The sequence below is a fragment of the Aquarana catesbeiana genome, linkage group LG12, assembly GCF_042186555.1.
Source record: "Aquarana catesbeiana isolate 2022-GZ linkage group LG12, ASM4218655v1, whole genome shotgun sequence".
Lineage (NCBI taxonomy): Eukaryota > Metazoa > Chordata > Amphibia > Anura > Ranidae > Aquarana > Aquarana catesbeiana.
In genome coordinates, this window is record NC_133335.1 from 60206269 (window position 1) to 60494626 (window position 288358).

A 288358-nucleotide genomic window follows, 5' to 3' on the forward strand; every position below is an offset into this window, starting at 1 on the left:
CTTCCTGTTTCCTGTCTCGTGTCCATCTGCGAACAGATAAGACCATCATGGCCCCCAGGCGTCGGAACAGCATCGACAATGAGAAGCTCATCAGACTAGTCCCTGCCAGGCCATATATATGGGACAGCCGTATACCCGAATATAAAAATAATGCCTGGAAGAGCAGAGGCTGGGATGAGATTTGTAAATGTTTGTATGCAGACTGGGAAGCCTTCACATCTCAAGTTCGCAAACATAAATGTAAGTATATCTCTATGTATTCATACCACTGACCACCAATCCCACTGACCACCAATGTAAGGGCATACATCCCACAAGGCACATTCTTGTGACAAAACACTCAGATTTGAACAGGTGCCATTAAAATGAATGGGATTTGGCTTGTTGGGCTTTTTTTCGGGTGTTTTACGAGCGTTTTATGAGCTGAAAGCGCTGATTCAAAATCTACTGGTCACCCTGGAATTAGGAAAATAGTAGACCTCCTTGCTCGTACCTTTTGGTGGCCTTCTTAATGGAAAGATGCAAAGGAGTATGTTCTCTCATGTGAGACTTGTGCCCAACACAAAGTACCACGCTCCCTCCCAGTAGGTCTGCTACAGCCTCTCCCAGTGCCATCGCGACCATGGGGATCCATTCCCATGGTTTTTTTTGTGGACCTACCTCCTTCCAAGGGATTACAACTGTCATGGTGGTGGTGGACCATTTAACTAAGATGGCTCATTTTGTGCCCATCACTAGCATTCCTTCAGCTGAAGACACTGCTGAAATATTAGTACATGAAATTCACAGACTGCATGGGCTCCCAGATAAAATAATATCTGATCGAGAAGTCCAATTCACATAACGACTATGAAAAATATTCTGTTCTACTCTAGGAATTTAAGTTAATCTATCAACTGCCTTTCATCGACAATCAAATGGGCAGACTGAGAGAACGAATCAAATTTTAGCGCAATATCTTTGTTGTTTCATCTGCCATCTTCAGGACGACTGGGCCGAATATCTACCGTTACTATAACTCCTGCCATAGTTCCAACTCTCAAAGCCCATTCTTCACCAAATATGGATGTTATCCATCTTTTATCACTGGAATTCCCATAGAGTCATCTTTACCAACTGTAAATGCAAGGGTGTCTGTTTTACAAAACAATCAGGAATTACTGAAGAAGACTTAAGCGAAGTTCAAAAATCCTTTAAGGAAATTGCAAATAAACACAGAGGAACCATTCCTCCCTATGCATTAGGTAATAAGGTCTGGCTATCCACTAAACACTTGATTTGATTGTAGCCGTATTAGTGCAATTGTGACAAAGAAAATTGAGTACTGTCCGTGATACTTTTTTTATTTGCACTAACATACAATTTTTCAGGACAAGCTTTCAGGGTATGTCCCCTTCTTCAAGGTCCAAGCAGTACTGATTCACAAATTTTTAAGCAGAATGTTAAAGAAGAAAAAAAAAGAGAAAACCAAACACATACAAATCAATGGTAATAAAGATAGCAACAGAGTTAGTGAGATAAGACAGAGGGAGAGCTATAGAATGCAGGGGGGATACTGGTCACAGAGGGGGTCGTAAAACTTTAGCATAATGTGTAAGGAAACCAATATCTAAATTCAGGCCATTGTTTTTCGTGTCAAAAAGTATCATTCTTAGTTCAAACGTTTTCCTTTCCTGGATAGTTCTGAAATTCCCTTTAAGAACTAAAACATTGAGGTCTTCTATAGTGTGGTCCGGTTGTGAGAAATGATGTCCCACAGATGTGCATAAACTGTCTTCTTTATGGTCTTTGATAGTATGTCTGTGCAAATTTATCCTCGCTTGCAACTTCTGTGCTGTTTCACCAACATGAGATCCTTTGCTGCACCTTTTGCATTGGATGAGGTACACAACATTACTGGAGGTACAGTTGTAAGATCCCATGATATTGAAGGTCCCATTTATGTGTGTAACACTTTTGGATAGATTGATCTGGTTGCATAGTTTGCAGCGTTTTTTATTGCAGGGTTTGCTTCCATTATTTGTGACTTCATAATCAGAGTGAAGTTTCCTGCTGATAAGTTTGTGTCTGAGGTTGGGTGGTTGTCTGAAAGCCAATAATGGGGGTTGTTGGAATATTCCTTTCAGAGTTTCATCCCCTGTTTTAATGGGTTGTAAATCTTTGATTATCTTTTTGATCCCTTCAAGTGCTGGGTTGTATGTGGTGACTAGAGGTACTCGGTTATTTGTTTTTTTCTCTGTGTATTGGAGGAGATTTTCTCTTCGGGTTTTCAAGGCTGTGTTTATGCTGTTGTTGATGGTTTTGTCTTTGTAACCTTTCTTATGGAAGGAGTCTGCCAGTGTTCTGAGAAGTTTATCTCTGTCTTCTGGGTCTGAACAAATTCGGTGGTATCTGATGGCCTGGCTGTGTATAATGGCCCGTTTAGTGTGTTGGGGGTGAAAACTGGAACTATGAAGATAGCTGCATCGGTCAGTCGGTTTTCTGTATATCGATGTGTGAAGCTTGTCATCCCTGATGTATACTGTAGTGTCCAGGAAGTTGACGTGTGTGTTCGAATAGTTCATTTTTAGTTTGATAGATGGGTGAAAAGTGTTGATCAATGAGAAGAATTGGTTTAGATTTTCTTCACCTTAAAGGGGTTGTAAGGGTAAAAATTTTTTCACCTTAATGCATTATATGCATTAAGGTGAAAAAACTTTTGACAATACCGCCGCCCCCAGCCCCCCCGTTTTACTTACCTGACACCTCGAATCTCCGCTGCTCGTTCCCGTCATCTCTATTGCAGCTCAGCCTGGTTGCTGATTGGCTGCAGTGGATGGATTGAAAGCAGCGCAGCCATTGGCTCGCGCTGCTGTCAATCACATCCAATGACGCGGCGCGCCGGGGGGCGGGGCCGAGTGATACAGTGAGCGGCTATAGCTGCCGGCTGTATCATGGGAGCGCGCCTGCAATAACTAACCACCATGCGAGGGAGCTCGCATTAAGGTGGTTAGTTCTTGCGGGGAGGAGCTGAAACAGCCGCCGAGAGACCCCAGAAGAGCAGGTTCGGGGCCACTCTGTGCAGAACGAGCTGCACAGTGAAGGTAAGTATGACATGTTAGTTATTTAAAAAAAAAATAAAATTACCTTTACAACCCCTTTCAGTCCGTATCATGAAGATATCATCAATATAGCGATAATATCTGTATGGCTTTTGTTATATGCTGTTCAGGAATTTGTCCTCCGGGTCAGCCATAAATAAGTTTGCATATTGGGGTGCCATTTTGCTTCCCATAGCACTACCCATACACTGGAGATAGATGTCATTATTGAAAGTGAAGTAGTTGTGTGTAAGAATGAATTCGATGAGCTGTGTCACATCCTTAGCCGTGTATTTGTGGTTTGGTGAGGATGATAAGAATCTATGACATGCCGCCAACCCATCCTTGTGAGGAATGTTACTGCACAGAGATTCTACATCCATAGTGACTAGAAATGTGTTTGGTGGTAATTGTTGTATATTGTTAAGCTTGTTCAGAAAATCAGTGGTGTCTTGCAGGAAACTTGCAGTGTTCATGACTAAGGGTTTTAACATGTTTTCTATAAGGCCTGAGATATGTTCGGTAAGTGTATTCATACCTGTTATAATGGGTCTGCCTGGATTTCCTGGTTTGTGAATCTTGGGCAGCATGTAGAAGTCTCCAATTTCTGGATTACCTGGAATCGCATTGATGAGTTCTGAATGTAGGTGGCTTGGTATTGTCGCAATGAGACCTTTTAATTGCTTAGTAAAATCCTGGGCCGGATCATAATCCAGTTTTTTGTAGTAAGTAGTAAGGAAAGGAAAGGAAAACGTTTGAACTAAAAATGATACTTCTTTTTGACACGAAAAATAAAGGCCTGAATTTAGATATTGGTTTCCTTACACATTATGCTAAAGTTTTACAACCCCCTCTGTGACCAGTATCCCACCCTGCATTCTATAGCTCTCCCTCTGTCTTATCTCACTAACTCTGCTGCTATCTTTATTACCATTGATTTGTACGTGTTTGTTTGGTTTTCTCTTTTTTTTTTTTTTTTTTCTTCTTCTTTAACATTCCGCTTAAAAATTTGTGAATCAGTACTGCTTGGACCTTGAAGAAGGGGACATACCCCGAAAGCTTGTCCTGAAAAATTGTATGTTAGTGCAAATAAAAAAAGTATCATGGACAGTACTCAATTTTCTCTGTCACAATTGCACTAATACGCTACAATCAAATCAAGTATGATGGAAGATACTGCATATAGCCGCATAAAGAAGCAGTTAACCAACCTGATAACAAAGGAAACACAGGTCAACAGCGACAGTTTCTTTCTCTCAAGATGCAAAAAGAGGAATCTCATACCACAGGGTCTCCGGATTAAAAATCCTTGTGCAAATACACTGAACTTATGCAGAAGGACTCTACAGACATACCAGCAAAAGGTTAAGGAACAACCTCATTCATAAACTCTGTGGTAAAAGGGAAACAATCCGGAAACAAAAGCAGTTGGTGTTTGAAACCTCAACACCATTGGACTCTACAAGCATCAACCAAATTAAGAATGAAATCGAAACCTTACAAAGACAACTGCAAAAACTTGCCATGAACAGGAAGCAAAAAAACCCCCAAAAGCTACACCAAGAGCAGACCTTTTGGATACAACCTAAACAACACAAAACAAACACAACTTCTATAACTCCTGCTATCAGCAACTTGGAAACCGATCCAGAATCCCAAGGTATCCCTTGTGTAAATGCTGACTTTACAGAAAATGTGGATATAACAGAGGAACTCGGAATCATAAATTTGTCAAATCATAAACTTTCTACACCAGAAACAACAGTCCTCTCCAAAGGCCTCACATTCTGCCCAGCCACCAAATTGGATAATTTATAGGTATGGTCATATATGGAGGAATTCTTTAGGCTAAGGGGGGGGGAGCAGCAGCAGCGTGACATGAGAGAGAACTTACTACAGTGGCTGCCTGCGCTACTCTGCATATGAAGAAAACAAGTAAACGCTGTGCCTTGATTGTACCCTATGAGCCCTGAATGTGCTCTGATGTGCCCTGAATGTATCCCATGTGCCCTGATTGTACCCTATGAGCCCTGAATGTGCCCTGATGTGCCCTGATTGTACCCCATGTGCCCTGAATGTGCCCTGATGTGCCCTGAATGTACCCCATGTGCCCTGAATGTGCCCTAAAGTGTACCCCATGTGCCCTGATGTTCCCTGAATGTGCCCTGATGTACCCCATGTGCCTGATGTGCCCTGAATGTGCCCTGATGTACCCTGATGTACCCCATGTGCCTGATGTGCCCTGAATGTGCCCTGATGTACCCCATGTGCCTGATGTGCCCTGAATGTACCCTGATGTACCCCATGTGCCTGATGTACCCCATGTGGCTGAGGTGCCCTGAATGTGCCCTGATGTACCCTGATGTACCCCATGTGCCTGATGTGCCCTGAATGTGCCTGATGTGCCCTGATGTACCCCATGTGCCTGATGTACCCCATGTGGCTGAGGTGCCCTGAATGTGCCCTGATGTACCCTGATGTACCCCATGTGCCTGATGTGCCCTGAATGTGTCTGATGTGCCCTGATGTACCCCATGTGCCTGATGTGCCCTGAATGTGCCCTGATGTACCCCATGTGGCTGATGTGCCCTGATGTACCCCATGTGCCTGATGTGCCCTGATGTGCCCTGAATGTTCCCTAAATGTGCTCTGATGTGCCCTGATGTACCCCATGTGACTGATGTGCCCTGAATGTGCCCCATGAGTCCTGATGTGCCCTGAATGTGCCATGATGTGCCCGGATGTACCCCATGTGCCTGATGTGCCCTGATGTACCCCATGTGCCTGATGTGCCCCATGTACCCTGATGTGCCCAAAAATGCCCTGATGTGCCCTGAATGTACCCTCATGTGCTTTATGTGTTTTATGACCCCCTCTGTGACCAGTATCCCCCCCCCTGCATTCTATAGCTCTCCCTCTGTCTTATTTCACTAACTCTGCTGCTATATTTATTACCATTGATTTGTATGTGTTTGGTTTTCTTTTTTTTTTTTTCTTCTTTAACATTCTGCTTAAAAATTTGTGAATCAGTACTGCTTGGACCTTGAAGAAGGGGACATACCCTGAAAGCTTGTCCTGAAAAATTGTATGTTAGTGCAAATATAAAAATTATCACGAACAGTACTCAATTTTCTCTGTCACTAAACACTTACAACTTAAACTTCCTTCTCAGAAACTTGGTCCTAAGTTCACTGGACACTTCGAAGTAATTGCACAAATCAGTCCTGTGGCCTACAAACTTAAACTACCACCTTCTACGAACACCCATTCTGTGTTTCATACCGCTCTTTTAAAACCTTTCAGAAGTAATCCTTTTTCTGGTCGTACACATCCGCCACCAGACCCTGTCCAGGTGCAAGTTGAAGAAGAATTCATATTGCATAAAATTCTTGACTCCCGTATTCATTGTGGTAAACTACAATATCAATTAAGATGGAAAGGCTATGGACCACAAGAGGATTCTTGGGAGCCTGAGGAGCACGTTCATGTCCCAGATTAATAAGAGAATTTCACCAGAGATTTCCTCAAAAACCTGGCCCTAAGACGTCCAGTGGACATCTTCGGAGGAAGGGAGTACTGTCAGGACCCTGATTCTTCACACTGAGCTATCTGGGATGCTGGACAACTATCTGCCTGATCTATTGGACAATCCTACCTGATCTGCCTGATCTTTTGGAACACTCCTGCTTTGTGTCTTGATTGCTGTTGAACCTTGAACTCCTTGCTCCTCCCATGAACTTCCTATATAAGCCTTGCCTCTGCTCTTCCTGTTGCCAGATTATTGTGGTGTGATCCTGCTTACTACCAGAGCTACTGCTATTGCTGTTGGAAACTACTTTGGCTTGTGACCCTGACCATGAAACTCTCCTCATGCATCGACCTTGGCTTGTAACCCCAACACTGATCAGAGGTCTTCAGGCTTTCCAATCTTTTGCAGACAAGAGAACTGAGCTTGTCTGGCATTGTCGGCCATTGGTCTCCATTCATTACAGGTATTCTCCTAACAATCACAGATGATGTTTCAGGATTTCAAGAGACGTAGGCCCTTGTCTAGGGGCATGGGTAGAACCCTCTTATTAGATGAGAAGTTTGGTTGGGTATCCCCACCTGTAACTAATTCTGTGATTCCTTAAGGCTGTTGTGATCATTTTGAAATCCTTTGGCTTTTGCAAGGTATGTTGCGAAAGACCTGCAACCAGTTGAAGATCAGTATACGGAGTAGGGAGCGATTCCTCATTTCTTGTTTGAAGCATAAGCTGCATTTTTATGTAAAAAAGTAATTGTGGAGTAAAACATCTCTCGGCACTTGTTCGGATAAGTGAGAGGGCCTAAGTAAGTGGTGGATTTTGTAAATAATCAATTCAGAGGAAATGAGATCAGGTATTAAAGTAGTAAGCAGATCAGAGGAGAATCGGACTGTTGAACTGTTTTGGGTACAACCCTGATGTTAACATTATTACGTTTGCATCTGTCCTCAAGATCTGCCAGTTTTGCTTTCATCCAAAGATGCTCAGTCCCAATCCCATCGCCCACCTAGATTTGCCACTTCATTCCTTTAAACCCAAACACATATTAATTACACAGGTTCTGAGGCTAATTGAATGCAGGTAAGGCACTAAGCGAGTTTAATTACCACCTTAATCAGACACAGAACTTGGGTTTAAAGGGATGAGGTGGCAACCCTACGTCCACCTGATTGTTTAGGGATATCAACATATCTTTTAGTGCTGCACAGGCTGATTAATGTGGGGAGTTGATGGAGTCAAGATGTTCTCTAGTGTACTCCTGGAAATCATGGTTAGAGCACACCTCATACTGTTGATTAGCTTGATCGTTTATCCTGAACTACACTTTGTATGGGCTACCTGAGAGAGGGGTAGAGAGACAGGAAAACCTGGAAATCTAGGCAGCATATGTGTCTGCACAAGTAGAGGAGACCAGGTTCCTGAAGGAGAAAATGCCAGTGCCATTCTGCTTCTACTGCTGGTGCTGTGGTGAGAGATGACTGTCAGTTTGTGAGGCTGATGCTCCTCTTTTCTCTTCCTAGTCATGGTGGTAGCAGGCATAGGAGGTAAACTATTACAGTATGTGTCCCAGCAGAAATGTTGCTCTCTGTGTGACTGTATAATTCTTTAAAACCCCGCCAGCTACCGGAGCTCCAGAGCTATTCTGCCATTCCGACCAAGCGCTAGCCACGCCCCCCATGTAATTGTATTTTTATTACTTTTAATAAAATATTTTTGCGTTGAGCACTATGTTTCTTTTTTTTTCTATGAGCCTGAATGCTGGATGTAGCTCCTGAATGACTGGGTTTACTTATTAATTTGTGGTGCTGAGCCTAGTGCTGATTCATACAGGCTGGATCATACTGAAATTCAACCATTGCAGATTACATCTTCAAGTGTCTTCTGAGTCCTGCTGCTAAAACAACATGCATGCATTACCTTTGTAGTGAAGGTCAAGCTAAAAAGTGAGCATTTGCCCTTAAGGGGATGGTGGAGGTGTTCACATGGAATATATTGTTACAAAGTTTTGGACTTTTTTGGACTTACTGCTGTGATATTGGAACTTCACTTTTATGTTATTGTGTGCTTGTTGTTCTACTTACTGTATTGTGTTTGTTATTGTAATTATATTTGTTTAAATTATTTTGACAACATTGCATTATTCAAAAGGGTGTTCATATTACAAATTGTGGGTTGTTAATGTGATTTACTGAAAATTATTCACTTTGAAGGAATGTCTTATTCAATTTGTATTCAGCTCATACAAATTGCATTTCTTGAGGTTTAATATGTAATTTAATTGATTTGTGTTTGTACTCACTACAGAACGTTAGAGCATTCTCACCATGAATTCATGCTGGAAGGATACCCAATTAGAATGCAGAGACGGAAAGTCCCTTGAAGGAGAATGATATACAAGTGAAAAGCACTCCGGTAAAGGCACTAGACCCATATGATTGCCATTCCAAACTGTGACCTTGCACAATATACTGTATATCATCTTGAGTTAATAGAAGTACCAGAGAAGACACATACTATACACCAATCTGTATTATTACAAAAGTATGCAACTTTTTAGGTGTTCACAAGCTCTACAGACCCTCGCCTCTTAAGCAGGCATTAAAACCTATAGAATTTTGTTAGAAATTTGTTGTTTTTAAAAAGTTTGCTCAATTATCAAAAGAGTTAAAGGGGACAGCTAGACTATTGGTTTTGACCAAAGCGACTAAAAACATTGAAGGATAAATGTTGTTGAATCTAATTGGAATGAACAATTGTTGAATCTAATTGGAAAATGTTGTTGAATCTAATTGGAATGAACAATTTTCTAATAGTTGAATTCACTCCTGCTCAAGAAAAATCATAACTAGTCTTATGCACGTGTACTTGTCAAAGTTTATGCAGAATTAGAAAGTTTGTTCTTCGAAATTCTTCGAGACATTGATATGGTACTCAAATGAAAAGTTGTTCAAAATTAGTCAAGTCAATGAAGGTACCATGCAATGGTTGGACAAACGTATTCTATACTTTGTCAAATTAAATTGTAAGGCCTCCATTAGCAATGGCAGTGGCCAGTATTGGGAATTGGCACAACTTGGGATGCTCAATCAAAAATATTATTTTGGATAGAATGGGGAAGAATAATACTCTCATATTGTGAGGGCTGGGCTCCTGCCATTTACTAGCAGTTCTTTCTTTCAGTGCACAGAGGCTGCTCAGCTGTCGGTTAATTACCAGCCAGGGGCGGACTGACAACTCATGGGGACCCCGGGCCATAGGAGATTATGGGGCCCCCCAGCCAGTGGCATAGCATGGGTTGTCAGCACCCGGGGCAAGGCAAGTAATTTTCGCTCCCTAACCTGCAGACTTTTAGCACTCCCTGAGACCCTTCCCTTCCTACAATAGTACTGACCAACCTGATTCCTACACTGATCACTGCATTGACCTACCCGATTCCTACACTAACCGCTATACTACACTCTACACTGTCCACTACACTACACTACACACTAAACTGCCCACTACACTACACACTAAACTGCCCACTACACACTAAACTGCCCACTACACTACACACTAAACTGCCCACTACACTACACACTAAACTGCCCACTACACACTAAACTGCCCACTACACTACACACTAAACTGCCCACTAGACTACACACTACACACTAAACTGCCCACTACACTACACACTAAACAGCCCACTACACACTAAACTGCCCACTACACAATGCACACTAAACTGCCCACTACACTACACACTAAACTGACTTACTGGCTGCTCCCTCTCCCCAGACCATGTCCACACCCCCCAGGCCAGCAATGCGACTCACTAGGGAGTCTCTCACTCATTTGCTTTTCTTCCATCTGCGCGGCTCTGCCTCTGCGGTCTGTCACACTGCCAGACTGCCTGCCACAACAGGGAAACGATCTGGAATCCAGTCCGGACTCCAGAGGAGAGGGGGGAAGACAGCAGCGGCTCACAGCTAAGCGGAGGCCAGCCTCACTCACCAGCGATCGAGGACGGGCCAGCCTCGCTGCTGCATATGACCCCATTCGCCCAATCACAGGGCGCCACAGGCCACCCTGCGATGGAACATGGCGGCCAAAGCGCGGAGACATAGGAAATCATAATTAAGAGGACGAAAACAGGGGGGACACACTGGTGCGGGATTTCGCCCCCCAAATGATGCGCCCAGGGCCATGGCCCCCTCGCACCCCCCACACTACACCACTGCCCCCAGCAAGCTGCTTGCTGTGGGGGCACTCGACAGGAGGGAGGGGCCAGGAGCAGCGAAGAAGGACCCGAGAAGAGGAGGATCCAGGCTGCCCTGTGCAAAACCAACTGCACAGAGGAGGTAAGTATAACATGCTTGTTATTTTAAAAAAAAAAACAATGAGATTTTACAATCCCTTTAATTAAAACCAGCAACTGTTGAGACAACACCTTGGTCAGGTCTATGTACAGCAAATTGTACAGATTACGCAGGTCAGGAGTAAGTAACTAACAAAACAACATATAGGAGTACAGCAGTCAGGATGAGCGCCACGCTCCCTTACACCAAAGTCCCAACATTCTCCCTATAATCACAGTCCGCAGAGTCAGTCCCCCCTTACATCAGAATCTCATCTTACGGCAAAGCCCTCAGAGTAGCACCCAAAGGCAGAGCCCTCAGAGTGGCACCTTACAGCAGAGCCCCAAGAGTGGCACCTTATGGTAGAGCCCCCAGAGTGGCACCCTAAGGCAGAGCCCCCAGAGTGGCACCCTAAGGCAAAGCCCCCAGAGTGTCACCCTACGGCAGGGCCCCCAGAGTGTCACCCTACGGCAGAGCCCCCAGAGTGGCACCCTATGGCAGAGCCCCAAGAGGGCCTGCCTACGGCAAAGCCTCCAGAGTGCCACCCTGTGGCATAGCCCCCAGAGTGCCACCCTATGGCAGAGCCCCCAGAGTGTCACCTTCTATCAGTGTCCCCTTACACACACCTTTACACCTTAGTGCTTGGTGTGGTAGGCAGCTGGCGGGTAAAAAAGGCTTTAAAAAAAAAATCCACTTGTTGCAGGCTCTGAACTACTCAAGTGAGTAGTGGATGTGTACCATGATATCACTGCACAGGTGTGCACCCAGACCTGCCCTGCTGCCTGATCCGGGGCTGAGCTCAGCAGTGCACCAATCAGCTGCCTCCGAATGGCAACAAGTGGATTTTTCACAGGCATGGGATTGTTAGATTGACTTTTGTTGAGCATACAGTATACACACACACAGTATACAGACACACACACACACAGTATACATACACAGTATACGCACACACACACACGCGCACACACACAGTATACATGCACAGTATACATACACATGCACAGACACACACACGCACAGTATGCATACACAGTATATATACACAGTATACGCACAGACACACACATAGACACACACACACACACAGTATACACACACACAGACACACACACAGACAGCAGCTCTGCTAGAGGAAACACAATCTCCTGCTCACCAGAGAAAGCACTGATGAAACTATATTTAAGTCCATTCTACAGCCAGCCCCTTTTGGCTGTTTAAACAGCATTGCTCATTCCCTCTGTGCCCTCGCATGGGCAACATCTTCAGTGTCTTCCTGTGTATCACTTGACCTGGCTGACGTTTCTTCTAATTCCTGCTCCTGACAAAGTAGACCTGATTCCCTGATCCTGGCTCATCTGATTACCCACTCTGGTTTCCAAACCCTGGCTTCTGTTTTAGACTATGTTCCTGAAATGTGTCATTTTCACTATTACATTAACCTGTTGTCGCCCGCACACCTTCATATGATGGTGGAGCGGTGCGGCTCTTGTTCTGGGCCGCCATCATATGACGGCGGCTGATTCACACAGGGCATCGCGCGCATGCCCTGTTCTGTCAGTGTCGCCGTGTCCCCGCGACACAGCGCGTCACCGACAGGTGTGAACAGCCATTGGGCATGGCTGTTCACCATGTGATCAGCCGCGATTACGTCACGGCCGATCACAAAGGGGCATTTTCAGCTTTAGACCGTGCATGCGCGCGATCGGGAGCGCGCAGCGCGGTCACGTCGGTGGCGGCGTGTTCCCAGGAACACTGCTCATCACCGACAAGGGTAAACAGCCAATGGCTGGCGGCTGTTTACCACGTGATCAGCTGTGATCCATTCACAGCCGATCACTAAATGTAAACAAAGACCGGTTACTAGCTGTTACCAGCTCTTCTCTCCTCACACACTGTTACCTGTGTGAGGAGAGAAGAGCCAGGAGCAGTGAGTGACCGATCTATGTGTGTACTGTACAAAAAAAAGAGAACCTGTCACATCGCGCCCCCCCCCCAATTACAGCTGTCACCCAACAGTCACCACATCAGTGCTTATAAAAGTGCACCTGTCACCCATCAGTGCCCACAAAGTTCACCTGTCAACTATCAGTGCCCACAAAGTGCACCTGTCACCCATCAGTGCCCACAAAGTGCACCTGTCACCTATCAGTGCCCACAAAGTGCACCTGTCACCCATCAGTGCCCACAAAGTGCACCTGTCACCATCAGTGACTGCCGTCAGTGGTGCACCTGTCACCCATCAGTGACCGTCATCAGTGACCGCCATCAGTGACCGTCATCAGTGACCCATCTGTGACCCTCATCTGTCACCTATCAGTCCCATAAAGTGCATCACTCACCATCAGAGACTGCCATCAGTGACTGTCACCCATTACCTGTCACCCACCAGTGACCATCGCACATCACTTGCAACCCACCAGTGACCGTCACACGTCACCTGTCACCCATCAGTGACCGTCACCTGTCACCAATCACCTGTCGCCCATCAGTGACCACCACCTGTCACCCATCACCTGTCGCCCATCAGTAAGCATAATTTGTCACCTGTCGCACAGCCCATCAGAAAAAATGTCCAAAAGATTCTATACAAGTGACTGATGAGAGCAGCGGGGAGTTCTCATCAGATTCAAATGCCAATTCTGATTGTGAATCAAATTCAGCATTTGAACCGATCCCTCCTAAAAGAGCACAGTGCTCTGGAAACCAGGCAGCCACCGGCAATATACGACAGGATCAAATTCCCTGCCAGCGATAGACCCCAAAACCAAAGGCCCAGTACCAGAGCTGCCGCCAGCGAAAGACCACAAGAAATGCCCAGTACCAGCACTTCCACAGCATCACGCCCAAATTTCAGTATTTCACATGTACAACTGTTACTATACCGCAGGTAAGTAAGTGTTAACAATGTGAAATAAATAAGACGTTTGTTTTGTCAATAAATGTGGCAACTATGCAAAAATAAAAATAAAATGAAAAGTTTGAATCTTTAGAGAAAAATCTACAAGGCGGTTATTGATTCGGGAGAATGATTATCAATTGTATAATATTCAACACATCAATATTTGAGAGAACATATCAATATTTGAGAGAACATACAAGATAAAATCAACATGACATAATTACCCATTCCAGGATGGCTACTATTCCTATTGGCTGGTTACCAGAGTTAAGATGGCTGCCGTAGTTTCAAAATGGATACTCTTAAAGAGGATTTACTTCTTGTGACCTCCGAGTTCTAAGTATTAGGTGTTGAGGAATCTTCATGAATGTAAAGATTAGGGATGAGCTTTGTGTTCGAGTCGAACCCATGTTCGACTCGAACATAGTCTGTTCGCCCGTTCGCCGAATTGCGAACGATATGGGCCGTTCGCGCCAAATTCGTGTGGCGCGTCACGGCCCATAATTCACTGCGGCATCGCAGTGCATTGCTGGCTGATGATTAGCCAAGCATGCACTATGACCCGCATGCTTGGCCAATCACAGCGCCGTCTGAACAGAGAGCCGTAATTGGCCAAAGCCAAGGAGCCAAGGAAAATTACTGGTGTTCTTTTGATCCTATTAGTACCACAGTCAGGCAGCTAGACTATTTACAGTTAGTGCAGTGCGTCCTGCTCACAGTGTTCAGCTAAACCTACAAGTTAGTGTGGTGCGTCCACCTCACAGTGTTCAGCTAAAACTACAAGTAAGTGGGGTGCGTCCTGCTCACAGTGTTCAGCTAAACCTACAAGCTGGTGTAGTGACACCTCTGCACAGTGTTCATCTAAAGCTACAAGTTAGTGCAGTGCGTCCTGCTCACAGTGTTCAGCTAGATCCGTTCCTGTTATCTTCTTACTGACAGGCAGGCTTGTCTTGTTACAGTATTTACAGCTACCTGAATAAAATTGCTGGTGTTCTTTTGATCCTATTAGTACCACAGTCAGGCAGCTAGACTATTTACAGTTAGTGCAGTGCGTCCTGCTCACAGTGGTCAGCTAAAACTATAAGTTAGTGCTGTGCGTCCTGCTCACAGTGTTCAGATAAACCTACAAGTTGGTTAGTGAGACCTCTGCACAGTGTTCATCTCAAGCTACAAGTTAGTGCAGTGCGTCCTGCTCACAGTGTTCAGCTAAAACTACAAGTTAGTGCTGTGCGTCCTGCTCACAGTGTTCAGCTAAAACTACAAGTTGGTGTAGTGAGACCTCTGCACAGTGTTCATCTCAAGACTCCCATCACGGGGAAGAGGAGGAAGGGGGTACCATCAATCCCCGAGACCCCCATCACAAGGAAGAAAAAAAAAACAAGTTAGTGTGGTGCGTCCACCTCACAGTGTTCAGCTAAACCTACAAGTTATTTTTTTGCGAGCTCTGCACAGTGTTTACCTAAAGCTACCTGTAGAAGGTTGGTGGTGTTTTCCTGATCCTATCACTACCGCAGGCAGCTAAAAAAGCTACAAGTTATTTTTTGCGAGCTCTGCACAGTGTTCAGCTAAAGCTACCTGTAGAAGGTTGGTGGTGTTCTCATACTACAGGCAGGCAGTTGATTTTGCTAGCTGCAGTATCAGTACATATATATATATATATATATATATATATATATATATATATATATATATATATATCCCAGCTTAGTGCAGCTACAGGCCATTAGTATGTCTGGAAGGCCAAGAAGGAGAGGCAGACAGTCACAAGCCAATAAGAGAGGGCAAGCAGGCTCTGTGTCTAGTGCTGGTCGTGGAGACGGTGCATCCTCATCAGCACGTGGCCGTGGGACACGCTTGGCCTTTTTTTTGGCAGCTGGCTGTGTTGAGCCGCAACATGCGGAAGACTTGGTCAAGTGGATGACCAAGCCGTCCTCATCCTCCTCATCCTCTCTCACCCATGCCCAGGGCACTTTGTCTGGCAAAGCAGCGGCCTCTTCACTCGGCTCAATGTCATCAGTGACTCCTTCCCTAGCCCCACCATGTCCTCCTGAGGAGTCCCTCGAACTGTTTGACCACAGTGTTGGGTACATGCTCCAGGAGGATGCCCAGCGTTTGGAAGGCTCTGATGATGATACTGAGCTCGATGAAGGCAGTAACATGAGCACGGACAGAGGGGGTGCCCAAGAAGGACAGCAATCTGGCAGTCATGCTCCCCCTGCTGCAGCATACTGCCAGGTTTGCTCCAGTGATGAGGAGGGAGGGGATGATGAGGTCACTGACTCAACGTGGGTGCCTGATAGGAGAGAGGAAGAGGAGGAGGAGGAGGAGGAGGAGGAGGAGGCGGCACATCATCAACGAGGTAGGATGCCCTCCAGGGGCCAGCCTAAGGGCAGCACATTGACTGCATAACACCCCAAAGCTCCACATGTGCAGGGCGCTGCAGTCTCTGCGCGTTATTCAAAAAGTTCTTTGGTGTGGGCCTTTTTTGAGTCTAGTGCATCAGATCGCACCGCTACTATTTGCAACATATGTCTCAAGCGTATCTCGCGTGGCCAAAACGTCTCCCGCTTGGGTACCACATGCTTGACCAGACATATGTTGACCTGCCATGCAGTTCGTTGGCAAGCGTATCTAAAAGACCCACACCAAAGAACAAAGAGGACCTCTCCTTGCTCCTCATCAGCTGAGATCTCCAACCCCACTATACCTTCAGTCCTCTCTGAGATGTGCACTGAGAGGAATGAAGGTGTAGAATTAGGTGTGTCACAGCCAAGTACTTGTGGGCAATCTGCTTTTGGTACACCGATGTCAGATTGTACCAGGCAAATTTCCCTGCCCCAGCTGCTGCACCGCCGAAAGAAGTTTGCTCCCAGCCATCCACATGCACAGCGGTTGAATGCTAGCTTGGTAAAATTGCTAGCACTTCAACTGCTGCCTTTTCAGTTGGTAGACTCTGCCCCCTTCCGTGAGTTTGTGGAATGTGCGGTTCCTCAGTGGCAGGTACCCAAACGCCACTTTTTCTCACGGAAGGCGATTCAGGCTCTCTACCGCCATGTGGAAGGCAATGTCCATGCCTCGCTGGACAGGGCGGTCAGTGGTAAGGTGCATATTACCGCTGACTCATGGTCCAGCAGGCATGGACAGGGACGTTATCGGCGCATTGGGTGACTCTGCTGGCAGCTGGGAAGGATGCAGGACAAGGTGCAGTAGTGTTGGAGGTTGTTCCGCCACCACGCCTCCAAAATGCTAATGATTGTGACACACCTCTCTCCTCCACCCCCTCCTCTTCTTCTTCCTCCATGGCCTCTTCCTGTGCTTTGTCCTCGGAACCAGCGGTGCTCCGTAGCCGTTCAAGGGGCTACGCAAGTACGCAGGCCAAAAGATGCCATGCGGTGCTTGAGCTGGTGTGCTTGGGGGACAGGAGTCACACTGGGGCAGAGGTTCTGTCAGCTCTGCAGGGGCAGGTTCAGAGGTGGTTGATGCCACGCCAACTTAAGGCAGGAATGGTGGTTTGCGACAATTGCACCAACCTCCTCTCTGCCCTCCGACAGGGACAAATGACCCATGTGCCCTGTTTGGCTCACGTCCTTAACTTGGTGCTGCAGCGGTTCTTGGGCAGGTACCCGGGCTTACAGAATGTCCTGAGGCAGGCCAGGAAAGTCTGTGTGCATTTCCGCCGGTCATATAATGCCAGTGCTCGGCTGACGGACCTCCAAAAGGAGTTTAACCTGCCCAAGAACCGCCTAATCTGTGACATGCCCACCAGGTGGAACTCAACGTTGGCCATGCTGCAGCGGCTGCAGACGCAGCAGAGGGCCATCAATGAGTACCTGTGCGACTATGGCACCAGGACAGGGTCAGGGAGGCTTGTTTTTTTTTCCCCACGCCAGTGAGCCATGATCAGGGATGCATGCACTGTCCTGTCACCATTTGAGGAAGCGAAGAGGATGGTGAGCAGTGACAGTGCATGCATCAGTGACACTGTCCCCCTTGTCCACTTGTTGGAGCACACACTGCTTGGAATAATGGACAGGGCACTTGAGGCAGAACAGAGGCAGGAAGAGGAGGACTTCCTTAGCTCTCAAGGCCCCCTTTATCCAGACAGTGTTCCTGCATGCCCACCGATCACACAGGAAGAGGAGGAGGAGGAGGAGGAGGAAGATTGTGTCAGTATGGAGGTGGAGCCTGGCACTCAGCATCAGCAGTAGTCTTTAAGGGATCAGTCCCAATAAACACATGGACTTGTACGTGGCTGGGAGGAGGTGGCTGCGGACCATGTCGTCCTTAGTGACCCAGAGGACTCCGGACCGAATGCCTCAGCAAACCTACGCTGCATGGCCTCCCTGATCCTGCAAAGGCTGCGTAAGGATCCTCGTATTCTTGGTATCAAGGAGAAGGACCAATACTGGCTGGCAACCCTCCTTGATCCACGTTACAAGGGTAAGGTTGCGGACCTTATCTTGCCATCGCAGAGGGAGCAGAGGATGAAACATCTTCGGGTGGCCTTGCAGAAAGGTCTGTGCAATGCGTTCCCAGAGACTGGGAGGTTACAAACTCCTGTTTCTGGACAACGTGTTGTTGAGGCTTCGGGCAGTCAAAGAAGGAGCGGTGGAGAAGGTGGCCGTCTGACCGATGCGTTCAGACAATTTTTTGGTCCGCAGCCCCAAGGTATGATCGGTTCCAGCAACCATCGCCAGCGTCTGTTTTACATGGTGCAGGAATACCTAGGGGCAAGATCTGACTTGGACACCTTTCCGACTGAAAATCCTCTGGGTTACTGGGTCTTGAGGATGGATCACTGGCCAGAGCTTGCACAGTATGCAATTGAGCTACTGGCCTGTCCTGCATCCAGCGTTCTTTCGGAACGCACATTCAGTGCTGCTGGAGGCTTTGTAACCGATCACAGGGTGCGTCTGTCCACCGACTCGGTCGATCGACTGACCTTCATAAAAATGAATCAGTCTTGGATCACCACCAGCTACCAAGCACCTGATGCTGATGTAACCGAATAATTTTTTTTGAAATCTCAGATCCCTTCAAAGACTGCCTATGCTGATGCTGAGTGACTATCCCTGAGAAATTATCCTCTTCCTCCTCAATCATCACGCTGATAGCTTGTAAGAACATTTTTGGTTCTGGGCGCCACCACCAGTGCCTAAGGCCCAATTTTTCTGCCCCTGTTTAACAGGGGCGTGTAATTACAATTTTTGATGCAATACTTTGCAGCAGGGCTCGTTTCAGCATTCCAACTAGAGTATCTGTGAGGGGTTGCAGTGTTGTGGCACCAGCACCAGTGCCTAAGGCCCAATTTTTCAGCCCTTGTTTAACAGGGGTGTGTAATTACAATTTTTGATGCAATACTTTGCAGCAGGGCTCATTTCAGCATTCCAACTAGAGTATCTGTGAGGGGTTGCAGTGTTGTGGCACCAGCACCAGTGCCTAAGGCCCAATTTTTCTGCCCCTGTTTAACAGGGGCGTGTAATTACAATTTTTGATGCAATACTTTGCAGCAGGGCTCGTTCCTGCGTTCCAACTAGAGTGTCTGTGAGGGGTTGCAGTGTTGTGGCACCAGCACCAGTGCCTAAGGCCTAATTTTTCAGCCCCTGTTCAACAGGGGCATGTAATTACAATTCTTGATCTAATATTTCACAGCAGGGCCCATTTCTGCACCCACCAAGAGCGAGTGAGGACTTACAGTCTTGTGGCACCAGCACCACCACCACCAAAGGCCCAATTTTTCTGCCCCTGTTCAACAGGGGCATGTAATTACAATTCTTGATCTAATATTTCACAGCAGGGCCCTGTGAGGGCTTACAGTGTTGTGGCCACAACAACACCTAAGGCCCAAATTTCTGCTGATTATATAGGGCAGGCCCCTACTTTCAAACATCTAACTTACAAACGACTCCTACTTGCAAACGGAAGGAGACAACAGGAAGTGAGATGAAATCTACCCCTAGGAAGGGAAATTCTCTCCTGTAAGAGTTAATATGGGAAAAAAATTTCTCCTTTCCACTGATGCTTTCCAATCCTTGTTCCACAAAAAAACCCAAATTTTCAAAAAACATTTGTCATTGGGACAAAAATGAGGTGAAATCTTCTGAAGAGGAGGAAAGACAGCAAAACAAATGTTACAGGGGTGATAACCCTTCCCTATGATTTCCAAAAAGCTTAAAAAAGATTTTTTGGCTGGAGCTAAACACGTTAAAAATGTACCCGTTCAAAATTACAAACAGATTCTACTTAACAACAAACCTACAGTCCCTGTCTTGTTTGCACCGCCTGTATACTGCTGTTCAGAGTATATAGGGCCTGGTGGCCCCACACCTTTCCTTATTTTAATTTGGGTGCGGAGTTTAAGACCCAAAGGGCCTGGTAATGGACTGGGGGGTACCCATGCCGTTTGTCTCACTGATTTTCATCCATATTGCCAGGACCCGACATTACATTAAACCCGCAAGCAGTTTTAAATGAGATTTTTTCCTTTAAAAATGACATTTGGTGCAGGGACTGTTCTAAACACGGGAAACACGCGCCACTTTACAGGCATACTATAGACACCCCCCAGGTACGATATTTTAAGGAATATTTCACTTTTTTTTTTTTTACTTTAAGCATCATTAAAATCACTGCTTCCGAAAAACGGCCGTTTTTAAAAGTTTTTTTTGCATTGATACATGTCCCCTGGGGTAGGACCCGGGTCCCCAAACCCTTTTTAGGACAATACCATGCAAATTAGCCTTTAAAATGAGCACTTTTGATTTCGAACTTTCAAGTCCCATAGACGTCAATGGGGTTCTAACGTTCGTGCGAATTTTCGGTCCGTTCGCAGGTTCTGGTGCGAACCGAACCGGGGGGGGGGGTTCGGCTCATCCCTAGTAAAGATATGTATTCATGCATGGTGCATGAGTGTCAGTCTGGGAGTGTGTGTATCTCCCAGTGTCCCCCCTCAGGATGGATCCCTGAGCTTCCTTCTGAGCTCTCCCCCTGAGCTCACTTCCTCTCCATCTTTTTCTCTTTTCTCCTCCTTTCTTCTTCCTGGCATCTTACTTGCCTCTAAATACCATTTCAGATAATAAGACCATAAAAATTATAATGGCTCTGCCCAAAAGGACGTGGCTTCTTTTCTACTGGTTAAGGAACTTAATCATTTACCTTTCCTGTAAATTTAGTGAGTTCAAATAATACCACCTTTAACCACCAGGTGTCTCACATGTGTTTTGAGTCTATCCTTTTAAGTTAATACGTTCTATTTTCATAATGTGTATAATGGTAAGGATAGTATATACCTTTAAATATTCTGGTAATCGGTCTAATGTAAAATACACTCAGTATAAGTTTGATTAGTCACCATTACATAACTTGGTTTTATATATATGTATCTCTATAAATGTATGTCTATCAAAACTGGTCTATCTATGAAATACACACGTTCAGGGGCGTAACTACCACCATAGCGAACCATGCGGGCGCTATGGGGCCCGCAGCCGAGTGGGGCACCGCCGGCACAGTCTCCCAGCCAGGGGAAGAGAGAGGAGAGAAAGAGGCGAGCTGTCCGTATCAGCAGAGAGCTGAATTGCCTGATGTAATAGCTTTCATTAGAACCTCCAGTGTTCCCGGGGCTCACGTCACATAGCTCCACCTCTTGGCCCGGCGCCTTTGATAGACAGAACACCGATCCAATGCGGGACATGTGACGTCATCAAAGGCGTCGGGCCAAGAGGTGGGGCTATGTGACGATGAGCCCCGGGAAGACGGGAAATTCAAATGAAAGCTATTACACCGGGCAATCCCGCTCTCTGCTGATCCGGGTGGCTTGCCTCTTCCTCTGCATAGGTGAGGCTGTATGAGGCACAGGCAGACCAGGCTGTATGGGGCACAGGTCACGCTGTATGGGGCACAGGTCATGCTGTATGGGGCACAGGCAGACCAGGCTGTATGGGGCACAGGTCACGCTGTATGGGTCACAGGTCATGTTGCATTGGGCACAGTTCATGTTGCATGGAGCACAGGTCACGCTGCATGGGGCACAGGTCATGCTGCATTGGGCACAGGTCACGTTGTATGGGGCACAGGTCACGCTGTATGGGGCACAGGTCACGCTGTATGGGGCACAGGTCATGCTGTATTGGGCACAGGTACCGCTGTATGGGGCACAGGTCACGCTGCATGGGGCACAGGTCACGCTGCATGGGGCACAGGTCACGCTGCATGGGGCACAGGTCGTGCTGTATGGGGCACAGGTCACGCTGTATTGGGCACAGGTCACGCTGTATGTGGCACAGCTCACGCTGCATTGACACTAGGGCAGCTGTGGGGGGGGGCTGTTTGCAGGGGGGCCCCATACAACATTTTGCTATGGGGCCCTGCTATTTCTAGTTACGCCCCTGCACACGTTGTTATATATATTAATCAATACTACCTAAAAATGATTATCTATATGGATACCTGTATAATTCTGGTATCTCCAATGAATATTCGTTTATCTAAGCATAGGCTACAGTCTTATATAGTTATAATCATAATTATATGTTTTTCCTAATACTAATTAGTTTCTTAAAACACTCCTACTTATAAAATCACACTTTCATATATATTTTCTTCATACCAAAGTTGTTGGGTCCGCAGATGCCAAAATTATAATATGTCTCTGTGACCTACAATGTCATAGATAGTTTGAAATGACTTATAATAACCTTATAGATACTTTTAAAATATGTTTGACTTGCACCAACTTCAAATCTTTCCCACTGGATGTTTAGAGATGACTTGTTTGTCTAAACAGTTTCTAAAATTCACACAATGGGTTTTGTTAGCCAAGGTGTTTAAACAGTCCCTAACTTGAACACAATAGGTTTAGGCCAGGTGAGGTTATTTCTATGTGAGAATAGTCTGTATAACCTTGTTTCCTATGGCTGTAAGGGTAGTTTTCGTTTATTCACTAATACCATGTAAATATCTCCTTCTTTTGTGACGAGAGCAGCCATTGTTCCATCGAGTTTTCCTCACAATACATGCTTGTAAAAGTCTTCAATATTTGATGTAGTAGAAAAACTTGGAAAAACATGAGAACGTCTATTTTGTTCTAAAGGTCTCCAAAAGGGCAACAGTTCACAAACTGCAGGCCTAAGAAACTCTCATATTTTTGCCAGTAAATATAAAATGTATTCCTTCATGAATTCACAACATTGTGATGGTTCATAAATCATAAACCATGAAAGTGAGATGGGTAGGTGCATCTGTATAGAAGTAAACAGTGAATGTGTGTGTATGGGTACTAAAAGCCTGTGTGTGGAAAAGTGATATGTGAATGTGTGAGGATATGTGTGTGAAGAACAAATAAACAACACAAACCAGGTCAAAAGACAAAACAAAAACAAAAAAACAAAAAAACAAAAAACAAAAAAAACAAGCAAGGGAAAAAACCATGAGCTGTGAAAAAATGAATAAGACTATGTGAGCAAATTATGATGTGTCCTGTGAGTGAATTAGAGTTAATGAATAATTTTTAAATAATTTTTGAATCAGTGTGATGTTGCCTAGTGTGTGGTCCAACTAGTATAACCTCTTAATGGGTATGTAATAAAGTAAAGGAGTCATTAAAAGAACTTTAATGCTCAATTAACAATTATCGAGAGTGCACTTGAATTATGTGCACTGATACATAGGTTAGTCTAGTATACTGGATATTGTACTTACATTTAATCTGAGTCCTTCCAATGTATATGTGTTGGGAGTTAGCCTGGGATCCCATCGAGATCCCCAGGAAGTAGGGTGCTTAAGTAGTATCTAAGCTAAATGATGACAGGTGTTGTTCCAAACACTCCACCCCCTCCCTGTTCCCACCGCCGCTGACGGTCATCGTGTGGCTCCCTCTGCGTTCTTGTGAGCCGAGGCTCCAGCCATTGCCGTCTCCACTGTCATAATCACACATGGGGCCGCAGCCTCCGGTGCGCGCCGCGTCGTTGAACGTCCAGTGGAGATCAAAGAATGCCGCTGGCACGGTGATGCTTCCTCTGGTGGACGAGATGTTGAAAGTCCTACCATGTATGAGAGCATATAAAGAGGGAGGACCGTGAGGGATTCCCACACGTCTCCCCACCGTGCCGGGAACCCTGAATTGAAGCCGGCATCCTCCGAAGAGGGGGGGAGAGCAAAGAGGAGACCAAAACGATTAGTGCCCTAATGCGATCCTCAAGTAAAATATAATTCTCTGCAATCATAAATTCAACTATAGTTTGATAATACAAAATGTATTATTTTTAGGTGCTGTAGACACTAAAGAGAGCACTGCTACTATGTTAAAGCTATAATAAATCTATTAATAATATTTTTATAAGTATTTAGGGCCAGAATTTGTCTTTCTGGATCCTTGTTGTAGACAAACCTTTCGGAGTGGGAACACACAAAATAGGTCCCTTAGGCCACAACAAATGAAGTGGTCTATAGTCTAAGTCTACATATTGGCTCATGCCAGAACAATATGGTTCCAACCATCACGATTCAAACCTATGTTTGATCGAAGACGGTACATATAGCTCTAAACAAAAATGAACAGTGCAATACTCGATAGTGTACTGAATTACAGCTCCTATTAGACTCCCATGTGTGAAAGCGGGGGAAAGGGGTGTTTAACCACCCAAAAGAAAAAAATCACAGTAGAGGAAACAGACATGAATTGGAGTCAGCCGCACACCCCAGTAAATTGTAAAGAAAGAATTGGAAAGTTCCCCAGGGGGGCTTTTAAGCGGCATAATAATGTATGGATCATATAATAAGAGTTTATTAAAATCATTTGTTAATACAAACAGTAACATACAGACTAATCGTCAATTGTGCAGAAGAATATGTACTCTGGTTGCAGGCTTGTCTCAAAGAGTGTTATATCTAGGTATGGAAAATACAGTACATTTTAGATATTATAAATTAATTGATATACACATGAATACCCTGACGCGTTTCGACCAATGATGTGGTCTTCTTCAGGGAAGTTGTATTCTAGTGAAATACATTAAAGAAAAGATTTTATTATTCCAACACTTTATAGCGCACTAGCATCTATGCATAAAAATGGTCTGTTAATATAGTTACCACTTAAAAAATGGATTCCAAAAAAGTGCCACATATCCAGAGATTCCTAAGTAGAAACACTAATTCAGGGGGCCTCATTGGTCAATTCCTACCCCTCTAGACGGGTGCCAACACCAGGGGGCTTGCAAGGAGTCACACGTAATTGAAACAATGGAGGGGGAGGGGATGGAAGGCACCTGGAATATATTCCAATAAATGGTTTGAGTATAAATGGAATGAGTATTTATATTTATTTAATAGTAATCATAATCCCCAATAGGCTCATCCCCACCTATATATCCAGATGTGTTGGTTCTTAATTAAATATATATTATATTAAAAGAATACAGTTCTATTGAGATGCAATGTGTTGTTGCTAATGTATCCTAATTATTGTGGCAATCTCATGCCAACGAAAATATCATGAGTGAAATAAATAGCGTAGTCTTAACAAATAACGTGTTAGGGTGTGATGGTTCATAAATCATAAAAAATGAAAGTGAGATGGGTAGGTGCATCTGTATAGAAGTAAACAGTGAAAGAACTTCAATGCTCAATTAACAATTATCGAGAGTGCACTTGAATTATGTGCACTGATACATAGGTTAGTCTAGTATACTGGATATTGTACTTACATTTAATCTGAGTCCTTCCAATGTATATGTGTGGGAAGTTAGCCTGGGATCCCATCGAGATCCCCAGGAAGTTGGGTGCTTAAGTAGTATCTAAGCTAAATGATGACAGGTGTTGTTCCAAACACTCCACCCCCTCCCTGTTCCCACCGCCGCTGGCGGTCATCGTGTGGCTCCCTCGGCGTTCTTGTGAGCCGAGGCTCCGGCCATTGCCGTCTCCACTGTCGTAATCACTTGACATCACGATGCCGCACGCACATGGGGCCGCAGCCTCTGGTGCGCGCCGCGTCGTTGAACGTCCAGTGGAGATCAAAGAACGCCGCCGACACGGTGATGCTTCTTCTGGTGGACGAGATGTTGAAAGTCCTACCATGTATGAGAGCATATAAAGAGGGAGGACCGTGAGGGATTCCCCCACGTCTCCCCACCTTGCCGGGAAGCCTGAATTGAAGCTGGCATCCTCCGAAGGGGGGGGGGGGGTAACGGTGTACCAGGACCAATATTTTGGCTGTGCTGGCTGTCTCTGCCTGGACAATTTCTATGGACAAATGATCTGGCTGTGCTGTCGCTATCCTTGTGCTGACTATAGACAATATTCCTGCCTGCTGCCTGGATAATTACTATTGTTGCTAAGCACATCCCTGCCTGCTGCCTGCTGCCTGCACCAATTCTCTCCTCTGGGGACACTACTAAAACCACAGGTAATACTTTTTTTTTTTTTACCCTTTCCTCAATAGAATTTATTTTGGACTGTAATTTTTGGTATGTAAATGCTATGTGTTAGAAATATAAGGGCCTTCAAAAATAATAGGTTGTCAGTGTTGTATATGTTGTAATATGTTCACTGATTTATGTGGGACATTATATTATTATATGCTATGTACACATACAGTCAATATTGACCAGGCCAGAATTCAATTGACAATGGTTGATTTGTGCAACTGAATTTTAACATAGCAAGGGGACAGCTGAAGACCATTTGATGTGTTAATCTTATGCAAGTCTATTTGAACATTTCAAAGGGTGTTCAGGTGGTATCTGTTAATCTAATCTAATTACACATATCTAAGGGTACATTGTTTAAAGCACCATAGAAGAAGTATTTATTGATGGTAATTAGACTTGAGGGGGTAACAATAAGATCAAAGAGTATTTTGGGTTGACCTAGCAGAAACTCTCTCCTAGTGGACTAGTATTTCATAGAGGACATTCAAGCTGGCATTTAGTTGAAGATAGGCTTGTCTGTGTATGGCTGGGAACACACAGACCTAGGAGATGGGTCTCTGAATTATATACTCTGTCGGATTTTTTTGTCATCTGTGGACTTTGGACTTTGTTCTGTGTTGGAAGTCAATAAAGTGCATCTCTGGAAGAACTGGGTTGCTGCGGAAGAGTACTTACTAATTAATTATCATACCCACTCTCTACCTGCACTATACTACTTCTACACCGTATTTTTAAATCACTACAGTCAGGAAATCAGATGTGTAATTTATGCTTGTAGAACGCCTGAAGGTGCTACTTTAATGGTGGGCCTCTGTATGTGGTCAGGCTGTGTAAATGTCTGACATATGTGGTATTGCCATACTCAGGAGGAGTAGCAGAATGTATTCTGGGGTGTCATTTTTGCTATGTACATGCTATGTATTGGAAATATCTTAAAAATGGACAACTTTGTGGAAAAAAAAAATGAAAACGCATTTTTTTCCACATTTTCCAAAAACTTCTGGAAAAAAATGAACAGTTCAAAAGACTCATTATGCCTCATAGATTATATGTTGGGGTGTCTGGTTTCCAAAATGGGGTAATTTTGTGGGTGTTTCTATTGTCCTGGGGCTCCAGGGCCTTCAAAACTGTAATAGGTGGTTGAGAAATGAGATGTGTAATTTATGCTTGTAGAACGCCTGAAGGTGCTACTTCCCTGGCAGGCCTCTGTATGTGGCCGGTAGGAATGAGCTTCGAGTTCAAGTCGAACTCATGTTCGACTCGAACATCGGCTGTTCGCCAGTTCGCCAAACAGCGAACAATTTGGGGTGTTCGCGGCAAATTTGAATGCCGCAGAACACCCTTTAAAAGTCTATGGGAGAAATCAAAAGTGCTAATTTTAAAGGCTTATATTCATGGTGTTGTCATAAAAAGTGTTTGGGGACCTGGGTCCTGCCCCAGGGGACATGGATCAATGCAAAAAAAAGTTTTAAAAACGGCCGTTTTTTCGGGAAGCAGTGATTTTAATAATGCTTAAAGTGAAACAATAAAAGTGTAATATCCCTTTAAATTTCGTACCTGGGGAGTGTCTATAGTATGCCTGTAAAGGGGCGCATGTTTCCCGTGTTTAGAACAGTCTGACAGCAAAATGACATTTCAAAGGAAAAAAAGTTATTTAAACTACTCGCGGCTATTAATGAATTGCCGGTCCGACAATACACATAAAAGTTCATTGATAAAAACAGCATGGGAATAATTCCCCACAGGGGAACCCCGAACCAAAAAAAAAAAAAAAAAAATGGCGTGGGGTCCCCCTCAAAATCCGAATATCTCCCTTGTAGCCTATACAGTGTACTGCGGTCGCTGTGACTCGGTGGTCCTCCAGCAGTGTGGTGTAGAGTGGCTCTCTCGGAGTGTTGGCTGAGGTTTCAACGCCGGTCTGAGGGATATCATCCACGTGCCATTTACCCCATACCCTTCGATCTGGTATCGTTTGAGGAATACAGCCACGTGGAAGCTACTCCATCAACATTGCTCTCCCGGGCCATCTGTAGTCCACCACCACCTATGCCTGTCTGACTCTACTTGGCGTACGCCTCGTTGGGTCCACCGATTCCGGTAAGCCTTTTCACTTTCGGTGGTGTTGTGCGGGCTTCTACTCCAGATGGTTTATATACTTGATGTGTCTTGTTCCTGAGGATTCTTCATCTTTTCCCCAAGGATGTTTTTCCTTTTGATACAGGCATTTTTGAACTGTTAGTCTAAAGACTTTATATTGGACCCTCTTCCATAGCGCTACACTTATTTTGTTTTTTGTTTCTGTTTACATCTTGTTGGTTGTGTTAGCTGCTTGTTTTTTCTTCTGGTAGCGCAGAATTATTGTGTATATTTACCCCTCAAAATCCATACCAGACCCTTCAGGTCTGGTCTGTTATGGATTTTAAGGGGAACCCCGCGCCAAAATTAAAAAAAAAAACGGTATGGGGTCCCTCCAGAAATCCATACCAGACCCTTATCCGAGCACGCAACCTGGCAGGCCGCAGGAAAAGAGGGGGGGGACGAGAATGCACCCCCCCTCCTGAACTGTACCAGGCCACATGCCCTCAACATTGGGAGGGTGCTTTGGGGTAGCCCCCCAAAATTCCTTGTCCCCATGTTGATGAGGACAAAGGCCTCATCCCCACAACCCTTGGCCGGTGGTTGTGGGGGTCTGCGGGCAGGAGGCTTATCAGAATCTAGAAGCCCCCTTTAACAAGGGGACCCCCAGATTCCGGCCCACCCCCTGTGTGAAATGGTAAGGGGGTACAAGAGTACCCCTACCATTTCACTAAAAAAGTGTCAAAAATGCTAAAAATGACAAGAGACAGTTTTTGACAATTTCTTTATTTAAATGCTTCTTCTTTCTTCTTTCTTCTATCTTCTATCTTCTTTCGGTTTCTTCCTCCATCTTCTTCTGGTTCTTCTGGTTCTTCCTCCGGTGTTCTCGTCCGCATCTTCCTCCGCGGCGTCGGCGTCTTCTTCCCTTCTTCTCCTCGGGCCACTCCGCATCCATGATGGCATGGAGGGAGGCTCCCGCTGTGTGACTAGGGTTGCCACCTCATCCCTTTAAACCCGAACACATATGAATTACACAGGTTCTGAGGATGATTAAGATGGTAATTAAACTCACTTGTTGCCTTATCTGCATTAAATTAGCCTCAGAACCTGTGTAATTCATATGTGTTCGGGTTTAAAGGGATGAGGTGGCAATTCTATGTGTGACGCTTCTCTCTTCATCTTCTTCTCTTCATCTTCTTGTCTTCATCTTCTTTTCGGGCCGTTCCGCATCCATGATGGCATGGAGGGAGGCTCCCGCTGTGTGACGCTTCTCCTCTTCTGATGGTTCTTAAATCGCGCGGGGGCGGAGCCACCCGGTGACCCCACCCCCCTCTGATGCACGGGGACTTGACGGGGACTTCCCTGTGGCATTCCCCGTGACGTCAGAAGGGGGCGGGGTTACGTAACGAGTGACCCCGCACCCCCTCTGACGTCACGGGGAATGCCAGAGGGAAGTCCCTTCAAGTCCCCGTGCGTCAGAGGGAGGCGGGGTCACTAACAGGGGGAGCCCCGCCCCCCCTGTTATTTAAGAACCATCAGAAGAGGAGAACCTCCATGCCATCATTGATGCGGAGCGGCCCGAGGAGAAGAAGGGAAGAAGACGCCGACGCCGTGGAGGAAGATGCCGGACGAGAGCACCGGAGGAAGAACCAGAAGAACCGGAAGAACCAGAAGAAGAAGAAGATGGAGGAAGAAACCGAAGGAAGATAGAAGATAGAAGAAAGAAGAAAGAAGAAAGAAGAAAGAAGAAAGAAGAAGCATTTAAATAAAGGAATTGTCAAAAACTGTCTCTTGTCATTTTTAACATTTTTGACAGTTTTTTTGTGAAATGGTAGGGGTACAAACCCTTACCATTTCACACAGGGGGGAGGGCCGGGATCTGGGGGTCCCCTTGTTAAAGGGGGCTTCCAGATTCCGATAAGCCCCCTGCCTGCAGACCCTCACAACCACCGGCCAAGGGTTGTGGGGATGAGGCCCTTGTCTTCAATCCACACTAGTGCGGCTATCAGCAACTCTCCTGGGCTCTATCACCTCTCTATTGAAGACGCCAGACGGTGAGCTAAACTGTACCTTTACATATAGGAAGCATCTTATCAATGGCCATTCTCCGTCCATCTTCTATGTACTCAATGTGAGTTTGCCCCCCCCCCCCCCTTGGAGTTGCCACCTTTTACCAACCAACCAAGACACTCTTGCTTTTCACCTTGTCGGTTTTGACACATACATATGTCTAACTGGCTATCGGTTCACATCTGAAGGGACCCTCATTTATCATTAGCACTTGCACTTTACTTAAGAAGGACCGAAAGTCTACTATTCATGCAGCCATTCTGGCTTTGGAAATCCATGAAAATTGCACGGACCCGGGTCCTCAGTGACATTATTCTGATGAGTGTGAATGCATGAATTTATGATATATGTGTAATGTCTGCGGTGGCCACCAGCACACAATAGGACTTTTTTGCCCTATTTTTTAAATACACATGGTTAGTGGATTGTTCTATTTAGTATTATGACACAATAACGTTTTTTAGGTTCATAACAGTTTGTTCTTGAGCGGACCATCTTTTTTAGGGGGCTTTCTCCCGCCCCCTTTCTTTTTCTCTATATATATGCCTTTATGGTCCATTGAACAACCATTTGATTGCTTGTCAGCTATACACTGTTGAACCAATTAATAAATGATATGGGTGACATTAGGGGCATAATTAATTTAAATAAACTATGTTAACGGGTGGAAAATTCCCCTTTCCTCCCCCCCCCATCTCTCTCCCTTTTTCCCAGAACCTATTTTTGGATGAATTTAAGGTGTCCCCCTCTCCCTTCTCCTTGTCTTCATCAACATGGGGACAAGGTGTTTTGGGGGGCTACCCTAAAGCACCCTCCCAATGTTGAGGGCATGTGGCCTGGTATGGTTCAGGAGGGGGGTGCTCTCTCGCCCCCCCCTCTTTTCCTGCGGCCTGCCTGGTTGCGTGCTCGGATAAGGGTCTGGTATGGATTTTTAGGGGGGCCCCACGCCATTTTTTTTTTATTTTGGCGCGGGGTTCCCCTTAAAATCCATACCAGACCTGAAGGGTCTGGTATAGATTTTGAGGGGGACCCCACACCATTTTTTTTTTTAAATTTGGCCAGGGTTCCCCTTAATATCCATACCAGACCACCAGACCTGAAGGGACCGGTATGGAATTTAGGGGGACCCCCACGTCATTTTTTTTTTTTATTTTGGTTCGGGGTTCCCCTGTGGGGAATTCCCATGCCGTTTTTATCAATGAACTTTTATGTGTATTGTCGGACCGGCAATTCATTAATAGCCACGAGTAGTTTTAAATGACTTTTTTTCCTTTGAAATGTCATTTTGCTGTCAGACTGTTCTAAAAACGGGAAACATGCACCCCTTTACAGGCATACTATAGACACCCCCCCAGGTACGAAATTTAAAGGGATATTACACTTTTGTTGTTTCACTTTAAGCATTATTAAATTCACTGCTCCCGAAAAAACTGCAGTTTTTAAAAAAATTTTTTGCATTGATTCATGTCCCCTGGGGCAGGACCCAGGTCCCCAAGCACTTTTTATGACAATAACTTGCATATAAGCCTTTAAAGTTAGCACTTTTGATTATTCATGTTCGTGTCCCGTAGACTTTAACGGTGTTCGCGTGTTCGAACTAATTTTTTGCCTGTTCGCAAGTTCTGGTGTGAACCAAACAGGGGGGTGTTCGGCTCATCCCTGGTGGCCAGGCTGTCTAAAAGTCTCACACATGTGGTATCGCCATACTCAGGAGGAAAAGCAGAATGTATTTTTGGGTGTCATTTTTGCTATGTACATGCTATGTGTTAGAAATATCTTAAAAATGGACAACTTTGTGGGAAAAAAATGCGTTTTCATTTTTTTCCACATTTTCCAAAAACTTCTGGAAAAAAATGAACAGTTCAAAAGACTCATTATGCGTCATAGATTATACGTTGGGGTGTCTGCTTTCCAAAATGGGGTCATTTTGTGGGTATTTGTACGTTCCTGGCTTGTTAGTGTTAGTAGGTCTTCAGTACATCAGGTGTGATCAGGTGTGATCAATTTTCAATGATTTGCACTATAGCTTGTAAACTCTATAACTTTCACAAAAACCAAATAATATACACTAATTAGGGTTATTTTTACCAAAGATATGTATTCGCATAAATTTTAGCCAAAATTTATAAAGAAATATTACTAATTTGCTAAATTTTATGACAGAAACAAAGAAAAAGGCATTTTTTCACCAAATTTTTAGTCTTTTTTTATTTATAGCACAAAAAATAAAAAACCCACTAGTGATTAAATACCACCAAGAAGAAAGCTCTATTTGTGTGAAAAAAAGGATGCAAATTTCATTTGGGTACAGTGTTGCACGACTGAGTAATTGTCATTCAAAGTGTGAGAGCTCTGAAAGCTGAAAATTGGTCTGGGCAGGAAGGGGGTGAAAGTGCCCTGTAGGCAAGTGGTTAAAGGTGAGATTTTAACTGCATTTTCTGCCTCTGCCTGGTTTATGGTTCCTGACACATATTGATGGATGTTCAAGAAGGAAACCACAGAAATCTGGGGGCACAGCCCACCCCAACCCCCCCCTAGATGTGGCCATGTTTCGGGCACCCAGGGGGCACAGCTTTGCTGCCTGCGGTCTATTAAAGTCTATGGCAGGCTGAAATACGCTGCAGCTGGATGGGGCTGGTTGCTGTACCAAGTGGTCCTTGCTGTTGCAAGCAACCCCCCAAATTGCAGTGAGTTTTTTTGATCAGTTTTGAAAAATTACACTGGCTACAGATTGAAATGGAACGGTAACTTTAATAACATTAGATTACAAAATGGCTTGTGTAACAGTTTGACATGCTCTATTTTTTTTTTTATGAAAGTGGAGTTCTCCTTTAATAGGAAAAATGACAGTGTCTTTATTTACTTCAGCACCAGCTGATTGGATCACTTACCAGATCCTTACATCTCTTGGAGACCCAGCTGTCAGGAATTCTTTACAATAGTTTATGCCTCCACATCTCCCTGAGTGTCCTGGTAATGGTATCAGCTCACACAGAACAATTCATTGTACATTATAGAGAGAGTCCACTTAAGGAGTGTAATTGTTGGATGTTACTAGGAATTCTATTAGGATATTAGCAGCTGGCAGCTTCCCAGCGTCCACACAAACTGTAAATCAAATAGATCCTCACAGATCCAATTTATATACTGTAGATTCATACATTACTTTGTCTTTGAAAAACTTAAACTACAAATCTATAAAGAGAGACTTATTATTGCCTTAACATTGTCATAAAAAAATATGGACTGTTTTTTGCTTTGGAGAGTCGATAGGCAAATTCACTAACAGGCATCCCCAAAAACGATGAGGTGTATTTGTAAGAGGTTCACATGGCTGTTCACCCATTGAAACTGCATGTAAAATTTGTTCTGTGCAAATGGGGCAAAATGGAATGTTCTCAGGCTATATCCTCTTTAATTTGGATTTGTAAATGCAGAAAATACTGCCTTATGGCCACTAGGTGGCCACCGGTGTCAGCGGTAAAGCGGCGCTATTCTTAGCGCCGCTTTACCCTCGTTTTAGCGGCACGGTTTTAACCCCCTGCTAGGGGCCGAAAAGGGTTTAAATCCGCCCACAAAACGCCGCCGGAGAGGCATTTTGCCAGCGGTATCGCAGCACTGCCCCATTGATTTCACTGCTCCAAAGAGGCTGCTGGCAGGACTTTTTCTGACGCCCTGCCAGTGCACCACTCCAGTGTGAAAGCCCGAATGGAGCAGCTGTTTTAGGGCGGTTTGCGGGTGCTGTTTTTAACGCTATATCGTCTGCAAAATGCTCCAGTGTGAAAGGGGTCTTACATATACCTAGTGAAGTGACTTGCTTCCGATGATACGGAGAGGTGAAACAAATCCTTCTACATATGTTGTACCTGTTTACCCTCTCTTTTCTACAGCCTTCTATAACACACAGATGAAAAGATTCTCCTCAGCAGCAGGAAGCAAGGGGCAGGAGTAAGGTGTCACACACACTGCAGAGCTAGAGCACACAGCTCTGTGAAATCTGATAGCTGATTGGAGGAAAGTGACACACCCCGTCTTCACAGGTTCAGAGAAACAGAGCTGAGAGTAGGAGTCATCTGCTAGGTGCTGGAGGAAGGGGCAGGCCATCCCCTTGGGAGGTTGAGGTGTCGGCTTAATCTTTTAGGAGTGAGTCATGCAGACAGAGAGAAAAGAAATAAAAGAGGAACCAGATTCGGTGCTTTAGATTCAGGTTAGTATACACTATAGTAGGGTGTGCTTTGTTCATTTTTCATGTCTGGAGGATGGGGTTGAGATAATAGGCAATAAGTATGCTCATCATCGCCATCTGGTGGCCATAATGCAGTCTGTTGATACAGGAACTCTCAGAAGCCTTCAGCACCATTGCTTTTCCACACAATGTGTCTCTCCTTTATGCCCCCATAGCCAGGGGCATGTTCATCCTGAACCGTCTCCATACACATCTCCATAATCAGTTAGTATGTGATAGTTCATGCTGTAAAGTCCTGAGTCACCAGGTTGAACACATTGCTTTCCAATGAACTTTGCCACTTGCCCCAGTGCCGCTGGATCTCGGCTTGAACCTGAAATTATGAAAAGAAGAAATAGATCATGATGGATGGATGTAGCATTGGCATTTTAGACCTCTTGCCGAACACGTAATGCACATGGCAAAGAGGGTGGGCTTTAATATCCATGGGCAGGAGAGCTTTCCGTGCCAAGAGCATGCTAACTGTGCATTCCCAGGACAGTAAAAGAGATGTCAAAGACAGCTCCTGGCCAGTGCCAATGATCAGGAGCCGGCAGGACCAGCTCCTGATCATGGGGCCACTGTGGCAGCCAATCATAATGATCACATATTCAGCTAATCCTACACCGGAGGGGAGGAGAGAAGAGATGGGAGAGGGAGGGACGAGAGAGTCTTTAGTGTAATAATGATAATAAATGATGATGACAAATATTACTCACATCTCCATTAAGAAAGCAATACAACAAAGCCACAATGAATCCCTGGTGGAAAAGAATACAAATAGGAAAATGTAACAGATTTCTTCCTCCACATTAGGATGGCAAAACATTCATAATTAAACATTTTGATTCCTCAAAGGAATAAAAAAAGCTTTTTTAACCAAGAAAAAAAGGAAGAAAAAAAACAGCCTGAACTTAAAGACGCACTTTCAGTAAACCCCTTTTTGATTGTTACTTTTATCCATATGTACATATGGATGCTGTACATAGTCTAATTGGCTGTCTCCAAAAAAATATTTCTGGTTAGCACTCCTGTCCTATTTAAAATGGCTTATATAGGACCAAATAAGTGAATAACAAATTAAACCGCAGGCTAATGTTTTTATTTTCTAGCCTCCACTATAGCAATGGGCTATAGCTCATTTGGAACCAGTCCCTTAGGCATAGTCTCTACCCAGCCTTCATCAGATGCATTGTCTCAAGCAGCTCTGCCTCTAGTGCCCTCATAGGCTGTGGCATCTATGACACTTTATTTCAGCATCACAAGAAGGCTGTTTCTGGGCTTGTAATAGTTCTAATTACAATTACTCCCTACTTATCACCCTGAAACTTCATTCTGACCCTAGTCCTAGTTAGCCTGCCTCGAACTTTGTCTGTTCTGGATTACTCTCTAACCTGCTGCCAGTCCTGACCTCTACTTTTACCTGGATTACACTTATCGTCTGTTGCTTGCCCTCATCTCTTCCTGTCCCTGGATTACACTTATCGTCTGTTGCTTGCCCTCATCTCTTCCTGTCCCTGGATTACACTTATCGTCTGTGGGCTGCCCTGACCTCTGCCTGTCCCTGGATTACAATAATGTGTCAATGAAAGGTTATATCATAAAACATTAACGATAACATATATTAAATATTCAAATAGATTATGTGTTTGTGTGAAATTGCACTTATTGTTAACCAGGCTTCCTGTCACCCTTGGAAGTGAGATTAGGAATTGTGGGAGGACGGAATACACATTCCATAAGAAGGATTGTATCTACTTTACCTTTTATTCAATCAAAAATAGATATGAAGTGATTTCCAGTTAAATTTTCTCTACATTTGAAGGGGGACCTTGTGGTTTGGCAAAAAAGTTGTACATTTTGGGTTTTAGTGTAAGACCAGGTTTCGATTTGTTGAGGGATTAGGGTGGGATTGTCTAACCATGTTTGTGCTTTCTGGTAGGTGCCATATATGGATGGAAAAAGAGGAAAGTTTGATAAAGGTTTTAAATAGCTCTACATTGGCATTAGGATGGGAATATATTTCCGTTCAAGATTTGTAATTTATATAGTGTGGCTTCATAGATTGGTTCAGCCTTGTTGCAAATCTAGTGCTTGTTACATGTGAATGAATTAAAAATCTAGCTTTCAAGAAGCAAAGGAATTTTTCAGCAAGAAAATAATGTTTTGAAGGCCAGAATTTTTTCTTTAATTTGTTGTAAAGTTTGTTGGGTAAGAATTTAGGCATGACATTTAGAGAACAAATCCAATTCTACCATTAGGATTATGGGTTCAGTATATGATTCCTTGTGCATTGTAATGCTGTAATGAATTATGTGGCCCAAAGGTTAGTATTTGAGATTTCAGCTTTATCATTGTGAAGGAAATGTTCCTCTAGAGGTCGCCAAACTTTCTAAACAAAGGGCCAGTTTACTGTCCTTCAGACTTCAGGAGGGCTTGATTGTGGCCAGTGGGCGGAAAAAATGTTCAGCCATCAGTGGGAATAAATAATGTCTCAGGTTTAGTGGTCAGTAGTGGGAGTAAAAAAAAAAAAGGAAATAGCACCCATGGTCAGTAGGAGGAGGAACAGTGCCCCATCATTGGTATCATTGGGAGGAACGATGCCCCATCATAGGTGTCAGTGGCAGGAGTTACATCTCGCTATAGGTGTCGTAAGTAGATTGGGTGGTGGGGATTATGAGTAGAAAAGTTGGTTTCTTGTAACGTAATGATAGCTTATAATGAAGGAAGGCCTTAAGATTGTAAGGGAAATCTTTGCTTAATCTGCATCAGAAATGTGTTTGCCATTTTATTAGAAAATAAAGGGCAACAACTGATTTGTTTAGACAACAGATAAAGAAGGGGTGTCATCAAAGTAAGGAGGTGAGCCATCCTTTGTTTTCAGTCAGGTATAGACCAAGTGGAGTTATTGCGAGTTTCAGTAGCTCAGAATACACATCCATATCTAAGTGACAAAGACGTATGAACATGGTACATTTGACCATGAGGTACATTTGGCCTAACAAAACCTGACCAACTTAAAATAGAGTAGCAAAGTCCAACAGAGATGGCAAATATTCTGTCTGAAAAGTATAAAGATTCTAAGGGATGATAACATTCCCTAGTCTCAAAAGTCTGCAATGCAATTAGCATCCTATAATGTGGCATTGCAAGGATATGTTAGCATAACCAGTTAAATAAAAGATATATAGAAGTGTGAGGCTGGAGAAATGAGTCATGCATGCCATTTGTGAGGGAACAAAGCCCAATGTAAGATAGAACTACCCTGTTTCCCCAAAAATAAGACCTAGCGTGATTGTCGGTGATGGCTGCAATATAAGCCCCCCCCCCCAAATAAGCACTAGTTAAAGTCGTTTTAGGTCTTATTTTCAGGGTAGGGCTTATTTTTGGGGAAACAGGGTAGGGCTTATTTTGGGGATGGGGCTTATATTGCAGCCATCACTGACAATCACGCTAGGTCTTATTTTCGGGGAAACAGGGTAGGAGAAAACCAAGGATTAGTGCCAAAGAGCATTGACTGAGGGGGCCTAACAGAGAGTATGTGTTGGCATTACCAAATGTCCACAGGCTGGGGTTGATTTAGTAAAACAAACAGACTTTGTACTCACTGCAAGGGCATTTGCTCCAGAGTTTAGAAAATGAGGGTGACCTCTGCTGACTTGCCATTATCCAATCATGTGCAAGCAAAAATGCTGTTCTCTTCAAATTTTCCTTGCATGTGATTGGAAACATGTGATTGGGTATTCTTTACAAAGTGAAGCTTTACCTTATTTACTAAGCTCTGTAGTAAATGCTCTTGCAAAGTGCACAGTCTATTTGTAAATCCATCCCTATGGGTTTTATTCATTAGATCAGAGACCAGAAGAGAAAGACCTTTCCAGATGATCTAAACTTGTTCCTGTTAGCAAGTGAGTTCAATAGAGGTCTTTTAGCATATTAGGGTAGGTAGGTTTTAATGATGTTTGCTATTTAAGAGTAGGTAAATTATTCCTGATGAAGTCTTAAATGGCTTTATTGTAAAAGTGGAGAAAACCTGATTGGTATTGGTCAGATCAACAGATAAATAAAGTTGGGGGTCTGCATTGCACAGCCCAAATTACATATCAAAATTTCCTAAATTCAAATGTCCAGACCTTCATGTTTGGTTATAGCAATATAAAGTATTGCTTTACCATTGCAGGTACAGCTATTTTAAAGGAGAACCCCCAGCGGTGTCTTAAGCAGGCAGCTGCAAGCACCAAAGTCAATTATTTTGCAATAGTGTTTCCATGAAGCCGGAGATTTATATGAAGGCAGCTTATCCATTTGGTTCCATCCAATGTAATAGTCATGTTACAAGCTGCTTTCAAGATTTTTTACCTTAATTCTGAAGTATTTATTGCATAGCACTACTGTATGTCTTTAGGATATTTATCAATTGGTGATTCAGGCCTTACCCTATGTGCATTCTGCCACCGGCAAATCCCTAAACTGGGATTGAAATCATCTTGAAACACAGGGGGTAAAGTCTGTGACTGTTTCAGGGATGCCATGGCTTCTGAAATTGTGGACTATTTTCTGGGCAGTGTTTGACATATAATGGCCCATGCCATGACTATGAATTGCAAAAGACAGTTTTGTCCCATTCATGCGGTTGCCCAGAGAGGCTAATTCTTGAGATAAAGTGCATGCTTTCTTAAGCAGTTTGCTTTAAAATTTAGCCCCAAGACTGGTCAATATGGGGTCCAGACAGGATTCTATGTCTTGCTTTGTGAGGTGTGCACTGAACTCTTTCTTAGCCAGCTGTTTTGTATGGGGGACTTGGAGACTCCATGGAGAAGACGTCAGTATTGCCATGATACATGGTAGGCTGCACGCAGTGCCCCAGTGATTATGCAATAAGGGACTTCTGTTGAAACATTCCCCAATGGATCTTCCTTCTCGGCATACACTGGCGTTTTGCCACAAAGGTAATTGTTGGAAGGTGCTCGTTTGTGATCGATTGGACCCAGACTTTTGAGTTTGCTAGATTGAGGAGCTATGTGTAAGTGCTAGAACACATGCACCCCCTAGTTTTAGTGATATTTCACACTATGTTTAAAATTTTCTTTGTGCCTTTGCACATGTGTCGTTCTATGGTGGCAGTCATCTCAGGTTGGGGAGGAGCTGGGAATACAAACGCTATTAGCTGACTAAAGTAGTGCAGACTAATAGTGGTGTAAGGATGCAATGGACAGGAGCTTCCTTTGGTTGGCAAGCTTCACGTGGTCCGATTGCCACACGATAAATCACAGCAAAATTATTTTACATTTTGGTGTCATTAAAAATGAATGCCACGCAAATGTATCCTGCGTTTTGCTAGTATTACAGTGCAGCTTGTAATCGCGGGCAGAATCGCAGCGATTCCGCCCGCAATCTCAAATCTCTAGATGTAAACGGGCCTCAGATCCGGAAAAACAGAAAAGGATGCAGTCCCTTTCCCATTTTTTTTTCAAATCTGAACAAACTTGGAGGTAAGCGGGTATAAAACAGACACAAGTTCTTTTACATCTGTCTGCCTATAGACCCGCATGAATCTCCCAGTCAGGTACGCCTGAAAAACTGACCTGATCAAAAATCTGCCGCAGCATGCTGCACTTGCTGTTATGGGAAACACTGGTCTCTCTGTAAAGGCCCTACACGTCCCTCCTCTCCCTTTCTGAGTTCATTTATGGACCTCTGCAAAGAGATGAAGGCTTTCCCACAAAGGGAAAGTGTCCTGCAGCATGCTGGCAGGGGACAGGCTTTTCTACACAAGTTGTGGTTGATTTATATAGACAACAGACTGTAAGACTTTACAAAATTTTTTCTGATGTACCTGGAATGTATTTAGATGATTTAACTGAAACTTCAGTTAGGTTTTAACTCCAGACTATCCACCACAAGAGGGATTTACTCGTATTAATGCACTGCAAATGCAGACATGGCAGCTTCAAAACTATCAACAAATTGTAGGAGATGTAAGTACATCTCACTGGCATCTACCCAAAACTGAAATATCACTGATCCACTAAGTATGTTAATCTTCTAGGACACATTTCTGTACAGGTTATACTGGAAAAATTATAATATTGTGCAAAAGTTAATTTATTTCACTAATGCAACTTAAAAGGCGAAACTATTATATAAGATAGACTCATTACATGCAAAGCAAGATAGTTCAAGCCGTGATTTGTCATAATTGTGATGATTATGGTTTACAGGTCATGAAAACCCCAAATCCATAATCTCAGAAAATTAGAATATTACATGCAATCAATAAAACAAGGATTGTACATAGAAGAATATCGGACCTCGGATTTGTTTAGACAACAGATAAAGAAGGGGTGTCATCAAAGTAAGGAGGTGAGCCATCCTTTGTTTTCAGTCAGGTATAGACCAAGTGGAGTTATTGCGAGTTTCAGTAGCTCAGAATACACATCCATACACACAAGTGACAAAGACGTATGAACATGGTACATTTGACCATGAGGTACATTTGGCCTAACAAAACCTGACCAACTTAAAATAGAGTAGCAAAGTCCAACAGAGATGGCAAATATTCTGTCTGAAAAGTATCAAGATTCTAAGGGATGATAACATTCCCTAGTCTCAAAAGTCTGCAATGCAATTAGCATCCTATAATGTGGCATTGCAAGGATATGTTAGCATAACCAGTTAAATAAAAGATATATAGAAGTGTGAGGCTGGAGAAATGAGTCATGCATGCCATTTGTGAGGGAACAAAGCCCAATGTAAGATAGAACTACCCTGTTTCCCCGAAAATAAGACCTAGCGTGATTGTCGGTGATGGCTGCAATATAAGCCCTACCCCCCCCCCCCAAATAAGCACTAGTTAAAGTCGTTTTAGGTCTTATTTTCAGGGTAGGGCTTATTTTTGGGGAAACAGGGTAGGGCTTATTTTGGGGATGGGGTTTATATTGCAGCCATCACTGACAATCACGCTAGGTCATATTTTCAGGGAAACAGGGTAGGAGAAAACCAAGGATTAGTGCCAAAGAGCATTGACTGAGGGGGCCTAACAGAGAGTATGTGTTGGCATTACCAAATGTCCACAGGCTGGGGTTGATTTAGTAAAACAAACAGACTTTGTACTCACTGCAAGGGCATTTGCTCCAGAGTTTAGAAAATGAGGGTGACCTCTGCTGACTTGCCATTATCCAATCATGTGCAAGCAAAAATGCTGTTCTCTTCAAATTTTCCTTGCATGCGATTGGAAACATGTGATTGGGTATTCTTTACAAAGTGAAGCTTTACCTTATTTACTAAGCTCTGTAGTAAATGCTCTTGCAAAGTGCACAGTCTATTTGTAAATCCATCCCTATGGGTTTTATTCATTAGATCAGAGACCAGAAGAGAAAGACCTTACCAGATGATCTAAACTTGTTCCTGTTAGCAAGTGAGTTCAATAGAGGTCTTTTAGCATATTAGGGTAGGTAGGTTTTAATGATGTTTGCTATTTAAGAGTAGGTAAATTATTCCTGATGAAGTCTTAAATGGCTTTATTGTAAAAGTGGAGAAAACCTGATTGGTATTGGTCAGATCAACAGATAAATAAAGTTGGGGGTCTGCATTGCACAGCCCAAATTTCATATCAAAATTTCCTAAATTCAAATGTCCAGACCTTCTTGTTTGGTTATAGCAATATAAAGTATTGCTTTACCATTGCAGGTACAGCTATTTTAAAGGAGAACCCCCAGCGGTGTCTTAAGCAGGCAGCTGCAAGCATCAAAGTCACTTATTTTGCAATAGTGTTTCCATGAAGCCGGAGATTTATATGAAGGCAGCTTATCCATTTGGTTCCATCCAACGTAATAGTCATGTTACAAGCTGCTTTCAAGATTTTTTACCTTAATTCTGAAGTATTTATTGCATAGCACTACTGTATGTCTTTAGGATATTTATCAATTGGTGATTCAGGCCTTACCCTATGTGCATTCTGCCACCGGCAAATCCCTAAACTGGGATTGAAATCATCTTGAAACACAGGGGGTAAAGTCTGTGACTGTTTCAGGGATGCCATGGCTTCTGAAATTGTGGACTATTTTCTGGGCAGTGTTTGACATATAATGGCCCATGCCATGACTATGAATTGCAAAAGACAGTTCATCATGTTTTGTCTCATTCATGCGGTTGCCCAGAGAGGCTAATTCTTGAGATAAAGTGCATGCTTTCTTAAGCAGTTTGCTTTAAAATTTAGCCCCAAGACTGGTCAATATGGGGTCCAGACAGGATTCTATGTCTTGCTTTGTGAGGTGTGCACTGAACTCTTTCTTAGCCAGCTGTTTTGTATGGGGGACTTGGAGACTCCATGGAGAAGACGTCAGTATTGCCATGATACATGGTAGGCTGCACGCAGTGCCCCAGTGATTATGCAATAAGGGACTTCTGTTGAAACATTCCCCAATGGATCTTCCTTCTCGGCATACACTGGCGTTTTGCCACAAAGGTAATTGTTGGAAGGTGCTGGTTTGTGATCGATTGGACCCAGACTTTTGAGTTTGCTAGATTGAGGAGCTATGTGTAAGTGCTGGAACACATGCACCCCATAGTTTTAGTGATATTTCACACTATGTTTAAAATTTTCTTTGTGCCTTTGCACATGTGTCGTTCTATGGTGGCAGTCATCTCAGGTTGGGGAGGAACTAGGAATACAAACGCTATTAGCTGACTAAAGTAGTGTAGACTAATAGTGGTGTAAGGAAGCAATGGACAGGAGCTTCCTTTGGTTGGCAAGCTTCACGTGGTCCGATTGCCACACGATAAATCACAGCAAAATTATTTTACATTTTGGTGTCATTAAAAATGAATGCCACGCAAATGTATCCTGCGTTTTGCTAGTATTACAGTGCAGCTTGTAATCGCGGGCAGAATCGCAGCGATTCCGCCCGCAATCTCAAATCTCTAGATGTAAACGGGCCTCAGATCCGGAAAAACAGAAAAGGATGCAGTCCCTTTCCCATTTTTTTTTCAAATCTGAACAAACTTGGAGGTAAGCGGGTATAAAACAGACACAAGTTCTTTTACATCTGTCTGCCTATAGACCCACATGAATCTCCCAGTCAGGTACGCCTGAAAAACTGATCTGATCAAAAATCTGCCGCAGCATGCTGCACTTGCTGTTATGGGACACACTGGTCTCTCTGTAAAGGCCCTACACGTCCCTCCTCTCCCTTCCTGAGTTCATTTATGGACCTCTGCAAAGAGATGAAGGCTTTCCCACAAAGGGAAAGTGTCCTGCAGCATGCTGGCAGGGGACAGGCTTTTCTACACAAGTTGTGGTTGATTTATATAGACAACAGACTGTAAGACTTTACAAAATTTTTTCTGATGCACCTGGAATGTATTTAGATGATTTAACTGAAACTTCAGTTAGGTTTTAACTCCAGACTATCCACCACAAGAGGGATTTACTCGTATTAATGCACTGCAAATGCAGACATGGCAGCTTCAAAACTATCAACAAATTGTAGGAGATGTAAGTACATCTCACTGGCATCTACCCAAAACTGAAATATCACTGATCCACTAAGTATGTTAATTTTCTAGGACACATTTCTGTATATATATATATATATATATATATATATATATACTGTATATGTAGACACACCTGTCTATTAACTAATTATCCATAATAAAACACAATTGATATAAATCTACCCAAAGCTGAAATATCACCGATCCACTAAGTATGTTAATCTTCTAGGACACATTTCTGTACAGGTTATACTGGAAAAATTATAATATCGTGCAAAAGTTAATTTATTTCACTAATGCAACTTAAAAGGCGAAACTAATATATAAGATAGACTCATTACATGCAAAGCAAGATAGTTCAAGCCGTGATTTGTCATAATTGTGATGATTATGGTTTACAGGTCATGAAAACCCCAAATCCATAATCTCAGAAAATTAGAATATTACATGCAATCAATAAAACAAGGATTGTACATAGAAGAATATCGGACCTCTGAAAAGTATAAGCATGCATATATACTCAGTACTTGGTTTGGGCCCCTTTTGCAGCAATTACTGCCTCAATGCGGCGTGGCATGGAAGCCTGTGGCCCTATTGAGGTGTTATGGAAGACCAGAATGCTTCAAAGGCGGCCTTCAGCTCTTCTGCATTGTTCGGTCTCATGTCTCTCATCTTTCTCTTGGCAATGCCCCATAGATTCTCTATGGGGTTCAGGTCAGGCGAGTTTGTTGGCCAATCAAGCACAGTAATCCCACGGTCATTGAACCAGGTTTTGGTGCTTTTGACAGTGTGGGCAGGTGCCAAGTCCTGCTGGAAAATGAAGTCAGCATCCCCATAAAGCTCGTCTGCAGAAGGAAGCATGAAGTGCTCCAAAATCTCCTGGTAGACGGCTGCGTTGACCCTGGACTTAATGAAGCACAGTGGACCAACACCAGCAGATGACATGGCTCCCCAAATCAACACAGACTGTGGAAACTTCACACTGGACTTCAAGCATCTTGCAGTGTGTGCCTCTCCATTCTTCCTCCATACTCTGGCTCCTTGATTTCCAAATGAGATGCAAAATGTGCTCTTATCAGAAGACTTTGGACCACTGAGCAACAGATCAGGTCTGTTTTTCCTTATCCCAGGTGAGACGCTTCTGACGTTGTTTGTTGTTCAGTAGTGGCTTGACAAGAGGAATACGACACTTGAAGCCCACGTCCAAGATCCGTGTGTGGTGGCTCTTGATTCACTGACCCCAGCCTCAGTCCACTCCTTGTGAAAGTCCCCAACACTTTTGAATGGCCTTTTCCTGACAATCCTCTCCAGGCTGCGGTCATCCCTGCTGCTTGAGCACCTTTTTCTTCCACACGTTTCCCTTCCACATAACCTTCTATTAATGTGCTTTGATACAGCACTTTGGGAACATCCAACTTCTTTTGCAATTACCTTTTGAGGCTTACCTTCCTTATGAAGGGTGTCAATTAGGGCCGGACTTACTATAGGGCTTGAGTGGGCTTAAGCCCATGGGCCCCGCCCAATAGGGGGCCCCGTGGCGCTCGCGCTCTAGCGCGGACGCCACTTGCTAGGAGGGCATCCCTGGCCCTCCTCCTGTATACTTCCCCTCTGCGCGCCGCCGCGGGCGCACATCGGGGAAGTTCTGTGTTGACCATGTCCCTTGTCATGTGTCATCAGTGCCACGTATCAGTGCCATCTGTCATCAGTGCCACCTGTCAGTGTCACGTGTCATCAGTGCCACGTATTAGTGCCATCTGTCATCAGTGCCACATATTAGTGTCATCTGTCATCAGTGCCACGTATTAGTGCCATCCCTCATCAGTGCCACGTATAAGTGCCATCTGTCATCAGTGCCACGTATTTGTGCCATCTGTCATCAGTGCCACGTAATTAGTGCCATCTGTCATCAGTGCCACGTATCAGTGCCATCTGTCATCAGTGCCACCTGTCAGTGTCAGGTGTCATCAGTGCCACGTATCAGTGCCATTGGTCATCAGTGCAAGATAGATATAGAAGGTAGGGCCCGAAAGTGACTCCAGCCCAGGGGCCCCCACCACCCTAAGTCCTGCCCTGGTGTCAATGATGGTTTTCTGCACATCTGTCAGGTCAGCAGTCTTTCCCATGATTGTGATACCTACTGAACCAGACTGAGAGACCATTTAAAGGCTCAGGAACCCTTTGCAGGTGTTATGGCTTAACTAGCTGATTAGAGTGGGACACTTTGAGCCTAGAATATTGCACCTTTTCACAATATTAAAATTTTCTGAGATTGTGGATTTGGGGTTTTCATGAGCTATAAGCCATTATCATCACAATGATATAGAGTGGGGACGGAAAGTATTTAGACCCCCTTAAATTATTCACTCTTTGTTATATTGCAGCCATTTGCTAAAATCATTTAACTTCTTTTTTTTCCTCATAATGTACACACAGCACCCCATATTGACAGAAGAACACAGAATTGTTGACATTTTTGCAGATTTTATAAAAAAAGAAAAACTGAAATATCACATGGTCCTAAGTATTCAGACCCTTTGCTGTGACACTCATATATTTAACTCAGATGCTGTCCATTTCTTCTGATCATCCATGAGATGGTTCTACACCTTCATTTGAGTCCAGCTGTGAAAAGAAAAAGAAGGTATCCCCCGTGGGGTTTTAAAGCAGCAAAAAATTATGAAAATAATAGGTTGTTACTTGAAAGAGTTTTTTTATTAATGGAACTTAACCATAATGGTTAAAATAGGAGCTGTGCTGCAGGAGATAACACAAATGAAGCTGGCACAAGTATTATACAATGATCAAGCGCTAAAATAGGATGATAATCCTGACGCGTTTCGACCCCGTTGGGTCATCTTCAGAGGATTGAGGCGCTGTGACAAAATTTCCCGCAAATTTTGTCACAGCGCCTCAATCCTCTGAAGATGACCCAACGGGGTCGAAACGCGTCAGGATTATCATCCTATTTTAGCGCTTGATCATTGTATAATACTTGTGCCAGCTTCATTTGTGTTATCTCCTGCAGCACAGCTCCTATTTTAACCATTATGGTTAAGTTCCATTAATAAAAAAACTCTTTCAAGTAACAACCTATTATTTTCATAATTTTTTGCTGCTTTAAAACCCCACGGGGGATACCTTCTTTTTCTTTTTGACATTAATCGGGGTGTGCAGCACTTTATATCTTCTCAGTATGTGTCTCTCCCCTTTTCCTGAGTCCAGCTGTGTTTGATTATACAAATTGGACTTGATTAGGAAAGCCACACACCTGTCTATATAAGACCTTACAGCTCACAGTGCATGTCAGAGCAAATGAGAATCATGAGATCAAAGGAACTGCCTGAAAAGCTCAGAGACAGAATTGTGGCAAGGCACAGATCTGGCCAAGCTTACAAAAAAATTCTGCTGCACTTAAGGTTCCTAAGAGCACAGTGGCCTCCATAATCCTTAAATGGAAGATGTTTGGGACGACCAGAACCCTTCCTAGAGCTGGCCAAACTGAGCTATCGGGGGAGAAGAGCCTTGGTGAGAGAGGTAAAGAAGAACCCAAAGATTACTGTGACTGAGCTCCAGAGATGCAGTCGGAAGATGGGAGAAAGTTGTAGAAAGTCAACCATCCCTGCAGCCCTCCACCAGTCGGGGCTTTAAGGCAGAATGGCCCGACGGAAGCCTCCTCAGTGAAAGACACATGAAAGCCTGCATGGAGTTTGCTAAAAAACACCTTAAGGACTCCAAGATTGTGAGAAATAAGATTCTCTGGTCTGATGAGACCAAGATAGAACTTTTTGGCCTTAATTCTAAGCGGTATGTGTGGAGACAACCAAGCACTGCTCATCACCTGTCCAATACAGTCCCAACAGTGAAGCATGGTGGTGGCAACATCATGCTGTGGGGGTGTTTTTCAGCTGCAGGGACAGGAGGACTGGTTGCAATCAAGGGAAAGATGAATGTGGCCAAGTACAGGGATATCCTGGATGAAAACCTTCTCCAGAGTGCTCAGGACCTCAGACTGGGCCAAAGGTTTACCTTCCAACAAGACAATGACCCTAAGCACACAGCTAAAATAACGAAGGAGTGGCTTCACAACAACTCTGTGACTGTTCTTGAATTGCCCAGCCAGAGCCCTGACTTAAACCCAATTGAGCATCTCTGGAGAGACCTAAAAATGGCTGTCCACCAACGTTTACCATCCAACCTGACAGAACTGGAGAGGATCTGCAAGGAGGAATGGCAGAGGATCCCCAAATCCAGGTGTGAAAAACGTGTTGCATCTTTCCCAAAAAGATACATGGCTGTATTAGATCAAAAGGGTGCTTCTACTAAATACTGAGCAAAGGGTCTGAATACTTAGGACCATGTGATATTTCAGTTTTTCTTTTTTAATAAATCTGCAAAAATGTCAACAATTCTGTGTTTTTCTGTCAATATGGGGTGCTGTGTGTACATTAATGAGGAAAAAAAAAGAATTTAAATGATTTTAGCAAATGGCTGCAATATAACAAAAAGTGAAACATTTAAGGGGGTCCGAATACTTTCTGTCCCCACTGTATATATATGCTCTGCATATATATATATATATATATATATATATATATATATATATATAAAATAAAACACAATTAATATAAATATACACAAATATTATTGAACACGTCATAATTTTTCTAGGTGAATATATTTCTAAAGTTGCTATTGACAATACATTTTGGGGTGATGGTGGGGGTGAGTTATTATATTTTTAAATATGCATATCTGTTGATGATCAGGGTGGTTATCTGTTTTACCCTTGCTACCTTTCTCCCCCCCTCCCCCCCCAGCTGCGGCATCTTTCCCAGCCCCCACACACTCACCCCCACCATCACCCCTCCCACCACCTCCCCACCCCCCTCCCTCTCCCCCCCCTTTTCCCCCTATTTCCCCCCCTTCCCCACCCCTCTTTCCCTCCCAGTCTTCCCCCCCTCCCTCTCTTCCCCTCCTACCTGGTTTTTCTCTTTCCTCCCCCCTTCCTTCTTTTTTCCTTCCCCTCCCCCCCATTCCACCCCCCCCCCAACCTATTAACCCCCCCTTTCCTTTTCCTCCTGTTCTTTTTCCCCCTTCCCCACCCCTCCCTTTTTCCCCCCTCCCTTCCTCCCTCCCTTTTCTCCTTTCTCCCCCCCCCTTTTCTCTCCCCATACAGAATTCACCCCCCTTCTTTTCACGTAATCACTGGTTTGGCCTACCCGTCACTTCATCACACCCTTGTGTGTACCAAGCTTCTTTTTAGCTTTTAAATTTTAATTCCAACATTACCTTTCAATTAGATTCTGTTAATTACAATCCCCCGTGTCCGCCGTGGGGGGAATTGCTGAGCCATGTCGATTGCTGGTCCCGTTGGAGTGGGTGAGCTGGTCTCCTTATTTTAATATTTAATGTAATCCTTTGTTAAATTCCTTTGCTGTGTTTATTATGCTTTGTGTAAATGCATTATTTGTTTTCAAAGACCATCCCTCCCGAAGAAGCGGTCTCTTGCCGCGAAACCGGTTGAGGATTTTTATGTATACCCCCTCTCAACAGAAACTCTACGGGTGAACCCGTTAGTAGCTTGTTAACTGTGGCGTATACAAATTGTTTTTATAAGGAAATACATTGTTTGTATATATAATTTGTATATATAATTTTTTTGTATGCAATAAACTTTATTTTATGACCAATCAATTGTCATCTATTACCAAGTACCAAGATAATCCATAACAAAACTTCTCAGGTGTGGACGTGCGTTGGTCAGCACCAGCAACTGCCTCCGCATTTCCACTTCCCCAATCTCTCAATCTTAATCTGGATGATGGTACTCTTATTTGACTTATTCCTTTTGTCAACCTGAGGCTATACTCATTTATTGCTATATTGTGTAGTATATGTCTATATCTATATTGCGTAGTATATGTCTATATCTATGTTGCGTAGTATATGTCTATATCTATGTTGCGTAGTATATGTCTATATCTATATTGCGTAGTATATGTCTATATCTATATCGTGTAGAATATATATGTATCTATAACTATATTGTGTAGTATATGTCTATATTGTGTAGTATATGTCTATATCTATATTGCGTAGTATATGTCTATACTGTATCTATATTGTGTAGTATATGTCTATCTCTATATCGTATAGTATATGTGTATATCTATATAGTGTAGTATATGTCTATATCTATATTGCGTAGTATATGTCTATATCTATATCGTGTAGTATATGTCTATATCTATATCGTGTAGTATATGTCTATATCTATATCGTGTAGTATATGTCTATATCGATAGCTATATTGTGTAGTATATGTACAACCCCTGGCAAAAATGATGGAATCACCAGTCCCTGAGGATGTTCCTTCAGTTGTTTATTGTTGTAGAAAAAAAGCAGTTCACAGACATGGCCAAAAACTAAAAGCATTTCAAATGGCAACTTTCTGGCTTTAAGAAACACTAAAAGAAATCAAGAAAAATAATTGTGGTGGCCAGTAACAGATTTATAGAACAAGCACAGGGAATAAATTATGGAATCACTCAACTCTGAGGAAAAAATGATGGAATCATGAAAAACAAACAAACAAAATAACACTCCAATACATCACTAGTACTTTGTTGCACCACCTCTGGCTTTTATAACTGCTTGCAGTCTCTGAGGCATTGACTTAATGAGTGATAAACAGTACTCTTCATCAATCTGGGTCCAGCCTTCTCTGATTGCTGTTGCCAAATCATCTTTGCAGGTTGGAGCCTTGTCATGGGCCATTTTCTTTAACTTCCACCACAGATTTTTAATTGGATTGAGACTGTTTGCAGGCCATGACATTGACCTTATGTGTCTTTCTTCAAGGAGTTTTTTCCCAGTTTTTGCTCTATGGCAAGATGCATTATTATCTTGATAAATGATTTCATCATCCCCAAACATCCTTTCAATAGATGAGATAAGAAAAGTGTCCAAAATTTCAGTGTAAACCTGTGCATTTATTGAAGATTTAATGACAGCCATCTCCCCAGTGCCTTTACCTGACATGCAGCCCCATATCATAATTGACTGTGGAAATTTGCATGTTTTCTTCAGACAGTCGTCTGCATAAATCTCATTGGAATGGCACCAAACAAAAGTTCCAGCATCATCACCTTGCCCAATGCAGATTTGAGATTCATCACTGAATATGACTTTCATCCAATCATCCACAGTCCACGATTGCCTTTCCTTAGCCCATTGTAACCTTGTTTTTTTGTGTTTTAGCTTTTCTGTATGTAAATCCCATTTCCTTTAGGTGGTTTCTTACAGTTCGGTCACAGATGTTGACTCCAGTTTCCTCCCATTTGTTCCTCATTTGTTTTGTTGTACATTTTCTGTTTTCAAGGCATATTGCTTTAAGTTTTCTGTCTTGACGCTTTGATGTCTTCCTTGGTCTACCAGTATGCTTGCCTTTAACCACCTTCCCATGTTGTTTGTATTTGGTCCATGTTTTAGACACAGCCGACTGTGAACAACCAACATCTTGTGCAACACTGCGTGATGATTTACCCTCTTTACCTACTTACTAACAAGCAGATTTAATCTGATGCAGGTGTTAGTGTTTGTAATGAAAATTTACAGGGTGATTCCATAATTTTTTCCTCAGAATTGAGTGATTCCATAATTTATTCCCTGTACTTGTTCTATAAATCTAACTGTTACTGGCCACCACAATTATTTTTCTTGATTTCTTTTAGTGTTTCTTAAAGCCAGAAAGTTGCCATTTGAAATGCCTTTAGTTTTTGGCCATGTCTGTGATCTGCTTTTTTTCTACAACAATAAACAACTGAAGGAACATCCTCAGGGACTGGTGATTCCATAATTTTTGCCAGGGGTTGTATATATCTATATCATGGAGTATATATCTATATATAGATAAAAAAATCCGCGCTTAGGACAGTGATAGGGCTGCTGCCTTTCCCTGATTAGTTCCCTAAAAAGGGGGCTAATTGGTAAGTATGAAGGATAGTTGGGAAAAAGTTGGCACTGCCCTACTAGCAGTACTAAATTATTTAAGGGTATATAATCCTTTGTGAAACAAGCATTAGAAAAATACTAACTCCTACAAACTTTATGTGAAAGTGAATTATAATCTATGCCAGAGCTGCCATATGCATGGAGATAGAAATAATAATAATAGTGATAAAAAAAGAAGTAGAAAACATCAAACATAAATGAAGCTATGTGTTCAATCCTTAAATGTTAAAATGTGAGTAGGTGCCGTTTATAAGTAAGATCATATAAATATATATGAAAAAATTATAAACGTAAGTGTGTAAAAGTGTGTGTGGGCATTAATAACCCCAGAAATCAAAAGTTCTGTGACAGCGTGGCGCCCCCTAGGGGCTAACACTACTAATAAGAAATTCTAAATTCTAATTATTAGTGATATAAGGTACCATTACCACCATATGTAAGACCTCTATAAGACCTCTTAATTTTAACCGGTTAGTTCCATGACCTGTTTGCTAATATATAACATATCACAGTAATGCTCACAAGTTGTATACAGGATTATAACAGCCAGCTTATGTGTTTATATAGGCATCTGGTAATACTAAGCAATAATATATTTAAAATGCCGAGAGTCTCGAGAGAAAATAGAGGTATATAGCAAAGTCCAGTGAATATGCAATTCATGGATGCCAGGAGCAATAAACAGTGACTTCCGTGCTCTTTAAAGCTGGTGACTTGAAGTGCCCCCCTGTGTTCCCCCACTCACCAGAAACAATCACCCCCACAGGGGTACCGAGCGATAGAGTGGGTGTCTTGGGGTGTTGGAATGCGACCAGGTTAGGCTACCGTTCCTCTGCTCCGTGATCTCCCTCCAGTTAATCGCAGTTCCTACCACGCATTTCAGGACTAGGCTCCTCCACTATTTTCCACCATCAACCTGTTTAATCCTCCATCAGGTAAAAAGAAAAAACGGGGGGCTTCCGTGGTGTAGTATGTCCAGTTTATTTTGCGCTATACAGATATTTAAAAAGATATATAAAAACAGGGATCCAATACAGATACGGCTGCAGGCAAGGATGGGACTAAGGAAGTAGATCCAAGCGTGCCTCCCACCTTGCGTTCCAGCCTGTTCTTCCGGGTATGACGTGTATGACGTGTGAGCGTGACTCCGCCTTACGCCATAGGACGTTCTCAAAGACGGTCTAAACTGGACATACTACACCACGGAAGCCCCCCGTTTTTTCTTTTTACCTGATGGAGGATTAAACAGGTTGATGGTGGAAAATAGTGGAGGAGCCTAGTCCTGAAATGCCTGGTAGGAACTGCGATTAACTGGAGGGAGATCACGGAGCAGAGGAACGGTAGCCTAACCTGGTCGCATTCCAACACCCCAAGACACCCACTCTATCGCTCGGTACCCCTGTGGGGGTGATTGTTTCTGGTGAGTGGGGGAACACGGGGGGGCACTTCAAGTCACCAGCTTTAAAGAGCACGGAAGTCACTGTTTATTGCTCCTGGCATCCATGAATTGCATATTCACTGGACTATTACCAGCTGCCTATATAAACACATAAGCTGGCTGTTATAATCCTGTATACAACTTATGAGCATTACTGTGATATGTTATATATTAGCAAACAGGTCATGGAACTAACCGGTTAAAATTAAGAGGTCTTATAGAGGTCTTACATATGGTGGTAATGGTACCTTATATCACTATTAGAATTTAGAATTTCTTATTAGTAGCGTTAGCCCCTAGGGGGCGCCACACTGTCACAGAACTTTTGATTTCTGGGGTTATTAATGCCCACACACACTTTTACACACTTACGTTTATAATTTTTTCATATATATTTATATGATCTTACTTATAAACGGCACCTACTCACATTTTAACATTTAAGGAATGAACACATAGCTTCATTTATGTTTGATGTTTTCTACTTCTTTTTTTATCACTATTATTATTATTTCTATCTCCATGCATATGGCAGCTCTGGCATAGATTATAATTCACTTTCACATAAAGTTTGTAGGAGTTAGTATTTTTCTAATGCTTGTTTCACAAAGAATTATATACCCTTAAATAATTTAGTACTGCTAGTAGGGCAGCGCCAACTTTTTCCCAACTATCCTTCATATATCTATATATACATACATACATAAAAACACAGTGCAGTCAGTGCAGAGCATAGGCGTGCACAGCCTATTGCATTGGGGTGTACACCCCAAAACTCAAACACACATGCGTGTGTATAAATATATTTATATATATATATATATATATATATATATGTATATATACTGTATATACACACACACACACAAACACTCACATATACAGTCAGGTCCATAAATATTGGGACATCGACACAATTGTAATCTTTTTGGCTCTATACACCACCGCAATGGATTTGAAATGAAACGAACAAGATGTACTTAAGCTGCAGACTTTCAGCTTTAATTTGAGGGTATTTACATCCAAATCAGGTGAACAGTGTAGGAATTACAACAGTTTGTGAATGTGCCTCCCACTTTTTAAGGGACCAAAAGTAATGTGACAATTGGCTGCTCAGCTGTTCCATGGCCAGGTGTGTGTTATTCCCTCATTATCCCATTTACAAGGAGCAGATAAAAGGTCCCGAATTCATTTCAAGTGTGGTATTTGCATTTGGAATCTGTTGCTGTCAACTCTCAATATGAGATCCAAAGAGCTGTCACTATCAGTGAAGCAAGCCATCATTAGGCTGAAAAAAACAAAACAAACTCATCAGCAAAATAGCAAAAACATTAGGTGTGGCCAAATCAACTGTTTGGAACATCCTTAAAAAGAATGAATGCACCGGTGAGCTCAACAACACCAAAAGACCCGGAAGACCATGGAAAACAACTGTGGTGGATGACCAAAGAATTCTTTCCCTGGTGAAGAAAACACCCTTCACAACAATTGGCCAGATCAAGAACACTCTCCAGGAGGTAGGTGTATGTGTGTCAAATTCAACAATCAAGAGAAGACTTCACCAGAGTGAATACAGAGGGTTCACCACAAGATGTAAACCATTGGTGAGCCTCAAAAACAGGAAGGCCAGATTAGAGCTTGCCAAACAACATCTAAAAAAGCCTTCACAGTTCTGGAACAACATCCTATTGATAGCTGAAACCAAGATCAACTTGTACCAGAGTGATGGGAAGATAAGAGTATGGAGAAGGAAAGGAACTGCTCATGATCCAAAGCATACCACCTCATCAGTGAAGCATGGGGGTGGTAGTGTCATGGCGTGGGCATGTATGGCTGCCAATGAAACTGGTTCTCTTGTATTTATTGATGATGTGACTGCTGACAAAAGCAGCAGGATTTATTCTGAAGTGTTTCGGGCAATATTATCTGCTCATATTCAGCAAAATGCTTCAGAACTCATTGGACGGCGCTTCACAGTGCAGATGGACAATGACCCGAAGCATACTGCGAAAGTAACCAAAGAGTTTTTTTAAGGGAAAGAAGTGGAATGTTATGCAATGGCCAAGTCAATCACCTGACCTGAATCCGATTGAGTGTGCATTTCACTTGCTGAAGACAAAACTGAAGGGAAAATGCCTCAAGAACAAGCAGGAATTGAAGACAGTTGCAGTAGAGGCCTGGGAGAGCATCACCAGGGATGAAACCCAGCGTCTGGTGATGTCTATGCGTTCCAGACTTCAGGCTGTAATTGACTGCAAAGGATTTGCAACCAAGTATTAAAAAGTGAAAGTTTGATGGATGATTGTTAATCTGTTAATCTGTCCTTTTACTTTTGGTCCCTTAAATAGTGGAAGGCACATATACAAACCTACACCGTTCACCTGATTTGGATGTAAGTACCCTCAAATTAAAGCTGAAAGTCTGCAGTTAAAGATCTTGTTTGTTTCATTTCAAATCCATTGTGGTGGTGTATAGAGCCAAAAAGATTACAATTGTGTCGATGTCCCAATATTTATGGACCTGACTGTATGTACATAAAACCACCCATTTATGTGCCTGCCTGACCCAAGTGCCTTTGTTCAACTTTTTATTAAAAAATAATAAATGCATAGATGTTTGCGCTTGTAACGCTTTTAACTGCCGCTAGCGGGTGAAGAAAGGGTTAAAACCTGCCATGTTGCGGCGCTGCCGAAGCGCTTTGCAGGCACTTCGCCAGCGCTGCCAATTCATTCCAATGGGCATGGGGCGGTTTAGAAGCGGTGTATACAGCGCTACCACAAAAGCCCCTAAAGATGCTACTTGCGGAACCTTTCCTAACATCCTGCAAGCGCACCGCCCCCGTGTGAAAGCACTCAGGCTTTCACAACGAGGAGGCAGTTTTCAGGCGCTTTACAGGTGCTGATTTTAGCTCTAAAACACCTGAAAATGACCCCAGTGTGAAAGGGGTCTTAAGTTACTGGCTGTGGTCGCAGTCCAGCCTCCCCATCATACCATACAGGGTTAATGTCCCTCTATGGCAGTGGTTCTCAATCTGGGGCTCGGGACCCCCTCGGGGGACAAATGACGATTTGCCAGGGGTCACCAAATCCTGGGGTGTCCCTGGAGCCTGTGGCTGCCCAGCAGGGCTGTCTCTGGAGCCTGTGGCCGACCATCTGGGCTGTTCCTGGAGCCTGCGGCCGCCCACTCAGCTTCTTCGCAGCCGCCCATTCAGTTCATGGCATGGCTGGGGGGCAGAGATTAGAGGTCAGCTGACTGGTGAGGAATGTGAAGTGGGAGGGGATGGAGGAGACCCTATCTCCTGATTTCGGCATAGGTGTCACTGCTACGAGACACCAAAAAGTCAGAGACACAGTGAAGCCGGAGACTAGGGATGAGCTTCGTGTTCGAGTCGAACCCATGTTCGACTCGAACATTGGCTGTTCGGTCGTTCGCCGAATTCCGAACTTCCGTTTGCGCCAAATTCGTGTGGCGCGTCACGGCCCATAATTCTCTGCGGCATCGCAGTGCATTGCTGGCTGATGATTGGCCAAGCATGCACTATGACCCGCATGCATGGCCAATCACAGCGCTGTCGGTAGAGAGAGCTGTAATTGGCCAAAGCCAGGGTGCACGGCGGCCCTGTGTAGTGTGTGTTCCGGCGTTGAAAGAGAGATAGATAGACAGAGAGACAGTGTCATTTCATTTGAGTTAGATAGATTAGGCAGGACAATCAGTGAGTTAGCTGCACTTACAGTGTATTGTGTATATATATATGCATCCCAGGTGTTGTATATATATATATATATATATATATACACTGTATTCAGTTTAGCTAGATCCGTTCCTGTTATGTTCTTACTGACAGGCAGGCTTGTCTTGTTACAGTATTTACAGCTACCTGAATAAAATTGCTGGTGTTCTTTTGATCCTATTAGTACCATAGTCAGGCAGCTAGACTATTTACAGTTAGTGCAGTGCGTCCTGCTCACAGTGTTCAGCTAAAACTACAAGTTAGTGTGGTGCGTCCTCCTCACAGTGTTCAGCTAAACCTACAAGTTATTTTTTTGCGAGCTTTGCACAGTGTTCAGCTAAAGCTACCTGTAGAATGTTGGTGGTGTTTTCCTGATCCTATCACTACCGCAGGCAGCTAAAAAAGCTACAAGTTAGTTTTTTGCGAGCTCTGCACAGTGTTCAGCTAAAGCTACCTGTAGAAGGTTGGTGGTGTTCTCATACTACAGGCAGGCAGTTGATTTTGCTAGCTGCAGTATCAGTATATATATATCCCAGCTTAGTGCAGCTACAGGCCATTAGTATGTCTGGAAGGCCAAGAAGGAGAGGCAGACAGTCACAAGCCAATAAGAGAGGGCAAGCAGGCTTTGTGTCTAGTGCTGGTCGTGGAGACGGTGCATCCTCATCAGCATGTGGCCGTGGGACACGCTTGGCCTTTTTTTCGGCAGCTGGCCGTGTTGATCCGCAACATGCCGAAGACTTGGTCGAGTGGATAACCAAGCCGTCCTCATCCTCCTCATCCTCTCTCACTCATGCTCAGGGTACTTTGTCTGGCAAAGCAGCGGCCTCTTCCCTCGGCTCAATGTCATCAGTGACTCCTTCCCTAGCCCCACCATGTCCTCCTGAGGAGTCCCTCGAACTGTTTGACCACAGTGTTGGGTACATGCTCCAGGAGGATGCCCAGCGTTTGGAAGGCTCTGATGATGATACTGAGCTTGATGAAGGCAGTAACATGAGCATGGACAGAGGGGGTGCCCAAGAAGGACAGCAATCTGGCAGTCATGCTCCCCCTGCTGCAGCATACTGCCAGGTTTGCTCCAGTGATGAGGAGGGAGGGGATGATGAGGTCACTGACTCAACATGGGTGCCTGATAGGAGAGAGGAGGAGGAGGAGGCGGCACATCACCAACGAGGCAGGATGCCCTCCAGGGGCCAGCCTAAGGGCAGCACATTGACTGCATCACACCCCAAAGCTCCACATGTGCAGGGCGCTGCAGTCTCTGCGCGTTATTCAAAAAGTTCCTTGGTGTGGGCCTTTTTTGAGACGAGTGCATCAGATCGCACCGCTGCTATTTGCAACATATGTCTCAAGCGTATCTCGCATAGCCAAAACGTCTCCCGCTTGGGTACCACATGCTTGACCAGACATATGTTGACCTGCCATGCAGTTCGTTGGCAAGCGTATCTAAAAGACCCACACCAAAGAACAAAGAGGACCTCTCCTTGCTCCTCATCAGCTGAGATCTCCAACCCCACTAGACCTTCAGTCCTCTCTGAGACCTGCACTGAGAGGAATGAAGGTGTAGAATTAGGTGTGTCACAGCCAAGTACTTGTGGGCAATCTGCTTTTGGTACACCGACGTCAGATTGTACCAGGCAAATTTCCCTGCCCCAGCTGCTGCACCGCCGAAAGAAGTTTGCTCCCAGCCATCCACATGCGCAGCGGTTGAATGCTAGCTTGGCAAAATTGCTAGCACTTCAACTGCTGCCTTTTCAGTTGGTAGACTCTGCCCCCTTCCGTGAGTTTGTGGAATGTGCGGTTCCTCAGTGGCAGGTACCCAAACGCCAATTTTTCTCACGGAAGGCGATTCCGGCTCTCTACCGGCATGTGGAAGGCAATGTCCATGCCTCGCTGGACAGGGCGGTCAGCGGTAAGGTGCATATTACCGCTGACTCATGGTCCAGCAGGCATGGACAGGGACGTTACCTAAGTTTCACGGCGCATTGGGTGACTCTGCTGGCAGCTGGGAAGTAGGGATGAGCTTCGTGTTCGAGTCGAACCCATGTTCGACTCGAAGATCGGCTGTTCGATCGTTCGCCGAATTGCAAACGATATGGGCCGTTCGCGCCAAATTCGTGTGGCGCGTCACGGCCCATAATTCACTGCGGCATCGCAGTGCATTGCTTGCTGATGATTGGCCAAGCATGCACTATGACCCGCATGCTTGGCCAATCACAGCGCCGCCTTAACAGAGAGCCATAATTGGCCAAAGCCAAGGAGGCTTTGGCCAATTATGGCTCAGGGGATTTAGTACACGCCCCACACGATATAAGGCCGCCTGCACGGCGGCCCTGTGCAGTGTGTTCCGGTGTGCTTAGAGAGAGAGAGAGACAGTGTCATTTCATTTGAGTTAGCTAGATTAGGCAGGACAGTCAGTCAGTTAGCTGCACTTAAAGTGTATTGTGTATATATATGCATCCCAGGTGTTGCATATATATATATATACACTGTATTCAGTTTAGCTAGATCCGTTCCTGTTATCTTCTAGACTATTTACATTTAGTGCAGTGCGTCCTGCTCACAGTGTTCAGCTAGATCCGTTCCTGTTATATTCCTACTGACAGGCAGGCTTGTCTTGTTACAGTATTTTAAAGAAAATTACTGGTGTTCTTTTATTCCTATTAGTACCACAGTCAGGCAGCTAGACTATTTACAGTTAGTGCAGTGCGTCCTGCCCACAGTGTTCTGCTAAACCTACAAGTAAGTGGGGTGCGTCCTGCTCACAGTGTTCAGCTAAACCTACAAGTTAGTGGGGTGCGTCCACCTCACAGTGTTCAGCTAAACCTACAAGCTAGTGGGGTGCGTCCTGCTCACAGTGTTCAGCTAGATCCGTTTCTGTTATCTTCTTACTAACAGGCAGGCTTGTCTTGTTACAGTAAATACAGCTACCTGAAGAAAATTGCTGGTGTTCTTTTGATCCTATTAGTACCACAGTCAGGCAGCTAGACTATTTACAGTTAGTGCAGTGCGTCCTGCTCACAGTGTTCTGCTAAACCTACAAGTTAGTGGGGTGCGTCCTGCTCACAGTGTTCAGCTAAACCTACAAGTTAGTGGGGTGCATCCACCTCACAGTGTTCAGCTAAACCTACAAGCTAGTGGGGTGCGTCCTGCTCACAGTGTTCAGCTAGATCCGTTTCTGTTATCTTCTTACTGACAGGCAGGCTTGTCTTGTTACAGTAAATACAGCTACCTGAAGAAAATTGCTGGTTTTCTTTTGATCCTATTCGTACCACAGTCAGGCAGCTAGACTATTTACAGTTAGTGCAGTGCGTCCTGCTCACAGTGTTCTGCTAAACCTACAAGTTAGTGGGGTGCGTCCTGCTCACAGTGTTCAGCTAAACCTACAAGTTAGTGGGGTGCGTCCACCTCACAGTGTTCAGCTAAACCTACAAGCTAGTGGGGTGCGTCCTGCTCACAGTGTTCAGCTAGATCCGTTCCTGTTATCTTCTTACTGACAGGCAGGCTTCTCTTGTTACAGTATTTTAAAGAAAATTACTGGTGTTCTTTTGATCCTATTAGTACCACAGTCAGGCAGCTAGACTATTTACAGTTAGTGCAGTGCGTCCTGCTCACAGTGTTCTGCTAAACCTACAAGTTAGTGGGGTGCGTCCTGCTCACAGTGTTCAGCTAAACCTACAAGTTAGTGGGGTGCGTCCACCTCACAGTGTTCAGCTAAACCTACAAGCTAGTGGGGTGCGTCCTGCTCACAGTGTTCAGCTAGATCCGTTTCTGTTATCTTCTTACTGACAGGCAGGCTTGTCTTGTTACAGTAAATACAGCTACCTGAAGAAAATTGCTGGTGTTCTTTTGATCCTAATAGTACCACAGTCAGGCAGCTAGACTATTTACAGTTAGTGCAGTGCGTCCTGCTCACAGTGTTCTGCTAAACCTACAAGTTAGTGGGGTGCGTCCACCTCACAGTGTTCAGCTAAAGCTACCTGTAGAAGGTTGGTGGTGTTCTCATACTACAGGCAGGCAGTTGATTTTGCTAGCTGCAGTATCAGTACATATATATATATATATATATATATATATATATATATATATATATATATATATATCCCAGCTTAGTGCAGCTACAGGCCATTAGTATGTCTGGAAGGCCAAGAAGGAGAGGCAGACAGTCACAAGCCAATAAGAGAGGGCAAGCAGGCTCTGTGTCTAGTGCTGGTCGTGGAGAAGGTGCATCCTCATCAGCACGTGGCCATGGGACACGCTTGGCCTTTTTTTCGGCAGCTGGCCATGTTGAGCCGCAACATGCGAAAGACTTGGTCGAGTGGATGACCAAGCCGTCCTCATCCTCCTCATCCTCTCTCACCCATGCCCAGGGTACTTTGTCTGGCAAAGCAGCGGCCTCTTCCCTCGGCTCAATGTCATCAGTGACTCCTTCCCTAGCCCCACCATGTCCTCCTGAGGAGTCCCTCGAACTGTTTGACCACAGTGTTGGGTACATGCTCCAGGAGGATGCCCAGCGTTTGGAAGGCTCTGATGATGATACTGAGCTCGATGAAGGCAGTAACACGAGCACGGACAGAGGGGGTGCCCAAGAAGGACAGCAATCTGGCAGTCATGCTCCCCCTGCTGCAGCATACTGCCAGGTTTGCTCCAGTGATGAGGAGGGAGGGGATGATGAGGTCACTGACTCAACGTGGGTGCCTGATAGGAGAGAGGAGGAGGAGGAGGAGGCGGCACATCACCAACGAGGCAGGATGCCCTCCAGGGGCCAGCCTAAGGGCAGCACATTGACTGCATCACACCCCAAAGCTCCACATGTGCAGGGCGCTGCAGTCTCTGCGCGTTATTCAAAAAGTTCTTTGGTGTGGGCCTTTTTTGAGACGAGTGCATCAGATCGCACCGCTGCTATTTGCAACATATGTCTCAAGCGTATCTCGCGTGGCCAAAACATCTCCCGCTTGGGTACCACATGCTTGACCAGACATATGTTGACCTGCCATGCAGTTCGTTGGCAAGCGTATCTAAAAGACCCACACCAAAGAACAAAGAGGACCTCTGCTTGCTCCTCATCAGCTGAGATTTCCAACCCCACTAGACCTTCAGTCCTCTCTGAGACCTGCACTGAGAGGAATGAAGGTGTAGAATTAGGTGTGTCACAGCCACGTACTTGTGGGCAATCTGATTTTGGTACACCGACGTCAGATTGTACCAGGCAAATTTCCCTGCCCCAGCTGCTGCACCGCCAAAAGAAGTTTGCTCCCAGCCATCCACATGCCCAACGGTTGAATGCTAGCTTGGCAAAATTGCTAGCACTTCAACTGCTGCCTTTTCAGTTGGTAGACTCTGCCCCCTTCCGTGAGTTTGTGGAATGTGCGGTTCCTCAGTGGCAGGTACCCAAACGCCACTTTTTCTCACGGAAGGCGATTCCGGCTCTCTACCAGCATGTGGAAGGCAATGTCCATGCCTCGCTGGACAGGGCGGTCAGCGGTAAGGTGCATATTACCGCTGACTCATGGTCCAGCAGGCATGGACAGGGACGTTACCTAAGTTTCACGGCGCATTGGGTGACTCTGCTGGCAGCTGGGAAGGATGCAGGACAAGGTGCAGTAGTGTTGGAGGTTGTTCCGCCACCACGCCTCCAAAATGCTAATGATTGTGACACACCTCTCTCCTCCACCCCCTCCTCTTCTTCTTCCTCCATGGCCTCTTCCTCGGAACCAGCGGTGCTCCGTAGTCGTTCAAGGGGCTACGCAAGTACGCAGGCCAAAAGATGCCATGCGGTGCTTGAGCTGGTGTGCTTGGGGGACAGGAGCCACACTGGGGCAGAGGTTCTGTCAGCTCTGCAGGGGCAGGTTCAGAGGTGGTTGACGCCACGCCAACTTAAGGCAGGAATGGTGGTTTGCGACAATGGCACCAACCTCCTCTCTGCCCTCCGACAGGGACAAATGACCCATGTGTCCTGTTTGGCTCACGTCCTTAACTTGGTGGTGCAGCGGTTCTTGGGCAGGTACCCGGGCTTACAGGATGTCCTGAGGCAGGCCAGGAAAGTCTGTGTGCATTTCCGCCGGTCATATAATGCCAGTGCTCGGCTGACGGACCTCCAAAAGGAGTTTAACCTGCCCAAGAACCGCCTAATCTGTGACATGCCCACCAGGTGGAACTCAACGTTGGCCATGCTGCAGCGGCTGCACACGCAGCAGAGGGCCATCAATGAGTACCTGTGCGACTATGGCACCAGGACAGGGTCAGGGGAGCTTGGTTTTTTTTCCCCACGCCAGTGGGCCATGATCAGGGATGCATGCACTGTCCTGTCACCATTTGAGGAGGCCACGAGGATGGTGAGCAGTGACAGTGCATGCATCAGTGACACTGTCCCCCTTGTCCACCTGTTGGAGCACACGCTGCGTGGAATAATGGACAGGGCACTTGAGGCAGAACAGAGGCAGGAAGAGGAGGACTTCCTTAGCTCTCAAGGCCCCCTTTATCCAGACACACAGGAAGAGGACGAGGAGGAAGAGGAGGAGGAGGAGGAGGAAGATTGTGTCAGTATGGAGGTGGAGCCTGGCACTCAGCATCAGCAGCAGTCTTTAAGGGATCAGTCCCAAGAAACACATGGACTTGTACGTGGCTGGGAGGAGGTGGCTGCAGACCATGTCGTCCTTAGTGACCCAGAGGACTCCGGACCGAATGCCTCAGCAAACCTACGCTGCATGGCCTCCCTGATCCTGCAAAGCCTGTTTCTGGACAACGTGTTGCTGAGGCTTCGGTCAGTCAAAGAAGGAGCGGTGGAGAAGGTGGCCGTCTGACCGATGCGTTCAGACAATTTTTTGGTCCGCAGCCCCAAGGTATGATCGGTTCCAGCAACCATCACCAGCGTCTGTTTTACATGGTGCAGGAATACCTAGGGGCAAGATCAGACTTGGACACCTTTCCCACCGAAAATCCTCTGGGTTACTGGGTCTTGAGGATGGATCACTGGCCAGAGCTTGCACAGTATGCAATTGAGCTACTGGCCTGTCCTGCATCCAGCGTTCTTTCGGAACGCACATTCAGTGCTGCTGGAGGCGTGGTAACCGATCACAGGGTGCGTCTGTCCACTGACTCGGTCGATCGACTGACCTTCATAAAAATGAATGAGTCTTGGATCACCACCAGCTACCAAGCACCTGATGCTGATGTAACCGAATAATTTTTTTTGAAATCTCAGATCCCTTCAAAGACTGCCTATGCTGATGCTGAGTGACTATCCCTGAGTAATTATCCTCTTCCTCCTCAATCATCACGCTGATAGCTTGTAAGAACATTTTTGGTTCTGGGTGCCACCACCAGTGCCTAAGGCACAATTTTTCAGCCCCTGTTTAACAGGGGCGTGTAATTACGATTTTTGATGTAATACTTTGCAGCAGGGCTCGTTCCTGCATTCCAACTAGAGTGTCTGTGAGGGGTTGCAGTGTTGTGGCACCAGCACCAGTGCCTAAGGCCCAATTTTTCAGCCCTTGTTTAACACGGGCGTGTAATTACAATTTTTGATGCAATACTTTGCAGCAGGGCTCGTTCCTGCATTCCAACTAGAGTGTCTGTGAGGGGTTGCAGTGTTGTGGCACCAGCACCAGTGCCTAAGGCCTAATTTTTCAGCTCCTGTTCAACAGGGGCATGTAATTACAATTCTTGATCTAATATTTCACAGCAGAGCCCTGTGAGGGCTTACAGTGTTGTGGCCACAGCAACACCTAAGGCCCAAATTTCTGCTGAGTATATAGGGCAGGACCCTACTTTCAAACAACTAACTTACAAACGACTCCTGCTTGCAAACGGAAGGAGACAACAGGAAGTGAGAATAAATCTACCCCTAGGAAGGGAAATTCTCTCCTGTAAGAGTTAATATGGGAAAAACATTTCTCCTTTCCACTGATGCTTTCCAATCCATTGGGACAAAAAGTGAGGTGAAATCTTCTGAAGAGGTGGAAAGACAGCAAAACAAATGTCACAGGGGTGATAATCCTTCCCTATGTTTTCCAAAAAGCTTAAAAAAGATTTTTTGGCTGGAGCTAAACACGTTAAAAATGTACCCGTTCAAAATTACAAAGAGATTCTACTTAACAACAAACCTACAGCCTGTATACTGCTGTTCAGAGTATATAGGGCCTGGTGGACCCACACCTTTCCTTATTTTAATTTGGGTGCGGGGTTCCCCTTAATATCCATACAAGACCCAAAGGGCCTGGTAATGGACTGGGGGGTACCCATGCCGTTTGTCTCACTGATTTTCATCCATATTGCCAGGACCCGACATTACATTAAACCCGCAAGCAGTTTTAAATGAGATTTTTTCCTTTAAAAATGACATTTGGTGCAGGGACTGTTCTAAATACGGGAAACACGCGTCACTTTACAGGCATACTATAGACACCCCTCAGGTACGATATTTAAAGGAATATTTCACTTTTTTTTTTTTACTTTAAGCATCATTAAAATCACTGCTCCCGAAAAAATGGCCGTTTTTAAAAGTTTTTTTTGCATTGATACATGTCCCCTGGGGTAGGACCCGGGTCCCCAAACCCTTTTTAGGACAATACCATGCAAATTAGCCTTTAAAATGAGCACTTTTGATTTCGAACGTTCGAGTCCCATAGACGTCAATGGGGTTCTAACGTTCGTGCGAACTTTCGGTCCGTTCGCAGGTTCTGGTGCGAACCGAACCGGGGGGTGTTCGGCTCATCCCTACTGGGAAGGATGCAGAACAAGGTGCAGTAGTGTTGGAGGTTGTTCCGCCACCACGCCTCCAAAATGCCACTACTAATGATTGTGACACACCTCTCTCCTCCACCTCCTCCTCTTCTTCTTCCTCCATGGCCTCTTCCTGTGCTTTTTCCTCGGAACCAGCGGTGCTCCGTAGCCGTTCAAGGGGCTACGCAAGGCCAAAAGATGCCATGCGGTGCTTGAGCTGGTGTGCTTGGGGGACAAGAGCCACACTGGGGCAGAGGTTCTGTCAGCTCTGCAGGAGCAGGTTCAGAGGTGGTTGACGCCAAGCCAACTTAAGGCAGGAATGGTGGTTTGCGACAATGGCACCAACCTCCTCTCTGCCCTCCGACACGGACAAATGACCCATGTGCCCTGTTTGGCTCACGTTCTTAACTTGGTGGTGCAGCGGTTCTTGAGCAGGTACCCGGGCTTACAGGATGTCCTGAGGCAGGCCAGGAAAGTCTGTGTGCATTTCCGCCGGTCTTATAATGCCAGTGCTCGGCTGGCGGACCTCCAAAAGGAGTTTAACCTGCCCAAGAACCGCCTAATCTGTGACATGCCCACCAGGTGGAACTCAACGTTGGCCATGCTGCAGCGGCTGCACACGCAGCAGAGGGCCATCAATGAGTACCTGTGCGACTATGGCACCAGGACAGGGTCAGGGGAGCTTGGTTTTTTTTCCCCACGCCAGTGGGCCATGATCAGGGATGCATGCACTGTCCTGTCACCATTTGAGGAGGCCACGAGGATGGTGAGCAGTGACAGTGCATGCATCAGTGACGCTGTCCCCCTTGTCCACCTGTTGGAGTACATGCTGCGTGGAATAATGAACAGGGCACTTGAGGCAGAACAGAGGCAGGAAGAGGAGGACTTCCTTAGCTCTCAAGGCCCCCTTTATCCAGACAGTGTTCCTGCGTGCCCGCCGATCACACAGGAAGAGGACGAGGAGGAGGAGGAAGAGGAAGATTGTGTCAGTATGGAGGTGGAGCCTGGCACTCAGCATCAGCAGCAGTCTTTAAGGGATCAGTCCCAGGAAACACATGGACTTGTACGTGGCTGGGAGGAGGTGGCTGCGGACCAGAGGACTCCAGACCGAATGCCTCAGCAAACCTACGCTGCATGGCCTCCCTGATCCTGCAAAGCCTGCGTAAGGATCCTCGTATTCGTGGTATCAAGGAGAAGGACCAATACTGGCTGGCAACCCTCCTTGATCCACATTACAAGGATAAGGTTGCGGACCTTATCTTGCCATCGCAGAGGGAGCAGAGGATGAAACATCTTCGGGAGGCCTTGCAGAAAGGTCTGTGCAACACGTTCCCAGAGACTGGGAGGTTACAAACTCCTGTTTCTGAACAACGTGTTGCTGAGGCTTCTGTCAGTCAAAGAAGGAGCGGTGGAGAAGGTGGCCGTCTGACCGATGCGTGCAGACAATTTTTTGGTCCGCAGCCCCAAGGTATGATTGGTTCCAGCAACCATTGCCAGCGTCTGTTTTACATGGTGCAGGAATACCTAGGGGCAAGATCTGACTTGGACACCTTTCCCACCGAAAATCCTCTGGGTTACTGGGTCTTGAGGATGGATCACTGGCCAGAGCTTGCACAGTATGCAATTGAGCTACTTGCCTGTCCTGCATCCAGCGTTCTTTCGGAACGCACATTCAGTGCTGCTGGAGGCTTTGTAACCGATCACAGGGTGCGTCTGTCCACCGACTCGGTCGATCGACTGACCTTCATAAAAATGAATCAGTCTTGGATCACCACCAGCTACCAAGCACCTGATGCTGATGTAACCGAATAATTTTTTTTGAAATCTCAGATCCCTTCAAAGACTGCCTATGCTGATGCTGAGTGACTATCCCTGAGTAATTATCCTCTTCCTCCTCAATCATCACGCTGATAGCTTGTAAGAACATTTTTGGTTCTGGGCGCCACCACCAGTGCCTAAGGCCCAATTTTTCAGCCCCTGTTTAACAGGAGCGTGTAATTAAAATTTTTGATGCAATACTTTGCAGCAGGGCTCGTTTCTGCGTTCAAACTAGAGTATCTGTGAGGGGTTGCAGTGTTGTGGCACCAGCACCAGTGCCTAAGGCCCAATTTTTCAGCCCCTGTTTAAGAGGGGCGTGTAATTACAATTTTTGATGCAATACTTTGCAGCAGGGCTCATTTCTGCGTTACAACTAGAGTATCTGTGAGGGGTTGCAGTGTTGTGGCACCAGCACCAGTGTCTAAGGCCCAATTTTTCAGCCCCTGTTTAACAGGGGCGTGTAATTACAATTTTTGATGCAATACTTTGCAGCAGGGCTCGTTCCTGCGTTCCATCTAGAGTGTCTGTGAGGACTTACAGTGTTGTGGCACCAGCACCACCACCAAAGGCCCAATTTTTCTGCCCTTGTTCAACAGGGGCATGTAATTACAATTCTTGATCTAATATTTCACAGCAGGGCCCATTTCTGCGCACACCAAGAGCGAGTGAGGACTTACAGTGTTGTGCCACCAGCACCACCACCACCACCAAAGGCCCAATTTTTCTGCCCTTGTTCAACAGGGGCATGTAATTACAATTCTTGATCTAATATTTCACAGCAGGGCCCATTTCTGCGCCCACCAAGAGCTAGTGAAGACCGAAAGTGTTGTGGCACCAGCACCACCACCAGCACCAAAGGCCCAATTTTTCTGCCCCTGGTCAACAGGGGCATGTAATTACAATTCTTGATCTAATATTTCACAGCAGGACCCTGTGAGGGCTTACAGTGTTGGGCCACAACAACACCTAAGGCCCAAATTTCTGCTGAGTATATAGGGCAGGCCCCTACTTTCAAACATCTAACTTACAAATGACTCCTACTTGCAAACGGAGGGAGACAACAGGAAGTGAGATGAAATCTACCCCTAGGAAGGGAAATTCTCTCCTGTAAGAGTTAATATGGGAAAAACATTTCTCCTTTCCACTGATGCTTTCCAATCCTTGTTTCACAAAAAAACCCAAATTTTCAAAAAACATTTGTCATTGGGACAAAAAGTGAGGTGAAATCTTCTGAAGAGGAGGACAGACAGCAAAACAAATGTCACAGGGGCGATAACCCTTCCCTATGTTTTCCAAAAAGCTTAAAAAAGATTTTTTGGCTGGAGCTAAACACGTTAAAAATGTACCCGTTCAAAATTACAAGCAGATTCTACTTAACAACAAACCTACAGTCCCTGTCTTGTTTGCACCGCCTGTATACTGCTGTTCAGAGTATATAGGGCCTGGTGGCCCCACACCTTTCCTTATTTTAATTTGGGTGCGCGGTTCCCCTTAATATCCATACAAGACCCAAAGGGCCTGGTAATGGACTGGGGGGTACCCATGCCGTTTGTCTCACTGATTTTCATCCATATTGCCAGGACCCGACATTATATTAAACCCGCAAGCAGTTTTAAATGAGATTTTTTCCTTTAAAAATGACATTTTGTGCAGGGACTGTTCTAAACAAGGGAAACACGTGCCACTTTACAGGCATACTATAGACACCCCCCAGGTACGATATTTAAAGGAATATTTCACTTTTTTTTTTACTTTAAGCATCATTAAAACCACTGCTCCCGAAAAAAACGGCCGTTTTTAAAAGTTTTTTTTGCATTGATACATGTCCCCTGGGGCAGGACCCGGGTCCCCAAACCCTTTTTAGGACAATACCTTGCAAATTAGCCTTTAAAATGAGCACTTTTGATTTCGAATGTTCGAGTCCCATAGACGTCAATGGGGTTCCAACGTTCGTGCGAATTTTCGGTCCGTTCGCAGGTTCTGGTGTGAACCGAACCGGGGGGTGTTCGGCTCATCCCTACCGGAGACGCAGTGAGTAACACTACCTGTGACTGTAGTTGCCATTAAAAGTCCCCACTACAGTTCTTAGATCAGCAGATGACCTTGATCAAGAGCACCCAAGTTGGCTGATCAGAACTCCCCTCAGCATTGCCACTCATCCCAACTCCCACCAGCACTGCCACTCATCCCATTCTCCCCCCACCAAGGAGTAAGAGAAGGAATGAAAATAGAGAATACATGGAAGGGAGAGGAAAAGAGGGAGAGGAACAAAGAAAAAGGGAGACAAAGAATAAGAGAGAGAACAAGAAAGACGGATAGAGAGAGGGATGGGGAAAAAACCCAAGAAATTAGGATAGAGAGAGATAAAAGGGAAAGAAAGGAGAACAAAGAGAAAGAGTGGTACATCCTAAAATGTACCATAAGGTGTTTAATACTGTACGAGTGGAAGGGACTCCAGGAGTGCTTAATGTCCGTGGGTTAGGGGCGCAAATTACTTGTCTTGCCTTGGGTGCAGACAACCCACACTACAAAAATAATTTTACTGTTAGGGGTCCTCACAACTTGTGAAATTTTATCAAGGGGTCACGACACTAGAAAGGTTGAGAACCACTGCTCTATGGTATGTGATGATGTCATGGCTTTGGGGTGAAGGAAGAGAAATTAGAATCAGGTAAGTGAAAGAGGTTACCCCCCTCCCCCCACACACTGCAAGGATGAACTTTTTTACTGTACTGGAGTTGAGCTGTATTATTATGATAATGCCCTGTACACATGGTCGGATTTTCCGACAGAAAATGTGTGATAGGACCTTGTTGTCGGAAATTCCGACCGTGTGTGGGCTCCATCACACATTTTCCATCGGAATTTCCGACACACAAAGTTTGAGAGCATGCTATAAAATTTTCCGACAACAAAATCCGTTGTTGGAAATTCCGATCGTGTGTACACAAATCCGACGGACAAAGTGCCACGCATGCTCAGAATAAATTAAGAGACCAAAGCTATTGGCTACTGCCCCGTTTATAGCCCCGACGTACATTTTTTACGTCACCGCATTCAGAACGATCGGATTTTCTGACAACTTTGTGTGACCGTGTGTATGCAAGACAAGTTTGAGCCAACATCCGTCGGAAAAAATCCATGGATTTTGTTGTCGGAATGTCCGATCAATGTCTGACCGTGTGTACAGGGCATTAGAGTTTTTGATAGGTTGGGAATTCCTGGGACTTCTGAGGTGCTCCATAGATGTATTTCATATACACACACATTATATGTTATTAAAAAAAAAAAATCATTTCAACTGGATATAATGTGTATGTGGGAATATATTAACGTAACACCTCAGAAGTCCCAGGAATTCCTAACCTGTTTAACCTCCCTGGCGGTATGATTATTTCAGATTTTAGGTGCTGAAAGCGGTACCATTATTTTTGCATGGAAATGTGGCGTTTTATATTGTAGGCCTGTAATTCTTAGGAATAACTCACTGAAATCTGTCCAAACAAGAGTCTAGTAGACATCCTGGGTATGATAAAGTTTGAAACACAAAATCATAAATTATAATATAATAAATAACTATAAATAATAACAAATACTAATATAATAGTAATAATACTTTTTATTCAATAAATTTTAGTAAATAATATAAATCAAAAACACTGACATTTTTTTTGTCCAAACAAGAGTGCAATATTAGTAGTCATATTGCTTTTAGTAAACGTCTCGGGTATGGTAAATTTTAAAACAGGGTACAGCGCAAAGTCCGACGTCACAGTCAGGACAGTAGAACCGGGTTTCTTTTCTGACTTTCCTTCCTGTGTCGTCACGTTTAGAGCAGCAAACCACACACATCCTTGTGGGTGCTGCCTTCTTTTCTGTTGGTGGAATGTGGTCCACAAAGTGTCGACCTGTCAGACGTTCCGGGTTCACAACGCCAGCAGCACGACGTCCAGATCGATTTACAGTGGTTGGTGTTTGGTGCTTCAGAAATATGAGTTCTGCAACTTTCCAAACGAAGTCTGCATGAATCACAGGCCTGTCACTCTTTTTTTTTAGAAGAATGAAAGCGTTCCACAGGCACTGTTCAAGAAGATGCCTGAAGATTTTTTTATAATATTTTTTTTTGTTGCTTTCTCATAGCAGGGTAAAAAGTCATGGCCTGGTCAGCTCTGTCAACACCTCCCATTGTGTTGTTGTAGTCCATTACGACTTGAGGTTTCATAACATCTTTTCCAACTTTTGTACGTACCATGACAGTAGAGGTGTTGTGAATGGTACTCATTAGGCACACATCTTTTTTATCTCGCCATCTTAGTGCCATCATTTTGCCTTTTTGCCAGGCAACTATTTCTCCTGCAGTGAGCTTTTTTTTGGCAAAGGTTGGCGGCATGTCACACCGGTTAGCTCTAACAGATCCATAAGCATCTGTCTTGTGTTGTAGAAGGAACTCATAGAGTTCTGGAGAATTATAAAAATTATCTGTGGTTACACAGTACCCCTGATTCAACAATGGCTCAATCAAAGTGAGAACAGAAGCGGTTGCCATTCCATATTGACTGAATCTGTCGTTGAATTTCGTCCCTTTCCCGGTGTAAGGGACCGAATTCCATATATAACCAGTGCTGGCTTCACAGAGCATAAATGATTTTATGCCGAATCGCGCTCTCTTAGACGCGATGTACTGTATCCAGCTAAGTCTTCCTTTGTAGGCCATAAGACTTTCGTCGATACTGACGTCTCTGTCTGGTATATAGGTCTGCTGGAAATTTTTCTGAATAATTTGATATAAGTCCCAAATTTTTTTCAGTTTTGGAGCTGGATGAGAAGTCTCATCAAATTCGTCATTATTTTGAAAATGCAGATATTTCATTATGAGTGAAAATTTGTATTCCGACATTATGGTGCCAAAAAAAGGAGTGGCTAATATTTTGTTGGTTGTCCAGTACCACTTTTGCAGGGGTTTGCCCACCACTCCCTGGAGAATAATTAGGCCCAGAAACTTCCAGATGTCCTCCTTGGTCACTGGTTCCCATTTTCTGCTCCTTGAAAACCTCTGCGGTATAGCAGCTTGTTGTTCCTGGTACCGATTGGTCTCTGTAACAATTATTTCTATGACCTCATCAGTCAAAAAGAGTTGGAGGTATCCCAAGGGGCTGTCATCTTCAACCTCCACTTTTATACCAGGCGCTCCGGTAAACGGGAATCTTGGGGGCGCTGCGTGCTCTGTACCGCAATCAATCGAGCACCAAGTCCGCACATCGCTGGGCAAAGTCGCAGGATCATCGCTGAAATCGCTTTCCGTGCCTGATGACGAACTTCCCCATGATTCGCTATCACTCACATCTGCAAGCGATTCTGTCTCGCTGTCGCTGTTTTCCAGCAGGTCATATGTCACTTTTGATGTTGAAGCGCGCTTTTTGGATGCCATGGTCGCTCTGCAGTTTCCAGACACAAAGTACAGTAAAACTGCAGGCAGGGGCACTGGACAAAGCACTGGGGGGCAATCTGAGGTCAATTTTTTAATATTTATTATATTTTGTAATGTAATCCAATAGGATTACAATGTGTCAGTGTGTTTGTGCTTTATACATTTTGAATTTGCCGCCGGTTCCACCCCCTGCGTCGCTACGCTCCCAGGGAACGGAAGCCAGGGCACACAGTGGATCGGGCGGAAGATCCGGCCGCCGAACACAGCGGGAGAACATTGCGGGATCCCGGAGACAAGGTGAGTCGCGTCTTCCAGGATCCAGCGATGCGATCCCGAGTCTGGCTCGGGGTTACCGCTTTTGGTACTAAAATCTCACCCCGAGCCAGACTCGGGAATACCGCCAGGGGGGTTAAGAATGTTACTTTCTCTTTCAGTAAACCTGCAAAGTGCAGGGCAGGCTTACAGCATAGAATTGTATAGTGGAAAAGGCAGAGAAGGTCAGTACTTACAGGTCTCACAGGTAAAAGGCTGCTATCTGTCCTCTGAGATCTTCAGTCATCCCCAGGGAGAGCTGTGCTGTGTGCTGGGCAGGAGGAAAGTGATCCTGTACTGGAGCTGTGAAAGCCACTGTAGCGTCACATATGGCGACCCATCACATTTGGCTACAGAAGTGGCGTTCCGCTGAGAATTTTCACACTGCGCACGCATAACTTGCCGATATGCATTCCAAATGCTCACAGAAGTGACGTTACAGACTCTTCTTCTGTATAATTATTGATTGTAAGACACCACTTTGCAACAGGGCCCCTCGCCACGCTTCAGGCACTGCCTCGCTTCGCTCGGCATAAATATAATCTAACTCTGTGTCCACCTGGATGGTGGGGCTTGAACCTGGACTTTAGGGTGGAGCCACATAATAACTGTCGTAAAAGTGTTGGAGCGCATATGGCGGCATCGCGCATGCGAAGTCCAGCGTGTAGCCAAATGTGATGGGTCGCCATATGTGACGATACACCCTGACTCAGCCAGACAGGAGCCTGAGGAGAGACAGTTTTCATCCAAATGCTGCATCAGAGAGGAGTTCAGCAGGCTGTCTTCTGGCAACACAGGGCATAGGATGGTGGGTAACTCCTGTGAGGACTGCAGCCACAGCTGTGAAGTAAGCAGTCAGGAATAACCAGATGCTCTCTGAAGTTCACATGCTTCATCTCTGACAGCAGAGTGATATGCAGCTGACAGGGTTGCTGTAGCCGGAACTACAGAGTCAGCATCGGAAAATGCGGCTGACTGACTGACTACTCCGCGGCCAGTGGCTGCAGTTCCATCAGTTGTACACACATTTGGCAGCAAAAAAGCCCTGGGGTTTGTTGGATGTGCCTGGGCATTAGGGTGTGCCTAGGCACATCTGGCACACCCCATGTGCACGCCTATGGTATTGAGTATTTTATACAGTGCATTGAAGTGGTTAAGGGGAACCCTATGACAGAATTAAGAAAAAAACGGCATGGAGTCCCCCCAAAATCCATACCAGGCCAAAGATGAGAGAGGCCTGTAATTGTCATCATAGTTATACCTCAACTATGAGAGACAAAATGTGGAAACAAATCCAGACAAACACATTGTCTGATTTTTGAAAGAATTTATTTGCAAATTATGGTGGAAAATAAATATTTGGTCACCTACAAACAAGCAAGATTTCTGGCTCTCACAGACCTGTATCTTCTTCTTTAAGAGGCTCCTCTGTCCTCCACTCATTACCTGTATTAATGGTACCTGTTTTAACTTGTTATCAGTATAAAAGACATCTGTCCACAACCTCAAACAGTCACACTCTAAAGAGCTGTCGAAGGACACCAGAAACAAAATTGTAGACCTGCACCAGGCTGGGAAGACTGAATCTGCAATAGGCAAGCAGCTTGGTATGAAGAAATCAACTGTGGGAGCAATAATTAGAAAATGGAAGACATACAAGACCACTGATAATCTCCCTCGATCTGGGGCTCCACGCAAGATCTCACCCCGTGGGGTCAAAATGATCACAAGAACGGTGAGCAAAAATCCCAGAACCACACGGGGGCAACGCTGTATCCTGGCCTAGGCCAACAAGGCCCAGGCCTAGGGCAGCACTTCAAGCAAGTAAAGGCGCAAAAACTGGAAGCCTTATATCACCATCATGCTACTAGTAGACTAAAGTTGTAAATATAACTAATATATTTAGTCCATAAAAGTCTATGTGAAGAGGCAGGCTAATATTAAAAAGTCCACACAGAGGGCTGCCTTCCAGGAAGAGCTGAAACCAAGCTCCAAGATCTGCAGGAAAAAACACAAGGGGGGGAGGCGCCTCTAGGTGTAGTATGTAAGCCAATTTATTTAAAAACACTGTACAAACAACTCACATTTTGAAGGATAAAAGACAGCATGTAGTGCGGTTATGATCCATCATAGGGAGGGTCCATCAGATCGGTCACAGGTGTTCTCTGCTGACTGTCGTGCGTAGGGCTTGCTGGACACCGCTCGAGCCGGCCGCGGTGGTGATGTAATTCAGAGCGAGGCCTGGAACGCTGGTGGAAGGCAGATGCGGAGCTGTGACGTCACTGGAAAGCGACGCGTTTCCTGAGCGTACGGGCTACGATGTCACGGTAGCCGCGCTCCTTCATCAAGCTACAGATGGATCGTAGTGGCGACTTAAAAGGGAATTGGAGGAGGGAAAGAAGGAGGAGAAAAGGGAGGGAACGGAGAAGGATGGGAAGGGGGAAAGTAGTGGCCGTATAAAAACACTCTATCAAATCTGATTACAAGGTGCATGTCTAGAGGTAATCTCAATTGATAACAGGCACACAGATAATATAGAATATATATATATATGAGATGTACCTCTATAAGAAACCAATATGGGAAAGACAATATGGAAAATTAAATATAATTTAAAATAAATGAAAATGAATAAAAATGAACAAGCCACAATATGGGGTCATTGCATATTAAGCGCAGTGGGGGGGCCAACAAATTTTATATGGTAATGTTAAAAACTAAAAATTAAAAATTAATTAAAAAGACCTCAATATTACAGTCAGAGGTATTAGTACATATATATATATATATATATATATATATATATATATATACATACAGGTACGCATATATGCATACATATATATACATGTATACGCCTCCGCTGTATAGCCCCCATGTGCAACCTATACAAAGCAGGGAACAAGGAAGTACTCATATAAAGGAACCAGTGTATATAAATGGGTCATATATAATTGATGATTTTTAAAAGCCATGGTATGAAATAAACACAATTTGACCTCTAGGGGACAGTATATAGTTACCATTGAGAACCACCAATTGATTTAATTAGTTTAAAGATATTATGGGAGTATATATTTATAAGATGGTTGCAATCTCAATGCTCTCATTGATTCCTCCTGGCGAGAGTACATCCAGAGTGTAGATCCAAAAGGTCTCACGGGCACAAAGCTTCTTGAATCTCTCAGCAGCTGGGAGGGACCTCGGGATCTGTTCAATGATCCACACCCTGAGGCCATCCGTGGAACTCTGGTGGGCTGAGGCAAAATGTTTTGGAACACTATGGGGGTCTTTTCCCCCCTCGACGAGCCTTCTGTGTTCGCCAAATCTTTGTCTCAAGGCCCTAATTGTCCGGCCTACATACAATAGGCCACAAGGACAACATAGGCCATAGACGACGAAGTCGGACGAACAATTAAAAAATCTCAATCTCTACCTATTTCAAACATCTTCTGTGTCTATTATTTTTTATTGATCACATTTAATTCCCATCTCTACCTACTCCCTATATGTCCTTTTGGGTTTTTAAAAAATCTCATTCCTCATGGATATCATTTCCAATATAGCCACTTATAAATATGCGACCCTTGACTCAATATCTTCCACTATATCCTCCGTCATTCATTTTTCTGACACGACCAAACTTCAGGGAAAGATATGTCAGAGCCTCTGTGGTAAATTTAAACAATTAGAGAGACTGATATGTACCACCAACTTCCAATGGTGGGACAGATTCTTTCTACAGCAGTATATTGACCTAAAAGTTTCCCCCAGAGGCCTGCGTGTGATGAAAGACTGTCCCCTCTTTTTGAATGAAGAGGGTGAAAAAGAATGGGCTAGTATTGCAGAATTCTGCACTACTAAGTGGATGGGAACACTTATTTCCCACCGTACGGATAGATTTAACTTAACTAGTCAACAAGTTAACACTATTATAGAAGAGATCTCAAGACTCTCAGTCCATATTCCATCTTCATGGTTAGAAATACTGAAGGAAAATACAAAAAAGGATGAGGACAACCTCATAAATAAAAAAATGGGGAAATTCAAGCGTGACTTGGATGACTATAATCTCAATAGGATCTTCTCATGGAATAAAAAGAATATTCCCCATACATTTCATACCAGTACCTATCCCCATCCTCTTAGCCATACCAGACATGACCCTGCACCCCCCCAGTCACCCTCCCATACCTCTTATGAGTATTCGACTACCTAACAGTAGAATATCTACCAGTTACCAGCGGAATAATTGCCACTTCCAGGTACACGATCCGTTGCTCCATCACTCCCAGAAAAATCACACCACCCATAAACCTTATCCTGACAACTATACACAAATTAATAATAATAACAAAAAGGATGAACTTATTCGTGCCCTACATCAATTCTATAATAGGTCCCTTAATCCACTACCTACGATTCAACCCATTTCCCCTGCTTCTAGCGTTTCAGTTCAGGTTGCCTCTATTGATGTTTCCAATACCATCACTGTCCCCTCCTCCATCCCTAACCCAGTTGATCAATCCATCTCCATTAAGTCAAAACTTCCGCAAACCAAGGTACCTCCTACCCTGAGTAAATTGACCTCCTGTGCTTCTCCATCTACATCCTCCTCCAGTATTATGCTCTCTTCCCCTGCTCCTTTTTTAGTGCTCAGTCCTCCTCTAGTTCAGACCTCCCGAAAAAGAAAGCTCGCAGAAGAGGCTGCAGGCGAGGACGAGGTAGGAAACCAGATAAACACGCTGAAATACCCCAAACTATAAAAATAATTAACTTATCCTCTCATACGTTATCTCATGCAGACCTATCCCTCCTTGGCCGTGGACTTAATTTTGCACCTACAAATAAACCTAACCCTTTTGTCCTTTTTAAAGACCTTAATGGCTATATACGGAACCTCACCCTTAAGAGGCACTTCCACATTCAATCAGATAAATCAACCAATACCTCTTGCAATCCTGATATTAATTCCCACACTCAGTCTACCATAGTATCACCAGAGCCTAGTTCTGAATTTTTTCTAGACACTGATGATCCCGATGCATCTTACGGTGATGACACGCTGCTCCGTTTACTAACCCAGCACCTTGCATCATCTCCCCCTATTGTCCATACTTCACTTAAACCTAAGTCAATATTCTTTCCCACACAATCCAAAGGCCCTTACATAGAAGTCTTTTATAGAGTTGTTTTTTCAGATCTAAAGAAATTATGTGAATCTTCCTCTGCTTCCAAATCCAACAATTTGTCACCTTCCGAAATTAAAACACTTGATCAAATCATTCATACAGAAGATTTGGTAATTAAATCTGCAGACAAAGGAGGGGGTGTTGTACTACAAAATAAATCAGATTATCTTAGAGAATCATACAGGTTACTTTCTGTCAAACTTCCTAGGGACCCCACTACCGAATACGCTATTGAAGCTGACCAATTGATTTCTACTGCCCTTCAAGAAGGTATTATTACTAAAACTGAGAAGTCTTTTGCAAAAGACCTTCTACCAAGTACCTTACTTTTACCACCTGCCGAAGATCCATAAAAGGCTACAGGATCCTCCAGGCAAACCTATTGTGGCAGCTATGGATAGTGTCACTACGGGCTTTAGTTTATATATAGATCAATTTTTACAACCTATAGTTGCCCAACTACAATCATATATTCGGGATGGTGCCCATCTCTTGGAAATGTTGTCACAATACAAGTGGGAGCCCACTTATGTTTGGCTCTCACTGGATGTGTGTTCATTATATACCTCCATCCCACATGACTTTGGACTGATGGCATTAGAACAATTTTTGTCTACAGATCCCTTGATTAATATGCGCCAGGCAAGGTTTATTGTGGAAGCCACAAGATTTTGCCTGACACATAACTACTTCTCCTTTAATGAAGAATACTACCAACTAGGGTTGTCCCGATACCACTTTTTCAGGACCGAGTACAAGTACCGATACTTTTTTCAAGTACTCGCCGATACTGAATACCGATACTTTTTTTTTATGTCACGTGACAGTGTTTTTTTTATTTTTTTTTTTAACAGTGCTTTTTTTTTTTTTGGGGGGGGGGGGGGGGGTGAACGGTGTATGTGTGTGTGTGTGTTTTGTTTTGTTTTGTTTTGTTAATTTACAATTTTTATTTTTTACAATAATTTTTTTTTTATTCTTTATTGCAATATGTGTTTTTTTTGTTTTTTTTTAATCAGCCCTGTTGGGGGGCTTTGGTGAGATATCAGGGGTCTTAACAGACCTCTGATATCTCCCCCTTGAGACAGAGAAAGAGACAGAGGATAGAGATTCCCCAGTCCCTTTCTCTGCAGCCTCAGCTGCACTGAGAATGAATGGAGAGAAGACAGCGGCTCCTCTCCATTCATAAACTGACACATAGTAATCACAAGAGATTACAATGTTTCAGTTATGTGAATGGACAGAGTCAGCTGACTCTGTCTATTCACAAAGGAAGGAGGAGGAGGACGGCGGAACGGAGGGGGAGAACGGAGGGGGAGAACGGAGGGGGACAGAGAAGGAGGGGGGAACGGAGGGGACAGCGGAGAGGCACAGGGAAGGAAAGAGGAACGGAGGGGGACAGCGGAGAGGCACAGAGGAGGAAAGAGGAACGGAGGGGGACAGCGGAGAGGCACAGAGGAGGAAAGAGGAACGGAGGGGGACAGCGGAGAGACACAGGGAAGGAAAGAGGAACGGAGGGGACAGCGGAGAGGCACAGAGGAGGTAAGAGGAACTGAGGGGACAGCGGAGGGGGACAGAAAAGGAGAGAAGAACGGAGGGGGACAGCGGAGAGGCACAGGGGAAAGGAGGGGGCATGGAGGATAATGCAGTGACAGTCAGCGGTGAGCGATCACCGCTGTGTCACTAAAGCAGCTGAAAGCCGCTGGGGGAGAAGCTTGTATCTCCCCCATGCGCCGATCACAGCTGACTTTTAGGTATCGGGGGAAGCATCGGGAGCATTTGCCTGAGTACAAGTACTTGGGCAAATGCTCAGTATCGGTGCCGATACCGATACTAGTATCGGTATCGGGACAACCCTACTACCAACAGATACAAGGTACAGCAATGGGGGCGAATTTCGCACCCTAATATGCTAACCTGGCGATGGGTCTATGGGAAAACAATTTCTTCTACAAAAATAACCCCTTTGCGGCCAACATCATATTCTTCGGGAGATATATCGATGACTTAATCATCATTTGGGATGGTGATATTGATTTGATAACTCCCTTTATCCAACATTGCAATACCAATCCCTATGGGCTGTCATTCACATCAGCCACTGACTCAGCCACTATCGCTTTTCTAGATCTAGAACTGGGACATGATGGTTCCACCATCACCTCTAAAAATTATACTAAGCCCACAGCAGGCAATTCGTATTTACATTTTTAAAGTTGCCATCTTCCCAAATGGGTTACAAACATTCCCAAAGGACAGTTCTGCCGTCTTCGGCAGAACTGTACTAAGGATTCTGACTATGTTGAACTAAGTAAAACCCTTAAAAGAAAGTTTCTCGACAAAAAATATCCTGAAATTTTAGTGGAAGAAGCTTTCAAACATTACCTGCACGGAAAACCATCAAAACCAAAAACTAATCCACCAACACATGATGGTTCTAGTAGGTTTATAACTACCTTCCATAACAAACACAAAGGTATGGAGAAGATTCTAGAAAGGCATTGGGGTATTTTACACCAAGACCCCCATCTAAAAATGCTACTCCCACCTCGCCCCAAAGTCATTTACCGCAGGGCTCCCAATCTTAAAAACAAGATTGCACCCAGTAAGTTCAAACCTATTTCGACGATACCGCCTGTACCCACATTGATCCCCCTGGTAGGCATGTACCAATGCCGAAAGGCCTTATGTAAAACCTGTAATTTCGTCCAACATGGACAGAAATCCTTCACCACCAAGGGCAAAACCTATATGCTGAAAGAATTTTTTAATTGTTCGTCCGACTTCGTCGTCTATGGCCTATGTTGTCCTTGTGGCCTATTGTAGGCCGGACAATTAGGGCCTTGAGACAAAGATTTGGCGAACACAGAAGGCTCGTCGAGGGGGAAAAGACCCCCATAGTGTTCCAAAACATTTTGCCTCAGCCCACCAGAGTTCCACGGATGGCCTCAGGGTGTGGGTCATTGAACAGATCCTGAGGTCCCTCCCAGCTGCTGAGAGATTCAAGAAGCTTTGTGCCCGTGAGACCTTTTGGATCTACACTCTGGATGTACTCTCGCCAGGAGGAATCAATGAGAGCATTGAGATTGCAACCATCTTATAAATATATACTCCCATAATATCTTTAAACTAATTAAATCAATTGGTGGTTCTCAATGGTAACTATATACTGTCCCCTAGAGGTCAAATTGTGTTTATTTCATACCATGGCTTTTAAAAATCATCAATTATATATGACCCATTTATATACACTGGTTCCTTTATATGAGTGCTTCCTTGTTCCCTGCTTTGTATAGGTTGCACATGGGGGCTATACAGCGGAGGTGTATACATGTATATATATGTATGCATATATGCGTACCTGTATGTATATATATATATATATATATATATATATATATATATATATATATGTGTACTAATACCTCTGACTGTAATATTGAGGTCTTTTTCATTAATTTTTAATTTTTAGTTTTTAACATTACCATATAAAATTTGTTGGCCCCCCACTGCGCTTAATATGCATTGACCCCATATTATGGCTTATTCATTTTTATTCATTTTTATTTATTTTAAATTATATTTAATTTTCCATATTGTCTTTCCCATATTGGTTTCTTATAGAGGTACATCTCATATATATATATATATATATATATATATATATATATATATATATATATATATATATATATATATATATATATATATATATATATATATATTCTATATTATCTGTATGTCTGTTATCAATTGAGATTACCTCTAGACATGCACCTTGTAATCAGATTTGATAGAGTGTTTTTATACGGCCACTACTTTCCCCCTTCCCATCTTTCTCCGTTCCCTCCCTTTTCTCCTCCTTCTTTCCCTCCTCCAATTCCCTTTTAAGTCGCCACTACGATCCATCTGTAGCTTGATGAAGGAGCGCGGCTACCGTGACATCGTAGCCCGTACGCTCAGGAAACGCGTCGCTTTCCAGTGACATCACAGCTCCGCGTCTGCCTTCCACCAGCGTTCCAGGGCTCGCTCTGAATTACATCACCACCGCGGCCGGCTCGAAGGGTGTCCAGCAAGCCCTACGCACGGCAGTCAACAGAGAACACCTGTGACCGATCTGATGGACCCTCTCCTATGATGGATCATAACCGCACTACATGCTGTCTTTTATCCTTCAAAATGTGAGTTGTTTGTACAGTGTTTTTAAATAAATTGGCTTACATACTACACCTAGAAGCGCCTCCCCCCCTTGTGCTTTTTCTAGGGCAGCACTTTGCAGGGAGGCAGCACGGAAAGAGTCCCCGCCGGCTTGTGCTACAAAGATAGTGTAGCACCAGTCTGGGACTGGGCTGAGAGGCAAATTAGTCTAGCGCCCCCATAAAGCGGCTGCACTGCTTCCGGTATACGAGCGGCCGGCATTCCACGACTGTGGGTGGGGGGGCACTTCTATTCTAATTTTGACTGTCCGATCATCCTGGACCACAAACCTTCCTCAATGTGCTATATGTTTTCTGCTGCACCATTGGCATGGTTATATCTTCTTAGTCCTCTCCATAAAATTATCAGAGATTTGTGCTTAAAGTAGAACTATAGGCAACAGTTTTTTTTTTCATTTTGGATAGAGTAAGGGAGGGTTAGAACCCCTGTCAGTTTATTTTTTACCATCCCTGTCCCATTGCAGAGATTTCCCATCACTTCCTGCCCCATAGCCAACAGGAAGTGAGAGGAAATCTATGTAAATTAAGAGAATCCATTGCCCCCCCCCCCAGTCCCCACTCGAAAATTTCAGGGCGGGTCTTAAACAGCAAGGGGTGTGGCCTTGACAGGAAGGGGTGGGTCATATTTTAATTAGGGGGTGCACGAGTTTAGTCAGGCCTAGGGCAGCACAAAACCTAAATACACCACTGCACGGGGGACCTAGTGAATGACCTGCAGAGAGCTGGGACCAACGTAACAAAGGCTACCATCAGTAACATATTATGCTGCCAGGGACTCAGATCCTGCAGTGCCAGATGTGTCCCCCTGCTTAAGCCAGTACATGTCCGGGCCCATCTGAGGTTTGCTAGAGAGCATTTGGATAATCCAGAAGAGGATTGGGAGAATGTCATATGGTCAGATGAAACCAAAGTAGAACTGTTTGGTAGAAACACAACTCATCGTGTTAGGAGGAGAGAGAATGCTGAGTTGCAACTAAAGAACACCATACCTACTGTGAAGCATGGGGGTGGCAACATCATGCTTTGGGGCTGTTTCTCTGCAAAGGGAACAGGACGACTGATCTGTGTACATGAAAGATTGTATGGGGCCATGTATCGTGGCACACCCGGCACACCCCGTGCGCACGCCTATGGTATAGAGTATATTATACAGTGCATTGAAGTGGTTAAGGGGAACCCTATGACAGAATTAAGAAAAAAACGGCATGGAGTCCCCCCAAAATCCATACCAGGCCATTTGGTTCTGGTGTACTTTTTAAGGGGAACTCCACATCAACACAAAAAAACAATGTGGGGACCCCAAAGCACCCTCCCCATGTGGCCTGGTATGGTTCGGGGGGGGGGGCGCTCACTCACCCCCCCATCCTGTCCTCCAGGCTGCATGCTCGGATAAGGGTCTGGTATGGATTTTTGGGGAGGAACTTAAATTTTTTTAAACATTTTGGCATGGAGTTCGCCTTAAAATCCATACCAGACCTGAAGGGCCTGGTATGAACTGAGCCGGCAATACATTACAGCTGCGAGCAAATTTAAATGACATTTTTTCCTTTAGAAATGTAATTTTGCTGAGGCACTGTTCTACACATCACACAGATATGCCACTTTACAGGCAGACTAAGGGGACCCCCAGTCATGATATTTAACCACTTCAGCCCCGGAAGGATTTGACCCCTAATGACAAGGCCATTTTTTTGTGATACGGCACTGCATCGCTTTAACTGACTATTGCACAGTCTTGAAACGCTGTACCCAAACAAAATTGACATTTTTTTCCCACAAATAGAGCTTTCTTTTGGTGGTATTTGATTACAACTGCGTTTTTTATTTTTTGCACTATAAACAAAAAAAAGTGACAGTTTTGAAAAAGAACTATTTTTTTTACTTTCTGCTATAATACATATCCCAAAAAAATATATAAAAAACAAATGTATTCATCAGTTTTGGTCGATATATATTCTTCTGCGATTTTTTTAAACCAAAAATATGTAATAGGCGTATATTGATCGTTTTGCGCAAAAGTTATCGTGTCTACCAACTATGGGACGGATTTAGGGACTTTTTTTTTTTTTATTGTTTTTACTGGTAATAGCGGCGAACTGCGATTTTTAGTGGGACTGCGACATTGCGGTGGACAGATCTGACCCCAAATTACACTTTTTGGGGACCAGTGACATTATTACATTCATCAGTGCTATAAAAATGCACTGATCAATGTAAAAATGACACTGGCAGGGAAGGGGTTAACACTAGGGGGAGATCAAGGGGTTAAGTGTGTTCTCTGGGTGTGTTTTAACTGTAGGGGGATGGGCTACCGGGGACATGACAGATATCGCTGTTCCCGATCACTGGGAACAGAAGATCTCTGACATGTCATCTGGCTGAACAAGGAATTGCCTTATGTACACCGCGATCGTGGGTCACCAGACATTGAGTCTGCCGGACCCATGGGCAAGTTCTTGTGGCGCGCAGCGGGGTGCCATCTGCTATGAAAACACAGACGTACACCTAAGGAGGTTTGCGCAGGAGAGCCAACCTGCCGCAGTATAATGATGGCGGCCGGTCGGCAAGAGGTTAAAGGAATATTTCATTTGTATTGTTTCAAGTTAAGCAATTATTAAAATCACTGCTCCTGAAAAAATTTTAAATTTTAAAAACTTTTTTTTATTGATACATGTCCCCTGGGGCAGGAACCGGGTCCCCATACACTTTTTATAGCAATAACTTGCATATAAGCCTTTAACCACTAGCCTACCGCCCACTGCCATATGACGGCGGGACGGTAAGACTCTAGTTCTGGGCGGACGTCATATGACGTGAGCCCGTTTAAACAGGGCATGCACACGATTGTGTGCACGCAGCCCTGTACTGTGGGTGGCGCCGTGTCACCGAGTCACCATTCATTACCGACAGGGGTGAACAGCCACTGGGCATGGCTGTTTACCACGTGATCGGTCGTGATGAAGTCACGTCCAATCACGAAAGGTAACTCCCACATTACACAGCGCATGCGCGTGATCGTGAGCGCGCTGCGTGTGCACGTCGGTGGCGGCGTGTTCCCGGGAACACTGCTCGTCACCGACGATAGTAAACAGCCATTGACCAGGGCTGTGTACCACGTGATCGGCTGTGATCCATTCACAGCCGATCACTAAATGTAAACATAGAGCTGTCACTAGCTGTTACCAGCTCTTCTCTCCTCACACATCGTTTCCAGTGTGAGGAGAGAAGAGCCAGGAGCAGTGAGTTACAGATCTATGTTTAGTAGTGTCTGCACCAACACCACACCTGTCCCATCGCCCCCCCATTGTCATCTGTCACCCAACAGTCACCCCATAAAAGTGCACCTGTCACATAAGAGACTGCCATCAGTGACCATCAGTGGTGCAACCGTCACCCATCAGTGACCATGCCCTGTCACCCATCAGTGACCGTGCCCTGTCACCCATCACTCATCAGTGACTGTGCCCTGTCACCCATCACCCGTCACCCATCAGTGACCGTGCCCTGTCACCCATCACCCATCAGTGACAATCAGCGCGGCACCCGTCACCCATCAGTGACCGTGCCCTGCCACCCATCAGTGACCGTCAGCGGTGCACCCGTCACCCATCAGTGACCGTGGCCTGTCACCCATCAGTGACCATTGCCTGTCACCCATCTGTGACCATCACCCATCATACCATCATCACCTATCAGTGAACGTCACCTGCCACCCATCGCACAGCCCATCAGTGACCGTCACCTGCCACCCATCTGTCACCTGTCGCACAGCTACCCACCACACAGCCATGTCCAAAAGAGTTTATAACAGTGAGGAGGCATTCCAGATCCTCTCCATGACCGATGAGAGCACAGGGGAGTTCTCATCAGATTTCAATTCCGATTCCGAATCAAATTTGCATTTGAACCGATCCAGAGTAGTAATGATTCGGATGAAGAATGGGTCCCTCCTAAAAGGGCACGACACTCTGGAAACCAGGCAGCCGCCAGCAACCAGGATTATATTACCAGGCCCAGTACCAGCGCTGCCGCCAGCAATAGGCCCCAGGAACAAAGGCCCAGTACCAGCGCTGCCGCCAGCAATAGGACCCAGGAACAAAGGCCCAGTACCAGTGCTGCCGCCAGTGATAGGCCCCGCGAACAAATGCCCAGTACCAGTGCTGCCACATCACGCTTGAGTACCAGCACAGGAAATTCAACTCCCCCAACTACTGGAATGTCACGTCCCCCAAGAACCAGGGCCACTACATACATGCCAGATTGTAAAAATGTAGGGAAAGTGTAAAAACCTTCTCTTCTCAGACACGTGTTATGTCAACAGTGTCTTAGGCGTTTTGTTCAAAAGTTCAGTAGCCAGACTGTCTTAAAACAAAGTGTGAGTTTATTTGGTCACACTTGGCAACAACTTGAAAATATATACAAAGTTAAATTCTTCTTACAGCTTGATGTAGTAAAACAAAAGATAATAGGAACAAAAACTTCTATCAAGAGAGTTCAAGAGATGTTTCAGCTCTGTCTGTGCTTTTCTATGTCAGAGAGGTGTCTGCTCTAGCAGCTGTTTGTGACGTAGGCTGTGTATAGGCCTAATGTAAACAAAATGTCTTCTGTAGTATAAGGATGTGTGTGTCCTTCCTTGTATGTGTGAAAAAGTAGTGAAGTCCTTCTGTGTGTGTGTGAAGGACCTGTGTAGTGTGGTGTGTCGTGTCGTGAAGTGTGTGACATTAGCCTAGCGTCACACTGGTTTTATACTATCTCAAATCTACTAGTCAGCAGACTATAGCCATAGCCATATACGGCTAGAACTAAAAATGAAATGATCATATTCGTGATTATTCGAAATATTCTCTTTGCCAACAGCTGACACGTCTCTTAAGCTTCTTTGATTGTCAGTAACACACAACAGATTCTTATAAAAAAACTCAAGGTGAATGACCTTTCCAAATGGCCGAATTCTTGTAATGGATATTCTTTAAACTACAGAAATGCAATTCTGTACCAAACCTTACAAATGCATATTAAACTATAATTGGATATATATAAATATATATTCCTTCACACAAACTCAATCTAGCTAACTAATTAAATAACTATATCAAATAACTAACTATATTATAGATAATATATGTTTTTACTTTTAAAAAGATCTTTACAATAAAGTCTATGACAAATACTCTGAGTATATTCTTATCTGTGAAACCACTGACCTACTGACCTTTAGTCATTAACCCTGTACATGGGGAACAACTGGTACAAAAAATAACACGCACACAACCTAGCTATTTCAAGATTCGTCTTATGCTGAGCTGAGTGAGCTTTTTCAATGTCAAAGCATAAAAGGGAACTCAGACTGCATACTTACAGATCTTGATTATAAAGCCGAATTAATATAATTATTCTACACAGATGGTCTTGCCAACCCAACATGGCTGCCTTCCAACTCGAGATCACCAATTATTTCCCCTTTCCCCTTTCGCAGCACAGCCAGGTGTGCAGGCCAACACCCAAAATTTCATAGAGATCGATTGCTTTCATCTGTTTTTGCCCGACACTTTGCTGCAATTCATTGTGGACCAGACAAATTTGTATGCCAAGCAGTATATTGCCAACAACCCCCAATCATCTTATGCCCGTCCGTTTGAGTGGAGAGAGCTGAAATTGGAGGAGTTCAAATTGTTTTTGGGCCTCACCCTAAACATGGGGCTTACAAAAAAAAATGAAGGACATGCCTATTGGTCCACCAACCCAATCCACCATAAGCCCATGTATTCTGCCGCAATGCCCAGGTCCCGATATGAGTTGATTATAAGATTCTTTCATTTTTAACGACAACACCCAGTGCCCTCCCCGCAATCATCCAAATTCCGATAAGCTATATAAAATTCGCCCACTGATAAATGTATTTTCCCAACGATTTGCAGCGCTCTATGTCCCCGAGAAGCATATATGTGTGGATGAGTCCTTGGTACCATTTTCAGGCCAGCTAGGAATAAAACAATATATTCCTAGCAAAAAGGCCAAATACGGAGTAAAATTTTAGAAGCTCTGTGAGAGAGCCACGGGATATCTTTATGCGTTCCGCATATACAGTATGAAGGAAGAGATTCCCAGCTCCAGCCCCCTGAGTGCTCAGCCTACATGGGCACAACTGGAAAAATTGTATGGGACCTGGCTTACCCACTTCTGAAAAAAGGATATATATACCTTTACAACTTTTATACCAGCCTACCCCTTTTCAGACACCTATACATCGAAAAAACCCTGGCCAGCAGAACCTCAAGAAAAAATAGAAAGGGCTTCCCACAATCCATAGTAAACAAAAATCTGCAAAGGGGGGGGGGGAGCAACACTGAGATGCAATGAAGTGCTGGCCTTGAGGTGGAAGGATAACAGGAACGTGCACATGATGTCCACCATTCACGATGACACTACAGTTGTAGTTCAGCGAAGGCAAGGTCTCATTGAAAAACTACATGTGTCCAAGATTATAATCTCTACATGGGGGGGTGGATTTCAATGGTCAAATGATTCAGCCCTATTTGTCAATAAGGAGGTCCCGATTCTGGTACAAGAAGGTAGCAATTTATCTCATCCATTTGGCCTTTATAATTCCTACGTAGGCTACACCAAATCCACAGAAAGCCCCGTCCCCTTCCTAAAATTCATAGAAGAAGTAGTCACGTCCCTCATTTATCAACAAAGACCCCCCCCCCAGAAGACCTTCGCTCTGATGCTGTTAGCCGACTTCATGAACGCCACTTCACGTACAACATTCCACCATCTGAAGCAGGCCGAAGATAGAAAAAAAAGATGTAGCATGTGCAGCAGAAAAGGATTTCGAAAAGATACCAGCTTCCATTGTCCCCAGTGTCCCTCCCAACCTGGCCTTTGCATTGGTCCCTAAACTATTAGCCCATATTTTCCCCATTTTCATCATCTGTGCTGACCATTTTCCATGCTTTCCCAAATAACCAGGCCACTACCTTCCACATGAACTGACCCTGGCCTGCTTTTTGACTATGCCTCTGCCTACCGTTTGGACTGCTTCCACGTGAACTGACCCTGGCCTGTTTTGTGACTATGCCTCTGCCTACCGTTTGGATTGCTTCCATGTGAACTGACCCTGGCCTGTTTTGTGACTATGCTTCTGCCTACCACTTAGACTGCTTGCACGTGAACTGACCCTGGCCTGTTTTATGGACTATGCTTTTGCCTACTGCTTGGACTTATCTGTTGCCCTGCTACTGTATTACACAGGGGTCTCACATATGTGAGGGGCTCCAGAATAGTTTTTCCGGATGGAGAAAACAAATTTTTTTGTTTTCTCCGGGTTTTGTAATTTCCGGACTAGCGTCTGGAGTCCGGAGGCTTCATACAGATTTGGGTGGGTCTAAGACTTTACCCCTGTGCACAGGTCTTACCCGATTGCGGCCCTCAGCCTGCTGCTGAGTTACTGCCATCATGCCTTTGCCTGTGGCATGAACGGACCACACCTCTGCCTGCTACCTGGAATATGCAAATAATTAGCTGTAGCAAGAGGCAGTATGTTTATGAAGGGCTGGAGAGCCGTACAATAATGAGTGTCTGCTGGTAACAGTGTACCAGGACCAATATTATGGCTGTGCTGGCTGTCTCTGCCTGGACAATTTCTATGGACAAATGCTTTAGCTGTGCTGACAATATCCTTGTGCTGACTATAGACAATATTCCTGCCTGCTGCCTGAATAATTACTATTGCTTTCGCTAACCACATCCATGACTGCTGCCTGGACCAGTGCTCTCTTCTGTGGACACTACTAAAAGCACAGGTAATACTTTTTTTTTTACCCTTTCCGCAATAGAATTTATTTTGGATTTTAATTCTTGGTATGTACATGCTATGTGTTAGAAATATGAAGGGCCTTCAAAAATGATAGGTTGCCTGGAAATTATCTAATGTAATGTATGCTCCTAGAACGCCTGATGGTGCTACTTGGATGTTGGGTCTCTGTATGTGGCCAAGCTGTGTAAAAGTCTCACACATGTGGTATCCCCATACTCAGGAGGAGTAGCAGAATGTATTTTGGGGTGTCATTTTTGCTATGTGTTGGAAATATCTTATAAATGGACAACTTTGTGTAAAAAAAAAAATGTGTTTTCATTTTTTTTTTCACATTTTCCAAAAACTTCTGGAAAAAAAATAACCATTCAAAAGACTCATAATGCCTCATAGATTATACGTTGTGGTGTTTGCTTTCCAAAATGGGGTAATTTTGTGGGCAATCCTATTGTCCTGGTGCTCCAGGGCCTTCAGATTGTAATAGGTGGTTGAGAAATGAGATACGCAATTTATACTCGTAGATCGCCTGATGGTGCTTCTTCAATGTTGGGCCTTTGCTATAAATAAAGATACGGGACCTCTGCGCTACTATAAATCTGAAGTGAATACAAAAATAAAAAATATATATACAAAGAACGTGGAGATGCTGCAAAATCAGTATAGTAATCACTAATCATCTAAATACAGTAGAAAGTATATAATGAAATTATATGTGATCTTTTGCATAAATCTCAGTTAGCAGTGAATTGTTGAGAAAGGTGCTAAAAATAATCGTGTGTGCAGCACAGTCACCAACCAATAATAAAACTTTCCACCAATAAACTCATATACAAAAAATGTGCTAACATGTGTAACAGAATAAGAATGATCAATACATAACACAATACATGTGCAAGCTATAAACATCAAGAAAGGGGTGTATATAATGAATGTTCATAAAAAAAGTGTTCAAAAACGATGTGCAAAAACCCCAATGTATCCAGTGAAAATACTAAATAAAGTTCCAATAAAAAATTCAAATAAAAAATTCCAATGTGTAAAACTTTCAAGAGTCTTCACCAGCAGATGGAAAATAAATAATGTGTTGACCGTGGTTCAAATGATATCCCTTCATTCTGCTCCAATTGCTCTTACCTTGAGGGCATGGATAAAATGCCTTGAACCATTCCTAGAACAATCACCTCGGGGGTTGGAGCCCACACTCAATCTGGATAGGGGGTGGATTCTTGATGTAATAGGTGAAAATCTCATCCAGCCCAGTATCCGGATCCACATGTAAAGGAATAGCCTCCAATAGTGTATTACCACAAAAGACCAGTTTATTAAAGATACAATAATGCTTGCATCAAACAAATGAAGGATAAGCCAAACAAAGACCAGAAACAGTGTGTTTTCGCCCCCTCATACGTCACTTCCAGTCCGCAGTGACCACTTCCGGTTTGTGGTAAACTCCCGGTTCGCGGTGAACGGCTTCCAGTTAAGCATAATTTTATCTTTAATAAATTGGTCTTTTGTGGTAATAGACTATTGGAGGCTATTCCTTTACATGTGGATCCAGATACCAGGCTGGAGGAGATATTCACATATTACATCAAGAATCCACCCCCTATCCAGATTGAGTGTGGGCTCCAACACCGAGGTGATTGTCCTAGGAATGGTTCAAGGCATTTGATCCATGCCCTCAAGGTAAGAGCAATGGGAGCACAATGAAGGGATATCATTTGAACCATGGTCAACACATTATTTATTTTCCATCTGCTGGTGAAGACTCTTGAAAGTTTTACACATTGGAATTTTTTATTTGAATTTTTTATTGGAACTTTGTTTTGTATTTTCACTGGATACATTGGGGGTTTTGCACATCATTTTTGAACACTTTTTTTTATGAACATTCATTATATACACCCTTTTTAGATGTTTATAGCTTGTACATGTATTGTGTTATGTATTGATCATTCTTATTCTGTTACACATGCGAGCACATTTTTTGTATATGAGTTTATTGGTGGAAAGTTTTATTATTGGTTGGTGACTGTGCTGCACACACGATTATTTTTAGCACCTTTCTTAACCATTCACTGCTAACTGTGATTTATGCGCAAGATCACATATAATTTCATTATATACTTTCTAATGTTGGGCCTTTGTATGTGGCCAGGCTGTGTAAAAGTCCCACACATGTGGTATCCCCATACTCAGGAGGAGTAGCAGAATGTATTTTGGGGTGTAATTTGTTGTATCCATATGCTCTGTGAGAGAAATAACCAGTTAAAATGACAATTTTGTAAAAAAAAAAATTACAACTTAAAAAAATTCACCATGCTACTTACTTAATACCTTGGAATGTCTACTTTCTAAAAAGGGGTCATTTTGGGGGTATTTGTACTTTTCTGACTTGTTAGTAGACATGTGCATTTGTTTTCGTCCGAATGCATTTTCGTCCGAATTTCAGGTATTTTCATTATCGTTTTAACAAACGATAACGAAAGTGCAAAATCCGAAAAAGGAAAGATACGACATAAACAAATGCTTTATTTTTTCATTTTCGTTGCTACAACAGTTCGATATAGATAGGAGATTCGACATGATGATGACAATAACAATCTGTGTCCATCAAACCTGTGGTCGAATGTGCCTAACCTTAACTCTATTAGTCCAAGATTATTCTACATAGAGAGAAAAGATTCGACATAGAGAGAAAAGGATTCGACGTAGGGGAGAAAAGATTTGACGTAGGGGAGAAAAGATTCGACGTAGAGGAGAAAAGATAAATAAAAATAATGATGATGATGAATGTTATTGGCTGATTGTAACCAAAGAGGAGGAGCAGTAAAATAGCTAGAACTAAGTACACACGTACTTTGGCTTATGTGTCTGTTGAAAGTTCTAAGAAGATTCGACGGAGCAGGTAAACTATACGGCATCGTACAGTTTAGCTGCTCCGTCGAATCTTCTTTGAACATTCGACAGACACTATAAGCCTTCAATGACAGATTCGACCTTACTTTGGATTTTCGGACGAATGCAATTTTTAACGAAAAACAAAATGAATAAAAACGAATTTCGTGAGTAACTAAATACATTTATTTTTCGGACGAAAACGGAATTCCGAAACGAAATATTTCAGTGTGCACATGTCTACTTGTTAGTACCTCAAGAAATGAGATTCACCTGATGTACTGAAGGCCTGATCAGATGTTTTCAATTTTTAGTGATTGGCACCATAGTTTGTAGACTCTATCACTTTCACAAAGACCAAATAATATACACTAATTTGGGTTATTTTTACCAAAGATATATAGCAGTATAAATTTTGGGACAAAATGTATGAAGAAAAATTACTAATTTGCTTAATTTTATGACAAAAACAAAGAAAAAAGCAATTTTTCACAAAATTTACGGTCTTTTTTTATTTATAGCACAAAAAATAAAAAAACAATTAGTGATAAAATACCACCAAAAGAAAGCTGTATTTGTGTGAAAAAAAGGACACAAATTTCATTTGGGTACAGTGTTGCATGACTGAGTAATTGTCATTCAAAGTGTGAGAGCACCGAAAGCTGAAAATTGGTCTGGGCAGGAAGGGGGTTTAAGTGCCCTGTATTGAGGTGGTTAAAATGAACACTTTTGATTTTTCATGTTCGTGTCCCATAGAGTTTAATAGGGTTTGAATGTTCGCTCAAACTTTTTGCCTGTTCACATGTTCTGGTGTGAACCAAACCAGGGGGTGGTCAGCTCTTCCTTATTAATTTGCACTGACAAAGGGCAGGATTGCTTTCTAATTACTGATAGATTTCAGCTGGTGTCTTAGCTTTCCATGCCTTTTTGCACCTCCTTTTCTTCATGCGTTTAATACTTTTTCCCTGTGTCATCCCATTTTACTACACATAACTTAATTTCTGGATGTATTTGTTTTGGTTTCTTTAAATGTATGGGTTGCATGGGTAGTTACCGACGAGTGGTGAAGATTTCATGTCAATAGCACCGCTGTATGTGTTTTCCCAATGATCATTTGACATCTGTTATTGAACATGATATAAATCAGTAAATTACCTGATTGGATCCCAGGACAAGTTCAAAATACAACCTGGCCCAAACGCCAATATGTTCAGGAAACAAAGCGAAGACAACGTAATGAATTCCAAACAATGGGATGAGGAGTAGAGTTGATTTAGCTAGTCTCCTAAGAAAGAAAATGATGCAAGCATTAAATATACAAAAACATGTTTTTTACGATTTTCTTCAACTTAATAGCCTTAAGTATTTTAAAAACAGAACTCCAGCTCCCAATGTCCATCACTTCCTACCTGAAGCCCCTCTTGGATCTTTTTTCGTAAAAAACCCATATACATATATATATTTTTTTTCTTCCACAGATCTTTCCTCTTCCTCTCTACAGCGGCAGTGGACCATCCTCCCTCCATGCAATGAGGTATTAGCACTGTTCAGTTGAGGAGTACTGTAAGCCCAAAACACATGATGACCCCCCCCACGGGTGTGTGTCAATGACAGCCTAGACACACAGGAAGTGGGTAGAACGAAGCTGGGCATCATTCAACCAGAAGACGTGTGGCACTGGACTATGGAGCAGTAGAAGGGGAACAGCATCAGAAACAAGTATTCTAACTTTCTAGCTACTTTTTTATCTTGTGAACAGTATTTAAACCTCTATTCAAATAGAAAAAATAATGGAATAAATAGTGGCGCTCAAAGTAAATACCATAAGTGCAAAAAATATTAATGATGAAATGATAAAACATAGGTGGTAGATAAAGGGAAGTTGTGATTTTTAAGGTGCAAATAAAGAGAATTATCAATTATATAAAAGATCATTTATTTGAAAAATAGAAATTCATCCAATAAAAGCACAGAATAAAAAATACTTATGGCAAGTACAGTTCAATACAGTAACAGTGATACAGCAATACAGGATGGACTTCCCAACATGTTTCGCCCCTATAACGGGCTTCTTCAGGGGATGCTGGTCACATGCATGGTATAGTGCCTTCCGTATCTCCTATGAATAGGGGATTTATTGCTACTGCCAGGATGACTAATGGTTTCTGTTACATCAAAGTATCCATGTACTACAGGCAATCGTAGAGGGTAGAAAAGACCAAAAGGGCAAATGTAGCAGCTAGTTTGAAGCCAGGGGCCAAAACACTATCAGATAGTGACTCACTTAGCAAGCATATCTGAATAAAGAGTAGTGGTGTGCATGGGTCCCAGGAATCCTGGCTGCAGGATTCCTGGGACCCAGAGGCTCTAATAGGCTTCAAAAAAGGGTGGGCTCAGGGCACAGAGCACTGCGCCCTGAGCCCACCCAGTGAATGAATATTTGCTATTTTCACACTGATTCTCCTCCCGGCCAATCAGGAAGCGGGTATGAGACCCTTTTTCTAATTGCGCCCCGAGCCCACCCTTTTTTTAAGTATGGTAATAAGTACTTGTGCGCACACCAAAATAATAAAAAATCAAGCAATAGAAATATATATGATAAAAAATTACCTAAAAAACATCAAATAAGAACAGAATAGCAGCCACAAATAATAGTGTTCACACACCTAAAAACAATTGCTAAGAAGGGATAAATCTGCGGCGCTAATCTAAATAAATAAATTCCTGAGATGCAAAAAATAAAAGCTAATATGAAAGAAGCCAATAAAAGACTCAAAAAATGTCCGTAATTTTAAGGTGCGTGGATAGCTAATAATATAAAAATACTGCTAAATGCCAAAGCCAAATACAGGATATATACAGCAACAATAATAATTATCAAACTCGTCAAGGAGCAAAGGAAAACGACCCCAGATGATAATGTTCACACACCTACAAATAGGGGGGTAAAACTACGGCACTTAAATCAATGAGTAAATCAATGAGTACCCTTTGAGAAAGTGACGTGACAGTCACGCAACGCGTCAGGGAGAAGAGAGGCGGTATTACTTGGCTACTTGTCTTTCCGATCACGGCCGGGATCGGTGAGTCAGTGAGCCGGTTTTAAAAGTTTTTGCTGAAGCTGTCATTTTGAATGTAAGTGGGTTATTATTTAATAAAAAATCGATGATTTACATACTTCACTATGGAATCCTTCCCCTTATTCTTTTGAGCGAACACTGCTTGAGAAACTTGGAGATCGGGAGACGCTTTATCACATACACCAAGGCTGATATCATCCTGCTGGGAGCCGACAGCGTGCAAAACCACCTGCAGGCACAGACTGCGTGAGGCTATTTTTGGGCTGTTATCGCTCAGCCGGGAGGTGAGAGGCTGGGGGAACCGTTTCATTTGTCTATACACCTGTTTTTCTTCACTGGGGATATGTGAAAGATTTTTCTTTGATTCATCACGAAGGAGATATGAATGGGATGATTTGCTAATATTTTTTAATTTAGAAATTACTTTTATTCACTTTGGGACACTTGTATTGGTATCACATTGAGTGTGACATTTATGCTGAACACCGGTTTTCTCTATTTGCTGGTGTGTTATTAGTTGTTCACCCTTATATTTTTTTGGAAGAAACATTTTTTTCTTTGTTGAAACATTTGTCCGATTTGCTACACTTTTTTTGTCTGATTTTTTGGGAATTTACTCTTATTTATATTTATATATATATTTATTTATATCAATTTTGGATGTTGCACAAACATTTGCACAATATTATTTATAGAGTGTATTTTTATAGAGAGCAATTCAGAGATTATTATTGCTTTCAATTATTTTTATTTATGGATTTATTTATTTAAGATTTAGGGATTATTTAACAGTATCAATTATGTAAATTTGTGTTTTAATTATTAGGACCTTAATTGATTTATATTTAATTATTTATATATTCACTAGTCTTCACCTTGGATGCTGCACCGAAATATTGCTTGCACACATTTTTTTAGGAATATTGTGTTGTTGGAGTCACGAGCTTTATTTATTGCTTTTTATAATTTAGGTCTGTAAAAGGTCACTAATCATCTGGATTTCAATTATTTAGTTCCCTTTATTAGCTGCACTCTTTTGTTGCAACATTGGTTTGTTATAATTTTTGGTTGCACAGAAATAGTGGAATATTAATCTACATGAACTAGATCCTTACTTGGAATTTCCTTTCCTGGTGTGGTTATTAGTTCTTTTGTTACATAGTTCATTCCTTTCAAGGCATTAATAGTTATTCACGCATCATAGGAATTTTTTAAATTACTACCTGCATCTTCCTACAGGTTTTTTTTCCTTCGGTGTTTATGGTTTTTTTCCTTTGGTATCCCAGGAATATACTCATTGATTTAAGTGCCGTAGTTTTACCCCCCTATTTGTAGGTGTGTGAACATTATCATCTGGGGTCGTTTTCCTTTGCTCCTTGACGAGCTTGATAATTATTATTGTTGCTGTATATATCCTGTATTTGGCTTTGGCATTTAGCAGTATTTTTATATTATTAGCTATCCACGCACCTTAAAATCACAGACATTTTTTGAGTCTTTTATTGGCTTCTTTCATATTAGCTTTTATTTTTTGCATCTCAGGAATTTATTTATTTAGATTAGCGCCGCAGATTTATCCCTTCTTAACCCTTTTTTTAAGCCTATTAGAGCCTCTGGCTCTAATCACGCGCTTAAAAAAAAAAATCCATCCATTGGAATCCATGCTTCCAGCGCCCCGCATTTAAATTAGGTCGCCCGACGCATGGATGGGGGGCCGAGTCCCTGCAGCCCTAATGGACGGGCCGCCACTGTCCAAACACCTTGGAGAACTAACCACAGAACTTTTGTGGATGTAGGCTGCCTGAAATCCTGTCTTTTCATGTACTCTCAGATAGAGGAGGAGGGAGGAGGAGGAAAGAGACATAAGCCGCCATGATGCCTGCAGAGGAGAGCAGGGGAAGCCGCCCATGAAGCCTGCAGCAGAGAGCAGGGGAAAGGGAAACTGCCTGTGATGCCTGCAGAGGAGGGCAGGGGAAGTGGAAGCCATCCGTGATGCCCGTGATGCCTGCGGAGGAGAGCAGGAGAAAGGGAAGCTGCCCATAATGCCTGTGGAGAAGAGCAGGGGAAGCAACCCGTGATGCCTGTGGAGAAGAGCAGGGGAAGGGGAAGCCGCCCGTGAAGCCGAGGAGGAGAGCAGGGGAAGCAGAAACCACCGCCCATCACCCGGGTGAAGCGATGCCCACCATAGATCGGGGTAAGTGCTTAGGTGCTCCTGATAACCCGACCAACCAGACCGACCCCCCCCCCCAAAAAAAAATGTTACCATGAGCCACCACTGTATTTGGAAAAACCTACTTGGCGATTGCCTTCAAAAACTGCATTCAAGTGTACCTAGAAGAATTGATGCTGTTTTAAAGGCAAAGGGTGGTCACACCAAATATTGATCTGATTTGAATTTCTCTTCTGTTAATTTACTTTCCATTTTGTTCATTGATAAAAAAATAAACTATGAACACTATTTCTGAAAGAATTTCTTATTTTACACCATTTTTTTCACACCTGCCTAAAACTTCTGCACAGTATTGTGTGTGTGTGTGTATATATATATATATATATATATATATATATATATATATATATATATATATATATATATATATACACATATACAGTGGGGACGTAAAGTATTCAGACCCCCTTAAATTTTTCACTCTTTGTTATATTGCAGCCATTTGCTAAAATCAATTAAGTTCGTTTTTTTTCCTCATTAATGTACACACAGCACCCCATATTGACAGAAAAACACAGAATTGTTGACATTTTTGCAGATTTATTAAAAAAGAAAAACTGAAATATCACATGGTCCTAAGTATTCAGACCCTTTGCTGTGACACTCATATATTTAACTCAGGTGTTGTCCATTTCTTCTGATCATCCTTGAGATGGTTCTACACCTTCATTTGAGTCCAGCTGTGTTTGATTATACTGATTGGACTTGATTAGGAAAGCCACACACCTGTCTATTTAAGACCTTACAGCTCACAGTGCATGTCAAAACAAATGAGAATCATGAGGTCAAAGGAACTGCCTGAAGAGCTCAGAGACAGAATTGTGGCAAGGCACAGATCTGGCCAAGGTTACAAAAAATGTCTGCTGCACTTAAGGTTCCTAAGAGCACAGTGGCCTCCATAAGCCTTAAATGGAAGACGTTTGGGACGACCAGAACCCTTCCTAGAGCTGGCCATCCGGCCAAACTGAGCTATCGGGGGAGAAGAGCCTTGGTGAGAGAGGTCAAGAACAACCCAAAGATCACTGTGGCTGAGCTCCAGAGATGCAGTCGGGAGATGGGAGAAAGTTGTAGAAAGTCAACCATCAATGTAGCCCTCCACCAGTCGGGGATTTATGGCAGAGTGGCCCAACGGAAGCCTCTCCTCAGTGCAAGACACATGAAAGCCTGGAGTTTGCTAAAAAAAACATCTGAAGAACTCCAAGATGGTGAGAAATAAGATTCTCTGGTATGATGAGACCAAGATAGAACTTTTTGGCCTTAATTCTAAGCGGTATGTGTGGAGAAAACCAGGCACTGCTCATCAACTGTCCAACACAGTCCCAACAGTGAAGCATGATCATGATCAGGATGACTGGTTGCTATCGAGGGAAAGATGAATGTGGCCAAGTACAGGGATATTCTAGAAAAAACTTCTCCAGAGTGCTCAGGACCTCAGACTGGGCCGAAGGTTTACAACAAGATAATGACCCTAAGCACACAGCTAAAATAACGAAGGAGTGGCTTCACAAAAACTCAGTGGCTGTTCTTGAATGGCCCAGCCAGAGCCCTGACTTAACCCCAATTGAGCATCTCTGGAGAGATCTAAAAATGACTGTCCACCAACGTTTACCATCCAACCTGACAGAACTGGAGAGGATCTGCAAGGAGGAATGGCAGAGGATCCCCAAATCCAGGTGTGAAAAACTTGTTGCATCTTTCCCAAAAAGACTCATGGCTGTATTAGATCAAAAGGGTGCTTCTACTAAATACTGAGCAAAGGGTCTGAATACTTGTGATACCATGTGATATTTCAGTTTTTCTTTTTTAATAAATCTGCAAAAATGTCAACAATTCTGTGTTTTTCTGTCAATATGGGGTGCTGTGCTGTGTGTACATTAATGAGGTAAAAAATTAAATTTTAGCAAATGGCTGCAATATAACAAAGAATGAATATGTATATATATATATATATATATATATATATATATATATATATATATATATATATATATATATATATATATATATTGTGTATATTGTAGAGTGAATATATATATATATATATATATATACATATACATATACATATACACACACACACACAGTATATACAGTGGGTAAAATAAGTATTGAACACGTCACTATTTTTCTAGTGAATATATTTCTAAAGGTGCTATTGACATGAAATGTTCACCATATGTTGGTAACAACCCATGCAATCCATACATACAAAGAAACCGAAACAAATAATTTCAGAAATTAAGTTATGTGTAATAAAATTGAATGACACAGGGAGAAAGGGTGAGAAAGGGTGAGGTGCAAACGTATGAAGAAAGTGAGGTGCAAAAAGGCATGAAAAGGCAAGACACCAGCAGTAATTAGAAAGCAATCCTGCCCCTTGTCAGTGAAAATTAATATTAGCAGGTTCAGCCTCAATTGATGGCCTATAAAAAGGTGTCTCATTACCAAGGTGTCACACAAGAAACATCTCATGATGGGTGAAAGCAGGGAGATCTCTCAAGTCCTTTGTAACCTTATTGGTACACAACATACTGCTGGTATTGGTTACAGAAAGATTTCTAAACTTCTGAATGTTCCAGTGTGCACTGTCAGGGCCATAATCCAGAAGTGGAAAGAACATAATTTAACCATAAACCGGGCACAACAAGGTGCTCCTTATAAAATTTCTGACAGAGGAGTGAAAAAAATGATCAGAAGAGTTGTCTAAGAGCCAAGGACCCAGGTATTAGCAGGTACAATTGTTTCAAAGAAAACAGTAAGGCCTCTTTCACACGGATGATCCGTATGTCCGTTTTTCATCCATCCGTTTTCGGATGAAAAACGGACATACAGTCATCCCTATGGAGCGTCGGATGTCAGCGGTGACATGTCCGCTGACATCCGACCCCGCTCCGATCCGAAAAGTGTAACGGAGGAAAAACCTACTTTTCCCTCCGTTTTCGGATCGGATCGGATGACGACGGACACTACGGACCGTCATCATCCGATCCCCCCATAGGGGAGAGCGGCGCTCTGACAGGTCCGTCGCTGCACAGCGTGCAGCGATGCACCTGTCATCTTCCTGCTCAGCGGGGATCGGCGGAGCGATCCCCGCTGAGCCAGCGTGTGTTCACGGGGCGGATCATGACTGATCTGCCCCGTGTGAAAGAGGCCTTAGTAATGCATTCAACCACCATGGCCTTTATGCACGCTCACCACGCAAGACTTCATTGCTGAAGAAAAAACATGTTGAAGCTCGTTTAAAGTTTGCTGCACAACATTTAGACAAGCCTGTGAAATACTGGGAGAATATAGCCTGGAAAGATGAGACCAAAATTGGACTCTTTGGATGCCAATATACACACCATGTTTGGAGGTCAAATGGCACTGCAAATGGCACCCAAAAACACCCCCATACCAACAGTGAAGTTTAGAGGTGGGAACATCATGGTGTGGGGCTGTTTTCCAGCATACGGTACTGGCAAACTTCATGCCATTGAAGGAAGGATGAATGGAAAAATGTGCCAAGACATTCTTGATAAAAATCTGCTGCTATCTAGCAGGATGATGAAGATGGAACAAGAGTGGACATTTCAGCAAGACAATGATCCAAAAGACAAAGCCAAAGAAACTCTCAATTGGTTTCAACAAAAGAAAATAAAGCTGCTAGAATGGCCCAGCCAATCACCTTACTTGAATCCAATAGAAAATCTATGGAAAGAACTAAAGATCAGCGTTCATAGAAGAGGCCCATGGAACCTTCAAGATTTGAAGACTGTTTGTGTGAATGAACGGGCCAAAATCACACCTGAGCAATGCATGGGACTAGTTTCTCCATACAGGAGGCATCTTGAAGCTGTCATTACCAACAAAGGATTTTGTACCAAGTATTAAGGACATTTCAGTCAGCGTGGTCAAAACTTTTTCCCTGTGTCATTCTATTTTATTGTACGTAACAGAATTTCTGAACTTATTTGTACTGGTTCCTATGGATTGCATGGGTTGTTACCGACATATGGTGAAAATGTCATGTCAATAGCACCTTTAGAAATAGGCTTACCTAGAAAAATGGTGACGTGTTTAATACTTATTTTACCCGCTGTATGACTAGAGCTACTCTTTAAAAGCCAGTTCGCCCAAAGTATCTCCATCTCTAGCTTGTATATGGTTATTTACTATTCATATTAGGGATGCACCAATACCATTTTTTTTTTTTTACAAGGAGTACAAGTACCTATATATTTTTTTTTAGTACTCGACGATTCCAATTACCGATACCTACAGCAACTGTTTTGTTTACACTTCAGTTGTCAGCAATGGTACAAAGCATTGAAAAGTTATTTGAAAATGAAATACATTTTTTTTGCGCTTTTTGCAATGTGAAACGTGTAAATATATGTTAAAGATGTAAAAATAGCAACGAACAAAGCAAAAAAAAAGTTTTAATTATTAGTTTATAAAATAGAAAGGATCAAAAAAATCAGCAGGAAAATAATTAAATTGAGGAGAATAAGGAGTTAGATTAGATTAGCTGATTAGAGTAAATTAAGGGTTAATAAGGGGTTAAACAGAGAAACATTTAATAAAAAAACTATTTTTTTTTTCACTTCACAGGTTGTTTTAAACTAACTTCATCTGCAGATCTAAATTCATCCCTTTGATCTGCAGATGAAGCAAAACATTAAGATACAAAAAGAAACAATGCTTTAGGCTGAGCAATGTTGTTGATTTTTTTTTTTTACATCTTCATTTGCTGGGAATTCAGTTTACACTTCAGCTGTCAACTGGGGAACCCCACTGACAGCTGAATGAGTCATCAGTTTTTGCAGGCTTTTTTTTTTTTACATTTCAGTTGTCAGCGGGGGAATCCCGCTGTCAGCTGAAAAAACTGAGCCTGAAAGCAACAGTAGCCAATACTCATGCAAATGCTTAGTAATGGCACCAATACAGGTATCGGTAAAAGCCTAATTTATAAGTCTTTTTTTTTTTATTATTCCATCAAAAAAAAGAGAGATGAACCCAGGAGAATACTTGCAAAAGTTGGAGTTTTATTAAAAAAGAAGAGCAACACAGCCTTATGGTCTTAAGCTAAGACTCACTGTGTAAGTGCCTTTCATTTTAAAGCAAACATCCTGAGACCATCTCCTTTCTTTCGCTGCATATGCCTGGTTTAACTTTTTTTATAATCTGTGAATTTTGCTTGAAAAACCCTTGCTATGTTTTTCTCATCAAAATACAAATTTAGCACAACTTTAGGCAGTAATAAAAATCACAAAGTAAAATTTTCACTTTTGCAAGAGGAGATTGCGTAGTTAACAGCTACTGTAGTTACCAGATAAAATTCAGTAATTTAGAATGAAAATGAAAACCTGTCTCTCTTTTACCATGCTTAAAGTATTTGCATGTATTTCAGTTTTGGATAGAGTGGGGAGGGATTAGAAAGTTTGTCTTTATTGCTGTCCGTGGCCCCATTAGATTCACACTCTCTATTTGTCCTCTATACTATTATCCTTGAAAGTGAAACTAAAAGAAAATCCCAAATTTTGGGTTGTCCCCAGAAACATTCTGGTGACCTGGAGGTCCCCAAGGAATCCCCTTAATTTGCAGGGATTTCCTCTCATCTCTCTTTGGCTATGGGACAGGAAGTGAAGGGAAATCTCCACAATGGGACACAGATGGTGACAAAAAAATCTCACAGTGGTTATTACTCTCCTTTACTCTAGCCAAAATAAAATAAAAAGTGTTGCCTATAGTTCCACTTTAATATGACTAAACCAAACTGGTTTAACAAAACTTTTAGGAGCCATGCTTTTAGGAGTTTTCTTTTCATCAAAATCAGTCTCTAATTTGCTTTGGTTCGCTAATATTAAAAATAATAATATAATAGATGAGCATCTTAAAGAGACACGATGTACAGGGATAGGGACAATTGTAGACACGCACCCACACTCACTCCGGTTGAACTGGATGGACTGGTGTCCTTATTCAACCTTACTAACTATGTAACTATGTAATTATACATACCTCTCAATATCCTGAGAAAATAAGGCAGACACTTAGAGCAAAAAGTATGTAGGCAAAGGACACACCCCTGCCACACACCAGTTATCTAGGTAATTGAGAAATAATATGTTAAAAATATGTTAAAAAATAATTGGCTTAATCTACTTTTGTTCCTCAACCACTACTTTTTCTTTATACTGACTTCAAAAATAACAATTTAAGAATGTAAAGGTTGGATGAAGAGTTCAGACTTGGCTTAAACTATTGGGTTGGGGGCAAAACATGTTACTTGCACTGATGTGATGCAGTGCCAGTCATTCTAAATGGCACTCCAAAGCACCTTGCTGACAGACATGCATTGCAGTGATGCAGTGCCCTTCCAGAAATAGTGCAGGTCCAGTTTCAAGGACCAACGCGCATTGCCAGTCAATTAATTTAAGTGGGTTGATCAACACAAGGCATGTTAAAACTAGTAAAAAAAATCCAGAGAAAAATTCCCCATGGAATAGTGTAAACCTATCCTTAGTGCAGCATAACAATGTTGGTAGTGATTTTTTTTTTTTTTATAGAGGTCTATACATTAGGCCAGGGGTCTCTAAACAAAAGGCCGGTTCATTGTCCTTCCAACTTTAGGGGGCCGGCCCATGGCCAGTGGGAGTAGAAAATGTCCTGGCATCAGTGGTAGTATACAATGCCCCGTCATGGTATTAAGGGGAGGAATAGTGCCCCATCGTTGGTGTCAGTGGGAGGAATAGTGGCCCATTGTTGGTGCCAGTGGTATGAATAGTGCACCATCATTGGTATCAATGGGAGGAATAGTGCCCCATTGTCAGTGGCATGAACTATGCCCCACTGTTGCTGATAGTGGGGGGGGGGAATGCACCATGGTGCGGATAAAAGCTAGCAAAAAGCAACATCTGGCCACGGGCCGCAGTTTGAAGACCACTCCATTAGACCAAAAGGTGGATAACTAAGGAAGGAGGAGAGGCAGAGGCATTTCAGTTTAAAAGATGGGCTGCCCCTACAAATTAGGATTACCTATAACTTAGGTGACATTTGCAACCCCAAGTAGAGTTAACAACTTTTGGTTTACAGAAAACCTAACGTGGGACAGTTGGTAATGCATAAAGTGCACAATGGCAAAATATGGTTTTAGCTCTATAGGCATGGTCAAAGCACTGTGATTTAGGGACATTGTTGCCCTAGAGCTCCTGTTGCTGACAACTTGGTAGCAACACTACTCACCTGTTCCTACAAAGTCACTCCCTCACTGGCAGAAATGCTTCAGCAAAGGAGCAGCAATGGAATGACACCTCAATGGTTTGGCCAGCCTGGAGGTTCACTGCAGGGGCAGGTGAGTGTTTTCTCTATTAAGTAATCATGTTAGTAGGATCACTAGTGTAACATGGGCCCTAATCATTCAGAGCACAGTGGAGATAAAAAAAATGTTTTTTATTTGTTTTTAGTGACTAAAATGTTTTCTTTAGTCTGGTATTTAAGGTCACTAGTACCTCCTCAGTCAGGTGGTAACACTCAACCACAGTGAACATATGGAAATAAAATAATCAGAAAATGCTGGAAACAAAGTGTAGGGATCTGCTGCTCTTGACTGTCTGTATTTATAAATAGCTGTTCTTTGTAATTTACCACAGAGTTAGTTGGTTATCAACAGGTACTTTCTGTTCCTGTTAGCTGGGTCAGAATACCCAATTGGAGGACTATGATATAAATAAGGGGAATTTCCAGGAAGTAGACACAATACTGAGCCACATGAACCTACACACACAGGAGCTGCTGTTACTGCTATATTTCACCCAGACCAGAAACAGAGACTGTTAGGCAAATATTCCTGTGTTCTAACAGTTTAACTGCAGATTCCTATAGCTTCTTGAGTGTGTATCTGAATCTTTGTTTAGACAGGTACTGGCCTACAGAAACATGGAGGAGGAGACCAGTGGCGGCTGGTGGTATATTTTTTGGGGGGGGCGGCAATCCGTCCACCACCACCTCCCCCCCGGCGGTCAGTCAATCGGTCCCCACACTTACCCCATCTAGATTGCGGGCTTCCTCCGGGCTGCGTCTTCTCCTTCCTCGGCTTAACTGCTTCCCCTGTGTCTCTTTCCTCCTCCTCCTAGGCAGCCAATAGGATCGCCTTTCCTTTCAGATGACAGGTCTCAGGACCTGCTTCCTGATTGGCTGGGAGGAGAATCAGGAAGACAATAGCGAATATTCATTCGCTATTGTCACACAAGTGGGTGTGCCCAGGGCTCAGTGCCCTTTTTTAAAGCCTATTAGAGCCTCTGGCTCTAATCACATGCTTCTAAAAAAAAAAAAACCCCAATTGGAATCCATGCATCTGGTGCCCCGCATGAAGATAAGGGGGTCGGACGCATGGATGGGGGGGGCAGCGCCCCTGCGCCCTGCATTACAGGCCACCACTGTTTATTACTCCTGGAATAAGGCCAGCATCGGGACTGTCTTCAAAAAAAACCCTAACACTATATAAACATGTACAGCAAGGCCATTCATGCATGCATGTTCATTCAGCAGTTGGACCATCATCTAATATCTATGGCCAGCAGTGGTGGCTCGTTTTTTTTTGGTGGGGGGCGGCAATCAACCAACCCCCCCTGGCAGCCAGCGGGACTTAACGGCACCCCTTGCCAGCTTGCTGCCTGCCCGGCACTTACCCCATCTTAGTGACGGGCTCCAGTTCAGGCATAGGGTGACGGGCAGCAAGCTGTGTCCCAGGCGGTGGCTCCTGTGTCCGCTCATAGAGACACAGTGCGTCTCTTCTCTTCTTCTCCTAGGCATCCAATAGGACCGCCTGTCCTTTCAGCCAATCGGGTGACGGGTGTCAGACCCACTTCCCGATTGGCTGGGAGGAGGATCAGTGCGACGATAACAAATATTCATTCGTTATCCTCACACAACTGAGTGGGTTCTGCACCCGGAGCCTACCCTTTTAGCCTCTGGCTTTAATCACGTGCTTCAAAAACACACTCCCCCCCATTGGAATCCATAGTCCAGCACCCTGATATGTATATCAGGGGGCCGGACGTATGGATGGGGGGGGCCGCGCCCGTGTGCCCCTAATGCAAGAGCCCCACCAGAGGAGACATTGTTCTTTTTACAGTCAGTTTTACTTTCACTTTCGACTGCTATGCTGGATGTTGTGTTGCACTATCCTCTTCATTCAGCGGGTGGAGAACTATAGCCAAGAAAGAAATGAATATGAGTGACTCCTGCGCTGTCACGAAGGACCTATACTAAGGGACACTGCTGCAACACCTGTGTAACTGATCCAAGCAGAAAGAATGTAGGCAAAAAGAAAGATGATGGTTGCGCTGTGATACAAAGGGAAAAAGGAAGTGGGATGTGGAGGGGACTAAATAAAAAGTGAATATAATAGAGAGGTGTAAGCAGCCAAAGTGGGGCCACAGATACACTAAAAAGGGAGATATCAATATACAAAGTGATGAACCAAAATGTGAAAGAATATGTGGCATATATAATATATAACAAATGTGGCAACTGTGTGACATATAACAAATGTTGCAAAAATATAAATGATCAAATGGATAAAATCAAACAGACTTAAGTGAAAAACACAGCCAAATGTCCAAATGATCCAGTCATAAAATTAGCACATATTGACTAACATAAATCTGGAAGCTAAATAAAGTGAGTCCATATAAGTGAAATATAGCAGTCCCACCACCAAGCAGCATAAAAATCTTCAGTGTGAACACCTCCGTGTCTGTAAGCAGCTCACCTTACTGCTGTAAGGTATACAGCATGTGCTTAGTTGCAGACCACGGGCAGACATGGATATCCCATCCGATATTTGAAATAGTTCCAATGGTGGATATATAGAATGATAATGGAAAACGACATAAACAATATATCAAGTATGACACCGTGACGGCCAGAGTGAGAGGGGACAGACCAGAGGAAAAGGATGCACTCACTTTATTTAAATGAGTGTGGGCACCAATCCACGAACACCGAGTTCGTATGCCTCAGTTGGTATCTTCAGTCAGTCCCGGCTCCACACTGCTCGTCAGATATAATAGGTGTACATTGGGTATAAAGAAAGAGTATACATAGCGTAATCCTGTATAGTAAACCAATTTTATTAAAACAGTAAAACAGACTCACATTTAAAAGCAGACCGCGGCATGTAACATCCACGAGCGCCAAGCTCGTCTCCTGCCGTTAGATTGTGACAGTGTCCCGTGCTCCAATCCTGATGCGTATCGTCACATCACGTGACTTCATCTGACACGGTGTCATACTTGATATATTGTTTATGTCGTTTTCCATTATCATTCTATATATCCACCATTGGAACTATTTCAAATATCGGATGGGATATCCATGTCTGCCCGTGGTCTGCAACTAAGCACATGCTGTATACCTTACAGCAGTAAGGTGAGCTGCTTACAGACACGGAGGTGTTCACACTGAAGATTTTTATGCTGCTCGGTGGTGGGACTGCTATATTTCACTTATATGGACTCACTTTATTTAGCTTCCAGATTTATGATAGTCAATATGTGCTAATTTTATGACTGGCTCATTTGGACATTTGGTTGTGTTTTTCACTTAAGTCTGTTTGATTTTATCCATTTGATCATTTATATTTTTGTGACATTTGTTATATGTCACACAGTTGCCACATTTGTTATATATGCCACATATTCTTTCACATTTTGGTTCATCACTTTGTATATTGATATCTCCCTTTTTAGTGTATCTGTGGCCCCACTTTGGCTGCTTACACCTCTCTATTATATTCACTTTTTATTTAGTCCCCTCCACATCCCACTTCCTTTTTCCCTTTGTATCACAGCGCAACCACCATCTTTCTTATAGCCAAGAAAGCCTATGTTCTATGCAGAGCACTAAGGATCATGGGAATTGAAGTCCAGAACATCAACCATAGAATGAGATTCATGGACCCTGACCCTACAGTTTCCAGAGGACCCTGAGGCAGAGGGGGAGTGGTGGGGTAGATTTTACTGGACTGCTCTAACACACTTCTTCCTCTTGGCAGCATGGGAGTTTATGTGAGCACATCAGCCTGTGTGACACATCTCTACGGGAGACCAGACCAACTGGGATCGGCGCTTAAGGCCCGAGAGTGATGGCACAGGGTGCAGCGCTGCATGAACCGCAGTGATCCTATGCATCTTGCCCTTGCTGCAGGGAGACTGGAATGTCCTCCCACTCACTTCTCATTCACTTCCAAACACCAGAGCCATCTATGCAGAGGCAAGGGGCCCCTTTCCTACAATGGGAGTCTAAAGCTGCACCACAGGGACTAGTGAGAGGGCTCACTGCCCACCATTCACACACTGATAGCAAGAACTAAGTTACTGGAAGAGGGATACTTATTACATAGCACCTACACTGCATGATAATTTTTCAAGACTGGTAATAAGTTCACCAACGCTTCTTATAGACCCAAACTATAGCCAGCAGAAAACCACAACAAAGAACTTCCCCTTACAAAGCCATTCTACTAGCCCCTATCTATTGTTTTTTTTAAAGAGAACCTCCTCCCAGTTATCCTAGGCCTAGCATAGACACCATTAATGCATTTTTGCAATATACTGTAGTCTCCTGAATGCAGTTTATTCTACCATGTTACTGTCCATTGCTGTACTTATGGTAATCGTCCTATTGTTTACGTTGATCCTGGTGAATACTGTTCTTTCTTAGTACTGCTGACTATTGGTCATACTGTATGTTGAGTTACACTACTACTATTGCTAGTACTCTTTCACGCTGTTATCGTTACCAATCATACTGTGTGAAAATATATATTGTGACTAGCCTTGACTCATTTGTTTGGTTTCTTAAACACAGCATCATTATTGTGTAAAGTCCAAGAAGAGTATAACACTGCTCAGAGTGTGGATAATAGAATCCCCATGAATGCTGGCCCCGGCTTACCACCTTCAATGATAATTGAAGAAAAAAGAAGATTGGCCGCATACCATAGAGGGAAAATTACTAAATGTATTAGGAAAGGGGACCTTTTCTAGGTAAATCAGTGATGGAAGAGAAAAATACATTGGGATGACTAAAATAAAACTGGGCGCATCACTTATGTTGATGGAGACCTGGATGTAGCAAACTATTTAAACAATTACTTCTGTTCAGTCTTCTCAGAAATAACACATTGGGGGACCATTTTGGTTCCAGTAATGATGGTTCATTTTCAGGATTTCAAGAAAAAGAGCTAGCAGAGGAATTGGCTTGGTTAAAGCATAATAAAGCAATGGGTCCTGAAGGTATCCATCCCCGACTTTTAAGAAAACTTGGTACTGGTATTGGCCCATTAACTGACCTTTCTAATCAATCAATCTCTTCTAACAGGTAATGTTCCCCATGACTGGGACAGCTAATATTATATCTATCCACAAGAAGGGTAGCAAGGTAGAAGCTGAATGGAAGGTATGGTGCTGCGCTAATTCAGTAAAAGATTAATACTGTTGTTCAAGGTAGCAGTGTATATCACAAATCCTAATGGGAAAATGCGTGTACTAATTTAGTATCACAATGTAAGGCTGTGGAGCGAAACTAAAGTGCCAAGTGCATAAATAATAAAATAATAAAGTAGACTTGCTAATACATAGTGAAAAAATAGTGTATATAGTGTTCACACAGGTGACACGGTGCCAAACACTTCAGTGCAAAAGAGTATAGTGCCCAAGTAGGGGTATAAACTAAAATGCTCAAAAACATAAAAACATAGATACAATATTAAGTAGTGGTATATTCATAGATAAATAATAATGCACATAAATGCAGCTGGTGAAGAAAATGCAATGCAATACAATGCAAATAATGCGATCGTGTGTATCACACACACATAGGGGTACACTGTGATCCCAGCGTGTCTAATGTGAAAATACACACAGTGACAAATATTCTAAACAAATTCAAAATACATTGTAGTATACACGTAAGAAGGTACACATTTAAGTGCCTAGTGAAATAAATAAAATAAGTGACAGAGGTATTAGTCCATAGTGTGTTAATAAAACATCCAGTGACTTCACACCAAGCAAGATGATTCTTCACAGGGCATATAGTAAGTGTATGCCTTAAGGTGTATCAACCAGGGAAAAAACAACACAGTGACTCCTCTTCGTGACAAGAATCCTGCACTAGTAAGTAATGGCCCCTTACCACATCTTACTGAGGTAACAGCGTAAACAGCAAAGCTGATACTGGCTCCTTTTCATAAACCTGGACCCGGCTCTGTTCTCCAAACATCTGCACTTTTGCTATATTTCCTTAGAAAGCTTCATCTCTTGCTGGTATGTAGATATTAGACATAGAATCCAGTAAGACGACTCGTCTCGAAATATAGCAAAAGCCTTAAGGCATACACTCACTATATGCCCTGTGAAGAATCGTCTTGCTTGGTGTGAAGTCACTGGATGTTTTATTAACACACTATGGACTAATACCTCTGTCACTTATTTTATTTTATTTATTTCACTAGGCACTTTATTGTGTACCTTCTTACGTGTATACAATGTATTTGGCATTTGTTTAGAATATTTGTCACTGTGTGTATTTTCACATTAGACACGCTGGGATCACAGTGTACCCCTATGTGTGCATGATACACACGATCACATTATTTTGCATTGCATTTTCTTCACCATCTGCATTTATGTGCATTATTATTTATCTATGAATATACCACTACTTAATATTGTATCTATGTTTTTATGTTTTTGAGCATTTTAGTTTATACCCCTACTTGGGCACTATACTCTTTTGCACTTGCCTACTTACAAAAAAAAAAGGGTCTATAATTTTTATCATAGGTGTATTTTAAATGATAGAGACAGAATATTAACCATAAATCCAGAAAAAAAACACATAAAACGAATGCTATAAATTAAAGTGGTTGTAAAGGCAGAAGGTTTTTTATCTTAATGCATTCTATGCATTAAGATAAAAAGCCTTCTGTGTGCAGCGGCCTCCCTCAGCCCCCCTAATACTTACCTGACGTCCGAAATTCTCCTTCATGATTGGCTGAGACACAGCAGCGGCGCCATTGTCTCCTGTTGCTGTCAATCAAAGTCAGTTAGCCAATCAGGGGAGAGAGGGGGCAGGCCCAGGTCAGGGCTCTGTATCTGAATTGATACACGGAGCTGTGACTCAGCATGAGTGCCCCCATAGCAAGTTGCTTGCTGTGGGAGCACTAAACAGGAAGGAGGGGCCAGGAGCTCAGAAGAGGGACCTGAGAAGAGAAGGATCCGTGCTGCTCTGTGCAAATCCACTGCAACAGAGCAGGTAATTATAACATGTTTGTTATTTTTATAGTAAAAAAAAGACTTTACAATCACTTTAAGTTGCAGTTCAGTGAGTAAAATAAGTATTTGATCCCCAAGCAAAGCATGACTTAGTACTTGGTGGAGAAACCCTTGTCACAATTCTGCAGAGGAGGGCATGGAGGTGGCAGAGGAGGAGGAGGAGGGGGTATAGCTCACAGGTCTGGCATCATCACCACCAGCTGTATGGAGACGTGGGGGCACAACAAGCTGCAGCACTGAGCCCTGTACTGCATCCTTTCGAGTTGCAAAGAGCTTTACCCAATGTGCTGTAAACTAAATATATCGCCCCTGCCCATGCTTGCTGGACTATGTGTCAGCAGTAAGGTGGATTTTACGGCTGACTGCCTAGCCCAACGATGCCAGAACATTCCCTTCCACATGATGGTAGAGAGATGGAACGGCCTTACATGAAAAGTAGTAGCAACTGGGAACCTGCCATTTGTGGTACAGCACATTGTGCAAATTCACAGAAGGGGGCAGAATCCACCAGGCTGAAAGGCAGAAGTTGGAGAGTCAACAGCTTTGACAAGCTTGCATTCAGACGCTGGGCAGGTGGGTGGCAGAGACTGTATTTTTTTTTCCGCTGCAGCAGATAGGGCAGAGAAATTTGCCAGCTACAGTCTATAGCTGGTGGTGTGCTGCTGGCAGATGTCCTGCTAGGACCTGGAACATCCTGTGCTATACCATCATCCCTGTCAGTGGAGGCTGCTGAGAGGTAATGACTCGGTATAACAGGGGTAGACTGAAGTGTGTAAGGAGGAGGAGGGACAGATTTGTGCCCCTTTTGTGTGGCTTTTAGTTCTTGCCAACAGGCTCAGTGGTTGGACGTTAAATGCCTTGTTAACCACTTCAGCCCCAGATAAGATTTGGCTCCTCAATGACCAGGCCATTTTTTGCGATACGGCACTGCGTCGCTTTAACTGACAATTGCGCGGTCGTGCAATGCTGTACCTAAACAAAATTGATGTCCTTTTTTCCCCACAAATTAAGCTTTCTTTTGGTGGTATTTGATTAACTCTGCGTTTTTTTATTTTTTGCGCTATAAACAAAAGAAGAGCAACCATTTTCAAAAACAGCACAATATCTTTTACTTTTTGCTATAATAAATATCCCAAATTAAAAAAAAATTTCCTGAGTTTAGGCCAATATGTATTCTTCTACATATTTTTGGTAAAAAAAAAATAAAAAAATCGCAATAAGCGTATATTGATTGGTTTGCACAAAAGTTATAGCGTCTACAAAATAGGGGAGAGATTTATGGAATTTTTATTATTATTTTTTTTTTACTAGTAATAGCGGCGATCAGCGATTTTTATCGGGACTGCAATATTGCAGGGGACAAATTAGACACTTTTGACACATTTTTGGGACCATTGACATTTATACACCGATCAGGGAAGGGGTTAACACTAGGGGGCAATCAAGGGGTTAACTGTGTTCCCTAGGTGTGTTCTAACTGTAGGGGGGATGGGACTGACTAGGGGAAGAGAGAGATCGGTGTTCATACTTAGTATGAACAAATGATCTGTCTCTACTCCCCTGAAAGAATCGGTATTCGTGTGTTTACACACACAACGCCGTTCTTGTTCTGTAATCGCGGGTGCAGAAGCGTCATAAAGAGCCGAAGTACAGCTATGACAGCTCGCGCAGGGGAGCCAGCTTGCCGCAGTATAACTGTGGTGGCTGGTCAGGAAGTGGTTAAGCATGTGGTACCCAAATGGTTGGTGTTTTTGCCACGTTTGATGTACCTGTGACAGTGCGATCTGCTGCAGATGTGCTGAAAAAATCCCAGACAGCTGAGCTTTGGGGAGTGGGCTGGGAGATAACAGTTGCAGAAGGTGATGGAATAGGGTGGCTGCTCTCTAGTCTCATGATGTCGGCCTCCTTGGGGTTGTGCCGCCTCACCTTCAGTTTCCAACTCTGCTCTATCTGGCACCCAAGTCGCATCAGTGACCTCATCATCATCCTCACCATCCCCTCCATTCCCTCCATCTTCATCATTACCACTGGAGACAACTTGGCAATACGCTGCGGCTTGGGATACATGAATGCCAATTTGTCTACCAGTGTTCCTCCCTCTCTCTAGGCTCATGTTCCTGTCAGCCTCAACCTCAGAACCAACATCTGAATGCAGTAATGGCTGGGCATCATCAAGGAGCAAGTGGCTGATGCTGTGGTCAAATAACTCAGCTGACTCCTAAATGGCTGATGTTGGGGCTATGGCAGGAATAGTTGTGGACAAGAAGGCAGGTTTATCCACTCTGGCAACTGCAGGGGACTGCACACTTGTCTCTGCTTGTGTGACAGAGCATGAGTAGGATGAGGAAGGTTTAGTAAACCAGTCCACCACCTCCTCTGCATGCTGTGGCTGGATAGCCCAGGCAAACTCACTAAACAGAGGAAATGATGCCCTGCCTGAGGACTGACCTACACGTCCACCTTTGCCTGTGGACACATTTGTTGCTGGCCCCCTTACAGGGAACGTCTGCCTCTCCTTGTTGTCCTCCCAGACATTATTGGGAGGGAGGGGACGGTGCTGATAAGCAAATGTAAAGAAGAAGTTGAAATCTGTACGTAGATGCACTTTAATCAATGTAAAGAGGTGTTTGGTGCACTTTAATTTGAGTACTCACACTATAATATACTGCAACATGATGCACCAAACGTGCAGTGATGCACAGAACTATATGGCGTTAAACTGGCAGTAACGCACACAAAACTATATGGCGTTAAACTGGCAGTAATGCACACAGAACTATATGGCGTTAAACTAGCAGTAACGCATACAAAACTATATGGCATTAAACTGGCAGTAGCGCACGCAAAACTATATGGCGTTTAACTGGCAGTAACACACACAAAACTATATGGTGTTAAACTGGCAGTAGCGCATGCAAAACTATATGGTGTTAAACTGGCAGTAAAACACACAGAAGTAAATGGTGTTAAACTGGCAGTAACACACACAGAACTATATGGCGTTAAACTGGCAGTAACACACACAAAACGATATGGCGTTAAATTGACAGTAACGCACACAAAACTATATGGCTTTAAACTGGCAGTAGTGCACGCAAAACTATATGGCGTTAAACTGGCAGTAACACACACAGAAGTAAATGGCGTTAAACTGGCAGCCACGCATTTGCTCTCTCCATGGGATCAGAGGCTGAACTGAGCTCTTTTCCATGCTCTGTCCGGGGGCAGCAGACAAAATCCCTGATCTCCTTCCTGGGCTATAATCAGTGGGTCCTGGTTTGGCCTGTCACAGGGACCATCTGGGATGACAGTCTTTTGGAAAGAAGCAGTGGCTGAGAAATAGACTCTCCTAGCCCAAACCATATATACAATACAGTGAATTTCCATTTGGTGAATTGGAGCTTGACTTTGCGATGGAAGAATGATGTCTTGACTAAGTTGAAAGGCAGAAACTACCATAGGTAAGAAGAAAGTCCTGGGTCTAGAAACCACCTTGTACCTATGCAAAACCAAAAAAGGTTTCCTTGCAGAATAAAGCTGCCAGTTCAAACACTCGCTGAGGTGATGGCTACAATGAATATCACCTTGTAGGTGAGAGTAGATACAGAAATGTCTGTGAGTTCCGGCTTGGTTCACATATGAGCGGCATGCGGCTCACAGCAGGGGTCCAGTGCCTGCTGGTTCACCGTTTCACCACTTCAGGTCTGATGTCAGTCTGAATTTTGGGCTGCATTGAGACCTGAAATGGACCAAAAGATGCACAGCGTTTTTGTGCAAAACGCACTGGACCCGCTGCGGACATATGTGAACTGGCTCCATAGAGAGCCGGGTAAGATCTCCTGCTATTGCGAATTGGTTGTTGGACAATTCACAATGGTGTGAACCCAGCCTTAAACAGTGGTTTCTAAAGCGAGAGAGAGATTCAGATTCCACTGAGTGAAAGGGGAATTAACAGAGGAGCTACATGGGGGGGGAGAAAACTCCTCTAGGATAATCTCAACTTTCAAAAACTGGTGTGACTCAGAATCAGACAGAGTCTGTGCAGCTGATGACTCATAAGACACTAAGGCCAGCCAATTAAATCTCGGCCAATTCAGCTGGTACTGGCAGAGTTTAAATCCATGTATGGGCAGGCTGGTTGTACTGAAGTCGATCCATCAGACTTCAGACCAGCTCCAGAAGCAATGTAGAGAAGAGCCTTGATTAAATTTTTTTGAAGAATACTACTTCTATACATAACAGTTCAATAAAATACATCATCCTCCTATGATACTAGAGGAAAACTGAGGCGCACTGGTAGTGAAATGTGCTAACCTGGACTAGCCTAAAGGTTTTTGTTTGTCGGAGTCCAGTTCCCCGTGTAGGCGGCAGTCAAATTAAGATAACTGCCAGAATGGTGTCCTTGTGACCTGACCAGCCATCTGCCCCACAGCCTGTACTCTGTTACCTTACCTTCTAGATTTGCAATAGATCAAGTTCCATCCTACCCTAACCCCTCAGTATCAGTCTACCATTGCTGGGGCAAGTGAGTGTCTGCCAGTGTTATCATGTGCCACTGGGGTTGATTGACTAAAATTGTGTGAGTGCAAAATCTGGTGCAGCTCTGCAAAGAAATCAGCTTCCAAATGTTTTTGTCAAAGCTTATTTGAACAAGCTGAAGTTAAAAGCTGTTTGGTTACCATGCAGAGCTGCACGAGATTTTGCACTCTCCAGTTTTATTAAATTGTGTCATCTAGCCCTGTCTTCTTTTACTGGTATACCCATAGCTCCCAACTGTTCCTGATTTCGAGGGACTGTCCCTGATTTGGAGTAATGTCCCTCATTCCTCCTCATTTGTCCCTCATTTTGGTCTGATCTATATAGATGTATATAAAATGCACTTTCTATCTATCAAAAAGTGTTTCACAGTGCTAAACCTTTCATCTGATTTGTAAATTGCTGCATTTGTAAATTCTAAAAGTCAATATAAAGGAATAGTAGTGGTAAAAAAAAGCACTTGTGGGTTTAACCAATCTTGTTTTTTTGTACAATTCTTCTTTAAGGGGGCGTGGCAAGGGGTGTGTCCTATGCCTGCATGCTTTTGCTGATAGGTGTCCCTCATTCCCATCTCAAAAAGTTGGGAGGTATGTTATATCTGTGACATGCACCACCATCATCTCCATGCAGATCATTTTCTGGCAGTACAACCAAGAACCCCAGTGCTGCAAGACACCTGTTTCTAGATATGATTATTAAAGTTACTCACATGTACTGTTGCTTGTAGTTTTTACTGATGTCAGGAGATCTGATTTTCTGCATGAGGATTCTGATCACATTGAGGAATATGATGAAATTTAGCTGAAGTATAAGACATGAAAACCAACATGTTAGATTTGGCAGGACAATCTATGGCTCTTCAACTGTTGTGGATCATCTGCTGTGGGTCATGCAGATTTGGAGAAACAATATAGGGAATGGGTAAAGCTCCTTCCAGTCTCTGACAGTAAGGAGTTTAGTCATCCTTTCCTTCAGCCTAGGTTTACACTAGTGTGTGCGGAACACGGCATGTGATTCACACAGGAACATACATTTTGTATGGCTCAAATTGCATCACATCCGCACCAAAATGGCGCAGGACCCTTTTTTTTCCCACCCCTGAATCACATGCGATGCAATTCTGGCAATCGTACTGAGTTTTGCAATCTGTTTCAGTGTGTCGTTAATCTAACATTGTCACCTGCAGCAGATCGCATGGACCCCATGCAATTGCTATGCAGTGCAATGCAGGGAAATGCAACAAATCTTGTGTGAAGGGCTGAGAGCTGCTTCACACTTTCCATTTTCATGTGTGGGCTGGTGTCCATGCTGAAAAGGCTCAGGTGGGTGATCTGAGGGCCTGGATGCTGAAAGTACAGAGAGTTGACTGAGGGGCTCTGCCGTGATTTGCTTTTATTGAGACACTCATTGGCACTTTTTTAATGCATTATTATAATGCAGGGGTAGGCAACCTTTTGAGCAAAGTGAACCGAAAAATGTTTTCAAAGAAATTGAGAATTGAGCGTTCCAATTTTATAACAAAAAAATGTCAACTTCACACTCTCCTGCACATCTGCCCCACCACTGTACCCCCCCTGCTCATCTGCCCCACTACTGTACCCCCCTGCTCATCTGCCCCACCACTGTAACCCCCCTGCGCATCTGCCCCACCACTGTAACCCCCTGCACATCTGCCCCACCACTGCAAACCCCTGCTCATCTGCCCCACCACTGTAATCCCCCTGCTCATCGGCCCCCCTACTGTAACCCCCCTGCTCATCGGCCCCACCACTGTAACCCCCCTGCTCATCAGCCCCACCACTGTAACTCCCCTGCTCCACCACTGTAACCCCCCTGCTCATCTGCTCCAACACTGTAACCCCCTGCACATCTGCCCCACCACTGTAACCCCCTGCACATCTAGCTTTGAAGAAGAGGGTGCGCCCCCGAAATGCATTAGCTGTACCCTGTGTTCTGTGCATTCAGTTGCATTTTGTGAGTACCCACTTTTATACAAACATTTCTTATTATTAAATGATCTCTGGTGATGCACTAGGTGTGCGCGCATTGCATTTGTTTTCCTTGTACCCTGCACATCTGCCCCCACCTCTGTAACCCCCTGCTCATCTGTTCCACCACTGTAACCCCCTGCTCATCTACCCCACCAATGATCCTCATTTCTCATCTGCCCCACGACTGTACCTCCATGAACATCTGCTCTATCACTGTACCATCTTCTTATCTGTCCTGACACTGAACTTATCTGCTCATCTGCCCCACCACTGTAACCCCCTTTCTCATGTGCCCCACAGCTGTACCTCCTGCGCATCTGTCCCACCTTTGTTCCCCCTGGTCTTCTGCCCCACCACTGTAACCCCCTGCTCATGTGTTCCACCGATGTACCCCCTTTCTCCTCTGCACATCTGCCCCATCTCTGTACCCCCTGCTGCTCTGCCCCACCGCTGTAACTCCCTGCTCATTTGCCCCACCAATGTACCTCCTTTCTCCTCTGCCCCAACCCTGCTCAACTTTCCTACCACTGTAACCCCCTTCACATCTGGCCCAGCACTGAACTCCCCCTGCTCATCTGTCCCACCACTGTAACCCCCTGCTCATCTGCCCCATCACTGTACCCTCCTGCTTTTCTGTTCCACCGCTGAACCCCCTTGTCATCCCTCCCACCGCTGTACCTCCTGCACATCTGCCCCACCACTGTACCCCCTTGCTCTTCTGTCCCACCACTGTAACCCCCCTGCTTATCTGCCCCATCAATGTACCCCTTTTCTCATCTGCCCCACCACTGTACCTCCCTGCACATCTGCTCCATCACCGTATCCCCATCCTCTTCTGTCTCACTACTAAATCACCTTCTCATCTGTCCTAACACTGAACCCATCTGCTCATCTGCCGCACCACTGTAACCCGCTTTCTCATCTGCTCCACCAATGTACCTCCTGCACATCTGTCTCACTTCTGTACCCCCCTGCTCTTCTGCCCCACCTCTGTTCCCTTTGCTCTCCTGCCCTACCACTGTAACCCCCTGCTCATCTGCCCCACCAATACACCTCCTTTCACACCTCCCCAACTGCTTTACCCCCCTGCTTTTCTGCCCCAACACTGGACACCTCTGCTCATTTGGCCCAACACTGCACCCCCATGCTCTTCTGTCCCACTGCTGAATCCCCTTCTCATCTGTTCCACCACTGTACCTCCCTGCACATCTGCCCCACCGCTGTACCTCCTGCTCTTCTGTTCCACCTCTGAACCCCTCCTGCTCATTTTTCCCACCCCTGTACCCTCCTGCTCATCTGCTCCACTGCTGTAACCTCTCCTCATCTATGATATGCGTGATATGCAGAGTAGTGAAAGGAAGCAGAGATGAGACACATCTACCTGTCCTGGCACATTCATCCTGCTCATCCACCTCTTGCATCCAGCCCATGTGCTTATATGTGATGTATGTGATGTCACATACAAGCATCTGGAATGGATGCGCAATGATGAGCTCAGGTCAGGGGCATTTTCTGAAAGCAGTGGGCCTGTGTGCAGGATCATAAGTTGGGCCCCCGCAGCTGAGGAAAAGTGATTGGGTGTGATTTTCATTGCACTGAATACTGGCTGTGGCTTAAAGGGACACAGAGTGCCGGGGTTCAGTAGTAAGTGATGCAAAGGTTCAGGAATAATTTCAACAAAGTTCCCAGAGGCTCAACAGTAATTCCACGAACTGTCACTTGATTGGGGTTTTCTCAATCACAGTGAAATCTCTTCTTTCTGAGATTGGTAGTGGCAACCAAGCGAGTCATCTTCCTCCAGATGGTGGACGGGGCTACCAGGATTGTGATTGGCTTTAGCAGTGGCTAAGACAGTCCTCCTCCTCCTGGAAATAGGGACCGCCCCCCCCCCCCAGCAGAACTGCACCCAATCACTTCCCCATAACAAAAGCTGACAATCGCAGCTACAGCAAAGTTAGAGAACCAAACAATGTTTCCCATCTTTTACAATGTGTGGGGGCACAGTACCTCCCCCATCAGCGTAGGTGCGGTGTGGGGAATTCTGAAATTGGAATGCATTAGTGTCTCACTGACACTTCCCTGCACTGCTGATGGGGAGGGAGTCAATCGCCGGCAAAAGAGGCTTGCGGCACCAGTGCCGGAGGTTGCCTACCCCTGTTATAATGCAAGGTGGAAAGATTGGGCGCCAGTCACTTTTTGTAAAAAAGAACAAAGAGATTTTTTATTTCTCGTAACAGGAACGGTGGGAGAGACGGTTAGGGCACAGGACACACTTAAGCAACTGCAATAGCAATTAGGCAAACTCTGCAGACAAAAATAGAACTAGGCAGACAGCAATACATAAAAAGGGCCTTTAAGCTGAATGCAGCAATCTGTATCTTGTAGCAACTGCTGTCTCCTATAGCAACAACTTCTCTCACAGTAATCCCACTGTAGATCTTCTAGTTTAACTCAGAGTATCCCACTGTAGATCCTCAAGCTCAGCTCACCGTCTCTCACTAGACTTCTTGTAATCTCAGCTACCTGCTGGATCCCTCGAGCTTCACCCACAGCTAACCGCTGTACTTATTTTCAAGCTTTACTTACAGCTACCTGCCATACTCCATCAAGTTTTACTCACAGCTACCTGCTGTATTCCTGGATGAGTCTCCACTGAAGCTTTCTCGCTTATTTCACCGTCCCCGGCTAGTGAAGCGTCTGCTCTGGTACTCCTTCAGAACTTCATCCCTTCTAAACTTGCCTCTGGTAACAGGAGTGGTTGTTCCTCAGGTAACTGCTTTTCCTTTACCCCCAGCAAAGAACAGACTGCCCTCGAGCTGAGCATCTAACACACATGGTTCTGCCCCAGGCATTACTGGATAGGCCTCTTGTAGACCTAGCAGCCAATAGGACCCCTGGATAGGCCTCAGGCTTTAGGCCTAGCAGCCGCCAGGAGCTGTTTGACAAACATCCACCTAGGCCACAGCCCAGGGTGGGAAGAACCCTGATCACCTGACTAAATAAAATAAATAGCCTATCCCAGCATGCAAAGCGGCCAAAAGAAACTCCTGCTAATTGGCTGAGACAACTTATTTACTCATCACCTGAATTCACTGTAATCCATCATCCTAATGCCAAAGGCAACAGTGCCACCTATTGACAGAAGAGAGAGACTACAAATTAAACTCAGACTTAGGACAGAAAGCAGTGGATCAAAGACTACCAATTAGCCAGGCTAGTTACCACCTAGCACAACTATATTTATTAGCAGCCCTGTTTAGGACCAGGGTGCTATACCAGCATCTATGTACAAATGATAAATTGAATATAGCGAAAATATACTTACAAATATCGCCACCAAAATTGGAGTCTTGATTATCCACCAGTAATTATTTTCATAATCATCCCAGCATCTGTGTGAAAAAATGGGAGAAAAAAGTGAGTTTTAGTAAGTACATTGCTATCATTTTTTTTAATACAGTAGGGGGGGTTAAAATCCCAGGTAGCTTGTCTGTGTCCCATTGAAGAGATTTCCCTCCCCTTGTTGTCCTGGAGACAAAACAGCAAGTTAGAAGAAACCTCTGCAAAGGGAGGGAAACTCCCATGTTAGACAGTTATCACCGGAACAGATGTCCCCATTGGAAGATACCCCTCACCTCTTGTTCTGGTGATAACAAATTCTGGATATCCCATCATTTCGATCTCATTGACAATGCAATCAGAAAAACTGTGGGGTGAATCACAAACAGAGTAAGAATTGGGCACTTCCTCCATATATTATTCAAAACTAAAAAGGTTTAGGATATATACACAGTGACAGGTACTCTTTCATCAGAGGTAGATTAGAGACATGATGCCTCCCCTGCCCTCCAAGACAACTGATCAAACATAGATCTATTTAATCAACTACTTTAACAGTCACGGGAGACACTATGAAGCTGGAAGAAACAAGGATTTTGCACTTCTGATTTCAGTTCACCACAGAGGAAATGTACAGTGTCTTCTCACAAGATTTAGGCTGGCCATACGCTAGTGGAATTTTGTTCAAAAATTTTTGTTTTAAGAAAGTTTGTTTGATTTTCTAATGGCTAATGGGGCCAGGATGACTTTCAAAAATTCGAAAGAGCAGGGTGGAATTTTTTTCCTTGAATTAATTCATTCCTAAAAGTGATTGTGGTATTTGTTTGGGATAGTCAAATCACTCCAAAATCAAATTTTAAAAGCAAAACCTTTTATAGCACTTTCGGACAACGTTCATCAAGCCATCAAATGTACTGAAGAACTTTCGTACAAATATTTTAGTACAAATGTTTATTCAAAAATCCACTAGTGTATAGCCAGTCGTAGGCTATTTAGCATTCCTAGAGATCCTGTCTGCAGAGGAGGTCACCCCTATGAAAGTCAGGAAAAGATGAGAATATTATCATTTTTTTCCTTCACAGGTCCTTTAATTTTTAAGCAGCCAGTATTTAAAGAAGAGACCACATTGAATAATGGCTTTTAGCTCCTAAGCAAATACCAACTTTTCGAGCTTCTAAAGCCAGCCATGTTAACATTTGTTAGGTTCAGCCCAAAGAGTCTGAACCACAGAAATCCCTTGCTTCCCCCATTCATCCTGGACTGTGGAAACTGCAGTGCTGACCAGTGACAGTTTTTTCGGGGGGGGGGGCAAAAAATATTGGCCCGAATGACACCCACCCACCCCATGGGCAGCTCTGCCAGGAGGAGGGTGGGGAGAGCAGAGAGTGAGCGAGGTTTACACAGATAACGTTCTTGTCACTGAGCTGCAGCAAGGGGAAGGGGGGAGCCCACAGACATACAGAGACGAGAGGAGAACTGGCTTCCATCTCTGCAGCCCACTCTCACTCATACCAACAGCACAGTGGCGGGGGTGAGGGATGAAAGCCGGTCCGCACTTACCCCATCCATGATCGCTTCCCCTCCTTCTCGGCAGACGACTGAGAGCAGCCAGGTGGACAGACCCTGGCCACAGCACGCCATCTTCCTTCTCCCTGCTCAGGCTGCTCTGCACGTTACTGCCGGAGACTGCACAGTCATTGGCTGGAGCCAGCACTTCCTGCCTCCTCCTCCTCCTCCTCCTCCTCCTCGCTCCAACCACCACCGCACACATCATAAAACTGGGTGGGCTCGGGTGGGTTCGACTGGGTGGGCTCTGCGTCCCAAGCCCACCCTTTTTGAAGCCAATTAAAGCCTCTGGCTCTAATCATATGCTTCAAAAAGACACCCCCCCCCTCATTGGAATCCATGCATCTGGCACCCTGCATGTAGATCAGGGGGCAGGACGCATAGATGTGCGCCGCCGCTAATGAACAGGCCAAGAATTTTCTGCCTGACTCCTTTGACAAAAGTCAACTGAATATTCATTTGCCTACGTGTACACATTAACCAAAATATGATTCTGTATAGAGCTTTGTAACTGATTTTCAGGGTGGTCACCTAGTAGTTTTTTCTTTTGTCTATATATCTTCATGGGTCTATTTACACAATTTTTACACACGATTCATGGATTTACACTGCTTAAAAAAAAAAAAAATGTTGAACAGAAATGGGATTACTTGATGATTTTCATGCACAGGCAGGATAATTTGCCTTACTTCCTGACAATTAAATTAGAGTTCTGGCCTGCACCAGTGAACTGATATACTGTAGAAGAGGCCAGAATCCTCTTTCCCCAATGCTGGCTTTCCTCCTAACCCAGGGATGTCCAAACTATTTTCAAAGAGGGCCAGATTTGATGAAGTGAACATGCGTGAGGGTCGACCATTTTGCCTGACATTCTTTGAATCATTAAAATTCGGTCCAAGTGTGTTCGTCCCAGCACTAATACACTGCCCAACAAGAATTCTCTTGCCTTTGTGGCTGTGTGTGGTAAAGAGATGAGCTTGGGCGTGTTATTTGGATATACCGTATTTATTGGCGTGTAACACCACTCTTACTCTTTTCTCCCGCCCCCCAACATTTAACATACATCCCCCTACATTCACATAATACACTTCAGTTCACCCTTCACTTTTATATCAAAATTGATGTGTCAATTATATTTGCACACTATACATAGAAAAACAAAAAACAAAAAAACAAAAACAAAAACAAAATCTTGATATCCGTAGCAGAGGGGACCATTTTACTCTTAGCACTACACCATGTCTTACCCTTATCTTCTCATCCAACCTTCCCATATTTTTTTAAACATGTTAACATTTCCCCTTTTATTATACACAAATATTTCCAATCTTATTGTTTTATTAACCTCCCCCTCCCATTCTACCCAGGTTGGTGGAAACACCGCCAGCCAGTGCCACCTTCTCGCTATCAGTTTCCGTGCAAGAAAAAGACATCTAGTTATTGCTATTTGCCTCCCCCTGTACTCTTTTATTCGTCCATACAACTCAGTAAACATGATTTAGGGTCTAGACCGAGAGATGCTCCAAATACCTTGTTTATTTTTTCCACAACTTCCCTCCAGTATCTATACAATTTGGGGCATCTCCACATCATATGGATTAAATCACCCTTTGGGTCTCTAAATATTGGACATTTAGCATCCATCGTCCACCCATAGAGAAATAATTTCTGAGGTGTCTTATAAACTCTATGTAATAACATCAAGTGCAACACTGATTGTGAAGGTGACAGGGTGTTTAAGGGGCCTATTTCCAAAATATATTTCTATTGTTTATTTGATATGTCTCTCAAATCTTCCTCCCATGCCTTTCTACATGGAATCTCCTCGTTTCCCCTTATCACCCTGTCACAAATATCGTCATATATAAATGAGATCAGCCCCTTAGATGTACCAGCATCAATTATTTTCCAAAGGATTTTTACCTCACTCCACTCCAGTGGTCTCTCTTTAAATTGAATCCTCAGAGCATGTCTAACTTGTAAATATTTAAAGAAGGAATGGTTTGGTATGCCATAATCCTCCTTCAGTTCCAGGAATAACCTAAATACACCCATCCTATATAATTGGGAAAGGTAGGTGAGTCCACACCTCTCCTAATCCCTACACTCTACATTAGATAATTCTTGCAAATGCTTATTGTTCCGTAATGGTGAGAATTCTGTAAATCCCTGATACCCTAATATTTCTTTAACCACTATCTATAATTTCTTTAACATTAAAAGGGTAGGATAATTAATTGAAAAGAAATCAGCCTCCAGGGCCTCTATCAAACTGTCATGACATGTGCCCAATAACAGCATATCTCTAGTTTGGTTGTATTCAGACAGGTTATTACATCCGTTTAGATGCTGCAACTGTAATGCCAAAAAATAGGACCATGGATGCGGAACTGCCAAACCCCCCCCCCATCCTTTGGCAGCTGCAGAGTACGTAATCGTATTCTTGACTGTTTTTTTTTTCCAGATCAACTCTCTAAATATAGTGTCAATCTTCTGGAACCATTGCTTATTTATCCAAATTGGGGAATTGTGTAATACATACAGCAATTGAGGCATCCACATCATCTTGATTAGGTTGCACTTTCCTCTCACTGATAAGAGTAACTGTCTCCACACCTTCCCTTTACACCTAAGTTTATCCAACAGTGGGACAATATTGTTTATTATATATTCTTTGGGGTTTGACGTTATGTATATTCCTAAATATTTGAGCCTGTTGACTATTTCCACATGCGGAAGCTCTGGTGGCAAATCTGACTTCAGCGGTTCAACCGGAAGCAGCATTGATTTATCCCAATTTATATTTAGGCCTGATATCCGCCCAACATCTATGATTATATCCATTGCTGCCACCAGGGACCCCTGCGTATCCCCCAAGAATAATAACACATCATCAGCATATAATGCTATTTTCTCCACTCCTGAAGCCCTTTGAAATCCTTGTATCCTTGCAGATGCCCTAATGGTTATAGACAATGGCTCTATTGCCAAGGCAAATAAAAGGGGTCACAAGGGACACCCCTGTCTTGTCCCCGGGGTCAAAAAAAATGATTTGGAACACTTATTATTTATCTTCACGTTTGCTCTGGGCTTTTCATATAAAAGTCTAACCCAACCAACATACTTTGGACCAAAGTAGAAAGCAGCCAAGGTCTGCCACAAGTAATGCCATTCCAGACTGTGGAAGGCCTTGGCTGCGTCCAAGGACAATATTGCCCTTGACCCTACATTAATTGTCAGAGCCTACAGGTTTAACCATACCCTCCTTATGATAATACTGGTTGATCTATTTGGTATAAACCCTGTTTGGTCCATATGGACCAGGTTCTGGATTATTTTCTTTAACCTCTCAGCCAAGATTTTTGCCAAGATTTTCACGTCTGTGCCCAACAGTGTTATTGGCCTATAGGAAGATGGATCTAGTAGATCCTTCCCCTCTTTTGGAAGGACGATAATAGTGAAATCTCTCATAGACAACGGAAACACACCCTCCTCTGATGCACTATTAAATGTTTTCAACAGCTCTGGCAACAATATTGCTTCATATCTTTTGTATCTCTCCGCAGGCAAACCATCCAATCCAGGAGTTTTCTGGTTTGCCAAAATGGAACACCGCCTGTCTTATCTCTTCCAGACCTACAGGGGCATCTAGTGCCTCTCTATCTTCCTCAATGAGGCAAGGGATCTTTAGATCTCTAAAAAGTCCCACATCTCCCCCATTACCTCCCCACCTTGGGCACTATACAAATTCTCGTAGTATTTTTTAAAAGTATCTACAATCTCAGGGCCATATGCTGTTATTCTTCCCCCCTCTGTTCTAATAGCGGATATAATGGTAGTAGATGTGTTTGCCTTTGCCAATCAAGCCAGTAAATGCCCTGTACTTTCTCCCTCCACATAATAGCGCTGTCTCTGAAACAGTATTTTATTCTCAGCTTTTGTATATAGTAAATCTTTATAGTCTTGTTGGGTTTTGACCCATTCCTGAAACGCCCCAGGGGTTAACCTCTCTACATTCTTCCGTTCCGCTTCCATGACCCTATTTCCAATCAGTTTTTCCTGCTCTTTATTCTCTCTTTTTACTCTTACTATACGTTGTATTAGTGTCCCCCTAAGATAAGCCTTAAGGGCATCCCAGGTCACTGCAGGTGATGCTCTCCCATCATTAACCCTCATAAATTCCTCCAGAGATGATGTCACTCCCTCTTTGCCCCCTATTATCTCTGTCCAGTATAGGCTAATTTTCCATTCCCTTTTACCAGTCTCCTCCCCTTGACTCAACGATACAACCAATGGAGAGTGGTCTGAGAGGCCCCCAGGAACATACTTTATGTTTTTAACAAAATGGATCATGTTATCACTGCCGAGGGCTAAATCAATCCTAGAGAGCGTGGAGTGAGTTTTTGAAAAACAAGAATATTGCTGTTTTGTTGGATTCCTCATCCTCCATATATCTCCTAACCCCAGTTCTCCAATTATTTGTAGGAGCATGATAACACCTTTTCCAACCTGGGCTCCTGGAGGACATCTATCTACCCTCCCATCTAGATCTAATACCATATTAAAGTCTCCCACTGCCATTATTGGGACATTAGGTTTATCAGATGTAAATTTCATCAATTGATATAAAACTTCCAATTTAAACAGGGGAGGGATATATATATATTAGTCAAGATGCAGGTCATTCCCCCAATAGTACAATAGAAGAAGATGTACCGGCCTCTCTTGTCTATATTGATCTGTCTGCAGGAGAATTCAACTCCTGTCCCAATCAAAACACTCACTCCCCTAGAATATGAGGTGTATACTGAGTGATATTGAGTCTTAAAGTTTCTCCTTTTTAAATGTGGTATTGACTCTTTTGTTAGATGAGTCTCCTGCAGACAAACCACAGACGTCTGAAAGGCTCTCACTGCAGTAATAACCGCAGCTCTCTTTATAGGTCACCCAATCCTCGGTTATTCCAAGAGCATAAAATTATCATTTTAAACTGTATACAGTATATACAAAAAAAAAGATTAAAAAAGTAGAAAAAAAAACAACAAGAAAAGAAAAATATTCATCCAAAAGTGACTTAATATCCCCGATCCACCTATATCTCGATTTTTCTTTCCTCTTTGTGTCATTCATTCCACTTACTGAACTTTTTGAAACTTGTGAAAATGTCCAAATTGGGCCCAAAGTGTTAATACTTTCACAGGCTGCCACTGGAGTCGCCTTCCACTCCTCCATGACGACATCACCGAGCTGGTGGATGTTAGAGACCTTGCGCTCCTCCACCTTCCATTTGAGGATGCCCCACAGATGCTCAATAGGGTTTAGGTCTGGAGACATGCTTGGCCAGTCCATCACCTTTACCTTCAGCTTCTTTAGCAAGGCAGTGGTCGTCTTGGAGGTGTGTTTGGGGTTGTTACCATATTGGAATACTGCTCTGCGGCCCAGTCTCTGAAGTGGGGGGGATCATGCTCTACTTCAGTATGTCACAGTACATGTTGGCATTCATGGTTCCCTCAATGAACTGTAGCTCCCCAGTGCCGGCAGCGCTCATGCAGCCCCAGACCATGACACTCTCACCACCATGCTTGACTGTAGGCAAGACGCACTTGTCTTTGTACTCCTCACCTAGTTGCCACTACACGCTCTTGACACCAGCTGAGCCAAATAAGTTTATCTTAGTCTCATTAGACCACAGGACATAGTTCCAGTAATCCATGTCCTTAGTCTGCTTGTCTTCAGCAAACTGTTTGCAGACTTTGTTGTGCATCATCTTTAGAAGAGGCTTCCTTCTGGGATGACAGCCATGCAGACCAATTTGATGCAGTGTATGGTCTAAGGACTGACAAGCTGACCCCCCCAAACCTTCAACCTCTGCAGCAAAGCTGGCAGCACTCATACATCTATTTCCAAAAGACAACCTCTGGATATGACGCTGAGCACATGCACTCAGCTTCTTTGATCGACCATGACGGGGCCTGTTCTGAGTAGAACCTGTCCTGTTAAACTGTTGTATGATCTTGGCCACTGTGCTGCAGCTCAGTTTCAGGGTCTTGGCAATCTTATTATAGCCTAGGCCATCTTTATGTGGAGCAACAATTCTTTTTTTCAGATCCTCAGAGAATTATTTGCCACGAGGTGCCATGTTGAACTTCCAGTGACCAGTATGAGAGAGTGAGAGCAATAACACCAAATTTAACACACCTGCTCCCCATTCATACCTGAGACCTTGTAACACTAATGAGTCACATGACACCGGGGAGGGAAAATGGCTAATCGGGCCCAATTTGGACATTTTCTCTTAGGGGGTGTACTCACTTTTGTTGCCAGCGGTTTAAACATTAATGGCTGTGTGTTGAGTTATTTTGAGGTGACAGCAAATTTACACTGTTATACAAGCTGTACACTTACAACTTTACATTGTAGCAAAGTGTCATTTCTGCAGTGTTGTCACAGGAAAAGATATAATAAAATATTTACAAAAATGTGTGGGGTGTACTCACTTTTGTGAGGTACTGTATACCAACATACATAAATACCGTGATTTTTAAACGTGTTCCTCTTGATACTCAAGTCCCATTGTAATATTTTTAGTGCAATCATTTTTCCCTTTCTCGTTTCTTTCCCTTCCTCCCTCCCTCCTTAATAAACATATTCCCATATGGCACTCAAATCGCATAGTAGCGTTTTTGGTGAAAAAAATTAAAATGAACCATTTGTATCTATCTTATTACAACACCCTTTCTCCACCCACCCCTTTACCTCACTAAACCTATATGACCAGTATTTGAGTTGTGTATTTCCCATACAATATCTCTTCCCCATCCACACTAAAGAAAAAAAAATGGACTGACAAACCACATATATTTCTACAGCAAACAAAAAAACAACACCAAAAAAACAAACAAACTACATAAGACAAGTACAAAAAACAAACACAAAAACAGCACAAAAAAAAACAAACACATAAGACAAATACAAAAAATCTCATTCACACCCTTCACCTGTCCCACACTAGGCCCATACCCATACCAAGGGCATTTGAAGTGATCCGTACCAACGTCCAAAGCATCCCCCTTCTCCTCTACCCCCCCCCCCCAACCAAGGGGGGAAGACAGAGGGAAAGGAAAGAGGCCTGAGCCAATCCACCCCAAGAGGACGTTCAGCTAGCGTTCTCTCCCCATAGTGCAGACCCACCCCCCCCCCAGGAGAAAAAAAAAAAGGGGGAGTCCATCCATACAAAACTAAGTCCTTGTGCATCATGATTAGTCTCTCATACTTGGTTCTTGATCCTGACGTATCTTCTCTTCATTTTTCTCCAGCCACATAAATGCCTCCTTTGGGGCATAAAAAAAGTGTGCTTTCCCTAATGCCACTACCCGTAGCCGAGAAGGATATAGCATAGCATATACAATTTTCAATTGCTGCAATTTTTTCTTGACTTCCAAAAACTTGGTCCTTTTTTTTTGCAATTCAGGAGAAAAATCTGGAAAAAATAAAAACTTGACCCCATTATAATATATATCCCTCCTTTCCATAGCCTTCTGGAGTATAGTCTCTTTATCCTTGAAAAAAGTAGTTTCACCAAAAATGCTCTGGGCTGACCCCCTGGGAGTGGTACTCTATATGGCACTCTGTGTGCCCTCTCAATTGCAAAGAAGGGAGAGAAGACCTCCTTCCCAAAGATTCCCAGTGTCCATTTCTCCATAAAGCCTATAGGGTTGGAGCCCTCACACCACTCAGGTAACCCCAAAATTCTCACATTGTCCCTACGCAGTCTGTTTTCCATATCCTCCATTTTAAAGGCGTATGCATCCATTTTATCACATATTGTCTTCACTCTCTGTTTTAATGGGTTTAGATCATCCTCCACCAAACTCATTCTCCCTTGCCGTGGTTCGCTCATGAACTTTCTGTTCGTGATGTCTCAAAAGATGTATCTCTTATCCCTTTAGGTTGCTCAGTCATTTCATAAAGAGAGGATTTACAAAAATTCACTGCCAACAGTACATCCTTTAATGAGGGATCTTCCCCAGCTCTAGCACCCCCCTCCAGGCCCAGTATTGAATCCTCCATTGTTGATGGTTTTCCTATATTTGTATCCATCTTATCCTGGCCCTGGCTTTTTCTTGTTCCTGCCCCCCCCCCCTGATTTTTATCTTCTGAGGAAGTTTGAGGATCTTTAACCGGTGTATGCACATATTTTTCTAGTTTTACTGCTGCTTGACTTCCTTTATTTTTAACTGTGCCCTGCGTTTGTGGGTCTATACCCTCCTGTTGCAAAACCTCCTCACCCTTCTTCTTTGTCATCTTCTCCCTTATTAATCCTTAATCCTTATCAAAAAAGGACAAAAAGTGTGTGTGTGTGTGTGGGGGGGGGGGTGTATATATAAAAAGGACTTTTCTCCTTTCTTCGGTAAAAAAAAAAAAAAAAAAAAGCCATTAAAGCTTCCAGCTGGTACCGCACATTTTCCATGCAATACACCTGGCTTTTTACCCACTGCTTTTTACTGCTGTTGAGATTATCCCACAAACCTGCTCACTGTCAGTCTCTCACACTGACTTTCAGAGCTGTTTGTTAAAACATAAAAGTCCTTAGAAATTCAAGCTAATACCGGTCATCTTCCACACAGTGCACTTGGCTTCTTACCCACTGCTTTTACTATTATTAAACTTATTCCACAAACCAGTGACCTACCAGTCTCTCACACTGATTTTTGGCACTGTATGTTTCAAGTCCTTAAAGCTACCAGCTAGTTCCGCCCATCTTCCACTGGGGCTCATGTCCAATTTGCATTACTGGTAAACAGGAGAAAGCAGAAGAGAAAGGAGAAAAAAAATAAAACAGACTTTCGCCTATCATCCGGCGCTGCAGGGGTTAATCCTTCAAACATTTAAACTGCGATTCAATCTGTCCCATCATCCGACTCCTTGCCAGCCTCACACACTATTTCTTAAGGGTGTTGTTATGTTTGGCACAAGAGATAAATGCTGCTCCCTTAACATATCAACAGTTTAATACAGTCAGCATATCCATATTAAACACAGTCCAGGCTAGCAGTTTGTGAGAGAAAAAGATCAGGGAGAGCAGAGAGCGAGGGAGGAAAAAGGACTTTCACCTGCATCCAGCATACACGAGATGATCCTCAGAGACACAGTTCTGTCAGAGAGCTCACCTTGCTGGTCATGGGATTGGCCACCAGAGGGCGTGCCTGTGAGCAAGCCGGCCTATTTAAGTTTGTCAGGCACTCTGTTCAGTGCTGCCTGATCATCAGCTTCCTGTGCCATAGTTCCTGTTTCCTGTCTTGTCTTCCTGTTTACCTGATCTCCTGACGACCCGGATTGCCCTTGGATTCTCCTGTTTGCTGCCTGTACCTGACCTTGGCCTGTTTGACTCCGCTTCTGCCTGCTCCTATTGTACCTTGCTGCCAGTCTGTTGCCGAACCCTGCTTGTGTCCTGAGCTGCCTGTCTTGCTCCTGCTCAGCACCTGTTACCAGTGTTACGGACTGCTGACCTGTTGTCTGAAGATCATCTCTCATCCTGTACCTGGATCTCTTCAGCAGGCTCTCATACCATTCCGCACTCTCGTGCCTCCTGTCTGCTCTACCAGGGGCCGTGAGTCGGATAAGTAAGGGAGTCTACCCTCTGCCCAAGCAGACTCATCAGTCTGCTAAGCAAAAGTCTGACAGTATCAGGCAGCCATGACTGAGTCTGGGCAGGGGGCCTCCCCCATGGATGAACTATGTAGACACCTGGCAGGACTTACCCAGGCCGTGAAAAGCCTTCAGGAAGGTTACTCAAGATTGGAGGAACAAGTCCAGGCCTTATCTTCCTCTTCCAACCCCCAGGGGGCGTCTTCTGCTGGATTCCAATCTGCACCCTCCGTAGTATTGCTTCCTCCAGAGCCCAGAGTACCCACTCCCGAGAAATTTGCCGGTGAACGCAGCAAGTATCGTGCCTTCCGCAATTCCTGCGAACTCTACTTTGCTTTGCAAGCCCGCACGTTTTCACTGGAAGCGACCAAAGTAGGCTTTGTTATTTCCCTGCTGACAGGTGAGCCACAAACCTGGGCTCACCGCCTTCTGGAGCAAAAATCTATCTCCCTAGATAGCCTAGACGATTTCTTCAGGGCCATGTCCCAATTATATGAAGATCCCCAACTGACAGCGACTGCTGAAGCTGCACTGCACTCTCTGCAACAGGGTCGCAGAGCGGCCGAAGATTATGCAGTCGACTTCAGACGTTGGAGCGCCGATATGGACTGGAACGACACTGCCCTGCGTCATCAGTTCAGAATGGGGCTATCTGACCCACTCAAGGACGAGTTGGCTCGAGTGGGGGTACCTCAGTCTCTGAAAGACCTCATCGATCTCTCCATCCAGATCGACCGTCGCCTAAGAGAGCGTCGGTCAGAAAGGTCTACCAGCCACCTTCGTCCCACCTGGATGTTACCCAAGGTTCCCAGTCCGGTCAGTCAGTTTCCTCCGGCTTCATCTGTCTCGACTCCAGAACCCCCTGAACCCATGCAACTCGGTCTGCTCCGGCCTACGCTTACTCCAGAGGAAAAGATGCGCAGACGAACCCACAACCTGTGCCTATACTGCGGTGAATCCGGGCACTACGTGAGAGCCTGCCCCAACAAGATGCGTAAGTGTCGTTCTGCCTCTTCAATGTGTGCATCTGTGTTACCTAAACTTGGTTCTCATCTCGCTCTTTCCTTCACTCTGCAGCTTCCAGGAGGGAGTATTCCAGTGTCAGTAATTATTGATTCCGGCGCATGCAGCTGTTTTATCGATTTGACCTTTGCTGCCAACCATCGTATTCCGCTTCAACCTAAGGCTTAGGGGCTTGCTGTCCATCTAGCGGATGGATCCATCCTTAGTTCAGGCCCGGTCACTCAAGAGACCGTCCCCTTGCTGGCCACCATGGGTACCCACCATCAGGAGCTTCTGCGTCTGGATGCCATCTCTTCTCCTCTCTTCCCTATTATCCTAGGGATGCCCTGGCTGCAGGCCCACAATCCCAGTATCAACTGGGCCACAGGAGAAGTCAAATTTCTCTCTGAGTATTGCCAACAGCATTGTTTACAGCAATCTTCTGACATGACCTCCCAACTCCTGTGCTTGATGCTGAACTACGTCAGTTCGTCCCTGAAGCTTATCTGGACTTCCTGGATGTATTTAGTAAAAAAGGAGCAGAAACCTTGCCCCCTCATAGGCCGTATGACTGTCCTATAGAACTGTTACCTGGTACTGAAGTTCCATTTGGGAGAATCTTCCCGTTAACTGAGCAGGAGTTAGACACATTAAAGACTTACATAGATGAAAACTTGGCAAAAGGGTTCATTCGTCCTTCTACCTCCCCAGCCGGTGCCGGCATCTTCTTTGTCGAGAAGAAGGACCAATCGTTACGTCCCTGCATCGATTACCGGGAGTTGAATAAGATCACCATTAAGAATCGTTATCCCTTGCCTTTAGTACCTGAACTTTTTCAAAGATTAGGAACCGCAGTCATATTCACGAAACTAGATCTCCGCGGAGCTTATAACTTGATCCGTATCAGAAAAGGGGACGAATAGAAGACGGCCTTCCGTACTCGATTCGGGCACTTCGAGTACCTTGTCATGCCATTTGGATTATGCAACGCTCCCGCAACCTTCCAACATTTCGTCAATGATATTTTCCGTGATTACCTGGATCTGTATGTAATAGTATACCTTGACGACATCTTGATCTTCTCCTCTTCACTAACCGATCACCGTAGACATGTCTGCAATGTCCTAACCCGGCTTAGGCAACACGGCCTCTATGCAAAACTCGAGAAATGCGAGTTTGAACGTCAATGTATTCAGTTCTTGGGCCTAGTCATCTCAGTGGAGGGTATCAGGATGGACCCCCAAAAGGTGTCTGCTATTCTGGATTGGCCCACTCCGATAGATAAAAAAGAAGTACAACGCTTTATTGGCTTTGCCAATTTTTACCGGAAGTTTATTAAAGGTTTTTCTGCAATCATCGCTCCAATCACCGAATTGACCAAACAGGGAACCCGATTCTCTTGGACTGACAAAGCCCAGTTGGCTTTCGAAAGACTCAAAAAGCTATTTACTTCAGCCACCATTTTGAAACACCCTAACCCTGTCCTACCATTTGTCTTGGAGGTCGATGCTTCGGAGATCGCAGTGGGAGCGGTGTTCTCTCAACGACAGGGCGCCAAGGCCCTCCTCTATCCAGTAGCGTTCTTTTCACGCAAACTTTCAATTTCGGAAAGAAATTATGATGTGGGGGATCGAGAACTTCTGGCCATCAAGGCGGCTCTGGAGGAATGGCGTTACCTATTGGAGGGTGCTGCACATCCTATTCTGGTCTACACCGACCACAAGAATCTGGAATACCTGAGAACAGCCAAAAGATTAAGACCTCGTCAGGTCAGATGGGCACTTTTTTTCTCACGATTCCAGTTTCACATAACTTACAGGCCCGGTTCCAAGAATATAAAGTCAGATGCTCTTTCCCGCATGTTTTACGATTCAGAGAGGACCGTATCTCCCGATACGGTTCTTCCTTCGGGGAACTTCCTGCTCCTCCAAGGGGACCTTGTTTCACGGATAAGACAGGCCTCGGTGGGAATGCTTCCGTACATCGAAAGAGATTGGAGAGAGGGCCTGTTTTGGCGAAGAGACAAGATCGTGGTTCCCGAGAAGCTAAGGGTGACTGTGATGGAACTATGTCATGATCATAAGTTGGCCGGACATTTCGGTGTCTTGAAAACCACTGAGCTGGTACAGCGCACCTTCTGGTGGCCTCAATTAGCCTGTGACTGTAAAAATTTTGTGGATTCATGCAACACTTGTGCTCGGAGTAAGAACACCAGGACAAAGGCCTGGGGATTATTAAAACCCTTACCTGTTCCAGAGAGGCCATGGAAGATGATATCAACAGACTTCATCGTGGAATTGCCCCCTACTATTTTTGTTGTGGTAGACAGGCTGTCGAAGATGGCACATTTTCTCCCCATGAAGTGTACACCTTCGGCTATGGATACGGCAAAGATTTTTGTCAAAGAAGTGGTTAGGTTACATGGAGTCCCAGCAAGCATTGTGTCCGATCGGGGTGTTCAATTCACTTCAAGGTTCTGGAAGGCCCTCTGTGGTTCCCTCGAAATTGAATTGGCCTTTTCATCCGCCTATCATCCCCAGACGAACGGGCAAACTGAAAGAACCAACCAGACCTTGGAGCAATACCTCAGGTGCTTCTCTGCCTTCTCTCAGGATGACTGGGTTTCCTTATTACCCGTTGCAGAATTCTCCTATAACAACTCCTTGCACTCTGCCATCAATCAAACACCATTTTACGCTAATTACGGGTTCCATCCATCTTTTCTACCAATCTCAGTACCTGAATGCTCCGTTCCGGCCGTCTCAGAGACTATGAATTTCTTTTCCACCAACAATAAGATCCTACAAGAGACTATGGCCAAATCCCAGGATTACAATAAAAAAATGTTTGATAAGCAGAGGCGTGGAGAATTGATCTTGGAGCCCGGCAACCAAGTGTGGTTGTCCACAACTAACCTGAAAATGTCTTGTCCCTCTAGGAAATTAGGCCCTAAGTTTATGGGTCCATTCCCAGTGAAGAGGAAAATAAATGATGTGACCTATGAACTTGATTTGCCAGACTCTCTAAAAGTACACCCGGTCTTCCATGTGACGCTGCTGAAACCTGCTACCTCTAATCCTTTTGCTGGTCGCACTGTCGGCCCACCCAAACCTGTCATAATTGACAACGAAGAGGAATTCGAGGTAGAGGCAATCCTTGACTGTAGGAAAAGGAGGAATGGAATTCAGTATCTTATTAAATGGAAGGGGTATGGTCCGGAGGACAATTCCTGGGAACCAGAAAACAATTTACATGCCCCGGAACTTTTACAGACTTTCAGAAATGTTCATGCCTCCAAGTTGGCCCGGCTGGGCATCCGGAGGCTGCCCTTAGGGAGGGGGCACTGTCAGAGAGCTCACCTTGCTGGTCATGGGATTGGCCACCAGAGGGCGTGCCTGTGAGCAAGCCGGCCTATTTAAGTTTGTCAGGCACTCTGTTCAGTGCTGCCTGATCATCAGCTTCCTGTGCCATAGTTCCTGTTTCCTGTCTTGTCTTCCTGTTTACCTGATCTCCTGACGACCCGGATTGCCCTTGGATTCTCCTGTTTGCTGCCTGTACCTGACCTTGGCCTGTTTGACTCCGCTTCTGCCTGCTCCTATTGTACCTTGCTGCCAGTCTGTTGCCGAACCCTGCTTGTGTCCCGATCTGCCTGTCTTGCTCCTGCTCAGCACCTGTTACCAGTGTTACGGACTACTGACCTGTTGTCTGAAGATCATCTCTCATCCTGTACCTGGATCTCTTCAGCAGGCTCTCATACCATTCCGCACTCTCGTGCCTCCTGTCTGCTCTACCAGGGGCCGTGAGTCGGATAAGTAAGGGAGTCTACCCTCTGCCCAAGCGGACTCATCAGTCTGCTAAGTAAAAGTCTGACAAGTTCACTGCTTTTGGCTCCATGCCAAACATACACGCTGCGGCTGCTGGGACTGGTCTCCCCGACACACTGAACTGTGAGGGGGGCCTCTCACACCCCCACTGCAGCTCATCAGCACAGCTTGCCCAGGCTGGTGGAATTGTGTTGGGGAGCAGAGGAGAGCGGGGCATTAGGAGCTATCTTGGCACAGCCCAACGCCTCTCACACATCAACGGGCGGCCTCCATGCCCCCATCAGCATCTCGGATGTGCAGGGCGATGGGAGGCGGAGCCGCACACGCCACATCCGGTCACGCCCTATCTAGTTTCATACTTACCTATGTGGATGCAGCATCAGACCAATGCTGTATCTGTCCCCTGCCATCTCTGCACTGAGAACCGAGCCACCAAACATCGCCGATGGCTCAGTTTTCACAGATCTGAGAGGAGAGCTGCTGACTGTCAGTCAGCGTCTCTCAACTCTGCTTCTCCATGCTCATTGCAGCACTGAGCTGTGGAGGGGCGGGGAGTAACCGTCTCGAGCTCTCAGCGGCTCACTGAGACTGCCATCAATCAAGGCAGCTGGCGGATCCAGACTTGGGAAGTCGGGATGACGCGCTGCCTCGACTGATGGCAGTAATGTCAGCGGAGAGCTATCAATACTAAAGTGAACTTTGGACCAGTTCTCCTCTGTCCACACAACATGCTCCTCAGCAAAGTTTAGTCTAGCCTTTTGATTCTTTCTGCTAGTGAGAGTTTTGGTCACTGCAGAGTGGGCTTTCAGTCTAAATTCGCTTAAACGGAAAGACTGTATGACGAGACAGATCCTTACTCTGTTCAACAATTGCAGCTGCAGTGTTGAACTGATTGCCCACTGAGATTCATTATCCTGTCCTCTCTTGCATTTGTCTATCATGGACAACCAGCCTTCTTGGGGGACTTGAATGAGTTTGTGACATTGTAAAGATGCAATATTCTCGAAATCATAGATTTGGAACGACAAACTTCTCTTGCTATGGCTGAAAGAGTCATCACTTTGGCCTTCAACTGGACAACCTGCTGCCAGAGGTGAAAATGGAAAGTTAGGCTGCCAGTTAAATAGGGTTTGGCAAATAATTAAAGACATTAGCACAAGGTGCCAGATTGACACCAATAAGTGGGCTGTATCTGAAAGTGTTCTCTAATTTTGATCAATGTTCTTTTTCAAATCTCTTTGAAGTTGTTTATTCTGTGCTTCAAAATATATGTAACTCATGAAATTTGCTTCACAAAACTGCTCTTTACTCCTGTTTAGATCATTTCAAATAGGACTAAGCAGTGACCTTGAAATTCAAGAAATTGTAGGTTGTCCTCTAAATTTGATCCAGTGTATACCCCAGTCGGGGAAGGTGTTTCTAGAACTGAGCACAGTGGTGAAAGGTGGTAGGAGGAGCCGCACATAAATGTTATAATGTGACTCACAAACGGTGATTGTTAAAAGAAGATTGGCACAAAGAGCACACTTGGAAGGATTATTTTCTGGATATTGTTCCATATTAACTGCATTTAACATGAATTTTTATAGAATTTTTATTTTATTTGTATTCACGTATGAACCTTGGATTTCAACATATGAAGGAGTTATGTCATGGAATGATTTAATTATGATTGAATTGTATTGATTTGTGCACTATAATGAAGCTTGAATTGTTGATTGGGTGATGATAGGAGCAGCCAACACACATACTTTTATTAAAGTGGTTGTAAACCCTTTACAACCACTTTTTTGCTACAGGTAAGCCTATAATTAGGCTTACCTGTAGCTACACTGGATATCTCCTAAACCTGCATGGTTTAGTAGATATCCCCTGTATATGCATGTGCCGACATCATCGGCACATGCGCACTGAAGCAATGGTACGTACATGCTGTTGCTTCAGTTAGACTGTGCCGTTACTGGCAGCTCCCACACGCATGCGTCATGGTGGCTCTGGCCAGTCAGTCAGTAACTCCGGGAACGATGTTGGCTGCCGGAGCGGGGTACGAGGACAGCTGCAGGGGCTTCGATCTCAGGTAAGTAATTCATAATGAACTAGTATGCTATGCATACTAGCTCATTATGCCTTTGTCTTGTAGGTTTTGTTTTTTTTCTAGGGTTTACTACCACTTTAATATGCTTTGATCTAAACCATTCCATTGTAGCTCTAGCTGTATGTTTGGGGTCCTTGTCCTGCTGGAAGGTGAACCTCCACCCCAATCTCAAGTCTTTTGCAGACTCTAACAAGTTTAGTTCTAAGATAGCCCTGTATTTGGCTCCATCCATCTTCCCATCAACTCTGACCAGCTTTCGTTCTGCACATGTCTAACATTTGTCATGCACTGCTAGTAATATTTAGTCATGTCAGAGATTACTGAGTTTCAAAGAGGGCAAATTGTTTGTTCTCACTTAGCTGGTGCCTCTGATGAGCATAAGCATGGTCAACATACCAAAAGAGACAAAAGGACATTGTGCAGGATTGTGACTAGGGATGGGCTTGATGTTTGAGCCGAACATCAGTTATTAGTTTGTCCGTAGAACAAATGAACATATAGGGCGCTCGCAGCAAGTTCGCCCACCGCGGAGTGCCCCATAATGCACTGCAAGATCGCAGTGCATTGACAGGTGCTGATTGTCCAAAGCATGCACCTAACCTGCATGCTTTGGCCAATCACTGTGAGAGCCATGATTGGCCAAAGGCAGGGTGCCTTTCTCCAATCATGGCTCAGGGGCTAAGTCCATGCCCCACATTAAATAAGGCTGCTTCTTACATGGCGGCCGTATATAGTGAATGAATGGAGATTAGATAGGTAGTGTAGTGCGCAGTGAGTCATTGTAGTGTATATATAATACAGTTCAGAGTATACAGTGCAGTCCGTGTAGTATATATAATACAGTTTAGAGTATATAGTGTTGTCCATGTAGTATATTTAATACAGTTCAGAGTATATATATTTCAGTTCATGTAATATATATATATATATATATATAATATAGTTCAGAGTATATAGTGCAGTCCGTGTAGTATATATAATACATTGCATGAGTATATAGTGCCGTGCAGAGTATATAATACAGTGTATTGAAGTGGTTAAGGGGAACCCTATGACAGAATTAAGACAAGAAACGGCGTGGGGTCCCCTGCAAAATCGTACATCGTACCCCTACCCAATCACCAAAAAAAGTGTCAAAAAGTAAAAACAACAGACAGTTTTTGACAATTCCTTTATTAAAAAAGAAAAAAAAAATGTCCCGCGATATCCATTCATCTTCAATCATGCCGCCCGATGGACCCCAAAAAATAGAAAAAATCTCCGCCTCCATGGGAGGCCTCCTGGCGACTGCTGTCTTTTGGCTCCAACAGCTGTAATATAAGCAAGGGCGGGGCCACCCGGTGATGTAACCAAGTGACCCCGTCCCCTTCTGAGGTCATGTGACATCATGTGATATCAGATGGGGGCGGGGTCATCCGGTTACATCAGTGGGTGGCCCCACCCCTGCCTATATAAGAGCTGTCAAAGCAAAAAGACAGCAGTCGCCGGGAGCCCCATGGAGGCAGAGTTTTTATTTTTTTTATATATATTTTTTTAATAAAGGAATCGTCAAAAACTGTCTCTTGTGGTTTTAACTTTTTGACACTTTTTTTGGGTGAGTGGGTAGGGGTACCTTGTTAAAGGGGGCTTCCAGATTCCGAGCACCCCGACCACAGACCCAGACAACCACAGCCCAGGGTTTTTGGGAAGAGGCCCTTGTCCCCAGTAACATGGGGACAAGGTGCTTTTGAGGTGGGGGGGCTCTGCGCCCCCCACCCCAAACACCCACCCCCCCATGTTGAGGGCATGTGGCCTGGTATGGTTCAGGAGGGGGGGGCACTCGCTCGTCCACCACTTATCCTAACCTCCAAGGCTGCGTGCTCAGATAAGAGTCTGGTATGGATTTTGGGGGGGACCCCACGCCAATTTTTTTTTACATTTTTCTGTGGCGTTCCCCTAAAAATCCATATCAGACCCGAAGGGCCTGGTAAGGACTGGGGGGGGACACGCCATTTTTTTCATTGATTTTTCATCTATATTGCCGGGACCCAGCAATACATTACAGCCGCAAGCAAGTTTAAATTACATTTTTTCCTTTAGAAATGTCATTATTGATGCGGCATGTTCTATACATTGCACAGATGTGCCACTTTACAGGCAGACTAAGGGGACCCCCCAGGCACGATATTTAACCGCTTGCAGACCAGCCACTGTCATTATACTGCAGCAGGTTGGCTGTCCTGGGCGAATCGCCACAGGTGTATGTTGGCCATTTTAAGAACTACAGTATAGGCGCTACAGTATAGGAGCTGATGCGCGTGGCCAGCGGTCGCGATGTCCACTGGTCACCCGGGATCGCTCCACAGAGCCAGAACCGGGGTCTGTCAATGTAAACAGACAGATCCCCATTCTGAAAGGGGAGTAGAGAACGATCTGCTGTTCCTAGTGATCAGGGACAGCGATCTCTCTCTCCTCCTCTAGTCACTACACTGCCCCCACAGTTAGAAACACCTCCCAGGGAACATACCTAACCCCTTGATCGCCTCCTAGTGTTAACCCCTTCCCTGCCAATGACATTTATACAGTAATCAGTGGCTATTTTTAGCTCTGATCGTTGTATAAGTGTCAATGGTCCCAAAAAAGTGTCAAAAATGTCCCATCTGTCCACCGCAATGTCACAGTCCCACTATAAATCACAGATCGCCCCCATTACTAGTAAAAAATAAATAGTAAAAGTGGCATAAATCTATCCCCTATTTTGTAGACGCTATAACTTTTGCTCAAACTAATCAATATACGCTTATTGCGATTTTCTTTAACAAAAATATGTAGAAGAATCCATATTGACCTAAACTGATGAAGAAATTAGTGGGGGGTTTTTTTATATTTATTATAGCAAAAAGTGAAAAATGTTTATTTTTTTTTTAAATTGTCGCTCTTTTTTTGTTTTATTCTTTTCCCACAAATAGAGAAAGCTCTATTTGTGGGGAAAGAAAAGGACATAAATTTTGTTTGTGTAAAACGTTGCACGACCGCGCAATTGTCAGTTAAAATGACGCAGTGCCGTATCGCAAAAAACGGCCTGGTCATTAAGGGAGAAAATCCTTCCGATCCTTAGGTGGTTAAAGGAATATTTCATTTTTATTGTTTCACTTTAAGCATTATTAAAATCACTGCTCCTGAAAAAACGATTGTTTTAAAAACCCTTTTTTTAGCATTTTAATAACATGCATATAAGCCTTTAAAATGAGGACTTTTGATTTTTCATGTTTGTGACCCATAGACTTTAATAGGGTTCGCATGTTCAGTAGAACTTTTGCCTGTTTGCAGTTTTCTGGTGCGAACTGAACCGGGGGGTGTTTGGCCTATCCCTAATTGTGACCCAGAATAATATTTGTCAATTCTCAACAGAACTCAGGCCGTCTTGGATGCCAAAGGTGGTCTAACATCACATTCTGTAATGATTTCATTCTTGTACCTGGTGTTTCCTATTTTTTGTCTAATCTCTGGAAGTCTGTGAACTCTCTAGTGGTGAGTCTTCCTGGCAAAAATGCACCCTTGTCGTGGTGTCTCTTCTGTTGCATTCACCATAGAGTAAATGCAATGAGAAAAATGGAAGGAAACACTGTTGTAAGAACTGTGGCAGGGTGAGTTGAGTTGGGAGTGAGCATGCAAAGAGCCCTGAGAGGTACAATAGGTTGGTTAGTAATTCAAACCACTGGTATCTTTCCAAAAGTTTTGATCTATTTAAATGATGCTTCCAGCATGGCCATATTTCCATACGTAACAACTTCCCTTAAACTTTTGAGATACAGAAACCAGAAGCAGTTCTGCAAAAGATATACACAGGACTTATGTGCATACAATATTATAACATGATAGAAAGACAGACAATCTCTTACCCAGTGTCATCAAAGCTGATCCTGGTTTTGATCCACACTGTAATTGTAAGAGCTGGCAGACCTAGAAAAAAAAGCACATACCTTTGATATATACCATACACCTAAAGCAGAACTATAATCTGTTGTGTTGTTTTAGAAACATATGTGAACGATTATCTTAAAGTAACTTTAAACCTTTGATTTTATTGTTTTTTTACTTACCTGCTCTGTGCAATAGTTTTGCACAGAGCAGCTCTAATTTTCCTCTTCTGGGGTCCCCCCCCGCTGGCGCTCAATGCCCCTCCTCTTCGGGGAGTGCCCTCATGGAAAGCCCAGACCATAAGGGCAACTCGGTCCCGCCCACCAGCTCCCTCGTCACGACATTTGATTGACAGCCAATGGCTCCCACTGCTATCAATCTGTCCAATGAGGAGGGAGATTTTGGCAGGAGCCTCTGCTCTCGTGCATGTCTCTGCACGTCGGATCATGCTCAGGTAAGAATAAGGGGGGCTGGGGGGTTCCTGCAGCAGAGAGGGTTTTTTTTAACTTAATGCATAGAATTCATTAAAGTGGTTGTAAACACACCAAAAAAAAAAAAACCTGCAAGACAAAGGCATAATGAGCTAGTATGCATAGCATACTAGCTCATTATGAAATACTCACCTGAGATCAAAGCCCCCACAGTAGTCCTGGCACACTGTTCTGCCCGGCGACATGTCTCCCGGAGTTATATGCGGGTATCACAGGCTCCGGCGCTGTGATTGGCTGGAGCCACAATGATGTCACTGGTAATGGCACATCAGCTGAAACAACGGCATGAACAAGCCGTTGTTTCAGTGTGCATGTGCCAATGCTGATACAGGGGATTTCTCCTAAATGGTGCAGGTTCCTGGGTAGCTAAAAGTAAGCCTTCTTATAGGCTTACCTGTAGTGAAAAGTAGCCTGTAAGGGTTTACAACCACTTTAAGGTGAACAAAAACCTTGAGACTTTAGAACCACTTTAAAGAGGAAGTAAACGGCTACCTTTTTTTTTTTTTTGACCTGCAAAGTAAAGGCATAATATGCATTGCATACTAGCACATTATGTGAAACTTATCTGCAAACAAAGCCCTCCACTGAGGCGTTGTCACCGCTGGAGGAAGCATCCATCTTTACCCGTCTTCCTTCCGGGTCCGTGGACTCCGGTTGTGTGACTGGCCGGAGCTGCGTGGCGTCACAGGAGTTGCTGATCACGGCCCACAGCTCTGAAGAAACGGCACGGGTAGTCGTTCCTTCAGAACGCATGTGTCGATGATGTCATCGGCTGCATATACAGTAAATATCTCCTAAATTATGCATGTTTAGGAGATATTTCCAGTACCTATAGGTAAGCTTAAGCTTATAGGCTTACCTATAGGTACAAATAATCAATGGGAGTTTGCAACCCCATTTAAAGCTGAACCACAGGCAATCAAACAGCTATGTTCACATATTTCACATATGAAATACATATATGCTTAGGTGTGTGCAGCCTACTGCACTAGGGTGTGCACCCCAAAGCTTAAACACATTGAAGTATAGTAAATGGTGTTTGCTATGCTTCAGTTTGTGAATAAACACAGTGAGTGAGGGCAACACGGGGGGAAGCCCAGGCAGTAGGGGGAGTCGGAACTGCACAGAGTGATTAGGGTTAGTCCAGGCACACCTGGCACACCCCCTGCGCATGCCTATGCATATATGGGAGCTGTCAAAAGTATTTGTATTTCTGTCCATCCAATCCTAAGATTTACAGTTCTGCCACACAGTACAGCCCTGTCTGGCAGAGGAAGGGACCTGACCTGATCTTTCTCTGCTATACTTTTACTTACAGCCCCCCCCATCCATACATACCCTGTGACTGGACAGTGAAAAGAAAAGCAGCACATCTTCGTACCCTCTTCCCTGTGTCACTCTGTTCTCTCCTCTTATCAGCATGCTCTTGGTACTGCAACAAACCTGATTTGCTTCTTGTGCTGGCTCTAACTCATTTTATTTTCTTCTGCCTATTTTATGCCATTTTGCTGTTTTTTTTTTATTTTTACTTATTTTATATTTGTATTGCTACTTAAATGGTTTTCTATATTCATGTATATTTATATATATTTATACTCCTAAATTAGTAGCCCTGATGAAGGGGATAGAGAGAGACCCTGAAACGCATTGGTTACCCTGTTACTACTTGCCTGTGTGGCATGCCAATATTTAGATCCAAATAATATATTCTCTCTTCTCCAGTCTCTCTTCTATACAGGGACTGAATATCAAGAAAAATGTAGGCACTTACACTGCTAGCATTAAAAATATAAATTGAATGATTTTTAGTCATTATCAAGCTGTATTAATTTGTATGTTATTTGCCTCTAACTTCCTTGTAATAAGATGAATTAAAATTGTCTAAAAATAAGTAAATAGCTGGAAGATACCCAGACTTAAAAAAATGTATTCATATGAAACATGTCTCATCTTACTGTATTAATTTGTGTTGGGTTTAAAGCGGAATTCCGTGCACATATACACTATATTGTCAAAAGTATTGGGTCGCCTGCCTTTACACACACATGAACTTTAATGGCATCCCAGTCTAATGCCCCGTACACACGGTCGGACATTGATCGGACATTCCGACAACAAAATCCTAGGATTTTTTCCGACAGATGTTGGCTCAAACTTGTCTTGCATACACACGGTCACACAAAGTTGTCGGAAAATCCGATCATTCTGAACGCGGTGACGTAAAACACGTACGTTGGGACTATAAACGGGGCAGTGGCCAATAGCTTTCATCTCTTTATTTATTCTGAGCATGCGGGGCACTTTGTCCGTCAGATTTGTGTACACACGATCGGAATTTCTGACAACGGATTTTGTTGTCGGAAAATTTTATATCCTGCTCTCCAACTTTGTGTGTCGGAAAATCCGATGGAAAATGTGTGATGGAGCCTACACACGGTCGGAATTTCCGAAAACAAGGTCCTATCACACATTTTCCGTCGGAAAATCCGACCGTGTGTACGGGGCATTAGTCTGTAGGGTTCACTATTGAGTTGGCCCACCCTTTGCAGCTATAACAGCTTCAACTCTTCTTAGAAGGCTGTCCACAATGTTTAGGAATGTGTCTATGGGAATGTTTGACCATTCTTCCAGAAGTGCATTTGTGAGGTCAGGCACTGATATTGGATGAGAAGGTCTGGCTCGCAGTCTCTACTCTAGTTCATCCCAAATGTGTTCTATCAGGTTGAGGTCAGAACTCTGTGCAGGCCAGTCAAGTTCTTCCACCCCAAACTTTCTCATCCATGTCTTATGGACCTTGCTTTGTGCACTGGTCCAGATCATTTGGTGGAGGGGGGATTATGGTGTGGGGTTGTTTTTCAGGGGTTGGGCTTGGCCCCTTAGTTCCAGTGAAGGGAACTCTTAAGGTGTCAGCATACCAAGACATTTCATGCTCCCAACTTTGTGGGAACAGTTTGGGGATGGCCCCTTTCTATTCCAACATAGAAAGCGCACCAGTGTACAAAGCAAGGTCCATAAAGACATGGATGAGCGAGTTTGGGGTGGAGGAACTTGACTGACCTGCACAGAGTCCTGACCTCAACCAGACAGAACACCTCTGGGATGAATTAGAACGGAGACTGGGAGCCAGGCCTTCTCCTCCAACATCAGTGCCTGACCTCACAAATGCACTTCTGGGAGAATGGCTGAACATTCCCATAGACACACTCCTAAACCTTGTGGACAGCCTTCCCAGAAGAGTTGAAGCTGTTATAGCTGCAAAGGGTGGGCCAACTCAATATTGAACCCTACAGACTAAGACTGGGATGCCATTAAAGTTCATGTGTGTGTAAAGTCAGTGTACATACACTAATTAATGCAGTTGCGTATATTTTTATTATTAATTAATTCCACATGCTATTCACGGAAATGGGTTAAGTTCCTCAGTGGTACAACTGCCAAATGCCACTAGGGGAATCATTTTTGCTGCGGCATGTGTACAACTTCAACTGGTTGCCATGTTATTTTGAGGTGGGCAGTCATGGGTGAACAACTCATCTGCCCATTTTTACTGCCACCCGGGTTAGGACAAGAGTAAAAGATTGCTTATTTTTTACTGTACAGTGCTGACCTGCCTGCTCCAAAGACCGGGAGGTCATTGAAAGGTAACTGCCTCCCAAACCAATTTTCACCAGAGAAGAGATGCTTTATAGCTTTTTTTTAAAAAAGCATAAAAACAAAAATTAGGACAAAAGAGTTGGGATAACATACATGAGCAAACTAGCAGACTGAAATGTACAATGGAGTGAGATCCAAGTATCCTGATCAGTTTTGTCTAGTCCAGAAAAGGGTGAGAGTCAACTTCTCTGCTGCAGTTAAGTAATCCAGGAAATGTACAATCCCTGAAGGCAAACCAAGGGTTGCTGAACAGGTGTTTCTATTTTCTATAAACATTGAATAAATGTCATTTCGGTCTCTCATGAGAAGAAAAAATCCTATCCTGCAGAAGGCCTGAAGTGCTGAACTTTAAGGTCTTGTACCTTTGCATATTTCCCCCATGGTTCCATTTTCTTAAACACTCTCAGCTGTTAAACTGCCATGGGACACCACATCTGTCAACAATTTAAATTAACTTCCAAAGTCGTAAAACTGGCAAAGCAATTAACATACATTTTTCACCCAAGACAATGCATGGGTAAAGTTCAGTGCTGTAAAATTCTGTTACATATTTACTAAACTAGATATGTAAATGTTATCTGGCGTCGGGCGGGGAGGTGGGCAGCTGCAAGACCCGCGCCTCCATTTCCCCTCCTGCCCACGGCGGCTTTTTGCATAGTAAGGTCATGTACGCACAACGAGACAAAAAGGACAAACGTGACAAAAAGGTGCTCCTCAGAGTTTGGTGTAGATTGATAAATCAACAAATTTAAAGAAGACCTCCAGATTTTCCTCCCCAAAACAACATGCAATGTGCATGTAAATGAATCACAACCCCACTGTCAGTTTATGTGTAACTTATATTCTTTAGCTGTATGCAGCAGGTGAATTTTTAAAGTTCTTTGAGGTCCCTTTTCCTTACTTTTCCAGGACTGATACTACATCTCCCATGATCCTTTGAGTCTCCGTAGCTTCAGGTTGGGCTATGGTAGTCACTTGTACCAGTTCTGGGAGTTGATGTTGGTGGGTCTTAGGGTTGCTATGGGTGTTTCTGGGCATTCATGTGGGTAGTGAAAGGTGTATATATTTGATACCGCCTCCCGTTTCATTCCTGTCTTGCAGAATAATGGCTTACTGGAAGACTACAGAGGAAGGGCTTTGGGAGGTTATTATGAAGGTGTTTCCTTCATGTAAATTAATCACATCACAGAGCTCTGGGAGGGCGGGATCTGAGAGGTGGGACTCCCTGTTCACATTGTTCGGCATATTTAACTAGGCAGGGTTGAATTCTAATTGTGATCTATTCAAACATGCCCAGCAGCATCACAGCTAGCTTTTAGAACAGGCTGTGTATGAAAGCGTTTCCTTCTTAAATAATGCTGTGGTCTGAGAGCTGGGACATGGGAGGTTTGGACTCTTTCTGTAGGTGTGACTGGTTGGGATTGAATTTCACTTAATCAGTATAGTATTCGTCTGAAAAAAAATTGGAAGACCAAGACCATGCATGCTCAGAAACAATCATTTGCAGAGTCTGAAAGACTACAAAGAGGCATGTTACAGACTACAGTTGCTGCAGGAAGTGGCTGGGGAAGGGTCAGAGTCTATCAGAGGGTATGCAGAGTGTCATATGACACAAAGCCACAACTAAACCCAGAATATCAGGGGATCTGCAGACAACAGAGCAACATATTACACAGGTGTGATCTATGCTGGGATTGATAGTTCCATTGAATTCCAATGAAAGGAAAACTGGAGTTCAGCTTTATGCCTCGTACCCAAGTGATGGTCCATTTTTCTTTGCATGCTAATCTCATATCGAAAATGAAGAGGTTACTAAAGTTCTGAAAATTGTCGTACAACTTAAAATTCTACCCTTAAAAGGCTTCAAAGTCCAAATGAACATTCAGTTTAAAATCAGCTAGATACATTTCAGGTGGATCAAAATATAAAAAGAGGGTGGAATTTAAAGTGGTTGAAAATTCTCTCATAAAAAAAAAAAAAAAACCTGCAAGACAAAAGGCATAATGAGCTAGTATGCATCTTGAAAATGGTGAGAATCCATATGTAAGAATCCCAAACCACCTCACAGACAAGTGTGCCAGTTCCATTACCAAATGCGAATGATCTCCAAATGATAAGATATGAACAGCGCATAAATCAACCAAATGGGGGGGGGCACTACTCAGGATACTACAGACTCCACAGCCACCACAGTCCTTCACTGGTTAGCTTTATTTTTATCTTTATTGTTATCATTTTTATCTTACTGGTTATTTTTATCTTTATTTATTTTCTTTATCCCCTGAAGACGTCCGTTGCACCAGACAAAACGTGCATAGAGTGAGGCTGCACCCGCTGTTGATCCCTGGTGTAGTGTGTTATGCTTGTGTTACTCTGTAACCTTTGTTAGTATCTTCTTTTAATAAATCATGTGGTTTTAGCATACTATGCTTTGGTCCATTGTTCTTTCACCTACCCATTATTACTCTGAGGTGCTGCCTTTGGATAACCAGTGAAGGACCGTGTAGGTGTGGAGTCAGTTTTACCCTGAGATATGGCCCCCCGTTTGAACAATTTCCGCACTGTTGATCTTTTATCATTTGGAGATCACTACTGTATGGTAAGGAAACTGACATGTATCTGACATTTATCTGTGAGCTGGTTTTGAATTTTTACACGTGGATTCTCATCATTTGCAAGATTTCACATTTGGATGATTCTATGAAGTTTGCACCTTTTGTCATGCACAAATCTATTATGTGATTATTATTTCACCATTTATATGATGCACATTGTTTATTAAAGGATAATTTCACCCTGTTGGCGTTGTGGCGTGGTGGGTGGGACCATGCTCCACATTTTCTGGGAATGTCCTAAAATTCAACCGTTCTAGCAAGATGTAACCATTATCATAAAACAACTTACGGTTGTTGACCTGCATGCTAACCCTATGGCCTGCTTATTGCATTTGACGGAACGACCCGCTAAAAAATGCAAATCTTCTCTCACAATGCAACTCCTAAATGCCGCTAAAGCCTGTATCCCGCTTTGCTGGAGAGATGTTGACACCCCTACAAAAGCTCTGTAGTTCGTCAAAGTCAACAATCTATGGGACATGGAAGAACTTACAGCCACACTGCATAACACGGAAGAGGTGTGTTCCGAAACCTGGAGGCTGTGGAATTACTTTGTGTATACTGATGCCTACCTTAACGAGCTTTCCACTGCCCAGTGAACTTCTGCATGCCTCGCCCTACCGCGGGAGAGGGATGGCCGGGTGACTCTTCCTCCTTTCCTTCCCCCTCCCCTTTTTTTCCCCAGTCGGTCCTCCTTCTCAGTTTCCTCCTTTCTTGTGTTTTTTCCCCGGTCCCGTCCTCCTTCCCTCTGCTTCACTTCCTTTCTCCCTCCTCCTTGTTCCTCCTAATTTCAGACCCCTGGATATGTGGAACCCTCTTGTTCCCTCAAGGTTTTCCCCCCATCTCCCCTTTTTTTGCTGCATTTTCCCTAGTTTTTTTTTTTCCACCAAATACTGGCAACATCGCTCAGTTTGTATGCTGTGTGCGATGGTTAATTTGTTGACGTGATCCTGCCATGTGTGCCTTTTCCCATTTTAAAGGCCATGTGATGTTTGTTCCCCTGCAAAATAAGTAAGCAGTACTATCTATGTTTAAGTGGTGGTATTGTATTGTTTTATTAAAATTCTCTGTTAGCCTTTCTTATGTTAGAGATTCTTTTGATGATGTACTCAGATGTGTCTGGCTAATGTCTGTATTTTCCATGACTCTAAATACATTTCAAAAAAAGGATAAATTCACGTTTCAGAAAAAAATAATAAATGCATATTTTTTTGCAGGTAAAAAAATTTGCATTTTTTTTTTCTTGGGGGGGGGGATCTTGTAAAGCATTGCACCAGTGATAAGCAGATCGCTGGTGCCATGCAGGTCTCCTGCAGATGTGTCAGTGTATCTGTGTGCCCATACATCCTGTATGGGTAAGCCAATACTTGACAAGAAGACAGTGCCATGTGGAGCATCCTTTGTGGTTGTCGGCTTGTATTTCTTAATAAACAGCCACGTAGTTCATTGAGAACTACAAGCCGACAAACGCAAATGACGTTGGGGCTTGTAGTTCATTCACACACAGAGCTGTGTGAATGAATGGCACGACCGTGTGGGCAGAGCTGTCACGGGGGCAATCGGCAGCAGCTGCAACATTGGAAATGTTTCATATCCCCAGATGGTGTTCAAAGTCTAATGCCCTGTACACACGATCGCACATTCCGACAACAAAATCCATCGGATTTTTTCCGACGGACGTTGGCTCAAACTTGTCTTGCATACACACTGTCACACAAAGTTGGTCAGAAATTCCGAATGTCAAGAACACGGTGACGTACAACACGTACGACGAGCCGAGAAAAATGAAGTTCAATAGCCAGTGCTGCTCTTCTGCTTGATTCTGAGCATGCGTGACACTTTGTGCGTCAGAATTGTCTACACAGGACTGGAATTTACGCAAATGGATTTTGTTGTCGGAAAATTTTAGAGCCAGCTCCCAAACTTTGTGTGTCGGAAATGCCGATGGAAAAAGTCCGATGGAGCCCACACACGGTCGGAATTTCCGACAACAAGCTCCGATCGCACATTTCCCGTCGGAAAGTCCGACCGTGTGTACAGGGCATTATAGTGTGTTTTCTTTAGAAAGCAGCTACAGCCTGAGTAGAAAAGCTTATACCCTGCCAGCATGCTGCAGAGAAGGACCATTGCTGTCTGTGTGGAAGCAGTGGTCTCTTTTCAGAGATCCAGCACCTAGGTTAATAGATCTGCCAGTATTAGCAGCAAAAACAATAATGGTTCTGTTGTTGATACTGACATGATTTCTTATTGACTTGTCTCCTACCATAGATTTATTAATAGTGATACACATACCCAGAAGCTTTTTGTGTTGAGTTTAATAGGCATTTTGATATAGTGTTCAAGCCCTGATGAAGGCTTTTTGGCCCCTGAAATGCATTGGGTTGTTTCCTGTTCTCATTTGTGGAAAAAAATATAAGACTTAAGACTTTTGAGACTTTTTTTGGCACAACTACCTAGATCTGTTTGTCCTCTTAAGCCAAATGAAGGCACGCCACTAGAGTTCATTCCACAACATTCGCTATTCAGTATTTTCTGTTCCTACTCACCCCAGCCAATAACAATGTACCACCAAAAATATCTTCTTTGGGAGGTGAAGGTGAGCGTGAGTAGAGTGTGCAAAAACATCCCCTCCACCAGAAGCCAGGAGAAATTAGCTAAGACGGAGTATTGGAAAAATGCCATGGCCACCTTACAGCCCACCTGAAATACAAACAGGACACGGCTAAACGTATGTCAATAAACAGTAAACATGTCAGTACAAAAAGTACATAGTTTATATCTAACCTGTGGTTTGGTCATGCATAGAAAAGCAAGAGGTTAATTTTTAACAATGACCCCACCAGAAGCCCTCAACTCCAATGATCTCTCCTGCTGCTCCAGGAAGAGAAGAATAATAACCTGTACTTCTGGATACAAAGACAGCATAACTCGCTCCCCTTACTCCAACATGACACTGCTTGGTGACCACAGATGACTGAGATGACTGAGGTTAAGAGTTTTTTTTTTTTTTTTTGATAAAAGCATTTCAGCAACACTTTACCATTTTGGTGAAATGTATTCAAGTCAGTGGGAAAGAGGAAATAAAGAGCGTTATGGCAATTTTTAAAAGTGCAATGGGTTCTAAATGGTTCCTGAGGATTACAGATGCTCATTTCAACTACCCTGGCAAAAAAATAACTCCTTTTTTTTAAATAAAGAAAAAAACTGTGGAAAAATTCAAATAAAAAATTAGTCAGCACACAAATAATTATCACACGTACAAAAAACCCCACAAAAGCAAAAAAAAAGCTACATTCAATAAACGAGACTACCTAAGAATACATCCCCCCCCCAATTTCAAAATAAAAAACAAACCCTTTAAAAAGGGGGGGGGGTAAGTAATCAACCTTTTCTTATTTAAAAGAGATGTATGTTTAGCACCCTCTACCTTAGGTAGGTAGGTTGCTAAGTAGTGTTTACTGTGGTGTTTTTGTTTCAGCCACTGCAGGTAAATTTAGGCAGGCCTAGCTGTGAGCTAGGCCTGTTTGTTTTTGATCTGGGGGCTGGGGAGTGGTTTAGTGTAGCAGAATGTGACTGACATGTACTTCATCTCTCTGGCACTTCCTGTTTTCAGAGGGTTCTAGAAAAGACAGGGCAGAGGGTTGGAGTGACATGGAGTGTATCTGGGAGCCCTGACCAATCCCCAACTAGGACTGGCAGGGGGCAGGTCTCCTATATATACTCATGGTCAGCCTGTTGTGGGGGGAGTTGTCAGGTGGAAGAACTGAATGATGGAGTGTTATGCCCTGTACACACGGTCGGACATTGATCGGACATTCCGACAACAAAATCCATGGATTTTTTCTGACGGATGTTAGCTCAAACTTGTCTTGCATACACACGGTCACACAAAGTTGTCGGAAAATCCGATCATTCTGAACGCGGTGACGTAAAACACGTACGTCGGGACTATAAACGGGGCAGTAGCCAATAGCTTTCATCTCTTTATTTATTCTGAGCATGCGTGGCACTTTGTGCGTCGGATTTGTGTACACACGATCAGAAATTCTGACAACGGATTTTGTTGTCGGAAAATTTTATAGCCTGCTCTCAAACTTTGTGTGTCGGAAATTCCTATGGAAAATGTGTGATGGAGCCCACACACGGTCGGAATTTCTGACAACAAGGTCCTATCACACATTTTCCGTCGGAAAATCAGACCGTGTGTACGGGGCATTAGACTGTCGTGGCCCTTGAGAGAACCCCCTTTCTGGGGGGGGGTTAACTCGGGTCTGGAGCTCGGGAGCTGGGAGGGAGCCTCTCCCTACACGGTCATTGAGAGGTGTCCTGGAACAGGAGCAGAAGGAGGACAGTGGGGTGCACTGCCAGGAAAGTCATTCAGGAGGGAACCATGCCGGGGTCGGTGAGTGAGAAGCACAGTGAGTAGCTCTGGGAGAGACATGCCAGGATTGGATGTGAAGCCAGATGGAGAGACTGTGGTGTCGTTGAAGTCAAGTTGCTGCAGCCAGGAGGGTTGGCACGATTTGCATTGGATTTTCTGGGATCAGTAGTCCACCAAGTTTCAGTTAGCACATTGTCCTTTTTCTTGAATAATAGTTGCTACAACAGAGGGGACTGCAGACCCCATGCCTGCAAATGGCTATTACTAAGATGTTGGGACTTATTCAGAGTGAGGTCTAACCATGTGCTAACGGTGACAAAAATCTAGGATTGTACAGTGGAGAAAGCAACGTTATCTTAAGTAGTGTGCTGGAGAAGTGTGAAGTATGGGAGACTGTCAATTTAGATTCAACCATCTTTAATCAATCAAGCAAGATTCATCATTTGAGCATCCTATGTCCCTTTTCCCCATCCAAGTTTAATCCCCTAAATAAAAACAACAAAAAAACAAGCTAAAGACTGTTCATTGACTGGCAAAGTGTGTCTGAAATGAATGTCTGGCCAAGCAGGGCGACGCGTGGAACTAGAATACGCAGCGACCCCACGGGGGCACCGCTACATATGGAATTTTTTGTTTTTTTGTTGAGTCATTACTTACCTAGGTGAATGCAGCATTGGTCAGATGCTGCATCTGTCCCCCGCTGGGTCTAACACTGAGAACCGAGCTATCAAACACCACCGATCGCTTGGTTCACAGAGCTCCCTGAGCAGAAAGCTGGTGACTGTCAGTCACCGCTCTCTGCTCTGCCATTAACCCCCCTCCCCCTTCGCTCACTGGAGCGCTGAGCTGTGGAGGGGTGGGAGTGGCCAGTTCAGGCTCTCAGCAGCTCGCTGAGTGGCTGAGCCAGGTGCCAGTCCCGGCATGTGGGTGGATTTCAGCCATATGGTCACGATCCTTCCTGAGCCTGGACCAGCTCTCTGACATCAGCCGACAGAGGGCTTCACTCCTGTGGTCCACAGGTGAAGTACAGCCAAACGAGCTTTGGCTGTACTTCTCCTTTAAGCACATTTTCGCTCAGTGAAATGAAGAGCTTCTGTTTCAGAATATCAATTTTAGGGAAATTACTCCGTTCATCCTTATTACTGACTGACCAATCAGGCATTTATGTTGTCACATGGCACTGTGGGGAGGACCATCAGCCTTGTGGATACTCAAAGTCATGATTTTACAATTTATAAAGAGCTTCCTCTCTCTTCATTCCTGAAGTAAAGGTAAAGGCAAGTACAAAGCATATGTTCACTTAATGTATGTTAATACTAACAGAATACAGAATAACAATGGTCAATTAATAGGCACCTGGGGAACTGAAACTGACAGATTTCCAGTAAGTATACTGGTTAGCCAGCGGCACTAGCTAGCCCGCTTACATACCTCCCAACATTTTGAAATGGGAATGAGGGACACCTACTAGCAAATTTATGTAGGCATAGGACATGCCCCCTGCCACACCCCCTTAAAGGAGAAATAACCCCCAAAAAGGTTAATTAAATCCACAAGTGCTTTTTTTTACCACTACTATTCCTTTATATTGGCTTTTAAAATGTAGAAATGCAGCAATTTAGAAATTGGATGAAAGGTTGAGCACTGAGAAACACTTTTTGAAAGATAAAAAGCGCATTTTATATACAACTATATAGATCAGACCAAAATAAGGGACAAATGAGGAGGAATGAGGGACAAAGGGATATTGTTCCAAATCAGGGACAGTCCCTCAAAATCAGGGACAGTTGGGAGATATGCACTTATGCTTATCTAGAGATATACACACTAAAAAGGTTTTACCGTAGACATAGTACAATGATCAATATCTTCATCAGCGAAGAGAATGGCATCCTTGACAAACACTGCAGCACCACGTATGATAAAGGACACAAATAAGTTCATATGGATGAAATTTCTGGGACAGTGGAGTTTCCTGTGGAAATATAACACAAAATGGTTTATATATTATATTTATATGTTTATATTATGCAGGAACAGTTTTGACAGCTTTTGGGCTTGTGTTGATGTCTATAGAAGTGATAGTGTTGGGAACACTATCACTAATGGACTATTTAGTTTGCTATATGTTCAACAATATATGTGTTTTTTTGCAGTGATACATGTTCATGATTTTGGTTCATGATATATACCATATATTTACTTGTATATGCTTGGTGCCACCTTTTATATATTTTTCCAAAAAAAAAAGTAGGTTAAATGGTCCCACCAATGAAGCATCTCAAATGCAATCAGAATACACCTGAAAGCATGCTGCCTTTGTTCATCCGCACGAGCACTTTTAAAAATGAGTACAAAAACAATTAAACAATATGTAAATTGTTAACCATTGTCAGACTTTAGTCCTCCATGCGAAAAACAATGTAACTATATTCCACTAATTTATTAAAAAAAAATACATTTGTAGCACTGTCCCTATAGGGCAGTGGTTCTCAACTCCAGTCCTCAGGACCCACCAACAGGCCAGGTTTGCAAGATAGCTGAAATACATCACAAGTGATATCACTTGCTGCTCAGTGATTGCAGTATTCTAGTCTGCAACTCCTCAAGGTAATACTTAAAATATGGCCTGTTGGTGGGTCCCGAGGACTGGAGTTGAGAACCACTGCTATAGGGCTTGTGGAGTGATGACTTCAAAGGTCTCTCCCTGGTTACCTGCAGCTGGTTGCCAATGGTTCCCACTTTAGTTCAGAGGGTTCCCACTTTGGTGCAGAGGGTTTCCCACTGTTGCTGTGTAAATTTTCACTTCGGTTGCTAACGATTTCCCACTATGTTGCTAAGGGTTCCCACTGTTTTTAGGGCTCCTACTTGTTCCACCCCTTACTCCTGTTGTTCATTACTCAAAGACCAGTACAAGGTATTTGGGTTTTTGTATTTTATTTGGAACTTGGATAGAAGAAGAGGTGAGTGGGAAATTTAACAGGAACTATTCACAAAAGATAAGGACAACTCTCACTTGGCATCACCGGATTAGTAGCAGAAGCAGTCACACTGCTTTGACCATACAGCCACATATATGGAAGGGTTAAGTCTTCTTGCTCTCACTAGCAGCAGACTTTATGAACTATCTTATCTGCAGGACACTCTCCAGCATCCCCTTTACTGACACCCATCCACTGACTCTTCTAGCCGAAGGGAGTGGCCCTCACTCGACAGGCCCCAAAAGACAGAGATCTGTACTCACAGTAGGCAGAAGCAGATCCTTCCTGGTGTCTCCTTTCTAGTCAGCTTTGCAGGACCTCTGGGTTTAGCTTCTCCCTGGCACTCCAGGACCATGGGTCAACCACCCAGGGCCGCACGGCCTCTGCGGAGGAAAGGGCAGCCGCCCCTCTCCCTCCTAGACTCTGTTCCCTGGCTCAACACCACACCCTGAGCACATGTACTCTGGCCTTTTATACAGTATCTCATAATGCAATGCAGCACTTTCCCTCTGCCAATTACTGTATTGCTGTAACAAAGCCTGTGCACCCACTTGCCAGGTCCCCTTTCACTGTCCAATATGCCTCCCTATTGGACCAGTGAGGGACAGTCAGAACAAGCTGAGCTGCACCTGAGTACAATGAGCAGACCTAACCAATAGATCCTGCTCCCTGGTTGGCAGAGAGCACACTAAGTTTTACCTAACCATCTTCCTCGTAAGCAGAAAGACCAAAAACTATACTCTTTTCTAGAACCTACCTAGGAGGGTGCTACAACAGAAAAGGACACTTTTCCTGGAAGAATCATGGAAGCTAACATTGCTGATTCCTCATTCTAATGCTAGTTCAAATGCTAGATGCCTATTCATATTCACACTTTGATCTTTATTTTTTAAGCCAGAATCCCAAAACACAAATGCAGATAAAGACTTCTGCCTTTTCTGTGACTTCCATAGTTGTTCCAAGTCAGTGTTAAGGAAAGTGTAGCCCCCTTGTCCTAAAGATGATTGATTGTATAGTTTTAAACCCGATTTTTCCATAAGCTTAGTTGGCTTTTGATTTCTCACTGTCGTCAGTTGATGTCACTGGTATCACTGGTCATAGTATGAGATTTCACAAACAAAACAAACAAAAAAGTTATAAATATTTATATTACCTTCAGCCAATCCAGTAGGATGTTTAGGCCACTGGTGCATACTGGGGGGAGGATATAAATGTTTAGGGCAAGTTATGTGCTCGCTCTCCTTCCCTCTGTTAGGCTCAGAAGCCCGTTTTGGGGCCTAATGTGTGCTGAAGTGGTCCTGAAGCTGTCCCGCCTTGTCTGGAGGAAGCTGTGCCAAGGAGGAGACCCAAGGGAAACCCATTGATGGAGAAAGCTAGGAAGAAGACTGGTCTCTCAGAAGGGCCTGGTGACTCACTTGGAGGATGCACTGTAATTTGTGAATGTACTTACAGTGTTGCCAGGTCTGCTTAAAGATATTGATCTGGATCTGGAGTCTGCAAGTGATCTACAAAGGTATCTGGGACCCCTAACCCTCACCTCCTTAACCATTTTGTAATAAAACTTTAAAAAGACAAAAAGTGACTGGCGCCCAATATCCTTTCTTGGTCCTCCCATTTTAGCCGTTTTATCAGCCCTGGGGTGAAATGCTAGCCCGTCCCTGGCCTCTGAAGGTGCTATCCTGCCTTTGGGGTATCAGAGGGGTGCTACAAAAGGGTTGAAGTCAGAGCTTCATCATGGCATTGCCAAGTATTATTTGGACCGTGGCAGACATCATTTTTTCACCCTGCCTGAAATCTGGACTTGGTCTGTGCCTGATCTGGCCATCAGTCTGTAGGTTGTGTTGACTCTCTGAAGCCTTACGCCATCCTAGCATTTGGTTATGATGATCAGAAGTAAAGTCTTCACTGGTACCAAAGCCATCTGCACCTCCCTGCATGCTCCACATATATCCAAAGACATATATGACTGAGAGTAACAGTAGAACAAAACAGAGTGCACTACATGGTGCAAAAGAAAAAAAATACCCTTACATTTGTACTAGTGATTGAGAAGATGCTCTGTGATTGGAGGAGGGAGATGATGACATTCATCCCCAATTCCATCATTGACAGAACGCCTTGTATTCTATAAAAAGAAGGAAAAAAACCTTCTCTAAATGGAGGAGGTGCCACACTAGCAATCTCCTGGTATAGCTTTACTACAGCCGGAACTACAAAACTCGGATGTTTGGTGCCAACAGATGGCTGGAAGCTGAATAAAAGTATTAACAAATGCTGCAGAAACCAGAGATGGGACACAATTCAGTAGAGGTAACTTTTGTAACAAATGTACAAAAATGGTTTATGGCTTTACTTCAGCTGTAAAAACAAAACAAAAAAAATGCAGACGAAAAATGCTATGCATAATAATAAAATTAGGAGGAAGTAAAATGCTCTACATAATCTTGGGCTACAAAAATCATATAGAAAGAAAATAGTGTACTGTACCTGGTGAATGAACAATTGACTAAAGAAGTAGTACTGATAAAACATCACTAGGTGTCACCAGTGTACATAAAAAAAAAAATAGAAGGCTAAAAGCAGGAGAAAATGTATAAATAGATTGCCAACAAAGGTTTTGCCACCAAGTACTAAGTCCTGTTTTGCGAAGGGATCAAATACTTATTTCACTCATTAAAATGCAAATCAATTTAAAACTTTTTTGAAATGCGTTTTTCTGGATATTTTTGTTGTTATTCTGTCTCTCACTCACTGTTAAAATAAACTTAGCATTAAAATTATAGACTGGTCATTTCTTTGTCAGTGGGGAAACGTACAAAATCAGCAGGGGATCAAATACTTTTTTCCCTCACTGTATTTTTGAATATGACTATAACGAAAAATTATAATAGGGTGTATGAGCCTCCTAAGTTCTGTTTGGGGGACCCCCATTTAATTTAAGAGTTGCCTTACCAAAGCCACTGTCCCTAGTTACATTTTGACCAATCTTCTGATGATTGGAATCCAGCATCTCATTTCTAATTGTTCCAGGATTTTATTACCGTCCAGTTCCCTATTGAGGAGATCTACCCTCAGTATTTGTCCTGATAATCATTGTCATCAGGAGAGACAGTGAATAGGCCTCATGCACACTGGACATTCTAAAGACGTTATAAAAACGCCAGTAGCTTTGTAATGAGTTTTTCAGCATTTTTGCAATAGCGTTTATTCACGTTTTTAGCATTAGCATTTTTTACACAGAAACCACCTCTCTGCTATTAGTAAGGGATAAAAACTTTAAAAAAATGCTTGTGAGCTGCGTTTTTGCGAATCTATCAGCGTTTTTGGACGTAAGAGTGTTTTTACAGTTGAAAAACTCCTCTCACAACCCCACTAGTTTTGGGGTTTCTTAGAGCTAAAAAAATGCCCCAGCCAAAAACAGTTTATAACAGCCCATGTGTGCATGGACACATAGGATATCATGCTGGGGAATTTTTTTTTGAAAAGAAATGTCTGAGGCCAAAAACAGCAGCTATAAAAATGTCCAAAAACGTCCAGTGTGCATGAAGCCTTATGGTTGTAACTGAAAAAGAATAGGGGGGAGATATTACAAGGAAGACACCTTGTATTGTGACAAGTGTCACTCTAATATTGTGAGGATTTCCTCTTACCTCCTGTTGTGTGTATGGGGACAGGTAGAGAATAGAAATCTTACTGATAGGGACTGATGGGCAGCCATAAAGATCTAAAGGTGCCATAACAGTTAAGCCTCGTACACACGATTGGATTTTCCGCAGACAAAACCTTGGACTTTTGTCCGAAGGCGTGTGCCTGGATCTTGTCTTACATACCTGTACAAACGGGAAGGAATCTGCGGCCAACAAACGCAAACGTAGTGACGTACTACGTGGTTTTTCAGCTCTTTAGTGCCACTCTTTGGGCTCCTTCTGCGAATTTCGTGTTAGTAGAAGTTTGGTGAGTGTTGATTTGCGCTTTTCATTTCGGGCTTTATATTTAGTTGCGGAATCGGAGGAGATAACGTGTTATTTATTATTGGCCTTGGAGTTATTGCTTTGACCCGTGTCCAGTCCAGGAACAGGAGGAGGAGGCATTCCTGGACCAAAAATTGGTTGCTTTATTAACCGTGACCAATTATGTCATATGCCTTTGCTGCGGGAGCTCCAGGAGAATAATCTGGATGATTTTCGGAATTATCTCCAGATGATGGACCCCTGCTTTCACCAACTCTTGGCATTGTTGACCCCCTATATTAAGAAGCAGGACACATGCGTGAGGCTTTTATTTTATTTTTTGGTTGAATAATGATTTGATTTGTTATATTTTCTATATTTTTGGATGCATAGAATGCACTTTTTGGTTAAGTTCTATTGGCAGATAGCATGTCTAATTTTATTTATTTTCTTTTTTTAAAGCACAATAAAAATATTGTGGAGAATAATACTTGGCAATGTGTTTTTCTTTAAATGACAGTTTGGGAGTAGGCAGTTACTTTAAAAAAAATACAATGTAAAATTAATTAGGGACACCAACATATTTGTATCTTTGATGTGTTGTGGCAACTTGTCCAAAAAAAACAAAAAACATAATAATATTGTTCTTGCTATCACTTGAAAAAAAAAGCCTTTGAAAATTCATTTGCAATAACTCCATCAGTATCACCAGCAAAGCAGCTTCATTATTATCCCATTAAAGAAGAAGAGAATTGTGCGCTGCATTTCGAGATTTCATAATTTGCAACGTCACGAATGTTAATTCTCCATTACGAACGCTAGTTTACAAGACCGACTGCTTCTAGCTCATCCTTGCTTCTGAGCATGCGTGTTTGTACTTTGTACTTTTGTCCGACGGACTTGTGTACACACGCACACATTTGTCTGCGGAAAATTTTAAAACCTGCTAGCCAACATTTGTCCGTGGAAAATCGCACAATTGTCTGATGGTGCATGCAAAGGGTCGGATATTCCAGCCTGTCATCGAACATTTCCCGTCGGAACATCTGATTGTGTGTAGGCGGCTTTAGGCTTTCATTCCAACATTCGTACAGAAATTCTGAAAAAACATTCTTAGGCACATTTCTTGCCATTGGGTCAACTAATTTTGTTTGAAAGCCCTTAAAATTTTATCCAAGCATGCTATTTCAATGGAATCCCAGATGTAATAAACAGGTTTCATTAGACCCCTTTCACACTGGGGCGTTTTTCAGGCACTTCAGCGCTGGAAATAGCCTCTGCTAAGCACCTGAAAACCGACCCCCATTCATTCCAGTGTGACTTTTCACACTCTTGCAGTGTGCTTGTGGGATGGGAAAAAAAGTCCTGCAAGCAGCATCTTTGGGGCGGGTTGGGAGCGCTGTATTTATCGCTCCCAAAATGCCCTGCCCCCTTTTTTTTGCGGTTAAAAGCACCCCGCTAGCAGCCGAAAAGCCGCGCAAAAGTCCCGCTTAAACAGCGCTAAAGCTCCGCTAAAACGAGCGGGGCTTTAGCACTAACGGCCAGCGCTTTCAGTGTGAAAGCAGTCTTGCTATGTTCAATTTTTCTCTGAACAAAAACCACCCTGTTTTTTCGAATTCTCTCATGATTTGACTCCAGCAACCATTTAACATTTTCAAGCTAAAATTTTCAAACTAAATTCTGCTGGTGTACGGCCAGCTTAAAATGGTATTAAACCCAAAAACATAAATTTGTTTTAGTGTAGTTTAGCAGTTCTTAGATGAGGTGGCTGTATTCATTTTATTTCTTTATTTCTTTAAGCTTTTTGATGTTTATTTTCACCTAGTGATCTGGCCATTAAGTCCGTTTTTTATTTACCTTAAATTAACAGACCAAGCTGTCCAGCAAAAGTGTCAGTTAGAGGAGACAAACCACTGACAAGGGTGCTTACAATGATCAGTTTTTATTCAATTATGGAAAACCTTCAAAAGAAAAAAAAATTGTAATTGCTTCAAAAGTGTAAACTGGCATTCAGTTTTAATTTGTTAGTCAGGTCTGTCTTAATCTGCTGGTCCATCTACAACTACCTTCTACCCAGACTGACAATGTTTCTTCCAAAGGTGTCTCCTTTGCTCCTCCATCCAGAGTGGAAACACCCTATGACAATGTGTGTTACTGATCAGATCACCAGGTGAAAGTATAGGAGGAAAAAGCCTAATAAAAGAAAACTAATACTGCCCTCACATTTAAACCTTCTGTGCTGCAGGAGACCCCCAGCCCCCCTCCCACCCCCTCTGCATATTCTTACTTGAGATCGATCCGATCCAGCGATGTGCACAAAAAACAGCAGCTCTCACCACTGTCTCCCTCTTCATTGGGCAGATTGATAGCAGTAGCAGCCATTGGCTCCTGCTGCTGTCAATCAAATGCTGTGATGAGGGTGCAGGGGGACACGGCCGAGTCCCTCGGCTTGTGTCAATAGACACACACTGAGCAGCTCAGCAGCGAGTACACACAGGCGCCACCATGGCAAAGTGGCTTTACATGGGAGCACTCACTGAGGAGGAGGGGCCTGTAGCACCAGAGGGGATCCCAGAAAAGGAGGGCCGGGAGGAGGAGGGGCCTGTAGCACCAGAGGGGGATCCCATAAAAGAAGGATCGGGAGGAGGAGGGGCCTGTAGCACCAGAGGGGGATTCCAGAAAAGAAGGATCGGGAGGAGGAGGGGCCTGTAGCACCAGTGGGGGATCCCAGAAAAGAAGGATCAGGAGGAGGAGGGGCCTGTAGCACCAGAGGGGGATTCCAGAAAAAGAGGATCAGGAGGAGGAGGGGCCTGTAGCACAGAGGGGGATTCCAGAAAAAGAGGATCAGGAGGAGGAGGGGCCTGTAGCACCAGAGGGGGATCCCAGAAAAGAAGGATCAGGAGGAGGAGGGGCCTTTAGCACCAGAGGGGGATTCCAGAAAAAGAGGATCAGGAGGAGGAGGGGCCTGTAGCACCAAAGGGGGATCCCAGAAAAGAAGGATCGGGAGGAGGAGGGGCCTGTAGCACCAGAGGGGGATGCCAGAAAAGAAGGATCAGGAGGAGGAGGGGCCTGTAGCACCAGAGGGGGATTCCAGAAAAAGAGGATCAGGAGGAGGAGGGGCCTGTAGCACCAGAGGGGGATTCCAGAAAAGAAGGACCAGGAGGAGGAGGGGCCTGTAGCACCAGAGGGGGATCCCAGAATGAAGGATCGGGGCTTCTCTGTGCAAAACTATTGCACAGAGCAGGTAAGTACAACATGTTTGTTATTTTAATTAAAAAAAAAACTGAAGGTTTATTGTCACTTTAGGAATTGGTAAGCTGCAATATATTATATTTTTGTTCTTGTTTTTTCGGGGTTTTATACAACTGCTCTTTCTCTACTGTTAAAATAAAAAAACATTTTAATCAGCCAACAAAATCTGGCGTCAATGTAAAATCAGTGGTTATAAAGGGCAGCTTTTAAACTTCAGAGAAAATGGATTTAGTATACATCCCCTGTCCCCATCATGGTCCCCGAGCCTGCTCCTATATATAACAACATCTCTCTTTCTACTTGGCCATTACCCCTGTCGGAATGGATACCTTTAATGGAATAGATTACCCTGTCACTGGGCTTTGAGTAGAACAGATAGCTCTGTCACTGGTAATTAGCCCATTCCAGAACCCTATGAATGTTGCTGAATGCCAACCTCTGTTTATCCCATTTTCTTCTCTATTCAGTTTGATGTCTGAAAACTGGCGCCCATCCAAGAACATATCTCTATTATGCAACTATTCTGTTTATGGTTATTTCATGCTTTTACTTTTTTTTTTTTAAAGTCACAGTATTGAAACCGTCAACTGCTATTCAAATATTGTCATCTGGGATTCACATTGTTATAATATATAAAACCACTTCATGTTAGTATGTTACAGTGCCTGGAAAAAGTATTCATACCCATTGACATTTTCCACATTTTGTCATGTTACTACCAAAAAGCAAGGCAAGGAGACCATTAATCAGAGAAGCAGCCAAGAGGCCCATGGTAACTCTGGAGGAGCTGCAGAGATCCACAGCTCAGGTGGGAGAATCTGTCCACAGGACAATTATTAGTCGTGCTCTCCACAAATCTGGCCTTTAAGGAAGAGTGGCAAGAAGAAAGTCATTGTTAAAGAAAGCCATAAGAAGTCCCGTTTGGAGTTTGTGAGAAGCCATGTGGGGGACACAGCAAACATGTAGAAGAAGGTGCTCTGGTCAGATGAGACCAAAATTGTACTCTTTTGGCCTAAAAGCAAAACACTATATGAAAACTAACACTGCACATCACCCTGAACACACCATCCCTACCATCCCTACCGTCAGTGGTGGCGCTAGGGTGCCGCCCCCTCTCTCCACGCCACCCCCTATATGCAATGGATGGAGTCATGCATAGCATGACTCTATCCATGGCCGCCGCAGCCACCCCTATTCATGTGTCCGCCCCCTTTCAGGGCACCGGGCGCATGAATTACAGCAGCCAAGGTTTTTTTTTAGGCACCTGATTAGAGCCAGAGGCTCTAATAGGCTTCAAAATAGGGTGGGCTTGGGTCATAGAGAATGCGCTCCAATCCCACTAAGGTGTGTTGCAACAGAGAATGAATATTCACTGTTGCAACACTGATCCTCCTCCCGGCCAGTGGGTATGCAACCCGTTTCCTGATTGGCCAAAATGTCAGGTGATCCTATCGGACACCTAGCGTTGGGAGGAGCAGAAAGGAGACTCCCCACGGAAGCTGCTCCAGGAGCTGCTCGGGGGGCTTTCCCCAAGCCTGCCACTCTTAAAGACAGGAGCGACCATGCTGGAAGATGGCCGCATCAGCACCATACTCTATAAAGACCCGACCGCTGCTCTCACCGCACGCATCCAGGGTAAGGACTGACCAGCAGGCAGCAGGTGGGTGGGGGGGTTTGCTGTGGGTGTTAGTGCAGCGCTACGTAGGGGGGGGGGGAAGGGGCAATTGTGCTAGTGCCGTTCCACTGGTGGCCTGGGGAGGGGTTGTTTGCTGCCCCCCCAAAAAAAAACCCCACCAGCTGCCACTGCCTACCGTGAAACATGCTGGTGGCAGCCTCATGTTGTGGGGATGCTTTTCTTCAGTAGGGACAGGGAAGCTGATCAGAGTTGATGGGAAGATGAATGGAGCCAAATACAGGGCAATCTTAGAAGAAAACCTCTTAGAGTCCACAAAAAAGACTTGGGACTGGGGCGGAGGTTCACCTTCCAGCAGGACAACGACCCTAAACATACAACCAGAGCTACAATGGAATGGTTTAGATCAAAGCATATTCATGTGTAATGCCCCGTACACACGGTCGGATTTTCCAATGGAAAATGTCCGATCGGAGCATGTTGTCGGAAATTCCGACCATGTGTGAGCTCCATCGGACATTTTCCATCGGATTTTCCAACACACAAAGTTTGAGAGCAGGCTATAAAATTTTCCGACAACAAAATCCGTTGTCGGAAATTCCGATCGTGTGTACACAAATCCGACGGACAAAGTGCCACGCATGCGCAGAATAAATAAAGAGATGAAAGCTATTGGCCACTGCCCCGTTTATAGTCCCGACTTACGTGTTTTACGTCACCTCGTTCAGAACGATCGGATTTTCCGACAACTTTGTGTGACCGTGTGTATGCAAGACAAGTTTGAGCCAACATCCGTCGGAAAAAATCCTAGGATTTTGTTGTCGGAATGTCCGAACAAAGTCCGACCGTGTGTACGGGGCATTAGAATGGCCCAGTCAAAGTCCAGATCTAAATCCAATTGAGAATCTGTGACAAGACTTGAAAATTGCTGTTCACAGACGCTCTCCATCCAATCTGACAGAGCTTGTGATATTTTGCAAAGAAGAATGAGCAAAAATGTCACTCACTAGATGTGCAAAGCTGGTAGAGACATCCCCAAAAAGACTGTAATTGCAGCAAAAGGTGGTTCTACGAAATATTGACTCAGGTGGGCTGAATACAAATGTACGCCACACTTTTCATATATTTATTTGTAAAAAAAACTTGAAAAACATTTATCATTTTCCTTCCACTGCACAATTATGTGCCACTTTGTGTTGGTCTATAACAATAAAATACATTTATGTTTTTGGTTGTAAAATTTTAAAATGTGGAAAATTTCAAGGGGTATAAATACTTATTCAACGCACTGTATATAGCTTCACTGTTGGCTCATTATATCAATCCCATTAAGAGTAGCTAGCAGAAAATCCTATAAAGCAGACATTTCTTTTACCGGGACACCTTTACGCGTGTATCCTATCTACCCTAATTAGAGTACTGTCAGTTAGACATGATCAGGTAGCATTAGACAAGATAGGAATAGTCTCCCATAAGACGCTCTGTGTTTCGGAAGTGCCCAGTGGGACCTAACCACTTTATTATCACTTTAGGCAGGCAATTCCTTCTGTGTCCATCTGCCAGACAAAAAATTAAGAGTTCTCTTGTGTTACACTTATTTGCATTTTAGAAACTGCTAAGGTCCATTAAGCAGTGTCAGAAGAAGCACTTGGCGTTCCGTTGGCATATAGTGTCCTCTCGTGATTCAATATATAATACACTGGTGATTCCTTTTCTATATTAAAATAATGGACCATGAGTAAATGTCAATCAAGAAAGAGTCTTATTCTGTATACCGCGGGGAAGCTGGGGCAGAAAAAGAAAAATAATCTCAGAAAGAAATGACCTCCCACCCTCGAGAATGAGAAATCAAATCATGAATACTTATTTTCTTGTCAGTTCCAGTATTTCTTCTCTAATGAAAACACTTCTTAATATAATGTTGATGATTTGTATCCTCTACAGCTCATCAGCATAGCTGATCAGCCCAGAGCTGATTGGTGCCTTATGTAAATGTTTTATAATTACAAGGACAATAAAAGTAGATCAAGTGATAGACTTTCAGTGTTACACAATTACATTTGAGGATGCACAGCGTGAAGGCAAAGTCAATTTACTTTATTTTTTTTTTCCTTCAGAAAGTTGATTTTGAAGCTTAAAGCCTGTTTGAATGCATTCCAGGTGCATCAAAACAAAAAGTTTTTAAAGTCTTATGCCCCGTACACACGGTCGGACTTTGTTCGGACATTCCGACAACAAAATCCTAGGATTTTTTCCGACAGATGTTGGCTCAAACTTGTCTTGCATACACACGGTCACACAAAGTTGTCGGAAAATCCGATCATTCTGAACGCGGTGACGTAAAACACGTACGTCGGGACTATAAACGGGGCAGTAGCCAATAGCTTTCATCTCTTTATTTATTCTGAGCATGCGTGGCACTTTGTCCGTCGGATTTGTGTACACACGATCGGAATTTCCGACAACGGATTTTGTTGTCGGAAAATTTTATCTCCTGCTCTCCAACTTTGTGTGTCGGAAAATCCGATGGAAAATGTCCGATGGAGCCCACACACGGTCGGAATTTCCGACAACACGCTCCGATCAGACATTTTCCATCAGAAAATCCGACCGTGTGTACGGGGCATACCAGTTTGTTTTCTTTCTCAAGCAGCCACAGCTTAGTAGAAAAGCACGCCCCCTGCCAGCAGATGTGTGGAAGCAGTAGTCTCATTGCAGTGGTCTGAAACACCCTCTACTGACTCCAAGCAGATTGGAGAGCTCTAGCTCTGATTTAGCAGGGGGCATCAGACTTCTGTAAGTGTTCCAGCATGGGGACAGGCTTTCTTTTTAAATAAAACAAACTAGGACTTTGCACACCTTTTTCTCATGCACGTGGAATGCAGTTAACTAATTTAAACTGAATAAAGGAAAAAAATAATAACTTCACTTAAAGTGCTTCTAAAGGCAGAAGGTTTTTTCTTTACCTTAAAGGGTAACTCTACTTTTATGGGAAAAAAATAGCAAATAAAGAAAAAATAATATAGCACATATAATTGCGACATTAATCAAATTGTAACTGAATGTTATTAAAAATGACCTTTCCTTTTCAACTTGCTGCCACTGTAATTTTCGGCGAATGCATTGCAATATGGCTACATGGAGTTGTTCTGTACACAGAGTGTGTACTGACCACTCCCCAGAAACATCATTTCCTGCTTGTGTGATTGGCTCACCAATTTTCCTAGAAGTCTGCCTAAGATACAAGTCAGATTTCAGGCATCCCCTGCAACAAAAATTTAATTTTTGGAGAGATACTTTCAATAGGAGCACATCTAAAGGGATGCAGGCCCAGCAGATTTCCTGCAGCTGCACACCTGACAGTTAATTATGAAACCACTCCCATTAGACCCACTCAGTACAGAGGCACAGAATGACATAATGGATTACTTCAGAGTAACAAAAGGTAGGAATCTGCAATAAAGGTTGTTATAATCCCTGCAATTTACATAGATCACCCAGAGGGGAATGTTTTTTTCTTAACAAAAGTGGAGTTACGCTTTAAGGCTGGGTTCACACTATTGCGAATTTGTTGCTGGTTTCCCTGCATCCAATTCACATAGCAGGAGATTGTGACGGGCTCTCTATGGAGCACACATCTCCGCAGCTGCTCCTGCACAAATTGCACAGGAGTTCTGTGTGTCTTTTGGTCCGAATTCAGCCCAAAATTTAGGGTGAAATCGGACCTGAATCGGTGAATGGAGATGCACTGACTTCTGCTGTGAGCCGCTGCGTTCTCTAGTGTGAACCCAGCCTTATGGTAAAAACCCTTCCGTGTGCAGCCCCCCAAACCTTCTGTGTGAGCCCCATCTCAATCCAGCAATGTGCATGAGAGCAGTGGCTCTCCAGGGTCTCTCTCCTCATTGGCTCACACAGCAGCGGGGGCTATTTGACTATTAGAAAATCGAATGAGTGTTCCGAAAACAAAAATTATTGATCTAAAAATTCTACTGGTGTATGGCTAGATTAGTTCATCAAATTTTTGGACTACATGCCTGTGCTAAAGCATGGCAGAGCTGACATAGATAAGAATAAGGAAAGCTCTTGTTGCATCATGAAAGATGATTTTTTTTGTCCCTGGTTCAGACCAGCTCAGCTATGAATTTAGAAGGAAAGGTCACACTGCAAATTGTTTGACCTTTCTCGTGTACCAGTCAATTAGAGTAATGGAGACTTAATTCACAATTTTACATAAAGCGTTGTTTTTCACTGAATTGCACTGGGGTTATAATATATGAAGCTTAGACGGGAACAGTAATTCTTCGTTAACCTCCCATAAAGCAGAAATCAGTAAGATAGTGTACACTCACCTAAAGAGGGAGAAGATGCTGATGGCACTCACCAGTGCCAGCAGGGAAGCAGCATATCCGCATGTGTACAGGATCTTCACTGTGTAGAAATGTCCTCTCTAAAACAAAGACATAGTCAGTGTCACTCACTGATCATATACATAGATAATGACGACAACTAGACACATTCCAGTATTATTCATTCCAGTGTTCTTTTTCTTTGTTAGCAAATTCAGATGAAGAACAACATTCAACGGGAAAATTAATCCAGCCAATGAAATTAACACCTAATTTTAAGCAGTAGGAATGCCTGCACTTGAAAATTGTTTTTGTACAAGTAGACCTTGGATGTCGTGTTCCCCTTGCTATATTCCTGCTTTATTCTTATGCCCCATACACACGGTCGGACTTTGTTCGGACATTCCGACAACAAAATCCTAGGATTTTTTAGGACGGATGTTGGCTCAAACTTGTCTTGCATACACACGGTCACACAAAATTGTCGGAAAATCCGATCGTTCTGAACGCGGTGACGTAAAACATGTACGTCGGGACTATAAACGGGGCAGTGGCCAATAGCTTTCCTCTCTTTATTTATTCTGAGCATGCGTGGCACTTTGTCCGTCGGATTTGTGTACACACGATCAGAATTTCCGACAGCGGATTTTGTTGTCGGAAAATTTTATATCCTGCTCTCAAACTTTGTGTGTCGGAAAATCCGATGGAAAATGTGTGATGGAGCCTACACACGGTCGGAATTTCCGACAACACGCTCCGATCGGACATTTTCCATCGGAAAATCCGACCGTGTGTACGGGGCATTAGGATGGAGACTAACATTTTCTGATCATGATAAGGTTTCCCACTTACTTTGAGCTTTCAAAGCCTTAGGGATCGGAGCAGATATGATTTTTTTTATTTTTTATTTTTATTTTTTTACTTTCAATATTTTTTTTTAGTTTTACAAAAAGACAAAATGGAGCAGGTAGAGAACACAGAAAAGAGTGAGTAAATTCTGTTATACATTATAACATAGAAAAGGTAGTCCAAAAAGTGCATACAACTGGCACAGTAAGGTAACAGACTGGCTTGTACATTAGCAACTGCACTACACTTTAACAAAAGGTGATAGTTATCGATCAATACCCCCCGACACCCCAAATGGGATCAAACTGTGTCACGGGGGAAGTGACGACACTCCTTGTTCTCATATGTTTACAGTAGGTCAAAGAAGCCCTGCAGCACAGAGGTAAACACAAATGATATAACCAGTATGCAGTTGATATTAACATTGATACCAGGAAGAGTAATGAGAAGAGAGGCCATGACAGATCCCGGAGGCCAGACAAGACCCTTGTTATAGTAACCTAGTATCCTTCGGAGTTATTGAAGAGAAAGAAGGACAAAGGTTCATAAAGGACAGAAAGAGCAGACATGAAAATAGAGGGAATAAGAAACCAGGGAGAATAGATGTGATACCAGGTTGGATTGAATCAGTCTTAGAATCTAGACATCTAGAAAATAGTGAGCCGGTAGATCTACAGGTATGGAATTTTCATATATTTTACCCATGGTTCCAAAGTCACGTCAAATATCTCTGAGGAGTTTAGGAGCTTACTAAGCATCTTCTCCTGGGCCATGATCCAGGATATTTTCCTCTTGGCTCTAGTGAAGAAAACAAATGGTTGCTCCCATGCGCTGGCGATAATTAGTTTAGCTCCCATTAAAATAAATAAAATGAGTCATTACTGAGTCTATTGGGAAATTGAGCAGTGCAATAAGGGGGGTTTGGGGATAGATAAGCCTAATAACTTTTTAAGCATGTTAAAAACTTTCTTCCATATGCTTCTAATTTTGGGACATTCCCACCAAACATGTAACATGTCTCCTATGTGGTCACAGCCTCGGAAACAGAGTGGGGAAGTAGAGGGGTAGAGTATAACCAATCTAGTGGGGACCAAATACCATCTCATCATGACTTTTAGGTTAGCTTCAGCCAATGCTATGTTCACAATGCCTTTGGTGGCCCTGAGCAGATATTAATTTGTATTTGTCACAATAACAAGTCTATCAAGAGTTGACAGCCAATGTGTTTCATGAGCTTATGCAAAAATCCCTCATGATCAGGGTTAAGGTTTATTGTGCAGAAGGAATCTGGATGAATTTTAATTCCTTGTAAACAGAAGCTTGCTCATTTAAATTGTCTGGACTGTCAGAGAAATCAATAACTAAATTAATTACAGTAAAACCTTGGATTGCGAGCATAATTTGTTCCGGAAACATGCTTGTAATCCAAAGTACTCTTATATCAAAGCGAATTTCCCCAAGAAATAATGGAAACTCAGATGATTAGTTCCACAACCATTTATTCATAAGTCCTTCAGTTTATAGTCTATATAAAAAGATTATAGCAATGTGATAGGTTGTGTAACCATAAAATGTCCTTACACAAATAGCAGCCTCCACAAGGATTAGAAGCAAAATCCAGCAGGAGCTACAGGGTATAAAAGAGACGAGAGGCGCCTCTAAGTGTAGCAATATGGTTACATTTAATAAAGGTACAACATTTAGCAACTCACATGGTTGATAATGAAAAGAGCCAAATCTAAGTATGCAGGCATCCGGGGTAAAGCTGTCAACATAGACCATCCTCTGCACCGCTGGCTCTCACCGCTGTCAGTCTGCAATTATGATGAAGACTACCCTGCAATAAAGCAACCTGAAAGCGAGGCTGGAAGCACTCGTGGAGCGCAGCGTGGAAGGGATGATGCCAATGGCGGTAGGGAGAATAGTCTATGTGGACAGCTTTGCCCCGGATGCCTGCATACTTAGATGTGCCTGTTTTAATCATCAACCATGTGAGTTGCTAAATGTTGTACCTTCATTAAATGTAACCATATTGCTGCACTTAGAGGCACCTTCTTCTCTTTTATACTCTGCTGTGACGTGATATCAAGACATCGCTCGTTTATCAAGTCAAAATGTATTAAAAAAAATAGCTTGTCTTGCAAAACACTCTTAAACCAAGTTACTCTCAATCCAAGGTTTTGCTGTATTTGATTAATTAGAAACCTCCACCAAGCTTGTAGTCTACCACCAGACACCTGCCTGCCTTCCTTATGACGTCTAACCTTTCTTCCCCATCCAGTTCCCATGAAGGAAAAAAAAAAATGGTAAAGCAAATACAAGAACATGCAGGTAGGTGTTACCACTGCCCCTTCCATCACTGTCCACATCTAGTACTGGAACCGTTTTAACATTTCAGCTGGTTTACAATCAGAGAAACTAATTTTAACACTATGCACAAGTTACTGTATATTCAGGTTTATTTGTACTGTGGTTCCTGGGCTTTATTTTATTTTTTGGCCCCCAACCAGTTGGATTTTGCATAAGAATCAATGTACACAGATATGTAATTTGCTTCTGATATGGGAAGTTGAAACATTTCTGAAGGATGAAGAACTTATTACTCACTCACTTAAATTTTAAATAGGATTTCATGCAGCAATTTTCTAAAACATTTACTCATATGATAGTGACTGATAATGTCAATATCAGATAATATTAAAAAGATGTCCCCAGTACAAGAAGTGTGCGTATGTATTGTGTATGATCATGTGATAATAGTAAAGAAACCCTCTATAGAGAGATATAAAAGGCTGCCATTGCTGTTCACCTTCTAAAAAAAGTCTCAAAAAGCTAAAACTGATTTACTATAAAAAGCACAGAAGCAGAATAGAACTTTGCTAGCATCCCCATGGAGCCTCAGTCAGCCACCTGTTCTGCCTATTATATTCTTCCACTGCTGTTTCATCTTTTGTGAGTTTTCCAAACAACCTAAGCAAAACCTGAAGTTATTACAGTTAATTTTTATGCACTAGTCATGCCCTGAGCAAATTTGGCCAGTTCCTTATTCCTTTGCTGCCTCCTGCCTGACATCCTTTGAATAAAAACCCAAAGGAACCAGGTGGAAAATTGTTGGCTGCACGCATTTTTTCTGCTTGTGTCGCTTTATTCTTGCCCTTGCATGTTCCAACTTTAATGCTAGCCCCTGTGTGGGCAGAACTTTTGAATTTTAACCACTTGTTAAAACTGAATAAAAAACTATTGAAACAGAAAAATGTTGGCTGAACAGTGGCTGCATCCATTGAGATTTTTATAGCAGGCGCAGCTGACAGCTCTGGTATTAGTGGATAGAATAATGCCCCATCGTTGTTATCAGTGTCCCAAGGACTGGATAAAGTAGAGAAAAGGGCTGTATCCGGCCCATTGTCTAAATTATTGGTACCCAAACTGTGGCCTTTGCTTGCTCTTGGGCACTATTCCTCCTATTGACTCCAATGATGGGGAACTATTAACCCCATTGACACCAATGATGGGGTGCTATTTCCCCCCACTGACAGTTCTGAGGGAATGGGGTCCAAAGGGCAGGTGGTTAGGTAAACATTAGACAGAAGTATAGCAACCTCTGTGGTAACAGGATCCAAGAAGAAAAGTGTTGAACGTGGTTGAATGGAGAGTTGGGGAAGATATCAGGACATTTGGCAATCCCGTCACAAATTAACCTCATTGACATCAATGATGTGGTACTATTCTCCCCATTGACACCAATAATGGGGTATTATTCCCCTCATTGACACCAGTGATGGTGTACTATTTCCCCATTGACACCATAGATGAGACACTAATTCTTCATACTGATACTAACCATTGGCACTATTGCTTCTCCCACGGACACCAATGATTGGACACTATTCTGTTTCCCAGTAACCACGAGCCCTAGGTTATTCTTTTACTCCCGCTTCTCACCAACCCTAGGGCATTTTTTACTACCACTGACCTTCAAGCCTAGGGGAGTTGTTTACATTCATTGACCATAAGTCATAGGACATTTTCTACTCCCACTGACTTTAGTCTTCCCCCCAAGGACAATGAACTTGATCTTGCTTTAGAAAGTCTGAGAACCCCTCCTCTAGGTCATCCACTTAGGATTGGCGCAGTAATGTTATTTCATGTCCATAGAAACTGCACTTATCAGTCATTGCAAATAATGGAGACAGCAGGCAATCAACATAACCTGGCAAAGGTTTATAGCCTGCCAGCAGTATAGGAGCAGATCTAACAGAGGATACATGATATACCATAGCAAACAAATTTTATTAGACACTCTTAATCTCTTCCCTTGCATGCCTCTTCTCTGTAAGTTGTATTGCAGAGGTAAGCATAAACTCTACTCATAAATTTAAACTTATACGTTTCTTATAGTGCTCCAATTCAATGTAATCCTTATTTAGAAAACTCTGTGAAGGTTAAGAAGACATATAACAACTATGTCTTCCCAGTTTATGATATCCACTATCTCTTGGACACTTCATTAGAGAACTTGTGAGTTAGACTTTTTAGGTAAGCAATAATTTTTCACCCTCACCCATTTTTCACTCCCCCTTCTTTCCTCCCCCCACTCCTTTCGTTTACCCCCCTATTGCCCCCCTCCCTTCTCACACCTTTTCCTCCCTCCTTGGATGTTCCCCATGGGCTCCCCAGGCCATCTACCACCAATTGTAGATGCAACACTATACAGGTGATTTTTTTATCCTTTTGCATGTTTTGAATGTTCCTTTTGAATGTTGCAATGAATATAGAGAATGTGTTTTCCTCGTAATAAAATATGATGCTATATAAAAAATATTAAAAAATATCATCTGTTATTTGATATATGAAGGACCGATAGTCAAACTCTACAAATGTTGTTACAGTATTTAACTGGATCTGAGGCCCTGACGAAGCGAGTCTTCCCGCGAAAGGCGTTGGCTATATACTAAAAACCTAATCTTGAACCCAGGATTACACCACCCTGAACAAGTATTTTGTTACCTTGTTTTAATGAAACCCCCCTTTGTTTAATTTTTTTTTATTATTTTCTAAATAAAGTTTTGTACAAATGGTTTTATATACGTATAACCTTTTGACTTAGTGGTTGTTGACCCAAGGAAGTACATGGAAAGCCCCAAACCATACTTATATTTTTGCAATTGTCTTTTAAGGGATGTTTCTTCCTAAGGGCATGCATTGATTCACACTCTATCCCCACATACAATATTTTGAGACAGCAGGTAGTAGATCGTCTTCGACAGAGACAATAGATTTCCACTAACAAAATATTATCAAGGAAAAACAGCTTTGAGTGGTTATAAATGGCAATAACAGGGACATAATTCCCAGTGGCATTTCATTTTATTGGATTAACAGATGATTTAAATGTGGTATTTGTTACTGATGATTAAAAGAGGCAAGTTTGTTCTAATTCTCTAAACTACTCGCAGACTAATGCCGCTTACACACGGTTGGAATTTCCGTCAACAAATGTTCGATGTAGGCTCCATCGGACATTTGTTGACGGAAATTCCAACCGTGTGTACGCGGCATTAGTCTGCGAGTTTGTTGTCGAAATTCAAAGTGTGACAGCGCTGAAAGCTGAAAAATTGCCAGGAAGGGGGTGTAAGTGCCCTGTATTGAGGTGGTTAAAGTATTTCTAAAGCCAAAAGTTTTTTAGTTTTGGACAGAATAGTGAAAGGATAAAACACATTGTTGTCATTAACTACAAAAAAAAAAGACGCATTACTGTATCACACAGATTGTTTAGATCTCTTTCTTGTGGAACTGGCTCCTGTGGATATATAAGTACAAATAAATTGCAAATGGTAAGTTACCATGCCAACATCTGCCAGGAGCTTGCAAAATTCTATATGACATTTTCCCATGCAAACCGCATGGAGCGAGAAGCAAGTGAGGTTCGTGATATGAAGCTAATGTAATGATTAAGGTTCAGTAGTGTGCATTACTTTTACTGGCAAGTAGCCGAGGTCTAGAAAGAGAATTATCTCTTGTCGCTGAGAATATGAGCATTTCCACCCAATATTTTATAAATACATATTAATAAAATATTTTAAATAATCATTAGGCTATTAAAGTTTGACCTTTGAAAGTCCCGATTAAACCCTTACCTTCTAATGTAGTCAGGTGGAAAAAAATAATTTATGTGTAGGTCTTTTTTTACTAGTAAAAGTGTTCCCATAGGAGTGCAGTATGTGTAGGAGAGAAGAGCAGAGGGTATAGAAGACAGCAGGTAGTATATGTAGGAGAGAAATGTAGGGTATGACAACGGGTGGTATGCATGGGAGAGGAGTGCAGAGGATATGACAGAGCAGTATGTGTAGGAGAGGAGTGCAGAGGATATGGTTGAGGTAGTATGTTCCAGGAAGAACTGCAGAGGGTATGAGGGCGCAACATGTGCAGGAGAGAGGTGTGAAGGGTATGATAGTGGGCAGTATTTACAGAAGAGGAGTGCTGAGGGTATGGTAATGGGCAGTATGTACAGGAGAGGAATGCAGAGGGTATGAAGGTAGGCAGTATGTACAGGAAAGGAGTGCTAAGGGTATGGCAGTGGGCAGTATGTACAGGAGAGGAGTGTGGAGGGTATGGCAGTGGGCAGTGCATACAGGAGAAGAGTGCACAGGGTATGACGGTGGGCAGTACGTACAGGAGAGGAAAGCTGAGAGTATGACAGTGGGCAGTATGTATGGAGAGAAATGCAGAGGGTATGGCATTGGGCAGTATGTATGGAGAGGAATGCAGGGGGTAAGTGAGGCCCGGAACGAAAGGACTGCAAGGAGGGATAGTGTAGGGCCGGGCATGACAGTGTGTCTAAGGGAGACACATATGGGGTTAATGTGGAAAGGAGTAATGGGAGTGGCAAGAAAGGGGAAGGTAAGAAAGAAGTTTTTGCCAAAGGGGAGTGGTTATATTTATAGAGGGGGCGGTGCAAAGGGTCAGTGTGAAGATGAACTTACAGGAGGAGGCAGTTTTTTCTCACTGCTCCTCCATGATGGCAGAGATTGAAGCAATACCAGAGTGGCTGCAGAGACAGGCGCGGAGCTCATGGAGGATGAGGCAGACGGATCCCCGTCAGGTGAGGTGTCCCATCGCGGAGGTCGCGGCCTCCAGCGTGCTTTTCACCAGGGCCTGCATCTAGACCCATTCACCTCCCCAGAAGCCCGACAGAGGAGCGATCGCTTCCCCCGGCAAAACAGCATCAGCCACAGCTTTCAGCAGGCCCTGGGTGGTCCACACGCCGCCTGCCTAATCCGGTGGGTGGGGCCACGGGCCAACATGGTGCCGGTTCCCCGCACGGACATCGTGGGTCAGGAAGCAGGGCGGCATCCCCATCCGCACACAGCGATCAGAGGGGGGAGATGATGAGGGACGGAGAGACGAGCAGAGACACGGAGGTGGTGGAGCGGGAGATCGGGAAGTCGGTGAGGGGGCGGAGCCTACCGGGACAGCGCTCGGTGGGACAAGATGGCGGAGGAAGACATGACAGCCAGGACATCGCCAGGTCAGGTCAGTGACGCCGGTCTGGAGAAGGAGGAATTTCGGGGGTGAAGCGGGCCCCACAACTGCCAAGCACCACGGCCTTAGGGATTTCATCTCCCGGGGGGCTTGCTATGCCACCCATCCTGGAACAGGACGAGAGGTCAGGGAAAGCATCAGGGGAGGAGGAACCACTAGTACCAGCGATAGAGAGAAACGCGGCGGCTGTTGGGGGAGCTCCTGGTCAGCCCGGTAAGTCAATGGTTAATTTGTCTTTGTCTGATGCATTGCAGGATGTGTTAGGGGTGGTAGCTGCGGGTACGGTTAGGCCAGCAGTTCCTTTGATACAGTCAGGGGGGGATACGCTGGGCCAGCAGGGGGCAGGGCACAGGCCTGCCAGTGCGGGGTCCGGTACACAGCTGACGGATTTATTGGAGGGCCTGCGGGCGTTGTTAGGTAGATTTGAGGCAGTGGTTGGAGGAACTGGGGGATCTGGGGTGGAGATGCCCCCGGCAGCTCCGATACCCGTGCAGTCAGGGGTAGGAGTGGTCACCGAGAAGGCAGGGGAAAAAGGGGATACGGAGAAGGCGGAGAGGACCAATATGGTCAGGACCGCGAACGCGGCAAAGTGCGAGGTATACCTCTACTTCGAGGGCCTGCTGGGAGCTCATCTAAAACAGGAAGTCCGGGATAAGATTTACAAGGGCGAGTATGTGGAGATTTTTCGCTACTGCCATTGGAAAAAATTAACTTGGACAGGGTGAAACCTGATGATTCCAAGAAGGAGAACGAGGAAAGAAGGAGGTACAGGCTTATACCGTGTACATTTGTTAACTGGCTGCAAGCGTTTGCCATTATGGTGAGCGTTATTGGTGAGAAGAACCCCGAGCATTGCTCGGCTTTGTTCTGTTACATGGACGCTATAGGAGAGGCACATAGGGTGTACGGTGGTACTGCTTGGCTTAGATACAACGAGCAGTTCAGACAGCGCAGAGCAGTCCGCCCGTCTCTGCATTGGAATCATAAAGATATTAGCCTCTGGATGAGGCTTACGTCTTCAGCGAGGGCCCCGCCTCAGTTTTTTCAGGGGGAGGCCGGGGGTACACATTCCTCAGGACTGCCGGCCGGAAAGAAGTGGGGAGTATGCTGGCAGTGCAATGAGGGCTCCTGTAAATTTGGAGCAGCATACAAGTTCAAGCACGAGTGCTCTGGGTGAGGGGGAGCCCATATATTGTCCAGGTGTTTTAAGAGAGGGAAGCGTGCCAGCGACTCTGCTCAAAAGAGGGACGACGCCGGTGAGGGTGGAAAGGATGCTTCCTTTTCTAAGTAAGTATCCAGACAGGGAAGCGGCAAAGTTATTGGCTTCGGGGTTTCAGGACGGTTTTAAGAACCCGTGTTCGTTGGCGATGGTTCTGCCAAAGGCAAGGAATCTGACATCTGCTTTACAGCATCCGGGGGTGGTGGAGGACAAATTGGGAAGAGAAGTGGCCATGGGGCGCATGGGGGGGCCCTTTGCCAACAAACCCTGGCAGGATTTGGTGGTGTCACCATTGGGGGTGGTGCCCAAGAAGGAACCGAACAAGTTCCGCGTGATACACCACTTATCTTTTCCAAAAGCCATGTTCGCGGCTTTCAGCTCGTTTTTGGAGTGGGTGATTAGGGAGGTTTCCGGCTTAGGTTCAGTCATACATTATTTGGATGACTTTTTGTGTATAGGCCCCCCTGCTTCCTCTGTGTGTGCGATTCTACTTTCCACGTTGCAGCACATCGCAGGCAGGTTTGGTATACCATTGGCCGCAGAAAGAACGGAAGGCCCAACAGCTGAACTTAGCTTTTGGGGATAGTAATAGACTCAATGGCGATGGAGTGCCGATTGCCCAGAGGTAAGTTGGAGGACTTGCAGAAGGAAATTCGGAAAATCCACGGACTGCGGAAAGTTCAGTTGAGGACTCTGCAGTCGTTGCTGGGTAAGTTGAATCTTGCCTGCAGGATCATCCCCATGGGGCAGGTATTGCTGACGGCTGTCAGCAGCCACCGCGGGGGTAAAGGCCCCGACTCATTTTATTCGCCTGACCGGGGAACACAGGGAGGATTTAAAGGTGTGGTATGAGTTTTTAGCCTCATACAATGGCAGGGCGGTGTGGATGTCTGGCCCGGTGAGTAATTTCGATGTAGAGCTGGTTACAGATGCTGCAGGCTCCACGGGCTATGGTGCATTTTTCCAAGGGCAGTGGAGCGTGGAACCCTGGCCGCAGTCTTGGGAGAGGGCGGAGTTCCTTAAGAATTTAGTGCGACTGGAACTTTTCCAGTGGTGCTGGCTTTGGAACTGTGGGGGGAGGCATGCCAGATTCTAAAGTTGAGAATAAATTGTGACAACATGAGAGTAGTGCAGGTGGTCAATCGCATGTCTGCGTCACCACAACCAGTTATACGGCTTTTGCGGAAACTGGTGTTGAGGTGTTTGAGATTAAATATTTTATTTATGCGGTGCACATCCCGGGTGTCGACAATTCGCTAGCTGACTCCTTGTCTCGATTTCAATGGAACAAGTTCAGGGAGCTGGCTCCGGGTGCACAAAAAGAAGGAGTTCCTTGCCCGGACTGGATTTGGGAGCTGCCCTTGGAGTCACCGCGGGATGGATTCGACAGTCTAAGTGAGTCCACTTGGTCAGCCTACGCGAAGGTATGGAAAGAATGGTCAGGGTTGGTACAGGAGGCAGGGGCTGGGAAAATGGGGTCTGACGGGCGGTTACTGGTATTGTATTTTGTAGCTAGGAACATTGAAAAATGTTTTTTCGGTCTCTTCCATCGATAAAAAAATGGCGGGCTTATCGTTTCTTGTCAAATTAATGGGAGGGGAGGACTGGAAAAAAGATTTTGGGTGAAGCAGGCCATAAAGGGTTATCGAAAACAGCATATGTGGAAGGATGTGAGACGGCCTGTCACTTTTGCGAACCTGGGGTCCGTATGTGCGATGTTGGGTTCAATATGTAAATCGCGGTATGAAGCGTTGCTGTTTACAGCAGTGTTCTCGCTAGCATTTTTGGGGTTTTTCGGACAGGGGAGTTGGTTAGCCCATCGAAGTGTTTGGCAGTGGGCCTGTTGGGAGCAAGATGTGCAGGTGGAGGTGGATAGAGTGTGTTTGCGGCTGCGCAGGTCAAAAACTGATCACCAGGGTAAGGGTGTGGATGTGTCGCTGTTCGCAGTACCTGGGTCTAGGGTGTGCCCTGTTGAGGCAGTGCGTGAATTTCCGAAGATTAGAACAGATGGGGCAGGGCCATTCCTGAGGCATGAGGATGGGTACTACTTGTCAAAGTTTCAGTTCATATCAATTTTTAGGAAATGTCGTAAAGCAGCTGGGTTGGACGGGGCAGGGTACGCTTCACACTCCTTCCGCATAGGGGCGGCTACAGAAGCTGCCAGATGTGGGTTGGATGAGGCGGCTGTGCGCAGAATTGGAAGATGGGATTTGTGAGATTTCGGTCTTATATTAGGCCTCATTTGGCCGTGGAATAGATATAAAAAAAAAAAAAAAAAAAAACTATCTTGGATGTTTACAGGAAAAGGAGGGTGCATGTGGGATTCGCATGTTGTGATATTATTGTGTTAAGTTGACAGGTGTGTTGCTGCCTTTATGTTATTTGTTTGTCGTTTCAGATGGAGGTTCAGTACGCCTTGTCTGGATCATAGGGCACTCCTAGGTGTGTTGGGGGGCCAGGAGAGGAGACGTAAGACCGGATGGCAGGCAATTGGGTATTTTCCAGGAGGGAGGCTTATCGGAGATGGTTGGGGATACCCGGGATGAGGTGGGGTAGAGTGATGGTGGAGGTGGAGAGGTACGTAAGGCTGGATAGACCACCTGACGTGTTAGTGATACATGAGGAATGATTTGGGGATCCGGACAGTCAGGGACCTGATCGCGGATATTAAATCCGATTTCACGCACTTGCGCACTAAATTCCCGGGTACCCCTTTTTGCTGTTGTCTGACATTGTGGCTAGAACGACATGGCGTTGGGCTAGATCTGTGGTGAGCATCAGTAAGACTCGTATCAACAAAGTAGTGGGTAGGTTCGTGGCACAGAATGGGGGTATTGTGATTAGGCACAGAGAGCTTGGAAAAAATGTGGGGCTCTACTTGAGGAGTGATGGAGTTCGTCTCTCTGAAGTGGGGATTGACTTATGGCTATGGGTTTACAGGAAGGGATAGAACGGGCCCTGAGGGTGTGGAGGTGCCCTCAAGGGTAAGGTTGTCACCCTTTCGGGCTGTGGCGGTGTTCTTCTGGTGGTCTTTGACGGTGGCAGTAAACGGAGGGATCAAAAAGGGGTGGGGGGCTCATCGTTTGTATGTGCCCCTCCGGTGTATTCCTGAACGGTGGATGGAATACTGGAATGGTTGCACTGTGGGAAGGGGTTGTCTCCGAGCGGTCACAGCTGGAGGCCTATCAGTTTGGAAAAGGTCCCACAGTGCATTGGTGTGGTATGTGGTTATACGTGGTTAAAAGGTGGGTCACCGTCAGAGACCATCAGACTGGGGTTAACAGGTTATATTATTGTTTATTATATTTATATATACAGTATATATAATATATATATATATAGTGGTTTGGAGTTATTTAGTTGGTTTGTTTTAATAAAATAGGCTGTTATGGCCATTTTACTCCATAAAATATAAGTGTGGTCTCATTATTTGAGGTGGGTAAGGTATGGGTTGGAGATAAGTGGGTAACAGCGATAAGAATGAAGGGGACATTTAGACTACACTGGTCAAGTGAGGCCCGGAACGAAAGGACTGCAAGGAGGGATAGTGTAGGGCCGGGCATGACAGTGTGTCTAAGGGAGACACATATGGGGTTAATGTGGAAAGGAGTAATGGGAGTGGCAAGAAAGGGGAAGGTAAGAAAGAAGTTTTTGCCAAAGGGGAGTGGTTATATTTATAGAGGGGGCGGTGCAAAGGGTCAGTGTGAAGATGAACTTACAGGAGGAGGCAGTTTTTCCCACCCTCCCGCCCTAGATATATGTGTGCAATGTGTCCGTGTGTACTTGCTGCTCTGTTTTTAATTTATTGCAGGAAAAGGAAGAAGGTCGTCATGACAGCGGATAGGTGCCCTTCAGGGCTATGGCGGTGTTCTTCTGGTGGTCTTTGACGGTGGCAGTAAACGGAGGGATCAAAAAGGGGTGGGGGGCTCATCGTTTGTATGTGCCCCTCCGGTGTATTCCTGAACGGTGGATGGAATACTGGAATGGTTGCACTGTGGGAAGGGGTTGTCTCCGAGCGGTCACAGCTGGAGGCCTATCAGTTTGGAAAAGGTCCCACAGTGCATTGGTGTGGTATGTGGTTATACGTGGTTAAAAGGTGGGTCACCGTCAGAGACCATCAGACTGGGGTTAACAGGTTATATTATTGTTTATTATATTTATATATACAGTATATATAATATATATATATATATAGTGGTTTGGAGTTATTTAGTTGGTTTGTTTTAATAAAATAGGCTGTTATGGCCATTTTACTCCATAAAATATAAGTGTGGTCTCATTATTTGAGGTGGGTAAGGTATGGGTTGGAGATAAGTGGGTAACAGCGATAAGAATGAAGGGGACATTTAGACTACACTGGTCATGGCATTGGGCAGTGTGTATGGAGAGGAATGCAGAGGGTATGGCAGTGGGCAGTATGTAGAGAGAGGAATGCAGAGGGTATGGCAGTGGGAAGTATGTATGGAGAGGAATGCAGAGGGTATGGCAGTGGGCAGTATGTATGGAGAGGAATGCAGAAGTTATGGCAGTGGGTAGTATGTAGGGAGAGGAATGGAAAGGGTGTGGCAGTAGGCAGTATATATGGAGAGGAATGCAGATGGTATGGCAGTGGGCAATATGTACGGAGAATAGTGCAGAGGGTATGGCAGTGGGCAGTATATATGGAGAGGAATGCAGATGGTATGGCAGTGGGCAATATGTACGGAGAGGAGTGCAGAGGGCATGACAGTGGACAGTATATATAGAGAGGAATGCAGATGGTATGGCAGTGGGCAATATGTACGGAGAGGAGTGCAGAGGGTATGGCAGTGGGCAGTATTTGTAGGACAGAGGTGTGGAAAGTATGTCAGTGTGCAGTATGTGCAGGAGAGGAATGCAGAGGATATGTCTTTCTCCCCACTCTACACAAAAAACGGGCTCCTAGCTTTTCTACCAACCAGCTTCTTTGCATATCTTTTATCATTATTGCAGAGCACCATCTTTTCTATCCGAGTTTCCCCTGCTGGTAATTTTCAGTCTTTCAGCTCTGTTAGCTTTCAAAGCCAGCTCCCGCGGTGCTGTTGTCAGCGACTGCAAAGTTAGGATGCACAGTGAAGAGACGATAACTGAGCAAAAGAGGCAGCAGGAAAGGTAACAGCCAGCTCTCTAACCAGCGGATAGCAGAGATGGCCACCGAGCTGCAAGAGGATGGCTGTTGCAGGACAGAAAAGGGAAAGGAGATATGGACTGTGTAGTATGGAGGAACTCTGCAGGAAGTCCAACACTTCCTACACTCTGTGAGCAGCATTGTCAATTATAGCATTGTGCAGGGAAATGTAAGATCGCTGTAGACCCAGAACCCTGTGCTCTGTGTGAGAGCAGTGGTATGGATCAATGGCGCTGCTCTCTGCAGCATTCTTCTGTGATCCCAGTGTAGGGGGCAGAACTCTGACACCCAGGGCTCACAGGAAGTGAGTTGAATGACCCTGGATGTCATTCAAACTGGAAAAGGAGTGTTACTAAATCAATGGATAAGTATAGAAGCCAAAGTTTTTTGGGTTTTTTTTTTTTGCCAATTTTATGTAGAACTAAACCCATCAATTTAACCGCTTCACAAAACAGTTAGATGCCATCAATAATAACTGTCAAGGTCGCTTGTGCTCTCAATGAACTCTCAAGCCATCAGATGGCTGGTGTAATAGCTGACCACATGAGCAGCACCATATGAACTGCAGGTCAAGCAGAGGCTAAGATGGCAGCTTCCTTGGATGTATAAGATAGAAAAGTTTACTCCTGCTTTAAGGAGCTTCTGGAGGATGCAACTGAAATAGGGCTTAAAGTGATGTTTAATGGAGAGAGTGCAGTGCTTCCTTCTGACTCTGTAGAAAGAAAAGAATACAGGAGAGTGCTGAAAAGGAGGACAACGTCTTCAAAGTGGAGGAAAACACCTGGCAGAGGTTGTAGAGTGGCTGAAAGACTGGAGGAGATGTGAAAGACATGGAAGAGGAGAATTAGGTAAACAAGGTAAATGCTTCTCTGCTGTAAAATATCACTTTCCTCAGACCCCCCTCCTTCTCTCCAGGCACAGGCAAGGACTCCATGGGCATTTTTCTTAGGAGGAGTCCAAACACCCTTCAATTTCTCTTCATTAGTCTGCTGAAGTCTGACCAGGACCCAGAAGACAGGAACCTTCCCTGCACTTTGAGGTGTCATCAACCTCTTGGTGAGAACAAGCGCTTGATTGTACCTGGCTGGCTGTTAGGAGTCCTGGCTGGTGTAACTAACAGGAGTGGAGATTGATGTATTCCATCCTGTGTGATTCTACAGCCTTAATTATTCATCTAGAGAGTGGAGTTGGAGTTGATGCCCTGTTTTTGATCATATACCTGCTTTTATCCTTTATCGGGTAAGAAGATTGGATTGACACTGTGGTGTGGTGTGCTTTTGTTTACACACTAAAGCTGGTGCAGGGGTTCCATCTGTCCTTTTCCTATGAAAGACTTTTTATCATTCATGATTTTAGCGCTGCATGTATAGACTTTTATACATTTTCTTATTTGCTTATCAAACAAATTGTGCTGGCTGCTTTTGAGTTCAAATTGCATATATTGTATAGGAGCGTGGATACGTTACACATTTTATATTGATATTTAATGTCCCCCGAAGACATTTAGACATGCCCCCAAAGACGTCACTGCTGACGAAACGCATAGGGAGTGGCCTGTTACAGCGTCATAACACGCGACTTGCTGATCGTTGTCGCCAATTTTTCCACACAAATCATCAGCCTGCTGCCTTTTTCCTGCTGTATTGGATTGTTTGCCGATTGAAGCACCATAAGTTTATAATAAAGCTTTTAAAACGGACTTCACGGTGGAGGTTTATGTTCTTATCTTTCGGTACCATACTACAATTGACTGCTGAGTGGTGATTGTCTCCCCCAGTGGACGTTAAGCCTGGAGTTGTACCACATTTGTATCTGGCCATTATAATCTATAGCCCAACTGTTAACTGCTAAGAGGCACCTGGTAACTACTACTATCTGGTGGTAGAGTCCATTTTTCCCTTTCTTGCACCTGTGATATCCCTTGGAGGAGTATACGCTTTAGATGCTCTATGATGGGACTTTGTTTACTTATTATACACATATATTTTCACGTGATTGATGTAATGAGACTTTGATATATGGTTTTATATATGCACCATTAGTTGCACCTTTGCACTTTATATTTTGATGATTGATTTTTCTGCACTTTATACTTTGATGATTTATTACTTTGTACTTTATATTTTGATAACTTTTATTGGTTGCCCTTTTGCACTTTATTAACAGTTACTTGCTTCTTATGCACTCATATTTTGTAGTGCTGCTTTTTTGTTGGTTGATATTTTAAGGTTCGTTTTTTTTTTTAAACTAACAAACATGTCATACTTACCTGCTCTTCTTCTCGGGTCCCCCACCAGCACTCCTGGCTTCTCCCCTTTGACCCATGCCCCCAATAGCAAGCCACTTGCTATGGGGGCACTGGTACATGCTCGCTCCGGAGGCCAGCTCTATGCGTTCATAAGACACATAGAGCCAGAGCTAGTCCCCACTCTCTCCTCATTGGCTCACTGGCTGTGATTAACAGCCAATGGCTCCTGCTGCTGTCTCAGCCAATGAGGAGAGAGAAAGCCTGGACAGCGGAGGCTCCCATGCACATTGCTGGATCGAGAGGGGGCTCAGGTGAGTATTAGGAGGGCAGTGGAGCAAGACACAGAATGTTTTTTACCTTCATGTATGGAATGCATGAAGGTAAAAGACCCTCAGCCTTCAAAACCACTTTTAATTGGGCAGCAGGTTGGGTGCGGAGCCTTGGGACCCTGGGCTCACAGGAAGTGAGTTAGATGGCAGGCATCATTCAATCCAGAACAAGAGGAGCACCAAATCCCTGGATTTGGGTAAGTATAATGCCCCGTACACACAGTCGGATTTTCCGATGGAAAATGTCCGATCGGAGCGTGTTGTCGGAAATTCCGACCGTGTGTGGGCTCCATCGGACATTTTCCATCGGATTTTCCGACACACAAAGTTGGAGAGCAGGAGATAAAATTTTCCGACAACAAAATCCGTTGTCGGAAATTCCGATCGTGTGTACACAAATCCGACGGACAAAGTGCCACGCATGCTCAGAATAAATAAAGAGATGAAAGCTATTGGCCACTGCCCCGTTTATAGTCCCGGCGTACGTGTTTTACGTCACCGCGTTCAGAACGATCGGATTTTCCGACAACTTTGTGTGACCGTGTGTATGCAAGACAAGTTTGAGCCAACATCCATCGGAAAAAATCCTAGGATTTTGTTGTCGGAATGTCCGAACAAAGTCCGACCGTGTGTACGGGGCATAACAGTTGGAAGATTTTTATTTATTTTTTATTTTAGGAGCTGCTGGGAGATCCAATTGACTACTTCACCCAAGCTGAAGGTGGGCTTTAACTGACAGAAATCATAGTGTATTATTATATGAAAATAGGCTTTATTTGTTGATTTAATAAAGTGAAGTTTTTGATGAGAGAGATATTATGTCAGTAGTTTCCAAATTGCTCTTGTGGGATTTGTGTGAGATACAGTCAGGTCCATAAATATTGGGACATTGACACAATTCTAATCTTTTTGGCTTTTTTTTCGGTTTGCATCCAGAACATGCGAACAGGCAAAAAATTTGTTCGAACACGCGAACACCGTTAAATTTTATGGGACTCGAACGTGAAAAATCAAAAGTGCTCATTTTAAAGGCTAATATGCAAGTTATTGTCATAAAAAGTGTTACGGGACCTGGGTCCTGCCCCAGTGGACATGTATCAATGCAAAAAAAAGTTTTAAAAACGTCAGTTTTTTCGGGAGCAGTGATTTTAATGCTTAAAGTGACACAATTTAAATTTCGTACCTGGGGGGTGTCTATAGTATGCCTGTAAAGTAGCGCATGTTTCCCGTGTCAGTCCGAGAGCAAAATTACATTTCTAAAGGAAAAAAAAGTAATTTAAAAGTGCTAGCACTAGCGCTAGCACTTTTAAATGGCTTTTTTTCCTTTAGAAATGTCATTTTGCTCTCGGACTGCGCTACTTCACAGGCATACTATAGACACCCCCCAGGTACGAAATTTAAAGGAATATTTCACTTTTATTGTTTCACTTTAAGCATTATTAAAATCACTGCTCCCGAAAAACTGCAGTTTTTAAAACTTTTTTTGCATTGATACATGTCCCCTGGGGCAGGACCCAGGTCCCCAAACACTTTTTATGACAATAACTTGCATATTAGCTTTTAAAATTAGCGCTTTTGATTTCTCCCATAGACTTTTAAAGGGTGTTCCGTGGCTTTCGAATTTGCTGCGAACACCCCAAATTGTTCGCTATTCGGCAAACGGGCGAACAGCCAATGTTCGAGTCAAACTCATATTCGACTCGAACAGACAGCCCATCCCTAGTATTTACATCCAAATCAGGTGAACAGTGTAGGAATTACAACAGTTTGTATATGTGCCTCCCACTTTTTAAGGGACCAAAAGTAATGGGACAGATTAACAATCATCCATCAAACTTTCACTTTTTAATACTAGGTTGCAAATCCTTTGCAGTCAATTACAACCTGAAGTCTGGAACGCATAGACATCACCAGACGCTGGGTTTCATCCCTGGTGATGCTCTGCCAGGCCTTTACTGCAATTGTATTAATTTCCTGCTTGTTCTTGGGGCATTTTCCGTTCAGTTTTGTCTTCAGCAAGTGAAATGCATGCTCAATCGGATTCAGGTCAAGTGATTGACTTGGCCATTGCATAACATTCCACATCTTTCTTTTAAAAAAGTCTTTGGTTGCTTTTGCAGTATGCTTCGGGTCATTGTCCATCTGCACTGTGAAGCGCATTGGCAGCCATACATGCCCACGCCATGACACTACCACCACCATGCTTCACTAATGAGGTGGTATGCTTTGGATCATGAGCAGTTCCTTTCCTTCTCCATACTCTTCTCTTCCCATCACTCTGGTACAAGTTGATCTTGGTCTCATCTGTCCATAGGATGTTGTTCCAGAACTGTGAAGGCTTTTTTAGATGTTGTTTGGCAAACTCTTATCTGGCCTTCCTGTTTTTGAGGCTCACCAATGGATTACATCTTGTGGTGAACCCTCTGTATTCACTCTGGTGAAGTCTTCTTTTAATTGTTGACTTTGACACACATACACCTACCTCCTGGAGAGTGTTCTTGATCTGGCCAACTGTTGTGAAGGGTGATTATTTCACCAGGTAAAGAATTCTTCAGTCATCCACCACAGTTGTTTTCCATGGTCTTCCGGGTCTTTTGGTGTTGCTGAGCTCACCGGTGTGTTCTTTCTTTTTAAGGATGTTCCAAACAGTTGATTTGGCCACACCTAATGTTTTTGCTATCTCTCTGATGGGTTTGTTTTGTTTTTTCAGCCTAAAGATGGCTTGCTTCACTGATAGTGACAGTTCTTTGGATCTCATATTGAGAGTTGACAGCAACAGATTCCAAATGCAAATAGCACACTTGAAATTAACTCTGGACCTTTTATCTGCTCCTTGTAAATGGGATAATGAGTGAATAACACACACCTGACCATGGAGCAGCTGAGCAGCCATCCCATTACTTTTGGTCCCTTAAAAAGTGGGAGGCACCGTTCACCTGATTTGGATGTAAATACCCTCAAATTAAAGCTGAAAGTCTGCAGTTAAAGCACATCTTGTTCGTTTCATTTCAAATACATTGTGGTGGTGTATAGAGCCAAAAAGATTAGAATTGTGTCGATGTCCCAATATTTATGGACCTGACAGTATTTTTATATGCGTCAAAGTTTATAGCTAAACTCTAGGTGCAAAAACTTCAGTTGACTATATTCCTCAGATCAAATGCAGCCTCTTGCTAGGTTTGTGTTTGAGCAGTTATTATGGTAAATATATACGGTTTCTTAAACTATATATAAATTAATGTTATCCACTGCCTTTTTATGCAACCTATGCCCCCAAATACAAGCAATGTGGACCTGGACCTGGAGCCTATGCCAGACAATGCTCCTATCCTCAATGAAGGCGTGAATTGTGATACAACATATGTACAGCCTTTTCTCCATAGACTCTAATTGAAAAGCTGCCATTCACAAGTCAAGATGCAGATGTCTTCTCCATTATCTCTTTGAAGAAAATACCCCTTCCTGTATGTGTCATATCATATGAACTGCTGCCTTGGAGTAGAATGGATCTGCTGCCTGGCCCAGCTAAGACTGCAGCTCCTGGTACAGGTTTGTACTTGGGGTTTACTTTTTAAAAGGTATGCAATAGATATAAAATGGGGCTGGAGAAGGTGTGTACTACCCCAATACATGAAGTTAAAAAAGTCCATATGCATTAAAGTCCATAATAGTACAGCCCCATAGAGTGAGGCAAACTCTGTCCGTCTGGAAAAGGAACACATGGGGATGCCAACTACATGCAGAAATAAAACACAAGTTTATTAAAAAGCCAATAGGCAACTCACATGTAAAAAGAGAGGCAGGCATGTCTAATTTATCTGCAGACTGATCGCCGTGGTCCCAGAGATCCTGCTGGCTAGGATTTCTCCCCCACAGGCAGAAAAATCAGCTGTTCAGAACTCCGCTCTGCAGTGAACGCCACACCAGTGTGGATGGACTGGTGCCTTGCTTCCTTAACCTCCATGTAAGTGGATAATGCACCTGTATCTCATTAAAATGTTAACAGTTCTAACCTAGAGGCGCCTGTGTTTCTCTTCTCTCTTGTACATCTTTGCGTGTTATGGTTCTCCCTCCTCTTTAATATAAAATACAAATCCAACTGCTACAGTTCATAGCCTTTATCATGGCCACAGTAGGTGTGCTCCCACTCCAGCTTTGGGTGTATTGTCCCCTATAATGCCAACTGCAATAAACATGAAAATTATCATCTTCCTGTCCCATAAATATAATGCCACATATCTAACCTCCCTGTGAACGTGAAGACATTTCTGCTAGGTTATTCACTTACCTTGTCATCAGGCTCAATACTACTGTTAAAGAAACAGGCTTTCAGATATGGAGGAGAGTGAAGACTCCAACCATTATTAGTGCAGTTCCTGCTGATGGCAACTGTCAATAACAGAAAGAAAAGTGGTAGAGTTAACATATGTATTTTATTATCTTCTCTTCTATACTGTATCCTATATTGTAGTTCTGTACAATATGGGTTATGGCCAAGGCTTTTTTTCTCAAAGAAAAGGTGCAGGAACTACTACTTTCTGAGTCACCCCTTTTCTCCACCCCTACCTACCTCCGAGCATTTTTCCTTGGTTCCACCCCCTACCCACCTCCCAGTATTGACCTTTATTGAGAATACAGAACCAAGTATCCTTTTTGGGTTCCACGTAATTTGTATGGAATTTGTTAATGATAAACAAAAAAAAGCAGTAAAAATAGATCAGTGATGGGAGTCACTTTGGGCAGGGGGGCCATGGAACCCAGCTTACCTTAAGGAGCTCCCCAGGCCCCTCTTATGTGTAAGTCACCCTTTGTCTATTAGGGGCACAGGGTCACTTGCCTAACCAGACTCCCGGTACAACCAGACTCAACATTTCGTGTTACCCCTGGTATCCTGGGTCTTATATGTGTGGTTTGTGTTGAAAGAATGAAGGGACTCTATCACTCGGGACAGTAACATTTATGAACAATATCCCTCAAGAAATATATGAAGATAAATAATTAAACCTTTCAGACTGTTAGAATATTGTAGGAGTGTTTCATAGACCATTGCTAGATAGTTTGAGGTGGGGTGGGGTTTGCTATGTGTTTATTGTTACGTGGCTGTATCCCGTTGTTCTATTGTTTCTGTCTGCCTTGGGAGCAACCTATTATGGGATGTATATGTGTATGTGGATTAGCTGCTAGAAGGGAGGGGGGATTTCTCCTGCAGCCCTCCCTAAAGGCTGTCTGTGTGTCATATTACTGAATGTAGTTTAACCCTGCCCTGTGTCATTATGCAAAGAAGGGGGATTGTCCCTGAGTGTATATCTCTTTGTACCTGTGTTTGAATAAACAGTCCTATGTTTTCCACCAGCTTACACTGATGTCTCGACAAGTAACTGGGTGGGCTAAGGGATCTTGGATCGTGCTGGTACTGGGCAAGGGAAGCTTATACGGCAGACATACTCCTCAATAGATCCCCCCAACAACAATTGGCCACCCACAACAAAATACCCCCAGCACAACAATAGAACCCCCTAGCAACAACAGATCTCTCCACAGCCAGCATCAGCAGACCCTCCATCAGCCTTCAATAATAGACACATTCCTCAACAGTAGACCTCTCCCAGCAACAACTGACCCCCATCAACATAAGACCCACCCCTGGCAACAATAGTTCCCCCACTAGTACCAATAGACTTCCCCAGCAACAATAGACCCCCCCCCCCCACATACATTCAGTGCTGGAGGTGCCAGAACTGTGTTCCCTCTGAAAAAAAGCCCTGGTTACGGCCAACATACCTACATTACAAATAGGAGTGTAAGGCAGGCCATACATTATGCAATTTTCTGTTCTTCAACAATGGGTTGAAGGAAAGAAAATTTCTCAATTCCTCCATCAACGCAGTCATAATTCTCTTTACTCATAAATCTGTCTGTGCGTTGGCAGACATATATGGGCTGATTTACTAAAACTGGAGAGTGCAATATCTGGTGCAGCTGCACATGGTAGCCAATCAGCTTCTAACTTCAGCTTGTTCAATTAAGCTTTGGCGAAAAAACCTGGAAGCTGATATGCTTCTATGAAGAGCTGCACCAGATTTTGCACTCTTCAGTTTTAGTAAATCAACCACATACAGTCTGCGCAGCTGCACAGGCACCTTCTGGAACATTATCAGATGGGTACTGGAATCCTTCCCACTGTCACAGATTTACAGCCCAACTCCAGGAAAATTGAAAATTATCCCTAGTAGTGGGGCTACGCCCGCACTGCATGGGTTGTTTTCTTGTTTATTAACTGCTTGCCGACCACCCTATAAGAGATTTACTGCTACAGGACGGCCGTTCTGTGCAGCATTATATATACAGTATCTCACAAAAGTGAGTACACTCCTCACATTTTTGTAAATATTTGATTATATCTTTTCACGTGACAACACTGAAGAAATTGCACTCTGCTACAATGTAAAGTAGTGAGTGTACAGCTTATATAACAGTGTAAATTTGCTGTCCCCTCAAAATAACTCAACACACAGCCATTAAAGTCTAAAATGCTGGCAACAAAAGTGAGTACACCCCTAAGTGAAAATGTCCGAATTGGGCCCAAAGTGTCAATATTTTGTGTGGCCACCATTATTTTCCAGCAATGCCTTAACCCTCTTGGGCATGGAGTTTACCAGAGCTTCACAGGTTGCCACTGGAGTCCTCTTCCATTCCTCCATGATAACATCACGGAGCTGGTGGATGTTAGAGACCTTGCGCTCCTCCACCTTCCGTTTGAGGATGCCCCACAGATGCTCAATAGGGTTTAGGTCTGAGGACATGCTTAGCTAGTCCATCACCTTTACCCTCAGCTACTTTAGCAAAGGTCGTCTTGGAGGTGTGTCTTGGGGGTGTGTCTTGGGGGTGTGTTTGGTCATCTTGGAGGTGTGTTTGGGGTCGTTACCTTGTTGGAATACTGCCCTGAGGCCTAGTCTCCGAAGGGAGGGGATTATGCTCTGCTTCAGTATGTCACAGTACATGTTGGCATCCATGGTTCCCTCAATGAACTGTAGCTCCCCAGTGCCAACAGCACTCATGCAGCCCCAGACCATGACACTCCCACCACCATGTTTGACTGTAGGCAAGACACACTTGTCTTTGTACTCCTCACCTGGATGCTGCCACGCACGCTTGACACCATCTGAACCAAATAAGTTTATCTTGGTCTCATCAGACCACAGGACATGGTTCCAGTAATCCATGTCCTTAGTCTGCTTGTCTTCAGCAAACTGCAGGCTTTCTTGTGTCATCTTTGGAAGAGGCTTCCTTCTCGGACAACAACCATGCAGATCAATTTGATGCAGTGTGCAGCGTATGGTCTGAGCAGTGACAGGCTGACCCCCCACCCCTTAAACCTCTGCAGCAATGCTGGCAGCACTCGTATGTCTATTTCCCAAAGACAACCTCTAGATATGACTCTGAGCACGTGCACTCAACTCCTTTGGTCGACCATGGCGATGCCTGTTCTGAGTGGAACCTGTCCTGTTAAACCGCTGTATGGTCTTGACCACCGTGCTGCAGCTCAGTTTCAGGGTCTTGGCAATCTTCTTATAGCCTAGGCCATCTTTATGTAGAGCAACAATTCTTTTTTTCAGATCCTCAGAGAGTTTTTTGCCATGAGGTGTCATGTTGAACTTCCAGCGACCAGTATGTGAGAGTGAGAGCGATAACACCAAATTTAACACACCTGCTATCCATTCACCCCTGAGTTCTTGTAACACTAACGAGTCACATGACACAGGGGAGGGAAAATGGCTAATTGGACATTTTCACTTAGGGGTGTACTTACTTTTGTTGCTAGCGGTTTAGACATTAATGGCTGTGTGTTGAGTTATTTTGAGGGGACAGCAAATTTACACTGTTATACAAGCTGTACACTCACTACTTTACATTGTAGCAAAGTGTCACTTCTTCAGTGTTGTCACTTGACAGATATAGTAAAATATTTACAAAAATTTGAGAGGTGTACTCACTTTTGTGAGATACTGTATATGCGTGATTCTGCACTTCTGGGTAGGGGGTGCATGCACGTGCTGCTTCTGCTGTGATTAGCCATATCAGAAGCTGATCAGCGGGTAGCAGCCAATAGATGTCCGCTGGCACCCGCTGATTGTTGAGGAGAAAGGGTTGGATGGAGCTCTGCATATGTAAATAATGCAGAGCTCTGTCCTAACAGCAGGAATGTGATGGATTCTTTAGTGAAAGCAGCTCACTGTGTACACAAAAACACTGGCTAGGCACACATTTAACCCTTCGAACGCTCTAGATGTTTAACCCCTTCCCAGCAGTGTCATTAGTACAGTGACAGTGCATATGTTTAGCACTGACAATTGTATTAGTGCCATTGGTTCCCACAAAGTGTCAAAAGTGTCAAAAGTGTCAGTTAGTGTCAGATTGTCTGCCATGATACCGCAGTCCTGCTATAAATAGCTAAGTTTTACTAGTATAAAAATAAATAAATAAATAAAAATTCCACTATATATATCCCATAGTTTCTAGAAGCTATAACTTTTGCAATAACCAATCAATATACGCTTATTAGGATTTTTCTTTCCCAAAAATATGAAGCAGAATACATATTTGCCTACATTTATGAAGAAATTTGATTTTTAAAATTGTTTTATTGGATATGTTTTATATCAGAAAGTTAAAAATATTGTTTGTTTGTTTTTTTTTCAAAATTGTTTTTTTTTCTCGTTTACAGCACAAAAAATAAAAAACTCAGTGGTGATCAAATACCATCAAATACCATCAAAAGAAAGCTCTATTTGTGGGGAAAAAAATGTAAAACAGAAAAAGTGATTCCACACCACCTAGGTAATAATGCAATGAATAAAAAGGGTGTATCGCTATCCAAACAACTAAATTATGTGCTCAAATCCAAGTTACTATGCCAAAATATATACATGTAACTTTTAAAAAATCTTCAATTAGTGGGTTTTCCCCTATATTCATAAGCAGATGTGATAAAACAAACAAACACATCATGAAATTAGATCAGTAAAAAAATAGTCCAACAAAAATCTTCAACTATGAATAGTGCCAACAATATTCTGTGAATGTGCTCCCCTGTTCCACAAAACACTCCATCCAGTGAGTCCACCCAGCTCTGTACTGGACCTCACAGCTTCCTCAGAGGTCTAAAGAGCTTTTCTATAATAGGTACATCCAGGGCCGGGACAGGGGTTGGGCAGAAGGGGCGGCTGCCCTGGGTGCAGCGTGTATTGTAGGGATAGGGGCGTCACAAGTTCCTTCTATTATAAGGCTTACAGGACTAGTGACAGTGGCACCACTACTTCTGTGAGCCCAGTGCTGGAAGTGGCAAGGAGAGGAGAAGAGATCCGGGAGGTGGTGCGGGCTGTGCTCTCTCTCCCCCCTCCTCATAAGTTTGCTCATAATGAAACAAGCATTACACATTAAGCATTCCAGCTCACCTCCCTCCTTCAAATGTGCAACGTGATGGCATGATCGGCAGGTACCACTCCTTTACGCATTACGCCCCAAATGGAGCTTCCTCAGTATGTGAGGAGCCATCTGGGCCATCACGTATGTATAGCAAATAAAACTGACCCCCAACATTACCCAATTTCCTGTATATCTTTTGCCACAGTAAAACTGATCTGAGCACATACTTTAGTTGTTTGGGTAGCGCCACATTATTTTATTTATTACCTAATTGCTTGTTTATGTCTAGGGGACAAAGAAAATAAGATCTACTTACCCGGTCCTCTGCGCTGCTAGATCAGTCCGTGCAGCACCTTTTCCTTCATGTTTCAGTGGTGCAAGGTCCTGAAGTCATCAAGACCAATGTAGGGTCTATAGCCCTGCATTGAACGTGATGACATCAAGAAACAGTCCATCTCTGAAGCACTGGGAAGCAGAGGATACAGAAAGTAAAAGTGTTTCATCTCTCCCCTGGGCTAAAGAAGCAGTTTATCCTTGCAGTGCAGACACAGCCCCACTGCAAGGGACCGTTTTTAAGTTTCCCAGAGTTGGGCTTTAATACTGCTGACATTTATATGATCTAGGCTGTCAGTCAATACACTATTAGTGTTTTTACTTCACCAGAAGTTGAATGGGGGGGTACCTAAATTTGGTCTCACACAATGGCCCATTGGTGGCTCTGCCTGTCACTGTGCGTGTAGTTGCTAGCAAATCACCCTAATAGATTTCATACTGAACAAGGTCCTTAAGTGGTTAATAATTTGTCATTCAATGTGAGGCTGATCTCCCCAACATTTGAGGTTTTCTGGTTGTCACATGTTGCTAAGTAACCGCTGAGAACACTAACTGTACTGGTACATCGAACAATGACAGGTAGACCCGTCTATTATCTCTATGCATTTGTTATATTATGTTACTTTGGCATTTAGAAAGGACTCCAACTAGGATTTAGCAACTATCAAATTGTCACTTACTATTATATAACAAGACACTAAAATATCAAACACTGTTATCCAAGTGAGCTCTCCACAGCTCTGGTGTAAGATTCCCCCTGGGCGGTCGGCCCTGCACTTACCCCTTTAATGGCGTGGGCAGCGCTTCCCTCTGGGTGACGGGTGGCGGCTTCTGCTGCGTCTCCTCATGGCAGCCGTGCGTCTTTTCCCTCCTCCTCCTCCTAGGCCAATAGGACTGCTTCTCCTTTTGGCCAATCAGGAAACGAGCCCACCCTTTTTTGAAGCCTATTAAAGCCTCAGGCCCTTATCACATGTTTCAAAAAAGAAAAAAACATTGGAATCCATGTGATCAGCACCCTGCGTGTAGATTAGGGCCGGACGCATGTATAGGGGGGCTGCGCCCCTGCTCCCTATATTTCAGGCCACTGGCTTTAAGTAAAAAAACTTTTTGGAAGATCTAGCAATGGCGGAACTACCAGGGTCACTTGCAATCTGGCCTTGGCATTCTGCCACCAAGATGACAGGAAGGCCTTACCTCCCAACTGCCATGGATTCACAGGGGCCCTGCCAGGATTTGATTTAAGTTCTGGTGTCCAGGAAATCAAGTCTGAGTCCAGCAGTGGAGCGCAGTATTGAAACAAGTTCCAGCACATGGCTCTACTGACTTGCCTGGCATGGTTAGTGACACCTGCCCCGACACTTGTCCAGGGTCCCATATGCTGTGATCCTTTCTCTTTATGGCAGTTGGAATCTCAGACTGCCTGCCACACACTGCAGAGCAGAGCCTTCTCCCCGGCTCTGATGTTTTCCTGAACACAGAGAGGAGGAGGAGCCCGTTAAGAGGGACACTGCTCTGCGTGTGCCGCACTGATCTGAGGTCTGTAGTAATCCATTATGTACTGGATGGAGACTACAGGGGAGGGGGACACAGTGACCAGGAAGGGATGGTAGGGGAGCAAGTTAGCAGAGATGTATACATGGAAGAGTGGTTTGGGGGATATGAGGGTAAGAGGATAAGTGCTGGGGGCACTTTTGGAGCAGAGAGGACTTGTGCTAGAAGGGGCAGTTCGTTTTGCAGCCTAGCACCCCCCCCCCCCCCCCCTCAAGTCCTCTCAACTCCAAAAACGCACCCAGCACTTATCCTCTTGCCCCTACACTCCCCCAAATCAAAGAGATGCCATCTGCCACACAGAGGGCGATTGCGGCACCTGCCTGGGACCCTGGGCACCCCGCAAGAGATGATTAATCATTTCATTGCTAGCGGATCCCTGGTGGAAATATGTATAGTGCATTTCCACTAGGGATCTGCCAGTATTAAAATGGTTACTCATACACTTCTCATGTGCCAACAATTAAATGGTTAATCATGTCCAGTCACCAAGGATCTTCTAGCAATGAAAGTTATTGCTAGAAGATCCCTGGTGACTGGACACAATTAACCCTCTCATTGTTGGCAGATGCTCTTTTGAAGGGGGTGGGTCAGTGGGGCCCTTCTTGATCTCTTGCACCAGGGCCCTGAAGCTTCTCGTTAAGCCTCCGGGATCTAGCATACATCCGTAAGAAATGATGTATAAAGCACCATGATCTATAATATTATTAGTAAAATTGCAACAAAACTCTAATCTTAAAAGATATCTTGACCTTTACCTTTTGTCTTAAGAAAGATCTGAAGGCTCTCCGGACAATGTGTAGTCACCGTTTGTCCCACCGTGGCTGCATTCCAGCAATTGACACCATCCCACTCTGTGGGACACCCTGCAATGAAAGAAAGAAATCTATAGTAAAAGAGAAAGGATAATTAAGCATTTCTTTGAAAGATTCCTTGTCAGCCTTTGTATGTTTCTAATTTATATACGTTGAAAAAATACAGGAACCACGGGATCAATAACCAATTTACCTCAATGCCATGTAATTCAACTGTAAATTATCGGGTCTTTGGCCACTATTCAATGTGCAACTAACACAAGAAGGCATTTAACAGAATAGGGTGAGAGAGCAGAGAATAACTGTAACTTGCTATTTATTTAAAGGAGAAGTATGCCCAAAGACCTTTGGGCCCTGCTTCTTCTCTGCGTCATAGAAGTGGCGTAAATTTTGCACTCCTGTGACTTAGATTCAACTGACAGCAGGCTAAAGCCAGACGTCACACAGCAGGTCCAGGCCTGATTCAGATTCAGAATACTTTATTAATCCCAAAGAAAAATTATTAAATCCCAAAAGGGAAATTATTACAGGATCCCCACAGATGCCTGACCATCAGCTGGCTTAGTCTATTAGGATGGCACAAGGAGACTCAGCAAACTACTCCTGCCCCCCTCCACAGTCCGGTGATTGCTGGAGGGGCAGAGCACAGTCACCGCTTCTTGCTCAGAGTAGACCAAAGAACTGCACGAGCAATAGCCTTTGATCGCTCAGTTCTCAGTGTAGGGTCAGCGGGGGACAGATGCAGCATGAGCTCAGTACTGCATCCACCAAGGTGAGTATGAATGTTTCTTTTTTTTTTTTATCCCACACTTCTCTTTTAACACCTGAAAAGTTAGAAGAAATAATATGTAGCACTGGTAGATTTGCGATCTACCATATGTTAGGTAAATTTAGTAACTTGTTCGTTAAGAAGGTTAGGTTTGCCTCTGTTCCAGCTTGGCTGACGTTGTGTGTGTTTCCATACTGACCGGTGGGTGTCGCTGTTATCACTGGTCAGTGTTGGAAAGGCAACGCGTCGAAGCATATGGATGCTCTTCTGTCCCAGAGACAACTCGGTGGAGGTGGTCCTCCGAGTCAGGGCCAATTCTAGGGTCACAGACGCCTGGGTGCAGAAATATTTCTGGCGCCCCCACGTGGGCGTGGTCATCTTATCAACTCCTCCCCTTTACAAATGTTTCTATGGCAACAACTCAAACACAGAGATGTTCCCCTAAGAACTCTTCGCTACCCTGGGATCCTCCCATGATCTTTTAACAATAAAGAAAATACAGTAAGAGCATACACTAATGAGACCTGGAGGGGAGTCTCTCTGATGCACACAGAGAGGGCTTCTGTTAGAGAATCTGTTAGAAAGAGCCCCCAGACATAGTACAGGAGACGGTCAGAGACTGCAGACATAATACAGGAGAGGGTCAGAGACTGCAGACATAGTACAGGAGATAATCAGAGACTGCAGACATGGTACAGGAGATGGTCAGAGACTGCAGATATGGTACAGGAGACGGTCAGAGACTGCAGATATGGTACAGGAGATGGTCAGAGACTGCAGACGTGGTACAGGAGATGGTCAGAGACTGCAGACATGATACAAGAGATGGTCAGACTGCAGACATTAGTTTAGACCCCCCAGGACAAATCATCCCCCCTACATTAGTACAGACCCCCCCGGACAAATCACCCCCCCTACATTAGTATAGACCCCCCCAGGACAAACCACCCCCCCACATTAGTTTAGAGCCCCCAGGACAAATCACCCCCCCACATTAGTTTAGACCCCCCAGGACAAATCACCCCCCCTACATTAGTATAGACCCCCCCAGGACAAACCACCCCCCCACATTAGTACAGACCCCCCCGGACAAATCAACCCCCCTACATTAGTATAGACCCCCCCCAGGACAAACCACCCTCCCACATTAGTTTAGACCCCCCCTAGACAAATCACCCCCCCACATTAGTACAGACCCCCCAGGACAAATCACCCCCCCCATTAGGCTAATTAAAAACACCCAGGCGGCAGCTGGAGAGGAGAGGACGGTGTGCAGCCGCGCCGCCCGGGTGGAGAACAGAGCATGTCAGGCTTGGACAGCAGGCAGGACTCGGAGTTACACACAGGAGAAGTGGAACACGTCGGCTCAGACCACCCCCCCCATGACGACACTGCGCGGCAGCGGCTGGTCTCTCTCTCTCTGGTCTCCGGCTGTCTCGCTCTCCTCCTCTGACAGGAGGAGGGAGGGGGATGGGCACGCACAGCGGCGGTAGTGGCGGTGACCGGCGGAGAGAGCCACCTACGGACAAGGAGAGGAGGAGGGAGGGGAGCACTCTGCCTCTTCAGCGCCCCCACCTCTGTGGCGCCTGGGTGCACTGCACCCCGTGCACCCCGGCCAGGATCGGCCCTGCTCCGAGTTGCATTCTGGGCGAGGGTATTTATGGGACAGACGCCATATTGTGGGGTTCGTTTTACAACCACCTGCTGGCCCTCCTGGCTGACAGGTATGCATTAGAGAGCAATCTCGTGGGCCTCCGCTACGACGCAGGGGTGGGCCCAGAAGCTTGTCTGGGGCCTACCACAGCAGCCGAGGAATGGTCCTGAGCTGTCTATACAGAGGGAAGAAGCTGGACAACCAAGGAGATCCAGGGGAGGACCCGTCATGGAAGGATCACGTAGCGTGCTGGTCTGGAGAGGGGCCTGGTGACTCGGTTGGAGGACGTATCCTAAAAGTAACTATACAGCATAGTGTTGCCGGGTTGGCTTAAAGGTTCAAGCACTGTGACTGACATTCACCACAAGAAAAACCAATACATCCTGTGGCAGAGGATCGTACAGGTTTATCCCAAACAAGTCTGTGGCAGAGACTTTTGTTCGTGCTAAGTACTGGCTGCTAGGCAAGTGAGAGAGGCCTATCCAGGCGAGCAAAGAGTGTGTCCCACGAGGGGTTCGCATTCTATTGTAATATCTAAATTCTACCAGGACACTTGTCAAGAATCTTACAAGAAGGTATTTGAGTTTCTTCTGCAGTTTCCCTTCTGCCTCTTTCCTGCTACTTCCTTAGTAAATCGTTTAATAAAGCATTGAAAAAGTATTCAAGTGTTGGTGTGTGTATCATCCAGAGGTAAACTCAACGGAACCCTAGACCCAGTGCCAGTGAAACAGAGGGAAGGAGAGTGAAGGTAACAAGCCCTCTTAAACCAGCAGCTCCACCGAGTGTTAGTGCTACAAAACAGGTTCAGGATGGCAAAGAACATCCATGAATACCACAAAACAGATTATGAAAGCTGCAAAAACATGGACTGTTCACAGCAATGTCTCTGTGAGCTAACAGGTAGCTGAATATATAACAACAGAGTCTAGCTGAGCATCTATACTTTAGTAAAACAGTTGAGAACACAAATACCTACTTGGGATTACCCTACTTGTGATTATCCTCAAACATCTTCCCTCTCAGTGAAGTCCAGGGTAGCTCTGGTAACACAGGTGAACAGGCCCACCCCACCCCACTGTAATTGGGAGTACTCTGATAGCAATTGGGAAGGTCTCCCCAGAGTAGCTGGGTCTTTTAGAGAAGCTGCAAGCTACTGGGCTTCTGCCTGTAAGAGGGAGTTACTGTCTTTGATTGCTGCAGTTCAGTTAGTCAATAAAACCAGAGAAAAATCAGGTCTCCTGTCTTGGTCAGACAGGATTGTGCTTTATGGCAGAGCTGTGTAAATCTCAGGGCAGGATACACAGAAATACTAAATATCTGGCTTCTGATGATGATTAAAATAAAAACAACAAAATAAACTTAAAACATTTTCTGTTCCTTCCCCCTCACCTTCATTTGGAGAATTCAGTAATGTCTGATTTTCTTTTTTTATCTTATGGAAACATTCCGCCTCTTCTTCCAGAACCTGAAGAACAAGAGCACACTCTGGATGGATGCAGTGGACCTGGGATGGGGATATAAAAAAAGAGATAAGCTTGCTATTTTCTTTACAGTGGAACCTTCAACTTTTGCAAAAGATGAATTGGGACAAGGTTTTCTTTACTTCTATACCAAACAAATTTTGCTCCATTTAGCTTCCATGAACAAACACCCACCTGAATATCACAGATCAGGAGAATGGCTGTGGTATTATAAAGATTGCTTCTTCCATCTTACTTGCCCAGATCAAATTTGACAGCAGGAAGAGGTTCCAGCACCCTGACCTTCATCTCATGTGGTCAGATGTGGCAGTAGGGGACAATTTGGGATCTAGCGATCACAGGATAATCACATTTAGCGTAAATCATAAGAAACGAGCAAACGTTTCTGAACTGTGCTTAATACTACAATACATCAACTGGGACCAAATCCTGGAAACAATGAACACAGAAAAAATGGGAATGCTTTAGGAAAATATTAAAGAAAGATTTCACACAGTGCGTTCCAATGGACAGTAAATATAGAAGAGCAAAGGTTAAACCTGGGTGGCTAAACCGTAAAGTAAAAAGTCTTATTAAACTGGTCTTTAAAAAATATAAAGTGGAGGGGTCATTGTCAGCATTCCAATACTACAAGGAATGCAATAAGAAGAAAAAAAGATAGAAACATAGCAGAGGAGAGTAAAAAAAATCCCAAGAATTTTTTTTGATATATTAATAGTAAAAAATCAAGGTCAGAGCACATTGTAAAAAATAAAAGACAATGATGGGAGGATGGTTATAGATGACACAGAGAAGTCAACTGTACTAAATGCTTTTTTCTCCTCAGTTTTACACAGGAAAAGGAGGGGTATACCGACCATGACAGTATTGTTAGTAACACATCACAGGGCTTACCCTTGCGGCTAACTTTGGCCGTAGTCAAGAAAAAACTAGATAAGCTTAAGACAAATAAATCACCGGGACCAGATGTCCTCAAAGAACTCAGTCAGTTTAAAGTTAGACCATTATTCCTAATCTTTGCGGACAGCATACTGACAGGACGCCCTCGGAGGAAGTCGTAACGACGAAACTAGTCAGGGCGTGGCTTAACGACCGAAATGACGCGTGCGTTTCACGATAGACAGGAAGACACACCAGGAAGTGAGTGCTGAACGCTGCTTGCATTATAGTGTGATTTACTGTCTCCTGAGTGATACGAGGAACACTCGTCTATACGGCAAAAGGAATGCCTGATGTTATTAATTGAAGCTGTATAGAGAAACTTTTAAATAAAGAGACAGAAAAACGGATTTACACTATGTGGAGTCTGTTTTCTTGTCCTGGGAACCAGTGGATCTTGCTGTGACACCTGCTGCTCTGTTAAGGAGATCTGTGGTTTATCTATCCATGCTTGACCCTGTCATCCTTTTGGTGAGTTTGAACCCCAAAGGGGAGTGTGATACACTGCAGTGAGGTGTTTAAAAGATACAACATAGCAACACCTCTTTTTCTTCCATCTGAGGTTTCTGGGACTGTCCTTACATCACTCAATTATTATTATCTCTCATGTGCATTTTATTTCACATGAAAGCTGTTCATGAACTTTGTGACAGTATCGCTGCTTTATTAACAACTCAAGGCACTGTGTCTGACTTGTGCTATTTTATTATTAGTAACTGTTTTATGAGTCAACGCTGTCAACCCACATTGATACCCAACGCCTCCTCTATAGCTCCTTTGAACTCAGAGAGAGGTGCCAGGAGTAGTGCAGAGAGCAGGAGGAGAAGGAGGGGACTTTCAATGGCAGCGCTGATTACAGACAGTGGGAGGGAGCACAGAGCTCTAGCACATGGCTGGTTGAGGAGCTGAGATCCAATGATGAGTCTGTGTAAGGCAGCAGTGTGATACAGAGTGCGGGGGGCAGAGAGCTGGAGCATTGCGTCTATAGGGCAGCGGTGTGATCCATGGGGGGGCAGAGAACAGGAGCATTTTGTGTATAAGGTATGTCAAATTCATGTTAGTTCAAAATTCAAAATTGTTAGTTTAGTGGTCCAAAAGGTTGGCGATGACTGCTCTAGTGCAGCCATTCTCAACCCGGTTTCCTCCAGAGGTCTCTAGTGGTTCCTTGAGCTGTAGCTAGTTGACCTGCATAGTTGTATGCCCAAGGCCACTTGACATGGCCAGCTGCAGGACACCAGTGATATTTTCACCTGTCTAGAACGATAGCATTCCACCACTGATTCCACCAAATGATCTCAGGATTCCTTTTGAGTAAAAATGTTGAGAAAGCCTGTTGTCGAGTTTTATAAGTTAATTGAGAAGTCCAGCCTGAGCTTTTTAGGCTGGGCATCTCCTATGGGTCACAGGAGTGCAATCCGTTTTGCACTCCTATGACCCGTTTTCAGCGGAAAGAGGTCTGAAGTTCGCTCTCCGCTGACGTCACTGCCATCAGTCGAGGCACCGCGTCATCACGACTTCCAAGTCTGGATCCACCAGCTGCCTTGATTGATGGCAGTCTCAGCGAGCCACTGAGACAGCCTCTCCCCACCCCTCCACAGCTCAGCGCTCCAGTGAGCGTGGAGAAGCAGAGAGGAGAGATGCTGACTGACAGTCAGCAGCTTTCCTTTCGTGGATCTGTGAGAACCGAGCCATCTGCGATGTTCGATGGCTCTGTTCTCAGTGCAGAGACGACGGGGGACAGCTTAAGCATGGGTCTGATGCTCCATCCACCGGGTTAAGTATGAATCCAAAAAAAAAAAAACCTCATACTTCTCTTTTAAGAAGAATAAATGTGTTTAAGGCCTAAATCCAAAAATGAATAACAAAGCTCCATATTTGTGCTATATGCCCTCCCTGTATGACCCCCTAGGGTAGTTAACTTGTTCTGCACCCTCAGATTTTGGTGGCTTGTCACTTGAATACACCTTCTATAATATAAATGAGAATAGTTTCACATTTTCTTCTTAGAAACATGACATGTGATATAATAAAGAACAAAAGCAACCTTTCCCTCCTTTCAAATTATACAGCCCCAGACCTTTTCTGAGGTTGTTTTATCTGCAAAGGCTGATTTGGACGATTAAATGAAAAGAACCACTAGCTTGTCAGACTGCCACCGCTGTCCTGTGTGGGCGGCATATAGTACAGAGTATACTTATAGGAAATATGGTATTGTCATATAAATAAGTCAAGATGCACAAATTACAGGATCTAACTACGCTGTCAAGAGCACGGTGATTGTAATTAGCGTATGTAACGCCTGCAGTTAGGTTCGAGCATGATGTCATAGAAAACTCCAGCAATCTTTTCACTGAATTATCAGGAGATGATCTATTTTTGAAGAGATTATCATTAAAGGACATAACTCTGCAGGCAAGTGACTGACAGGTGATTGATACACACCCAACCTGCATTATAATAATAGGTCTGCCCTAGATTTTTTAAATTAAAATTAATGAAGAAATGCGGACAAATGAAAAGGCTCAAGGAGGTAACCCCAGGACACCAGTGGAAATACAGATGTGGCAATTAACAAAGACGAACAGGTTAAACATTAAAAAATGGGATTAATTGTGTTTTGCTTTTTAATGTTTTCTTGCGTTCCGTATCAGATTGCTGCTTTTAATAAAACCCAAGGGCTTCCAGGATGCACAAGGATTTCAGAATATACTTAGGATGGCAGTAGCTATTGCAGAGTGCGTGATCTGAGACAAAAAAAAAATGTTTCTCAAACCTAGTAAGTAAGTTTCCAATGTCATTGATAAAAACAAAAAAAAAATTCTCTCTACTTGAATTATATGCATCACAAGGCTTTTATTTTTTTTTAAAACTCTTACCTGCTTCTGCTCTGTATATACAACCCCTGGCAAAAAGTATGTGTCCACCAAGGATAGCGCTTCTCCAACGTGGACACTCGATGCGGGGAGGAGCCAGGAGCGCCACTGAGGGACCCCAGAAGAGGATGTTTGGGGCCACTCTGTGCAAAACGAAGTGCACAGTGGAGGTAAGTATGACATGTTTGTTATTTAAAAAAAAAAAAACAACGAAGCTTTACGGACTTTAAGGACCAAGCCTCTTTCTGTGATTTGGTGTTTACAAGTTAAAATCTTTTTTTTTGCTAGAAAATTACTTAGAACCCCCAGACGTTATATATATTTTTTTCTAACACTTGAGAGAATAAAATGGCGGTCATTGCAATACTTTCTGTCACACCGTATTTGCGCAGCAGTCTTACAAGCGCACTTTTTTTTTGGAAGAAATTCACTTTTTTGCATTAAAAAATAAGACAGCAGTAACGTTAGCTAATTTTTTTTTATATTGTGAAAATTAATGTTACGCTGATTAAACTGATACCCAACATGTCACGCTGCAAAATTGGGCCTGCTCGTGGAATGGCGACAAACTTTTACCCTTAAAAATCTCCATAGGTGACGTTTAAAAAATTCTACAGGTGGCATGTTTTGTGTTACAGAGGAGGTCTAGGGCTAGAATTATTGCTCTCACTCTAACGATCGCGGCGATACCTCACATGTGTGGTTTGAACACTGTTTTCATATGTGGGCGCTACTCACGTATGTGTTCGCTTCAGCACGCAAGCTCTTTTTTTTTTTTTTTTTTTTCTTATTTATTTTACCTTTTATTTTATTTTTTTTACACTGCTCTTTTAAAAAAAAATGTGTCACTTTTACTCCTATTATAAGGAATGTAAACAAACCTTGTAATAGAAAAAAAGCATGACAGGACCTCTTAAATATGAGATCTGAGGTCAAAAAGACCTCAGATCTCATATTTACACTAAAATGCAATACAAAAAATAAACATTTTTTGTCATTTGAAAAAAAAAAAAACCCCTTTAAGAGCTATGGGCGGACGTGACGTTTTGACATCGCTTCCGCCATCCAATGGTATGGAGACGGGTGGGGGGCATCTTCCTCTCACTCATCTCCATACCACAGACGTGACAGGACGCGATCACCCCAGCCACTGCCGGCGGCTCAGGTAAGTGGCGGAAGGCACCGGAGATCGGTGGGAGGGGGCCCTCTCCCGCCGCCGATAAAAGTGATCTCACAGTGAATCCGCAGCAGAGACCACTTTTATCTGAAACCGGACCGCTCACTGAAGAAGAGGATACCGGGGTTATGGTAGCTAGCTGCTGCAATAACAACGATATCCCTCTTCAAAGTGCCGACGTATATCGCCGTGAGCAGGTCTGGAAGTGGATAACCGCTTGCCGACCGCCACACAAACATTTACATCGGCAGAATGGCACAGGCCGTTTGTATAGATATAATAGATAGTCTTGCGAGCAACTAAAATACAATCTGAGTAATGTATGCAAGCAGCAAGTAACACACTCCCTATATAAATGTACAAGTAAACTCAAAACAAATAATGCTGCGCTGGTGATAATAAATGTATCCAACCACTTAGTGTACCAATTCTCTTGTGCAAATATGAGTGCAAACATAATAAAAAGTAAATATACACTAATATGATACATTCATGTGTATTTCTTCTTGTAATAATATAAATCCTGGGCTTGAGTGCAGTCAAATAGTTAATTAATGAAAATGTCAGAAAAAAAAGTTGCAACTTGTTGAGTCTTCACAAATTCTCAAAGATCTGTGCTTTGTATCTATTCACCTTAGTGCTCCCCCATAAGAAATGCGCTCACCTCACAGAGTGTGACCTTACACTTACTGTAAGTTTGGTCAAATAAAGCTTTTTAGTCACCCCCGACTAACAGATCATGCTTTCCTCCTCATGGCTCCATTGATGTGCCTTCATTATGACTCAATATATATGAGAGAAAAAGCGCTCCAAATAGTGCTTATATTGTTTTTAAAAAATATTCAATTCATTAAAAAATGTATAAAACTCACATTTAAAAGGTGCTCCAGTGCACCAACTCTATACAGTGTATATCATATAAAACCATGATGCCGCAGCTACTTCGTGCCTCTCCATGAGAGACGCAAAACGTCTTGCCAATCTGCCCCTCCCCTATGCGTTACGTCACAGGGTCTCGTGACACATCAGGGGGATTCCTAAAGTCGGACAAGATGCTATCTCCACTTTATACTGCATCCACTCTACCAAGTTGATTTATTTATTTTTTTTGCAGGTGTGTTATGTAAATGCTATCACCTACCACTCCTATAGACCACGTTTGAACTATGTCTATTAAGGATGAGCTCAGGCGTGTTCGCAACTCCACGCGCCCGCGCCCGCCAGGAAGCTGACACTCTGCAGCGCTATTCACAGGCAGTGAGACATTTCCCGATCCACGGCTGCACAGATCGGGAAATGTCTCACTACCTGTGATTAGTGCTGTGGAGTGTCACCTCCCTGGTGGGCGCAGGCACGTGGCGTTGAGAACACGCCTAAGCCCATCCTTAACGTCTATGACTGATGAGACCAATTAATTCTGTTTCAATCTGTGTGTGTATGTGGACTTAAATCAAATATTTGCTCTGATATCACTGGCACACCATGGATAAACACATAATCTAAATGATTCCTATGCATCATAATGATATATATAATTTGTAAAAACAATATGCAAACCAATAAAACCTTATATTTATTAGACAACATATTCTAAAGACATCCTACTAACTATTTCCGATATATAAATGCAGCCATTTCAATGATTTTTTTTGCTTTTGCAGGTGTGCTATGTAAATGCTATCATCTGGCGCTCCCATAGACCTTGTTTGCACTATGTCTATGATTGGTGAGACCAATCAATTCCGTTTCAATCTTTCAATCACAGATTGAAACGGAATTGATTGGTCTCACCAATCATAGACATAGTGCAAACAAGGTCTATGGGAGCGTCAGATGATAGCATTTACATAGCACACCTGCAAAAGCAAAAAAAAAAAAATCATAAAAATTGAAATTGCTGCATTTATATATAAGACATAGTTAGTAGGATGTCTTTGAAATATGTTGTCTATTAAATATGAAGTTTTATTGATTTGCATATTGTTTTTACAAATTATATATATCATTATGATGCATAGGAATCATTTAGATTATCGCATTGTGTTTATCCACAAAGCACCAGCGATATCGGCGCAAATTTTCGATTGAAGTCCACATACACACACACACTCACATTGAAATGGAAGTGATTGGTCTCATCAATCATAGACATAGTGCAAAAATGGTCTATGCAGGCGACAGGTGATAGCATTTACATAGCACACCTGCAAAAGCAAAAAAAAAATAAAAATCAACTGGGTGGAGTGGATGCAGTATAAAGTGGAGATAGCGCCTTGTCCGACTTTAGGAACCCCCCTGATGAGTTACGAGACCTTGTGACGTAACACGTAGGCGGAGGGGCAGACTGGCAAGACGTTTTTGCACGAAGTAGCTGCAGCATTGTGGTTTTATATGATATATGCTGTATACAGTTGGTGCACTGGAGCACCTTTTAAATGTGAGTTCTGTGCACATTTTTTATTAAATTGAATATTATTTAAAAACGATATAAGCACTATTTGGAGCTTTTTTTCTCTCATATATATTGAGTCATAATGGAGGCACATCAATGGAACCACGAGGAGGAAAGCATGATCTGTTAATTTGTGAAGACTCAAAAAGTTGCAACTTTTTTCTGACATTTTTATTAATTAAATATTTGACTGCACTCAAGCACAGAATTTATATTATTACAAGAAGAAATACACATGATTGTATCATATTAGTGTATATTCACTTTTTATTATGTTGGCACTGATATTTGCACAGGACAATTGGTACACTAAGTGGTTGGATACATTCATCATCACTAGTGCAGCATTATTTGTTTTGAGATGTTTGGTTTAGAACTGCAAAGTACATGGGGATTTTGTAATATTTTCCTCAGAATTGAGTGATTCCATTTTTTTTCCTCTGCTTGATCTGCAAAGACAGTTGCAACTGACTACAGTTTTCTTTCTTTTTTTTTTTCTTTTTTTTTAACGGTTTCTTAAAACCAGAAGGTTGGAATGGTGAATAAAAATAGTTTTGAGGCATGTCTGTAATTAGTTTTTTTTTTAGAGATACAATTAAGGTTATTAAGGATAGGTTATTCAATTAGTTTTTACAAACTAAAGGATGGAGAGAGTGCTGAATGGGAAGGTCTGCATGATTTGATCGCATAGTCAATCTCAGTGTTACAATAAGAGAAAACTATTGGAAAAAGCCAATTACATACACGGGAAATGGGATTTCCAACGTGTTCTGTATATGAAGCGGTGTATAGGACCTCTCCAGTGTTTGCATGGGGAAAATATTTGAATTACTTGCTGCTTATAGGAAATTGTACCTGGCTTAATTTCAAAATAGAAAAAGTAATTTTTGTCATTAGATTACAAAATATACATATATATATATATATATATATATATATATATATATATATATATATATATATACACACGCACACACACAACTGCTCAAAAAAATGAAAGGAACACTTTGAAAATACCTCAGATCTCGATGGGGAAAAATATCATGCTGGATATATATACTGATGTGGACTGGATAATGTGATGTGTTAAGAACAAAAGGATGTCACATGATTTGATGGAAATGAAAATGATCAACCTACAGAGGGCTGAATTCAAAGACACCCCGAAGATCAAAGTGAAAAAATGATGCAGCAGGCTAGTCCATTTTGCTAAACATTTTATTGCAACTCAAAATTGTACTCAATACTTTGTATGGCCCCTGTGAGCTTGTATGCATGCCAGACAACGTCAGGGCATGCTCCTATGAGATGACTAATGGTGTCCTGGGGTATTTCATCCTAGAGCTGGACCGGGGCATCACTGAGCTCCTGAACAGACTGAGGTGCAACTTGGCTGCTTCAGATACCAAAACATAATGTCCCAGAGGTGTTCTATTGGATTTAAATCAGGGGGCCATTCCATGGAATCAATTCCTTCATCTTCTAGAAACTGGCTGCATATTCTCGCCACATGAGGCCGGGCATTGTCGTGCACCAGGAGGAGCCCAGGACTCACTGCACCAGTGTAGGGTCTGACAATGGGTCCAAGGATTTCATCCTGATATGCAATGGCAGTCAGGGTGCCATTGTCTAGCCTGTGGAGGTCTGTGCGTCCCTCCATGGATATGCCTCCCCAGACCATCACTGGCCGACCGCCAAACCGGTCATGCTGAACGATGGTAGCATAACGTTCTCCATGGCTTCTCCAGACCCTTTCACGTCTGTCACATATGCTCAGGGTGAACCTGCTCTCATCTGTAAAAAGCACAGGGCGCCAGTGGTGGACCTGCCAATTCTGGTGTTCAATGGCAAATGCCAATCGAGCTCCATGGTGCCAGGCATTGAGCACAGGGCCCACTAGAGGATGTCAGGCCTTCAGGTCACCCTTATGAAGCTTGTTTCTGATTGTTTGGTCAGAGATATTCACACCAGAGGCCTGCTGGAGGTCATTTTGTAGGGCTCTGGCAGTGCTTATCCTGTTCCTTCTTGCAAAAGGAGCAAATACCGGTCCAGCTGATGGGTTAAGGATCTTCTACGGCCTTGTCCAGCTCTCCTAGAGTAACTGTCTGTCTCCTGGAATCTCCTCCATGCTTTTGAGACTGTGCTGGGTGACACAGCAAACCTTCTGGCAATAGTACGTATTGATGTGCCATGTTGGAGGAGTTGTACTTCCTGTGCAACCTCTATAGGGTCCAGGTAATGCCTCATGCTACCAGTAGTGACACTGACCCTAGCCAAATGCAAAACTAGTGAAAAACAGTCAGGTAAGATGAGTAGGGAAAAAAGTGTCAGTGGCCTCCACCTGTAAAACCATTCCTGTTTTGGAGGTTGTCTCATTGTTGCCCATCTAGTGCACTTGTATTTAATTTCAATAACACCAAAGTAGCTGAAATTGATTAACAACACCCTCTGCTACTTAACAGACCAATATCCCAGGAGTTTAATTGACTTGATGCTATACTCTGATTAAAAAGTGTCACTTTAATTTTTTTGAGCAGTGTGTATATACCTTAGAATCGCGCGATTCTTAAACAAACGGCGGTAGTGTCGTTTTTTTATCTTGTTTGTTTTTACTTCGTTTTTTTTGCTTTTTAATGTTTGATACTGCAAATTTGCCAATAAAAAGAAACCCAAGGTTATCTGCACCAGTGGAGCATTTTCTTTTTGTCTCCTTTTGGCACTATATATTACATCTTTTTGCACTGGATCCGTGGAAACTTTAAATTTGTCCCATGAGAGGACAGGATTCGGGAGAATATCCACAACGGTTATCGGTTGGCTCGTTATCTGACAAGGAGTCCTGACTCACCAGTCCATCAGGTGTCAACTGGAGTATCCCTGTGGTGGTCCCCCCATATCTGCTAAGCCTGTTTTGACCCCCCTGAATAAGGGCGGTCACAGGCTTTCTGGTAAGCCTTTTATTCACCTATCCGGTGGTGGGCAATATTGATTATTGAAGATGCACTCCTGAAACCTACATTACATCAAATCCATTACTTTGGACTTTTATGCACCTTTAATAAGTTTTATTTACAGGAACTTTTTTCCATTTTTATTCATTCACAAGTTCACGTTTAAAAATAATTTATAATCTATGTTTATAGGTTATCACTTTATATATTGATGTTGATTAATTTTCACTAATTTATTATCTGGTTTAGTAAATTTCACTATTTATTTCACATGTCCAGCGCTGCACTTTTTGTATTATATTTTACCTTTCATTATAGGCCTTGTTGACTCCTCTCTAAATGTAGCATTTATGGTTGTGGCCAAAAAGCTACATTTTTGTCTCATCGCTCCAAATGACTTTGTGCCAGAAGGTTTGAGGCTTCTCTCTGTGCTGTTTGGCGTATTGGAAGCGGGATACTTTGTGGCATTTGCGCAGCAATGGCTTTCTTCTGGGACTCAACCATGCAGCCCATCTTTCTTCAAGTGCCACCTTATTGTGCATCTTGAAACAGCCACACCACCTTTTTTAGAGAGTCCTGTGTTTCACCTGAAGTTATTTGTGGGTTTTTCTTTGCACCCCGAAGAATTTTCCTGGCAGTTGTGGTTGAAATCTTAGTTGGTCTACCTGACCATGGTTTGGTTTCAACAGAACTCCTCATTTCCCACTTCTTTAGAAGATTAGAGTTTGAATACTGCTGATTGGAATTCTCAATTCCTTGGATATCTTTTCATATCCCTTTCCTGTTTTATACAGTTCAACTACCTTTTCCCGCAGATCCTTTGATAATTCTTTTTGCTTTCCCCATAAATCAGAATCCAGAAACATTAGTGTAGCACTGGATGAAAGATGCAAGGGTCTGTCAGGAGTCCAGAAATGCCTTGACCTTTTATACAAACACACACACTAATTACAAGCAAACAGATCACAGGTGAGGATGGTTACCTCTAATAGCCATTCAAACCCCTTTGTGTCAACTTGTGTGCATGGGGGGGTGAAGATGACAGGGGTGGGGTGGTAGTATGCCAGGCACAGGGGGGTTATGATGAGGATGGAGATGACGATGACAGGGAGTGGGGTGGTAGGAAGCTGGCAGAGGGGTGCAGGGGGTGAACATGGCAAGGGGGTGGGGTGATAGGAAGCCAGGCACAGGGGGATTATGATGAGGATGGAGATGACAGGTAGTGGGGTGGTAGGAGGCTGGCAGAGAGGGGCGGGGGGATGGAGATGACAGAGGTGGGGTGGTAGTATGCCAGGCACAGGGGGATTATGATGAGGATGGAGATGAAGATGATACGGAGTGGAGTTGTAGGAAGCTGGCAGAGGGGTGCGGGGGGTGAAAATGACAGGGGTGAGGTGGTAGGATGCCATGCACAGCAGGATTATGATGAGGAGTGAGATGACGATGACAGGGAGTGGGGTGGTAGGAAGCTGGCAGAGGGGTGCAGGAGGAGTGAAGGTGACAAGGGGGGGGGGTGGTAGGCTGCCAGGCACAGGGGGATTATGATGAGAATGGAGATGACAGGTAGCGGGGTGGTAGGAAGCTGGCAGAGGGGTGAAGGTGACAAGGGGGGTGGTAGGATGCCAGGCACAAGGGGATTATGATGAGGATGGAGATGATAGGGAGTGGGGTGGTAGGAAGCTGGCAGAGGGGTGAAGGTGACAAGGGGGTTGGTAGGATGCCAGGCACAGGGGGATTATGATGAGGAGCGAGATGACGATGACAGGGAGTGCGGTGGTAGAAAGCTGGCCGAGGGGTGCAGGGGGGTGAAGATGACAAGGAGGTGGGGTGGTAGGATGCCAGGCACAGGGGGATTATGATGAGGATGGAGATGACGATGACAGGGAGTGCGGTGGTAGGAAGCTGGCAGGGGGATTATGATGAGGATGGAGATAACAAGGAGAATGTTGGTAGTAAGCTGACAGTGGGATACAGGGAATATAAGTATGATGCCAGGAGGTAGGGTGGTGGGATGCCAGGAACAGGGGGGATGAGGAGGATAATTATGTAGGTGGCATATCACATGCCAGATGGCTTAAATATCATCAAGGATGTGTGTGAGATCACAGGCAGCTGTGATTTTTGGGGATTCCCTTGGTGGGGATGCTGTGTCACTGTCAGTGTCGGGCAGCAGGACCATCGTGCAGTAGCTTGAGGCTCTGGCTGGCAGACTGACTCCACGATGATTGCAGCGGCGCCAGCTCTGGCAGGTCCATCCTGGAGAGTAGACCAGGGAGCTGCATGGCCGCTACAGGTGCGGGCATTATCCCAGCTCTGCCCATGGCAGAGATCCACAGAGCGTGTTAGAAGGGGCGGAGCCCTGGGAGGTGAGCACTCAGAGCCACCCACTGACCACGGGACCTCAGGCAGTGCGGAAGTGGTCAGTCTTCCCTTGGACAGGGAAACCTAGTGGCATGCACTGCGGTCGGCGTTAAGGACGGCCCTGGGGACACTGACTGGGGGACATTCCCTTCCACTCTAACACACACATTAGGCAAATTAGGCGGCTGTGAGTCCCCTGGGTGTGCAAGGCCTTAGGCGACCGCCTAATTTGCCTAATTAGAGAGCCGCCTCTGCTTGTGATGGTGTAACAACTCAGGAGCAATACTGGGAGATGTAGAGTCGTAACTAGAACCTTCAGGGCCCCCGTGCCCTAAAACCATAAAGATCCTGCCTAAACCTCAACCGGGCCCTTCTCTCCAGGCCTGGGGTCCTTCCCACTGATTCTGGGGTCTTTTACTTTCACATGTTCTGCATGGTCTTGGCCCCCCACACGGTGGCAGAACACCAGGGCCCAGTCACAAGTGCGACCTTTGCGACCCTGGTAGTTCAACCACTGGTGTCAGTCATTTTTTTTTGTTTGTTTTTTGGTTTTTTTACAATTTTATTTTATGTTTTTTTTATTTATTTTTTTTAAACATACCTCTGATGTTTCACCTTCGAGACAGAAAAAAGGAAATCGAGGAAACTGAGGCCCCTAATCTCTTTCACTGCCGCCTCAGCTGCACTGAATGGACAGTGGATAGGAATAGCTCTGTACAGAGGCTTCCCGTTCATTCACAAACTGAAACATAGTAAACAAAGTTTACTATGTATCAGTTATGACTGGACAGAGTCAGCGATCAGTACTGATCACTCACTGTGTCCATTGAGAAAAGGAAGGGGCCAGTAATTTACATATTTAACGGCCCTTTACCCTGCTCTCTATCCTGACACATCTGCTGCAGCAGCCGATGGGAGAGAGGAGATTGGAAGCCAGCAGCGTTGCAGGGGCCCGAGAGCAGGACGGGAGGCAACTTATAGAGGAAGAAACCCCTACACCATTTTCCTCTTGAAGCCGCTGAATGCATGTAGGAGGGAGGGGGGGAGAAGCAGGCTTTCAGGCTGCAGGAGGGAAATAGAGGGGATCAGTTCCTCTATATGCCGTCGCCGCCCCTCCTATCCAGGTTTACAGGGGAGCCACATGGGCCCCCTGGAGCATGAGAACGGGCCACAATAGTGACCTCTGCAGGTACACCCCTGGAGAGAAGTGCCTGGACAAACACCTCCATGTCATGATCACCAGGGATTATTTTAATAAAGTCTGCAGAAACTCTAGCAGTCCTTTCTTACTTGCTGCATGATCTGTTAAATATATCATTGGAAATGTTTTGTTTTATCGGTTTGTAAAAAGTACAAAAAATACCCATTGACCCGGCCAGAATTCCAGTGAGCTTGGAACTTCCTATGCACATTGCCTCTGCTACAATGAAAATTTAAGCAGTGTTATCAACCCTGCCCATTCACCTCTTTGAACTACAGGGACTTCCCCCTATTTTATGGAGATAGGGGGAGGATGGAGTGCATTGTAGTCCAAATCAGGAGCCAGCAGCCTAAAGAAGACAACACTGCTTCTCACACCTTTAGTGATGTTGTTCTAACCTCTGCACGCCGACCATACGCAAATTTGCATTCATGGCATGAAGGGGTTATACCGGGGTGATGCCTAGGGTTACCACCTTTTCTTCAAGTTAAACCCGAATACTTTAGCACCGCACACCAATAATGCTTTTTTGTAGTATAAACTATACATATATTTTGCTATTAAGTAGCATTTCTAATCATATGAAGTTAATAACAAGAGTTCCCCTTTACATCAGAGTCCACAGAGTTCCCCTTTTACATCTGAACTCGCAGAGTTCCCTTTCACTGTAAGGGGGGACTCTGCAGACTCTGATGTAAGGGAGAACTCTGGGGACTCTGCAATAAGGGATGCTCTGGGAACCCTGATTTAAGGGGGAACACTGAGAACTCTGATGTACGGAGAGGACTCTGATTTACCTTAGTGTACTCACTCAGAGGTAGGAGAGAGAAGAGGGGAGACTTCAGTGACAGACAGGGATGGATGGTGAGCTCACTCACCCCTTGGCAGTCAGCACCTCTCATCCAGATGTATCTGAGGCTGCTCGGCTTCAGATTTCTGGTCCCCACTTTCCTTTTCTGAGGCACAGTGCCAGGGATTGGAGTGTGGGCAGACACAGAGGAGTAGGGGTGGGGGGGAAGTTGTGCAGATCAAGCCCTCTCTACTCTCCCGTCTGTGTGTGGGTTTTTTTTTTGGGGGGGGGGTTGTTAGTGCTGGCTTTGGGCAGTTTGAAAGAGTGTAACAGACACTCTTAGCTTACGCAACTGCAGCCAGCAACCCTGCTGGGAAGCCATAGTCCGGTCTAAATAATGTGTCCGGGTCTCAGACAGTCTGAAACACGGACACATGATTCCAAACCCGAACTGTCCGGGTGACTCCTGGACAGGTGGCAACCCTAGTGATGCCTGCAGCTGCAGGCATCACCCTGGTACTGTTTTTTAGAGCGGACGGCCAGCTCTTTAGTAATAACAACTGATGCGGCTAAAAGCTACTCGGCTGCAGAGGCGGCTCTCTAATTAGGCAAATTAGGCGGTCGCCTAAGGCCTCGCACTCACAGGGGCCTCGCGGCCGCCTAATTTGCCTGTTCTCAATCACTGAAGTTGACGCCGGCGGCTCCGCCTACCCCCACTGGAACTCTGTGGCTTAGGAGCTGACGGACAAATCAGATACTGCCCGCAGCCTGAGGAATAGCTGCCTCATCACGGAGCGTCCCAGTCCGTGGGGCCTCATGTGTAAGTTTTGCCTAAGGCCTCACAAAGCCTAGAGCCACCTCTGCTCGGCTGTTATCCTAAAGCAGCGGGAGGGGACTTCCCTCCCCTCCCGTCACCTTTTGCTACTCCACCTGGGCCTCCCGGCCCACCGGGAGACCCGAGCCACCAGCCGGCGCGTCCGCTGGCTGTGTGTAGACCCGAATGAAGCCGAAATAGGCTCTGATTGGGTCTCCCAAATAAAATCCCGGAGGAGACGAAACAATGTCACTTCCGGTTTACTCGGCTGCCAATGGTGCCGTTGTTAAGAAAATTACAGTATTCAGAATCGCCGTTTTTGCCAATATAAATACTTTTAAGTGCAAAGGAGAGATTTGGGGTCTTTTAGACCCCTGATACCTCCATAAAGTATAAGTACCTGTTATCACCTACTACTGCCACAAGGGATGTTTACATTCCTTGTGACATCAATAAAAGTGATCAGTTTTTTTTGTTTGTTTTTTTAAGGGACAATGTAAAAAAAAAAAAAATAAATAAATAAATGAGAACATCCTTTTTTTTTTAAAGCGCCCCCATCCCCGCATGCTCACGCAGCAAAGAAAACGCATACGGAGGTTGCGCCCGCAAATGTAAACGGTGTTCAAATCACACATGTGAGGTATCACCACGATCTTTAGCGCGAGAGCAATAATTCTAGCACTAGACCTCCTCTGTAACTCTAACCTGGTAACTGTTACATTTTTTTAAAGCGTCCCCTATGGAGATTTTTATGTACCGTAGTTTATCGCCATTCCACGAGCGTGTGCAATTTTAAAGCATGACATGTTACATATCTATTTACTCGGTGTAACATCATCTTTCACATTAAACAAAAATATTGGGCTAACTTTACTGTTTTTTTTTTTTTTTTAATTCATGAAAGTGTATTTTTTCTCAAAAAAATGTGTTTGAAAGACCGCTGCACAAATACAGTGTGACATAAAATATTGCAAAAATCACCATTTTATTCCCCAGGGTCTGTGCTAAAAAATATATCTATTTTGCAAAAATCACCATTTTATTCCCTAGGGTCTCTGCTAAAAAATATATCTACAATGTTTGGGGGTTCTAAGTAATTTTCTAGCAAAAAATAAGCATTTTAACTTGTAAGCAACAAATGTCAGAAATAGGCGTAGGCGTGAAAGGGTAACACCACCCCTTCCCCTGACAACCCTAATGAACGCAGTCCTCCTTTTTGAATAGAGTTACCTTCCTCCCCATTGCAGTTACATGCAAAGATGTCCCGACTGGCTCCTAATTCACATGCATGTCATGGCCCCATTCATTTCTATGGTGACCCACACACGGCTGGAAAGTTAGGGTCCGCCATGAGTATTGCTCCTCTATATGGTGTGCAAGTAGGAAGAGGAGCTGGCAAAGCAAGGCTGAAGATCACAGGGACAGGGAGAAAGGTGGGCTACACTCAGGGGAGTAAGGTTTAAACTTAGATAAGTTTACTGAAACAGTTTCCTTTCAGACTATCTCTCTCTAATTGTTTTGTTTTGTTTCCACCATCCCCTCTCCAGTCCCCTCTCCTTCTCTTTCTGCATCTAATGGATAGAACAACACTCAAGCTGTGATGTGTGGGCACCATTCCTCGGGAGAGGGGGGTGTAGTAGCAGGGGAGAGGGAGAGGCATGTCTATAACCTTCTGGGCTCATAGGAAGTGCAAGTAGTAGGAGGATGTGGAGGGCAACACTGAATCATGGAGAGGGTGCGTAGTGCCTAAAAAGAACTTTTTTGACACTTTGTTGAAAATGTAGGCACAAAAAGTAATGACACCTTGATTTAAATCAAAACTGACTGGGCAAAGCAAGAAATCACACATTTAATTCATTTAGCTGTGTGTGTAATCTGAGCCTCTATTAAGCTCTTTAAACAACACACTTTTATTTAGCAATGTAGCCAAGATTAGTCTGGTTAACATGTGAAAATGAGCCCAGAGTTGTCATTGATGTCTTGAAATCATATTTATTTTTCTACATATCTATGGCAAATTCATATTCGTTATGAGATGCACAATTACAAATGGTTACAGGTTATTGAAGTATGACTTAACCTAACTTTTGGCATAGCTACTACTGAGCTGTGTGGAAAGAATAAGGAATTAGGTCATTATCATATCATTTACTTCATGAATCAGACATCTCCTTTTGTATCTGATTGGCAGATACATAATTATTAGTGTAGCCTTATTGTTTTACAGCAGCCCTGATATGAGATAGTGCTCCCCAGGGGAACAATATATTAAACATGCATAGCTCTATAAAAGTAACTAATAATGCTTACTAAAATGGGTTTGATTTTATGATAAAGCTAAATTTCTGGCGTAGACATCATTAAGTATGGGGGTAAGAACCAAATACACTATATTACCAAAAGTTTTGGGACACCTGCCTTTATACGCACATGATCTTTAACCGCATACTGTGGCAACATGGCTCGGCTGTGCGAACCACCATGATGTTATGACGGTAACATAGACGGCCACTAGGGGGCGTGTGCACACCGCTAGAGGCACACGCCCCCTGCTCGCCCACTGAGCCGATGTGATTGCCCGGGACACACCGAGAACCGGGATCTGTGTGTGTAAACAAGCAGTTTACGGTTCTCTGAGGGGAGAACAGACAGATCGTCTGTTCATACAGAGTATGAACAGCGATCTGTCATCTCCTCTGCACAGTCCCCTCCCCCTTCAGTTAGAACACACAATAGGACACACTTAACCCCTTCACTGCCCCCCTAGTGGTTAACCCCTTCCCTGCCAGTGACATTTTTACAGTAATCAATGCAATTTTATAGCACTGATCGCTGTAAAAATGCCAATAGTCCCAAAAATGTGTCAAAATTGTCCGACGTGTCTGCCTAATGTCGAAGTCCCGATAAAAATCGCAGATTGCCGCCATTACTAGTAAAAAAAAATAATAACGCTATGACGCTATAACTTTTGCGCAAACCAATGAATATATGCTTATTGCGATTTTTTTTTACCAAAAATATGTAGAAGAATACATATCGGCCTAAACTGAGGAAAAAAATGTTTTTTATATAATTTTGGGGGATATTTCTTATAGCAAAAAGTAACAAATATTGCGTTTTTTTCAAATTTGTCGCTCTTTTTTGTTTATAGTGAAAAAATAAAAAAACGCAGAGGCGATCAAATACCACCAAGAGAAAGCTCTATTTGTGGGGAAAAAAAGGACGTTAATTTTGTTTGGGAGCCACGTCACACGACCGCGCAATTGTCAGTTAAAGTGATGCAGTGCCAAATCGTAAAAAGTGCTCTGGTCTTTGGCCAGCCAAATGGACCCGGGCTGAAGTGGTTAATGGCATCCCAGTCTTAGTCCGTAAGGTTCAATATTGAGTTGGCTCACCCTTTGTAGCTATGACAACTTCATCTCTTCTGGGAAGACTGTCCACATTCTGAGTGTGTCTATGTGAATGTTTGCCAATTATTCCAGAAGCGCATTTGTGAGGTCAGGCACTGATGTCTGGCTCGCAGTCTCCACTCTAATTCATCCCAAAGGTGTTCTATCGGGTGCAGGCCAGTCAAGTTCCTCCACCCCAATCTCCAGTCATTGTCAGTATGTGTTCATGCTAGCCCAACATTGCACACAGGGCAGCTTAGTTCCATACAGATGTATTATTTAGGTACACTGTTATTTGATACATTTTTTACATGTGATTTCAATTTATTGCTTATGCAATTTTTTATTGTAAGTTTATTATAATAAAAGTCTACATTTTTTACTACAGTATATTACCTGGTCTGCCTATAAAATCCAGAGGGGTTTTACCGTGCCTTGAGCACTAGGTTCTTTGTTCCTGTCGTTTCTATTGGATCAGACAGACCAGGATGTCTCACACACATCGCCAATTCATTATTATTATCTCAACCCCAAACTCGCTCATCCGTGTCTTTATGGACCTTGTTTGTGCACTGGTGAGCAGTCATGTTGGAACAGGAAGGGACCATCCTCAAACTGTTCTCACAAAGTTGGGAGCATGAAATTGTCCTAAATGTCTTGGAATGCTGAGGCCTTCAGAGTTCTCTTCACTGGAACTAATGCCACGTACACGCGACCGGTTTTGCCATTGGAATAAACTCCGGAGGTTTCTCCGACGGAACTCCGACAGAATTCCATTCAAGCGGTCTTGCCTACACACGGTCAAACCAAAGTCCGACCTTCCAGAACAAGGTGACGTACAGCACTTACGACGGGACTAGAAAAAGGAAGTTCAATACCCAGTAGCCAATAGCTTCTGTCTCGTACTTGCTTCAGAGCACGCGTCGTTTTTGGTCCGTCGGAGCAGCATATAGACGAGCGGTTTTCCCGATAGGAATAGGTTCCGTCGGAAATATTTAGAACATGTTCCATTTCTAGGTCCGTCAGAATTTTCGAAAAGAAAAGTCAGATGAGGCATCTGAGACACACGATCGGAATAGACAATGAAAAGCTTTTGTCAGACTTTTTCTGTCGGACATTCTGCTTGTGTGTACGCGGCTTAAGGGGCCAAACCCAACCTCTGAAAAACAACCCCAGGTCAGTCAAGTTCCTCCACCCCAAACTCGCTCATCCATGTCTTTATGGAGTTTGCTTTGTGCACTGGTCCAAATCATTTGGTGGATTATGGTGTGGGGTTGTTTCTAAGGTTCCAGTGAAGGGAACTCTTAAGACGTCAGCATACCAAGTCCTTTTGGTAGGCACAAATGCGCTTTTGTAAGAATGGTCAAACATTCCCATAGACACACTCCTAAACCTTGTGGACAGCCTTCCCAGAAGAGTTGAAGCTGTTATAGCTGCAAAGAGTGGGCCAAGTCAATATTGAACCCTACAGACTAAAACTGGGATGCCAGGCAGGTGTCCCAATACTTTTGGTAATACAGTGTACCATATCTGCCATGCATTAAATATAATATTTTTGATCTCTATAGTAACTATAGTAATACATACAAGTGTACACTTTCTACATATTTCCTTTTACATATTTCATATTTGGATATTACTTCTATCACTCCAATTTACAGAGATTAACACAGAGGTGTATGTATAAAAGGTTTGCACAGCAATTCACTCAGTGAGAAATTTACTATGGCCATCTAGTGGCCAACAGTGGTATTTTAAATTTTAAATCAATGAAAAACATTCAACCAGCACAGTAAATAGCCTAATAGCATTCTTTTTTTTCCCTACTCACACAAAGCAAATGTACATGCACATTCACTTGGCATATTGCCATGAACATGTTTTATAAATATATCCCGTGGAATCTGCCTGTTCAGTTTCTCCTGAAATGTCAGTTTCCAAAACTTATTAATCTCAACTCCAGTTATCTCTCTTTTTCTTGAAGTTTGCTGGATATCATCCCTGGAAAAACCTTCATTAAATATTATTGAAAGTAAAGTGTCATTTTCCTGGCTGGTGTTTGACCCTCTGGTTTCACTACTTTCTGACTTACTGGCCTGAAACAAGTATACAGATGAAAAAGTCACTCCTGGTCTGCCTACTTGTTTTGGGAGAAAGACTTACACAGTTACATATAGTTACATAGTTAGTCTGGTTGAAAAAAGACACAAGTCCATCTAGTTCAACCAATAAAAGGGAAAAAAAAATCATACAATTCTACATACACAATCCTATACCCATAGTTGATCCAGAGGAAGGCAAAAAAAACAGCAAAGTGTGATCCAATTTGCTCCAGCAGGGAAAAAGTTATTTCCTGATCCCCGGAAGGCAATCGGATATTCCCTGGATAAACTTTACCTATAAATGTTAGTACCCAGTTATGTTATGTACATTTAGGAACAAATCCAGGCCTTTTTTTTAGCAATCTACTGAGCTGGAGAGAAGCAGCTCTTGAGGGGGTCAATTACACATTTTCACAGCTCTTACTGTGAAGAAACCTTTCCGTATTTGGAGATTAAATCTCTTTTCCTTGGGACGTAAAGAGCCCTCTGTGATGATCTTAAAGTGAATAATGTATTTATACATGTTGATCATATCCCCCCTTAATCTCCTCTTCTCAAGAGAGAATACATTCAGTCCCTCTAATCTTTCCTCATAGCTGAGCTCCTCCATGCCTCTTATCAGTTTGGTTGCCCTTCTCTGCACTTTCTCCAGTTCTTCGATATCATTTTTGAGAACTGGTGCCCAAAACTGAACTGCATATTCCAGATGAGGTCTTACTAATGATTTGTACAGGGGAAAAATTATATCTCTCTCTCTGGAGTCCATACCTCTCTTAAAAATACTTAAAATACTGAAGCCATGACAGTCAGGCATCTAGCTTTTTCAGAGTTAGCAGCTAGAACAAAATCCCTTCTTGTTTCTTTCGAGAAAGTTTTCAAGGCTTGATGTCCTTTGCTTACTAATATAAAGCACCTACACACGCAATACACAGACACAAGACAAGGTAAAATAAAAGGAAACTTACCATCCCATGGGAAAACCAAAAAAGAACAAATAGCATTTCCTTCCATATATTCCTCATGTCTTCCTATGTTTTGCTGTTATAGTTCTCACCTTGATCTTCTCTTAGAACCCTTAATTTTTTTTTTAGAGGTTCTTAAAAGTAATTCCAAATACCTGGATGAGTTAATAGAATAAAGCGTATGATGGCATCTCTCCCATCCCAGTACTGAGCTGGTTGAAATAAGTCAATAGCTTGTGACGAACAGGAGGAGTTCTTCTATTTGCAGCTGTCTATAGTTTTGGTGACTTTCCATCCTCACGGAGTCGAGCTTTTACATTTCAATTTCCTGCCCTGTCCTCTATTGTCTATTATACCTTCATCCCTTTGGCTGGTTCTTCCTACTGAACGCTGTGTTTGCCATTCAGGAAGCTTAGGTACCGTTTCTCCTCCTCCTCATCCCTGTGTGCAAGCATCTTCTGCTGCGTCCTAATCTCTCTATATTAATGTATGTGTTCCCTGCCTTCAGCTTCATCACTAAACTCTGACTGCTGCTTATCTGAGCATGGCACTACTGAGCTGAGAACTGGAAGCTAAAGATCCTACTTTAATAGGCTATGCATGCTAAGCAATAGAAAAGCTCTTTCCATATATCTTCAAAATCCTTATGACCCTCATATATTAGGATTTTAACCTTTCTATTAGATTTAGGATCTTAACCTTTCTACGCCTGAGCAACCCTTGAAATAATTTTTAGGTTCTCAGGGAACCCTGCTGAAATATATTATACCTACAGCTCACGGTACATTTACTGTTATCAATAAGGCGAAGAAAGTTTTAAATGACAGAATAAGTAATGTGGCGTACCTAACGTATTTGCCACCCAGGGCAGATAATCTTTTTACGGACCCCCTACAAAGTTATTTTCAATGATAATCATTCTCTGCATCTATTACCTTTTGTACCACCACCCCCTCCCTTTAGACTGTAAGCTCTAGGAGCAGGGCCCTCCCGTCCCTTCTGTATTGAACTGTACTGTAATAGTGCTGTCCCCCCCCCTGTACATTGTAAAGCGCTGCATAAACTGTTGGCGCTATATAAATTGTGTATTATAATAATAATAATAATAAAATAACTGCAACCAGTAGAAATTTGTTCAATCCCCATAACAGGGGACCTTCTTCAAATGTAGCACTCAGGGAAAATTCAAATTTATTAATCATTCACTATATACTGTATATATATATATATATATATACATACATACATACATACATACATACATACATACATACACACACACACACACACACACACACACACACACACACACACACACACACACAGTATCTCTCAAAAGTGAGTACACCCCTCACATTTTTGTAAATATTTTATTATATCTTTTCATGTGACAACACTAAAGAAATTACACTTTGCTACAAGGTAAAGTATTGAGTGTACAGCTTGTATAACAGTGTAAATTTGCTGTCTCCTCAAAATAACTCAACACACAGCCATTAATGTCTAAACCGCTGGCAACAAAAATGAGTACACCCCTAAGTGAAAATGTCCAAATTGGGCCCAAAGTGTCAATGTTTTGTGTGGCCACCATAATTTTCCAGCACTGCCTTAATCATCTTGAGCATGGAGTTCACCAGAGCTTCACAGGTTGCCACTGGAGTCCTCTTGCACTCCTCCATGACGACATCACGGAGCTGGTGGATGTTAGAGACATTGCGCTCCTCCACCTTCCGTTTGAGGATGCCCCACAGAAGCTCAATAGGGTTAAGTTCTGGAGACATGCTTGGCCAGTCCATCACCTTTACCCTCAGATTCTTTAACAAGGTAGTGGTCATCTTGGAGGTGTGTTTGGGGTTGTTATCATGTTGGAATACTGCCCTGCGGCCCAGTATCCGAAGGGGGGGATCATGCTCTGCTTCAGTAAGTCACAGTACATGTTGGCATTCGTGGTTCCCTCAATGAACTGTAGCTTCCCAGTGATGGCAGCACTCATGCAGCACCAGACCATGACACTCCCACCACCATGCTTGACTGTAAACAAGACACACTTGTCTTTGTACTCCTCACCTGGTTGACACCACACACGCTTGACACCATCTGAACCAAATAAGTTTAGCTTGGTCTCATCAGACCACAGGACATGGTTCCAGAAATCCATGTCCTTAGCGTGCTTGTCTTCAGCAAACTGTTTGCAGGCTTTCTAGTGCATCATCTTTAGAAGAGGCTTCCCTCTGGGCCGACAGCCATGCAGACCAATTTGATGAAGTGTGCGGTGTATGGTTTGAGCATTGACAGGCTGACCCCCCACCCCTTCAACCTCTCTCATACGTCTATTTCCCAAAGACAACCTTTGGATATGACGCTGAGCACGTGCACTCAACTTCTTTGGTCGACCATGACGAGGCCTGTTCTGAGTGGAACCTGTCCTGTTAAACCACTGTATGGTCTTGGACACCATGCTGCAGCTCAGTTTCAGGGTCTTGGTAATCTTCTTATAGCCCAGGCCCTCTTTATGGAGAGCAAAAAATCTTTTTTTCAGATCCTCAGAGAGTTCTTTGCCATGAGGTGCCATGTTGAACTTCCAGTGAACAGTATGAGAGAGTGAGAGCGATAACACCAAATTTAACACACCTGATCCCCATTCACACCTAAGACATTGTAACACTAACGAGTCACATGACACCAGGGAGGGAAAATGGCTAACTGAAGCCCAATTTGGACATTTTCACTTAGGGGTGTACTCACTTTTGTTGCCAGTGGTTTAGACATTAATGGCTGTGTGTTGAGTTATTTTGAGGGGACAGCAAATTTACACTGTTATACAAGCTGTACACTCACTACTTTACATTGTAGCAAAGTGTCATTTCTTCAGTGTTGTCACATGAAAAGATAGAATAAAATATTTACAAAAATGTGAAGGGTGTACTCACTTCTGTGAGATACTGTATATATATATATAGATCTATATATATAGATCTATATATCTATGCTAATATGTTAAAAAACAGCAAAACGATACTCAATTACAAGAGATTATTTACATAAAGTGACTAGGGCGGCACAGTGGCGCAGTGGGTAGCACTCTCGCCTAGCAGTAAGAAGGGTCGCTAATTCGAATCCCGACCACGACACTACCTGCCTGGAGTTTGCATGTTCTCCCTGTGTCTGCGTGGGTTTCCTCCGGGTACTCCGGTTTCCTCCCACACTCCAAAGACATGCTGGTAGGTTAATTGGATCCTGTCTAAATCGCCCCTAGAATAGGTATGAATGTGAGTTAGGGACCTTAGATTGTAAGCTCCTTGAGGGTATAGGGACTGATGTGAATGTATAATATATATATGTAAAGCGCTGCGTAAATTGACAGCGCTATATAAGTACCTGAAATAAAATAAATAATAATAATAATACTTATATAGGCTTAGTAGGTGTATTTTACAGGCAGTAAGTTTCAGTCAATGCATTTTCTCAATAAGAAAAAGTGGGAATAGTGCCACTAGTCAAAAAAGAAGTCCACATCCTAATAGTAATCTTGGAAAAAAACAAGCAAAAAGAGTATGGATTTTCTCAGTACCCCATGCAGACAGAATACCAATGTATAAAAATGTGCATTTTTATTACAAAAATATATAAAAAACGGATTTACAAAATCACATAAACCATGATGCAACCCTTAATTGCTGAGGTAGACCCCATACACAATTAGATGACAATCAAACAACAGCTGTAAATAATAAGTAGGGAAACATAACCTCTAGCAACATCCAAATCCTCTACATGTTTTGCGATAACCACTTCTTCAGGAGATAAAGGAAAGCATTTAGTCTATCTAAGTAAAAACAAACAATGTCATAAAATCCATATAACCATGGCAGTCTTTAAAGCGGTAGTAAACCCGCTGACTTTTTTTTTTCCCTACACCTGTAAGGGAAAAGGCATAATGAGCTAGTATGCACCACATACTAGCTCATTATGAGATACTTACCTTAGAACGAGGCGCCGGCATCTCACCCGGTCCACACCGAGGGAGCTGACATTTCCCCTCGGTGTGTCTTCCGAGTATCGCGGTGCTGTGAGTGGCCAGAGCCACGATGTCGTCACTCCCGTGCGTGCGCGCGGGAGACTTTTTTCCGGCAAGGTCCGGCGGCTGCCGGGCTTTCAGCCGAGAATCCCCTGTGCGCATGCGCCGCTGCAGTCAACGGCTCATTGCGAGGGGAATATCTCCTAAACCATACAGGTTTAGGAGATATTTTTTTTACCTACAGGTAAGCCTTATTATAGGCTTACCTGTAAGTAAAAGTTTAAAAAATAGGTATACAACCGCTTTAATGCAGGGAAAAAGGGGCTGCCCCGGGCCTAGTCATTGTTGTGAGGCCTAAAGCAGCTGCCCCTTGAGCCGCACTGCCTGAAAATAGTTTATAAGTGGATTCGGGAGGGCCCAAGAAAATGTTTGCCCAGGGTCCAATCAATAATAAAGACGACCCTGCATATAATATACAACAGAATGGACAAAAGATGTTGCACAACCTTTACACATTAACACCACATGTAAAATAGTCCCAACATAAAAGTCCAAACAAATTAAGAGAAAATACATTTTAAAATATGTATCCGTCCACCAGTGTTATCCATGTGCTCCAAAAGTCCTCAACTCATACTGTAAGTAGACATGTGCACCGTCAATAAATTTGTTTTGTTTCGTTTAGTTCTGTTTCGTATTAGAATTAATTCGTATTTCATAATTCGTGTCCAAAATTCAATTTGGATTCGTACGAAATACGAATTTTCGTTAGGTTCGTTAACTTTTTTTTTCGTTAACAATTATGAATATTTGTTATGGTAAATTTATCATTATGAGGGGCTCCCACCATCCCTGTGCTCTGTGCTGACTTCCTGGGTTTTTAACTTTTAGGTTCGTTAACTTTTCATAACAATTACGAATGTTAGTTATGACGAATTTATTATGAGGGGCTCCCACCATCCCTGTGTTGTTCTGACTTCCTGGGTTTTTTAACTTCATCATAACGAATAATCGTAATTAACGAACATTCTTATTTTGTCCGATTCTAAATCTCCCATCGACTACCAGTACCAGTCTCCTACTCCCATATTAACCACTTGGCAACTGAGCACTTAAATCCCCCTCCTGCCCAGACCAATTTTCAGCTTTCAGTGCTCTCGCACTTTGAATGACAATTACTCAGTCATGTAATACTGTACCCAAATGATTTTTTTGTCCTTTTTTTCATACAAATAGTGCTTTATTTTGGTTGTATTTGATCACCTCTGGGTTTTTTATTTTTTGCGCTATAAATGAAACAGACTGAAGATTTTGAAAACAAACGCATTTTTCTTCGTTTCTTCGTAAATTTTGGCCACAATTTATAATGCTACATATCTTTGGTAAAAAATAACCCAAATTAGTGGATATTATTTGGTCTTTGTGAAAGTTATAGAGTATACAAGCTGTGGTGCAAATCATAAAAAATTGATCACACCTGATATACTGGTGGCCTATCTCATTTCTTGCGACCCGAACAAGTCAGAAAAGTACAAATACCCCCCAAATGACCCCTTTTTTTAAAGTAGACATTTCAAGGTATTTAGTAAGATGCATGGTGAGGTTTTTGATGTTGTCATTTTTTCCCACAATTCTTTGCAAAATGAAGATTTTTTTTCCCACAAAATTGTCATTGTAATAGGTTATTTCTCTCACATGGCATGTGTATACCACAAATGACACCCCAAAATACATTCTGCTACTCCTCCTGAGTATTACGATACCACATGTGTGGGACTTTTTCACAGCCTGGCCACTTAGAGAGGCCCAACATGCAGGGAGCACCGTCAGGTGTTCTAGGAGCATAAATTACACATCTAACTTGTTGACTACCTATTACACGTTTGAAGGCCCTGGAGCACCAGGACAATGACACGTGACACTGATGTCACTGATGGCAATGATGACACTGATGTGGCACTGATGACAGATGGCACTAATACGTGACACTGATGACAGCTGGCACTAATGACACGTGACACTAATATGTGGCACTGATGACAGATGACACTGATGACAGATGGCACTAATACGTGGCACTGATGACAGATGGCACTAATATGTGGCACTGATGACAGATGGCACTAATACGTGGCACTGATGACACGTGACACTGATGAAAGATGGCACTGATACGTGGCACTGATGACACGTGACACTGATAACAGATGGCACATGACACTGTCAGGCGACACTGATGACAGATGGCACTGATACGTGGCACTGATGACAGATGGCACTAATATGTGGCACTGATGACAGATGGCACTTATACGTGGCACTGGGGACAGATGGCACTGACAGGTGGCACTGGGGACAGATGGCAGTGGGGACAGATGGCACTGACAGATGGCAGTGGGGACAGATTGCAGTGGGGACAGATAGCAGTGGGGATAGATGGCACTGACAGATGGCAGTGGGGACAGATGGCAGTGGGGACAGATGGCACTGACAGATAGCAGTGGGGACAGATGGCAGTGGGGACACCCAGAAGTACCCATCAGTGCAGCCTGTCAGTGCCCAGTGTCACCTATCAGTGCCCATCAGTGCCCACCAGTGCCACCTATGAGTACCCATCAGTGCCGCCTATCAATGCCCACCAGTGCCGCACATCAGTACCACCTATCAGTGCTGCCTATCAGTGCCCATCAGTGCTGCCCATCATCAGTGCCACCTCATTGGTGCCGCCTTATCAGTGCCCATCAGTGCAGCTTATCAGTGCCCATCAGTGAAGGAGAAAACTTATTTATTTCCAAAATTTTATAACAAAAACAAAGAAAAACTTATTTTTTCAAAATTTTCGGTCTTTTTTTTATTTGTTTAGCAAAAAATAAAAACCGCAGATGTGATCAAATACCACCAAAAGAAAACTCTATTTGTGGGGATAAAATTTTCGTTTGGGTACAGTGTAGCATGACCGCGCAATTGTCATTTAAAAAGTCTTGGGCAGGAAGGTGCGAAAGTGCCTGGTATTGAAGTGGTTAATCACAGCTGTCCTCCCAGCCCCCCCTCCCTCCCCCTTCCTGCAGAGAGAACACAATAGCTCTGCAGGAGGGATTCCCCCATCATCACTGACTGTGTTGATGGGGGAATGGAGTGATTTTCTTATCTTTCTTAGAAAATTGCCCCATCCATGACCAGCTTTAGATATGTATCCCAGCATTTATATCCACACAGACAGCACCGAGACTTTCATCCAATCACCATGGAAAGGCAAATTTTGCAAACACGAGGAAGGTGTGAAAATTGTGGAACCACCCTGTTTTAGCTATATAACATCATCCTTGGGTTTAGGAAGGCTTCATAGATGTTGATGCTTTGATTTACATGCCTGAATGTGGAATTATCATCACAACAATTGGGTAGAGATGTAAAAACTGCATTGAATGCAGAAGATAGACAGGTAGGGCTCATTTACCGAAACCAGACAGTGCAATATCTGGTGCAGCTGTGCACAGTAGCCAATCAGCTTCTAACTTAAGCTTGTTCAATTAAGCTTTGACAAAAAAAAAAAAATGGAAGCTGATTGGTTGCTATACACAGATGCAACAGATTTTGCACGCTCAAGGTTTAGTAAATCAACCCTATGGTGTCAAAGGCCCCCACCCCGTTCAATAAGGCTCCATTCACACTAGCGCGTTTTCTGATGCATTTTGCATTTTGCAGAAATGCATGGGAATTTTTTAACATGGGTTCCTATGGAACATGTTCACATCAATGCTTTTTTGTATCTCTGCGTTTTTGGAAAGGGTCGGGGACTTTTTTTCATGCAAAAAGCAGCGTTTTGCATGTAATGGATTTCAATGGACAAGCATCAAAAACGCAAGTGCACCGTTTTTTGCAGCGTTTTTGCAGCGTTTTTGGTGCGTTTTTGGTGCGTTTTTGCCGTTTTTTTTTTTTTTTTGTAATTTTTTTTTAAGACTGTAAAAAAAATGACAAAAAAAAAAAAAAAAAGCAAAACGCAAATCGCGGCAAAAACGCCGCAAAAACGCTACAAAAACGCTGCTCAAAAACGTGGCAAGCATGAAAAAAAAACCTCCAAAAACGCTCAAAAGCAACATGCATAGGTGTGAATCGAGCCTTATGGTTGTTCCAGTCTGACATAGATGGTGTTCTCTTTCACAAGAAAATGATTAGCCTTTTGCCTTTTGCTTTGCATTTTAATTGAACTGAATAGAAGCGATAATATGTAAATACTTTCTTTGCCAAGTAATCAATGCTGTCTTTTTGCAGCCAAAAATATTCTTCTTAGGAGCCATGATTTTCATATCATACATCAACAATGGCTAATAAATTGGGCAAGTAGCTTGTGTTTCCAAAATACTATTTTGATTTTCTATATGGTAATGGCAGCCAAAATGTCAATAGCAAGAGCCTGGAAATGTTTAAAAGTGCTCCTCACCTTGAGTAGAGCTAAGATGTCATAAATAAAGACACATGAGAATGTTTTCAGTATATTAAATGAAAGACAGTAAGACCCCTTTCACACCGAGGGCATTTTGCAGGCGCAATAGCGTTAAAAATAGCGCCTGCAATCCGCCCTCAAATAGCTGCAGCATTGTCCGCAGTGTGAAAGCCCGAGGGCTTTCACACCGGAGCGCTGCGCTGGCAGGACAGGAAAAAAAGTCCTGCCAGCAGCTTCTTTCGAGCGGTGAAGGAGCGATGTGTTTACCGGTCCTCCACCGCTGCTCCCCATTGAAATCAATGGGGCAGCACTGGGATACCGCCGGTAAAACGCCGCTACTGCGGCGCATTGTGGGCGGTTTTAACCCTTTCTAGGCCGCTAGCGGGGGGTAAAAGCGCCCTGCTAGCGGCCAAATTGCGCCGCTAATCCGACGGTAAAACGCAGCTAAAAATAGCTGCGTTTTACTGCTGACGCTGCGGGCGGCCCGGTGTGAAAGGGCTCTAACAATCTGATAGACCTTTGTGCCATTGGATTCAATATGCACAACAATAAAACCATCCTCTATAACTCCCATGTTTGAATGAATTCTAATTAAGGCGAAAAGCAAAATAATTTGACCCTCATCAACACCTTTCTAAATGCCGTGGACTCCTTAAGAAGTTCCAACTCATCCTCCACTCCACTTTTCTTCTCCTTTTGCCGTGTACACACGATCGGAAATTCGGCCAGCAAAAGGACGATGAGAGCTTTTGGTCGGAAAATGCGACCGTGTGTGTGCTCCATCGGACTTTTGCTGGCCGAATTCCAGCCAGCAAAAGATTGAGAGCATGTTCTGAATTTTTTCGGTCGGAAAATTCCTACGCATGCTCGGAAACAATTTGAGGCATGCTCGGAAGCATTGAACTTCATTTTCTCGGCTTATCGTAGTGTTGTACGTCACCGCATTCTTGACTGTCGAAAGTTCAGCAAACTTTTGTGTGACTGTGTGTATGCAAGGCAAGCTTGAGCGGAATTCCGTCGGAAAAGCCATCATATCTTTTTCCGACCAAAATCCGATCGTGTGTACGGGGCATTTCAGTCAAAGGTTCCATTTACAACTCATCAATGCTGAATACATATGCCAGTAAAACTCCTACGGAAATAAATGCTTGGGTCATGAAATAAATGAAAAAACTCAATAAAACCAAAATGCAAAAGGAGAGCTGCTAGCACTGTATCTTGATACTAGATAGCAATCTATATGTGCATATATTGTGCAGCTCTAACCCCAAGCTAAAAATGTAAGACAATGTGGTTACCACTTTTATATCACATGTTCTATTACACAGATTTTTGTCATAGTTTTATCCTATGGTTTATGCACATTATTTTATATAGCCTGTACTTTTATTCATCCAGTTAAATTTGCACACAATCAATTGTTACGCACATTGGTGTTTTTTACACATGTAGCGCTCACCCACGAAGGAGCTGCTTGGTAACTGGGTTCCCCACTCCTGCCAGGCAACAAGTATTCTCCACGCTTTCTCCAGACACAATGAACAGTCTTTGAGCTTGGTTTTTATGTTTTATTAGGGGTAAAAGCTTGGATGGGGAACAGGAATTATGGAATGCCCAACTTGATAGCAACAAAACCAGGGACAACTCCTCCCTATGTACACGTTCCAGTACTGTCTTTGTTCCTGAACACTGACAGTCTCCGATAGGAAAAGCCAAAGCCCTTTAACCACTTAAGCCCCGGACCATTTGGCAGGCCAAAGACCAGAGCACTTTTTGTGATTTGGCACTGCGTCGCTGACAATTGCGCGGTCGTTCAACGTGGCTCCCAAACAAAATTGACATTCTTTTTTTCCCCACAAATAGAGATTTCTTTTGGTGGTATTTGATCACCTCTGCGATTTTTATTTTTTGCACTATAAACAAAAAAAGAGTGTAAATTTTGAAAAAAAAGCAATATTTTTTATTTTTTGCTATAATAAATATCCCCAAAAAATATATAAAAAAACATTTTTTTCCTCAGTTTAGGCTGATACGTATTCTTCTACATATTTTTGGTAAAAAAAAAAAAAAAAATCGCAATAAGTGTTTATTGATTGGTTTGCGCAAAAGTTATTGCATCTACAAAATAGGGGATAGTTTTATGGCATTTTTATTAATATTTTTTTTTTTATTAGTAATGGCAGCGATCAGTGATTTTTATTGTGACTGCAACATTATGGCGGACAGATCGGACACTTGTGGTGCTATTTTGGGACCATTCACATTTATACAGCGATCAGTGCGGTTAAAAAATGCATTGATTACTGTGTAAATGTGACTGGCAGTGAACGGGTTAAACAGGAGGGGGCACTGCAGGGGTTAAGTGTGTCCTAGGGAGTGATTCTAACTGTGGGGGGGATGGGCTATGTGTGACACAACACTGATCACCGCTCCCAATTACAGGGAGCTGTGATCCTTGTCAGTGTCACTAGGTAGAACGGGGAAATGCTTGTATACATCAGCATTTCTGCTCCAGGAGACGATCGCGGGTATCCTCGCGGACATCAAGTCCGCGGGAACCGTGATCACACTCACAGAGCTCGCGGCAGGGTCGCGCGCGCGCCGCTGTCAGCGCGCACACGACCAACCGGCGGCAAATTTAAAGGGACGTACCTGTACGTCCATTTGCCTGTCCGTGCCATTGTGTCGATGTATATGTACATGCAGCAGTCGGCAAGTGGTTAAGGACTAGAAACTCTCAGTCCCTTTGGAAAGTAGCACAAAAAATGTACTCGATCGAATACAAAAGTAATTCCAGCTCCAACAAAGATACTGATCCTAGTTCTACTGACTGCAGGAACTACCAGCCCACCTGGCTGCTTCTTCACTAGCCCATCTGGCTACTACTGAAGATCTCCCAGGGCAAGGAAAGGAAAGATTTAAGCCCAATGCTAGAAAGGCTTGCTACATGTAACAGTCTTTCCCTTTGCAAGTTCCTGACCGTGCTGATATACTCACACTGTCCTCCTTGCTCTCGCTGCCTCTAAGCATAAGATTTCTTTCAAACCATGATGCTGCCAGAATCCTCTCAGGTCAGCCCCAGCCCGATGCAGAGTGCCCCCCCCCCCCCCCCCAAGGGCCACCGACTGTCTCTTCAGCACTCCATCCTCCACCTGACCCCCTGCCAGCATGACTCATCCATATTTAAGGGCTGGCTCAAACACCATACCAGGTCTGCTGCCTGGAGATTGACTAAGCTCCCCTATGTATGCAGATCAAACCTCCTGGCCTCCGCCCCCAAGTTTCCAGAAAGTTCTCCAACCTTTCAGAACCAGGGGGAGTCATCCAACCCTGAACTGTAGTAAACTTTTCACCCTCACACGACCCAATACATTCCTTCAAAGTCCAATTAAACCCTCAGTTTAAATCAGCTTACTACATTCCAGGTGCATCAAAACAAAATGTGTTCATTGTCTCTCAATTTGTTTACCTTTAAAGCATTCACAGCCAACTTAGAAAAGCCTGTCCCCTGCCAGCATAGTGCAGATTTGGAACTTTGCTCCCTGGATACAAGGGAGAGTCTCCCTGAAGAGGTCCGACACACCTGCTGCCAAATCAAAGGCAGAATTCTGAAATCAGCATGGAGTATGGACTGTGCTAAAGGCAAAGCAATACTGTAGATCTCAGGGAAGTGCAGTCAGGGGAGGCAGGTGAGACAGGGCCTCACCTGACATGAACATAACATTTTCTTTTAAATCAAACTTCAAGGCTCAGAGCTCGGCAACCTGGGGTCACTGAGACCACAAATTTGGGGGGATATGTAGCCTAAGTCCTACCCCACCACTGGTATTTGGAGCTCCTATTACCTATGGTTCCAGAGATATGGGGCTCCTTGCCCGGCCTGTTAGAAGCTGCATACAGAGTGGCCAGTTTAAATACAAGCTAGAACACTCTGTTTGCAGCAGACTGAGAGCAGAATGAGCTCGCAGTGCCTCTCCTCACTTTTTGTCAGAGGTACTGAGCTCAATGAACAACTTGGAGTCCTGGACCAATGGTAAAGTAAGTACCATTGGCCCAAGCTGTCCAATAAAAATATAAAAAATAAAATAAAAATATATAATATAATTATTTGTATATTACTTACTTGGGGTAATTAGCCCCTTGCCACCCAGGCCAATTCTGACACTTCAGTACTTATAAATCTCCATAGATGTTGCTTTTATTTTTTTACAGGTTACATGTTTAGAGTTACAGAGGAGGTCTAGTACTAGAATTATTGCTCTCGCTCTAACGATCACGGCGTATGTAACCTGTGTGTATCTGTCTCTGACCTCACTGCACGTCCCTGGTAGGTCTGACTCAGAAGGGGGTGGACCAACCGCTGCAGAGAGACCACTGCTTCCAGGTGACAGGCTTTATTTTATGAAGCCAATTCAAACCCTTTCTGCCAGCTCCTGCTGTCCCTTTAAAAAGGATCTTCACGTGAAGGCTTCCTGATCACATAATCGTGTAATCAGGAGCGCATCCTACTTGCTCCTGATCATAGCCGGTGACTGGTACCTGCTGGTAACAGCACTGCGACAGTGCTGGGGGTGCCAAATGAGTGTTCTATCAACACATAAATGCAATACTACCTTTGTGTATATACTGTATGTGAGCAGTATTCTCACCATCCGGGGGTGGTGAAGAATCAGGAAACTTCAGTTAGTATCAAGCCAGGGACCCAACCAGCGGAGGTGACCCTTGCAGAGCAGACTTGCGTGTCAAGCCAGGGACCAAGCAGGCCAGTGGGGTGAAGCTTGAGAAGTATCTTGAGTGCCAAGCTAGGGACCCAGCAGAGAGGTCGGGGGTGACGCTTGAGTAAGATACTACAGTCAGGGCCGTCTTTAAGGCAGGGCTAAAGGGGCAGCTGCCCTGGGCCCTGTGATTGTTGTGGGGCCCAAAGCAGCTGCCTCATACTTGCCAACTATCCCAGTTTAACTTTCCTTGTCCCTTGAGGTTTTAGTCCCAGGCTGTGTCCTGAAATCTAAGTATGAAGTTCTGTTACTAATGCCGCCCAGGTCTGCCTTATTGTTGTGTACAGATGACTCACCTGCAGACCCTGTGCTTACATGTAAATATCAGCATTGATATGTAAATAGTGGCAACATTCATATGTAAATAGCGGCGGACCAGCATCATTCATATGTAAATAGAGGCTGTATTCATATGTATATCATGCCCACCTGAGGTCATATCCACCATTACCTATACTGAATGCTGCCCACTGGGGAGATAATAGGGCATGCTTGAAAATCTTGCTTACAACTGTGGTCATTAAGCCTACCATCTGCTGTCTCTGCAAAGGCAAGCAAATTAGTGTGTGTGTGTGTGTGGGGGGGGGGGTAGTGTGGGGTGTGCAGAGATAGGCAGAGAAGGAATTACAGTTTGGGGTGCACAAGTGAGCAAGGAGGGGATGTATGGAGGTAAGGAAGGTGGGTGCAAATATGATCAGAGCAGGTAGGTAGAGTTAAAGGGGAGGGTGATTAGAGTGGAGAAGATGGGGTTTTTGAGGTTTGGGGTGCAGAGTTGAGCATGGATTTTAGGATGCAAAGGTGTACTGACAGGGTGGATAAAGATGTAGGTCATGTGTAGGGCATCCCATTCATTTCAGTGGGCTGTTCTATGTGCTACAAATGTGGGAGAAAGTCCCAAAACCTCTTTTTAAATCACATGGTGCCAAGACACATGTCAGCAGATGTGTGAGGGTGTCATTAACAATTAATGGCATTGCTGTGTATCTGCTAAAGGGCAGCATGTTTCTGTGGTGTCAGGAAAGCGATTTTGCATGTGTTCCTGACACACACAAATGGGAACGCAGGCTAAATGTCTAAGTTACATTGGTGGTCAGTGTAAATCTTCTCATTACATTGGGGCTTGGTGTATAATCCTTTCATTCACACTAGTGGCCAGTGGCCCCCTTACATTGGTGGTCAGTGTTAATCCCTCCTTACATTGGTGGTTACTAGACATGTGCATTCGTTTTCGTCCGAATGCATTTTCGTCCGAATTTGGGGTACGTGCAGAATTTGAAAACTGAAAGATCCGACATAAACAAATGTTTTATTTTCATTTTCGTTGTGACAACAGTTCGATATAGATAGGAGATTCGACATGACACTGACAATAGCGTTTTGTGTCCATCGAACCCGTGGTCGAATGTGCCTAACCTTAGCTCTATTAGTCCAAGATTATTTTACATAGAGAGAAAAGATTCAACATTATAGAGACAATGGCAAAAAAGGTTGAATGTGCCTAACCTAACTCTATTAGTCCAAGATTATTCGACTAAGAGAGAAAAGATTCGACATGAAGATTCGAAGAAGCAGTCGCCGCGAGCGGACATTTATGGTCAAATGCTCCGCCCATAGGCTATAGAAGAATTCTAATGTTGGTTGACTAGTAATAATAATTAATAAATATAATTATTACTAGTGTCATACAACATTAGAATTTTACTATAGCTTGTAGGCGGAACAGTCGACCGGAAATGTACGATTGCGGCGTCGTACAGTTTAGCTGCTCCATCGAATCTTCTTTAGCCTTCAATGACAGATTCGACCTTAATTATTTCGGATTTTCGGACGAATGCATTTTTTAACGAAACAAAATAAATAAAAACAAATTTCGGGAGTAACTAAAAAAATTTATTTTTCGGACAAAAACGAAATTCTGAAACAAAATATTTCAGTGTGCATATGTCTAGTGGTTACTGTGAATGCTTCTATTACGTGGTCAGTGTAAACCCCTATTACATTGGTGGCCAGTGTTGAAACTCCTCTTTATATTGGTAGTCAGTAAAAAAAAACCCAGCAATGCCATTGATCACTTCCTCCCCTACCCCCAGCACTGCTACTGATCCCAGGAGTCCTAGAATCCCTAGGAGTTTTCTATCTATTAATAGGTCCCCTCACCTCCCCAGTCCATGATGTGCAGGCAGTGAGGAGATGATGTGCATAACCTCTAGCAACCAATCAGTGAGCAGTATTGATGTACAGTAATCTCTAGCAACCAATCAACAAGCATAAATCATGTGCTGTAACCTCTCGCAACTAATCAGTGAGCCGTAATGTGTACTGTAACCTCTAGCAACCAGTCAGCGAGCGGTTATAATACATTATAACCTCTGGTAACCAATTGCAATCGCTGCCTGATCTGATTCAGTAAACAGATTTTGAGTCTAATGCCCCGTACACACAAGCGGAATTTCCATCAGAAAAATCTTTGATGGTTTTTCAGACGAAATTCCGCTCTAGCTTGCCTTGCATACACACGGTCACACAAAAGTTCTCTGAGCTTTCGACCATCAAGAACGCGTTGGCTTACAACACTACGACGAGCTGAGAAAATGAAGTTCAATGCTTCCGAGCATGCCTCAAATTGTTTCCAAGCATGCATGATTTTTTGCGCGTCCGAATTGCATACAGATGAACGCATTTTCGGATAGGAACTTTTTCCGACCGAAAAATAGAGAACCTGCTCTCAATCTTTTGCTGGCTGGAATTCGGCCAGCAAAAGTCCGATGGAGCATACACACGGTCGTAATTTCCGACCAAAAGCTCTCATCAGACTTTTGCTGGCGGAATTTCCGCTTGTGTGTACGCAGCATAACTGCTATTTATTGTATGTCTCAGGTGTTGAGCGAAACTGCTGGATGGAGGGGCCACAAAAAAGGTTTTGCTCAGGGTCCAATCAATATTAAAGACAGCCCTGACTACAGTGAAGATTGGAGGAGCTCAAGGGATTCAGTGGCAGTGAATCAGAGGGTCTAGTGAGAGACTGGGAGTTCAGTGGGTTTAAGAACTACAAGAAGTGATTGTAGTAGAAGTGAAGGAACTTTTACACTTTGTGTTAGAAACTGTTAAAGACTGTTGCCATAGGAGACAGCATTTCTACACATGCAGATGTGGCGTCTTGCTGGTTGCCTTTCCCTCAATGGCTGTCCACCTGTTGAAGTCTCGGAGTCTGCCAATTATTCTTGCAACTACTTAAGGGTGTCCTGGCCCTAACCCTCTCTCCCTTTGTTTTGTTAAGAGAAATAAAATCTCTTTCGCATTTAAGAAGTGTCTGGCACCCTATCTAACTGCTTTGCACCCACCATGCCTTACAACCCACCATATACAGAAGGATGTCAGCTATCTCTGGCCCTGGAGGTTCTCGTTGGACCGAAGGAGGTCTGGGACCTTGCTACATTTGCTAAAATGAATGTATTTCTGTGTACTGTGGGATACCAGATATAGTGAACGAAAGGTCCAGGGTTTAGTAACACTTTAACCTTCGGACACCTTTGGTTGAGGTATCAAATCTGTAATTATAAAATACAAATAAAAACCTATTGAAAGATAACAACCTGTATTTTAGGCTGTACCTAGGGTATGTGTTTCCAGAGGTTGCAAAAAATGGGCAAATACCTACACCCCCCTCAAGTTCCTAAGAGCCCCCATATGCAGTACTGTACCAATGCTATGAACCAGCAGACCTCATAATAAAGGATTAATACATTTTGGGGGATTTATGATGAACCTTCAGTTATTTTTTCATCCTTCCATCTATTAAATCATCTGCCCTTGTTGTTTTAACTTTGGATAGTAAAACTTTTTTTTTCTGCCAGTAAATACCTTATACAGCCCACTTCCTGTTTCTTGTCTGGTCATTAGCCTAGGCCAGGGATATGCAATTAGCAGACCTCCAGCTGTTGCAGAACTACAAGTCCCATGAGGCATAGCAAGACTCTGACAGCCACAAGCATGACACCCAGAGGCAAAGGCATGAAGGGACTTGTAGTTTTGCAACAGCTGGAGGTCCGCTAATTGCATAGCTCTGGCCTAGGCTTATGACATCATGCACAGCTCACTCTCTCACTCATGTGAGAGTTTGCCAGGAAGGGAGGGGGGGGATGAGTCATACGAGGGCTAATGAAAGCTGCAGAGCTAGAGGTGTGCCTTTGTGTGTCTGTGTAAATCCAGGAAGGGAACAGGCAGCAGCTTCAGCTGCCCACAGTTAAAATGGATGCAGCCAGACTCAGTGGAGGGAGATTTCTGCAGCATATTTGGCAAGTACAGAATCATAGTATATATAAAATAATATGCAAACTGGTTGGAGGGAATCTTCAGAATGGCAAAGTTGTTTTTATTATAAATTATGTGAGCAGACTGCAGTTCCTCTTTAAATACGTTCTGCTAGAAATAGCCAATTCTGCACTCTGCATATATTAGCAAAGGGCTTTTTGGTTCCTTCTAATCTCCCTACCCATAATCTGACCGATTATCCTGTCTATTAAAATCAAAGAAAACTCCACGGGCAATACAAAATTCTGTAATATGGTATGCGATTAGCTACGTAGCTAACTTTGCTTGTTCTTTTTTTGGATGCACTGTTTCTAAGGAAATGTAACTTGCAATAAAGGTTTTGGGACTGCAGTAGGAAATGGAACCTGTCTATGACAATGTCCTGCTTCTGGGGAGCAAAACAACTAACCATTACAAACAATGCACTTGTATTCAGCAACTGCTCATCCCCCAGACACGCAGAAAATCTGAAGATCATCTCAAAGGTAACCCGACAATACTGCAGACCACAGTTTAAAACTAAGCTGATGAGCTGCCCTAACATTTCAGTGGTGATGGGTTTGTTATGGGCACGTGACACATTAACCACTGGACCTCTGAAAGATTTACCCCCCTTTATGACCAGGCCATTTTTTGCGATACGACACTGTTATTTTAACTGACAATTGCGTGGTCTTGCGACGCTGTACCCCCTTTCTTTTAGTGGTATTTGATCACCTCTGCGGTGTTTATTTTTTGCGCTATAAACAAAAAAAGACCGACAATTTTGGGGAAAGAAAATGTTTTTACTTTTTGCTATAAAACACATCCAATAAAAAAATTGAGAATAAATCAAATTTCTTCATCAATTTAGGCCAATATGTATTCTGCTACATATTTTTGGTAAAAAAAAACACAATAAGTGTATATGGATTGTTTTGCGTGAAAGTTAAAGCGTCTAGAAACTATGGTATATATAAATATACTGGCATTTTTATTTATTTATTTTTATACTAGTAATGGCGGCGATTAGCGACTTATATTGGGACTGCGATATTGCGGTGGACACTAACTGTCACTTTTGACACTTTGTGGGAACCAGTGACACTAATATAGTGATGCTATATATGCACTGTCACTGTACTAATGACACTGGCTGGGAAGGGATTAAACATATAGGGCCATCAAAAGAGTTAACTGTGTGTCTAGCCAGTGTTTATGTGTACTCTGTGGGGTGTGTTTACTAAGGGAAGTGGCCCGCCGGTTGATTCAGTTGTCTGCGGGCTGGTCCGTAAGTGAGCTTGGATTTTTTTCCTTGGATTTATCCTTGGCCTTGTTTATATCATATGTTGCCTTCCAATGCTGCTTACTGCAATGGCCAGTTATAGGTGGGTGCAGTGGACCCCTTTTTTGTATTACAAAATGAAAAAAAAAGCTCGGTCAGCAACACTCACTTTTAAAGTGGCTGTAAACCTCCGACATGAAATATGAACAAAGCATATCCCTGTATATAAAGTCAGGTCCATAAATACTGGACATTGACACAATTCTTATCTTTTTGGCTCTATACACCACCACAATGGATTGGAAATGAAACAAACAAGATGTGCTTTAACTGCAGACTTTCAGCTTTAATTTGAGGGTATTTACATCCAAATCAGGTGAACGGTGTAGGAATTACAACAGTTTGTATATGTGCCTCCCACTTTTTAAGGGACCAAAAGTAATGGGACAGATTAACAATCATCCATCAAACTTTCACTTTTTAATACTCGGTTGAAAATCCTTTGCAGTCAATTACAGCCTGAAGTCTGGAACGCATAGACATCACCAGACGCTGGGTTTCATCCCTGGTGATGCTCTGCCAGGCCTTTACTGCAACTGTCTTCAGTTCCTGCTTGTTCTTGGGGCATTTTCCCTTCAGTTTTGTCTTCAGCAAGTGAAATGCATGCTCAATTGGATTCAGGTCAGGTGATTGACTTGGCCACTGCATAACATTCCACTTCTTTCCCTTAAAAAAGTCTTTGGTTGCTTTTCGCAGTATGCTTCGGGTCATTGTCCATCTTCACTGTGAAGCGGCGTCCAATGAGTTCTGAAGCATTTTGCTGAATATGAGCAGATAATATTGCCGGAAAGATTTCAGAATTCATCCTGCTGCTTTTGTCAGCAGTCACACCATCAATAAATACAAGAGAACCAGTTCCATTGGCAGCCATACATGCCCACGCCATGACACTACCACCACCATGCTTCACTGATGAGGTGGTATGCTTTGGATCATGAGCAGTTCCTTTACTTCTCCATACTCTTGTCTTCCCATCACTCTGGTAAAGGTTGATCTTGGTCTCATCTGTTCATAGTGGGATAAAGTAGTGTAGCGCTGTAAAGTGCAAAGGCCAGAGTACAATGGTATGTAACTACACAATGTAGACTAGCATGGTTGAAGATGTGCAAATACCAATGCATGTATTCAAAAGTGTGACTAATGTAATAATAAAAGTAGTGTGCAAAACACAGGAAGTGCATACATCCAGGGGTGAGTAAAACTGTAATAAGTCATATGGAATAAAGTCCACAAAAATGGGGGGCAGACAAGATGTGCTTCTTCCTGTTGGGATGACACCAAAACAGTAGAAAGGAAAACAAGTTGCCTGTAGTCACTTAAATAACTCTTGAAAGATAAGATGGATACAATTACCAGCTGGGGTGGACACACATGTTTTACATCAGTGGGTCAAATGGGCTTGTGATCCAGCAAGATCTAAATCAGGTGCTGTATACAGGAGATGGATCAGATAAGGGGTCCTCAGTTTCCCAGCAGCGAACTCCAGAAACACTGTGATATCCGGCTAGGTGTACCTCGAGACAACTCCTTGTAGGCTCCAACGAACATAGCATAGGAAAAAGAAGGAAGGCTCCAAATAGTGCAGGTCAAACCAGTAGGTTTATTGAACTATATAAAAAAATGACAAGAATAAAAGTGATCACAAAACCATAAAAAATAGATAAAAAGCAATGTGGGGTGCAGTAGATGCTGGCCCATCTGTCCATAGGATGTTGTTCCAGAACTGTGAAGGCTTTTTTAGATGTTGTTTGGCAAACTCTAATCTGGCCTTCCTGTTTTTGAGGCTCACCAATGGTTTACATCTTGTGGTGAACCCTCTGTATTCACTCTGGTGAAGTCTTCTCTTGATTGTTGACTTTGACACACATACACCTACCTCCTGGAGAGTGTTCTTGATCTGGCCAACTGTTGTGAAGGGTGTTTTCTTCACCAGGGAAAGAATTCTTCGGTCATCCACCATAGATTTTTTCCGTGGTCTTCCGGGTCTTTTGGTGTTGCTGAGCTCACGGTGCGTTCTTTCTTTTTAACGGTGTTCCAAACAGTTGATTTGGCCACACCTAATGTTTTTGCTATCTCCCTAATGGGTATGTTTTTTCAGCCTAATGATGGCTTGCTTCACTAATAGTGACAGCTCTTTGGATCTCATATTGAGAGTTGACAGCAACAGATTCCAAATGCAAATAGCACACTTGAAATGAACTCTGGACCTTTTATCTGCTCCTTGTAAATGGGATAATGAGGGAATAACACACACCTGGCCATGGAACAGCTGAGCAGCCAATTGTACCATTACTTTTGGTCCCTTAAAAAGTGGGAGGCACATATACAAACTGTTGTAATCCCTACACCATTCACCTGATTTGGATGTAAATACCCTCAAATTAAAGCTGAAAGTCTGCAGTTAAAGCACATCTTGTTCGTTTAATGTCAAATCCATTGTGGTGGTGTATAGAGCCAAAAAGATTAGAATTGTGTCAATGTCCCAATATTTATGGACCTGACTGTATACTAAGTGTAATTTCTGCCTACTGCTTTGTTCCTCTGCTATCAACATGAATCACTTGTGACACGTTTTCCTGACACCAAGAGAAAAAAGGTGACAGGAGAGGGAGCTCCTGCACACAGCCTGCCATTGACAGCCTCAGCTCTGTTCCTGTGTGCTGTGTGAAGGGGGGGTGTCTCTTCCCTCTAATCAGCTCTCAGAGCTCTCCTCACTGGGCTCTGCAGAGTGTAGTTTAATTTCTCCCCCTTTTTTCTGAATGCTCAGACAAGCTTTATAAATTCTGGACTTTGAACTGATGTAGGGAAGAGAGAGCCACAGAGAAACAAGTATAACTTACGTAGGAGGATTTATTTCATCTCTCTGGATCATCTGAGACCAGTCACTTCACTGGACATATGTAAGGGTTTACAACCAGTTTAATTTCTGCAGTACTTCTCTTTTGCCACAAGGTGATCTTAGAAGACTTAGTACATATTATGAATGAATGGGTGTCATGGCCCTAAAAGGGTGTCACCAAGACAACCTTTATTCATAGTGTATTGAAACAGAGAATGGCTTCCACTCTCTGCAGCTGAAGGGAGAAGACCCAGAATGTCACGGGAGAAGACCCAGAATGTCACGGGAGAAGACCCAAAACGTCACGGGAGAAGATCCAGAATATCACGTGAGAAGACCCAGAACGTCACGGGAGAAGACCCAGAATGTCACGTGAGCAGCCAGAAGACATCTGAAGACAATAAGTATGGAAAAAAAAGCACAAAACTTACAGGTGGGAGGCCCATTGGGGACTGAGGGTTGGTAGTGGTGTGAGTATGGCTGACACCCCTGGTTGGGTTTTAAATAATAAAGCAAATAATAAGTATGACAGCCTCATTCTTGACAGGTTGTCTTCAATATGATGTTGATGAACCTGCTGTATTCATTATTCTTTTGTTCTTCGTATTTTGTATCATACCATTTACGCAAACTGAAGGGGAAACAATAAAGGGAACAATTAAAAATGCATGCATTGTTTTATTAAATGCCTGAGTGGGCCATTAATTTCCATTGAGAATTGACAACATTTCATAATACTCTTCCCCTTCTACATCCTTTAGTCATTGAGTCCCCGAAGAATAACAGTTGAATTATTAATTTAGTTGCCGAGTAGCCGACAATGTAATTTTCACAATAAATTGTATTCTTTATAGTTGTAGGGAGGATTACAGTGAATTGAAGAAGACAACATTAAGAAATTCAATTGTATGTTCATGGCATGTCCCCTATGATAGTCCCAAGGGAGTAGCTTGACTCTAAGGATATTGTAATTTTCTACCAGATCACATAAGACATGTTCATAGCCTGGAGATTCTAGAATCCAGAAATGATTGCTTGTCGATATCTAGACATCTTCTTGGAATTAAAGTCTTTATACCATCTCAGCACTTATAATTTGCTGCCATTTCATTTTTACTGGAACTTGTCCATGCCAAGGATCTCATTCACTTTTGAAAGTGACAAAACATTTTCTTGATATCGCAATTTGCCAGCAGGATAAAGGTTTCATAATGGATAAACAGATTGCAAGGAATAACGTTTTCAGGAGACAACTTTCATACTGTTCCTCTAAAGAAAAGTTTACCATATAGCCAATTTATCCACACCAGGAGAATTACTAGAAGATATGAACATTTTGAGAATAGGGTTCAGAAGTTGAAAACACCTTTTTTAGCCAAGAGTTGTCCTAGGCAGGAGTTGAAAGAAGCTGCCAATAGGGTTCGGACACAAGATAGGGAATCTGCTGTCCTGACCATATCCTTGTCATCCTTACCTGTTCTTCACGGTCAAAGTTAGCTTACTTCATTATCTTTAAGCACTGGTGTCACAGAAGGTACAGTGATGGGGAAGGCCAGAACTTGTGCAAGATATCCTTATTCGTTGCTCATTCTTGGAAAATGACCAGGACTCTAGCAGATTACCACTAGACCCAAAACTTCTCCAATCCAGTTGCAGGAAACAACCACAAACCAACTCAGCTCAGCCCTTCCTTCTCTGAGCTGGCCGCTTAGCTGTCGGCTAATTGCCAGCTCCTATCTCTCCACAGTTACTCAGCTGTTGATGATATCCTGCTCATCAGTCCTGCCTACTTAAGCCGTCCATTCCACAGGATCTCTGCCTTCGCCTTGGTCAACATCACAGAAACTTTCTCCTGCGATCCAGTTCAAGACTTGCTTTACTAACATCCTTTCTTGCTCCAGATCCTGCTTGCTGTTCCACTACATTGATCCCTGACTTCTGGCTTGGCTGACTATCCGTTCCAGTTACTGAACTTTGGCTATGTTTTGACTACGTTTGTTCTTTTTAGGCCTCTTTCACACTAACGATCCGTATGTCCGTTTTTCATCCTTCCGTTTTCGGATGAAAAACGGACATACATGAATCTCTATGGAGCGTCGGATGTCAGCTGTGACATGTCCGCTGACATCCGACCCGCTCCGATCCGAAAAGTGTAACGGAGGAAAAACCTACTTTTCCATCCGTTTTCGGATCGGATCGGGTGACGACGGACACTACGGTCCGTCATCATCCGATCCCCCCCATAGGGGAGAGCGGCGCTCTGACAGGTCCGTCGCTGCACAGTGTGCAGCGATGCACCTGTCATCTTCCTGCTCAGCGGGGATCGGCGGAGTGATCCCCGCTGAGCAAGTGGATATTCACGGGGCGGATCATCACTGATCTGCCCCGTGAGAAAGAGCCCTTACTTTCATTATTAAACAAGTGTGATTTAACTGTACTTCTGTCTCAGCCTAATTTCATGTTTCTGACACCAACACACACATGCTAATATCCAAACTACCACCACTCACAATGTACAGGCTTGTAAAAAAACCTTGGTCCTGACACCTCCAATCAGTACATTCTGCTTTCAAACTTTCACAAATCACATTGAGCAGCCACAGGTTAACTAAGCCATTCAATATATCTTCACAAACTGTGCGAATGTCTCAGCATTTACACCGCTACTACAAATAATCCCCATAATGTTTCCAATATGTTTATTTCTTATTACCATCACCTCCATCTAGTGGCCATAATTTGTATATTCCTGTAATAATTCAATCAGGAAAATATTGCCTTATGGCCACTAGATGGAACTGACAATCATTGGAAATAAAACTATTAGATATATTATAGGAATTCTTTGTGATGCCTGTGGCGAATGCCAGTGATTCGTCAAAATCTGCAATTCATGATGGTTTAAAGAAAACGGAAGTGATGCGGGTTGCTCATTCTGCCAGGTTCGACATTTTGTCAGAACACCTGCTGTACTAATGTCAACACAGCATGCTGCCACTGTCTGTGTGCTCCCTGGAGTCTCTATTTTGTGGTATTCACATTTACGCATTGAGTTTGGGGATTAGATCAGGTCTGGGGAGAGCAGAAACTGTGGTAAATAAGTATCAATGCAAATGCCTAGTCACTGCTTGTTTGTTTTTTAAATGGCAATTAGCATAAGCAGCTGGTAAAATTAGCGATTGTTTGTGTTAGAACTGATCCCTGGGAGACTTTTCCTGAATAATGCTATTTATGACCCGATCATTATCGGCTTCCCGTTAAAAAATTGTTTTTAAAACCCAAAGTTAACTTTTTTTGTGCATGTTCACTCCAACAATTACCTTCTCTTATAGCAACTATGAGAGAATTAATATTCAACCTAATTAAATGTCTTTTATTCTTAAATATTTTTTTGCTTGAAAAGACACCGACTGATGTAATTTTCTGGTAGCGAAGAGCCGAAAGTTCCTGGGTTCTATTCAAGCAGGTTTAGTAAACATTACTAAAGTTTAGGTGCCAGATCTGAATGCCATTAAAGTCAATAGAACCCGCATGTTTAAAAAGTGGGTTCTCTGTTTTCTAGGCTAATAGGCCATTCCATTCATCATCAATTCCATTCATCTATACTAGACCCTTATTCTAGATGGGGGTCTGCTATAGATTTTAATGGGTGACCCCCACACACAAAAAAAACTACATGCCCCCCCTCCAATTCATACCAGGCCCTTTAAGAATTTGGGGATAAGGGTCCAGTATATGGCGTGCCTCCTATGTGTCAGTGCCTCATTGACACACTGACACACTGGCACTGACACATAGGAGGCATGCCATATACTGGACCTGGACACCTACAGACAGGACATATCCAGCTAGGGACGTTTGGATATTATCCACCCGTTACGTAGCCCACACTTAAAGCTTTAACGACAATGTGTCCCATGCATCTCTGATCAACATTTACTGATGCTGGAAATACAGTGCACTTTAAATTCTTCCATCATCATGGTCTGGCGTCCATTTAACACTCTGCTCGATTGAACCGCCTTTGGTGCTCCTTGAACAAAGAATCATTCCATTGGAATTTATACATATGTAAATATACTCAACTCTCATCCCCTGATGAAGGTATCAGAATACTGGAAACGCGTCGGGTATCAGGGTACACAACCCCTTGGAGAGTTCATATGATGATCTGTATTTGTGCATTTTCTGTTCTGTTTTTCATTTGATGTATTTATGTAATGTGTAGACGGCATACGTCTTTTTTTCTATATCATTAAAAGATATTTTTTATCATAGAGTTGGTGGTCTGTTAAAGTCCCATTTAGGGGGTATTTTTCCTTGTTCTATTGCATCGGGGGTGGGACCACCATACTCTACATTTGATATGGTAGAGGTCTCTCTTTTTTCTATTCAGTCAGGATAACAGAACCACTTCCCGGCCGTCAATCTGCTATAGGCCGTAGGAAGGCTATAGGAAGTGGTTAAGCTATGATGATGTCGTTATCCTTGTTTCTTTGCTTAAGTGGCTGGGACTTCCTGGCCATGTAAGTGAATGAGCCGAGTGACATCAGTGGTTGGTAATGGTAATGACTCGGCGGGTGCAAGCACCCACTGCTTACTTATCAACCATTGTCAGCAGGAAGTGGTCACATCCGCCAATGCTGGATATCCTAATCTCAGCATAGCCATAGATGGATCCCCTAAGATAGGATGGGCCGGTGGCAGCTCTCCACGTCATCACATGCAATGCAGGACTAGCAGTCCACACTTCAGGAGATTTGGACAGCATAAGAGAGAGCCAGAAAAGAATAAGGTGTTTGTACAATTTTTCCCCCCTAGCCAAACAAGCTTTGAACCCATGCTGTGGTGGGGATGCCTCAGAATATTTAATGCAGTGAGGTCCCCCATAGCAACCCAGAGAAGCTGTAAATGATATTAGGCTTTGTTTGCTAAAATTGTTGTAGCACCCTCTAGTGTTCTAGACTAGGTTTTAGTTAGTCTAGGAAAATTGTTGAGGGTTTGGCTGGCAGCCAAGCCTGTGTTTTTTATGGGTCAGGGTAAGTGACTCAGGGAGGGCTGGATGACTCACAGGCAGCACTTCTGAGACCTCCCCTTCTTCTGTAACTTGTGAGAAATTTCCAGAAGAATGGGAGTGGAGGTGAGGAGGAGCTGTCTGGAGTATCAATGAGGGCCCTGACTAATCCCCGGGTTCGGGTAGAAGATGGAGATGGAGTGTTAGAAGGCAGTCGGAGACCCTTGAGGGTAGCCCCATAGTCTGGGGGGGTGACCTTGGGTCTGGGAGCGTGGGTGCAGAAGGAACCCTCTTCACGACACACTGAGGTGTCCTGATGGGAGGCACAGGAGCAGGAGAAGGACAGCAAGAGGAGAACACTGCAGGGAAAATCTCCAGGGAAGAAGACAGACAGGTGGGCTGGTCAGTGTTACTGTCGGGGAGGACTGAGAGGCAGCCTGAGAGGACTGGGTGAGAGCAGTCTTAGATGGATGCAGAGTCAGTCTGGGAGGACTGTGGAAGTTTAGCCAAGAGGGCTGGAGAAAGGGGCAGCTGCAGCCAGGTGGGGCTGGGATCAGTAGCCACAGAAGGACAGCTGGGCACTGGGACTTTGCTACACAAACAAGGAGCCCGTGGTCCATGCCTGTAAAGAGCATTTTCTACCAATCTAATGCTGCGTACACACGGTCAGATTATCCAACGGGAAATGTTCGATGGGAGCTTGTTGTCGGAAATTCCGACCGTGTGTAGGCTCCATCGGCCATTTTCCGTTGGAATTTCCGACGAACAAAATTTGAGATCTGGATCTCAAATTTTCCGACAACAAAATCCGTTGTCGGAAATTCCGATTGTGTGTACACAATTCCAACGCACAAAATTCCACACATGCTCGGAATCAAGCAGAAGATCCGCACTAGCTATTGAACTTCATTTTTCTCGGCTCATCGTACGTGTTGTACGTCATCGTGTTCTTGACATTCAGAATTTCTGACAACATTTGTGTGACCGTGTGTATGCAAGACAAGTTTGAGCCAACATCCGTCGGAATAAAAACATGGATTTTGTTATCGGAATGTGCGATCGTGTGTACGCGGCATAACAGTGCCAACTGGTCCTGGGAGTTGTAGTGCTTCAAGCAAGTGTTGTGCTGGAGAAAGCTGAGGAGTATAAAAAGCTGTACAGAAGAAGTTGTCCCTGAAAAGTTCTACTAAAGTCATATTACCCTTCTCCGTATCCAAGTTAAACCCCCTAATAAAAATGCAAAACAAAGCACTGGACTGTTCCTTACCTCAAGTGTGCTGTAAAAAGCGGTGAGGCTGGCTGTGCAGGGTGGGGAACCCCTTTCTACTTGTGGCTCTTTAGGGGGTCTACTACACTGTTAATCACAATCAATTGCCCTTATTTCAAATAAAATACTTGTTTTCACCTTTTTCATCTGCCAGTGCATCTAAGCACTGCTGCTATCCCGTAGCTTGCAACTTTGTGCAGCCAATTCCTGTCTGACGCCCTCTGTCGAAGTCAGGATGGGTCTTCTTTGTTTGGAGGCTTATTATTATTTTAGCTCTGGTGAGTTTAACCCCCTGAGGGGAGTGTGTTCACACAGGGTGGAATTTGGACTGATCGGTGAAGGTGCACGCTGTGACGTTTGTTCATGATCACCTGTCGAACACTTTCTGTACTACATTCTGAACTTTTCACCACTCTAAAAAATGGACTTTTTTCATGTGTAGTTGGCCACATGTCTATTTTATTTTGCTCAACATTAGCGCTGTTTAGTGTGATATTTTAGTCTGTTTTAAAGTTTTATTTTATACCACTGTTTATCATATATATTTTTTTTTTAGCAGAGACCCTAGGGAATAAAATAGCGGTTGTTGCAATATTTTATGTCACACGGTATTTGCGCAGTGGTCTTTCAAATGCAATTATTTTTGAAAAAATACACTATTAAATAAAAAAAAAAAACTAAGCAGTAAAGTTAGCCCATTTTTTTTTCGTCCAAAAGTTTTGATTACCTGTTTTTGTGTATTTAATATTTAAGATATAGTTTTTTTTTTTATTTTTTTAATCTAAATTCTACATACAAGTGAACTGATTGGAGGTTTGTTTTGTTTAATAAATGTTTAAATGTAAAAAATGTTGTGTATCACTTAAGGTTGCTTTCACCCTGGAGCGGGCATGCGTTGACGGTACAACGCTGCTAGTTTTAGCGGCGCTTTACCGTCATTTTAGCGACGCTATTCGGCTGCTAGCGGGGCGCTTATAACCCAGCTAGCAGCCGAGGAAGGGGTTAAATGCGCCCCTGAAGTGCCGCTGCCGAAACGCTTTTCAGGCGCTTCGGCAGCGGTGCGCATTCATTTCAATGGGCAGGAGTGGTGGTATACACCGCTCCAAAGATGCTGCTTGCAGGACTTTTTTTTAACATCCTGCCAGCGCATCGCCTCAGTGTGAAAGCACTCGGGCTTTCACACTGAGACTACAGGGGAGCTGTTTTACAGGCACTTTACAGGCGCTAATTTTAGCCCAAAAGCGCCTGAAAAATGCCCCAGTGTGAAAGGGGTCTAACTGTTAGATTTTATGAGATGAAGGGAAAAAAAAAAAAAGAAAAAAAAAATCGGCCTAATATATCGGCCAAAAAAAAATCGGTATCACATATCAACCATCGGCTACCGCGAATTCTAAATATCGGCATCGGCATCGGCCAGAGAAAAACCCATATTGGTCGACCTCTAAAGCTTACCAACATCTTTGTCAACGCCGTCCACATTTGACATGCCAGATCATGCTCACTTTCTGGGCAGTCCACCCCAGATCATGCCCACCATCTAGGCAGTCCACCCCAGATCATACCCACCATCTAGGTAGTCCACCTCAGATCATACCCACCATCTTGGCCAGTGATTCTCAACCAGGGTTCCGTGGAACCATAGGGTTCCTTCAGAGGTTGCTAGGGGTTCCTTCAGCATTGGGCAATTTCTGCCTCTCAGATAAGTTCCCACTGACACCATTGATCTTTTTAACTATCTGTAAGGACGTAGTTCTTCCCAATGACCACAAGGTTAAGGACCATTGACCGTCATACTAATGTATCACGAGTTCATGTATCACAAGTAGATTTCTAATTTTTAGCAGGGGTTCCCTGAGACCGCAGAACTATTTCAAGGGTTCCTCTGTGTTAAAAAGGTTGAGAAAAGGCTGATCTAGGCAGTCCCACTCTTATTCACCCACTCACCTCTGCAATCCCATAAGCTACCCCAATACCCTTTTACAATGAAAAAAAAAAGGACTATATTGGCCAGACAAGGAGTACAACAACAATATAAAAAGATTTGTATTGTACAATTAATTTAAAATATCATACAAAAATGTTTATGTACACTTTAAAAACAAATGTGTTTTGGTTTGCTCATGAGCCAAGCTCACTACACATGATAGCAGGTAAACAACATTACACACACTATAGATATAGATATCAATGTGAATCTTCATAAGTCAATGCATGTCGCTAGAAGTAGCTTCATCAGGACACATGAAAATAACACAGTAGTTGTCTGAGCACTAGAGATAACCCAGCATAAAGATGATCCCCTGGGCGGGCACCGGAGCATAGAGACAAACCAAAAGTATGGACACCTTAACACTTGGGATTGTTCCCAAAATTGTTTTAGGGATGTACTGAATATAGCTGGCAGTAGCAAAAATATTCCATGACATCTAACAGGATCAAGAAGCCCCAAGATTAAACTGTAGTAAAGCAGGTATCCTATCAGTGCAGATATGTGCAGTGGCAACTCCAGAATCAATGAAGGCTGAAACAGTCAGAGGGAACACTTGCCATCAGAGTCTGACAAGACCATCCAATGCCCCCAAAGGTGTCCCAATTGACCTTTATGGCAGGATCACTCTGAATTATTTTAAAAAAGTGGAGATTTGAAAATATTAACGTAAACCTAATCAGTACAATCTCATAAGCTTTAACCTCTTGCCGACCGTGCTATAGGCGAAAGATGGCTACAGTGTGATTGTCCAATTCTGTACTGGGTTTCAATCCCCGTAGGATACTTTTTTCTGCAGCAGTGTACAGACTTCCTTTACAAATGTTTCCATCTCTCCCGCCTCAGTCTGTGTTTGCCGTCAGCAACCCTGGCTGCTGCCTTCTGCGTGGGCCCTTGTGGTAGTGCATATTTGACACAGGCGCCCACATCCCTATTGTGAATCAGGGACGTGTCACTCCAGCTCCACTTGAGGCATCAATATATTTTATCATATTTGTGTGTACCCCCAAAATAATCCCCAGAAGAAGGAATTATTCTGAAACATGTCGGGTTGTGCTATGGGATCCCCCTCGCTAGTCCTTCAGAGGCAACTACTGTGGGTTGTATCTCGCAGTCTTGGGTACTTTTTATTGCACTCTCTGTATATGCTATTTTTGTATATGTATTCATGTCTTATGGACGTTTGTCCATTTTTATTATTATACATGAATAAATTGGCATCAGCCTTTTAAACTCTACTACCTTGTCTTTCAACTGCCTCAAAGTCCCTGAGGGGTGTTTTGTTGCTAGTCTATGCAATATTTGTATTCTTCCAGTTCTGTGCGCCCCAGGGGCATGCATCGGCCGTGTACAGTTGATCACAGATTTAGGTAAAGGGCCAATCACCGTAGCCAGGACCGTAGATCATTTTTTTTCCTGTTGGGGGGGGGGGTTTAGGTCTTTCAAACTTAAAGGCATCATTTACACTTTTATATTGGGGGAGGTACGGTAAAAACATGTGACAGCAGAGTGGGGCCATGAGGCTTAGCAATGCAGCGCAGAAAAAACGATTCCCATTCAACTGAATAGAACGCAGTACACGCAGTTGTGGTGTTGTGGTGTACTCAGTTCAGCGAACTCCTCCTAAGCTTCCTAGTTTTTTTTTGTTTAGCCCGCTGGGTTGAACTAAAAAAAAACTCACCATGTTAACCAGGCTTTAGATCTCACTCATATGTTCTAAATGGCCATGGAATGGCAAATATACCATGAATACCTACAGCCAGGATCCCAGATGTTCCGATTTTTGTCAGCTGCTCAGCCTGTTCACCTGAGTGATGGGCTGAAAAGAGCCACTGCTGTTAACGTGTATCTGTACATCCAGGGGTCCCCATGTTTAAGCTCCGGGGACAAAGCAAAACACATTGGGGTGTGGCTTGGCGGGAACCCGGGCTGAGGTCTCTCCCATCACTACTACAATACCATAGGACTCCGTGGATTTGCGGCACCAGGGATGTTTTTTCTCTCATCCCTTCAGTGACTACAGGAGCTGGGATGAGCTTAGGGTTGCCACCTTTTCTTCCAGCCAAACCCGAACACTTCAGCGGGGCTTGGCATTTTTTTTTGTAACATACACTAAGGCCCCTTTCACACGATCGGACCGTTCAGGTCCACCTGTCAGTTTTGACGGTGGACCTGAACGGGCGCTCCATGTTAGCCTATGGAGCGACGGATGTCAGCGGAGATCTGTCCCCTGACATCCGACCCCGTCCGATCCGTTAAAAGCAGATGGATGCCCCTACGTTCAGATCCGTCCCTGGCGGATCGGATCGGGTGAGATCCGATGAAAACGGACATGCAGTCCGTTTTCATCCGATCCCTCCATAGGCAGCAGCGGCGCCTGACAAGCCCCTCCCCGCTCAGTGAGCAGAGAGGGACCTGCCATCCGCCGGCTTAGCGGAGATCAACAGACAGATCTCCCGCTGAGCCGGCAGACCGAGGCGGGCTCCGTGGAAACGCAGTCCGCCTCGTGTGAATGAGGCCTAAGGGAGTAGTAATACGGCACACGCAGCGGTGAACATTGGGTGTAGCCAATTGCATATAGTGCAGGTGTGTGTAATGTACAATATAGTGTATATAGTGCAGGTGTGTGTAATGTACAATATGGTGTATATAGTGCAGGAGTGTTTAATTTACAATATAGTTTATATTTAGTGTGTAATGTACAATATAGTGTATATAGTGCAGGTGCGTGTAAGGTACAATATAGTGTATATAGTGCAGGAGTGTATAATGTACAATGTAGTGTATATGTATTGTGTAATGTTTGGTGGGGGGTCTCCCAGTGTAATTTTGGGGGGTGGGGAGGGGTCTCCTGGTGTAGTATGGGGGGGCAGGGGAATCCTCCTGTAAGGCATTGGCTGAGGATAGTTAAGCTGTGCATGGTATATGGGGGGAGGGGGACATCAGTGCCCTGATAACCAGTGCCACCTCATCAGTGCCCTGATTATCAGGGCCACCTGATCAGTGCCCATTACTGCAGCCTATCAGTGCCCATCAGTGCAGCCTCATTAGTGCACCCTCATCAGCACACATCAGCGAAGAAGAAAAATTACTTATTTGCAAAATTTTATAATAGAAAAGAATAAAAAGCCCAGTGCTGATTAAAATGCCACAAAAGAAAACGATAAAGATAAAGAAAAAGATAAAAATTTCATATGGGTACAGCATTGCATGACTGCACAATTGATATTAGTGTGACGATTCAAAGTGTGATAGCACTGAAGGCTGAAAACTAGCCTGGTCAGGAAGGGGATGAAAGTGCCCAGTATGCAAGTGGTTAAAAGGTAGAGCCATTTTTTGGGGGAAAAAAATAGCAAAAAAAAAAAAAAAAAATAGCCTATACAACTGCTACACAAGCCATATGATACTTTAATGTTATTAGATACTGCCTTTCCTTTTCAATCTGCAACTGCTGTAATTTTCTGGAAAATGCAATTCAATATGGCAACTTGGAGGTGTTCTGTACACAGATGGTGCAAAAACATAATTTCCTACTTGTGTGATTGGCTTATTGATTTTCCCAGAAGTCTGCACAAAGATACCAGATGTTGGGCATCCTCTGCAACAAAAATGTCATTTTTTGGTGAGATACTCCCATAGGGAAACCACATCCAAAAAGGATGCAGAACCCTGCAAGTGCGGCAGCTGCTTGCTAATTATAAAGTCAATCCCATTCACATTCATTTTGCACATGGGCACAGACAAACAAGTATTTCTTCAGAATTAAAAAAAAAAAAAAAAGTAGAAATCTGTAACAAAGTTTGTTAACCCCTTGATGCCAACTTCACACAAATGTGTAGCCCCACTATACTGGGATTTTCCGCGGGGCTGCAAATTTGCATATCACCCTTTGCTATACGGCGCACTACCGGCACAGAGACCGGAGTCTCACCGAGACCCCCGGGCCCAGTACTAACGATCAGGACATGGAACACCCGATTATGGGTCACCTAAATGCTGCAATAGCCTCTGATTGGCTACCACAGTGATCAGTCACTGTAAAGCCACCCCTGTTTTCTCTCCCTGTGAATGGAGGAAAGAGATACATCATATCTCACTACTTCCTTTCAGAGAGAAAAAAATTTGAAAAAAAACCTAGATCAAGGTTTGATCTAGGTCAGTGCCAGGGTCAGGGTCAAGTGTCAGGGTAAGTATTTTTTTGGACAGGATTTTTTTTCTAATTAGTATCAGTGTCAGTGTGTTTTAGGTAGGATAAAAAAAGCAAAATGCGCACTGTTGTTCTGGGCTGTATGACAGGTACAAACAACAACTAATATACACATATGTGGTATCACTGCGATTGTCAGGAGCAGGACAATTTATTTTATGTTGTTCTTTGGTGGAAGGTTATGGTAGTAGCAAGAATATACAGATAAAATTTAAAAAAAAGATTTTTTTTTTTTTACTATTTTGGGACAGTTTTCCTTTGATAATAAAAAATAATAATCAGGAGATATCCATTACCATTTACCACCAAATGAAAGCCCAATTTGTCCTGAAAAACAAAAACAAAATATAACCCACCTGGATGCACAAAGCAGTTGTGATGATATATACGGTTTTAGTAACACGTCAAAGATGCAAAACTGTGCTTAGGCATTAAGATTTGTTTTATCCTGATGCCCCGTACACACGATCAGAAATTCTGTCAGAAAAAACTTGGATGGTTTTTCCAACGGAATTCCGCTCAAGCTTGGCTTGCATAAACACGGTCACACAAAGTTCTCTGAACTTTCGACCGTCAAGAACATGGTGATGTACAATACTACGACGAGCCGAGAAAATGAAGTTCAGTGCTTCCGAGCATGCGTCGAATTGTTTCCGAGCATGCGTGATTTTTTGCGCGTCCGAATTGCATACAGACAAACGCATTTTCGGATGGGAACTTTTTCCGACCGAAAAATAGAGAACCTGTTCTCAATCTTTTGCTGGCTCGAATTCCGCCAGCAAATGTCCGATGGAGCATACACACGGTCGGAATTTCTGACCAAAAGCTCACATACGACTTTTGCTGGCGGAATTTCTGATCGTGTGTACGGGGCATTAAACTCAAAGAGGTGGTTAAAATCCTTGAAATATACATTGATCACCTGGAAGGGAATGTTTTTTTCTCAACAAAAGTGGAATTACTCTTTAACAGGTTACTATAATGTTGAACATTGCTCAACACATAATTCAAAATATACTCAAAACCAATACAGCGTACTTTTCCATATTAACCCCTCCCCGCCCATGCAACAGCTGAAGGATGGCTACAGCACAGACTTATTTTACTGGGAGGGCAATCTATTGACGTCCTCCCGTAATCGCGCTATCCATGCTCCCCCTGCGGGAGACAGGTGCGCTCTGTGTTCGCCAGATCCTTCGGGCTCACCTGATCACAGATCGGGGTAAAGAACCAATAACAGCGGCCTTTTACCACGTGATCAGCTGTCAGCCAATGACAGCTGATCATGGATGTCAACACAAGCTGATTATCTGCTTTTCTTTCCATCAGTGCCGCCAATTAGTGCCCATCAGTGCCACCCATCAGTACCGCCTATCAGTGCAGCCTCATCACTGCTGCCTCATCAGTGCCTGCCAGTGCCACCTATCAGTGCCCATCAGTTTTGCCTCATCAGTCCCTATCAGTGCTGCCTATCGGTGCCCATTAATGCAGCCTCATCAGCGAACATCAGTGAAGGAGAAAAAATACTTGTTTGGAAAATTTTATAACAAACTATGAAAAATAGTTTTTTTTCAACATTTTCAGTCTTTTTTCGTTTGTTTAGCAAAAAATAAAAAACCCAGTGGTGATTAAATACCACTAAAAGAAAGCTCTATTTGTGTGAAAAAAATGATAAAAATGTAATTTGGGTACAGTGTTGCATGAACGTGCAATTGTCATTCAAAGTGCAACAGCGCTGAAAGCTGAAAATTACCCTGGGCAGGAAGGGGGTAAAAGTGCACAATAGGCAAGTGGTTAAAGGTAAGCAGTAAAGTATATATATTAGCTCAGTAGCGAAACTATTACAGGCACTCCTTGGCCACCCACCCTCATACGGGATCAGTGCCATTCCGAAACATTCAAGAATAAGTGCACGTTTAACATAACTAAGCTCCTATAATTATAGCCAAGCAAAGAAAGTGAGTTTGTAAATATAACCTTCTACATTTTCCTTCCACCTGCTGTTTCGTTGAAAGCTTTACTGGAAGTCTCAGTGCCCCTGCTCCTCCAAAGTCCCCATCTAATAGCTGAGAAAGGCATTTCTTGATGGATTACTTATAGAAATTGAAGCATCCATACAATCCCTATAAATATCCTTGGCCTGGCTCCAATCTTCTAGATGGAAAGCGTGATAAGCAAGCCTGTCTAAAAAGGTTTAGCTGGGGTTTCATCTGATAACCCCCCCAAGATTGCGTTCTTTAGAGCTGACGCTGCTGGTTCTTCGTCAAGTCTTGTAAATGGAGAACACAAGTGATTTACCACTGTATTTAAAATGTATTTATTAAAAATTTGGGATTTGATATACAGACAAGCAAAATAGAAATATAACTCACCACTAATACCACTTATCACTGAAACAAATTACTTCTTCCCAGGAAAGGAAACACTATTTGGAGATTGGTTGACAGCGGCAGAATGGCTGCCCTGCACGAATCGCCATAGCTGTACTGCGGCCGCTTTAGGAGGTTTAGGGGGCACCACGATCTCCCGCTGGGTACCCGCGATCGCTCCTGACAGAGCCAGAACGGGGATGTGTGTGTGTGTGTAAACCAGCTGGGATTCTTTGTACCCCCCCCCCCCCCCCGGGGATGTCTACTTACCCCACTTCCCTGACAACTGGGGAAAAGACACACACCTGTGGGAGGCGACCTTCCCCCAACACCTGCCAACACTGACAGAGAAACCTTCAGAAATTGCTATAACAAATCCCTTAACATCTCCTCGGGGGGGCCCTGAAGGGCTGCAGGCTCCAGATTTTGTGTCACATGGCTTTGCCCTCCTAGATCTATGTTGCACCCCCCAAAGCCCCCTGACCACCCCCTCCACCCTGCATGCTATGCCTGGCTGCTGAGCTCCTTTCCCATTACAACACTCTATGTTGTTCCTCCTCCGCAGGGCTGAAATTACATTCCTTTACAACACAGCCAGTTAGCCATGAGCTGCACAGGGTGTATCTGCCTACTGCAACTACACTGCCCTTCCGACCAGAGAATTTCACAGGTCAGAAGGGCAACATAAAAGCCAGAAACACCCTGTGAAGACTGACAGACTGTGTGTAAAGGAATGGGATTTCAGCCCCGTGTAATGTGGGGGGGGGGGCTGTATACAGTGCTGGGAAGGGAAAGAAGCCCTGCCAAGTGACCTACTAGGGGTCCCTGTCCTCTGATTCTCCAGCGGTGATCCCTATTCTCTGATGTAAAGAGGAACTCTGGGCACTCAAAACTCTTAAGCCACTTTGAGTATATTGGCGTGCGGTGGATGTATCTGCACGCACGTTGGAAGTAGTGGGGGGGGGGCCCAGGTCCGCTTTTGCATCGGGGCCCACAACCTTCAAGCTACACCTCTGGGTTCCACAGTGAGTATGACAAGCATGCTTTACTGCATATACAGACAGATTTTACTGTTGTGGGATTAGTAATACGTTAACATAGGGAGTGTGATGACGTCATGAGTGATATCATGGCACTGTCTGTTGCAGCTCTGTCCAGCCTCTCCCTAGCTGAAACCTGCATACGTGATCTATTGCTGGATGATTGCAGCCACCAGTAATATCACAAGTGATCTTCTGCTGCACCACTGCATGGGAGGTCTAGATCTGGTCTCCACTGACCAATTCCAGACACCATGAAGAAAAAAAAGACCATGTAAAAAAAATTGAAAAAAAATAGAAAAATTATTTGGCAGTAGATATTGTAATATGGGAAAGTCTGAGATCACCAGCCAGCTGACTTGATAGATTGATAAAAAATGTAGGGCTAAAGAATGAAAAGCAATAAACAATTTCAATATACCAAATATTGCATACAAATAGTGAAAACATATGGTGAGAAACAATCTCCAATGTAATAAATATGTGAAAATACTGTGCATGTATATAATGGGTAGAGACACAAGTGGGAAGTCCTGAAGTTGAAAAGAATCCTAAGGTAAACTAATGTATAGAGTCCACCACAAGAAAAGTAGATGCTCAGAAGTGGGGTACAACGGCCTTGGCAGGCACGTAGAACATCACAGATAATGTGTCCTCCACCCAAGGTGAGGGGTATGCACTCTTACCAGAAGTAGTGGACTCGAATGTCAGTGACAACGAGTCAACCATGCAAGAATAGCACGATTGGCAGACTTCCAGAAATGATCCAGGGAATCCAGCAAACTCCAGGACGGGATCCAGGAAATCGTGCAGGTAAACGTAAGGCTGGAACTCAGATGTTAAGCAGCCAGGTTGGAAAGCCAAAAACTCTCATCCAAGGGGATATAGAAAGAAAAAAATGCCCCCATATGGTGTAGGTCAAAAAGGTGGGTTTTATTGAAAAAAACAACATACATCCATAAAAATAATACTGTGATCACAGAATAAAAGCAATGTGGGGAGCTGAAAGCCAAGCCTGATGCGTTTCGTCCCAATGGACTTCAACTGGGGCATATATCGGCTCCCCCCACATTGCATGCGGCATCAACCCGGAAGAGGTGCGGCCGACAAGAATATCATGCCCAAAACCCTAAGACCAGTGATTGAAGTAGAGTCGGTCACATGACGGCATGAGCACCAAACCTTAGTCCGGGAACCAATGAAAAGAGCAGACCGGATCCCACAGCACTGAAGATGACGTCATGGGGGTGTAACTGCTCAAAAAACATCAACCCAGAAATGACGCAGCCAACGCAAGACAAACACCTCACTTGAAAAGCCTGCGAAACGGGTGACGCCGGCCATGTGACTAACAGCGGCCAGTCAAAACCTAGCAGCCACTAAGTCACATGACCGCAACTACATTGCCATGGAGACGTGACCCGGCATGAGGCGTCAACCCGGAAGTGATAATACCACGGGGCAGACGCCTCATTCAGTGATCAATGGGTCGCATGACGTCGCTCTTACAGTCCACGGCAATGTAACCAAGAACTTTGCAGCCAGGAGCACATCCACACCATAAAATTGGTGACCAAATGTGTCTCAAGCCCCAAAGGTAAAAATTACATACCTCATTTGAGAAGCAGAAGTGAAACAAAATAACTCCCAGATCATAATATGAAACGTATAATGTCATGAACAATAGTATAAACTAAAACTACCACTTAGTATACACTAGTGAACTGAACACATATAATAGGACGTAGTATAGGTTGGAAATAAATGAAAATAGAGCGTATAGATTTAGGCTTGATTAATGAAAGAGTATATATGTCTTTGTATATCGAGATCTGTAGATCTGTAGCCTTTTTAAAAATCTATTTTTCAGAATTGGGGACTGGGAGAAAAAATCAGTTGTCTTTGTACAGTTCCTCCGCAGAACTGGCTGCGTGGAACCGATTTGAGCCACTGTGTATGGTGACAACTATCAAGCTGACATGATAAAAGCAAACTTTTTTTTTCATTTAAAAAGAAAACAGTAACACAGAAAACAGCTTATCCTCAGCATGGGAAAAAACAAAAAACAAAATATTGTATCCACTTCTGGTAAAGCCTATCCCACTGCATTGCAAAATTTGCCAGATGGGAATGCAAATTTGCTTATGTTGCTCCCTTATCAAATTTAACTAATTGTTTGTTGGGTTCTTCCATTGCTGGTGCTTGAAGTCCAGATTTTTTTTATATCAGAAAAGCTGTTTGGCTCCAAGCAAGCTAAGTCAGCTTAGAGAGTGCCACAGGACAGAAGGTGGTGATTCATGCTCTCTGAGACTGTATCCAAGATTATATCGTGCACATGTATTTTATGAATTGGAATAACATCACAAACTGATACATCAACATCAGTCTCATCTGCCATTTGCTTTCAGTTTCTTATTCAAGTCAGAGTGGTCTGTACTTCTAGGTGGTAGCTTTCTTATTCTTGAATCTTGTCATTTGCCCACTCGACAAACTTATCAGTAGTCATTTGTATGGAATCAAAATCTATTGCAAATGTTTTACATTTTTCATAAGTTCCTTGGACCATTTGAATAGCTTTTGAGATATCTATTAGAGTTGTTTGCAGATATTTGGACAATAGTGTTGTCAATTCAAATATTCTCAGAAAAATTTGAGCTTGGAGAATGGTTTCCTATTTGAGCAAGGATTCTGCATAAGTTCTTGTTCTAAAACATGCACCTCAATGGCACGCTGTCTTCAATTCTGCTCAAAGTGTACAATAGACTAAGAAACAAAGCAGAATCAACCACTTAAGTCCTGGACCATTTGGCTGGCCAAAGACCAGAGCACTTTTTGCGATTCAGCACTGCGTTGCTTTATCTGACAATTGCGCGGCCATGCATCGTGGCTCCCAAACAAAGTTGACGTCCTTTTTTTCCCCACAAATAGAGATTTCTTTTGGTGGTATTTGATCAACTCTGTGGTTTTTATTTTTTGCGCTATAAACAAAAAAAGAGCAACAATTTTGAAAAAAAAAGCAATATTTTTTACTTTTTGCTATAATAAATATTCCCAAAAAATATGTAATTTTTTTTTTCCTCAGTTTAGGCCGATATGTATTCTTCTACATATTTTTGTTAAAAAAAAATCGCAATAAGCGTTTATTGATTGGTTTGCGCAAAAGTTATAACGTCTACAAAATAGGAGATCGTTTTTTGGCATTTTTATTAATATTTTCTTTTTTACTACTAATGGCAGCGATCGGTGATTTTTATCGTGACTGCGACATTATGGCGGACAGATCGGACACTTTGGGCGCTATTTTGGGACCATTCACATTTATACAGCGATCAATGCAATTAAAAATGCATTGATTACTGTGTAAATGTGACTGGCAGTGAAGGGGTTAACCACTAGGTGGCACTGTAGGGGTTAAGTGTGTCCTAGGGAGTGATTCTAACTGTGGGTGGGGGGTGGGCTATGTGTGACACGACACTGATCACCGCTCCCAATTACAGAGAGCTGTGATCAGTGTCAGTGTCATTAGGCAGAACAGAGAAATGCTTGTTTAAATTAGCATTTCCCCGTTCTTCCTCTCCGTGAGACCATCGTGGGTATCCCCAGGGCCGTTTTTAAGGCAGGGCAAAAGGGGCAGCTGCCCTGGGCCCTGTCATTGTTGTGGGGCCCAAAACAGCTGCCTCATACTTGCCAACTATCCTGGTTTAAATTCCCTGATCCCTTGAGGTTTTAGTCCCGTGCTGTGTCCCAATATCTCAGTGTGAAGTGCTGCTACTAATGCTGCCCAGCTCTGCCCTATTGTTGTGTACAGATGACTCACCTGCAGACCCTGTGTTTACATGTAAATTACCGGCATTCATAAAATAGTGGTGCCATTCATATGTAAATAGCAGCGGCCAGCGGCATTGATATGTATATAATGCCCCCTGAGGTCATATCCACAGTAATCTCTAGCAACCAATCAACAAGCAGAAATCATGTGCTGTAACCTCTAGCAACTAATCAGTGAGCCGTAATGTGTGCTGTAACCTCTAGCTGCTATTTATTGTATGTCTCAGAGCAGGTAGAGAGCGAAACTGCATGGGGGGGCCCCAAGAAAAGTTTTGCCCAGGGTCCAATCAATATTAAAGACGGCCCTGGGTATCCCCGCAGACTCACACTTACGGAGCTCCCGGCGGGTGCGCTTGCCCGCAAGCCACCTCATAAAAGGCAACGTAAGGTACATTAATCTGCCTGTACGTGCCCTTCTGCCCCAGTATATCTGCGTGAGGCAGTCGGGAAGCAGTTAAAGCAGCATCTTTTGGCCACCAGCGTTTTTCACCAGTTACTGAAATTCTTTAATGGTGAGGGTCCTAGCTAACTTGTTCCTAGGTATTCATGCGCTGATAAGAATCACAAATAAACACAGCAATGTCATTCAACAAACTGAACAGTGATGCACTGTCAACTACTACCATTGTTCTATCTGCAAATACTAAATTGGACTTGGTATACCTGGATTTTGGAAAAACCTTTGACACAGTTCCCCATACATGGCCATTGTGTAAGATTAATGCCGCGTACACACGATCGGACATTCCGACAACAAAACCGTGGATTTTTTTCCGACGGATGTTGGCTCAAACTTGTCTTGCATACACACGGTCACACAAATGTTGTAAATTCCGAATGTCAAAAACACGGTGATGTACAACACGTACGACGAGCCGAGAAAAATTAAGTTCAATAGCCAGTGCGGCTCTTCTGCTTTATTCTGAGCATGCGTGGACTTTTGTGCTTCGGAATTGTATACACACGCTCGGAATTTCCAACAACAAGTCTTCTTGTCGGAAAATTTGAGAACCAGCTCTCAAACAGTTGTTGGAAATTCCGACAGCAAATGTCCGATGGAGCATACACACGGTCGGAATTTCCAACAACAAGCTCACATCTAACATTTGTTGTCGGAAATTCTGATCGTCTGTACGCGGCATAAGTCTACAGGCTTGAAACAAACCATTTGTAAATGGATAGAAAACTGGCTAAAACATTGGATTCAGAGAGTAGTGGTTAATGATTCTTACTCTGAATGGTCTAAGGTTATCGTTGGTGTACCCCAAAATTCAGTGCTGGGACCCTTACTTATTAATATCTTTATAAATGATATAGGGTCTGGGATTAAAGGTACCATTTCAGTCTATGCAGATGACACCAAGCTATGCAGTGGAATAATGTCCTTACAGGATGTCTCCAACTTACAAGCCAACCTCAATGCACTGTTTAATTGGCCAACTATGTGGCAAATGAGGTTTAATGTTTATAAATGTAACGTTATGCACTTGGGGGCTAGGAATATGCATGCCTCATACATACTAGGGGGAGTAAAACTGGGGGAATCAATGGTGGATCTGGGTGCTTTGTTGGATCATAAGCCTAATAATAGCATGCAATGGCAAGCTGCAGTTTCCAAAGCGAGCAAAGTCCTTTCTTGTTTTAAGAGAGGTATGGACTTCAGAGAGAGAGATATCATTTGGCCCCTGTTCAAATCATTAGTAAGACCTCATCTGGGATATGCAATTCAGTTTTGAGCGCCAATTCACAAAAAGGATATTGGGAAACTGGATAAAGTGCAGTGAAGGGCAACCAAACTGATAAGAGGCATGGAGGAGCTCAGCTATGAGGATAGATTAGAGAAAATTAATTTATTCTCCCTTAAGAAGAGGAGATTAAGGGGGGATATGATCAACATGTATAAATACATACAGTGCCTTGAAAAAGTATTCATACCCCTTGAAATTTACCACATTTTGTCATGTTACAACCAAAAACGTAAATGTGTGTTTTATTGGGATTTTATGTGATAGACCAACCCAAAGTGGCACATATTGTAATTGTGAAGTGGAAAGAAAATGATAAATGGTTTTCAATTTTATTTACAAATAAATATATGAAAAGTGTTGCAACCATTTTGTATTCAGCCCCCAATAGTCAATACTTTGTAGAACCACCTTTCGCTGCAATTACAGCTGCAAATCTTTTTGGGTATGTCTCTACCAGCTTTGCAGATCTAGAGAGTGAAATTTTTGCCCATTATTCTTTGTAAAATAGCTCAAGCTCTGTCAAATTAGATGGAGAGCATCTGTGAACAGCAATTTTCAAGTCTTGCCACAGATTCTCAATTGGATTTAGGTCTGGACTTTGACTGAGCCATTCTAACACATGAATATGCATTGATCTATCCATTCCCTTGTAGCTCTGGCTGTATGTTTAGGGTCGTCCTGCTGGAAGGTGAATCTCCGCCCCAGTCTCAAGGTTTTTACAGACTAACAGGTTTTTTTCTAAGATTACCCTGTATTTGGCTCCATCCATCTTCCCATCAACTCTGACCAGCTTCCCTGCTGAAGAAAAGCATCCCCACAACATGATGCTGCCACCACCATGTTTCACGATGGGGATAGTGTGTTCAGGGTGATGTGCAGTGTTAGTTTTCTACCACACATAACATTTTGCTTTCAGGCCAAAAAGTAAAATTTTCATCTCATCTGACCAGAGCTCCTTCTTCCACATGTTTTCTGTGTCCCCCACATGGCTTCTCGCAAACTGCAAACAGGACTTTTTATGGCTTTCTTTCAACAATGGATTTCTTCTTGCTATTCTTCCATAAAGGACAGATTTGTGGAGTACAAGACTAATAGTTGTCCTGTGGACAGATTCTTCCACCTGAGCTGTGGATCTCCTCCAGAGTTACCATGGGCCTCTTGTCTGCTTCTCTGATTCATGCTCTTCTTGCCATGCCTGTCAGTTTAGGTGGACAGCCATGTCTTGGTAGTTTTGCAGTTGTGCCATACTCTTTCCATTGTCAGGGGATGGATTGAACTGTGCTCCGTGAGATGTTCAAAGCTTGGGATATTTTTTATAACCTAACCCTGCCTTAAACTTCTCCACAACTTTATCCCTGACCTGTCTGGTGTGTTCCTTGGCCTTCACGATGCTGTTTGTTCACTAAGGTTCTCTAACAAACCTCTGATGGCTTCACAGAACAGCTGTATTTATACTGTCCACACACGAGTGGACTCTATTTACTAACTAGGTGACTTCTGAAGGCAGTTGTATCCACTAGATTTTGGTTAGGGGTATCAGAGTTAAGGGGACTAAATACAAATGCATGGCACACTTTTCAGATATTTATTTGTAAAAATATTTTGAAAAGCATTTATCATTTTTCTTCAACTTCACAATTATGTGCCACTTTGTGTTGGTCTATCACATAAAATCCCAATAAAATACATTTATGTTTTTGGTTGTAACATGACAAAATTTGGAAAATTTCAAGGGGTATGAATACTTTTTCAATGCACTGTAATTGGTCCATATAGTGAACTTGTGTTGAGTTATTCACTTTAAGGTCAAGGGGACCTCAAGAGGACAAGGGGAGCACTCTTTACATCTGGAGTAAAAGAGGTTTAATCTCCAAATACAGAAAGGTTTCTCCACAGTAAGAGCTGTGAAAATGTGGAACAGACTCCCTCCAGAGGTGGTCCTGTCTAGCTCAGCAGCTTGCTTTAAAAAATGTCTGGATTATTTCCTAAATGTACATAATATAACTGGATACTAACATTTATCATTTATAGGTAAAGTTGATCCAGGGAATATCTGATTGCCTCTCGGGGGATCAGGAATGAATTTTTTCCCCTGCTGTAGCAAATTGGATCATGCTTTGCTGGGTTTTTTTGCCTTCCTCTGGACCAACTGTGGGTATAGGATTGTGTATATTGGATTGTATGATTTTTTTCCCCCTTTTATTGGTTGAACTAGATGAACTTTTTTCAGCCTGACTATGTAAATTCAGAATGTGCACATAGCATAGATATGAATAAATGTGAATTTGCCCTGGTGTTTAAGTTGACAGCCAGGAAGAGAAACCATCGTATTGGCCTTACATATTTGCTGTTCCATCTGTTGAATTGCCAATGCAATTTGTAAAATGAAGTTTGCATGATTTTAAGAATTCCACTAGCAATTTAAAAGGTTTTGTCCTGTTAAAGATGCACATTCAACAACTGCAGAAGCTTTTCATTGACGCAATCAGTCACATAGCGAACAATTATAGAGCATTGAACTGTGGAAGTGATGTCTTGAGTTGCATCAATTTGAATTGAAAACATCCCGGCTTTCCTTACTTCTTTGGAGAAATTTTCCTGGATGAACATCCGAATAGCTTGTATGACTTTGTTAACAGTTGTTTTTGAGAGCAAGGTAACCAAAGATCCTCTTCCTTTACCTCCAGAAGACTGCAATTTCTTGTTGTTTTCAATACATTTGTTTACATGATCTTTCAGACAAATGTCATACTGTACTTGCTGAAGGAAAGAATGAGCTCTAAGAGATTTCCATGGTTTTTCATTACGACCTCTAAAACTTTATCTCCCGTATAACTCAAACCTTGCTTTCTTCTAACTTTTACTACATCTCGATGCGGTACTTGCCACCTGTTTCTCTCTTGTTCTCGCCTTACAGACTTACAGACTCGCCTTTTGCTTATACAAAAGTAGATCATTAACACCAGCACTGTTGGATTTTAGACAAAAGGCTTCGGCACACACGTTGTGCATTAACACTCTTCTCATGCTCTTCAATTCTTTGATGAACACGCTTATCTGTCATTCCTTCAATAAAATAATTTATTTCATGTGACTTTGAAAAAGCCAGAAGAACAGAGCAAAATGTAGCTTTTGTTAACATTACAGTAGATGAGCCATTTGTGACTTGTTCCATCTTTATGTTTTATAGCCTTTTTTTAATACCAGATCTGGAATATCTCTGCCATGGATGATATTTGAAAAAGATAGCAAGTTGATTTTTATTTGGGCGAGCAAAATACTGTATATACTCGAGTATAAGCCGACTCGAATATAAGCTGAGGCACCTAATTTTACCCTAAAAAAAATGGGAAAACTTATTGACTCGAGTATAAGCCTAGGGTGGGAAATGCAGCAGCTACTGGTAAATTTTCAGGATGCGGTGCGGCACAAACAACACAGAGGCTGCCGGCGTCACTGTGCCCAGCAATGCAGCCTCACTGCCCATCATTGCGGCCTTACTGTGCCCATCATTGTAGCCTCACTATGCCCATCATTACAACCTTACCATGCCCATCATTGTAGCCTCACTGTGCCCATCGCCGCAGCCTCACCATGCCCATCATTGCAGCCTTACCGTGCCCATCATTGTAGCCTTACTGTGCCCATCATTGTAGCCTCACCGTGCCCATAATTGTAGTCTCACTCCCATCATCGGTGCCTCATTGTGCCCATCATTGCAGCCTCAATGTGCCCATTGTTGCAATCTCACTAGTAGTGACTGTGCCTATTTATGCAGTCAGTACCTGGATTGCACAGCGGGCATCTCCTGCTGTGTCTCGGAGCTCAGTGTGAAACATCTTGCCGCGCTATGACAAATGTCCCGCCCTCCTCCTAGACCAGCTCGTGTGAAAGACGCAGTGTTCTGTCTATTACACGAGCTGGTCTAGGAGGAGGGCGGGACTTTTGTCACAGCGCGGCCAAAAGTTTCAGAGTCAGCTCAGAGACACAGAGCGGTCTCCTGCTGTGTAAGGGAGGAAGAGAGGGGAGCACAGCAGCCACAGTTAAAAGCGGCCCCAGGGCAAGCAGCCTAATGTCCGGTATCCCTGCCCTCACTCCACTATAAGCTGAGGGGGGGGTGTTTCAGCCTAAAAAATGGGCTTAAAAACACGGTCTCCCTTGCACTATCCCCGGCTGGAGCTCTTTTGACATCTAAACCCCTTCTCCTCTTTCCCTTGAGGGGGTTTTGAGTTCCCCCAATTTGTCCGTCTCCTGGTTCGGGATTGGCCGAGGTATGTGGTAATTTCCCTAAAGTAATGACAAATTTCATTGCTTTCACACTTGTGTGTATGGATATTATTTGTATAATCAACTGATATTTTGTTTGTTTTTTGTGTTAGAGCTGGGCTATTTGTGGTGGTTCCAAACTATCCCCCTGAGGAAGCCATCACTGGCGAAACATGTTGGGACTTAACATCTATTTGTGACCATCTCCTTTTATTGGGACACCAGCAACCCTGTACATGTATTTTGTATATGCTCTACAACGGTTTTAATTGAATTTTCAGAATTTTCTGCTTTTCTCTCCTTTTTGTACCAATAAAGAAATTATTTTATATAAACTTTATATGTATTAATTATTCCAAGCACCGCAATAATCCCAATCCTCCTCTTTCATGGGAATCATAGTTACATAGTAGGCGAGGTTAAAAAAATACACAAGTCCATCCAGTTCATCCAGTCCAACCTTTGTGTGTGATTATATGTCACTACTACATTGTATATCCCTGTATGTTGTGATCGTTCAGGTGCTTATCTAATAGTTTTCTTAAACTATCAATGCTCCCCGCTGATACCACCGCCTGTGGAAGGGAATTCCACATCCTTACCGCTCTTACAGTAAAGAACCCTCTACGCAGTTTAAGGTTGAACTGCTTTTCTTCTAATATTAGAGAATGGCCGCATGTCTTATTAAGTTCCCTTACAGGGAAAAGTTTTATCCCTATTGTGGTGTCACCAGTACGGTGTTTGTACATTAAATTTATATTCCCTCTCAAGCGTCTCTTCTCCAGAGAGAACAAGTTCAGTGCTTGTAATCTTTCCTCATAACTAAGCTCCTCCAGTCCCTTTATTCATTTTGTTGCCCTTCTCTAGACTTTCTCCAGTTCCAGTATATCCTTCCTGAGGACTGGTGCCCAGAACTGGATGGCATACTCCAGGTGTGGTCGGACCAAAGTCTTGTAGAGTGGGAGAATTATCATTTTATCTCTGGAGTTAATTCCCTTTATAATGCATGCAAATTTTCTGTTTCCTTTGCTTGCAGCAGCTTGGCATTGCATGCCATTGCTGAGCCTATCATCTACTAAGACCCCCAGGTCCTTTTCCATCCTAGATTCCCCCAGAAGTTCTTCTCCCAGTGTATAGATTGCATTCATACTTTTGCCACCCAAATGCATTATTTTACATTTTTCTACATTGAACCTCATTTGCCATGTAGTTGCCCGCCCCATTAATTTGTTCAGATCTTTTTGCAATTTTTCCACATCCTGCGGAGAAGTTATTGCCCTGCTTAGCTTAGTATCGTCCGCAAATACAGAGATTGAACTGTTTACCCCATCCTCCAGGTCATTTATGAATAGATGGAATAGGATTGGTCCCAGGACAGAACCCTGGGGGACCCCATTTTCCACATCGGACCATTCCGAGTACTCCCCATTTATCACTACCCTCTGAACTCACCCCTGTAGCCAGTTTTCAATCCAGGTACTCACTCTTCGGTCCATGCCAACTGACCTTACTTTGTACAGTAAACGTTTATGGGGTAATGTATCAAATGCTTTTGCAAAATCCAGATACACCACATCTACGGGCCTTCCTTTATCTAGATGGCAGCTCACCTCCTCATAAAAGGTTAAAATATTAATAGAATCACACATGGCCAGAAGTATTATGTCCATAGGTGGGCAGTAAAAGTTGGGGAAAATATACTAAAACCCCCATAGAACCTATAGGGTGGTAAATGTACAAATTACCTACGTCCACCCAGGATATATGTGAAACCATATGTGGCCAAAAATCTCACATCCGCAAATGGGCGGTACAAGTTGGGGAAAATATACTAAAATCCAATCAACCCTATAAATATTGCATGTGATAACATATTAAGCCATGTGGCAACCTTGGACATGTATAAAATCACACATGGCCAGAAGTGTCACATCCATGAATGGGCGGTACTAATTGGGGAAAATATACCCTATAGGGTCTATGGAATGTTTGACCAATCTTACAGAAGTGCATGTTTGAGGTCAGGCACTGATGTTGGATGAGAAGGCCTGGCTCGCAGTCTCTGCTCTAATACACCCCAAAGGTGTTCTATCGGGTTGAGATCAGGACTCTGTGCAGGCAGTCAAGTTCCCCCACCCCAAACTCGCTTATCCATGTCTTTATATGGACCTTGCTTTGTGCATTGGTGTGCAGTCATGTTGGAACAGGAAGGAGCCATCCCCAAACTGTTCCCATAAAGTTGGGAGCATGAAATTGTCCAAAATGTCTTGGTATGCTGACGCCTTAAGAGTTTCCTTCACTGGAACTAAGGGGCCAAGCCCAACCCCTGAAAAACAACCCCACACCAAAATCCCCCCCCCCCCACCAAATGATTTTGACAAATTGATTTGGACCAATCAGATTATATTCAAAGTTTAAGCTGAACTCCACCTAAACTACATACAGTATCTCATTAATGTCTAAACCGCTGGCAACAAAAGTGAGTACACCCCTAAGTGAAAATGTTCGAATTGGGCCCAAAGTGTCAATATTTTGTATGGCCACCAATATTTTCCAGGACTGCCTTAACCCTCTTGGGCATGGAGTTCACCAGAGCTTCACAGGTTGCCACTGGAGTCCTCTTCCACTCTTCCACGACAACATCACAGAGCTGGTGGATGTTAGAGAGCTTGCGCTCCTCCACCTTCCATTTGAGGATGCCCCACAGATGCTCAATAGGGTTTAGGTCTGGAGACATGCTTGGCCAGTCCATCACCTTTACCCTCAGCTTCTTTAGCAAGGCAGTGGTCGCCTTGGAGGTGTGTTTGGGGTCGTTATCATGTTGGTAAACTGCCCTGTGGCCCAGTCTCTGAAGGGAGTGAATCATGCTCTGCTTCAGTATGTCACAGTACATGTTGGCATTCATGGTTCCCTCAATGAACTGTAGGTCCCCAGTGCCGGCAGCACTCATGCAGCCCCAGACAATGACTCTCCCACCACCATTCAAAGAAGGAAGACGTCGCTCCAGGTGAGCAATCACTATAGTCCGTATGCGCTGGGTGCAAGCCACGGCTCGCCACTGATAATCAATAGGAAGAAAAGGACGGCTGCACAGTGTGGTGTGCAGCCGTCCTTTTCTTCCTACTCCCACCACCATGCTTGACTGTAGATAAGACACACTTGTCTTTGTACTCCTCACCTGGTTGCCACCACACACGCTTGACACCATCTGAACCAAGTAAGTTTATCTTGGTCTCATCAGACCACAGGAAATGGTTCCAGTAATCCATGTCCTTAGTCTGCTTGTCTTCAGAAAACTGTTTGTGGGCTTTCTTGTGCATCACCTTTAGAAGAGGCTTCCTTCTGGGATGACAGCCATGCAGACCAGTTTGATGCAGTGTGCAGCATATGGTCTGAGCACTGACAGGCTGACCCCCCACCCCTTCAACCTCTGCAGCAATGCTGGCAGCTCTCACACATCTATTTCCCAAAGACAACCTCTGGATATGACGATGAGCATGTGCACTCAACTTCTTTGGACAACCATGGCGAGGCCTGTTCTGAGTGGAATTTGTCCTGTTAAACTGCTGTATGGCCTTGGCCCCCGTGCTGCAGCTTAGTTTCAGGGTCTTGGCAATCTTCTTATAGCCTAGGATATCTTTATGTAGAGCAACAATTCATTTTTTCATATCCTCAGAGAGTTCTTTGCCATGAGGTGCCATGTTGAACTTCCAGTAACCAGTATGAGAGAGTGAGAGCGATAACATCAAATTTAACACACCTGCTCCCCATTCACACCTGAGACCTTGTAAAACCAACAAGTCACATGACAAATGGCTAATTGGGCCCAATTTGGACATTTTCACTTAGGGGTGTACTCACTTTTGTTGCCAGCGGTTTAGACATTAATAGGTGTGTGTTGAGTTATTTTGAGCGGACAGCAAATTTACACCGTTATACAAGCTGTACACTCACTACTTTACATTGTAGCAAAGTGTCATTTCTTCAGTATTGTCACATAAAGAGATAATAAAATATTTACAAAAATGTGAGGGGTATACTCACTTTTGTCAGATACAGTATATAGGACCTGACATACTGTATCTTGCAATAGATTTCAATTTGTGTTCCTGTGATTTGCACAGCCCTACCATATAGCACAGTCAACCTGACCTTTCTCTGCTGCCGTTAACCAACATAGCATGGTCACCCCAATTGTCCTAGCATATGACTGGACAATGAAAGACCAGCAACAGCCTGGTCAAATAAACTCTCTCCTACTGTCAGCTTGTCCCCTTCCAGTCTGGGCCAATTCTGGCATTCCTCTCCTGCATGTAAAATACATAATTTGCTAGAAAACATCATAGAACCCCCAAACATTACACATATTCTTTTTTGAAGAGACCCTAGAGAATAAAATGGTGGGCGTTGCATATTTTTATGTTACACAATATGTGTGAAAGTTGGGTTTTTCAAGTGCAAATTTTTTGGAAAAGATATGCATGAATGAATTTGAATGCACAAAAACACAATATAATAACCAATTGTTTGGTAAAAAATATAAAAGACGATGTTACGCAGAGTAAATAGCTACCAAACATGTATAACTTTAAAATTGCGACCATCCGTGGAATGGTGCCAAATTATGGTGCCTAAAAATCTCCATAGGCAACACTTTAAAAGCCTTTACAAGTTACCAGTTTAGAGTTACATAGGAGGTCTGGTGCTAAAATTTTTGTTTTCACTCTGATGTTTGCGGCGATACCTCACATGTGTGGTACAATTGCCATTTACATATCGGTGTATGAGCTATGTGCATTTACACATTTTTGCACATTTAAATGCATTTTTCGTTGTTTTAATATTTTTTTATTTACATTTTTAACACTGTACCTTTAACTTTTTTTTTTATCAACTTTATTGCTATTACAAGGGCTGAACAACATCCCTTGTAATAGCATGGGCCAGACCATGACAGGTCCTCTTTATGGAGAGATCTCGGGTTTATTAGACCCCAAATCTCTCCTCTGGTCTCCAATGCAATCGATCAGACACAGATGAGTCTGATTGGCTGCTAACAGCCAGGTAAACAAAGAACCAAAAAAAGAAGTGACTAAATCCTTGTCGCTTCCTGTTTCTGATGTCACACTGTGGGAGGAAGAACATCCATTCCTTTCACTGTCTGCTTAGAGCTGGAATCTCGCTGATCGCATCCTTACTAGGCTCTCTGATTGCATGGGAGAGCCCAGTAAAGGTGGGTGCCCCTTCTGCTGCCTGTAAAAGTAATCCAGCAGCTTGGTGGACCCGGCCCATGCCTGGTGTGCCCGATAGCCAGTCCAGGCCTGGCTTCGGGGTACCAGGAAGGCCGCAGGAGTTCAAAATATCATGTCTCCATATTCGGAGTCCATACCTCCTCACAGCTGTAAACCAATCCACATTGCCTCGCAGACAAGTGCTGACTCCTTCCTGCCCCTTTTTAACCACCTCAATACAGGGCACTTACACCCCCTTGCTGCCCAGAACAATTTTCAACTTTCAGTGCTCTCACACTTTGAATGACAATTACTCAGTCATGCAACACTGTACCCATATGAAATTTGTTTCCTTTTTTCACACAAATAGAGCTTTCTTTTGGTGAGTTTAATTACTAGTGGGTTTTTTTGTGCTATAAATAAAAAAAGACCTTAAATTTTGTGAAAAAAATGCCTTTTTCTTTGTTTCTGTCATAAAATTTTGCAAGTTAGTAATTTTTCTTCATAAATTTTGGCCAAAATTTATACTGCTACATATCTTTGGTAAAAATAACCCAAATTAGTGTATATTATTTGGTCTTTGTGAAAGTTATAGAGTTTACATGTGTGAGACTTTTACATAGCCTGGCCACATACAAAGGCCCAACATTGAAATAGCACCTTCAGGCGTTCTACGAGCATATATGACACATCTCATTTCTCAACCACCTATTACACTTTTGAAGGCCCTGGAGCACCAGGACAATGGAATTGCCCACAAAATGACCTCATTTTGGAAAGCAAACAACGTATAATCTATGAGGCATAATGAGTCTTTTGAACGGTTCATTTTTTTTCATAAGTTTTTGGAAAATGTGGGGAAAAAATGAAAACGCTTTTTTTTTACAGAAAGTTGTCAATTTATAAGACATTTCTAAAAATAGCATGTATATTGCAAAATTTACATCCCAAAACACATTCTGCTACTCATCTCGAGTATGGCGATACCACATGTGTGAGACTTTTACACAGCCTGGCCACATACAGAAGCCCAACATTGTCTTGCAGGACAATTTTATGGGTCAGATGGTAGACGCACCAACTAGAAATAAATCATTACTGGATCTATTGATTACCAACAATACAGACCTAATCACGGATGTGGAAATACTGGACAATTTAGGTAACAGCGATCACAGGTCAATTAGTTTCAGTATAAATCACAAAAATAGGAAACATAAAGGGAATACAAAGACACTGAATTTCAAAAGAGCCAACTTCCCTAAACTACAAACCTTGCTAGAAGGCATAAATTGGGATAAAATATTAGGAACAAAGAACACGGAGGAGAGATGGGTTTGCTTTAAGAGCATATTAAATATGGGCATTAGCCAATGCATCCCATTGGGTAATAAATTTAAAAGAGCGAACAAAAGTCCTGGATGGCTTAACTCCAATGTAAAAATGCATAAAAAAGCAAAGGAGAAGGCCTTCAAAAAATACAGGGTTGAGGAATCATCATCAGCATTCAGACTTTATAAAGAATGCAAAAAGAAATGTAAGGGTGCAATAAGGAAGGCTAAGATAGAACATGAAAGACACATAGCGGAGGAGAGCAAAAAAAGAATCCCAAGAAATTCTTTAAGCATGTAAACAGTAAAAAAAGGGAGGACAGACCATATTGGCCCCATAAAGAATGAGGAAGAAAATATGATTACAAAGGATGGGGAGATGGCTAAGGTATTGAATTTATTCTTCTCCTGAGTCTTCACAAGGGAATCGGGGGGGCTTCAGTAACCAAAACTGCAGTGTTTATCCTCATGACACATCACAGGAAGCACCTCCATGGTTAACAGAGGACAGAATTGGTGTATCTGGATTTCGCAAAAGCATTTGACCCAGTTCCCCATAAACGTTTACTGTACAAAATAAGCTCTGTTGGCATGGACCATAGTGTGAGTACATGGATTGAAAACTGGCTACAAGGGCGAGTTCAGAGGGTGGTGATAAATGGGGAGTACTCGGAATGGTCAGAGGTGGGTAGTGGGTTCCCCCGGGGTTCTGTCCTGGGACCAATCCTATTTAATTTGTTCATAAATGACCTGGAGGATGGGATAAACAGTTCAATCTCTGTATTTGCAGACGATACTAAGCTAAGCAGGGCAATAACTTCTCCGCAGGATGTGGAAACCTTGCAAAAAGATCTGAACAAATGAATGGGGTGGGCAACTACATGGCAAATGAGGTTCAATGTAGAAAAATGTAAAATAATGCATTTGGGTGGCAAAAGTATGAATGCAATCTATACACTGGGGGGAGAACCTCTGAGGGAATATAGGATGGAAAAGGACCTGGGGGCCCTAGTAGATGATAGGCTCAGCAATGGCATGCAATGCCAAGCTGCTGCTAACAAAGCAAACAGAATATTGGCATGCATTAAAAAAGGGATCAACTCCAGAGATAAAACGATAATTCTCCCGTTCTACAAGACTCTGGTCCGGCCGCACCTAGAGTACACTGGCCAGTTCTGGGCACCAGTCCTCAGGAAGGATGAAGGATGTACTAGAAATGGAGCGAGTACAAAGAAGCTAATAAAGGGTCTGGAGAATATTAGTTATGAGGAAAGGTTGCAAGCACTGAACTTATTCTCTCTGGAGAAGAGAAGCTTGAGGGGGGATATGATTTCAATATACAAATACCATACTGGAGACCCCACAATAGGGATAAAACTTTTTCGCAGAAAGGAGTTTAACAAGAATTAGAAGAAAAGAGGTTTAACCTTAAACTACGTAGAGGGTTCTTTACTGTAAGAGCGACAAGGATGTGAAATTCCCTTCCACAGGCGGTGGTTTCAGTGGGGAGCATTGATAGTTTCAAAAAACTATTAGATAAGCACCTCAATGACCACAACATACAGGGATATACAATGTAATACTGACATATAATCACACACATAGGTTGGACTTGATGGACGTCTTCTTTCAACTTCACCAACTATGTAAACTATGTAAAAAGCTAAAAACAGCCAAACATTTAAAAGAAAAAAAAAATCGATATAATACTATATTCGGTTTTCGTCTACTTCTGGTAGGTGCCGGTGGTGCCACTGTGCCTTACTGAAGCTTCTTTAGAGAGCCAGGTTCTTTAAATGTTCTCCAGCAGTAGGCAGGAGGGTGGCTCGGTAATAAGACAAACAACTAGTGACTTGGATGCATTGGGTACCGGGTAGGTACAGGGTAGTGGCTGTAAGGGGTATTTTTTTTCCAACAGTTTTTAAAGAGTGTGTGGGAAGGGACCCTGCAAATATTGCACAGAGCAAAGTTTTTTGAGGAAAGCTCTTGAAATGCCATGTAAATCCTAACAATGAACTTCTCGTTTGCTAACTTTTGGTCTGTTAAATAAACCACTGAAATAGTTTTGTTATATCTGGTCAACAAATACCTGATCATTCTTCATGACGTCAGGGCCACTGCCGGAAGTCTCCCCCCATCAATTGACGTCATCCAGCTCGTCCTGCTTCTGTGGCTTCTACTGGCTCCCTTGGCTTTTCTGGCTCCATCCAGCGGCGGACGTTGACCCCACTGCCTGCACTTTATCGCCTGCAGCTCGGCACGGTCATTTCCCGCAATCAGCTCCAGCACTCCATACCTGCTAATAGAGGGTCCTTCCATGGCTGTCGTTCTCCAGGGACACCATCGGCACCTGGCTTCCAGTGTGAAGACAGTGAGTTGTTGATCACTCCCTTTCTGTCAGGTCACTCTCTCTCTGTGAATTAGAGCTGCACGATTCTGGCTAAAATGAGAATCACAATTTTTTTGCTTAGAAGATAGATCACGATTCTCGCGGCATAACATCATCTTTCACATTAAAACAAAAAAAATTGGGCTAACTTTACTGTTTTGGTTTTTTTTTTTTTTTTTTTTTTTTATTCATTGAAGTGTATTTTTTCCCAAAAAATTGCATTTGAAAGACCGCTGGGCAAATACAGTGTGACATAAAATAATGCAGCAATTGCCATTTTATTCCCCAGGGTCTCTGCTAAAATATATATAATGTTTGGGGGTTCCAAGTAATTTCCTAGCAAAAAATATTGATTTTAACTTAAGAAAGAAGTGTCAGAAAAAGATTTAGACTTTAAGTGGTTAAACTTCCTGCATTTACAGGTTGTTGAAAACCCTGGCAGACTGCCCAGATTATTTATTTACACAGAAGTTCTATCCCTTTGATCTAAGAAGGAAGCTTAGTTACACTGTTTCAAGTTAAAGCGGGGGTTCACCCACACCGCCAAAAAAAAAAAATATTAAAAGCCAGCAGCTACAAATACTGCAGCTGCTGACTTTTTATAACATTGCCACTTACCTGTCCCAGGGTCCAGCGATGTCGGCAGGGGACGCCGAGAACCCGCTCGGTTCTTGGCAGCTGCCGCCGCCATCCTAGGTGAGGGAATCAGGAAGTGAAGCGTTGCGGCTTCACTTCCCGGTTCCCTACTGCGCATGCGCGAGTCGCGCTGCGCGTCCCTAGTGGTCCCCGCTCTCTGCTGGGAGCTGTGTGTTCCCAGCAGACAGCGCAGTCGGGACAGGAAGAAGCATAGACTCCCATGGGAGTTTATGCTGGAAGTAGGTGCAAATACCTGTCTTTGACAGGTATCTGCACCCCCCTCCCCCCTGAAAGGTGCCAAATGTGACACCGGAGGGGGGGAGGGTTCCGAAAAGCGGAAGTTCCATTTTTGTGTGGAACTCCGCTTTAAAAACTTGGCAGATGCTACCTTTTCCCAGCTGAGTGAGCAGATAGTAGTCTCTCCATTTGTTTATATGAAAGAATCTGCAAACTCTGCAGGAGAGATCTTCGGGGGGGTGAATCGGAATCACGATTTTTTAACGATTAATTGTGCAGCTCTACTGTGAATCCGTTTCAGGTTGTCCACAGTTCAGTCTCCATATACTTCCAGCAAGTCACCCAGATGTTGTTAACCCCTCTCCACCTAATTGCCAGTGTGGTACTGTTTTGCTTCTTTATAATATTTTTTTAACTATTTCCATTTTTGTGCATCTATGCTTTTAGGATTATCTGCTGCATCCTTCTCTCTCTATATTTGTATAAAAGTTTACAGTGTAATAAACTAACTATTATTTAGCCATTGGTATATATATGTACTTTATACTGTACCCATAGAGCGCTGCCTTCTGTGTTTTCGTGTCTTATCCATTTTTCCAGTGGTTGGCAGCTGTACTGGTTTACCGTTTAGAATATATATCCCCACGGATCCTGTATCCACACATGCGACTGACAGCTTTAGCGCTTAAAGAACTTGGTGTTTGTTTACCCAGAATGCATTAAGGTAAAAATCATTCTGCCTTTAGAACCACTTTAATTTGTTTTATTTTCACCTGGTGATCCTGCCAGTTGCCTCCTGCCATAGGGGGACAACATTTATTAACTGTACAGTATGGAGGATCAGCGTTGCCACCCTAGAACAGGAAGTATGTTAGGACTATACAGCACCTAGCTGAGATAATTTTGCAGAGGTGGTTAGGAGTTTACTGTAATTTTGGAAGGATCAATTAATATTATTTATTCATTTAGCTTTACATCAGATTTAACAAAATTATTGGTATATTTATGGGACTAAATGGGGACATTAATTGATAGACTTTAACTTAAGGGGTATGTAACCCCTGAGTGTAACTTTCCTATCTTGGTCCTCTGCAGCAAAATGACAAGTCTTCTATTCAACAGCCTTTCATACCTCGGAGACATCTGAACACAGTACTTACTGAATGGCAGAACAAGAGCGCTTATAATGAGGGTTTAGTTAATACTCTGTGCACTGCTTATTAAGGTAAGACTGGTACACCTGATAATGTCTGTGCTTCTATTTCAAGATCTTCGTCAATGCCGTCATTTAATATGCCTCCAAACTCTTCTTATTCCCTGGGGAAGTCGTGTAACGGCAATTGTGCAGCGAGACGCAGAGAATACGAAATGAATAAAGAGGGACGGAGGACCTCAGAAGTGAAATACACTGGAGGATTATGTGAAGGAGTCGGGAAATAATTTATACAGTGCAATCTTAGTCATTTAGGATACAGAGCTGTAAAATGAACATAAAAAATATGCTCTACACATTCTAAAAAAAATACCTTCCTTACAAAAAACTGAACATAAAGTCCTTTTCAAGTACAAATAGTACAGTGTCTTGAGAAAGTATTCATACCCCTTGAAGTTTTCCACATTTTGTCATGTTACAATCAAAAATGTAAATGTATTTTATTATTATTTTATGTGATAGACCAACACAAAGTGGCACATAATTGTGGAGAAAAATGATAAATGGTTTTCAACATTTTTTACAAATAAAAAATGTGAAAAGTGTTGCCTGCATTTGTATTCAATACTTTGTAGAACCACCTTTCACTGCAATTACAGCTGCAAGTCTTTTTGGGGACGTCTCTACCAGCTTTGCACATCTAGAGAGTGACATTTTTGTCCATTCTTCTTTGCAAAATAGCTCAAGCTCTGTCAGATTGGATGGAGAGTGTCTGTGAACAGCAATTTTAAAGTTTTACCACAGATTCTCAATTGGATTAAGGTCGGGACTTTGACTGGGCCATTCTAACACATGAATATGCTTTGATCTAAACCATTGCATTGTAGCTCTGGCTGTATGTTTAGGGTCATTGTCCTGTTGGAAGGTGAACCTCCGCCCCAGTCTCAAGTCTTTTGCAGACTCTAATGCCGCGTACACACGGTTGGAATTTCCGATAACAAATGTTCGATGTGAGCTTGTTGTCAGAAATTCCGACCGTGTGTGGCCTCCATCGGACATTTGTTGTCGGAATTTCCGACAACAAAAATTTGAGAGCTGGATCTCAAATTTTCCGACAACAAAATCCGTTGTCATAAATTCTGATTGTGTGTACACAATTCTGATGCACAAAATTCCACGCATGCTCGGAATCAAGCAGAAGAGCGGCACTGGCTATTGAACTTCATTTTTCTTGGCATGTCATATGTGTTGTACGTCACCGCGTTCTTGACGATCGGAATTTCCGACAACATTTGTGCAACCGTGTGTGTGCAAGACAAGTTTGAGCCAACATCCGTCGGAAATAAATCCAGGATTTTGTTGTCGGAATGTCCGATCGACTGTACGCGTCATAATAAGTTTTCTTCTAAGATTGCCCTGTATTTGGCTCCATCCATCTTCCCATCAACTCTGACCAGCTTCCCTGTCTGAAGAAAAAATCCCCACAACATGATGCTGCCACCACCATGTTTCACGGTGTTGATGGTGTGTTCAGGATGATATGCAGTGTTAGTTTTCTGCCACACATAGCATTCTGCTTTTAGGCCAAAAAGTTAAATTTTGGTCTCATCTGACCAGAGCACCTTCTACTACGTTTGCTGTGTCCCCCACATGGCTTCTCGCAAACTGCAAAGGGGACTTCTTATGACTTTCTTCTTGCCACTCTTCCATAAAGGCCAGATTTTTGGAGTGCATGACTAATAGTTGTCCTGTGGACAGATTCTCCCACCTGAGCTGTGGATCTCTGCAACTCTAATGCCGCGTACACACAGTCGGAATTTCCGACAACAAATGTTCGATGTGAGCTTCTTGACTGCTTCATGGGCCTCTTGACTGCTTCCCCGATTAATGCTCTCCTTGCCCGCCCTGTCAGTTTAGGAAGACGGCCATGTCTTGGTACGTTTGCAGTTGTGCCATACTCTTTCAATTTTCAGATGATGGATTGAACAGTGCTCCATGAGATGTTCA

General features: G+C 43.5%; 1 protein-coding gene across 2 annotated transcripts; it reads right to left on the bottom strand.

Moving 5' to 3' along the window:
* Positions 1–32681: 32681 nt before the first annotated feature.
* On the bottom strand, positions 32682–228543 carry LOC141114293 (vasoactive intestinal polypeptide receptor-like). Of its 2 annotated transcripts, XM_073607897.1 has the most exons (13): positions 227941–228543; positions 205835–205949; positions 201966–202073; positions 194189–194289; positions 172571–172668; positions 158248–158380; positions 154571–154724; positions 145246–145306; positions 123216–123282; positions 118609–118700; positions 94882–95011; positions 35368–35409; positions 32683–34982 (listed from the first exon to the last, which is right to left on the bottom strand). In XM_073607897.1, the coding sequence occupies exons 1-13, from the start codon at positions 227995–227997 to the stop codon at positions 34890–34892; spliced, it is 1251 nt and encodes a 416-aa protein (XP_073463998.1). In that variant the 5' UTR covers positions 227998–228543; the 3' UTR covers positions 32683–34889. The 2 variants fall into 2 exon arrangements, with proteins under 2 accessions (XP_073463999.1, XP_073463998.1); XM_073607898.1 differs by lacking the exon at positions 35368–35409 and having other exon boundaries at positions 32682–34982.
* Positions 228544–288358: the final 59815 nt, after the last annotated feature.

Bases quoted from the DNA above. Each gene is read 5' to 3' on its own strand.
- LOC141114293 (XM_073607897.1), bottom strand. From the start codon at position 227,997: ATGAGGAATATATGGAAGGAAATGCTATTTGTTCTTTTTTGGTTTTCC. The intron at 158,381-172,570 runs GTGAGTGTACAC...ATATTTCCACAG, and splicing joins AGCATCTTCTCCCTCTTTAG to GAAACTCCACTGTCCCAGAA. The intron at 123,283-145,245 runs GTAAGAGATTGT...TTTTTCACACAG, and splicing joins ATCAGCTTTGATGACACTGG to ATGCTGGGATGATTATGAAA.